This window comes from Nycticebus coucang, chromosome 18, assembly GCF_027406575.1.
Source record: "Nycticebus coucang isolate mNycCou1 chromosome 18, mNycCou1.pri, whole genome shotgun sequence".
In the NCBI taxonomy this organism is placed as follows: Eukaryota; Metazoa; Chordata; class Mammalia; order Primates; family Lorisidae; genus Nycticebus; species Nycticebus coucang.
In genome coordinates this window covers 14437279-14725636 of record NC_069797.1, presented here as the reverse complement: position 1 = coordinate 14725636, position 288358 = coordinate 14437279, and the positions used below count along the sequence as shown (strand labels likewise).

The 288358-nt window shown below is 40.9% G+C and overlaps 1 protein-coding gene across 2 annotated transcripts; it reads left to right on the top strand.

Annotated features, from left to right (window-relative positions):
• Window positions 1-97660: 97660 nt before the first annotated feature.
• On the top strand, window positions 97661-253228 carry LOC128570769 (protoheme IX farnesyltransferase, mitochondrial). 2 transcript variants are annotated; one of them, XM_053570217.1, is made up of 7 exons: window positions 97661-97801; window positions 102347-102480; window positions 104832-105153; window positions 130262-130386; window positions 196561-196631; window positions 236813-237045; window positions 250473-253228. In XM_053570217.1, exons 1-7 carry the CDS (start codon window positions 97759-97761, stop codon window positions 250868-250870), a joined length of 1326 nt encoding a protein of 441 aa, XP_053426192.1. In that variant the 5' UTR covers window positions 97661-97758; the 3' UTR covers window positions 250871-253228. The 2 variants fall into 2 exon arrangements, with proteins under 2 accessions (XP_053426192.1, XP_053426193.1); XM_053570218.1 differs by lacking the exon at window positions 236813-237045 and having other exon boundaries at window positions 97687-97801.
• The last annotated feature ends 35130 nt before the right edge of the window (window positions 253229-288358 follow it).

Below are 288358 nucleotides of genomic sequence, written 5' to 3'. Positions count from 1 at the left end.
GGAGATCAAGCTATTGGCACTGACTTTGTCAAGATGAGAATCTATTTGGTATCAAGGTTAACCAGATAACTCAGAGCTGAAGCCCAGACAGGACCCAAGACAGTAACAAAGCAAAGGATATTGTCAACCAACTAGATGTCAGAGAAAGATAGCATTTTATATGATCAGTCATTAATTTTGAAATGAACTTAGCAATTACAACTTCTTCAAGGAGTTGGTTCAAAATTAGAGGATTTATTCTGCCTGTCATGGAGGGATTTCTTTTCATCTGAAATTTTAGAGAAGTACAAGAGAAGAAACGAGTGAGAACTGGTGGTGAGGTTGAGGAGGATCTCTAGTCTTGATCTTTATAAAGTAAGAGACTTGCTATCATCTAACGGTGTCGGGATTGCAAGATGTAAATAAAAAAGGAAATCTGAAAGAACTGCTATGGAGAAAGAGCTTGGGGAATGAGTTAATGATAAGCAAAGGTACCACCCAGGGGTGGTGAGGGCCAAGCAAGGGGAGAGGGTGCAGCAGGGCCAGGCACACCAGGATATGGGACACTTCCCATTCTTTCTCCACCACATGGGAAAATAAGACAAGCAAATCCAGCAGTGGAAGTGGTTCAGGGCTGATAGTGGACAGGGCAGGGAAAAGGGAAATTTGTGCCAGAAGACAAGAGACTGAAGTAGCCAACTGGAGTTTAGGAAAAGAACCAAGAGGTTTTCTATGCTTCTGAGGCTCTGAGTGATGTCAGGGACTCATCAGCTGAAAGCTTGTGGTTAAAGAGCTGATAAAAGGTGAGAGGAGGGGGGCGGCAGCACCTGTGGGTCAAAGGAGTAGGGCACCAGCCCCATATGCCAGAGGTGGTGGGTTCAAACCCAGCCCTGGCCAAAAACTGCAAAAAGAAGGCAAAAGGAGGTAAATGGGTGAGAGGCAACCTCACGCCTAGTCATGGAGAGCTGACAATTTGCCAGCGTACTCCTTGGTCTTAGGAAACTGCCCATCTTCTCGAGGCATGTCCAGAGAGGACGAAGATGAAAAAACAACTAACTAATGTAACTGGAGAAAACAAAGAAATTGAGACTCCCACCAATGTGTTGTGTAAGAGCCAGGGAAAGTGGAACTAAGTAGCAGGGAGAAGAATTTTGGAAGAGAAACCTTCTATCCTGAGGAAATAGCCTGAACCCCCTACCTTAGAGTGGGGGGCACAGAACACCAAGCAGACTGGGGGTAGCTTACTGGGGGGTTGTATCGGGAGGTGGGAGAAGGGGAGAAATGGGAAGATTCATTGGTTCCACCTTCACCCAGTGCTTTTTTTAACAATTAATTATTTTATTTTATTGAGACAGGGTCTCACTCTGTCACCCGTGCGGGAGTAGAATGCATCATCATAGCTCACAGCAACCTCCAACTCCTGGGCTCAAATGATGCTCCTGCCTCAGCCTCCCAAGTAGCTGGGACTACTACAGCCCACCACCACACCTAGCTAATTTTTCTATTTTTAGTAGAGACAGGGTCTTGCTCTTGCTCAGGCTAGTCTCAAATTCCTGAGCTCAAGGGTGTGAGCCACCCTGCTCAGCCCGCTGCCTTTGTGAAAGTTGAATTTGAATGCCTTTGAGGTAGGACCTCCCTTTCTCTAATTTTCTATTGACCCCACTAGTCTCTATAATATCAAAGGGATTAGTCTTTATCACTGGTTTGACCATGGAAGTCATCTGAGTGTGTCCCCTCTAAAACAGACTCTGGTTCTGAGGTTAGAGAAATCTCCTGCTTCATTTAGGGTGAGCAGTGGCCACATGGGGAGTGTGGCTATGTCGGGGGCTACATTTTCTGAAGACTGAGTGTATCATCTCCGAGGAGTAAGGAAGTGCTGCAGGCAGGAAAACACTAAGGAGCTGTATTTCAGTGACGGAAGGGGGGCCAGAAAAGGGGGATTAGCAGAGGATAAAAATGCAGGGAATGACAGGGGATACCTTGCAATGGTACAATTAGCAAACGTGGGTAAATAGTTGGGCATAGAAGTAGAGGGAGGAGGAACAAAGTAGAGATCACCTGGAGGTTTCACCTGGCAGCTGGGTGAATGGTGTTGTCATGAACCAAAATGGAACTGAGGAGGTTTAGGCAGGATCATCAGTAAGAAAACCACACACATGTCTTTGAGTCGACCAGCAGTTCTGGTGTTGTTCATCCTGCATAACCCTGATTCCATCTTCCTGTTCTCTGTTTGTCTTTCTTAGTCATTCTGAGGATATCATTGTGCTCATCCTCTGGAAGTAAAACCTCAGAATCCTGGGAGCACTTTCTTTTTGTTCCCCTTGTTCAACACATGAACTATCAAATTTTCTTTAATTTCCTTTTTTCCCAAATTTTGCATTATGCGTTCCTTTAATCCTCATTCACTCTACTCCCTAGTGATTCTAGACCTTCAATATGGCATCCCCAATTCCCCATAGTAGCCTCCCAGCAAGTTTTCCTTTCTTTCAGTCTCCCCCTGATATGTCGCAAGATTAGACTTCCCAAACTCACATATGCATCCCATTGTCACTCCCTTGTAATAAATTTTCCAGGACAATCCATCAATTGCACATCATTCAAGGAAATTTTCTAAACTCAAGTCTAGGTGTGCTTCCAAATTTTCAATTTTATCTCCCACCACCCTTTCCTCATGAATCAGATTAATTTCTTAAATTTGTTTTGGCCAGATTGTAACTTTGCTCAGAGGTCTCTGCTCTGTGGAAAGTCCATTTTAAACCAACCTTTCAGACCCAGCCAAATCTCTGCCTTGTTGAAAAGGCTGCTTTTTTGATAAAACCGTCTAATCCATCTTGAGTCTTAGCTCATTGGCACTGTGACTTCAATGGGCATTTATAGGTCGTCCTCAGCACTCCTTTCCTTGTTGCCTTTGTCTGCTGTTAATTCATATAAGTCTTATCTCCCTGAGTCATTAGCTCCCTCGGGTGATGTGTTGTATTCTTTTGTAACTCTCACAGAACCCAGTGAGATAATGACATCAATGTTGGGCACTCACAGTTATGGAACGAATTAGTGACTTTCTTTTTTGAGACAGAGTCTCACTCTGTCACCCTGGTTAGAGTGCTGTGGCATCATCACAGCTCACAGCACCCTCAGCAACCTCTAACTCTGGAGCTCAATCTATCCTCCTGCCTCAGCCTCCCAAGTAGCTAGGACTATAGGCATGACATTATGTTTAAAACACTCTTGGCAGTGGCTGCCTTGCCTTATAAAGAGAAGTTCAAAGGTATATTTCTCTGCATTCTTTGCTGATAGAAAATGTAGATTAAGCAAAACAGATAGAGGGCAGGTTGAATGATGACTTATTAATATGGATGCTATGTTGCCCAAGTGGAATGCCTCATGACTCCAGACAGGACAATTATACTGTGACAGCACACGCTGCCCGAACCTCAGTGGCTCATGTCCACGAAGGCTATTTTCTCTCTTACTCTGTAGGCCAATGTTGATGAAGGGTAGAGGGCAGAGAGTTTTACTTACCCAAATCCCTCAGAGACTGTGGCTGGTGGAGGCACTGTCATATTACATCCCTCCATGACTGCCATGGCAGGAACAAGAGAAAGACAACTGGCTCTTAAAAATTCCACCTGGAAGTGACACTTCCACTCAATTTTCATGACCAGAGAAAATCCTCTGGCCACAGCAATCTTGAAAGAGTGCAGAAAAGTTATCACTTGACCATTATGTCCAAGCCCAGATTACTCCTGACTACCCCAAGGACTAGTGTTAGCTAAGAAAAGTGTATTGATCCATGTCCTTTAGTGGCAGTCAACCAAACTCATATCTGGCTAACTGAAACACAAAAGGAATTTATTGGGAGGGTATAAAGTAGTTCACAGAATTTAGGGATATCAACCTAAAGAGAACAGGACCGAGGCCAGCTCTAGGCATACATATAAAGAAGCAAACTGACAGGTTCTTCAGAGTGTCAGCATGAATCAACTGTGACCACATTCTGTCTTTGGGTGACTTGTTTAACTGTCACATTCTTAGGTGAGGGCATCCAATTGGCCCTGCTTGGGCCAGGCTCTAATCTTGACTGGGGATGGATGGGTACCCAGAACAACAGCCCCATTGAGGCTGTCTGCGATGGAAATTACTCCCGTTTTCCTTGGTAGAAACCAATGCTCAAGGGAGAAGCCTGGATGTGTAGCACTTTGAAAGACAAAGGAGTGGAGCAATTGAGGGACAAATAAGTCATCCCTAGAAACTCTTCCCAGACTTCCAAAGCTGGAAGCAGCAGCTTCAGAACAGATGGCTGAATTCACCAGCAACAGGAATACACAGGGGTGCTCTAGACTAAGCCAGAAAAAGGCTTCCCCCACCACCAACAAAACCCCCAAAACATTTTATTTAGAAAAGAATCTAAGTGAAAGTAAATGAATCAGAGATGCTCTATGTAGAACCAAACTTAGAGACCCTAAGTATTTCCCCTTAGCTCCCCTTTTCTGCCTAAAGTTACATCAGTTAGTTTCTGCTACATAACACAGTACCTCCAAAATATTGACTTATGACAATAACCATCAATAATTGTTTACGATTCTGGGAGTGGGCAATTTGGACTGGGCCCCACAAGCCAGTTTTCCTGCAGATCTCAAGGGCTGGGGGGTCATCTCTGCATCTTCAGAGTCAGTGCCTCTTTGACTTACAGAGTTTGACCAGCTAAGATGACAGTGACACCGGAACCCACATCTCTAATTCTACAGATGAGCCTGGAATTCTCGCGGTGGGAATGCAGAGATTTCTAGAGCTGTGGTTCTCAATCTTCCTAATGCCACAGTGTATTTTCATTGTTAAAAAGGGGTCATGACCCACAGGTTGGAACTGTTGTCTAGAGCATCAGGACCAAGTCCCAGGGCACAAATGCTTTCCCAAGCCTTTGCCTGTCTCACCATTGCTAATGTCCCACTGGCCAGTCAAATGACATTCCAGTGAAGATTCAAACAGTAAAGAAACATCTCCACCCCTTAATGGGGGAAGCTATACTGGCACCATGCAAGGATCTGAGATGGCAATTGGTGGAATCTGTTGCCACTTCTCAATCTTTACAGAAGATGAACTTGGCAAGACTCCATAGATCAGAATTTAGAAACAAATGGGTTGAACTAACCTCACGTATCCATCCTCAGGCTGGATGGATGGTGTCCAGCCCACCTAAATAACATGTGGGAAGGCAGCTGTCTCTAAATCTCTTATTTTCTTCAGGATTCTAGGTGAATAGGTTAGCAAAAATGACTCTGCTGCCCAACTAAATAGACATTTATCTTACCTCCCCAGGCTTGGCCGTCTGCTGTAACACTGTCTGTTCCTTTAAAAGGCGGCAATAACAGATAGAGACCACAGTGCCATCCACAGAAAGACAGGCTGCTTTTCAGAGCAGTGAATTCTGCTGATGGCTGAAGCAGTTCAAAGTGGGATAATTTAAAGCTCTTATTTAACTTGAAGAATTCATTTGTCTTTTGATCCCCCTTCCACTCTGAGAAATGCTGGCTTCCCTATCACATTCAAACACACACCCCCTTCAGAAGACAGGAAACTCATCCCCTGCCAGGGAATGGATTTTCCCCATATTGCTCTATCTGAGTGATAAAAGGGTTTAATGTCCCAAGTTCATTTTTCAGTAGCCAACTCAGATATAACCGACACAGCCAAGCGCCTAAGCTCTTTCTACAGTTATTAAACTGTTATCCCAAATTCCTTTGGAGCCTCGACCTAGCAGCGATGATTCTGAGGGCAGTTCCTATTAAATCTGCATTTTGCATGGAGAGATAAAGCGGGCCGGGTGACCCTGTTTACGAGGATGACAGAAGAGGCCCTGCAGGCGCTGATGCTGTCAGCAGTTTTACTCATAACATCTGTGCAAGGTGGTCCCTCGCGGCTCATGGACCAGGCACAGTTGCCAACTTTGCAAACTTTTCTACAAGCACCCACCTCCAGGGTGGGAGCTCAGAGCCTCTGGGCAGCTCTGTGGGCCAGTTTGGTTGCAGGCATGATGTGAGCATAATGCAAAAAACACAGCCAACCTTCAAAGGACAGAAGATGTTTCCAGAAGCAGGGGTACGGCATGAAAAATCAATCAGCAAGAAAACAAACTTTTGCAGTGTGCCATAAAAAAGAAGTCTCAAAATTATGTGGACATCTCCCAAGGAGGATATAAGATAATGTATTGACACACCAGGGCAATGCGTTAGAATTATTTACCTTTAGTTTTGTTTCTAAAAAGAAAAGACAAATTGGAGCTTTTCAAATTTCCAATATGCAGATTTACACAAGCACCCTTGCTCTCTCCTATGTCAGATGGCCCATGTCTCATGAGCCACACAGGTCCACAACTTCAAGAGGGAGGGGCAGACTGAAGGGGTAGCCTCCCTCAGCCATTTACTATAAGCAGACTATGATAGAGCAACTATGACAGAGCATACCTTACTTGGCACCAGGAAAATTAATGCAGGCACCACACAATCTATTTCAACCTAAATCAACCTTCACTAAATATACTGTGGTTTAAAAGGATTCTTGTGAAGATACCAAGGATTGAAGACCATACCCTTGCTATAGATACAAAACAACCATAGCCAATCTGTCTATTCTCTCATTGCTATTTATTTCTCTGTTGGCCACATCATGAAAGGAAAAGAGAAAGAAGAAAAAGAACGGGGCTAATTAAATATGACAAAAAGCCCAAAGCCTCAGATTTGAAATCTGATTGTACATCCACTATTATCTGTGACCAGCCTCATGCAAAGTATCTTGAAATACAAGCTAACAACAATTTGAAACCTTCTGGATTAGAAAGACACTAAAATATTGCTTATTTCTTATTTACCTCAACCTTTTGTCATTTCTGAATTTTGTATAATACAAAGAAAGATGCAGATATTGGAGGCACCCAGGGAAACATATTTAACTGCTGATTAGGTACAGCATCAAAATCAATCTAACCTCTCATTTAAGAAGAGAAAGATGACAACCAACGCCTGTGTACCCCACAACAACCTGCCTACAAACGTAGCACCTCTCAAACTCCATGCCCTGTGTATTTACCACTCATCACATAGCCCTCAACAAAGAAAATACAGTTGGTTAAGAAATGTCACTGGGATTAATTTCATTGGTTAGCTAATGTTTAAATATATTTGTTTAAATTCATTCTTATCATCACAGATATCTTAAAGACTACTGATAAACTCTTTAAGGACAAGTGTAAGTTTTGGGTCCTATTTTCCTGATGGTGATGCTAACAGCATCTCTACCTCAACCAATCTCCCTCCTTGTAAAAGCTTATAGAGGTTAACTCATTTCTTCCCCATGACAACCCAACGAGGCATGGTGGTAGACAGACCTTCAAGGTGGTCCCATGATCCTACCTCTCAGTATCTGTTCATCTGTATAATTTCACACACTCACCTAAGTGGGAGCAGAACCTGTGACTTGCTCCTATCCGGTAGAATACAGTAAAGATGATGTGATCACACAGGTATGATGGTGTGGTCACGTCACACAAGACTGCAGTGCTTGACTAGGCAGAGTTTCTCTCTCCCTAATGGGTTTTGAGAAAACAAGCAACCATGGTGGGGACTCAACGTGGCAAGAAACTGAAAGTGACCTTCAGCCAATAGCCAGCAAGAAAATGAGGCCCCCATACCTACGACCTAGAGATAATCCATTCTGCTAACAATTGGAATGAGCTTGGAATTGGAAACTTCCCCAGTTGAGCCTCAGATGAGACCTCATCCCTGATAAACGCCTTGACTTCAGCCTTGCAGAGGACCCTGCTAAGCTGTGACCAGACTCCTGACCCCCGCAAACTTTTTTGTTTTAAGCCTCTATGCAATAAGTGATACATATTATTACTCAGCAATTGGTAACTGTCACAGGCATATATGTTTTTACCCCTACATTACAGGTACCTAGGTCACTAAGAAAGTTTGAGACAGACTGTGTGAGGCTCCATTATTTCACTCCCAAGAAACACTGTTGACACCATCCTTTCTTATTCACCTGTGCAAGTTTCAACTTGCTCAGCTTATCAGTATGGCTGGGAGGGCTTCATTTGTTTCCTTCTGCCTGGATTTTATGGTTGTTTTTCTTTATTTTTGTGTATCTCAAAACTTTCATAATGACCCATGAAGAAGGCCAAATAAATTGTCTAGTTCACACAGCTAGTAAGAGGCAGGGCTGGGATTGAAATCCAGGTGGTCTAGTTCTGGAAGCTTTGCCTTAACCACTGCACTCCCCTGCCCATGAAAATGCGCCCCCAGCTCACCAGTAACTACTCTTGTCTCACCCTCCTCCTCAGGGTGGGTTTCCTATCCTGAGGTTACAGCCTGCAGGAGAGCACCAAACCCAGTTTCGTGTGATCCCTGCTGAGGCTGCTGCTAGCACATAGGAAAGCGTGAGGACCCGTCAGTCACAGGCCTTCCCTCCACTTCCCTGGCATCTGGGAAGCAGCTAAGCTTCATAGCCAACCAAAGACTCCGTCTGTCTGTGACTCTGAATAAGCTCTGCCAGGAACTCAAGTTTCCCCACATTTAAGGAGAAAAAATAAGTCTGGGGGTGTCACTGAAAGAATCTTGGCACAAAAATCAGGAGATTGGGCTCCAACCTTGGCTCTGCCAACCAGGAGGCCGTGGGAACCCAAGGAAGTCACTCCACTCTTCCAGGCCTTGCCTTCGGGGCTCTGAAGGGAGGGCTTTGCACTGGGTGGGTTTTTTTTTTTTTTTTTCCCAAGGCTTTGAAAATTTGCATAATTCTAAGGGACTGTCATGGTTTGAATTTATTTATTTAATGCCTTCCTCTTCCCTCAACTCCAGAATTAAAAGAGCGTTCATTTCAGCTGCCTAATTTTGAAACCCAGGTGACACATTTCTAATGTGAGAGTGAGCTAGGAAAAAAAGAAGAAGAAGAAATCTCATGGGGTCAGAGCCACAAGGAAGGATGGAATTAATAGCTGAAAGGAAGAAATTCTCACCCAAAGCTTTTGAAAGCCCGCGCCTCCAGCCTGGGTGGCCATTTTCTGCCCATCGTCTACACTCTGCTGCCAGGGTTTCCCTCGTAGGTTGAGTCCCAGCCTGCATGACAGTCTCATTTTTCACTGAATGCTTGCAGTGAATGCTCAACTGTAATCTCTTTTTGCATGCTTCAGTTCCAAATTCATAACGGGAGGAGCTGCCCCTGTTGTTTGCAGGGGAGTGCTGTCAGCCGCTCTGCCCAGCACAGCCGAGCAGTCCTGCAACCCAGTGGCTTTTTCCCGGCTTCACACTTTGTCAAAATGTATCATGGGCGACACAAAGAAATGGCCACTGGAAACTCCCCGTTTTCCAATCCTTTTACTGTCTAATTGTTCTTCCTCTTCAAGGCTTGGCCATCCTCAAAAAAGGCCAGGGTCCCTGCCTGGGTTGTTTTCATTTTAAAGCAGTAAGCATCACAAAAGAGAGGCCCTTCCCACAGCTCTGGCTGGGAGTATCTGTGTTATTGAGCCCTGGGCTGTCTCTGAGAGGCTGACCCCTGCCTGCAGGAATTAAAACTTGATCCAGTGAAGAGACTCTAAGACAAGTAAGCAGATCTCTCCCTGGAGAATCCTCTGTGGGCTCCCATCCTGCTCAGAATGACATCGACTCCTTGCAGTGGCCCACTTCACCCAGCAGATCCTGAAGGGTCAGTGCCCTCTGGCTACGCTGGTTTTCATGTTCTTCAGCAAGCATCCCAAAGGGCCACTGCATGTGCTGTGAATGTTCGCTCCCCAGATCTCTCCATGGCCACCTCAGGTTTGGGAGATGGTGTCCAGTGTTACTGTCCTTGATAGAACAAAGGCTGCTGGTGCCCTATTCACGTCCACTCACCACTGGCCATGTACATGTCCCACGCCACGTGGCAACCTCTGTGACTCACTTGAGATTTTCTCTGACCACTGGAGCAGGTCAAGTTGAATGCACCAGTGAACTGATGACCCCAGAAGTGGCCTCAGTCAGCCCGCAGCATGTGGGATGACTCTACGGCACGCAGGATTGAGTTGCAGCTGTCTGTGGGGTAGCTTGTTTGGCAGCTGGTTCCCTTCCTGTCTCTGTCTCCCTCCCCCACTTCCCTGCTGCTATTCCCCCACAATGTCCCAAACAAACTATTTGCACTCAGATCCTTGTCTCAGAGCCTGCTCTGGGCATCCATCTCAGTTAATCCTTGCCCCTAATCATCCTCTCTCTGCTGCCATTTGCTAATCTCTTCGTGGCTCTTAATAATCTGTAAAGACTTTTTACCTGTTTATTTATTTGCTTACACTTTTTTGTTGACTGTCTCCTCTATGTGGAGAGTGTAGGCTCCATGAGACAAGAGAGCTCTTCATCTGCCCCCTGCATCCAAACTGTGCCTAACACAAAGAAATGTTTGCTGAGGATGAATAAACTCTTCATTTACAGGCTACCATGATTTTAAGCCACTCTTTTGTCTTTCAAGGGAATTTCCAACTTAAAGTCCAAAATACCCTACAAAGCTTCCCCATACCTCTGACACCCCCCACCTCCCCAAAGGAATCTCAAGCCCTTGAAGAGGAGGAAGTAAGGAAGGCAGTCCCCAGTGCCTGGGACGTCCCACTGCCATCACGGAGGCACCATGTCCACCAGTCCTGCTCACCCAATCCTGCAGGCAAGACCTGAACCAAAAGTGCATTTAGACAATATGCTGAGAGCTGGATAGACCCTTGAATTCTTGGGTAAATATTGGATTTACCCAATATTCTTGGGTAAATATTTCCAATGTAAATATTGGAACTCTAGACTCATACCCCAAATTTAGCTTGTTTGTTTCTGCCAGGGAAAAAAGCACGTTTGTCCCAAGCAGCCATTCTCTGCTGTCGCTAACTGGGTCTAGGGTCTCTTTCCTCAGTCAAGGAATGAATGTGGGTGTTGATTAGGTGACTATCAAACAGCCTGCATTTGAAGGAATTAGTTTCCCAATTAGTCTTCTTTTCCGAATGCAGGGATCACACCTTATGTGTCTGTGTGTATGTTGTGTGCCTGGACACATGTGTGCATTGCCCATGGGTGTGGAGAAGGGTCTGCAGTGTTGGGTGCCACCCAGGCGCACACTCCCCTATGTCTGGTCCATCTGTCCAACCTGCCTGGACTCAGGGCACTAAACACTATGTCTTTTTGTTCTTCATTACGTCCATGGTATTTACTATAGACAAGAGGTGCTCAATAAATGCAGAAAGGGGAAAATGCATACAGGTTTGCATGAGTTTTACTTCTCCCAGAGAAGTAGCCACTAAAGCTTTTTGGAAGATTCCGGAAGCTCATTAGGATGGAGCAGAGTCCTCAGAGTCTTCTAAGAATAAAGACAAGGTGATAATGACTAAGAATAAGCAACAGTGTCAAAGGGAAGGGCACAAATGGCATTTCAAGAGAAACACGTGGCTGCTTCTGGGTGATTGCTACACTGCAACCATGGCTTAGTGATAAAAGGACCAGCTAATTTCAAGAAAATGTCAAAGCCAGCTAGAGCTGTGTCCTCTGCCAAAGACATCTCAGCCACTTCATGCTCAGGAAGGGCACATCCAAGCTCCTCTCATGAGCCAGGGCCCGAGAGGAGCCAGAACTAGCCGATGGCTTGGAAAAAGCACTCAACCAAAGAGTCTGGATGCTGCAGATCCTGCCCCAAGAACGCAAGGAGATGATGTATGTGAAGGCGTTTTGTAAACCGTAAATCTCTTTACCCACACTGTGTGCTTTTATGATGATGATAAATATTGCTGCTAAGTATGTTCAGTGGATAATTAGTCTCAGACGATGCCCCATTGGAAAAAAGGAAAAAGAACCTAAAAAACAAACAAACAAACAAACAAACAAAAAAAAAACTGTGTGGTCAGAAAGCCAGAGTGAATCCTTTCAAAACCTAAATCAGATTCTACTATGCCCCTGCTCGAAACTCCTCAGGGGCAGCCATCTCCTGCAGAATCAAGATAAACGTGGCAATCTGGCCACCAGCTTAGCTTGCGCCCTGCCACCTTTGCACTCCAGCCTTCCTGCATATCTGGACCATGCAATCTACAGTTCCCTCTTACAATAGCATTTGTGTGAAATCCACACAGGTTGCAAAAAAAAAAAAAAAAAAATTCTCCACATTATCCATCATCAAGGAAATGCAGATCAAAACCACAATGAGGTATCACCTCAGACCCATCAGGATGGTTAATATTGAGGAATATTAACCACTGGTGAGGATGTGAACAACCAGGAACCCAGCACACTGGTGGGGGGGTGCAGAGTGGTGCAGCCCCTGTGGAAAACAGTATGGCCGTCCCTGAAAAAATTAAAAATAGAATTGCCATGTAATCCAGAAATTCCACTTCTGGGTATATATCCCAAAGAACTGGAAGCAGGCACTTGAACAGACATTTACAAATCCGTGTTTATAGTGGCACTGTTTATAATAACAGAAGGTGGGAGCAACCCTGTGGGTCCATGGATGGGTGAATGGACAAACTACTGGGGCATTTCCACACATGGAATATTTCCAAACTTTAAAAAAAAGGAAATTCTGACACATACCACAACATAGGGGAGCCTTGAGGACATCACACCACGTGGAGTGAAATAAGCCCCTCAGAAAGAACAAATGCTGCATGGTCCCAGTTCTCTGAAATGCCTAGAATCGTCAACTCAGAGATGGGAGGTGGAATGGTGGCCTTCCACCTTCCAGGGGCTAGAAGGAAGGGGAACGGGAGTTAGTGTTTACTGGGTACAGAGTTTCAGTTTTGCAAGATGAAGGGCGTGCTGGAGATGGATGGTAGTGACAGTTATACAACAATATGAATGCATTTAATAATACTGAACTGGACCCTTAAAGTGGCTAAAATGACAAACTTTATGTTATGTATATTTTGCCAGAATTAAAAAAAAAAAAAAAAGAAAAGAAAAAAAGAATAGAGTGGATTCAAGGCCCCAGGCCGGCTTCTGGATTCTAGCAACATCAGAGCACAGGGTTCTTGATAGGTCTGGGCCCCCTGGTTACAGCTGTTGGTAACCAACAGCTGCTGCAGCAGTCCAGTCCAGTCCAGTCAGGCACTGGTTACCAGGATCCTCCCACCAGGCTGTCCGGTGTATGACTCAGTGAACTCCACTGACAGATTGTTTGCTGGTGTTTAGACAAATCTAATACCACCAGGAAAAATGAGTGGTCCAGCAGCAAGCACCAGGTCATGAACCACTAAAGATACAGCTTCTTGGATCTGTGGCCAAAAACACCACCCTCCGGAAGACAAGGAAGGTGCTACTGAAGAAGGCCATGTCAAGAGCTTGGACCGGTCTTAGAGGCATTAGCGGTGGAGAGAAGTCAAACCCTGGAGTCAAGCCCTCACTCAGTGACCTCATTCCTGTGATGCTCTGGAACACAGAAAACTAATGTGTGGCAAAAAAAAAAAAAAAAAAAAAAAAGGGAGAGCAATGGTTGCTAGAAATCAGGGGATGAGCCCGGCAGGTGTGGTTAGCAGGAGGGTCCATGAGAAAGGTTCAGATGTCATAGGAATGTTTCATATACTGATAAGGGTTTGGGGTACATGATCGTGTTTTAAAACTCTTCAAACTGTACACTAGATAGATTCACTTTGCTGTATGTGAATTTGGCCTCTAAAATAGAAACATAAACAAATACTGAGCTCTAGTTAAAGCTTTACATGCATGAAGTATTGTTGGCGGGGGGGGGGGGAATGTACTGACATCCACAACTTACTTTGAAATGAATCTAAAAATAAAGTGAATCAATGCATATGGAGAGAGATCTGTGAAGAGACAAAAAGAGGAAAACATTGGCAAGTGTAGAATCAACAACTCTTTCGACTTTTCTGTATGTTTAAAAACATTCCTATAAAAGGTTAGGAAAGAATAAAATTGTGCTACAAAGAAAATTAAATGACTACACCCTGATGTGTCCTACAAATTAATGTGTTTTATAATTGCAGTTTCTGCCTAACACTTTTGTTTAAAGGGAAAAGTTGTTGTTCTTGAAGCCATGCTAGCAGTTGTGGTCCATGCTAGCAGTTGTGGTGGTGTGAGACTGCCCTCATGCTGCTACGCCTTTGGCGTCATTGGTCTTCAGATACCAAAAGTAGGTAGCACCTTCTCCCGTTCTTAGAACAATTTCTTTCTTTTTTTTATTAAATCATAGCTGTGTACACTGGTTTTATAGACCACTTGACATATTTTCATCACACTGGTTAACATAGCCTTCCTGGCATTTTCTTAGTTATTGTGTTAAGACATTTATACTCCACATTTAGTAAGTTTCACATGTACCCTTGTAAGATGCACCGCAGGTGTAATCCCACCAATCACCCTCCCTCAGCCCATCCTCCCCCCCTTCCCTCACCCCCTTCCCCATATTCATAGGTTATAACTGGGTTATAGCCTTCATATGAAAGCTACAAATTAGTTTCATAGTAGGGCTGAGTACTTTGGATACTTTTTCTTCCATTCTTGAGATACTTTACTAAGAAAAATATGTTTCAGCTCCATCCATGTAAACATGAAAGAGGTAACATCTCCATCTTTCTTTAAGGCTGCATAATATTTCATGGTGTACATATACCACAATTTATTAATCCATTCGTGGATCAATGGGCACTTGGGCTTTTTCCATGACTTAGCAATTATGAATTGGGCTGCAATAAATATTCTGGTACAAATATCATTGTTATAATGTGATTTTTGGTCTTCTGGGTATATACCTAGTAGAGGAATTATAGGATTGAATGGCAGGTCTGTTTTTAGATCTCTAAGTGTTCTCCAAACATCTTTCCAAAAGGAATGTATTAATTTGCATTCCCACCAGCAGTGTAGAAGTGTTCCCTTTTCTCCACATTCACACCAACATCTCTGGTCTTGGGATTTTGTGATATGGTCTAATCATACTGGAGTTAGATAATATCTCAAAGTAGTTTTGATTTGCATTTCTCTGATGATTAAGGATGGTGAGCATTCTTTCATGTCTGCAGGCCATGCACCTGTCATCTTCAGAGAAGTTTCTCTTTAAGTCCCTTGCCCAGCCTGTAATGGGATCACTTGTTCTTTTCTTACTTATACGTTTGAGTCCTCTGTGGATTCTGGTTATTATACCTTTGTCCGAGACATAACCTGCAAATATCTTCTCCCATTCTGAGAGCTGTCTGATAGCTTTACTTACTGTGTTCTTGGCTGTGCAGAAGCTTTTTAGTTTGATCAGGTCTTAATAGTGTATTTTTTGAAGCTGCTTCAATTGCCCGGGGGGCGGGGGGGTCCTCCTTATAAAATATTCGACCAGACGGATTTCTGCAAGAGTTTTCCCTGCACTCTCTTCTAGTATTTTTATAGTTTCATGTCTTAAGTTTAAATCTTTGATCCAGTGAGAGTCTATCTTAGTTAATGGTGAAAGGTGTGGGTCCAGTTTCAGTCTTCTACAGGTTGCCAGCCAGTTCACCCAGCACCATTTGTTAAATAGGGAATCTTTTCCCCACTGAATGTTTTTATTTGGGTTGTCAAAGATCAAATAACGGTAAGTACCTGGGTTCATCTCTTGGTTCTCTATTCTGTTCCATACATCTACCTCTCTGATATGTGCCAGTACCATGCTGTTTTGATCACTATCGATGTATAGTATAGTCAGAGATCCAAGAGCGTGATTCCTCCTGCTTTGTTTTTATTTCTGAGTAATGTCTTGACTATTCAAGGTTTTTTATGATTCCATATAAAACTATTATTTTTTCAAGAACTTTAAAGTATGACAATGGATCTTTAATAGGGATTGCGTTAAAATTGTATATTGCTTTGGATAGTATGGACATTTTAACAATGTTGATTCTTCCCAGCCATGAGCATGGTATGTTTTTTCATTTGTTAACATTTTCAGCTATTTCTTTTCTTAGAGTTTCATAGTTCTCTTTATACAGATCTTTCACATCCTTTGTTAGATAAACTCCCAAATATTTCATCTTCTTTGGCACTACTGTGAATGGAATAGAATCCCTAACTGTTTTTTCACTTTGACTATTGTTGGTATATATAAAGGCTAATGATTTATGAATGTTGATTTAATAACTTGAGATGCTGCTGTATTCCTTGATCACTTCCAAGAGTTTTGTACTAGAATCCCTGGTGTTTTCCAGATACACAATTATATCATCTGCGAAGAGCAAAAGTTTGATCTCTTCTGACCCTATATGGATACCCTTGATCGCCTTTTCTTCCCTAATTGTGATGGCTAAAACTTCCATTACAATGTTAAAGAGCGGTGGAGACAATGGGAAACCTTCTCTGGTTCCTGATCTGAGTGGAAATGATTTCAATTTAACTCCATTCAATATGATATTGGCTGTGGGTTTGCTGTAGATGGCCTATATCAGTTTAAGAAATGTTCCTTCTATACCAATGTTCCTTCTATACCATTTTTTGATCATGAAGGATGCTGGATATTATCAGAAGCTTTTTCTGCATCAATTGAGAGAATCCTATGGTCTTTGTTTTTTAATTTGTTTATGTGCTGAATTATATTTATAGATTTACGTATATTGAACCAGCCTTGCCACCCTGAGAAAAAACCGACTTGGTCATGATGTATAATTTGTTTGATGTGTTGCTGGATTCTGATTATTAGGATCTTGTTGAATATTTTTGCATCTGTATTCATTAATGATATTGGTCTATAATTTTCTTTTCTTGTTGGGTCTTTTCCTGGTTTGGGGATCAGGGTGATGTTTGCTTCATAGAACATGTTGGGTAGTCCTCCTTCTTTTTCTATATTTTGGAACAGGTTGAGTAATATAGGTACTAGTTCCTCTTTAAAGGGTTGGTAGTATTCTGATGTGAAGCCATCTGGTCCTGGACTTTTCTTTTTAGGGAGATTTTGTATGGTTGATTCTATTTCAGAACTTGATATAGGCCTGTTCAACATTTCCACTTGATTCTGGCTAAGTCTTAGAAGCTTGATGTGCTTCCAAGTATTGGTCAATTTCCTTCAGATTTTCATATTACTGAGAATAAAGTGTCTTGTAGTATTCATCAAGGATTTTTTGAATCTCTGAGGAGTCTGTTGTTATTTCATCTTTGTCATTTCCGATTGATGAAATTAGAAATTTTACTTTTTTTTTCCTGGTTAGGTTAGCCAAAGGTTTATGTATTCTATTGACCTTTTCAAAAAACCAGCTTTTTGATTTATTGATCTGTTGTATAATTTTTTTTCAATTTCATTTAATTAACTCTGCTCTAATTTTGGTTATTTCTTTTCTTCTACTGGGTTTGGGGTTGGAATGTTCTTCCTTTTCCAGTTGCTTGAGATGTCCCATTAAGTTGTTAACTTCCTCTCTTTCCATTCTCTTAAGGAAGGCTTCCAGTACTATAAATTTCCCTCTTAGGACTGCCTTTGCAGTTCTGATAATTCATGTCTTCATTGTCATTTTGTTCCAAAAATTTGGCAATTTCCTTCTTAATCTCATCTCTGACCCAGCTATCATTCAGCATAAGGTTATTTAACTTCCATATTTTTGTATGAGTGTGCAGATTCCTGTTGTTACTGAGTTCAACTTTTATTCCATGGTGGTCCAAGAAGATATAAGGAATAATTTCTATTTCTTTAAATTTCCTGAAGTTAGACTTGTGACCTAAGATGTGATCGATTTCGGAGTATGTTCCATGGGCTGATGAGAAGTATGTGTATTCAGTTTTCTTGGGATCAAATGTTCTGTAGATGTCTACTAAATCCAAATGTTGGATGGTTAGGTTTAAATCTAAAATGTCTTTGCTCAGATTCTTACTGGAGGATCTATCCAACACTGGCAAAGGAGTGTTGAAATCTCTGACTATTATGGAGCTGGAGGAAATCAAGTTGCTCATGTCTGTTAGAGTTTCTTTTAAAAATTGAGGTTCATTCTGGTTGGGTGCATAGATATTAATAATTGAAATCTCATCATATTGAATATTACCCTTAACAAATATTAAGTGACCATTCTTATCCTTCCTTACTTTTGTTGGTTTAAAGACTATTGTGTCTGCAGATAGATTTGCAACACCTGCTTTTTTCTGATTACTGTTTGTCTGAAATATGGATGACCATCCTTTCAGCCTTAGCCTATATTTATCTTTTAAGGTAAGATGTGACTCTTGTATGCAGCAAATATCTGGACTGAGTTTTTGTATCCAGTCAGCTAACCTGTGCCTCTTTAGAGGACAGTTTAAGCCATTTACATTAATGGAGAATATTGATAAGTCTGGTAAAATTTTGGGGTATCAAGTTTTTCGAAAGTCCAGTGGACATTTTTAATCCTTTTGCCATTGTGGAAGTTGGAGTTTGATCAAAAGTTTCTGAGTAAGTTTACTTTTGTGGTAGAGGATTGGGCTGGTCATTATGGAGGATAGGTCTGAAAATATCCTGAAGAGCTGGTTTGGTTATGGCAAATTTCTTCAACATGTGAATGTCATTAAAGTATTTAATTTCTCCATCATAAATGAAACTCAGTTTAGCTGGATACAGGATTTAGGGTTGAAAGTTACTTTGTTTTAGGAGATTAAAAGTCGATGACCACCCTCTTCTGGCTTGAAAAGTTTCAGCAGAGAGATCTCTAGTCATTCTAATATTCTTCCCTTTGTAAGTTATGGTTTTCTTACGTCTGGCTGCTTTTAGAATTTTCTCCTTCATATTAACTTTAGTGAAGTTAATTTTGATGTGCCCGGGGCATGTCTTATTCTGGTTGAGTCGTGTTGTGGTTCTGCAAGTGTCTGCTATCTGAATTTCAGAATCTCTTGGCATGCCTGAAAATTCTCTTTCATAATTTCATGGAGAAGAGCCTCTGTGCCTTGTGAAGCCACTTCATTGCTTTCAGGGATTCCAATGGGACAGATATTAGCCTTCTTCATATTATCCCAGAGCTCTCTGAGAGAATGATCCGTTGTTGCTCTCCATTTCTCTTCATCTTTGCTTGTTTGGGAATGTTCAAAAGCTTTGTCTTCAATGTCAGAAATCCTTTCTTCTGCTTGCTCCACTCTGTTACCAAGGGATTTTACTGTATTTTTCATATCTTTGAGGACTGTAAATTCTTGCTTCAATGTGTCAAAACCTTTGGTGGTTTTGTCTTTAAATTCGTTGAATTCTTGAAACAACTTTTGAATTTCTTCTTGAATTTATAATTCCAACTTTTGAATTGCTCCTCAAATTTCTAATTCCAAATTTTCCTCCATTCTATTAATCTTGTTTGCAATCCAAATTCTGGATTTGATTTCTGACATCTTGGCCATCTGGTTATAAATGGGGTCTTCAGTTACATCTGCCATATTTTTCCTTGGGGGGGGGGTTGATCTACTCTGGTTATTCATGTTGATCTACTATGGTTATTCTGCCCCATGATTATTTTACACCATTTGACTTTTTCTTCTGGAGCTCTGCCAAGGACCCGTACTGTGCTACAGCCTGAGAAACTGGGGACCTGTTTGGTGTGGTGCGGCTAAATGGCTCTGTCTAGTTTTCAGCTGGTCTCTGTCCGACCCTATTGAAACAGTTACTCTGGGTTGAAGTCTCAGTTGTGGAGAAATACCAGCAGTTAAGTCACCCAGCCCCCCACAGGCAACAATTGGAAAAGGAAAATCAAACCTTCCTACAACCACATACCCAGGGCACCATTTAGATAGTCCTCAGGCAATTGTCTCAGTTCAAAGGGTTCAAATCAATTGTCTCAGTCAGCACCTATCTCAGGTGGAAGAGTTTAAAAGGTCTCTGGCAAGTAGATTGCAGGGGTCTGCTGACTACTCAAATATGACTTGCTCCAGTGCTCCGTGTGGTCAGGAGGACCCACCCAGCAAATACATTAGTCTGGGAAGGTTGATGCCTCCTTCCCCAACTTACACCTCTGTCACACCCAGTCACTGATAACCCCACAGGGCTGTGACTCAGTTGCCTCCAATAGGCAGATACTCCAGGGGGTTGCACCTGCCTGAATCACAAGAAAATCTATGTCTCTTCAGCCAGGCCACTACTCTGTGCCACTATCTGGCAGGGGGAGGTGGGTCTTGATGGAGGCTGGGGGTGTTCACTCAGTTCCAGCCCCGCCCCTGATTGATGTTACTGACAAAACAGAACAACTTTGTGCAATTTGTTTCTGTCCCCACTGAATTCCCCTGCAGAAGAGAAGCTGTTTTGAGTTCACAGAACCTGTGCCTCAGGCCCTGTCTTTGCTCCTGCAGGTTTGTATTCTCAGCACAGTTAGCTGTCAGTTCTAGCCTCCTGCCCTCCTTTGTCTAGGCTGATGATTCCCTGAGGGCCAGTTGCATCTTAGGCTCAGTAAAGCAGTCCTCTGGGTCAGCCCCACCCTGGGAGTCTGCCGGCACTGTGCATGCGTTTTCTAGTCCCCGCTCTACCCAGGCCAGCACCACCTCAGGTAAACCCTTTATTCATGGGGCCTGCGTTTCCATGCCAGATCTGTTCCATAGGTGGTTGCCACCTGAGAAGATGCCCAGCCTCCTCTGTTTGCCCAGAGAGACAGGGGGAGTGACTCCAGAATATCCAGGGGTTAGCCCTATTGTTGCCAAAAACGGCTGTTGCTCTGCACCTCGGGGCACCACCACTCTGACATGGTTCCCTCTCAGCCGACCGTCCTCTCCCCACTCTCGTTCCACAGAATCAGCACTGGCCAGCAGCAGCCCAGGCCCTGTTCACACCCCTTGAGAAATCACCCAATAATCTGAACTTCTGGGGGACAGGCCTCCAGACCTCAGAGTGAGAGTGGAGGGGAGTGCTGGGAGCTCCGAATTGCAGGTAGAGAATATATACAGTTTTACACAGTTTTATGCCTGGCAGAGAAAACCATGGCACCCTAGTGGGGGAAGTACATCCAGTTTTTAGAGGGTCTCTCTCATGGAGTATAATGGGAGGACTTTTGAACTCTGCTCATTTGTTTATGGGGTACTCCGGGCCATTCTCATGGGGGACAGGACTCCCGTCCACTTGGTGATGGATTTTGTACCTTGTGTTTGTATCCTTGGGGTTGCAGCTCACCTCAGGAGGGTTGATATGCATTCTTCAACCTTCTCTCTTGGTGCAGCTCTAATCCGCCAGGTTATTTGCTAAATTTCTGTCCTTTAACTCTCCTCTGGATGGGAGCCTCTGTGGAATGCTGGCTTCAGTTAGCCATCTTGTCTCTGCTCCTCTTAGAACAATTTCAAATGGTCCTCCACATTACAGAGTGGCTCCTAGACCATGGACGTGCCCATGGTCACCTTGGAGTCAGCACCAAATCTAACTCATCTGCATTTAAAATGTTTTCCCACAATAGTATATTGCCTAAAATTGTGTTCGGGTATTAAAAATGATAGACTAGCACTTAGATACTGGGTTTTGCCATCCAAGTACAATTCCCTTTAAAAGAAACAGTCATTACAGGGACCTCCCATTTTCCCAGGCCTGAACTGGTGCTCTCTTCAGGTCAACAAACAGCTTCTGGATATTTCCAGGAAACTCGTCCATCTTAACTTCAGTAAGAGAAAGGCTGTAGCAACCATCTGACATTTGTACCTCTGGTCCACGTGTTAATTCTACTCACTGTTGTCAATGAAGAAGTGGCATTCTGGTATCAAAAAAATAAAACTTAAAAACTATCTCAGTGCTTAAATTCCACAAGGAAACCCAAGCAGAGAACCCAGCATTAAGGGATGGCCTCGACTTATACCGTTGTCTCATACCCTCCACTGGGGCAACTGCCTGAGGGAGGTGGGGTCAAGTGTCTCCCCCACTTGGCTCAGACAAACTGCTGCCATGTTGTTTTCTTATAAGAATGTGCAAATGGAAAATGAGCGGAAAGCAAGCCGGAACAGATGTCTAATATCATTAAAGCTGGTTCCAAAAGAATCCGGAGCTCAGTTTGGTATATTAATGCTCTATTTATCTTTAAGCACAGATGGATATTTTTATTGGTATTACTTTGTTTATCTGGTTTCAAAAAAGGTTAGTCCAGGGGGCAGATGCCTCTGTTATGAGAGCACATTCCTCTGAGGAAGTCAGCAGAGGGGAGCAGCCTTCTCAGGAGAACTTTAATTAGGAAGAGCCAGAGTTATAAACGTTGGCAGCACTCGCCTGATCTAATGAGGCCAGTTGCAACAACAAACAGAAAGGATATTGCCAAGCCTGAGATTTCCCACCTCTCGTCCTCACCAGCCAAAGACACACCACCACCTCACTCCCCAGTGTAAAATAGGCTGTGACAACAACCAAATTCTCATAAAAGAGATACTTCACAAATAGCCGGTTATCACCTACCCTAAGCAAGAGCAATAAGTCTGTTTCTAACATCCTAGTTATGAACATGTGGAGCTTCCAGAAGCTTCTGGGTAAAGCAATTTCCATGTGACTTATGGATTTTTATGGCTTTTATTATATGATGGACTCAGATCTTGGGGAGGATACCCAGCCTCTGTCCACAATTGTTGCCTCTAATTTTGCTTTTCCCTGGAGTTGATCTCTAATTATGTCTCCCTTTTTGGAAAAGTTAAATAGGATTATGGATCCACATGCCCAGGAAATTTCTTCCTGGATTGAATTAGGAGATTTTATTTGCTGGATGGTTCCTCCAAGAATAATTGCTAGTGTGAATTCAATGTGTGTGTTTTCTTCATCAGTAGCACAACTCTTTGCAACTCATCCTTTTGTTAATTCTTCTTCCTGTAATCCCCTCTATACATAACGTGTTTGTGTATAGGAAAAGATAAAAGGTTTTGAAATCCAAAAATATGTGTTGAAAATCAGTTCTGCCACAATGCCAGGTACTACAAACACACACTTATCTGCTCTGTGTCCAAATTTTCCTACATTTATTTATTTATTTTCACTTTGTTACCCTAGGCAGAGTGCTGTGACATCATAGCTGACAGCAACTTCAAACTCTTGGGCTCAAACAATCCTCTTGCCTCAGCCTCCTGAGCAGTTGGGGCTATAGGCGCCCCACCATGACACCTGGCTAGTTTTTCTATTTTTAGTAGAGATGAGTTCTTGCTCTTAATCAGTCTGGTCTCCAACTCCCGAGCTCAGGTAATCCACCCGCCTTACCCTCCCAGAGTGCTAGGATTACAGATGTGAGCTACCGGGACCAGTCACAAATTTTCCCACCTTTAAAATGAGAATTGGTGTTTCTACCCCACGCACCTTACAAAGTTGTTTCTGTGTTTTCTCCAAAACCTCCCGTTGCCTCTGGGACATCACGCACCTCCTTCCTAACTGCTCACCTTGGGCTCTTCTTAGCCTCCTCCTTCCCTCATTCCCAGTGTCTGTCTACTCTCTTTCTCTCTAAGCCATCATCTTCTCCCTGCCCTGAATTTCTTCTGTTTCTCTTTTGGCACCCAAACCTTTTCTTGTTACAGAAAGCTGCCCACTGACCTGCCCGCCCCTATCTCTCCTCCTGTTCATCTGACACACATGGGCCCAGGTGAGCCCACCTGATTCAAAAAAATACTTCTCTGCTCAATGGTCCGTAGTGGCCCCAATTAGTCTGTGTCTGTCTCAGTTTGACATATTTTGCTACATACAAAAAAATCACAGATGCCTCAGCCTTCTGGTCAAGGATCCCCTGTACATGGGTCTCACCCTCTCTTCCATCACTGTTTCCATAACCATCCCCTTTCGAACAACGCACACTTTAGCTAATCTGACCCTGCCTTGCATTGCTAGTAATATCATCCCTCTGCTCCCACTGCCCCTGCTTCCCAGGGTACCTCCTGATTCACTCCTCCACCTGGCTCAGCTCAAATGCATCCTCCAGGAAGCCATTCCTGCCTCAGCATTGCAGGCAGCAGCTCCCTTCCTCTCCCCATTAACCCTACCTCTCTCATTGTGCCTATTTTTACTTCCCCTACCATTTATTTATTTAGTCATTTACTGAAGTCCCTGGAGGCAAGCCGTGCAGCACATTTGTTTTGCAGCCTTAGAGCTCCCAGCACAGAGCTGACGCTCAGTAAGTGCCCCTTTGTCATCAAAATGTGTCACGTGGGGTCTGAGTGAGTGCCCGCCACTGTGAGACAGGCACAACTGGGCATGTGTGGCCTTCCCAATACCAATTTGCATAAAAAAATTGAGGAGCCTTCTGGAAAATTACCCATCCTGAGGGAGAGAAGGTAAAGTCTCAGTCACAGTGGCAGAGGTTTGGACTTTTGAGTAAAATGTTTGCCTTTCAGCTTTGTCTGCCAGCCCAGAGCTGTTTACTGACAAGTCTAGAAGGCACTGGAACACAAGCAGCACAATATTTTAAAATCCCTATGAAAATGCTGGGACAGGAGAGCATGCGTTCTCCTGACTGTGCAGTACATGGAAAGCTCTTGGCCCTCAGAGGTCTCCAGAGGACGCGGGGCTGTCACTTAGGTGTCTTGAGGATGCAGCTCATGAAAACCCTGATGGGAGAGAAGAAATGAAGAAAAATAATGCAGGTGCAACATGAGACCTCACAATTTACTAGTGAGCCCATATGCCATTCCTCTGGAGACCCCTCCCCAGAAGTAATTTGGTGCACAGCAGGGGGTCCCAGAGCCCAGAGCCCTGCAGTGGCAGCCAGGGGCATGCAAAGGAAGCACAGATAACCTAGTGCAAGAAGGAGGAGATAAGAGAATGAAGAATTTTTCAAAGCACACGCGGCTCCCCAGTTTCTCTTGGTTGCATGAACACAATCTCACAACCTTTAGTCTTGTCACTCCAGGATTAACCTGTCTCCCAGGACCTCCAGCGCCTCTTACACCACATTTTCTATCTGTTCTTCATCTTTTTCTCTTTATGCGTTACATCCATTTGCATCCTCTCCTTTCAGGCGCTGTCAATGTGTCTATTGAGCCGTGGGGACCCACGTCACCAGCCACAAGGACCTTTTGTTTGTCATTGCAAATACTGGCTATCAGATATGGGCAAAGGGGGGGGGGACATGATGTACGTCCTGGAGTTTAGGAACTACTTGAAACCGTGATAAGGGTGAGAGGGGGAACTGGAGGGACACACCATCCCGCTGACCTGCCCCTCGCTGCTCAGCCTGATGATTATTAATTACATTTGCGCATTGATACAATTTGCTAGTTATCCGAGCAGGCGAATTGCGCTTAGTCATCTTGGCATTTTTAAATGTAAATGAAAAATCACCCAGTGTTCTGAGCCAGAAGCGAGAAAGATAAATAACGCTAGGAAGCTGGTCTTGGCCCGTCTGTCATAAAATTTCATTAGTTTTGACAGGCTGTACAACATAAGCTATGAGTGGCTGCTAACTATATTTCCTCGTCTGTCCGCCCCCGTAAATCCCCGGTGCTGGGAGCTGCATCGGCCACAGGAGGTGGCACCACTGGTGGTGTGGGGATGAAGGGACAGCCGGGCGTAAGTGTCCGGGTGGCCCGGGAGCGTTCCACCGCCGTCAGGAATCGGAGCGCGGTTTGCAAAAGCCACGTCCCCCACACCCATCAGGGGTCCCCCACACCCAGAGCCTCCCGGTCCAAGTGGGACAGCTCCTCTCACGTTCTCTTCAAGGACTCATTCATTAAGCAAAGGTTCCTTGGTACTTCCATGCACCGTGCGTCCTAAAAATGAAAGAATCCATGCAACTGATAAGTGAAAGGCAAGAGCCAGGCAGAAAACCCAGCAGGGTCAGGGGGGAGACCCGCGGCTGGACCACAGAGCCCTGTAGATGTCAGAGTCTTGGAGATGGAGGATGGCTTGGGAGTCCAGAGTGTCTTGTGGTGACTGACACGTGTAAAGATAAAGGTGCTTCTGCTGCCTCTTCCCTTCTCCGCCCTTCCTGAATAATTCAGCCTTACCTAATGAGTGGGTGAGGACAAGGTCACATCTGTGTAGGAAAAGTGGGGGCGAGGCATAGTGGCCCAAAAGTGTTGGATTCAAGCAGGAGCAGAAGATGTCCCTGAAAAATGGTGGCCTGGCCTGGGTTGTCTGAGCCTGTGGTCAGGTGTTGGGGGCTTGGCAGGATGAGGAGGGCCTCCATGCATGCCTGTGGCTGGCAGGCTGTGGGGACCCCAGGTCTGAGCAGGGAAGGAGACTGTCTCCATAGAGAGACAGCCAGGCCCCGGTACCAGGCCCTGCAGGGTGGGGAGAGTACCCACTCGGGGTGGTGTGGTGTGAGTTGGAGCAGAGCTATAGGAAGGCAAGAAAAGACCCTCCCAAAGTACGCTCTGGCCTGGAGTGTCAGAGCCCAAGCAAGTGTCCACACATGGGCGGGCTGGTGCACACTGCCCAGACCCGAGCAGGAAGGAAGAGAGGGCCTGTGCAGAAGAGCCGCCCACCAGCCGAGAGCTCCCAGCCCCCAAGCAGCCTGAGGAGGATGTCCTCACAGGGGATGGGTCACGTAAACAAGGACAGACCAAATAAGGAAAAAAGAAATGGGACCCAGATTCTCAATGTCAGAGAAGAGAGATACCATACAGAGAAAGGAAGATTAAAATAAACCCTGTGCGGTAGAATGGCAGTTGGAGGAACCAGAGTGAACAAGTAGTTTTCAGTCCTAGAGATGCAGAAATAAATCCAGATACAAATACACATTCCCTTGCCATGTCCATTGAGAGAGGCTAGGAGCACGGACATTTCTCTTTCTCATGGGGGGAAGAAGGGGGCGCTGAGCTGCTAATGTAACAATCTAGAGTCACCTGTGGCATCATTATCACCACAGACGGAGAGGCTGCCTGAGAATGAAGCTGAACTAGCAGAAGAGATCCCATCACAACAAGAACATTCGACCCCTGGATTCATCCACGCCTGAAACCCATTTTGTAAGTGAACACATTGTGTTTTCTTCCTTTCTTTTCTTTTTTTGCTTAAGCCAAGGTGAATTGAGTTTTGTCATTTGCAATGAGAAGAATTTTGGCTGTTAATACCTTCAACAAATTCGTGATGATTCCTTTTAATTGATAACCACCTCTGACACTCGAGGATGATCCCAAGGCATCCTAGTGTTTCTCAAGGATTCCATTCCATCTCTCCTTTAACAAATATTTACTGTGTGTCTACAGCATACCAGGCACTGTTCTAAATAATATCAGTGAAAAAAGGCTGACAAAAAAAATCCCTGACCTGTGTAATTTACATCTTAGGGGAGCAAGATAGACAATAAATACAAATAATAACCACATAAATAGAAGGGTATAAATACTGGAGTCAGGGAAGGAATAAAAAGTAAAAGTACATGAAGTAAATGGGTGACAAGCATTCTGGTGGGGACTTGCAATTTCAAATAGGATCATCAGGGTGGGACACAGTGGGAAGGTTACATCTGAGCAAAGCCATGAGGCATATCCCGTAGTACATGATCATAAAGAGCGTTAATAAGCGTTGGAAACTAAGAAGGGGAAAAGGTGGGAGAGGAATAAAAATTGAGTATTCCGTACACTATTCTGGTGATAGGTATACTGAAAGCTCCTACTGCCACATCCTACCACCCTGCCACATAACAATAAAACACTTGTACCTCCTAAATTTTTGAAATAAAAAATTCAGAGCAAAATTCTATAAATAAATGGAAAATTTGGAATGTCGAAGAAAACTCCCTAGCTAAAGAGCAAAATAAAACAACCCAAAATCCCTCGAACAATTGAATTTTCCACGGAAGCAGGTAACGAATTGTCTATCCTTGAGAAAGATGTACCAGGGACTTGAACCAGATTTTATTTCCTATTCTCCTGGGAAAAGATTAATAAAAATGACTTTATTCCTCATTTAAAAAACAAAGGAATTCAAATATACCAGGGGGAAGAGCATTCCAGATGGAAGGAAGAGCATGGGAAAAAGCCCCGAGCAGAGGCATGTCTGGTGTGGCCCAGGAATAGTGTGGGGGTAGGGCAGGGATGGATGGGCTCATATGGGGACACGTTGGGGTGGATCAGGTAAGGTTTTGAAGGCATTTTGAAACATGAGCTTTGACTCTGAGTAAAAGCAGGTGTCACATCATTTTGAGAAGAAAAGTACATGGTCTTAGGTGTTAAGATTATCACTCTGTTAGACTGAGAATTAATTAAGGGTGTTCCATTAATAAGGGTGAGAGCAGAGAGAACAGGAGGTAGGAGGAACCTGTGCTGGTGGCTCAGACCATGGGATTCTCGGGAGGAGACAAAAATAATTCTAGGGTATAGTACCTGAGCTGCTGCTCCAGTGACAAAACTACCCTCAGCTAAATGGGTAATGCCATAGGAGGGGAGATTGGGGGGTAGATCAGGAGATCATTTGTTCTGGACATGTTGAGTTTAAGATACCTATCAGACATATATATATATTTTTATTTTTTTATTAAATCATAACTGTATACATTGATATGATCATAGGGCATCATACATTCGCTTCATAGACCATTTGACACATTTTCATCACAATGGTTAACATAGCCTTCCTGGCATTATCTCAGTTACTGTGCCAAAACATTCACATTCTACATTTACCAAGTTTCACAAATACCCCTATAAGATGCATCACAGGTGTGATCCCACCGATCCCCCTCCCTCTACCCACCCCCCCCTTTCCCACTTCCCCCTATTGTTAGGTTGTAACTGGGTTATAGCTTTCATGTGAGAGCCCCAAATTAGTTTCATAATAAGGGTGAGTACATTTGGTACTTTTTCTTCCATTCTTGAGATACTTTACTAAGAAGAATATGTTCCAGCTTCATCCATGTAAACATGAAAGAGGTAAAGTCTCCATCTTTCTTTAAGGCTGAATAATATTCCATGGTGTACATATACCACAATTTATTAATCCATTAGTGGATCGATGGACACTTGGGCTTTTTCCATGACTTAGCAATTATGAATTGGGCTGCAATAAACATTCTGGTACAAATATCTTTGTTATGTTGTGATTTTTGGTCTTCTGGGTATATGCCCAGCAGAGAAATTACAGGATTGAATGGCAGATCTATTTTTAGATCTCTGAGTGTTCTCCATATCTCTTTCCAAAAGGAATGTATTAATTTGCATTCCCACCAGCAGTGCAGAAGTGTTCCCTGTTTCTCCACATCCACACCAACATCTCTGGTCTTGGGATTTTGTGATATAGGCTAGTCTCACTAGAGTTAGATGATATCTCAAAGTAGATTTGATTTGCATTTCTCTGATGATTAAAGATGATGAGCATTTTTTCATATGTCTGAAGGTCACACGCCTGTCTTCTTCAGAGAAATTTCTCTTCAAATCCCTTGCCCAGCCTGCGATGGGATCCCTTGTTTTTCTCTTGCTGATGCGTTTGAGTTCTCTGTGGATTCTGGTTATTAAACCTTTGTCAGAGATATACCCTGCAAATATCTTCTCCCATTCTGAGGGCTGTTTGTTTGCTTTACTTACAGTGTTCTTAGCTGTGCAGAAGCTTTTTAGTTTGATCAAGTCCCAGTAGTGTATTTTTTGAAGCTGCTTCAATTGCCCGGGGGGTTCTCCTCATGAAATACTCACCCAGACCAATTTCTTCAAGGGTTTTCCCTGCATTCTCCTCTAGTATTTTTATAGTTTCATGTCTTAAGTTTAAATCTTTAATCCAATGAGAGTCTATCTTAGTTAATGGTGAAAGGTGTGGGTCCAATTTCAGTCTTCTTCAGGTTGCCAGCCAGTTCACACAGCACCATTTGTTAAATAGGGAATCTTTTCCCCACTGAATGTTTTTAATTGGCTTGTCAAAGATCAAATAGCGTTAAGTAGCTGGATTCATCTCTTGGTTCTCTATTCTGTTCCAGATATCTACTTCTCTGTTTTTGTGCCAGTACCATGCTGTTTTGATCACTATCGATTTGTAGTAAAGTCTGAGGTCTGGTTGTGTGATTCCTCCTGTTTTGTTTTTATTTCTGAGTAATGTCTTGGCTATTCGAGGTTTTTTCTGATTCCATATAAAACGAAGTATTGTTTTTTCAAGATCTTTAAAATATGACAGTGGAGCTTTAATAGGGAGTGCGTTGAAATCATATATTGCTTTGGGTAGTATGGACATTTTGATAATGTTGATTCTTCCCAGCCATGAGCGTGGTATGTTTTTCCATTTGTTAACATTTTCAGCTATTTCTTTTCTTAGAGTTTCATAGTTCTCCTTATAGAGATCTTTCACGTCTTTTGTTAGGTAAATTCCCAAATATTTCATCTTCTTTGGCACTACTGTGAATGGGATAGAGTCCTTGACTGCTTTTTCAACTTGACTGTTGTTGGTGTATATAAAGGCTACCGATTTATGGATGCTGATTTTGTAACCTGAGACACTGCTGTATTCCTTGATCACTTCTAGGAGTTTTGTAGGAGAGTCCCTAGTGTTTTCCAGATACACAATCATATCATCTGCGAAGAGCGAAAGTTTGATCTCTTCTGACCCTATATGAATACCCTTGATCCCCTTTTCTTCCCTAATTGCAGTAGCTAAAACTTCCATTACAATGTTGAAAAGCAATGGAGACAATGGGCAGCCTTGTCTGGTTCCTGATCTGAGTGGAAATGATTCCAATTTAACTCCATTCAATATGATATTGGCTGTGGGTTTGCTGTAGATGGCCTCTATCTGTTTAAGAAAAGTCCCTTCTAGACCAATTTTCTTGAGTGTTCTGATCATGAAGGGATGCTGGATATTATCAAAAGCTTTTTCTGCATCAATTGAGAGAATCATATGGTCTTTGTTTTTTCATTTGTGTATGTACTGAATTACATTTATAGATTTACGTATATTGAACCAGCCTTGAGACCCTGGGATAAAACCGACTTGGTCATGATGTATAATTTGTTTGAAGTGTTGCTGGATTCTGTTTGTTAGGATCTTGTTGAATATTTTTGCATCTATATTCATTAGTGATATTGGTCTATAATTTTCTTTTCTTGTTGGGTCTTTTCCTGGTTTGGGGATCAGGGTGATGTTTGCTTCATAGAACGTGTTGGGTAGTCTTCCTTCTTTTTCTACCTTTTGGAACAGGTTGAGTAATATAGGTACTAATTCCTCTTTAAAGGTTTGGTAGAATTCTGACGTAAAACCATCTGGTCCCGGGCTTTTCTTTTTAGGGAGGTTTTGTATTGTTGATGCTATTTCTGAACTTGATATGGTCTGTTCAACATTTCCACTTGATTCAGGCTAAGGCTTGGAAGGTGGCGTGCTTCCAAGTATCGGTCAATTTCCTTCAGATTTTCATATTTCTGAGAATAAATTTTCTTGTAATATTCATTAAGGATTTTTTGGATTTCTGATGAGTCTGTGGTTATTTCGTCTTTGTTGTTTCTGATTGATGATATTAGAGATTTTACTCTTTTTTTTCTGATTAGGTTGGCCAGAGGTTTATCTATTTTGTTGACCTTTTCAAAAAAACCAGCTTTTTGATTTATTGATCTGTTGTATTATTCTTTTGTTTTCAATTTCATTTAGTTCTGCTCTAATTTTGGTTATTTCTTTTCTTCTACTGGGTTTGGGGTTGGAATGTTCTTCCTTTTCCAGTTGCGTGAGATGTCCCATTAAGTTGTTAACTTCCTCTCTTTCCGTTCTCTTGAGGAAGGCTTGCAGTGCTATAAATTTCCCTCTTAGAACTGCCTTTGCGGTGTCCCAGAGGTTCTGATAGTTTGTGTCTTCATTGTCGTTTTGTTCCAAAAAATTGGTGATTTCTTTCTTAATCTCATCTCTGACCCAGCTATCATTCAGCCTAAGGTTATTTAACTTCCATGTTTTTGTATGAGTATGCAGAATTCCTGTTGTTACTCAACTCAATTTTATTCCATGATGGTCCGAGAAGATGCAAGGAATAATTTCTATTCCTTTAAATTTACTGAGGTTAGACTTGTGACCTAAAATATGGTCAATTTTGGAGTAAGTTCCGTGGGCTGATGAGAGGTATTGTATTCAGTTTTGTTGGGATGAAATGTTCTGTAGATGTCTGCTAAATCTAAATATTGGATGGTTAGGTTTAAATCTGAAATTTCTTTGCTCAGCTTCTTGCTGGAGGATTGATCCAACACTGCCAAAGGATTGTTGAAATCTCCGACAATTATGGAGCTGGAGGAAATCAAGTTACTCATGTCTGTTAGAGTTTCTCTTATAAATTGAGGTGCATTCTGGTTGGGTGCATAAATATTAATAATTGAGATCTCATCATATTGAGTATTACCCTTAACAAATATGAAGTGACCATTCTTGTCCTTCCTTACTTTTGATGTTTTAAAGCCTACTGTATCTGCAAATAAAATTGCAACAGCTGCTTTTCTCTGATTACCATTTGCCTGAAATATGGATGACCATCCTTTCACCCTGAGTCTGTATTTGTCTTTTAAGTTGAGATGTGACTCTTGTATGCAACAAATATCTGGCTTGAGTTTTTGTATCCAGTCAGCTAATCTATGCCTCTTTAGAGGACAGTTTAAGCCATTCACATTAATGGAGAGTATTGATAAGTCTGGTGGAATTTGGGGTATCGAGTTTTTCAAAGGTCCAGTGGACATTTTTAATCCTTTCGCCAGTGTGGATGTTGGAGTTTGATCCGAAGTTTCTGAGTGAGTTTACTTTTGTGGTATAGGATTGGGTTGTCATTGTGGAGGATAGGTCTGAGAATATCCTGAAGAGCTGGTTTACTTATGGCAAATGTTTTCAACATATGAATGTCATTGAAGTATTTAATTTCTCCATCATAAATGAAACTCAGTTTAGCTGGATACAAGATCCTGGGTTGAAAGTTATTTTGCTTTAGGAGATTAAAAGTTGATGACCACCCTCTTCTGGCTTGAAAAGTTTCAGCAGAGAGATCTGCAGTTATTCTAATATTCTTTCCTTTGTACGTAATAGTTTTCTTTCGCCAGGCTGCTTTGAGAATCTTCTCTTTCATGTTAACTTTAGTGAAGCTAATTATGATATGCCTGGGGGATGACTTCTTGGGGTTGAATCGTGCTGGGGTTCTGAAACTGTCTGCTATGTGAATTTCAGATTCTCTAGGCATGTCTGGAAATTTTTCTTTCATAATTTCATGCAGAAGGGCCTCTGTGCCCTTCAAGGCCACTTCATCATTCTCCGAAATCCCAATTATTCGTATATTGCTTTTCTTCGAATTATCTGAGCGTTCTCTGAGTGAGTGATCCATTTTTGCTCTCCATTTCTCTTCCTCTTTGAGAGATTGGGAGCGTTCGAAGACTTTATCTTCAATGTCAGAAATCCTCTCTTCTACTTGCTCCATTCTGTTGCTGAGGGATTCTACTGTATTTTTCATATCTTTGAGGGCTGTAAATTCTTGCTTCAGTGTGTCTAAGTCTTTGGTGGTTTTGTCTTTAAATTCGTTAAATTCTTGAGACAACTTTTGAATTTCTCCTCGAATTCCTAGTTCCATTTTATTAATCTTGTCTGCAATCTAAATTCTGAATTTGATTTCTGACATCTCAGCCATTTGTTTATGAATGGGGTCTTCAATCACATTGGGGGGGTTGATCTATTCTGGTTATTCATGTTACCAGAGTTTTTCCGCTGATTCCGCCCCATGGTTATTTTACTCCCTTTGATTTTTCCCCTGGGGCTTTATCGATTGCCCGTACAGTGTTTTGGCCTTAGAAACTGGAGCCCTGTCTTGTGTGGTGGGGCTAAGTGGTTCTGTCTTGTTTTCAGCTGGTTTCTGTTCGATCCTATTGTAACATTTACTCTGGCTTGAAGTCTCAGCTATGTGGAAAAACCAGCAATTAAGTCACCCCGCCCACCCACCTCTGGCACCAGTTGGAAAGGGAAAATCAAACCTTCCTACAACCGCATACCCAGGGCACCGCCTGAAAAGTCCTCAGTCTATTAGTTCAGTTCAAAAGGTGCAAATCGATTGTCTCAGTCGGCACCTGTCTCGGGTGGGAGAGTTCAAGAAGTCTCTGGGAACTGGTTCACAGGGGTCTGGTCATTCCTCTGATATGGCTTACTCCAGTGCTGCGTGGAGTCAGGAGGAGCCACCTAGCAAATAGATCAGTCTGGGAAGGGTGATGTCTCCTTCCCCACTTTGCCCCTCCGTTGGACCCAGTCACTGGTATCTCTGCAGATGGCTAACCCAGTTGCCTGTAGTGAACAGATACTCCAGGGGTTTGCACCTGCCTGAATTGCAAGGAAGTCTGCCAGGCCCCTGCAGTCTTCCGCTATCTAGCAGGAGGAGATGGGGCCTGACATCTTTGAGTGCTTGATGCAGGTGGTGGGAGGGAGGTGTTCACTCAGGCTTAGCCCTGTCCCTGATTGATGTTGCTAACAGAACAGAACAGAAAACTTTGTGGGGTTCTGTCTCTGTTTCTGCTAAAAATCGCCTACAGAAGAAGGGCTGTTCTGAGTTCAAATGTCTTTGCTGCTGGAGGTTTGTGTCTGATTACCTCTCTGTGTCGGCCCTGCCCTGGAAGCTTCCCAGGTGTGTAAGCAGCATCAGGCAAATCCTTTGCTCACTGGTGGCCTCCTCTGGTTGCCCAGGGAGACAGTGGGTGTGGCTTCAGAATATCCAGAAGTGAGCCGTTTTGCTGTTAAAAAAAAAATGGCTGTTGATGTGCCTCCAGGAACTGTCGTTCTGGTGTGGGCACCCAGCCGACCCTTTTCTCCTCTGTCTCGCGCCCCAGAGTCAGCACTGAGTGGCCACAGTTTATGCTCTGTCCACACCCCTCGAAAGATCTCCCAGGAATCTGGACTCCTGGGGGGCAGGCCCCTAGACCCCCGAGTGAGAGTGAGGGGAAGCTAGAGTTTCATTCAGTTTTATGCCTGGCCGTATTGTTGCCCGGAGAGGGTTGCTGCACCGCACCACAGGGAAGTGCCACCAAGGCGTGACTCTCCCTCAGCCGAGTGCCCTCTCCTCACTCGCGTGTCTCAGAGTCAGTGCTGGCCAGTGGTGGCTCGGGCACTGTGCACCCCCCTCAAGAAATCACCCAAGGATCACAACTCCTGAGGGACAGGCCCCCAGACCCCGAGTAAGAGTGGGGGGTAGTGCTGAGAGCTCAGTGGGGAAGCTAGAGCTTCATTCGGTTTTATGCCTGGCCGTATTGATGCACGGGGAGGGTTGCTGCACCACACCGCAGGGAAGTGCCACCGAGGCATGACTCCCCCTCAGCCCAGTGCCCTCTCCACACTCGTGTGCCTCAGAGTCAGCGCTGTCCAGTTGCAGCTCGGGGACTGTCCACTCCCCTTGAGAAATCACCCAAGAATCTGAACTCCTGGGGGACAGGCCTCCAGACCTCAGTGAGCGGGAGGGGAGTGTTGGGGATTCAGGGTTGTCGGCAAAGGATTTTTAAAGTTTTATACAGTTTTATGCCCAGCAGGAGAACGCCATGGCACCCTAGTCGGAGAGGTAGGTCCAGTTTTTAGAAGGTCTCTCCCGTGGAGTGTAGTGGGAGGGCCTTTAATTTCTGCCTGTTTGTTTAATTGTGGGGCTCTTGAGCCAGTTTCATGGGGGAGGGGGACTCCCGTCCGCTTGATGGTGGATTTTGTACCTTTTGTTTGCATCCTTGTCATCACAGCTTGCCTCAGCGGTGTTGATGTGCGTTCTTCAACCTTCTCTCTTGGTGCGGCTCAAATCCACCAGGATACTTTCTAAATTCCTGTCCCTTAACTCTCCTTCTGGACGGAAGCCTCTGTTGAAAGCTGGCTTCAGTCCGCCATCTTGTCTCTCCCCCCATCAGACATATATATAGGTAGACACATTGAGTAGCAGTTATATGTGAGAATTTGGAGTTCTGAAGATAAATCAAGAAGATTTTATTTAGCTTTTGTAATTTTTTACAAAATTAGCTGATATTTAACAACTCATTGGAGCATCTGTTTCTAAGTATAATATCACAAAGATCAAGCTGTTGTCGGCAGTTCCTAAAGCCTTAGTTTTTAATTCCGAACACTGTTGCCTCAGCCACACCTGCCTCCATGCCAGTGGTTCTCAGAGTATGATTTGGTCACTCCTGCAAGACCCTGAGACTTTATCAGGGGATCTGTAAGATCCAAAGTATTTTTATAATAATATGAAGGCATTATTTGCCTTTTAAAATTCACGTTCTCTCACAAATATATAATAAAGTTCTGTAGAAACTATATAACATGGGCTATCACCAGATTGAATAAAAGGGACATTTATGAAAATATTACTGTCTTCTACATGTATTAAACTGAAATTTGCAAAAGTATAAAAAAATACCACTCTTCTCACTAAAAATGTTTGCTCTAGTTAATATGTTTATTTGTAAAATAATGTGTGATAACATACAGTGAGGCTTATTACTGTTACTTTTACAAGAATGAATACTTTTTTATTTTTGAGACAAAGCCTCATTATGTTGCCCTTGGTAGAGTGCCACACAGTCACAGCTCACAGCAACCTCAAACTCTAGGGTCTGGGGCTTAAGCTATTCTTTTGCCTCAGCCTCCTAAGTAGCTGGGACTACAGGCACCCACCACAAAAGCCTGGCTATTTTTTGGTTGTAGTTGTCATTGTTGTTTGACAGGCCTGGGCTGGGTTCAAATCCTCCAGCTCCAGTGTATGTTGCTGGCACCCTAGCCGCTGAGCTATAGGCGCTGAGCCAAGAATGAATAGATTTTTAAAACATTTGTTTTAATGTCTAACACAATAGGTCTCCATTGATTTAACCTGCATAAAAGGTTGAACATCCCCCCTTTGGAGTCCTCAGTAATTTGTAAGAGTGTAAGTGAATCCTTATGCAAAGCATTTGAAAGTGAGGCTATCCCTGTTGATGGGGTGCCCTCACCCAGGCCAGTAGGTCCTCACTAAGCTGTCTCTGCCCCACACAGTAGATTTCCTCTTTGTGGACACACGTGACCATCTACATGCTAAACAAAGTTTAAAAATAGAACTGATCTCTTTTCTCTCTGAAGAGCTTCAACTTTTGGTGAAATGAAAAATTGGCCTTCACAAAAAACTCCCTCGTAAAAGGAAATTGAGAAAAATTAATCCAATTTCCTTCACAAATGGCTCCTTGGGTGATTTAGAGCAAATTGCTCCACTTCCCCTCAAACTCTCCCCTGTAAAAATTAATTATGGGATGAAAATAATTCTCTCACAAACACCAACATCCAAAATGCAAGGATTAGTTATATTAATATTTCTGTCAAAGAAAAGTCCCAAAATGAATGTAGCACGTTCATTTTTAAAGCTATATATAAAATAATAATGACAAGAGACAAATATAAATTCACATCATGAGCAAATATCCTGTCTCATTTGGTATCTCTTGTCTTTACCACCAGATTTAGGAATTTGAATTTGTGGCTTTTTTAATTATATCTGTGACTCTACAACTTTCTGACCCATTATGACTTTAGTCATCGTGGAATGACATGGAATAGGACCTACAGCCTAAGCAAATCATTCTTCCCCAAATGAGGTTTTTGCATTCTTTTCCAAGAAAGTGATGATGTGATTTAAAAAATCTCCCACACCCCCAAAATAGGAAGTGCAAACCACACATACATATATTAGTTTATTTCTCAAAATGTTATGTCTTAGTAAGAGACAGACACATAAACAAAGGTCAGAATCTAGTAGAACTCACTAAATTTCTATTTTGCTATAAAATATAATGACATGAATAAGGATTTTGCGTCCTAAAGCAGAAATCAACTAAATGATCAAATATAAGTTACAAGTCTAAGTGCAAGTTGGCTTAAAATTATAAAATCCAACCATACATTTCTTATTTCTTAAAAGAAATATAAATATACCATAGTAGCATGCAAAATAAGTAAAGAATGGGCAAAAATAAAGCAATGGTCCTGATACAAATATCAATCAAAGAATTCTAGACTAGACACCACTCGAAGTGGTATAAATTGTTATTCTTGGGGTGTACCATATGGCTGATCTACATGCATCAGCATTTAGCCTTAGAATTTGATACATTCACCCAGCAATTTCAGTTAGAAATTTTCTGTTTTCTTAATTTATACGTTGTAAAGCACATCCAGCACACATATACACACATCCATGCAATGCATGTGTACATGAGCGCACGCGCACACACACGGAGACTGGATGTAGAAGAAATCCAAATATAAAGTCAAAGGATTTAACAAATATAGTAATGCTAAATTTGAATTTGAAATGTCAATATAAACATAATACATGTGTGGGTTTACTGCTGCCATCCTCTGAAGAAACCTAGAAGCACCAGCACCTCAATAGCAAAGTGCATGGAACTCCCAAATAACTACAACTCCCTAAAAGAAACCAGGTCTCCTTAGAAAAATGATCAAGGCAGGGAGAAGACAATCTGAGCCTGAAAAATCTTGCTGAGTCCAAAAGCAAAAGATTGGGCTAATGGGGTTGTGCTAAAAGGCCCCAGGAACTATCTGACAAAGCTCCTCTGGCCATGCGTAATTAGGACAACTTGATACCAAAAAGAATAATCACTGAACTTGAAAAATAAAAATCCGTATGAAAATAGTTGAAAAGAACAGGAAAATTACTTTTAGATTATATGATAAAACTGTGAAGAAAAACAAAACAAAAGAAAAAACAACAAATATCACTATAGTTGTTTTCTGCAAAGAAAGGTAGAGAGGGGCAGCGCCTGTGGTTCAAGGAGTAGGGCGCCGGTCCCATATGCCAGAGGTGGCGGGTTCAAACCCAGCCCTGGCCACCAAAAAAAACAAGAAAGGTAGAGAGAACTAGTGGTTCATACAATTCACTTTACACATCTCTTGGAAGTTTCTGTACATATCTTATTTTTTAATAAACAAAAATGCTATGACTTAAATCTGCCACAAAATAGATAATCCATCTAAAAAAGGCTCAAATGATGAAAGATCAGAATTCCATAGTGATGAGATTACAGATGAGTTTATCTTCCATTCCTTTCATTTTTCTTTTTCCTGATATCTACAATAAGCATGCATTCCCTTAGTAATATGAAGAAAATAAAGCTATGTAACCTACTGTTAAGTTCCTCTGGAAGAGGCCCGTTCCCTGTCTAGAATGAGCACTGGTTACAAAAGTAACCAGTAACCAATGATCACCCCAGCACGGAGTAATTGGGAACACAAAGCCATCAACATAACACTTACTGCAGAACAAAGCACACAGATTACAAAAACTACATCTCAAGAGCAAGATGGGGCCCTCTCCATGAGTGGAGAAGAGACTCAGAAGTCTGAACACAAACTGTCTTTCACAGGCTAAACTAACTGGTGTGTTCCACCTTTCCCCTGGCAGAGTTGGCTATTGCCAACAGGTCCAGGTTATATAACAGAACCTCTGAAAACACCCCCGCATGTTCCCTGGAATCTTCCCAAAGAACAAACAACACGGCGGGAGGAGACAAGATGGCGGACTGAAGCCAGCTTTCAACAAAGGCTCCCGTCCAGAAGGAGAGTTAAGGGACAGGAATTTAGTAAGTATCCTGGTGGACTTGAGCCTCACCAAGGGAGAAGGCTGAAGAACGCACATCAACACTGCTGAGGCAAGTTGTGATCACAAGGACGCAAACAAAAGGTACAAAATCCACCACCAAGCGGACGGGAGTCCCCCTCCCCCATGAGACCAGCTCATGAGCCCCACAATTGAACAAGCGGGCAGAAATTAAAGGCCCTCCCACTACACTCCACGGGAGAGACCTTCTAAAAACTGGACCTACCTCCTCTACTGGGGTGCCATGGCATTCTCCTGCCGGACATAGGGCTGAATAAAACTTTGGGAATCCTTTGCCGGCAACCCTGAATCCCCGGCGCTCCCCTCCCGCCCACTGAGGTCTGGAGGCCTGTCCCCCAGGACTTCGGATCCTTGGGTGATTTCTCAAGGGGAGTGGACAGTCCCCGAGTTGCGACTGGTCAGCATTGACTCTGAGGCGCGCAAGTGAGGAGAGGGCACCGGGCTGAGGGGGAGTCACGCTGCGGCACTTCCCTGCGGTGCAGTGCACCAACCCTCCCAGGGCAACATTACGGGGCACAAGACTGAATAAGACTCTAGCTTCCCCGCTGAGAGCTGAGAACCCCTACTCTCACTCGGGGTCTGAGGGCCTATCCCCCAGGAGTTCGGCTCCTTGGGTGATTTCTCGAGGGGAGTGCACAGTGCCTGAGCTGCGTCAGGTCAGCGCTGACTCTGGGATACATGAGCGAGGAGAGGGCACTCTGCTGAGGGGAAATCAAGCCTTGGCGGCACTTCCCTGCGGTGCAGTGCAGGAGCCCTCCCCGGACCGTAGTATTGCTTAAAACTGAATGAAACTCTAGCTTCTCCCCCCCACTCCCAATCGGGGTCTGGGGGCCCATCCCCCAAGAGTTCTGATTCTTGGGGGATCTCTTAAGGGGTGTGGACCCAACACAAACTGCGGCCGCTCAGTGCTGACTCTGGGGCGTGGGACAGAGGAGAAAAGGGTCGCCTGAGTGCCCACACCAGAGCAGCAGTTCCCTGGAGGTAGATCAACAGCCGTTTTTTCTTTAACGGCAGAACGCTCACTTCTGGATATTCTGAGGCCACACCCCCTGTCTCCCTGGGCAACCAGAGGAGGCCACCGGTGACACGGCTCACAAACCCAGGAAGCTTCCAGGGCGGGGCCGACCCAGAGAGGTGTTCAGACGCAATTCTCCAGCAGCAAAGACGTTTGAACTCAAAACAGCCCGTCTTCTGTAGGCGACGACAGGAACAGAGACAGAACCTCACAAAGTTGTCTGTTCTGTTCTGTTCTGTTAGCAGCATCCATCAGGGACGGGGCTAAGCCTGAGTGAACACCTCCTTCCCATCACCTGCATCAAACACTCAAAGATGTCAGGCCCCATCTCCTCCTGCTAGATAGCGGCAGTCTGCGGGGGCCTGGCAGACTTCCTTGCGATTCAGGCAGGTGCAAACCCCTGGAGTGTCTGTTCACTGCAGGCAACTGGGTTAGCCATCTGCAGAGATACCAGTGACTGGGTCCGACGGAGGGGCAAAGTGGGGAAGGAGACGTCAACCTTCCTAGACTGCTCTGTTTGCTGGGTGGCTCCTCCTGACTCCACGCTGTACTGGGGTGAGCTGTGTCAGAGGAGTCACCAGGCCCCTGTGATCCAGTTCCCAGAGACCTCTTGAACCCTTCCACCTGAGACAAGTGCCGATTGAGACAGTTGATTCGGACTTTTTGAACTGGGCTAATAGACTGAGGACTTTTCAGGCGGTGCCCTGGGTGTGCGATTGTAGGAAGGTTTGATTCTCCTTTTCCAACTGGGGCCAGAGGTGGGCAGGCGGGGTGACTTAATTGCTGATTTTTCCACACAGCTGAGACTTCAAGCCAGAGTAGAAGTTGCAATAGGATCGAACAGAAACCAGCTGAAAACAAGACAGAACCACTTTGCTCCACCACACCAGACAGGGCCCCAGTTTCTCAGGCCACAACACTGTACGGGCCCTCGATAAAACCCCAGGGGAAAAACCAAACGGAGTAAACCATGGGGCGGAATCAGCGGAAAAACTCTGGTAACATGAATAACCAGATTAGATCAACCCCCCCAAGAAAAGATATGGCAGATGTGATTGAAGATCCCATTCATAAACAACTGGCTGAGATGTCAGAAGTCGAATTCAGAATTTGGTTTGCAGACAAGATTAATAAAATGGAATTAGGAATTCAAGGAGAAATTCAAAAATTGTCTCAAGAATTTAACGAATTTAAAGACAAAACCACCAAAGACTTAGACACACTGAAACAAGAACTTACAGCCCTCAAAGATATGAAAAATACAGTAGAATCCCTCAGTAACAGAATGGAGCAAGCAGAAGAAAGGATTTCTGACATTGAAGATAAAGTCTTCGAACGCTCCCAATCTCTCAAAGAGGAAGAGAAATGGAGAGCAAAAACGGATCACTCACTCAGAGAACTCTCAGATAATTCGAAAAAAAACAACATAAGGGTTATAGGAATTTCGGAGAACGATGAAGTGGCTGCCAAGGGCACAGAGGCCCTTCTACATGAAATTATGAAAGAAAATTTTCCAGACATGCCTAGAGAATCTGAAATTCAGATAGCAGACAGCTTCAGAACCCCAGCACGATTCAACCCCAATAAACCATCTCCCAGACATATCATAATTAGCTTCACTAAAGTTAACATGAAAGAGAAGATTCTCAAAGCAGCCCAGCGAAAGAAAACTATAACGTACAAAGGTAAGAATATTAGAATAACTGCAGATCTCTCTGCTGAAACTTTGCAAGCAAGAAGAGGCTGGTCATCAACTTTTAATCTCCTAAAGCAAAAATCTTTCAACCCAGGATCTTGTATCCAGCTAAACTGAGTTTCATCTATGATGGAGAAATTAAATACTTCAATGACATTCATATGTTGAAAAAATTTGCCATAAGTAAACCAGCTCTTCAGGATGTTCTCAGACCTATCCTCCACAATGACCAACCCAATCCTATACCACAAAAGTAAACTCACTCTGAAACTTCGGATCACACTCCAACTTCCACACTGGCGAAAGGATTAAAAATGTCCACTGGACCTTTGAAAAACTCGATACCCAAAATTCCACCAGACTTATCAATACTCTCCATCAATGTGAATGGCTTAAACTGTCCTCTAAAGAGGCATAGGTTAGCTGACTGGATACAAAAACTCAAGCCAGATATTTGTTGCATACAAGAGTCACATCTCAAATTAAAAGACAAATACAGACTCAGGGTGAAAGGATGGTCATCCATATTTCAGGCAAATGGTAATCAGAAAAAAGCAGGTGTTGCAATTTTATTTGCAGATACAGTAGGCTTTAAAACATCAAAAGTAAGGAAGGACAAGAATGGTCACTTCATATTTGTTAAGGGTAATACTCAATATGACGAGATCTCAATTATTAATATCTATGCACCCAACAGAATGCACCTCAATTTATAAGAGAAACTCTAACAGACATGAGTAACTTGATTTCCTCCAGCTCCATAATCGTTGGAGATTTCAACACACCCTTGGCAGTGTTGGATCGATCCTCCAGAAAGAAGCTGAGCAAAGAAATCTTAGATTTAAACCTAACCATACAATATTTAGATTTAGCAGACATCTACAAAACATTTCATCCCAACAAAACTGAATACACATACTTCTCATCAGCCCATGGAACTTACTCCAAAATTGATCACATTTTAGGTCACAAGTCTAACCTCAGTAAATTTAAAGGAATAGAAATTATTCCATGCATCTTCTCGGACCATCATGGAATAAAACTTGAATTGAGTAACAACAGGAATCTGCATACCCATACAAAAACATGGAAGTTAAATAACCTTAGGCTGAATGATAGCTGGGTCAGAGATGAGATTAAGAAAGAAATCACCAATTTTTTGGAACAAAACGACAATGAAGACACAAACTATCAGAACCTCTGGGACACTGCAAAGGCAGTTCTAAGAGGGAATTTATAGCACTGCAAGCCTTCCTCAAGAGAACGGAAAGAGAGGAAGTTAACAACTTAATGGGACATCTCACGCAACTGGAAAAGGAAGAACATTCCAACCCCAAACCCAGTAGAAGAAAAGAAATAACCAAAATTAGAGCAGAATTAAATGAAATTGAAAACAAAAGAATAATACAACAGATCAATAAATCAAAAAGCTGGTTTTTTGAAAAGGTCAATAAAATAGATAAACCTCTGGCCAACCTAATCAGGAAAAAAAGAGTAAAATCTCTAATATCATCAATCAGAAACAACAAAGACGAAATAACCACAGACTCATCAGAAATCCAAAAAATCCTTAATGAATATTACAAGAAACTTTATTCTCAGAAATATGAAAATCTGAAGGAAATAGACCGATACTTGGAAGCATTCCACCTTCCAAGACTTAACCAGAATCAAGTGGAAATGTTGAACAGACCCATATCAAGTTCAGAAATAGCATCAACTATACAAAACCTCCCTAAAAAGAAAAGCCCGGGACCAGATGGTTTCACGTCAGAATTCTACCAAACCTTTAAAGAGGAATTAGTACCTATATTACTCAACCTGTTCCAAAATGTAGAAAAAGAAGGAAGACTACCCAACACGTTCTATGAAGCAAACATCACCCTGATCCCCAAACCAGGAAAAGACCCAACAAGAAAAGAAAATTATACACCAATATCACTAATGAATATAGATGCAAAAATATTCAACAAGATCCTAACAAACAGAATCCAGCAACACATCAAACAAATTATACATCATGACCAAGTTGGTTTGATCCCAGGGTGTCAAGGCTGGTTCAATATACGTAAATCTATAAATGTAATTCAGCACATAAACAAATTAAAAAAGAAAGACCATATGATTCTCTCAATTGATGCAGAAAAATCTTTTGATAATATCCAGCATCCCTTCATGATCAGAACACTCAAGAAAATTGGTCTAGAAGGGACTTTTCTTAAACTGATAGAGGCTATCTACAGCAAACCCACAGCCAATATCATATTGAATGGAGTTAAATTGGAATCATTTCCACTCAGATCAGGAACCAGACAAGGCTGCCCATTGTCTCCATTGCTTTTCAACATTGTAATGGAAGTTTTAGCCACCGCAACTAGGGAAGAAAAGGCGATCAAGGGTATCCATATAGGGTCAGAAGAGATCAAACTTTCGCTCTTCGCAGATGATATGATTGTGTATCTGGAAAACACTAGGGACTCTACTACAAAACTCCTAGAAGTGATCAAGGAATACAGCAGCGTCTCAGGTTACAAAATCAACATTCATAAATCGGTAGCCTTTATATACACCAACAACAGTCAAATTGAAAAAGCAGTTAAGGACTCTATCTCATTCACAGTAGTGCCAAAGAAGATGAAATATTTGGGAATTTACCTGACAAAAGATGTGAAAGATCTCTATAAAGAGAACTATGAAACTCTAAGAAAAGAAATAGCTGAAAAGGTTAACAAATGGAAAAACATACCATGCTCATGGCTGGGAAGAATCAACATTATCAAAATGTCCATACTACCCAAAGCAATATATAATTTCAACGCACTCCCTATTAAAGCTCCACTGTCATATTTTAAAGATCTTGAAAAAACAATACTTCGTTTTTTATGGAATCAGAAAAAACCTCAAATAGCCAAGACATTACTCAGAAATAAAAACAAAACAGGAGGAATCACACAACCAGACCTCAGACTTTACTACAAATCGATAGTGATCAAAACAGCATGGTATTGGCACAAAAACAGAGAAGTAGATATCTGGAATAGAATAGAGAACCAAGAGATGAATCCAGCTACTTACCGCTATTTGATTTTTGACAAGCCAATTAAAAACATTCAGTGGGGAAAAGATTCCCTATTTAACAAATGGTGCTGGGTGAACTGGCTGGCAACCTGCAGAGGACTGAAATTGGACCCACACCTTTCACCATGAACTAAGATAGACTCTCATTGGATTAAAGATTTAAACTTAAGACATGAAACTATAAAAATACCTGAGGAGAATGCAGGGAAAACCCTTGAAGAAATTGGTCTGGGTGAGTATTTCATGAGGAGAACCCCCCGGGCAATTGAAGCAGCTTCAAAAATACACTACTGGGACTTGATCAAACTAAAAAGCTTCTGCACAGCTAAGAACACAGTAAGCAGAGCAAGAAGACAGCCCTCAGAATGGGAGAAGATATTTGCAGGGTATAACTCTGACAAAGGTTTAATAACCAGAATCCACAGAGAACTCAAACGCATCAGCAAGAAAAAAACAAGGGATCCCATCGCAGGCTGGGCAAGGGATTTGAAGAGAAACTTCTCTGAAGAAGACAGGCGTGTGACCTTCAGACATATGAAAAAATGCTCATCATCTTTAATCATCAGAGAAATGCAAATCAAAACTACTTTGAGATATCATCTAACTCCAATGAGACTAGCCTATATCACAAAATCTCAAGACCAGAGATGTTGGCGTGGATGCGGAGAAAAGGGAACACTTCTGCACTGCTGGTGGGAATGCAAATTAATACATTCCTTTTGGAAAGATATATGGAGAACACTCAGAGATCTAAAAATAGATCTGCCATTCAATCCTGTAATTCCTCTGCTGGGCATATACCCAGAAGACCAAAAATCACAACATAACAAAGATATTTGTACCAGAATGTTTATTGCAGCCCAATTCATAATAGCTAAGTCATGGAAAAAGCCCAAGTGCCCATCGATCCACGAATGGATTAATAAATTGTGGTATATGTATACCATGGAATACTATGCAGCCTTAAAGAAAGATGGAGACCTTACCTCTTTCATGTTTACATGGATGGAGCTGGAACATATTCTTAGTAAAGTATCCCAAGAATGGAAGAAAAAATACCCAATGTACACAGCCCTACTATGAAACTAATTTGGGACTCTCACATGAAAGCTATAACCCAGCTACAACTTAACAATAGGGGGAAGTGGGAAAGGGGGGGGTGGGTAGAGGGAGGGGAATCGGTGGGATCACACCTGTGGTACATATTACAGGGGTATTTCGAAACTTGGTAAATGTAGAATGTAAATGTTTTGGCACAGTAACTGAGATAACGCCGGATAGGCTATGTTAACCGCTGTGATAAAAATGTGTCAAATGGTTTATGAAGTGAGTGTATGATGCCCCATAATCATATCATTGTATACAGTTATGATTTAATAAAAAAAAAATAAAATAAAAAAATAAAAAAAAGAGAACAAACAACACATGGAGGTGAAAATTTGTGAGTTTAATGGTGTGATCCTGAACCCAATGGGCCCAGGTCAGTTTAAGGTCACTAGGGGCTCCTCACTATCTATTCCAACCTGGGAACAGTCCCCAGCCAGTACCTTGGTTCCTACTGTCTGCCTCTAACCATGTCCCTTAGTCTTCTGTCCTGTCAGGGAGAAAAGCTGGGGCCCCAGGTTGCACATCTCCCCCCAATGCAGAAAGAGGGAAGCTGGAGGCCATGGCTGCGCATCTCCCTCTTTAGGCATAGTGGTCCTGGAGGGTGGGACAGGCCATGACTGGCTGTGGTGGCCACAGTCACCTACTGAAGCTATTGCACCCTGCTGACAGCTGCTGGGGCTCTGGCCTCCAGGGTCACAGCACAAGCCAGAGTTGGCAAAGGGAGGCACCTTTACAGGCTGCTCCTCCCTGGAGGTGTGAGCCTGGCAGTGCTCAAGTAACAGATACATGGCTGGCGGAGCCTGCCTAGAGTAGTACTAACTCCGTATCTATCACTCTTTAATGATTTAATTATGTACACTTTTTTTTTGACATCTGTCTTTCCACTTTTCTTCCTCCCCCATCCCAAGAGATATCACAGAGACAGAAATTTAGTGACAGGTAGCTAGGTTAAGCACAACTCTTTGATTGCCATACTTGAAGCATTTTATATAGGTTTGAGTTGCATCTCTAAAGCAATGTAAGAGAAGATGATATGAATGAGATTGGACTGCAAAAGAATGAGACATAATTTTCTTTTCAACTTCAAAATATATCTGAAACTCCTCTTAAGCTCTTCAGAGTTGATGGCACATTTCTTAAGTTGCTTCAATAGCATCAATCTCTCAGATTTGGGGGTGAATTTCATTTTGGGAACAACCAAAAATCATCCAGAGTTGAGTCTGATGAATAAGGTGGTTGATGAAGCAGGAAAACTTTTTTTTTTTTTTTTTTTGGTTAAAAATGAGGTGTGGTTGTAGAGTGATGAGATACAAAATATAAACTAGCTCAGAAGTAATTCCAAAGTGGCATTCTTTTAAGCATTTTGAAGCACTTTTGCTGGGGGGGGGGGGGCGGGGAATAAATGTTATACCCTGTATAAAGGTATACCTTGCCTGGATGAGAGAAATGGATATAAAATGATAAGACAAAGTGAGTACTATGAAAGAAGATTTACTTATCTTTATCATTTTTTGTCCATTTCTCTCATCCAGGGAAGGTATAACAGCCTCAGACCCCATGTACCCTCAGGCCCTGACTAATCTCCCCGGAAGAAAGCCTCTCACCTGGTATGACTGTTTGTACTCAGTTGCCCTAGGAAATGGTTTGAAAATCGCTGTCTTCTCAAGAAATTGAGTCCATTCCTCAGTGATGGTCAACTCCTACATGCTGTGTGCCCACTTAGGGGTCAGCTTCCTTATGTCCCTGGACAGGACTGTCAGCAATTATTCCAACATCTTCCATATTCTTGTTGAAACCATGTAAAAGCTTTGTCAGGAGTCTCTGGACTGGGTGAACCCCTCTCTAGAGTATCTTTTTGCTCCTAAAGTCATCTTCTCCCCCACAGTCTTCTCTCTGGGGAGCTGGAATCTGGGGGCTGGAAAAGCCAGCATCATTCATGGCAGAAAGTGACTCTTTCAACTTTTGATCCTGAGCGTTTTTTTCTATAATTGAGATCCTGGGGGCCAACATCTCAGGGTAACATTTCCAGCAGTATGTCTGGAGGCAGGAGACCCTGGTCCCACCGTCTTTTGGACTCTCTGTCAGTGGAAGAGACCAAGGCCCTGGAGTGTGGCTGAACAGAATAAGACCAAACTGGGTCCTGAGAATCCATCTCCTCCATTCCGCCACCACCACAACAAATGAATGGTAAATAGGTAAACCCAGGCCTAAAGATCCAGTTGTGCTGTAAGAAAATTCGGTAAGATTTCAGAAAACAAAATAACAAGGAAGGGTGAGGAATGTAAGACTGTAACAGCCACATTGACTGCACACTCTTTCAGTTGGGCTCAGTAGCAGGGTGGGTTGAACTTGGTGCCCATTTTAGCAAACAGTATTAATATCAAAGGCTCCCTTTTATTGGTCAAACTAAGTTTATAAACATAGCTGTTTGCTAATAAATGTGACCTTTAAATCACATAACTCTAAACACAGACTTACTCTGTGTATAGAGCATGGGGCAGGGTAGGGTGGAGAACAGTGAGGGAAAAGTTGGAAAGAACCAAACAGCCTCTCTTCAACCACTCGGATCTTAAACAGACCTCAAAGGGCCCATTTCTGCTCAGGACTTCACCCATCCTTTCACTTATTCAACAAACTTCTGCTTAATTTCTTGCGTGTCTGGTGTGTACCAGGTGCTAGAGTACTTCAGAGACACAGACATTAAGGGAGAAGTTATTGTCTTCAGTGACTTTGCACATGCAGCCACCAATAGCCACACACATACAAATAATACTGATTATGTGGCATTTGAAAAGAGTGGTGTCTGAGGTGCCTGGGCAAAGTCATATTTTGGGGGGTAAGAGAGCAATCTTCCCCCTGATGGAACAGACAGAAGGTTCTGACCTTTGAGTTGGTCATGGATAAAAAATGATTATTTTTCTGCAGCAATGGGGAGTGAATTAATACAGGGTGTCCTGAAAGTTATCCATAAAGTCACCATACATAGGGAAAACTGGAAATTATAGCTAATTTTACCTTTATTTATACCACATTGCAAAATTTTACAAAGAGGTGGGGAACATGTAGAGAAGATTTTATAAATTTTGTAATGAATATCGTGTAAATAAAGTTACATTAAACTACAGTTTCCCATTTTCCCTATATATGGTGACTTTGGGGGTGGCTTTTGGAAGACCCTGTATTTATTAAGCACTTAATGTATACAAGGTACTCTGCTATCTGAAGGGGGAAAAAAGAATGTAAAGCAAGTTTAAACACTGAAGGTTGTTAGATTGGAAAGGAAAATGTTTGTAAATCCAAGTAGCTCAGGTATCAAAACTGCATAAAGCGAGAAGTAGTAAAATAATATAGATTATGCTACAATCAAATACCATTTAGAAGAGGGTCAGACCATTCAAAAAATTTTCTGTGGTCTGTGACCTAAAATGTAGGGATTGGGTGAGAAGGAAAGAGTGAAAAAGTAATCAGAAGTAATTTTATAAGTATCTTGAGTGCTCAAATTAGAAATTCACAGTTCGGATTGAAGACATAGGAAGTCATTAAGTTTTTAAGAGCAAGCATAACTCCAAGTGGTATTTGGAAAATGGATACAGCAGCAACGTATACAAGGACGTAGACCCAAACGAGGGAAGACTGGATGAAGGGAAACCAAGTGCATTTTGGACATGGTCTTTAACATTTATAACTGCACAAGGCTTTACCGCTTCCAATTTCATTGCAGATTCTGCTACTGAATTCCTTGCCTTCTTTCTTTGTTCCCTTAACTCTGTTAGCCTCTGTTCATTTCAGTCTGTCTTTGTTTTACATCTCCTTTTTTATCTAAAATAAAGGTGTTCTCAGATCTTTACATTTATGGACTGACCTAGTAACAGTCCTCTGTGGAAGGGAACTGCTCTCTGGAGCCTGGACCAGTGCTCCAGCACCTCAACCAGAGCATGGTGCATTTTAGGTGCCTAAAGATTATCTGTTAAGTGAATCCCCATTTTACAGATTAAAAAAAAAAACATAATCATGTATAGGTTAAATAAATTGCACAATATCACATTATTATTAATTTTTAGAGCTGAGCTTTCAACTCAGACAGAAGAGGCTTGACTATAATTCTGCTTCAACTGTTTATCTGTTTCATATGTGTTCTTATCCTCCTCCTTCCAGGCCATGTCCCTCTCTCTATTTATTTATTGAATCTTTTCCCTTGGCTTAGTGTGGCTTTTACCTATCCTTATCAGTTTATGAGTCAAATAATCCATTTTTTTTAATGTTTCTAGAGTTGAGGGATGTGAAGTTGTCTTCCTTCTTGGGCTGGCAGCATTTTGTGCACTGAAAACATCTTGAGTGTGTTCCCGGCTTTGTGCTGGATAATTGAGCTCATAAATAGTCACTGGGTTTCTGGGTCGTTATACCAGGAGTTATGAGAAACAGAAAATCATTCGCTGCGATGCAAATAACAGATGGATTAGATCATAAAAAGGTGAATGAGAGGAAATTGGTTAGAATTTCAGCTCCAATGTGTCCAACACACATCAGAACACACACACACACACACACACCCCAATCTCTGTCTACAATTAGTCTTCTGCCATTGGTGGTATGCTAACCCATCTGTTTCCTTACCTTTATCCCTGGCTACGTGCTTAGCACTCCTGGGCCCTTAAATATACATTATTGCATATGTTTTTTAAGTTTCTAGGGCTTCTCAGCAATTGTATTGGTTCTAGTTGTTAGAATTTATTTTTCCTCAATAGATTGCATTTGAAGATATAAGCATGTTTCCTTTCTACCAACACTCTCTGGCATGGGCTGGGACACCTAGGAGATGCTGAATAAAGACTCCACACAGCTGCACAGGTCCCCTCTTGCACACACACCATAATGACCTGCTCCCTGTCAAACATTAGCTATCAAAATTGTTACGGACTTAGATTTGTTCTTCCCCTCTGTTGACTGTCTTGTAAAGCTTTCACCAAGAGGAACATAAATGCTTTAGGTTTAAAATTTAATTTCAAATTCTGCAGTAAGCAGCTTTCTATGTTTCTAACCTTTTGGAAGCAAAGGCCACATGTACTTTGGCTCTTTTCCAGGCTTTTGAAGAATGAATTAGACAAGCAGTCCTATGGCAAGCAGGAAAGATTATAATTTTACATATTAGTCAGAAATGTCACTATTGAGCATGCAGGTTATATCAGAAAAGGTAGTCACTGCAATAAACAGCAATCCTTTAACCCTAAGAAATTCTTAGACTTATCTGAAAAAGAAAATATAGGATGAGTCTCCCTTATCAAAATGCTCAGTACCAGAAGTATTGCAGATTTCAGATTTTTTTTTGGATTTTGGAATATTTGCATAAGATATCTTGGGCCCAATTCTAAATACAAAATTTGTTTATGTTTTATATACACCATACACATAGCATAAAGGTAATTTTATAGAATAATTTTAATAATTTTTTGCAGGGGCCAAGCACAGTGGCTCACACCTATAATCTTAGCAGTCAGAGAGGCTGAGGCAGGTGGATTGCCTTAGCTCAGAGGTTGGAGACCAGCCTGAGCCAGAGTGAGACCTTGTCTCTAAAAATAACCAGGTGTTGTGGCAGGCACCTGTAGTCCTAGCTACTCAGGAGGCTGAGGCAAGAGAATCACTAAGCCCAGGAGTTCAAGGTTGCTGTGAGCTGTGATGCCACAGCACCCTACTGAGGGTGGCAAAGTGAGACTCTGTAATTTTAATAATTTAATTATTATTTTATTTATTATTTACTTTATTATTCAATTTTTAATTATTTAATTTTAATAACAATTTTTTGTATGAAAAAAGTTAATAGACATTGAGCCATTAGAAAGCAAAGATGTCAGGTGTGAAATTTTCCACTTGTGGGATTATGTTGGTGTTCGGCAAGTTTGGATCTTGGATGAAGTAGGGATACTAAGCCTGTATGATAAAGCTAAGATAATTTGTTATTTGAGCCTATAAAGTATAGGTGACAAGTAGTTCAAACAATGAGAATTGTGTAAGATCTACAGAGTAATTGCTGTGGTCTGAAATGGTTCATAAAAGCTTCGCAGAATTAGGACTTCACCTTAAAAATTGTTAGACATCAAATTGGGAGGAGGCAGAGGTTTACCATCACTATTTCTCCATCCTGGGACTTTATGCTTTTGATAGCTGGCTCTGATGCAGTGTTACCTGCTCAGAGAAACTCTCTTTAACTGCTCACTCTAACACAGTCAACCTATCGTCTCCTAGTATAGTACCTAGTTTTAAGCGTCTCTCCAACAAACACTTATTATCTGGTATCTTCGTTGTTTTTTCTAATTTGTTTGCTATCTGTCTCCCTCTTCTAAAGTGTTCCATCGGAGCTGTGGTCTTGTCTGTAGTCCAAACAGCTCATTGAGGATGGAAACAGGTGTTCAGTGAGTACTAGATGGATTCACAGATGGGTAGATGGTACATGAATCGTGACGGCAGCATGAACAAAAATCTAGAAGAGCTAGAAGGCTCAGGGTATGTCTGACAAGGTGGCAGTTCCAAATAGAAGTGAGGACACTTTACAAAGGAGCAGTAGGGGATGAAATGAACAAGGGATATAAACAGGCAAGTCACAAAATTTAGAACCAAAATATTAAATAAGTACATGAAAACACACACATTCTCTTGAGTTATTAAGGAAATGCACTAATTAAGATAATTAGCATTAAGACTGACAAAAATGTTTAAGATCATAAAGCCCAGAACTGGCAGTATTTCTCGAGTTTAGCACTGCTGTCAGGAAAAAATATATCTCAAGTCCTGAATAATCTATTTATTGCTTGACTTAGCAATTCTACACTAAGAACTGATCTTATGAAGGAATTAGGCAAAATTGGGCTTCAGGAATGCAAGTCTTGGGATTGTATATAAAAGTGAAAAACTAGAAACTGCATAAATATGTCGCAGTAGGAAATTAGTTTAGGGATTATGTGATGTTTATTGAGTAGAATACTGTTTATTTATTTTTGAGACAGAGCCTCAAGCTGTCACCCTGGGTAGAGTGCCGTGGCATCACAACTCACAGCAACCTCCAACTCCTGGGCTCAAGTGATTCTCCTGCCTCTGCCTCCCAAGTAGCTGGGACTACAGGCACCTGCTACAATGCCCAGCTATTTTTTTGACTGCAGCCATCATTGTTGTTTGGTGGGCCTGGGCTGGATTCGAACCCACCAGCTCAGGTATATGTGGCTGGCGCCTTAGCTGCTTGAGCCACAAGCGCTGAGCCTGAGTAGAATACTGTTGATCAAAAAAAAAGAAAAAAAAAAAAAAAACAGTGAAAGAAAAAGAATATGCTTACTGTGCTTTGAAGTTCTCTTGAAAATAATTTAATTAATGATGTTTTAAAATCTTCGTAGCACATCTAAGATTCTCTCACAGCACATCAGTGTGCTGTGACACACCGGTTGAAAATCACTGATTTAGAGATCTATATATCAAAAGAAAAATAATAATAAGAGGGTTAAAATGAGTAGTAGGGATTAGAGATGAGGTATGCCAGTTTTCATTGTAAATACTATTAAAATCTTCAATAAGCATGTGTTCATATTTATTTGATAAAAAATTAAGACTGAAAAAAGTTGAGATTGGGATAAAAATTATTCTGATTTTCTTCTTAACTTGGAGTCAGTAACACACTGAGTTCTACTTTACGTGTTTGGGGAAAAAAAATAGCTTCCAAATGAGTAGCACTTTGTGAAACAAAGAGTGGGGAAGTTCTTTCTTAATTATTTACCTATCAGTTGCTGAATAAATGTTTTATGGCAGTGTTTACACAGACAATATGCCTTAAGAAGCCAAGTGCTTCCCTCTCCTGGGAATCCACCTCAGTCTTAGTGAGTCAGACCAGAACCAATACCACACATCTCTCACCGGGAGACTGAAGGGTCTCCAGCTGCCCTCAAACCCCAACCAGAAGCCACAGTTCCTATCAAGGCGTGATGCCTCTCAGCTCCTCCAGCAGTAGGACCAAGCAAAGGTGCCCATGGTAGTAAAAGAGAAAAATAAAGAGCAACAGAAAAAATATTTTATGAGGTCAACGAACATTTCTACTATATACCAGGCACTGAGCTGGGCCCTGTAGTTACAGATATCTGATCTGATCTGATTCCGAGACACTTAAATCATTTCGATACTTTATGGCAAGTGCTGTTATAAAAATATGTACCCGGCATGGCAGAAGCCCAAAGAAGACTAGAGAACTTAAAGATTAAGGATTAAGAGATGAAGAATAAGGTTAAGTGATCCAGGAGGGATTGGGATGTACAGCCTGAAGCAGACAGACTTGGACTCTGATCCCAGCTACCTCATTTGTGGAATCGATAGTAAGTTACCCAATGCCTCTATTCTTTCCTTCTCCCACCTGTTAAATGATGGTAACCGCAGCTCTGAAGGTTAAGAGCAGTGTAGCAAAGTGTTGAAAATTCTTCTTACTCTGCTAATATACCAGGAGGTGCCAAAAAATGTGTACACGTTTTAAGTGATGTTATTATGGTAGCAACGTGTAGTATGACGTTTTCTCAAAAGACACCAGAGTCCTCGTGCAACAGGCAGGACAAAGAAAACCTGCAGAAGTTTGATGTAAGCGTTCCAAATTGTATATAAAATCAGCACATTGTACCCGCTAAATGCATTAATGTACACAGTTATGACAATAAATATATTCAATTAAATTTAAAAAAGAAAAACAAAAAAGGAAACAGTGGAAGCACAGCTGTCATTCAAAGAGCACAAGACCCTTTTGAAGTGGTATTTAAATCAGAGAACATTGTGGAAGTAACGATGACAGTGGAGGCGTGAGTGGGCGACAGAGCCTCCAGCACGACTAACCAGTTCTCACACTTGTGATAAGTGGGAGAGCCTGGTGCTGTGTGACGTGGGTAAGGGAAGACCGGGAGGCCTCGCTCAGCAGCAAGTCCTGCTTCTGCCACGCTGGGACAGTTCACACGCCCGCCAGAGAGTCTCCCACACCGTGTGCTCCTGAGACAGGAGTCAGCATTTTTAAAGCAGCAAACTGGCAAGGTGCCAGTCCAAGATTATTACATACACTGAGATGGGGGAGCTGCCTCCATGAGAATTTTCCAGAACAAAAGGTACAAGGAGGAGTCCTCCCACATTCTCCTGACTTAATCCCCTTACAGGATGCGGGGAACTGCAGAAAAGCAGCTAGGCTGGTGGTACTTTGGGAAGAACTGAAATGGCGTGCTCAGTGATATAAGTGGGCACTCCGGTCAACGTGGCTCAAGCAGTAGTTCCCCATAACCAGACGTGTCTGGATGCTGATGATAACCACTTTGAGCACCTCTTGTAGTTGCAGAAGTCCAATGTGACTTGTATTCATCTTTTGCTATTTGTATATATCGAGTATTATGATTGTAATACGGTTTTTTCCTTTCTTAACCTGTCTATATGTATTTTTGGCACCCTCTGTTTTTGAAGATTGTGGTCATATAGAAGAGGTTGGAGGCTTCTCCTTGTTCCAGAGGGAATAGACATTGGTGGGCTTCAGAGAAATGGGGCCCAGCCCTATGCCCCAAAGTCCTGGGGAGGTAAAGGTCCAAAATTACTTGTGGAATCTTTGATCAGAGAAGACACAAACCTTATTGTTTGGAGGGAGACTAGAGATGTGAGAAAATGCAGTGAAGATACTGGGGTGAGGCATGTCCAGGAAGAAGAGATGTAGGCATTCCCACAGGGTGTCTATTTTTTCATGTACCAACATACATACAAGTAGTAAATGACTTTTTTGCCTCCCAAGAATGGCATTAAAGCAAGCAGTAGAGAGAGTATTAGGCTCACAGAGGTCATGGAAATAGAAATGCAGAAAATATTTTTGGTTACTCAAGTTCACCGATGACCAAGAAGGATGTTGAGTGATGGGCCTCTGTGATGAGCAGCGGTGCCAGGGACAAGTCCCTGCCTTTGATGTATTTTTTTCAGTTCATCAGGACTTACAGGAGCCTTTGGGAAAAGGATTTTTATTAAAGTTAAAACACCCATTAAAAGGGATAAAGTTTTATTTTATTCCATAACTAGAAATTGAATAAAACAGTAATGTTTTGGAAGCGTCTCTTTAGTCTAAAAAGACTTTCTAAAAAGGGTTTGCTCACCCTTTCTGTAGAAAAGAAAAAAATGTAAAGACGAGTTAGGAGTAAGTTCAGGGGGGAAAATTGGAAAGAAAAGGATATTAGAGAAGAATTTAGCATGCTCAGAGAAAATTGATGAAGTTTTAAAAACCTACAGAAAAAGAAGTGGGATGCCATTTTTACGTAAGTCATTAAATATCAACCTATATTAAATCCTGGTTATTTTTTAATAAAGAAGGCTTAGCAAACTCATGATTATGAAATATACTTGGAATGGACACAAAATTAAAGTGGAAAAAACAACCCAGAGTTCTGTGATCAAATATTTTCTTACATGGTGAGAACCGAGCGAACTTTAACAGCAAGCCCATTCTCAGCCATGCTTCCCACTGCTAACAGAATACTTTCCGACCTCATGAAAAAAGAGGAGCCACACCTGCCACAACCATTCTTTGGAACAGCCAACTTGTGGTAGCTTTGCTATTCTGGAATGACTTACAGAAAGACCTTGAATCAGAAAAAGGAAAAGCAATATAAAAGAAATAAAATCACAAATTACATCAGCTAAAGGAGGAAGGACCTCTGGTTCTGCAAGATGGCAGACTATGCTACCACACATGGTCTCCTACACTATTAACATGTAGAATTACAGGACAAGATGTTGCAGGTCTTTAAAGATCTATGGCTGTGATCAAGAAAAGAAAATTTATGGCTATGCTTACGTCAGAAGCTGGAAGAGAGCTGAGGGCCAACAGGTAGTCATGTAAAAGGATGCTCAGCTATTAGGAGTTATTCAACCCAGTGATCTAGGAATTCAAACCTTGGGTTGCTAGCTCACTTATGAAAACCAGGACTAGTAAACTGACCGCTTGTCCACAGAGACAATGAATAGCTGTCTTATTCATGTCTCTAGCTGGGAATATAGAAGGCTAAATCAATAAAGAATTCTCCCATGAGAACTTGACCTTCCAGGCCTGTATGTTTGGAGTTTGTTTTATATTACACTTATCCTCCAGCTGACAAAGTAATGTAAAATTGGTCTTGGGCTGATGACAGCTCTGGAGTATTCAATGGAGCAAATAAAAGCACACATGAGGGATTCTTTAACAAGTCGGCCGCCCAGATTCATGAAGAAAAATGAAGTCCCTCTTATAATCCAAAATTATAAAATGCACTGGGAAATTATTCATTGTGAATGAAAGTTAATAGAAATAGCAAACATAAAACCTATACCTCAGAAATATAAAATAATTGAAAAGAGAATACAGCATGCATGTTTAAGATGACTAAAGGTATTAAAAGGTACAGAAATGATAAAGGAGGCAGGGAATTAATCAGAGCACAGAATAAAAGGTGTTAGAGACAGTAAATTTAAAAGAGAAGTTAAAAGCCATAGAATGTAGACTGAGAAAATCCAATATGCATCTAATAAAAATTCCAGAAAAAGAGAATACATATAATGGGAATATTCAAAACGGTAATAGTTGAGAATTATCTAGATTTGATAAAAAATGAATCTTTTGATTAAAGAAGCCAAGTACATCTAAGCATGATAAATAGAAATAAATTCACACTCAGATAGTTGCGGTGAAATTATATTAAACTTAAGGAAACCAAGATATCTAGGAAAAAATAATCTATTTATAAAAAAATAACCTCAAATGGCAATGGAATTTTTAATATTAATATTAGAGGCTGGAAAAGCCATAGTACTGAGAGACAATAACTAGCAACTTAGAAAACTATTATCAATTAAACTATAAATGAAGAGGTGAATAAAGTTATTTTTATAAAGAAGCTATTAAGCTATGACAGTACCAGGAGAGAGAGCAAAAAACCCACATGCTCACAATTGGGCAAACAATATGTTAGTCAAGCTACAGTTTTTTGGAGAGGTGGGGTCTCACTTTTGCTTAGGCTGGGCTCAAACTCCTGACCTCAAGCAATCCTTCTGTCTCAGCCTCTCTGAGTGCTAGGATTACAGGACTGAGGTACTGGGCCTGGCCTCTCTTTATTCTGTAACTCTAGCACTCTGAGAGGCTGAAATAAGAGGATAGCTGGAGGTCAGGAGTTTGAAACCAGCCTGATCAAGAGCAAGTCCCTGTGTCTACAAAAGAGAAAGAGAGAAAGAAAGAGAGGGAAGAAAGGGAAAGGAAAGGAAAGGAAAGGAAAAAAAAAATTAGCCAGGGATTATGGCACATGCTTATAGTCTCATAAGGCTGAGGTAGGAAAATCACATGAGCCCTGGAGTTTGAGGTTGCTGTGAGCTATGATGATGCCACTGGACTCTAACCCAGGTGACAGAGCAAGACCCTGTCTTAAATAAATAAATAAACAAATAGGATATTACATATTAATTGAAGGAAAAATTTATTGGAAAGATGTAATAATCATTTATGTACTTAATAATTTAGCCTCAAAATATAAAAACTAAGAATTGATAGAAACCAAAAAGAAATTTACAAATCAACATAGTAAAAATTTTAATATTCTTTTCTCAGAAGTGAGCAATCAGTAACTAATATATTAAGCAGACAAAAAAAAATAGTAATGCCATAGACAATTTGGACAAGACAATTAACAAGCGTCATACATATGCTTGGACATACATATATAGAGCTCTGAGAATTGATGAGCACACACGTTTTCAAGCACACATGGAATTTTAAAAAACAAACTGACTCTATAATATGCTGCCAACCACATCCTCACAAATGGGGAAGAACTGATATACTAGAGACCACATCCCAATAAAATTAAAAATCAACACTAAAATTTTTTTTAAATGTATTTGGGAAAAAAGAAAAAACTTCTGAGCAACCAGTAAGTAAAGCAGAAACAAAGAAACTTAAGAAATAAATCATAACATAAAATACTAGATCTGAGAAATAACCAGTGAGTGATGTGTTGGTACATGTTTTTCTACAGGCTCCTCATGTTTGGAGGATAAGGGGGAGTGTGGGAGGAATCTGATTATAGCGTTCGCCAATATCCATAATACAAATATACCACTATAGCTATTTTAAGCTGCCAACATGAAGTGTGGTGTTGGGAAGAAGTACACACAATTGACTCCCATAAGCTAATATGTGGTATGGCTGGTTGCAGCACTCCACCATGGACAATTGAAATATACTTTGAAATTCTTCCATAAAACAAAGAAGAAAAGTTAAAAATGACCACACTTGGTATCCAAATCAAAGCCTTAAAAAGGCAGGTGGATTGCTTGAGCTCAGGCGTTTGAGACCAGCCTGAGAAAGATCAAGATCTCATCTCTATTAAAAATAGAAAAATTCGCTGTGCATTGTGGTGGGCACCTGTAGTCCCAGCTACTCAGGTGGTTGAGGCAGGAGGATCACTTACGCCCAAGAGTTTGAGGTTGCTGTGAGCTATGTCACTACAGCACTCTAGTCTGGACAACACAATGATACACTGTCTTGAAAAATAAAATAACAACAGAGTAAATTCAAAAGAATTAGAAAGGAAGAAAAATAAGGTAACAGCAAGAATTAATAACATTAAAAATAAAGTCTCGGTCAAGATTAACAAAAGAAAAAACTGTTCTTATAAAAGACAAATTATATAATTACCTGGCTAATTTGATCAGGAAATAAAAATAAACACTACTCTGAATACAAAGAGCAGAATAGAGATGTAGTAGAAGACAAAAGATAAATTTTACAAGCGACTTAATGCCAATAAATTAAAAAACTTGGATTAAAAAGGCAATTTTCTGGAAAAATATAACAACTGACTCAGGAAGAAATATAAAATATATTGCACATATTACTCTCAAAGAAACAATCAATGTACCTCCCCCCTGCTCCTGTCCTTTCTATATACACTTACAAACTCAATCTCCAAGCCTGGTTGGTTTTACAGGTAAGTTCTGCCTTCAAGAAATAGGTCATTTTAATATTGTAAAATTGCTTTAGAAACATAGGAAAAGGAAGAAATCTATTCAGCTCATTTTATGAGGCCCTTAAGTCCTGAAACAAAATGAGAAAGACAAACTGCAGGCCAATCTCATACATGAGCAAAGACAGAAACTAGATGCTAAATAATATACTTTTAAAAACTAGAATATAATTTCTCAAATCATTGCTAATTAAGATTTATCCAAGAATGCAGAAATGCCTCAGAAGCTCTATTAATATAAGTCATTACCTTACCCCATTAAAGGAGACAGGTTTTATGCTACAGATGCAGAGAATGTATTTAATGCAGTATAACAACTCTACATTTCCAAAATAAATACATCCTTTTAAACAAACTAGGAGTAAACAGGAACTCCCTTAAAACAGTATATCTTCCAAAAACTTACTGCAAATTTAAAATTAATGTTAAAAACATAAGGATCCCCTTAATGTACTTTCAGTGTTTACTGTGGATTCTACTCGGCATAATAAAAAATGAAAGGTAAAAATATTGAAATGTTTATAGCAGTCTTATTCATAATAGGTAAAAACCTCAAAACAACCCAAATCGCTATCAACAGGAGAATGAGTGAACACATTGTGTAAGATCTGCACAATGGAATCCTCTTCAGTCTTAAGGAAAGAATGAATTACTAACACAGGCAACAACATGAATGAATCTTAAAAGAGCATCGAAAAAGCAGCCAGTCCCAACACAATTTAATTTATACTTTATGATTCCATTTGTATGAAGTTCATGAACAGAAAAAAATAATTGGTGGTAATAGAAAGAAGACTGTTGGTTACTTGAGGTTGGAAAATGAAAATTGAGTGTGAGGAAACATGAGGTGATGGAAGTGTGTGTAACTTGATTGCGGGTGTTAATTAAACAAGCGGGTGTAGTTATCAATGCTAATTGAACTGTGTAATTAATATCTGTGACTTTTATTGTGTGGTAATTATATATCAATTTCAAAAAAGCACAATGGATAGAAAAAAGGGAAGAATTGAGAAAAAGGGGTAAATGTAATTCATAGATGATAGACCTATTTTCATAGAATGTCCAAGAGAATCTATAAATCAATATTAGTACTAATAAGAAAGTTCAATGGGGTTTGCTAGAATCAATACACACAAATAAGCAGTTATTTTTTAAATATAATTTTAAGGACATTATTAATCACAGCTGCAAAAACTTAAATATACTCATAAATAAATCTAGCAAATGATGTATAAGATTTTCACGGAGAAGGCAACAAAACTTTTTTGAAAGGAGAGAGAGAGAAGAGATTTATTTATTTCATAGATGGGAAAGTGTGATAGGTTTTGGTAACTTCTCTGAATATTTTTTGGGAGAAATTACCTATAAATTCAATGGAAGTTCAATAAAAATCCCAGTAGAGTTTTTAAAAGAAGTGGCAAGCTGATTCTTCTGAAAATGTTTATAAAAGAAGAAAAATTCAAGAATAAGCTACACACTTGCCAAGATGAAGGAGGAGGTGGAGGCGGAGAAGAAAAGATGGGGAGATTATTCTTTTGAATGACGATACTATATTATCATATAAAACTGTACTAAGTAATGTGATATTGCCACAGGGAATAGAGAGCTTAGAAATAAAACCACTTAGATATGTAAATTTGGAATATGATAGAGATGATACCACAAATCACTGTCCAGAGAATAAGAGGATTCAATAAAGGATGCTGAGACATCACCACCTAGAGATACATCAGTCCAACTACTTATATTGGGAGAGGGTAAAACTGGGTACCTGCTTCATGGCATACCCCCCCACACCAAATCACCTAAATGTGAAAAGCAAGATTTAAGGAGAAAATATAGAAGACCTTGATGACATCTGAGTACTGCCATTTTATTTATGATGCTAAAAGCATAAACCATACTGAGAAAAGAAAATCCTGAGAATGTAACTACATTAAACTAAGAACTTCTGTGTCTCAAGATGACAATTCCAAGCAGTTAATAGACACGGTATCACGACGGTGTTTACAACCTATATGAGTGACTTTGTTAATATGATCAGAAAAGAACAGATTTCCTTGAAAATGAGGCAAGATAAAAATGTAAGAAAAAAAGGAAAGACAAATAGATAAACTTGTGAACAGATACTTTTATTTTTCTAGCAAATCAAAGAAAAATCCAAATTAGAAAATGGAATATCATCTCATACCTGTCAGATTGGCAAAAATCAGTGAGTCTGGTATTATGAAGAATGAATGGGGCTACAGGGGAATGAGAAATTGTATATGGTGCTGGCAGGACTGAAAATTGATATAATTACTTTTAAGAACAATTTTGGAATAACTAAAAAATAATAATAAGTTGATGGTGTGCATAACTTACCAACCAGAAATTTGGCTTCTGGATATTTGCTGCAGATTAACATGTACACAAGGAGATACATTCAAGACTATTAATCCCAGCATTGTTCTTAATGTTGAAAAAAACTGGGGGTGAAACACACATGTGATAAAATTATATACTTAAAAAAAAGATTGCTAACTCCTATGTGGATGCATACATATTTAGAAAAAGCATAATAGGACTCAGGGATGTCCATAAGGGCTCCAGGGCCAGATCGCCTGGGTTGGAATCTCGGCACCTCTGCTTATCAGCTGTGTGGTCTTGGACAAGCTACTTAACCAATTCCTCAGCCCCTCATCTATAAAATGGGGGATAATAATTGCATCTATGTCATATGTCTGCTATGGGCATTAAAGGAGTTAATGTATGTAAAGTGCTTAGAATAATGCCTGGCATATAGTAAATTTGCAGTTTTATTACCGTCATTATCATCATCATCATTGCTGTCATCATCATCATCAAGACAATGCTTTCCTCTGGGAAGTAAGGGAGCTGCATCCAGAGAAATCTGTAGCTTTATTTGTAAGTAAATACACCTACGTGTTAACATGTATTCAACTGGAGCTTAGTATAAGTATCCGGCTGAGTGGGATTTAGGATATGGTTTGTTTGCCATATAAATTTCCGGACCTGGCTGTGTATTTTAAATAGTTAATATATCCAAAGTGTTTCCAGTAAAAAAGATGCATGGTGCATGCAATATTACGAAAAAATGTTTAAACTGCCTTAACCATAAACTTTGTGAGAACAAAGTATCATAAGGACAGGCATTTGGACAAGTGCTTGGCAGGTGTCTTGCAAAAAGCAAGTTACAGCAGCAAGTTTCAAGTTAGCATGGGAAGAAAGAATATCCAGGGAAGTTAAAAGTAATTCTTTCCAGGAATATCTGTGATCCAAAGTAGCAAGAAAATATGCAGATCCAGTTTTCAGACAGGGGTTAAACGCAGAGGTCCTGAAAGCACTGAAGAAATACTGTTAGCTGATATGAGTATCAAAAAACTATATTGCCTGAGAAAATGATTATAGTATCCTATAGCATATTGTTTTTAAATGAATATGTATTGTTCTTTAATTACGTATACATACATGTTTTCCATTTGTCTCTTTGCCTGAGACAGACCTCACCTATTGCAAAGAGAAACAAAATGAAAACCTTTATATTCTTTATGTGTATTTGCCACAATAAAGGCTTTTGTGGCTGCTGTATTCTTAGAAAAAGGATTATTCATCACAATGTTTCCAGCCCTAAGTAGCAACAGCCATCTACACAGGGCTGACGAAATTGAGGTTTATGTTGGCATACCTGGAGAGGAGTGTGGAAGCAAGCAGCACCAGGGCTGGCTCCGTTGCTCCAACACCCTCACCAGACCCAGGACCTTTCTGCCATTTGGATCTGCTATTATGTGTCTTGTGATGTCTCACTCAAGGTCACGGGCTAACTATGGCAACTCAAAGCATCACATCCTTATTTTTTTTTTTTTTTGAGACCGAGTCTCACTGTGTCACCCTCTGTAGAGTGCTATAGCATCACAGCTCACAGCAACCTCAAACTCTTGGGCTTAAGCAATTCTCTTGCCTCAGCCTCCCAAGTACCTGGGACTACAGGTGCCCGCCACAATGCCCGGCTACTTTTTTGTTGCAGTTGTCATTGTTGTTGATTAGGCCCGGGCTGGGCTTGAACCTGCATGCCTCAATGTATATGGCTGGTGCCCTAACCACTGAGATATGGTTGTCAAGCAGAGCATCACGTCCTTAACACAACCAAGTGCAAGGGCAGACAGCAAGTGAGGTAGCAGAACACTTGCTCCCTGCCTGTTTTATCAGGCAGGTAACCTCTCCCTGCAGCCTCTCAAGCGGATTTCCCCTCCATTCCATGAAGAGAGCTGGGTCCGTGGACATCCCTAAAGCATCACTGACAAATGGAAGTGGAATTACCAGGACTGTAGAGCTCACCAGTAATCCATCTCCTAGGACTGACACCGTCCTCGTTGAGCATATTGCCCCTACATTGAACAAAGCCTGGGTTATGTTAGCAAAGAAGAAGCGACACAAAGAGAAACGTGCACCTGCTTTACCAAAGAGAAAAGGCAAAGGCGAACAGCAGGGAAAATACAAACCTGTGTAGCTGGACTCAGTTCTCTCCAGGGAAACACTTGGCTTGTGGCAGACACTGCTGGATGTATCTAGTAGCAGTGATTCCCCACCTCTTTCTTGCTGAGAGTATCAGGTTCTTTTATATATTGGGGAGCTAAGTGTTTTCCACAAGTTGGGCCCTTCTATCACCCCTTATGGTAAATCTAGTGCTCTTGCCAGTCACTACTTTGGGAACGAGAATGTGACATGAAGGGAAGTTGGCCGTGGAGCCTCTGGAAAGAGGAATGAGAGAGGAAGCCCCTTCCTTTCATCTGGGAATGCTGTGATGTGAAGACGTCTTTACTGTAACTGCTGCTGCCACATCGGGCTTTAGCTACCCCAGTGAAAATGTGCCCTGGACAACGTGGTTGAGCTCCTAAATTAATCAACTGTTTCAGCACCCTGCTCCCAAACTTCTTGTAATGTAAAATGATCATTTTTCTCCTTTGCTTGCACCACTTTTGTTGTATATTTTTGTTACTTGCAGTCCAATCATCCCAATACCATACTCACACTAAAAATAATAATAAAAAGCCAATAACTTACTGAGAAATTTTTAAAAATCTAGATAGAATAAAGAGCTAATAAGAGTGCATCTCGCTGCTTAAAACTGGTCTGAATCCAGATGTTTAGAATAATCAAATCCAACAGTGCTTAAGGAAACCTTTCGTTAAGCATTTCCTATGTATAAGACACTTTTCTGAGCTCTGTAAAGAAGACAGAGGTAGAACGTGGGACCAAAAAAGTACAAGAAGTATGATCTTTTAAAACAAGGAGTTTATAATACAATGAGGGAGAAAATTAAGTTGACAGTACAAATTCCAAATCCTACGTCATGAGTTTTAAAGAAGGATGGCACCCATTATCAACCAAATAATAAACTGTACCATCATGCCATAGTGTGAAATGTTATAATCCTCACTGCACAGACATCACTGGGTCCTAAAGAATACCAGACGGATCTTTAATTTCATAAGATCAATCCTTCTTTTGAAATAGCTACTGACATCTGAATAGATTTACTTTACCCCTGAGCAAAATGAAAATTTACAGAGAAAGACACAGTGTCCAATTTTTTCCTTAAAGCATCTTACCCCTCATGAATGATCATCACACCATGGAAATTAGTAGAGTCTAAGTAACAAGTCTACGCTGTATTCGCACTTCAGTGTGGTGACTTCCAATTTGGTGGTTTATCTTTATAAGTCCGACACAGAGATGGTGGGCAGCAGGTTGACCTGCTCACACTTGACATATATATGTTGGTGTTTGTGGAGAAAGTGCCAAGGGCAGGAGGATTCTGAGTGGGGTCAGTGTGCGTTGTCCTTCACAGGGACCCAGAGGGGATGAGGAAGGCTAAGCTTCGGCAGGAAGGCAGAAACCCAGCTGAAAAAGGCTCCAATTCTGAATGTGTCTACCAGAGCATACTTTATTAAAACCCCACTGTAGACCACAGAGCAAATGCATCTATAAAGCAGAAGCTCCCACTAGGTAAGTCAGGTTTGCTTTGTGTTTTGTTGTAGTTATTATTTTTTTAATAAAAGCACCAGTGGTTTAGTAACTCTGGCTTTCCTTTTACTTTCAAATATTTAATTAACAAACAAAAAATGTATCTGTTAAAGATGTACAAAGTGATTTGATACACACATACATGTATACTGATTACCACAGTCAAATTAATTAGCAAATCCATTATCATCCATATTTATCATTATCATTGTGCTTGAAGGAGCGGGAGAGAAAGAGACACTTAGAGTCTGCTCTCTTGCCAAATTTAAAATAAACAGAGTATTATTAACCATAGTCATACCAGGCTGTACTTTAGATCCTCAGAACTTACTTGTAACTGAAAGTTTGTACCATTTAAGCAGCATCTCCCCATCCCCCGCTTCCTATCACCTGGCAACTGCTGCCCCATGCTCTGCTTCTGTGAGGTCGACTTTTTTAGATTTTACATATAAGTGAGATGTCTTAGCACTTGTCTTTTGCTGTCCGGCTTTTTTCACTCAGCACAATGTCCTCCAGGCCCATCTATGTTGTCACAAATGACAGCACTTCCTTCTTTGTCATGGCTGACTATTAGTCCTTTAGTCCATTTTCTTTATCTCTTCATTCATTAATAGACACTTAGGTGGTTTCCAACTCTTGGCTATTCTGAACAATACTGCAATGAACATGGGGGTATAGGCAGCTCCTCAAGCCACTGATTTCATTCCTTTTGGATACACCATCCAACTATGTGATTGCTGAGTCATAAGATGGGTCTGTGTTTAATTTTTTTGAGAAAACCTCATACTGTTTTTCACAGTACCTGAGCCACTTCATGCTCCCACCATTAATAGTACACAAAGGTTTCCTTTTATCCACACTCTTACTAATGCTTGTTATCTCTTGTCTTTTTGCTGACAGCCGTAGGCGTCTGTCCCCTGGTGGCTGTAGCAGAGTTAGCGTGCAGCTAAACGCAGAAGGACCAAGTAGCCGCCTTCTGCATGAACTCTCTCACGGCTGCTGTGTGTTCCACCTTTCTATTCAGAAACCAACAAGTACAACTTGGCCTGTAAATAGAAACTTCATTACTAGAGGATTGTCTTTTTGGCTAAAACCCGATGGGAAGACTTATAGTGGATTAGAAAGAAGATGAGAAAGGCAAGTGGAAAATAAAAGGAGGACAAAGGGCATGTTTCAACTTCTGAGACATCATCAGATCGACCCTGCACACACATGCACACGCTTTTTATGGAGTCCCGCTGTGTTGGAGAAGAGTATGACTACAGTGATTTTGTTTACTTATGTTTAGAGACAAGGTCTCCCTCTGTCCCACAGGCTGAGAGTGCAGTGGTGTGGTCACAGCTCCCTGTGACCTTGACCCCCCTTGGGATCAAGGGATCCTCCTGCCTCAGTCTCCGGAGAAGCTGGGATTACAGGCATGTGCCACTAGGTTCAGCTCATTATTATTATCACTATTATTATTATTATTTTAGAGACGAAGTCTTGCTATGTTTACAGTGTTTTTTTAATGAGCACATTTTAATGTCACAGTCATGAAAGAAAAGGCAAAAAGAAGTTGTCACATACCGGAGTTGACTGAGGAGGTGTGGTACTCTAGACTGAATCCTAGAGTAGAAAAAGGACCTCAGTGGAAAGGCTGAGGAGATGCAGATCAAGTCTGCAGCTCTGTCCTCAGAATTGTGTCGTGCTGTGTTAATGTCATAGCTTGATCAAAGGATCATGATTGCGTGAGATGCGACCAGCAGGGCTCAGAGCACACAGACGCACATTACAGTACGTGTTTATTTGTTTCTGGACTTCAAACTTTACGACATAAGGCTACATTTATTTTATTTTTTTTAATGATTATTAAGTATTTATTACATGTCAGGAATGTTTTATTTTTTTATTGTTAAATCATAGCTGTGTACGTTAGTGCAATCAAGGGGTACAATGTGCTGGTTTCATATACAATCTGAAATATTCTCATCAAACTGTTCAACATAGCCTTCATGGCATTTTCTTAGTTATTGTATGTAGACATTTGTATTCTGCATTTAGTAGGTTTCGCCTGTCCCTATTCCAAGATGCACCGTAGGTATGGCCCCACCCATTACCTTCTCTCCACCCTAACCTCCTCCCTCTCTTCCCCTCCCTTGGCCCTTTCCCCATAGTCTTGTGCTATAGTTGGGTTATAGCCTTCATGTGAAAGCTAAAATTTAGCTTCATAGTAGGGCTGAGTACATTGGATACTTTTTCTTCCATTCCTGAGATACTTTGCTAAGAAGAATATGTTCTAGCTCCATCCATGTAAAACATGAAAGAGGTAAAGTCTCCATCTTTCTTTAAGGCTGCATAATATTCCATGGTATACATGTACCACAATTTGCTAGTCCATTTGTGGGTTGATGGGCACTTGGGCTTCTTCCATGACTTAGCGATTATGAATTGGGCTGCAATCTGGTACAGATGTCTTTGTTATATTGTAATTTTTGGTCTTCTGGGTATAAACTTAGTAAAGGAATTATAGGATCGAATGGCAGGTCTATTTTTAGGTCTCTAAGTATTCTCCAAACATCCTTCCAGAAGGAACATATTAGTGTGCATTCCCGCCAGCAGTGTAGAAGTGTGCCCTTTTCTCCACATCCACGCCAACATCTCTGGTTTTGGGATTTTGTTATGTGGGCTACTCATACTGGGGTTAGGTGATATCTCAAAGTAGTTTTGATTTGCATTTCTCTGATGATTAAGGATGATGAGCTTTTTTTCATGTGTTTGTAGACCGTGTGTCTGTCTTCTTTAGAGAAGTTTCTCTTCAGGTCCCTTGCCCACCCTGAGATGGGATCACATATTCTTTTCTTGCTAATATGTTTGAGTTCTCTGTGGATTCTGGTTATAAGACCTTTATTGGAGGTATAACCTGCAAATATTTTCTCCCATTCTGAGGGCTGTCTGCTTGCTTTACTTTGTTCATGTCTGTGCAGAAGCTTTTTAGTTTGATCAGGTCCCAGTAATGTATTTTTGATACTGCTTCAATTGCCTGGGGAGTCCTCCTCATAAAATATTCACCCAGGCTGATTCCTTCAAGAGTTTTCCCTGCACTTTCTTCAAGTATTTTTATAGTTTCATGTCTTAAGTTTAAATCGTTTATCCAGTGAGAGTCTATCTTAGTTAATGCTGAGAGGTGTGGGTCCAGTTTCAGTCTTCTATAGGTTGCCAGCCAGTGCACCCAGCACCATTTATTAAATAGGGAATCTTTTCCCCACTGAATGTTTTTAATTGGCTTGTCAAAGATCAAATAACGGTAAGTAGCTGGATTCATCTCTTGGTTCTCTATTCTGTTCCAGACATCTACTTCTCTGTTTTTGTGCCAATACCATGCTGTTTTGATCACTATCGATTTATAGTACAGTCTCAGGTCTGGTAGTGTGATTCCTCCTGCTGTGTTTTTATTGCTGAGTAATGTTTTGGCTATTAAAGCAAACTACATTCAAGAAATTGTTGCCTGTGTGACCAAAAATGCAGTTTGTTTTTCACCGGGGAAGTCATGATGGTTGCAGAATGGTTATCAGTATAGAACCTTCTTTGAAGAAATTCAGGAACTTGCTTGACTTTATTTCAAGGAAAATGTGATGACCACTCTGTGGTGAACTACATGGTGAGATCTATAAATATGAAGAAGTTGAAGCATGCCCGGGCAGTGCTGTCAGTCAGTCCCCCTTGCTAGCTGTCGTTCTTTCACCGCTGTGTCCTGAGAGAAAACCAGAGTTTGGAGAAGTTAAGAGGCAGATGGAGGAGGAGTCTAGGAAGTCAGAGCTGTGGGCCTGGGGTTCCCAGTCCTGTGTATTTGAGAATGCTGCCTTCTGGGTGGCGCCTGTGGATCAGTGGGTCAGGCACCGGCCCCATATACCGAGGGTGAAGGGTTCAAACCCGGCCCCGGCCAAACTGCAAAAAAAAAAATTGCCAGGAGTTGTGGCAGGTGCCTGTAGTCCCAGGTACTTGGGAGGCTGAGGCAAGAGAATCGCCTAAACCTGCAGTTGGAGGTTGCTGTGAGCTGTGTGATGCCATGGCACTCTACCGAGGGTGACAAAGTAAGACTCTTGTTGCAAAAAAAAAAAAAAAAATGCTGCCTTCCAACCTGTACTTTGTAGGCTGAACATCTATGTAAGCGTTCATTTGGCTAAAAAAAAAAAAAAAAACTTTTACTGCATGAATTTGTCATCCAGCTTCAGTAATTATCCACTCTTGTTTCATTTAAACATAGTTACTCCCCTAACCAATCACTCCTACGGGATTATTTTCTAGTAAATCCCAGACATTACACCATTTCTCTGTAGATATTTCTGTAAGTATCTCTAAGTGGTATTATTTTTGCAAAAAACAAACATTACAATAGCCTTATCATACCTACAAAAGGAAAAACAGTGCCTCATCAAATATTCAGGCAGTGTTTAAAATTCCCTGATTGCTCGTACATTATTTTCTAGAGTTCTCCTAAATAAGACCCATGGCTGGTGTTTGCATTTTATGCCTTTTAATTGTCGTTTAACCTAATGATCTCCTCTCTTTGTGTTGGGCTGTTTCTCTACAGTTTTCCACTTTCCCGGCTTGGTCGATTATGTCCTCGTGTTGTCATCGAACACATTTAGCACTTTTTGTCTGTAGGGTTTTCTTCTGCTGACCATCCCTTCAGCATCTTCTCTCGTAGCCTCTGTTCTCATTTTATTCCTTGTTCACTTTGGATCTGTACTCTCACCTGCCTGGTGAATAGACAGCCCACAGGCCCTCACAACAGCTGCCAAAGCAGAGGGCACTGTTCCCCTCCTCCTACGGTCCCTCCCTGTGCTCCTTCTCCTCAGTGAATGGAACTTCAGTCTGCACAGAGGTCCACACCAGGCCTGGGGGCACCAGCTTTGGCTCCTCCCTTCCTTACAACCCCCACATGTGATCCATTCCAGCCTCTGTCATTCTACCCGAGCCACCTGTTTCCGAGCCTGGCACTGGTTGATGCCACTAGTGTCTCTCACCTGGATTGCTTTTGCAACCTCCTAACCAGATGTCCTGTCACAATGCTCACCTTGCTTTAAATTATTATTTTATGCTGCATTTAGAATGGTCTCTTGAAAACAAATCTCATCACATTGCTCTCCTATTCAGACCTCCCAGATGACTCTCTGTTGCATTGAGGATAAAATCTAAACTACTAGACATGGAAAGCCCTTTAGGACCTGGACCACACTTACTTTTCTAGACTCATTTCTCCCCGACTCCGACCCCCAGGGCTAACCCTGCACCCTGTCAGCAGGGACTCCTCCCAGATTTCCCTGTGCCTCTGCCTGCTGCCCTTTTTCCTCACCTGCTTCACCCCAACTTACACTTGGATCTTCTCTGCCAGCATCCTTCAGTGCCCTTCACTGTCACCCCCAGCATTGTGTTAACTGCTCCTCCATGACGCTCCCCTAGCTCCCAGAGGCAGCCCTGTCATGGCACAGCTGTGTCCTGTGCTACACGGGAGTCTCCCTCAGAGCAGGAACAAGTGCCTGGCACATAATAAGCATTTAATCAATTTAATCAAGCACTTGGCTGAATCAATAAAGGAACGTGAGGCTGAATTTTATGTGTCAACTTGACTGGGTTAAGGGACACCCAGAAAGCTGGTGAAACATCATTCTCGGCTATATCTGTCAGGGTGTTTCTGGAAGAAATTAGCATTTACACAAGTGGACTTAGTGAAGAGGACCTGCCTGCACCAGAGCGGGGAGACACCACACCATCCAATCCTCCGAGGGGATAAAAAGAACAAAATGGCACAGAAAGGGCCAGGCAAGTCTGTTCTCGCTTCTGCAGTGGGGACATGGGCTTCTCCTGCCCTCATGGGCCCCGGAGCTCTGGTACGTCCACCAGCTCCTTCACCTCCCCCTTCTCAGGCCTTTTGCCTCAGTCTGAGAGTCACACCAGTGCCTTCCCCGGTTCTCAGGTCTTCAGACTGAGACTAAATCACACCGTCAGGTTCCCTGCTTCTCCAGCTTCCAACAACACACTGGGTGACTTCTTGGTTTTCCTAATGTGAAGCAAAATCCACAACACAGCCTTCCAGTCTCTCTCTTTCTCTGGCTCTCTTTGTATGTATGTATATATATAGAGTGCCAAAAAATGTGTAGGCATTTTAAGAAAGGAAAAAACTGTATTAAAATTGTAATATTCAAGTCATGTTTGTTGCCTGCAATTACAAATGGTCCTCAAATGTGACATGTATTCATCTTTTGTTATCAGTATATATTAAGTATTATAATTTTATCTGGTGATGATCCACTATTCATTTTATCTTGCTTGACAGGCTTTCTTCAGTGTAGCAAAGGAAAGTTATGTTCAAAGCTTTTCCTAGATAAGTGTTGAAGTTATAACACAAAATTATACGATAAAGCTGTTGGTTAACATACTTCTAATATGTGACAAATCCTTTGCAAATACAGGATATTTTTTCAGACATTCCATAAATAATTTCAGATACAATATTATCTCTGTATAAAGGGAAACCTGTTGTGAGGGTTTTTTTTTTTTAAACTAATAGTGTACCTTCTAAAAAATTTACTTCTTAAAAAAGTTCATATTCAGCTGAGCACGGTGTCTCATGCCTGTAATCCTAGCACTCTGGGAGGTCAAGCCAGGTGGATTGCCTGAGCTCCAGATTTGAGACCAGGCTGAGCAAGAGTGAGACCCATCTCTAAAAATAGCTGGGTGTTGTGGGAGGCGCCTGCAGTCCCAGCTATTTGGGAGGCTAAGACAAGAGAATCACTTGAGCCTAGGAGTTTGAGGTTTCTGTGAGCTGTGGTGCCATGGCACTCTACCAAGGGTGACATAGTGAGACTTTCCCCCCCCAAAAAAATTTTTTTTAAGGTTAATATTCTCTTTTAACAGATGTGTTTGGATTCTGTTTTGACTTGTCAATAACATAACTGAAATTCTGGTTGCCTTTGTTGACTGTCCCAAAGTAAGAGTCCTTCTACCCCCCAAGTTGTGGCCTCTTAATAGAACTCAGTGTAATAAAAAGGAGACATTAGTCTGAAGTGCAGAGCTTAGAAAACAATATAGACAACACTGTTATTATAGATTAAAGTGAGATGAAATGGATGATGTAGGTTATGTGAGTTTCTCAAACCCAATTTCAAGGTATAAACATGGAATATTTATACAGGTCATTAAGTTCCATCAAAATAATAATAATAATAATAATAATCATAAAAACACTTCACTAGCTCCTTCCCAACTGATCCCCCTTTTTTTTTTTTTTTTTTGTAGAGACAGAGTCTCACTTTATGGCCCTCGGTAGAGTGCCATGGCCTCACCCAGCTCACAGCAACCTCCAACTCCTGGGCCTAAGTGATTCTCTTGCCTCAGCCTCCCGAGTAGCTGGGACTACAGGCACCCGCCACAACGCCCGGCTATTTTTTTGGTTGCAGTTTGGCTGGGGCCGGGTTTGAACCCGCCACCCTGGGTATATGGGGCCAGCGCCTTACCGACTGAGCCACAGGCGCCGCCCTCATCCCCCTTTCTTTACCTAAATGCACATAAGGATGCTACCTAGAGAAGTAGGAGAAGCAAATCTGCAAATTCTCCCTCAAGTCCCAGTTTCACATGGTCTCTCTGTAAAGAATTCCATCTGGGGATGTTGGAGGCCCTCTGGGTGCCACTTGAAAACCACCATCTAGACAAGTTTCTTCCAGATTCTTAGCTTGAGCAATAATAGCTCAATAATAATAGCAAGAATAGCCATAAACATCCTAGCAAAGTCTGGCGTCAGTGGGGAAAGCCGGCATAGCTGTAGAAAGTAAGGCAAACTCTCACATATGCTCCTGGAAGTCTGAACTGGGCATGATTTTTGCAGGATCCCTGTAGCCCCAGAACAGACGTTGTTCGTGTGAAAACGTGTCTGTTCACTTCTAAATGTTGTGGATGGGTAACGTGACAAGGAGGTAGTGATGATTAATAAGTGGTATGTGTTTTGAAGGCTTTATTTTCTTAATCTTTTAAAATACAATCTTAAAATATCTGTACACTCCTTTGAACCTAATCCAGTGCCAAAATGGGTTTATAAAAATCATACATGTTGTTGAGTATGTTATAGGGATAAATGTTTGGCAGAATCTGCCTGTTCCCCCTGCAAATGTGATATAATCACAGTCAGATACTAATTCCTCTCTCACTAGACTTCTTAATAGTAATTCCTGAGAAGAGCAAGATCGTTAATTGTGTTTATGGTAAAACTTATGAAAAATAAATGAAATGTGATAACAATTTTATGAGCCACTCCTAAGAGTGGTGAGAATGACCCACATTTCCAGGTGTATCTCATTTCTTGAAGCTGTTTCCATGAGCACACTTCTATGTGAATTGCTTAATCTGAGTCCCTAATTTTAACCTCTTGACTGTTAAGTGTGCTGATTTTTTTCTTGTTTGCTTCTCCTGGTACAGAGGACTCTGTGTTTGTCTCACATTGAAAGTTGAGATGGATTCTCCTGAGATTGTTTCCCTTCCCTTTCAAACTTTTAGTCCCAGATGAAGGGAAAAGAGGAAAGTTTATACTTGTATCTTTTTCCTTTGCCAGATCGGAATTCCAACTGCCCTTTAGGACTATGACATGAGCGTGATTCCCTCTTCCCCCCCAATGTGAGCATGTTAAGGCAGCAGCCAGGTGACTCTGGGCTGTTAGCCTCAGAGAAATGAGGCATTAGCACAAAAGGAAAGAAAATGGAATCTCTGGGTATTGAGCTTCAAATGCCTATATTCCCAAAACGTAGATTCTGTAGAAAATGTTCTTTCCTGTGATAAAAGAAGGAATGAGATTTTAGATGAGGGATGTCAATTATTGTTCGTGTTTGTAAGGGAAAGAATGAATTGTAACAACGTTCTTCACCCAGGAACTGTGCCACTTACCCCTACACTGTACCCCTTAGTTGGGAACTTACTAAACCCTGCCCCTCTTCTTGAATTTAATTGTGATTTACTCCCATGTGGGACTGTAGTTACTGATCTACTAGCTTCAACGTAGTATTGAGTTCATGGGATGCTTGCTTTTCCATTCTTGTGATACTTTACTTAGGAGAATGTTCTACAGATCCATCCGGGAGGTCTTTTCCTTTGCTTTTGCTCACCAACCAGTCAGCCTGCAGGGGCCACATCCACCCCAGGGTGCATAGTTTTCCAGCTGGACCATTCCAATACTGGTGCACTTTTCTAAATCGCACTAAGGTATTATACGCAAAAATATATTCACAGAGGCCTAAGGAAGATTCCCAGGAAAGAGGCCCTGTTTCCTGATCCTAAATTAGGTCAGGGGAAGTGAGGAGAGGAGGTGGATGTGTATGACTTGGTCTGCATTCACCATAATGATTGTGGGGAAGGCTTGAGGACCCCAGAGTAGGAACTGTTATGGGGCACTTCTAGGCAGAGGGGGCAGGGCAGGGATCAGGAATAAGAAACTTTGCACCCAGATGGGCCCTCCTGTAGGGCAGAGAAGTAACGTGGCTGAGAACTTTACAGTCAAAGAGAAATTGCAAAGAGAAAATGGTACTATTCCCACCCCCCACTCCACCCTCATGACAAATTTACACCCTCGGATTAGATAAGCTTGTGGAGACATAGGGGGTGGAACCACGGAAAGGGCGGTGGGCCTGGAGTTGACTGAGTTAGTACTCTCCAACATGGCAGGCTTGGAGGAGAGGACAAGCTGTCAGTGGGGAGAAAAGGAGGCTTTTCTTGCTTTCTTGCATCTCAATCCTGAGAATCATACCTAGTAACACTTTCTTCTTCTGCCTTGGTTGTTCCAAGATTTATTTTTGAGACACATTTCTTTTTTTTTTTTTTTTTTTGTAGAGACAGAGTCTCACTTTATGGCCCTCGGTAGAGTGTCATGGCATCACACAGCTCACAGCAACCTCCAACTCCTGACACATTTCTAATACTATTTAATGTCATACTTTCAACCAGCAGTCACCTCATTTGGTTTTTTTTTTTTTTAGAGATAGAGTCTCACTTTGTCACCTTGGGTAGAATGCTGACATTACAGCTCACAGCAACCTCCAGCTCTTGGGCTTAGGCGATTCTCTTGCCTCAGTCTCCCGAGTACCTGGGACTACAGGCGCCTCCCACAACACCCAACTATTTTGTTGTTGTTGTTGCAGTTTGGCCGAGGCCAGATTTGAACGTGCCACCCTCGGTATACAGGGCCAGTGCCCTACCCACTGAGCTACAGGTGCCACCATACTTCATTTGTTTTTAACTTGGCATATGATGTCATTCATTACAAAGGTTTGTTTTATTTATTTATTTATTTTTGCTTGTTTGTTTTTTGGCAGTTTCTCTTTTCTAATGACATAGTTCTTAAAATCCACCTTTATGGAATTTTTAAGCAAATTCCAACTTTCGTCATACTAAACAACGGAGATATCCTGGAGTCTTATTCTCTGAATACATAAAGCTTTCTAATAGGACTTATATTTTATAATTTCTTAGGAGAATGATAATCAATATTAAGTAATGATTATTCTGTGAATGTTTAAAAATGCCCTGCATATCTAAGCTCAGAGTGTTTTTACCAATTTTAAAGGATAAATTTGTTTGGGTCCAAATGAAAAGGTATGTTGAAATTGTATTAAAAAATGTTTAAAGCAAAATAGGACATCTGGACCCATTTTAAAAGCAGCAGCCCAGTAAGTAAATCTGGGCTATCTTAGCTATGAAGCAATGGTTGGAGGAGATGAATGAAAAAAAAAAAAGAAAAGAAACACCACTTTTTTAAAACGGTAATTTTCCTGCTGGCCTCCTTTCCAGACTCTTTTCAGCTCTTTGACACTTACACTGAATTTGCCTGAATTATTATTTAAAGAGGATGGTCATAAAGACACGCTGGGACATGTTATAACATTTATTTTCTAACTAAAATATACTTCTTCCTAATATGGATTTTTTCCTTTATATTTTCTGTACTTAGAAGCCTCTGTCTACATTTATTGTATTTATATTTTTAAACAGCATCTTTCTTGTTTACAAATAAAAAATAAGGAAAGTACATATTAATATTACTTAATTGCCTCTTTCACACAAATGTATATCTCATGTGCACACAGATTCAGACATATATACCCTGAAGTCTAAAGTACATAGTCAAACCACTGTCATTAGCTGTGGTCAGGAGTATCAATTCAAAACTTCAAGTCGGAAACATTATGTTTTTATTTTTACTTTCCTAGTCCTTCCATCACCCACCATTCACCAGATTCTTGTAATTCCCTCACCTTTTCCAGACAGCCACACCCTTTACCTTGAAATCGCAGTGTAAAATGACCTCTTCTAGAAAACTTACCCCAGATAACTAGCATATCATCCCCTTCACAAATTCTCACTGTAATTTATTCCTAGCCCTCCACATTACTGCTCAACTGCACACTTGTATTGCAACCATGTTTCACCTGCTTTCCACCATAGTCAATTACAGAGTAGAGATGCAGACGGGACTTCAGAACTTTGTTTTAGAGTCTAGGCTGCATACCTTTCCCCTGGCTGGTAGAGACAGACACTTACCATCCCAACACCCATTTCTTCTATTTCTTGGTAACAAACAGAATGCTGGGAAGTAACCGACTCAAATAACTCTACTTTCTAGCTTCTGTTGAGAATGAGGAAGGAGGGATACAAATACAAGTTGTTGGAAGGGGCTGCTGGAAAAGCCCCTGTGTGGCCTTTGCCCTCATGTCCTTCTTGTGGCCTGGCACTTGAAATGACTTGGAATATGATGGCCATATCTGGGACCTGGAAAAGGATGAAAGCTCCGAAGTGAGGATGGCTGAGCAGAGGGGCTGAGTCTCTCATGATTGGATGGGACCTGCATTGCAAAGCTGGGTTGTCTGCCTCTGTGCATCGGTTATGAGTCCATCAGAGAAGCAGATCACGTGTGTGTGTGTTTGTGTGTGTGCACGTGTTGTGTGCACGTGCGTGTGTGTGTTCTGTCATAGGGCTGGACCTCAGCGATTGCAGGAGCTGGTTAAGCAGCATCTGTAAGGCTGTCATCTTTGCATTTGATGCTGGAGGCTGCAAGCTGTTGCATTAAGGTGGAGGAGAAGAGCAGGCTGGAACCCACAAGCACCATCTGGAGTCCATGAGGATGGAATGAAATCTGTGTCAGGTTCTGTCGACTCTGACCTAGGTGGTATGAGCACCCTGTAAAAACCGGGGACCTTCACCACACAATTAGACACATACCAGACTAGGGAGTCAGAGAAGCTGAAGAATGATCCACAAACAGGTGCTGCCTCCAGCAATGAGGTGGAACTATGAAGGGCTGCCACACTCTACCCTCCCAATCTCTCCAAGATCCCTCTGTGCTCCATGCTACCTGGAAACAGCAGGAAAGGGAATTCTGGGATCTGTAGTTTCACACAGCCCACCACAAAACCTTTACAAAGCCTTCTGCATCCTGGATTTCTTTAAACTTTCTCTTGATTTAAACTGCTTCTTTTGAAACTCTATTATTAGCAACCAAATGCAATTTCCTAATGGATACTGGGCCATATAAATAAATGTTGATTAACAGCTGAAGGGGATAATGAATATGTCCTACGGATCCAGATAACTTCAACACAAGAGCTGTTTCTTGTCTTGTTAGCAGGTAAGACAGGATTTTTAAAAACCTTTGTTTCTTGACAACTTTCATGAAAAGCATACTTTCAGAAAGAAATGTTGAAAGGTCAAATAATTATTGACAGAAAATTGCACTGTGAAAGAATAATATTCTTCATTCCAAAAAGAAGATTGGGAAGGGATACGATAATGTGGTTTTATAGACAAAATTCTGAAATGTTAGTTCCAGGATGAAAGAATAGTGTTGCAATGCCATCTCATTAAAAAAACAAAGTCGGTGCTCATGTCATAAACGTCTGCAACTTAAGTACTTAAGCACTCCACCTTCTTGTTTGCTAGTACAGCCTTGTCTGAATCACTTCCATAAGCAAGTGTCAATACTGCCCTGCCAGGTAGGTCCTGGGGGACAGAGTCAGGATTGCAAGCAGGATTACAAAGTGTGTGTGTGTGTGTGTGTGTGTGTGTGTGTGTGTGTGCAGTGAACAATAAAATGGGAAGGAAGCAGAATCGGGTAGGGAAATCTTTTGGACTGTGGTGCTGACCTGACACTCGTGAAGGAAGGAAGGAAAGAAAGCAGAAATCACCGGGGGACCCTCACCTTGTGATGCAGGTCTAAAGGAGCTTAGGCTAATTCAGCGGGAAGCCCAGGAGCAACAGTGGCCCTTCAGAGGAGCCATCCATTGAGTAGAAATGGCCAGGTTCCAGGGTCCCTGTCATGCTCAGTCATTGGATAGTACCTTTCTGCAAAGAACATGACCTCAGCTCAAGAGCTGAGTTGAATCTGAGTTGGAAGTGCTGCACCTGGAGGCTGTCAGCTAATTGCACTCCTGACAGGTGAATGAAAGGCAGATTCTCCCTTGGAGGAGACCCAAGAAGCACACTTGGGAGACTGCCCACAAGCACAGTTACTAAGAAGAATACTCATTCAACGGGATAGACAAACCCATTTCCCCAAGCCAAGTTGATAAGAAGAATCCTTATTTGGGCAGAGTGAGTTGTCCCAGGTCAGAAATTAATTAGGAAGAGCAATGAAGAAAAGAATCCTGGGAAGACAATATTGGCCAACAGACATAAAATTTCAATTAGATGAGGGAGAAAGTTCAAGCAATCTATTGTACAACATGGTGACTATAGTCAATGACAATGTTCTGTGCAGTTAATACTTGCCAAGAGACAAGGGAGTAGATTTTAAGTGTTCTCACTGCAAATGAACATGAAAGCTGATGCATATGCTAATTAGATTGATTTAGCCATTCCACAATATGCATATTTGAAAATATCATGTTGTACTCCATAAATATATACAGTTTTATCTGTCAGTTTAAGAAATAAGAAAAGGGCCTAGGTGAATATTTTAAAGGAAGGCACCCCAGACAATTGAAGCAACACCAAAAATACATTACTGGGATCTAATCAAATGAAAAAGCTTCTGCAAAACCAAAAACACAGTAAGTAAAGCAAGCAGACAGCCCTCAGAATTGGAGAGGATATTTGCAGGTTATGTCTCCAACAAAGGTTTAATAACCAGAATCCACAGAGAACTCAAACGTATTAGCAAGAAAAGAACAAGTGATTCCATCTCAGGCTGGGCAAGGGACTTGAAGAGAAACTTCTCTGAAGAAGACAGGTGCATGGCCTACAGACACATGAAAAAAATGCTCATCATCCTTAATCATCAGAAAAATGCAAATCAAAACCACTTTGAGATATCATCCAACTCCAGTAAGATTAGCCCACATCACAAAATCCCAAAACCAGAGATGTTGGCATGGATGTGCAGAAAAGGGAACACTTCTGCACTGCTGGTGGGAATGCAAACTAATATGTTCCTTTTGGAAAGATGTTTGGAGATCCCTTAGGGATGTAAAAATAGACCTGCCATTCAATCCTACAATTCCTGTACTAGGTATATATCCAGAAGACCAAAAATCACTTTATAACCAAGATATTTGCACCAGAATGTTTATTACAGCCCAATTTATAATTACTAAGTCATGGAAGAAGCCCAAGTGCCCATCAACCCATGAGTGGATTAATAAATTGTGGTATGTGTACACCACGGAATATTATGCAGCCTTAAAAAAGATAGAGACTTTACCTCTTTCATGTTTACATGGATGGAGCTGGAACATATTCTTCTTAGCAAAGTATCTCAAGAATGGAATAAAAAGTATCTAATGTATTCAGCCTTTCTATGAAACTAATTTATAGCTTTCATATGAAAGCTATAACCTTCCTATAGCCCAAGAATATGGGGAAAGGGAGGGGAGGGGAGAGAGGAGGATGGGTGGAGAGAGGAGGATGGGTGGAGGGAGGGCAATTGGTGGGATCACACCTACAGTGCCTTTTATAAGGGTACATGTTAAATTTACTAAGTGTAGAGTATAAATGTCTTAACACAATAACTAAGAAAATGCAATGAAGGCTATGTTAACCAGTGTGATGAAAATATTTCAAATGGTATATAAAACCAGCACATTGTACCCCATGATTGCCTTAGTGTACAAAACTATGATTTAATAAAAAAAAAGTTAAAAAAATAAAAAAGAAATAAGAAAAGGGAAATTAACTGACCTGTTTAAAACTATGTTATTCTTTTGTCTGTGAATTGGACAGCATCTCTGAGCTCACACAGACAGCAAACCAGATAGGAACATGTGTTGACATTTATCCACAGTGTTCCCTAACCCCAGGCTCAGTGACCTTTCCTGTTCAGCATGCACCATCCAAGCCCACCCTCACAGCGCCCCAGCCCACATCACTGCCCTCTGCAGGTCAAGCAGCCCCTGGGGCTTCCTGTTGTCCTCAGCATACTTGCTTCCTACCTGTTTTCTGTTTCCTCACTAGGTGGATGACAACTGAGTCCGAAAAACTCATTGACATTGACTGATAAAGGGCCAGGGATTACCTGATTTGCATCTATAGAATATAACCCAAATAAATGGCTGCCTATTTTTTTTTTTATTTCCTCCCCCAACCCACCCCACCCCCATTTTTTTTTTTTCAATTTGGACAGACCAATGTTGGTGAAATTCTGAACAGAAAGATACGTATTTACCCTTTCTATTGAAAAGGAAGCCCCTCACGTTCTAGATAAAGGCCAGTTGCAGATTTTACTCTCAGAGAAACTTATTCCTGATGAATGACGTCGGCAAATAGGTAACTCACATTTATCAGCCTATTGGAGAAGTTCAATGTTGTAGAGGACTCTGTCTTCCTACACTTGAGGGTTTCTTCTCAAGGCAGAAGAACAGTGTTAATAAAATAACAACAAAGAATGATACCGAGTAGTTGTGTGCCAAGGGTTTTGTTTAGTTTTAGAAATTATATAACTGTAGATCCATTTTACAGATGAGGCTCAGAAATGTTAAGTGGCCTGAGATCAATCAACTAGCACCCAGCAAATAGAAACAACTAAGCCTAATTCAGATCAAATCTGTTTGTTTCTCTTATCTTTTGCTTAATTTTTATCACCCCACAATTCACAACAGATATCAAAGTCTAAGACTTTCATCTTGAACTCCACATCTGCTGGCATTGGTAGTGTGTAACAGTTGATATGGGGGAGTGGTTGGGATTATACAAAAAATAAGATTGGTTGATAATTAAGCAATTATGCCTACCCATTACACCTTGAGTTGAGTTGATAATTAAGCAATTATGCCTACCCATTACACCTACTCAAAAGAGGAGGAGTTGTTATACTGATCTCTTTGCCTTTTATGTATTCAACATTTTCTGTAATAATCAAAGGCTGATAGAAATTTTCACATTCCAAAAAGGCTTTCCATAGTTACAAATAGCTCATTACTCAGCCAGGACATTACAAAGATCGCACCTCAACCTGACTACACACACACAGGGTTACCCGGTTTTAAAACATATAGCATAAACCATGTAGATGTTAATCAGTCACGAAGGTGCAAAACAGGAGTCTTGAGATTTTAGTGTTTCTAACATGAATCAGCATTAGCAAATGTTCCCTTACCATGTGTGAATTACAGCATTTAGTTCCAGTCCATCTTATGTTCCTTTTCATTTGCTCAAGACCAGCCAAACCAAACCAGGGATCACCAGTGGAGAGAACTGCAAATGTTTGCAAATGGTGAGCAAATTAGGAGAAAGTCCTCGATTTAGAGAGACATGAATTATTGTGTGCAGATATAAATAAACATTGTTCTCAACTCAGGTTCTGTCAACACCTCTATGTGCCAGGAAGATTCATCCCAAGATAAATGAGTTAGTGTTACTCATACTTTAGGAGCTCCAAAAACCACCCGAAGGGGCACACGCTGTACCGGACTCAGCTTGTTTGCAAAACTCCCACAAAACAGGCAGCCAACTCTAAAATCTGTGTGTGTTTTCAGTCGGCAAAACAGACATTCTGTTTTGTGAATCTGTACATCAGATTTGGGCAGTAGTTATTCCAGGAATCCCACATTCTCCCTACCCTATTTTTTAATCAAATAAGACATCCTTATTGTATAACATTTGTAATAATGCAATCAAAAAGGAGAGTTAAAATTACTTTAATTCTACCACTCGGAGGTAAATATATATATATGCTTCTAGAACTTTTAATGCATATGTAAATAGTCCGAAAATCAAAGTAGGATCATACTGTAGTAACTTGTTTTGTTCATTCAAATATAGCCTATACGTATGTTCATGCCTATAAATAACCCTCACAACAATATTTATGTGTTTGTACATATGGATTAAAACAATTTATTCTCTTGAGACATACAGTATTATTGAATGTTTATCAAGAATTATTATTGGACATTTAGGTTGCTTTTCAAATTTTTGCTATTAAAATTGTTTTTGGGTAAATATTTTTATAGAAAATTATTCCTACATAATCTATTATTATTTCCTTAGGATATATTTTTAGAAGTGGAATGTACAGATATGAGCTTTTTGAGGCTTTGTAATACAAATTATCCCCCAGAGCAGGTATACAAATTTACACTCCTTATCATTCTGCACAGTCTGACAAACTACTAATATTAGTTTTTTTTATCTTTGCCAATTTGATAGGTAAAAAAAGACCATATCATTTTATGAGAATTTGTACTTCTTACGCTGCCAGAGATATTGAAGTTTTACATTTGTTTATTAAAACAATCTATAACTAACTTCCCATTTGTGTCATATTGTATGTTTATTATTTATCTCTAAGACTCTTTACTTTTTTTTTTTGGCAGTTTCTGGCTGGGGCTGGCTTTGAACTCGCCACCTCCGGCATATGGTGCCGGTGCCCTACTCCTCTGAGCCACAGGCGCTGCCCAAGACTCTTTACATTTTAATAGTCATATCCTCTTGTCTGTCATATAGGGTGCAATTTCTTGCCTTATTTTTAATTGCATTTTATCTTGATTCATTGTTTGGGATACAAAATTTTTAGGGTAAAAAAAATGCATGCATCTTTATCTTCGTGGGTCCTCTGACTTAAATCACGTTCAGATTGTTCTTCTTAAACCTATATTTTCTTCTCATTTACAATTTTTAATCCATTGAAATAAGTATTGGAGTATGGTGTGAGGTATAGACATAACACTTTTCCTCTAAAGGGGTGATTCAGTGCACCTTTCATTGTTTCTCATGTAAGCACTCTGTTCCATACTGATTTAACTTGTCACCAGTATCATATGCTACATATTTATATATTCTTTGCTGTGTTCTTAGACATTTCATTATGTTCCAGTGGTCTTGTTATCTATATTTGGGCAACTACCACCAAGTAATTTTAGTTTTCGAAGCTTTATAGTACATTTAATATGCTAGTGGAGAGCCTTGACTGACTCCACTTGTCTATTCTTGCTCATTTATTTGTCCCAAAACCTTTACAATCATTTCATTAGGATCATGTTATAGCCATAAATTATGCTGGAGAGAATGATCATCCTTACGATACTGTCCTTCTTCGTATAGAAACGTGGTATGTCGTCCCTTTTATTCGAGCTTTTATGCTCCTGGCACAGGATACTCACTGTGTATTCCACGGTTTACTTACATTTCCCAGATGCCCCTACATTGCAGCTACAGTGGGACCACGTGATCAGTCCTGACCAATGGACTGCGAATATGAAGGGCATTTGTTACTTGTGGTCAGAAGGAATCAAGAGTATGTCTGAGTAGTGGTGTGTGTGTGTGTGTGTGTGTGGAGGTGTCCGTAGAGACCCTGTGTTAAGAATAGGGGAGCCACAGAATCGAAGCTGCTTGGATCTTTGGGTTCCTGCTTGAAGGAGGGAGGTTTTGAAGAGACACCCAACCCACATCAGGCTTTAAGTGAGGAAGATGTGAGCCTTTTCTCTGTGTTAAGACATTGAAATTTGGGGGTGTATTTGTTACCAAAGTATAGTCCCTGAGTAAATGTTACAAATTGTTTATTCAGTTCTAAATATTAATCTTTCCATTGTCATTACGATGGGGAATTTTTTCAATACTTTTAATTAATTATTGCTGATATACAGAAGAGGATGTTAAAATATGGGATGGCCCTAAAGTTTATGTGCAATTTACAGTAGTTGGCTATTAGGGATGCTCTGCACAGAAGTTAAATTATAGCTTTCACATGAAGGCTATAACCCAACTATAGCACAAGACTATGGGGAAAGGGCCAAGGAAGGGGGAGGGAAGGGGAGGTTTTGCTGGAGGGAGGGTAATGGGTGGGGCCACATCTATGGTGCATCTTAGAATGGGTACAGGCGAAACTTACTAAATGCAGAATACAAATGCCTATATACAGTAACTAAGAAAATGCCATGAATGCTACGTTGAACAGTTTGATGAGAATATTTCAGATTGTATATGAAACCTGCACATTGTACCCCTTGATTGCACTAATGTACACAGCTATGACTTAACAATAAAAATAAATAAATTTAATAAAAGACTATAATTATATACAAAATTTAATCATAATCACATTTTTAAATGATTAAAAAAATAGAAAATATACCAATTAAAGTGCTATCCCCGAGTTGTCTGTCCTCACATTCTTTTTGAAAGTTTTCTATAGAGATCTGGTTTGTTTTTTTAATCAAGAGGAAAAACCATACTTTAGAAAAGTTCTATTTCACTGAGCTTAGTTACACTTCAGAGAAATTATCTTAAAGATATATTCCAAAATATATTTTTAAAACAGTCACAATAATTAATTTTTTATCTTTACATCAATTAATTCTATTATTATTAGATTTTTAGAGATAGGGTCTTGCTCTGTTGTGGACTGGTGCACATCATAGCTCACTGCAACCTTGAACTAGTAGGCTCAAGTGATCCTCCGGCCTCAGCCTCCTAAAGTGCTAAGATTACAGGTGTGAGCTACTGTGCCTGGCCCACAATAATTATTAATGACATTATTTGCTAATGTGAGAAAAGAGAAACTTCCCGAATGTCTGAAATTAGGTGGACTAAGAAACTATGTTGACTAGGAAAATTATAATATGTTAATAGCTACATTATAAAATAGTAGAAAAATCATTAAAATTACAATTATGTGAACTTTAATTTGAAAAAATATATTAGTGTTAAGCAAAAAAATTAGTCTAAATATTGTATGTACGTGTATGGTATAAATACTCATAACAATAATGGCAAATGCTTCAAAATGCTAATTGTGGCTTAATCTTTGGATGAAACTATCAATCTACATTTCTTTTCTCGAACAGTCTATCACAAACATATTTAACATTTATAATTGGATAGCAATAAATGAATGTTATCACTTTGAAAAAAAAAGAAATTGTGAGAAATAAAGTACATTCTGATTCCTCAGATTGGTCCTCATTTAAAGTCCTGAATCATTTTTATTTTCCTATCTTACCTAGATTTGGGTAAAAAGAAGAAACTCCATGTTTATTACACTGGAAGCACTGAAATAAGTTCTTTCAAAGATGGAGTTCCTACTCAGATCTTTCTAGCTCAGATGGAAGGATACTATTTATCTATTTCTTTATTTTTATTTCAGATTAATCTGAGGGTACAAACAATTAGGACACAATATTTGCATTTGTTAGGTAGAGTCCCTGTGTTAGTTGTGTCTGGCACCCAGGAGGTGTACCACACACTGTTACATTGTGCCCATTAGGTGGAAACCCACCAATCCCTTCCTTCTTCCTTTTTCCCCCCTCTCCCCTCCCCCAACTTGAATTTAATTGACTTTTTCTCTTGTGTGGGCATGTATTAGTTCATCCACTAGCTTCATATTAGTATTGAAAACATTGGATACTTGCTTTTCCATTTTTGTGATACTTTACTAAGAAGAATATGTTTCATCTCCATCCAGGTTAATACAAAAGATGTCAAGTCTCCATCTTTTTTATGGCTGAATAGTGTTCCATGATATACATATACCACAGTTTATTAATCTATTCATGGGTTGATGGGCATATTTCCACATCTTGGCAATTGTAAATTGAGCTGCAATAAACACTCTAGTGCAAATTTCCTTATGATAGCATAGATTCTAGTTATTGACCCTTTGTCGAATTCATAACATGCAAATATCTTTTCCCACTCTGAAGGTTGTTTATTTGTTTTAATTATTGTGTCCTTAGCTATGCAGAAGCTTTTCAGCTTAATTAAGTCTGATTTATTTTTGTTATTGTTGCGATTGCCACTGAAGTCTTCTTCATAAAATCTTTTCCTAGGCCAATATCCTCATGAGTTTTTCCCATACTTTCTTTTAGGATTTTTATCACTTCATATCTTAAATTGAAACCTTTTATACATCTTGAGTCAGTTTTTGTAAGTGGTGAAAGATGAGGGTTCAATTTCAGTCTTCAGATGGAAGAATAAAATTTAAATATTAAAGTGGCATGGGCTTTGTAGTAGGCAGAATAATGGTTCCTCAAAGATGTCCACATCCTAATCCCAAGAACAAGTGAACGTGTTAGTTTAAATGGCAAAGCAGAATTAAGGTTGCATATGGAATTAAGATAACTAAACACCTGACTTTTAAAATAGGGACAGTAGCCGGGCACGGTGGCTCACGCCTGTAATCCCAGCACTGTGGAAGGCTGAGGAGGGAGAATCGCTTGAGCTCAGGAGTTCGAGACTCGCCTGAGCGACAGTGAGACCCCGACTCGTGAAAAAAATGGAAAAACCCAGCCGGGCGCCACGGCGAGCGCCTGTAATCCCAGCGGCTTCCGGAGGCTGAGGCAGCGGGGTGCCCGCAGCCCGAGTCTGAGGTTGTGGTGAGCTACCACGCCCACTGCACTCTGCTCAGGGGCATAGGGTGGGACCCTGTCTCAACAACAACAACAAAATAAAATAAAATAAATAAAATAGGGACAGTAACCTGGACTATCCATGTAGGCCCAATATGATCAGGATTCTTAAAAGTGAAAGCGGGATTCAGAAGAAGAGTCAGTGTCAGAGTGACAGAGCATGAGAAACATTTGATCAGCCATTACTGGCTTTGAAGACGGAGGCCAAAAAAAAGTGTTTGGCAGCCTTTAAAACTGGAAAAGAGAAGGGAAATAATTCTCCGCTACAGCTTCCAGAACGAACGCAGCCCTGCCAAACACCTTCATTTTAGCTCAGGGAGACCCATTTAGGACTTCTGATCTTCAGCACTGTAAGATAATAAATGTGTTGTGTTAACCACGAACTTTGTGGTGCTTGTTATAGCAACAGTAGGAAACTAATGTGAGCTTTGAATCAGGTCTGGATTCAAAACTCAAATCTATTGATCACTAATTGTTTGAAATGAAATGCCTTTTAAGAAACGATTCTAAATCTTCATTTCATTGAGTGTAAAATGATATAACAATTGTATATATAATTTATATATAACAACCTATTTCATGATTGGTAATGTTGGTAATAACATCAATAATATACTAACTGCATTTACTAAGCATTCTGCTCTGGTTTCAAAGCTAAGTAATCTATACATTGGGTAAATATTCTTAGCTCTCAATTTTTCCATTAACTCAGCAATCCTCAAAAAGCAATCAACCACCCCCTCCCAAAAGAAAACCCTTATGTAGGTATATATAGGCTATTATAGTCTCCACTTAAAGATGAGTTTATTCAGCACAGAAAGTGTTAAATATTTTGCCAATAGTTACAAGAGGTAGTAAATGGAGGAGCAAGGATTTAAATCTGAGAAGAGTTCAGAGACCATGCTGTTAAGTGGAGGCTACCATGTTTTGATTTACCATAGTATTACTTTATACCAGATATTGGTCCAGTTGCCTAGAAGGTGAGGGAGGAAGCAAGTATGGGCAGGAATTTCAGCCTTTGTAGCTGTTGTTGCTTAACTCAGTTAGCTAGGGCTCTACAGCACTGGTTCAGGGCTGTTATCATTTAACTTCCACACACTTCCTTAGTTTTAAGCCAGCTTTGAAATTGCCCTGCTTTACTCTGCCCAGGACTCATTCCAAGTGTAGACTGCCACTGAATGCTTCAAGCAGCCTCTGGGTTGAGTCCTGATGCACCCGCCCTCAGAGTCTGGCTGTGCTGGCTCCCAGCTACTCTTGCTCTAAGTTTTGAATTTTGCTTAGTGGCCCTTCCTCTTTTCTCCATAGTTTCCACCTTGTACATGTCTCAGTCTGATCTCATCTGCCCTCTCATTTGCAGAAATTCTTAGAAATTTTAGCCAAATGAACACGATCTGTTTCAAATGTGGATATAAACTTTTTTTAGAGAGAGAATTTAGGAAAAAGAATTAATTAAATGTTTAAGCTCAAATCATCGTTTTAAACTAGTGATCTTTTCATGGGCACTTACATGAGAATTTTGGAAAACCCTAAGTGGAAGCTCAGATGTCAGTTGAGGGAACAAGTTGTGTTCTCTGGACCCTCCGCCATCCTCTGTATGTGAAAGGGAGTAGTACTGCAAAGATTTATTTTCCCACTGAAACTTGCCTTAGAAAATGGAAATGATTACAGTCAGTTTCAAGTAGTATTTTTCTCTCAGTTGCATAAATCATGGTGTGCTAGCCAGAGCTCATTTTCATTCGATGGTCTTCTCTGTGTTTCTGTCCATTCTTGATTTTCAAACATCCATTCATAGATAAGATCTTATCTATGGAAAAAGTTCTTCACTACTCTAGGGCAAAATGATATTAAATAAAGATTTTTTTCCATAAAGCTAAATTACATGATTTAAATGGTATCAGCCTATCTTTTTAATATTTTTGGCATTAAAATGATGTTTTTTATGAAATGATTGTAACATTAGATGATAGTTTGATTTGTTTTAAACCCCCTCTCAATGTTAAAAGTTGGCAATCCTGTGTTGGTTTCAAAATTATTTTCAAAATTTTTTCTGGTCTATATAATCCAAAACCTTATGAACCACTGGAATGTATCTTCAAATAGTTTTTCAACAAGTGGACTATTTTCTGCATTTCTGAGACTACCCGCTTGTCCCAGTGAAAGACAAATTGCTGGTTATAATGTTCTTAGCTCATAACTTCCCCCAACCCCCAAAACCCAGTGGAGACATTTTGGCATCTCACTGTTGCAGAGGAAATGTCTGAAACCAACCCAAATTTTCATTCTCCTCTAAATAAATTTTTACTGAGTTGAAAGATTTTTTGGTCACTTTCTCCCTTGCCCAAGACATGGTACACATCCCTTCCAAATGCATGACATTGAGATAGAATATGTAGTAGCTGATGGCCAAGAGGCAGATTCTAGCATCTCCTAAATTCAAATCTAGTTTCTACACTTGCCTAGCCACTGCTCAGTTATGGGGGGATGGCGTTTCCCCAAAAGGTATGTTTAAGTTCTAACTCCCCAGTATCTGTGAATGCAATCTTAGTTGGAAATAGGTCTTTGCAGAGGTAATCAAGTTGAAGTGAGGTTATTGGGGTAAAGCCCGACGCAGAATGATTGGTGCCCTTCCAAGAGGAGGGAAATTTGGACACAGACACCCAGAGAGGGTGTGAAGAAAGACACCCAGAGAGCGCTGTGTGATGAAAGAGATCCAGAGGGACAACAGTCACATGAAGGCTGAGGTAGAGCTGCAAGTTTTGCGCCACAAGCCAAGGAATGCCTGGGTGCTGTCAGAAGCTGAGCGTTAGGAAGGAGCCTCCCCGAAGGCTTCTGAAAGAGCATGACTCTGGCGACTCTCCTGGCCTTCATCACTGTGAAATGACACACATCGGCTGTGTTTAGGTGCCCAGTTAGTAGTACCTTGTTACAGCAGTCCTGGAGAACAGCGGCAACAGACGGCTCACTTTAGCTTCAATGATTTTGTCCATAAAATGCAGAAGATAATGTGTTTACAGTTATAAGATTGTTGAAAGCCTTAAGTGTGATTGGACAAGACATGTAACTTCTGGCACATTCTACCTAATCAATAGAATAGGCTGTTTTCCTTGTCATCCTCAGTACCACCCCACCACCATCTTTCTCAGATAGCCGTCTCTCTGGAGTACATTTTCTTTTTCTATACTCTTGGAATTTTTATGCAAGGCTTGTATCATTTTTATAAAACAATAAAGTCATTTTTCTTAACTGTGGGTTCCCAGGTCCACCATCAAAAATCTTGGGTAGACTTCTGGAATGGGGATTATTTGAAGGTGTCCAGATATGAGCTCTCATTAAGTAATCAACGTGCAGTGTAATTTAAGTGTAGGCTTGGTATTAAAATCGCTTTTCTATGAATATGGAAATTAAGGTCAAAGTAAATTGAACCCAAGTCAGAAAACATAAAATCAAGTAATATTTTTGAGGCTGAACTTCAATAACTTCACCGGTTTGATGAAATGTGAAACTCTAGACTAGTATGAAAAAATTGCAGATAATGAGGCATTGTAATACCTCAACAATACCTCCATAATACATAAAATATGGGAGACAGTCCAATAGAGTATTAAGAACACATGCTTTGGAATCAGAAAGGTTTAAATTCTAGCTGTGGTACTTTCTTTCTAGCTATGTGAACTTGGGGAAATTATTTAACCTTTTAAAGTCTTTGGCTTTTTATCTGGAAAGGGGAAAGGCTTGTACTAGGGTTCTTGTGAGGAGTCAATGAGATGTCATGATAAGGCATTATTATTATTATAAATAAATGGTATATTTTTACAATATGCTTTGACATTTATTTCAAGAAAAGAAATCAACATCTTCATCTTCTGGTATCAATTGCCTGAAAGGCACAAAGGCAAAGAGAAAGACAGTCCACAGATGAGAACTAACTGATTTTAGAAAAGATGCAATGACCATGCTCTCCTAGTGGCTTATTAATGATCATTTGCTAAGAATAACTTACCTGGGATTCTTCTTATTAATTTGCCTTAGGCAATTCTCCTTGTGCCTTGAAATTCTCTATTTTAATAACACTGACAGGTCATTTACCAGAATACATAAGAACCATTTGTACCGAGTTCTCACGGCAAATAGAAAACTCGTCTTAAAGGATGCTCCGATGGGTTATGATTTCTCAGTAAGTAACGCCAGAAAGACTTTGTTTGCTGCTATACTGGGAACATTTCACTAGACTCCAAGATGCCAAGGAGGGAACAGGGAAAGAAATGTTTTCCTGATGTGGGAAAGTAGGCACTCTGACATCATCAGATGGGCTGAGCACATGGCAGATACCAAGAGATTAGATAGATGGTGAACAAACCTGCACAAAACAGCTTCTTTTATTTTTGTGAGATTTAAGCCTTTGTGGCTTTACATTGCATTAGAAACAGACACCATATTAAAATTTGTCTCACTGTTGTTGGACATGATATCCTTTTGGGATAGCTGACCTGATCCCAGCTGTCTCTCCATGTCGTGTCCTCAGGAAGCTTCCTTGCCACAAGTTGCTCACTCCCTGTCCCACTCATTGAATATGTTATCCAGGTGCAATGAATAGAAGGCCAAACAGTAGCTTAAGCATCACAGCACACTGGTTAGCAGTAAGTCTGCAGATCCATATTCCCAACTTGGAGCAGCGCTTTAGCAATTTCCTAAAGAACCTGGGGTCTGTTTTTTGCACTCTGCCTCCCTCAATGTGTTAATCTGTCCGTGTGCATGACGGCTGCCGCAGTTGCAGGAATTACATTCTCTGCCTCAATCCCTGAGAGTAAGAGAAGAGGAAAGGCAGGGGGTTGGGGGTGAGCCCTCCCTTCGCGTGCCTAGCTCTTACCACAAAACTGTTCCCCCAAACCTCATGAGCTGGTTTCTCCTGGTATCTCTCTAGAAAGAACTGGGAACATAAGCATCCCCTGCTGGAAGAAACCCGGTGAGAAATGAGGATCAGGCAAACAGGAGTGAGTACTTGGATTGACTTAAGGCAATCATGACTCATCTCCGGGGACTGGGCACAAAACCAGTCTGTTTATAAAATGGCAGAAGGCCACAGCAGTGAATAGAATTTGCAGTAGTGGTCAGGCACAGTGGCTCATGCCTGCAGTCCCAGCTACTCAGGAGGCTGAGGCAGGAAGATCACTTAAGCCCAAGGAGTTTAAGACCAGCCTGGGCAATGTTGCAAGATCCTGTCTTCATAAATAAAAATATTTGCTATGATGCCTTCCCTTGCTATGCCTCTTCGTTTTCTGCATCTTGAACGGCACATTTCCAATATGCGGTCTTTAGTGACTGGCTTCTTTTACTCTACATTTTCATGGTTCCCCATGTTGTAACACTTATCAGTACTTCATTTTCATTTTATGGCCAAATTGTATTCTACTGTATGGATATACATTTATCAGTTGATAGACAGTTGAGTTGTATCCACTTTCTAGCTATTCCAAATAAAGCTGCTATGAATACCTGTAAACAAGTTTTTTTAAGAGATAAGGTTTTGCTCTGTTGCCTAAGCTGGAAGACAGTGGTGCAATCATAGCTCACTAGAGTCTTGAACTCTTGGCCTCAAGTGATCCTGCCACCTTTGCCTCCCAAAGCGCTACAATTGCAGGCATTAGCCACTGTGCCTGGACTGCAGACACATTTTTGCATGCATATATATGTTTTCATTGCTTTCGGGTTTATTCCTGGGAGAGGAATTACTGGGTTTTATGGCAGCTCTGTGTGTAACTTATTGCAGAAACAGTAAACTCTTTTTTAAAGTGGCTACATCATTTTACATTTTCACCAACAAGATCTGAGGGTTACAATTTTTTCCTTGCAAACACCTGTTCTTATCTGCCTTTCTGATTACAGTCATCTGAATGGACATGAAGTGGTACCTCGCTGTGGTTTTGATTTGCATTTCCCTGATGACTCATAATGTTAACGGTTTTTTCCATGTGCATATTGGCATTTATGTATCTTGTTGAAGAAAGTCTATTTAGATCCTTGCTCCTCTCTAAGTTTTGAAATCTATTTTCTTTTTAAATATGTAGCTCTGTGTTGACAGGTCATGTCCAGCATACTAGGTTATACTTTTTAGCTCTTAGAGAAAGCTAGGTCTTTTTATTTATTGTGAGAAATTCAGTAAGGTTTTGAAAAGTCAGCATTTACTCAGAAGTCATGTAACATGTGTAACTTGCAGATTTCATTCAGTACATGTAGAAAGACTGAGATTTTATCTGAAAGCAAAGAGCAGCCAAACTACAGGACAAGTCCTGTGATGGGACCTAGTTTTTAGCTGAGTGTCCAAACATTAAGGGAAATAAGATAAGTCATTACTTAGGCTATTAAGTTTTTAATATTAATTTTAAGCAACAAAGTATGAAACTTTACTATTGATTACTCAGAAGGTTTAAAAATGCATATGTAATTGGTAACTGTAATTAATGACCATATTAACACAAACGGCACAATTCAATTTTCTGTAATTATAAAATAAAAATAAGGCATTTTAGTTAAAAATGCCTTTAATTCTTTAATAACTCTTTCCATAAACAATACGAAGAACAAAAATAAAAAGTGAAAAACACAGCACACAAAATAATATTTTGCCTGAAATGTAAAATACAAAGTCAAATAAATACTGTATATAATTGTGGAATCCTACATCGTTTCATTAGTGAAAATCTATAAGTACAGTGAAGAAAAAAAAGACAATATAGTGGGATGAAAAGAAGCGCTGACTCCACATAGAGCTAATTACTTAACCCCTCTGGACCTCAGTTTACAAATCTCTGAATAAAAAGGTCAAGCTGTATGGATGTCTGAAGCCTATCTCTAAGAGGTCTACTAATCTACAATGACTAAAAGGCAAAGCTTATCTACGGAATTTTCTAAAAAAAAAAATGTGTCTAGAAAAGGTAAGTCTAGGTAAGCAAGATAGTCCCAAACCACAAAGTCTAGTTTACCTTAGATTAAGTAAAGGTGATCAATAAGGACATATTCTAATTGCCAAAATTGTTTTTCAAATGTTTTGGTTTGTTTTGGGTAGGTGTGTGACTCTAGCATTTCCCAAGTTTTCACAGTATTTCACAAAATCAGCTGTGTTTACATGCTTGGGAAAACAATGGGTTGAAGAGTTGTGGTACTCTTTCAGTTACTTATTCAAAACCTATTCCCTACTTCTTCCTTAGCTTAATGTTGATTTGATTTGAGGCAGCAATATGCCAGCTTCCACAGAGCTGAACTGTGACTGGCTGGAGGTAATCACTGCAACCCTGTTTTCTGCTTTCCCAGCCTCCCTTGCAGCTACCAGTGGCTAAATCAATGTATATGGCCACGGAATCCTATTCTTTCCAGAAATATCTCCAGGGATTACTTTTCCAAAGAGTACGGTGACCTAGGTTAACTTTATTACAAATAATAGATAGATGACTAGTAAAACCAGTAATAATTTTTCAGGCATTTCTCCCATAAACCATTTATACTGGTTTCTTTGGATAAATGAAAACTTATGCATGCATTTATGTACTTGGTCATACCTTGCCCCTATTCTTGAAAAGAATTTAAAATGAATGAAAAATCTGTTGGCCAAAAAGGTGCCTGTCAATTAAACCCTTTGTCTACCGTAGGCGTAGAGAACATGAAAATTCATGAAATATGGCATTCACGTTAATTAACTTTTTACACTAGTTGTGTCGTCAAGTAAAATCTGCAAGCCAGTACCCTCAGTTCTGTGTACCAGAATCAACAGTGGTGCTTTAAAAAGAAAATTACAGTCCTTCTCCATCTACTATACACCCACTTCAGACTCAATTAAGTCTGGAGGTAGCTCAGGCATCTGTTAAGTTTTTAAAGCCCTACAGTTTATTCAGATAGGCAGTCAAAGCTGAAATACTATGCTATACAAATCAGAGAAGCTTTATCTCTTCAAGATTCTTAGGTGAACAAGGCCTCAAGGCATGGTGGGAATAACCATATACCAGCTATCAAGAGCTCTAGTCGTGGTTCTGGCACTCAGTAGCTAAGTGACTTTGAGCAGATTTCTTAAACGCTTTTGAACCTTACAATGTCAGGCATAAAGAGGATAACTTTTGCTATGAATGTAAATATCAAGTGTTTATCAAATTGCATGGAAAGTGTTAAAAGGTTTGAAAAATTTCAACACAGTATTTAGTGCTGTCTTCCTCTACATCCTTTTCTTATAAGCTGGAAAAATCTTACTGTTCCTTCCACTGAGTACCACATTTAAATCTCTGAAGTCTTTCCTAATCCAAATGCACTGAAACACTACTTCCTCAAGGTTTCTGCAGCCACTTTCTACAGTACCTTTAAAACATTGTGTCTAGCAGTGGTTCTCAACCTTCCTAATCCCGCGACCCTTTAATACAGTTCCTCATGTTGTAGTGACTTCCAACCATAAAATTACTTTCGTTGCTACTTAATAACTGTAATTTTGCTACTGTTATTAATCGTAATGTAAATATCTGATATCCAGGAGACCCCCCCAAAGGGGGTCGTGACCCACAGGTTGAGAACCACTGGTGGAAGCTCCTACAGAATCAGGGAGGTTAAATCAGTAAGTATCTCCTGTGCCAACCAATGTTAGCTAAAGTGAACCAAAATGGCTATCGTTCCATCATCGACAGAAATTGCTCTTATAGAATCCTATTACCCACTTTTCTGTACTTTTTCAAAAGATTAATCTTTCCTTCAGTGTACTTTTTACTTGTGAAACTTGGGCATGAAAAAGAGCCAAGTGCGGGGAAGTTTCTGAGATTGCCCTGGTAACCACAACACTAATGATGACACAGGTAATAAATTCGCTAGCACCCATACCTTAGAGGCGCCTGGTTACCCATTTGAGAGACATTATTTAATCCAACCACTTTATAAAATACACGTATATACTATTATTATCCCCGTTGCACAGCTAGATAACTTAGGTTCAGAAGACTTATGTAAGTTGCTTAAAGAAGGTCACTAGGCCAGGACTTAGAATACGTATCTCACTCCAGAGCCCAAATCTTAACCTCTACACGGACCTTCATTTTGATATTGTGAGGATTCAGCTCCCTTGGTGTGGATCAGGAATAAATAGCCTGGAGCTCAATCCGGGCTCCCATCTGAAAGAGAACACGCTAATGCTGTAACTGACCACACGGGAAGGCGCTACAACAACCAGTTCTCCTCCGCGCTGCGGCCACCAGGATGTGTCCTAACGGCAACTTTAAATCGCCCGCGAGCACCCGGCCAAGCCCACCCCACGGCTCAGGGTCACCGGGGGATCGGATCCGGTCAGAAGATGCCTGTTAACTTCTAGGAGCTGTAAGCACGGGCCCATCCTCGCCCGGCCTTTTCTTCAGGAAGGTGCAGTCGCTCCAGGCTTCCCGCGTTTCCCATCCAAAGCCAAGGCTCAAAACCGTCAGCACCGCGCTCTCCCGCCACTGCCGCTGCCACTGCCACCAGCCTCCAGGTTTTCCTCCCGCCGGAAATGACGCGCCGGAAGCGTCTCTCCTCCCATAGGGGGCGGGAAAGGAAGATGGCGGCGCCCAGCAGCCGGTAAGGAGAGAGGGCACGGGGGTTCCTAGTTTCGGCCAGACTTGTGCGCTATGGCCGCATCCCCGCACGCTCTCTCCCCACGCCTCCTGACAGGTACTGTACCCGTCTGGGGCACGACATTGGAGGGAAATTTAACTTTTTTGCCACATGCGAGGCTGTAGTTACGGTTAGCTGCAACCTTGGGAGCCCTTGGCGAGGTCGCTGGGCACCGGTGTCGGGGGAGGGGACCTTTGGAGAAGCCTGGAGTGAAAGGTGCGTGAAGCTAGGGTCCAGTCTTGCACCGTGGCGTCGGTGGTCCACGCCGCTTCTTCCATGCAACTGCCCGGAAGGAGCCGTGTCTGTGTTGCTTCTTTGGGTTTTCAGGTAGTGGAAGCTGGAGGAGAAGGCAGAGTACAACCTTAGGAGTAGAACCTCGCGCGTCTTGGCTTATTAGAGCCACTGGTTTGTGATAACAAGAAGTACTTTGTTCCCACTCAGAAGCTTTGATGATAACGATGACCACAATGATAATGACAGCTGCAGAGAGAGGGCTATAGTCCCTCTCAGACTTTTGGGTTTGTACCGCCAGCATGGTCCCTTATATAATCCTCCCACTTGAAGGAGCCCAGATAAATGTAAATTGAAGCTGGAATGCTCCTCTTTGGCCTTTGATAAGGTCTCAGCCCAAATGTCTTTACAGAAAGGCCCATCTTGACCATCCTATGAAACGTATAGTCCCCTATCTGTCTCTCTTCACATCATTTCATTTATTTCTTTCATCATAGCACAATCTGTGACTTTTTAAATTTATGTATCAGTTTGTTATCTGTTTCTTTTAATTGGAATATAAAATTGGTGAAGGCAGGAACAGGGTCTGTCTCTGGTTCGCCTCTATATCCCCAGTGCCCAGAACAATATTTAGTGCACATTGTTGGCTTTCAGTAGTTATTTGTGAATGGATGAAATCTGTCCTGATGGAGATGTTAAAAAAGATGATGGGAATTGTTTTGTCCCAAGCATTTTTGGATTATAATTAATGGCTGTGCGGAGAATGTGTTGTTGTTGGTCCATATTAGGGACTAGGTAGAAGCCAGGGATTGACTTTTGATCATATCCCAGTGTTGGGACTCAGAAAACAATACCTCAAAATGAAGCCCTCAGAAGCAACCTCAAAAACAAAAGTTTTTCCCTGACTTTCTCCTGCCCTCTTGTGTGTCAGACCCATTCTTCCCCAAAGCTTGTCATGGAAACTAAAATCCCTCTTCCCTAGTGGGTTATAAAAACCAGAACCCCTTTTCTCCAAAGCCAGCCATAAAACCTAAAAATATCACTGTAATTTTCCTTCAACCTTTCTCTAAAAATTAGCCAGAAAGATGTTATTTGACGATGGTTTTGACTGTAGGTTATAAGACTTACATTCTTGCCCCATACCCGGAAAAAAGGAATGTAAGTTCAGAAAGGCAAAGAGGAATCAACACAGGTCTTGATGGGTTTCCCCACTCAATCTATCAGCATTTTTGTCCAATCGTATTTCTATGGGATTGTCCGTACTTTGTTGAACCTAAGCATAAAAATGGAGACTTTCCCCTGTAGCTTTGGGTCTTCATTCTGAAGGCTCTGTGTATAGATATTAAATAAATTTGTATGCATTTTCTCAATCAGCCTTTTGGTAGGTGATTTTTTAGTGAAACTCCAGAGGGCAAAAGCCCCTGACCTGTATACCAGAAACTCTTTCAGGCCTCACCACCCACAAGCTCTCTACACTGTCTGGCAATGTTGATCACTGTGACTTCATGAAATTCCTTTCTTCCTTCTTTCTCATAATGTTATTTTATGGATCTCTTCTGGTCTGGGTGATCTCAGAGCAAGGCATTTGACTGTTCTGGAATTAAATTTGCTCATCTATAAAATGAGGTAATTGAACTAGATGATCTCAAAGGTCCCTTCTGGTTCAAAAAGTGGAGAGTAGTAGAGAGGGAGAATAGATGAAACAAGATTGGCCAGAATTTGGTAATTGTTGAAGCTAGTGGGTAAGGAAGGGGGGCTCATTGTACTCTTTTGTTTTTATGACTATAATTTTCCATAATGAAAAGGTTTTTTTTTCTTTTAAGACCTATGATTCTTTTTGATTCATTTCTTTGTTATTTTCTCTCATCTCTGACTCTGCATGTTCTTTGATCCTGACCCTAGACACTCATTCTCAGAGGACTCATCCTTTCTGAGTGCTTGAATTGTCTCCTGTGTATTGATGTATCTGTAATGTGCAGTCCTCAGATTAGCTGTTTTTCCTTCTTTCCATTCCATATTTTCAGCAATAGGACAATCGTTCTTGACTGCTCTGAATTCCCCAGTTTTGGTAGATGGGCTGCATACGGGCCACATGGTTTGTTGCTGGATCAGTCTTCCTTTGGAAGGAATTAATAGCTTTCTTCCTGATGCTGTGAACATAATTGTCAAAAATCTGCTACTAAGAGGTCTCTATAACTTCCTATGATCCAACTGGGAAGATTCTTCAAGAAAGCTCCATAGGGAAGCAGCATGGTGGGATTGGGTGGGGGTGGGGGTGGGGGTGGCACTGGACCAGTATTAGGGATCTAGGAATATCATGCCTAATTTTACTTCTAAAAGTTCAATGTATTTTATGACTGTTAAAAGAATTTCAGGATGTTTTAGTTATCTGTCTCCTTACCTAATTTTAAAAGCTCTATGATCATAAGTCTGTGTTGATGGTGAACGTGGATATGAACATGTTTCCAGATTTTTAAGGTATCTTTGCAAGCCCTGTATATTGTCAAACTTACATTTATCTATGTAGGATGAAATGTCTTTCAGTTTCTAGGCACCGATTCATGGAAATGTGATGTTTTAATTAAATGAAGTGTTTTCATTACATACAAACACAGTTTTCTAGCTGTTTTTTCTTAATAATACCATTCCATAAAATCTTGTTTGATGCACTTAATCTTGAGAGATATTTTCCAAGGTGGTTTTAGGGCAGACATATTTTCATGTTTATGGAAAATATCATTGTCATAATTACCTAAGGCTTAAGTTTGCGATTTCACTGAAGAAGTGCTTTATTTCCAGTCTTAAGATAACTGCCATATATTTCAATGGACAGTGATAGTCTCTCAGTCCAGGAGAGCTGTGTGCGCCATCTGGTCATCACACATAATTTCATTAGTATATGGAAAACACTCTGCTAGCTGTAGTAGCCAAGGCCGTGAGTAAAGGAGAAGCCCCTCCACCCAACCAGGGAACTTAAAAATACATTGGTGGGAAAAATGGAAACAGTTTGGATTAAAAAGTGCCATAAAACATGATATAAAATATTTTAAAAGTGAAGTATTTGAAAGAGACTTTGAAAATCTGACAGGCAGTGAGTGGAGTATAAGCAAGGAAAGCACGTAAAGAGAGAGGAGCACAGTTAGTGGAGGCGGTGCTGCTTTGCTGGATTGTGTTTGCATATTTGGATGAGTGATATGTATCCTGGGCTGCAGGAAGAAAACTGTTAGCATGATGGCATGTGGATTGGAGAAGGAAAGTTACGGAGGGCAGGATGACTGGGTTGAATTCTACTGTTATTACTATGCCCAAATGTAAGGTGGTAAAGGTCTGTATTAGGAAAAATGGAAAGAGGTAGACAGATTTGTCCTCAATTTCAGAGTTGCTGGTTATTAGGTGATAAAGGGAAAGTTCAAGATGTTCCCGAAGTCTTAAGTAATGGTTTTATTTGTGACAGGGAACAGAACAGAGATAGGTTGAGAATAAAGTGTTCTTAAAGTCATTTTTCAATTCATCCACGTGGAGATACCAAGAGTGCAGATGAAAATAGACATAATGCTCTTGGAATGAATCAGAGGTTAGAAGTTGCATTTGCTCAGGGGCAATAATTAGAGTTTGAAGAGCGGGGACACAGTTGCTGCACAGTGGCACACATGCAGCAAGAGGACACCATAGCAAATGGAGATGTAGGTTGTGGAGAACCAGGGACCTCACTGTCCTGGAAGCCACAAGTAGAATTTCTTGTGTTGTACAGATTGTTGAAGGCTTGAGTAGTGTGAGGCCTAAGGCAGAGCACTGGATTTGTTGGTATTTGAGAAAGGATTAGTAGAATGATTAACAGCTAACTTTGGATACAATGAAAATAGTTTGATAGATTCACACCTTATTGATAAATACATCCACTTTTTTTGTTGTCTTACTTTACATGGCCGAAGTAATAACATAGTAACCTGAAATATAACATTATATATATATATGAGTGTGTGTGTGTGTGTGTGTGTGTGTAAATTTATTGGAAAAATTCTGCTTTCGTTTTATACTTTTTTAGAAGTGACTGGACTGGTTGTTTTGTATTTTTTCTTAAAAAGATTTGTGATGCAGTCATTTCAGCATTTAAGATAATAAAGCATAATGGTCCTAAAATGAAGATTTTTCCCTAGCCCTTCTAAAGGACTACACTGAGTTAAACAATGAATAGGGTTGATAAATTGCATTTATTCACAAATCTGGATTAGATAATCCCAAAGCTGTGACCCATCTCATAATGTAGCACTCAGCTTGGTAGTTGGCTTTGCTTCTGGGTAGGTATAGTCATCGTTTGGTGAGAAGCATTAATCATTTTGAACATTCCTTCTTCTTCTTGCTCCATTATAGGCTGGGTAGGAGGATGTGTCTGGTATCTTGAAAGAAGAACTATCCAGGAATCACCTCACAAGTTCATGCATCTTTTCAGGAATGCCAATAAGCAGTGGATTACATTTCAGCACTTTAATTTCCTCAAACGCATGGTATGTTTACGCGACTATTCATATTCTTGTTACTTTATGCCTTCACTTTTCTCTGTATGAGGGAATTTTAGAAATTCCTGTTATAAGAAAAGTTTTAAGAAGTACTGTTTGAAAAAGACTTTTACTTAGTGTCCTCTTAAGTTTATCTAAAACTTTAATCTCTTGTTTTGATTATTCTTAACTGAAACCAGAATAATTCTGACATTTGAGGCTAAAAGTATGATCCTGAACTTATTGATTAAGTTTGAAGAAAGATTGAAAACTTCTGGCATATTTCTAGTAGGCTAAAACCAGGAAAGCTTAACTGTTAACCATACTGTTACACTACTTTTGAAATTCTTTGAAGTTTTGTGAATACATTAGTAATACAGAAATAATTGTTTTAACAATATCACCCTCTTATTTTCATAAATCCGCAGTACATTTAAAAGTCTTCTTAACACTTTTGCGTAACTTAAATAAATCAAGAGTCTTTGCAATTTGCTAGGCATTTTACAATAGGCATTTAACAACAGGTATCTCGGTCCTCTGTAGGCCTTTAGATTGACTCTTTGATATTGTGGGCTGCCTGGTAACTCCTTCTTACCAGCGAGAGCATTTGCCATTTTCTCAAGTATAAAATAGTCATAGAATGGCAAAATCATAATTCTAGCATGAAAGAACAGCAAACTCATGATCTGAAGTCCTATTTGACATTCTCTCATCTTATTTAAACTTAAATTGCCCACTTAAACTTAAAACATAAAGTTAATATAAAACTGTAGTAAAACATGGTATGTTGATAAGAGATTTAAATGTTTAAGCCATAGAAGTGTTTAGGCTTTTTAAATTAGGCATCAAGAATAATGGATATTTATTTATTTTGAGACAGAGTCTCACTTTGTCACCCTGGATAGAGTATGGTGGCATCACAGCTCACAGCAACCTCAAACTCTTGGGCTCAAGTGATCCTTTTGCCTCAGCCTCCCAAGTAGCTGAAACTGTAGGTGTCTGCCACAACTCCTGGCTATTTTTAGAGACGGGGTCTCGCTCTGGCTCAGGGTGGTCTTGAACCTGTAAGTTCAGGCAATCCACCCACCTCAGCCTCCCAGAGTGCTGGGATTACAGGTGTGAGCCACCAGGCCTGGCCTGAGAATAATGGATATTTAGAAAAGAAATTCAAATATGTACAGTACCTTTTTTTATGTAAACAGAACACTTAATTCACACATGATTTTTTAATTCTTGCCTAACGCTAGTGTTGTAATTTTGAGTCTTGAGCTTAGGTGGCTGTATATCCCGGGCTGCCTAGAACTGGTTATTGACCTTTGGTATGATGCTTGACTTCTGATTGCAAGAGGGACTTTACCTAACAATTGCAATCAGTGTAACCTGGCTTACTGTACCCTTAATGAATCCCCAACAATAAAAAAAAAAAAAAAAGACTTCTTTTCTTTTTTTAAAGACAGGCTCTCATTTGTTGCCTGGGCTACTGGGCTAGAATAAAGTGGCATCATCAGAGCTCACTGCAGCCTCAACTTCTTGGCTCAAATAGTCTTCCTGCCTCATCTTCAGAATAGCTGGAACTATAGGCATACACTCCCACACCTGGCTAACTTTTAAGATTTTTTTTTTTTTTTTTTTTGTAAAAATAGGGTCTTGCTATTATCCAGGCTGGTCTCAAACTCATGGCCTGAGGTAATCTTCCCTCTTGGCCTCCCGAAGTGTTAGGATTATAGACGAGAGCCTCTGTGCCCAGCTTGCCTTGTTTTTAACACCTTTTAAGAAGATAGAGATATATATTATACTGTATAAAACTAAAAAGTACCACAGAGGTGTTAGTGATAGTTAGCAATTTTTTCTATAAAGTAGTAAAGACTGACTCCAAATCCGCAATCATTCTTCATACCACACAGCTGCAACATCAGTAAGTCCTTGATTATCTCCTACTACTGAGTCTCTCTCTGTACTGTTTGCTAAGAACATGGAAAGGAAACAGGTTGACTTGGGCTCTTGATTATAGAAAACTTTTTCATTGAATTTGGAATGTTAAGCCTCCAGAGGAAATTCTGGAGTAGAATAATAAAAAATAAATTAATTTTTCTTTTAAGGAATTTATATTCCTTGCTTTTATAAACCACAGAATTTGAAAATCATTGCTGAGGCATTAATTTTATTCTTTGTATTTCTTAGTACAGTGATTGTCATGTAACAAAAAGTATAAATACATGCTGAATTAATTAACGTTAAAGTTGTAGGAAAAGCCTTCAAGTATCAGACAAGTAGAACTGATGCAAAATATTACTAAATAGCCATTTAAGAGTAGTTTGGGCCCTGTCTTTTCAGTAACATGTTTATTTTTGTTTGTTTAGTATGTCACACAACTGAACAGAAGCCTCAAGCAGCAAGTTAAACCAAAGCCAGAACCATTGGCCTCTCCTTTCCTTGAGAAGACATCTCCAGGTCAAGCTAAGCCTGACATGCACGAGATGAGATCTCTTTCATCCCCCAGTGTACCTTTGTCCGGAAAGCCACATGAAAAGGAACTGATGGAACTAGAGTCAGCCTCAATCATTGAAGGCTCAGCAAATGTGGGAAAAGAGACAAAAGATGAAAAGCAGTGGAAAGAGATGAAGCTGTGTATGGATGATCTTCCAGGAATTCTGGCTCGACTGTCCAAAATCAAGCTCACAGGTACTTCATTCTTCTGATAGAGTTAGAGACGTACTTGAAACTTTATTTTTAATTAAACAAAAAGCTAATTTGATTTACCACTCTGAAAGAAATAATTTGAAACTGCAATTCATCTCTTAGGATTTTTCCTCTTCAATTTAATTGGGATTTGAAATAAAATTTTCTGAATCCTATTTATACAGAATTGTAAGCAATATTGCATTGTAAGTATTACACTAAAAATAGTTCTTTCATTTGCAATTAAAGTAGAATGTTTTTCCTGCTTATTTCTTTGTCTTCAGTTTTGTTTTTTTTTTCTCTACTGTACTTTAAGCATTCAACAAGATAATGAGTTCTATTGACTTCTGTTCTAAATTGGGAAGAACTGGACTGCTGGGCTTGGTGTGCATCCATGGTGACCACCGAGACTCCCAGCTCACTAATGTGTTTTGCTTCTTGTGTAGTCTCTGGGGTTCCAGGTGTGTGGGGACCTGGAACACCTGGAAAACCACCTCCTTTCAGTGCTTTTCTGAAAAGAGATTTGGAACCAGAGTTTTCTTTTTTCCTAATTCTAGCAGTTTATACCAAATTTTATTGCCATAATTCTGTTATTTGGTTGTCACAGCCACCTTATAAGTCAGGCGAAGCATTATTATTATTATCCCATCTTACAGCTAAACTTTGACATAGCTCAGTCTGAGTTAACCCTGTTTAGAGGATATGTTATGAATCATTCTGCAAACTGAAGATTTGATCTCTTTTTCTTCTTGAATGAGAATAAAGAGACAGAACATAATGAATGAATGATAAGGTTAAACCAGGTAGTCTTGGAGGACAGAATGTGGTAAATAATGTTATTGAGTCAAATGAACGGTTGAGCCTGAAATGCTAGATAGAAGGAGGTACCCAGATAACTTTGCTCAGTGGCCAGCCTCACTTAAAGAAAATCCTTTTGTGGGTAATGATGTGTAGCATAGGGGGTTTGGTAAGAAGGCTGAAGAATCTTATATGAGACACTATGTAGCTTAAAACAGTGAGACTGATTCTGCCTGGTGTCCTTGCCTTCGTGCTGTATGTGGGCTGAGCAAGGACTGATCATGTTTCTAAAGGCGTTCTCTTGTCATTTACTTAAGTGGTCTGAGTGTCATGCTGTTGACGTGTCAAGAATGACCATAGATGGGTTACGATCATAACAATGTCATCCCCAAATTGAGGCCTCTCCGTCTGTAGGCATCAGACGTGGCCTCTGTCAACAGGAGGACCTTCTTTCTTTTGTGCACTGTCATCGCACACGTATTCTCTGCAGATTAGTTCTTTCTCCTCTCTGTCCCATTTCTGTCAGTAACACCAGCATCCTTTGCTTCTGTTTAACACCTAACGTTTGTTACCAAGGGAATATTTTGTGATGTATGAAATTTATGTTCTCATCCCCGTTTATGAAGGTGCCACCCTAATTCAGGTCCAGAAAACAGAGACTCTTGTTTTCTGCAGAGACCCTTGTTTTCTAGTTTTCAAAACTTAGAGACCCTAGTTTTCCTAGTTTTTCTAACTATTCTCTCTACCTTTGTTCTCACCCCAGACACCCCACACTGGAGTACGGGACTGCCAGACTAATTTTCCCCTAACATTGCTTTAATTTTTCTATCTACATAAGAGTCTGCAGTTTCTCCCTGTTGCCGCCTGCTGCAGCTCTGCCTGATGTCAAGGGAACACTGTCATCTGTATGGTCTGGAATAATTAAACTCTTTCCTTTCCCTGTTCTCTACCCTGCCATTTAGATTAGTCCTTCCACCCCACTATACTTGTCCCCCTGCCTCTATGGGAGACTGGTCTGCCTCCATGTAAGTGTCCAGACAGATTCTTTCAAGGTCTCTCCATTAACCCTGTGCTTGGTCCCCAGTCTCCCTTCTCAAAACTCAGAATCTGTGTCTTTGAAGCCACTCGCACTTGAGTTAATGTCCTTTCTCTAACATTTGCTAGTCAGTGGGACTCTGACCTTGTTGAGACCATTTTCACATCTGAAATGTCTAAATAATATATTATTTAAGAATTACATCCAACACCATGCCTAACACACAGGGGCCATTGAAAGCATCCCAATAATTACATTAAACACTTGATTGTCTATTTAATATATGTTGTATTTGCCATAAGGTTGTTTCTGCCTGTGCAGGGAGGTTGAGGTGAATGAGTATTTACTAGTCAGGGAAGACAAGGAGCAGAATTATAAGCAGAGGGAGAAGTCTTTGCAAAAGCAGAGAAGTCTGATAAATCCTGAGGCATGTTTAGAAAATGGCAGTGTGACTGAGCAACACTTGAGTGTCATGTAGGAAAGGCAGTGACTGAGGCTGAAGAGTTAGGCAGGGGTCATGTTGCCATATCATCCGTATACCACCACACTAGAAAGGCCTGGAATGTTCTTTGGAGGAATATGATCACTTTATTTTTCATCTTACTCATTTCTTTTAAGAGTTTTTAAATCACTATTAAACTGGTATAGGCATATTATAAAAAAAATTCCAAATAATACAGAAGCATACATTTTTAAATTGAGAGAGTACCCTTTCCTTCCATGCTAGACAAAATTCCTATATGAAATGTCACCTTCTCTATATAGACACATATGCAAATGTAGCTGTGATTACACACACACACACACACACACACACACACACACACACACAGCGTTCTACAATTCGCCATTTTCTCCTGACAGTGTGTCTCTCACTGACAATTTTACCTCCCTGTACGCTGTTCCATTGTATGAATCTGCCACTGTTAACTCTCCAATACAGGTAAACGTTAAGTGTTTTTAGTTTTTTTTGCTATTAAAATCAATTTTGTCATTAACCTTCATGTACATAAATCTTTGTGTACTTATGTGAGTGTTTGCAAGATAAGTGTTAGGTCTGTAGTAACTAGCTTTAAACATTTGTGTTTCTGATAGATACCCAGTTTGTTCCTCAGATAGTGTGTCATTTACACTTTCTCCAGTTGCATTTGGGAATCTGATTCCCTCTGTTTAGTCTCCTGCGTGAGACTAAATTTTGCTAATTTGGTAAGTGGAAAAGATCTTATGTGAATAAACTTTATTGTTCCAGTTTTGGTAGGATTTAGCATCTTTTTCTCTATTTCGATCATTTGTATTTTGCCTTTTATTACTTGCCTGGGTCACTTCCTATTGCCTTTATGTATAGTCCCTCATACTTAATGAAAATCAGCATTTCATCCATTATATTTATTACAAATATTTTTTCACACTTTCTTTTTACCTTGTTGTATTTTGTTGTTTAGTTTTACTTTGTCTCACTGAGATTTTTGACTTTTATGTGTTCATATTTACTTTTTTTTTTTCATGCTTAGAAAGGTTTCACCACCCTCTGGTTATAAAAAACATTCACTCATGTTTTCTTCTGATACTTTTATATTTTTGTATATTCTGTAAGGTTTTGAGACCATCTGGAATATATTTCAGTAGAAGGAATAGGATTGATTAGGAAAACTGCTGTGGTATTACTACTGAGCTAGGATCACCTGTTTTTGTAAATAAAATTTTATGGGACCCAGCCGTGCAGCACACTTTCTGTGCAGATACCATACTGCAGTGACGGCTGAGTAATTGTGACAGAAACCTTATGGCCTAAGAAGCCTGTCATATTTACTATTTGACCCTTTACGGTTTGCCAGCCTGCTTTCAGAGAGCACAGACTGAGATAGGAAAGAATGCTGACTGGCAAATAATGTCGGTAGCTATTTGAGAAATGACTTGAGTGTGAATTGAGGTTGTGGTAGGGAAAGGGAAAAACGGAGAGAGAGCATGGGAAATGTAAAGGAGACAGCATGAACAGAACCTCCCATCGATGTAGCGGGGTGCTGTGGAAGCATGAAATAAAAGTTGAGGACATGGCATGACAAAGAATTTGAATACCTCAGGTGAACAAGTATTCTTCACCTCTCCATACCCTGTTCTTCCCCTGCTCGGCTCACTGAGAGAGAGCTTAGTGTGCTGAACTGTGGAGTCAGACTCTCTCCATTCAAGCCCCGGCTCTTGCTAGCTGAGTGACCTTGAGCAAGTTCTGTAGTTGCTCTATACCTCAATTTACCCATTTGTAAATGAGGAGTGATAATAATACCTACTTCATAAGGTTGTTCCGAGTATTAAATGAGTTAACATTTGCAAAGGACAGAAGTGCCTCGTTCATGTTAAGAACTATACGGATTTCTTTTTTATTTTTTTTTGCAGTTTTTGGCTGGGCTTGAACCCATCACCTCCGGCATATGGGGCCGACACTCTACTCCTTTGAGCTACAGGCACCGCCCGAGGTTTCTTTTTTTTGAGACAAGGTCTTGCCTGTCATCTGGGTGAGAGTACAGTGGCATAATCATAGCTTGCTGCAACCTCACACTCCTGGGCTCAAGTGATCCTCCTGCTTCAGCCTCCCAAGTAGCTGAGACTACAGGTGTATGCAATCAAAGCTGGCCAATTTTTCTATTTTTTGTAGAGACGGGGTCTTGCTCTTGCTTAGGCAGGTATTGGATTCCTAGGCTCATGCAATCTTTCCTTGTCGGCCTTCCAAAGTGCTAGGATTACAGGTGTGAGCCTTCGCACCCAGCCTACACAAGTTTCTTAAAAAATGAATTTGATACCTGGTTGTATATATTCTGTGCCCTAGGCATTTGGGTTTGCTGCCTCTGCCTAGAAAAAATTCCAGGAATCTGGCATGGAAAACTGGATAAATGATGGTGTTGAGACTTAGAAATGTGAATATGGAAGGAAGAAACAGGTTCAAGGAAAAGGTGATGAGTTTGATTTTGGACAGATGAAATTCGAGTTATCCCTGGTATATCTGGGTGGAGAGGTCCACTGGGTGGGTGGCTGTGAAGGACAAGAGCTCAGAACACTCATCAGGAGGGCCAGGAGTGTTCAGCATGGAATTGGCACAGGAAAGCCGTGGTAGTAAGGGTTACCGAGGTCAGTGTGTAGTGACTAGAACAGAGGGCCCAGGACAGGACTTTGAGGTATATCCCCTTTTAAGGATTGGGTTAGGTATGTAATGCAAACTGCAGGGAAAGAAATGGTCAGAGGAAAAAAAAAAGACTGTGTTCCAGAAACCAAAAGAGTAGAATTAATTAGTTCATAAAGGAAGTGATCAGCTCTGTTAAATGCTAGATAGAAATCTACTAAAAAGCCTGGCTAGCAAGAATTATTTTATTTGGCATTTAGAAAGTCATTGTTGACTGGTTGCTAAATCAGGAAATAATTATCTGTTTCCTCTTCATAGAGTCTTACGTGAGCTGCTTTAAAAATTCACTTAATTTCTCAAAGTTTATTCTCATAATGCTTCTATCCTTAGGAACAGAGGAGGGTATGATTACTGGTTTAAACATTAACTTCTGTTTTGGTCTTTTTTTTTTTTTGGCTTCTTACTTCATGCTCCCTATTGTTGTATTGTTTTCCTTTTATGTAGCTTATATGGTGGTTTATCTGAATTGGCATTCCAGATATAGGATTTGATATTTAAATCGTGGTGACTAAATTAACCATTCAGTAGTGCATGCCATGTTATGTGGTGCACGCCAGCTTGCTGGTTGCCAAATGTCAGTGGTGAGAAGCACTTGTGGTGTGCTTGTTAAAGTGTAGTTTCTGGCCACTGTTCCCAGTGATTCAGCTTCCCTAGGGCTGAGACAGGACCCAGAGATCTGCATGCTTGACAAGTACACCAGATGACTCTGATGCAGGTGGTCCTAGGCCACACTTGGAGATGTGTAGTAGGTGTTACAGAGGCAATGAGTACTGGTCCCAGACTGAGTGGGCTGGCGGGACGTGAAGAGAACTCACCTGGTGAGAGCCAGGGCAGCCAGCTGCCACCCCTGGCAGCAGGAAAAGCAGCTGGGCAGAGTCTGGACCACACAAGAGAGGTATGCGGAGGCAGGGTACACCAAGGAACAAGCGAGCAACAGCCTCACCTACACACATGGACGGAAAAGTCCCAGGGCAGTAAATTTCCCCTCATATCATATTATATATTCCATGCCCCAGGTTTCTGGATGAACTAATTGGATTAAAGTCATTTCCTTCTGCTTATTCCATTTAAAGAAGCTGCACCCTTTTGGTGACCTCTACCCTTTAATGTGACCTTTTACCTCTCTATTTAGTTTATTACTTGAGTTCACACATGTCTTGGAGTCAGCAGGATTATTTCTTTAAGAAAATACCTGGTATCTATCAATTGATTTCTTTTGGACTCTTAACATCTTGGGCAATTCATTTATAGCTAATGATAGCTGAGGCAGAAATATCTGAGAGTCAGTGGGTCATTTTTATAGAATTAGTCTTTCTTTCTTTGCCTCTTTTTGTTTATAGCTGTAATATACCAAGGATAATTAACTGTAGAATATTTGAAGGGCCATAGAGTGATCATACTGATGTTTCATTTGTAGAATAGTAGGGTAGCAGTGCCGATGCCTTGATGTTTATGCCAGGATATGGGCTAAATGTTTGCTGGAACTAATAACATTTAAAGATTTTTTTTTTTTTAATGAAGGGAAGTAAGTCTCAGTTTATAAAAAAGGAATAGTATGTCTCTCTTGAGTTTCTCTTGCCAACTGAGCTATTTACAATATGTTTTTGGAGTTTCTTGCATGGACCACACTGGAGTGAAGAAATTTTATTTGGATTAGGATCATAAGAGCTTTGATGACTCAACTGAGGTTGTACTTAATATAGGTCAATAAAAGCAGAACTTTTTTCCTGAATAATATCTGTACTGAAAAACTACAACACATTTTTTGAGAACAGAACACTAAAATAGATTGTTGATTAAAACCAATACATTATGCTGTTGATAAAACCGATATTAAGTATGATCTATCAATGAATATATAGATTTTTTACTCCTAGAGCCCAGGATGCTGCTTTTTATTAGAAGGAAAGAGTAGCAGTGGAAGATACAAATTCCTTTTAGATTGCTTGTATGGTTTTTAGAAGTCAACTTGTAATCTTCAGTTGTTAAATATTTATATCAAGGGGTTTTTCATGTTCTCAGAAAAATGATAATTGAGCAGAATTGTAGTGATTTCTTGAATTTTACTTTATATTTTGAATTACCTGAATGATACACTTGTTAACTATTATAGTAGTATTTTTAATTATATTATTTTAATTAATATTAAAGTAATTGTTAAAATAATCAAGTATTATTTTTAGAAAAAATAGAAAATAGGGATAAGCAAAAAAGAGAGAATATTGAAATTTCCCTATAATTTTACCATCTTAAAACCAATTTAAAGACTTTGGTGTATTATCTTTTTCTTTTTTCTATAGATTTCATTCATATATATTTTTGCTTTTTAAATAAATACAAGATCATAATATATGTGCCATCTATAATTTTTTTTTTTTTTTTTTGTAGAGACAGAGTCTCACTTTATGGCCCTCGGTAGAGTGCCGTGGTCTCACACAGCTCACAGCAGCCTCCAACTCCTGGGCCTAAGTGATTCTCCTGCCTCAGCCTCCCGAGTAGCTGGGACTACAGGCGCCTGCCACAACGCCCGGCTATTTTTTGGTTGCAGTTTGGCCAGGACCGGGTTTGAATCCGCCACCCTTGGTATATGGGGCCGGCGCCTTACCGACTGAGCCACAGGGGCCGCCCGCCTTCTATAATTTTTAAAATTAAATATTCTGTTTATATCTTTTTGTTTCAGTGTATTTCCCTGTTTTTGGTGACTTTTTAGAAGTAGTGTTTACTTAAAACAAAACACACAGTGATGTACAAGTTCCCTTCCAGCCGTGCAGTAACCAGGTTTTTTTGCAGACAGTTTTGCAGACTTCAGCTGTGTGCCATCTGTGTTGTAATGTTAGGCAGTCCCATCTGCCTCAGGAGCGAGTCAGGCTGCGTTGGAGTTTCTGGTCTACGGTTCCTGGCTTTGCGACCGTAGGCACGTTTTTGAAGTCTCTAAGCCTCAGTTTCTTCATCTATGAAGTGAGTGTAATCCTACCCAAAAGGATTCTTGCCAGGGGTCTTCAAACTGCGGCCCGCAGGCCACATGAGGCGGTGTGATTATATTTGTTCCCATTTTGTTTTTTTATTTCAAAATAAGATATGTGCAGTGTGCATAGGAATTTGTTCATAGTTTTTTTTTTTTTTTAAACTATAGTCTGGCCCTCCAACTGTCTGAGGGACAGTGAACTGGCCCCCTGTTTAAAAAGTTTGAGTAAATGATTTACTAATTTACTGCTATACATAGTAAATGTTTGAGAAAGCTTAGTTGTTATTATATTAGTGAATAGTTTCTGTTGTGGTTATTTTATTTTATTTATTTATTTATTGCAGTTTTGGCTGGGGCCGGGCTTGAACCTGCCACCCCCGGTATATGGGGTCGGCACCCTACTCCTTGAGCCACAGGCACCACCCTGTTATGCTTATTTTATAAAAATGGGGTCAAATCCCTTGTGCTCCCCACTCCACTGTCTTCCCTTTTTAAAAACATTATGCTCACCCTTGTGAATGTGTGGTTTTGATTTGCATTTTCCTAATGGCAACAGTATTGAGCATTATTTCATGGTGTTGTTCATATATCTTCCTTGAAGAAGTTTCTGTTTCAGTCCTTTGCCCATTTTTAAAATTGGCAAACTAAAAATTGTTTTCCCTTTTTGTTGTTGAATTGTGAGAGTTCCTTATGTATTCTGGATACTGGACCCTTATATATATGCCCTGCAGGTCTCTCTCTCACCTGTGGGTTGTTTTCACTTTCTTAATAGTGTTCTCTGATGCCCAAAAGTCTAATTTTGATGAAGTCCGATTTTTAGTTTTATAGTTTTAGCTTTTACATTTCTGTCGGATATCCAATTTCATTTAATTTTTGTATGTGGTATGAGGTAGGGGTCCAACTTCATTGTTTTGTATGTGGATATCCATTTTTCTGAACACTGTTGCTGAAAAATACTTCACCCCATTGAAACATACTGTATCCTTGATGATATCAATTATGTGGTTTACTGGCAGACTTTAAATTCTATGCCATCCACCCAAGGTGTGTCCTTATGCCATTGCTACACTGTTTCTGTTGCTGTAACTTTGTGTTAAGTTGAAATTGGGACATGTGAGTCCTCCAGCTTTGTTGTTCTTTTTCAAGATTGTTCTGAGTGTTTGGAGTCCCTTGTAATTCCATATGAATTTCTATTCCTGCCAAAAACAAACAAAAAAACCAGCCACTGGGATTGTGGTGGGGATTGTACTGACTCTGTAGAATGTTTTGGGGAGTGTTGCCATTTTAACATATTATGCTTTCTGATACATGAACACACACACACACACTCACACACACACACACGGGGTCAAATTACACATTCAGCATTCAGTTATTTGCTTTATTCCCCAAATAGCATATCACAGATATACTTCCTTATTAGTACAATTGAATTATCTTTTTAAAAAAGGTCAATAGTATGCCATAGTGTGAAGACATAAAATTTAGTGGACTGTTGCCTTATTAATGGATATTTCTCTTATTTTCTTTGCTATTAAAAATTATTGTCGGCATACTTTATTTCTGAAAGTTACCTCTATAGATGTATACTTTTAGTTTTAATAACTATATAGCATGCCATTGCATAGTTACACCGTACTTTATTTACTTCTATTTAGGTGATTTTCACTTTGTCATTATTTTAAATTATGCTATAAGTAGAATGTTTTTGAAGCTATATCTATAATATTGTGATGTTCTTAGAATAATATATATAAGTGGATTTGATGGGTCACAGGGTATGCATACTTTTAAAGCTTTTGATTTTCATTGACCGATTTCTCTCAAGAAAGGTTTTGCCAGTTTATGCTGGCCAACTCACCATACTTCACAATGAATACTAGATAATAATGTATTTTTCTAAATTGCTCTACGAGTTTTATATGTGAAAATGGCATTTAAGTTTTTAATTTTGTATTTAAAACCACTGATGAAGTTCTGTGGTTCTATATTTCTCTTGTGCTGATTGGTGATTTGTATTTCTTTTGTTAATGGCTCGTTTGCCTTCTAGACCTCTCTTCTGTATTTGCCTTTATTTATTGTTTGTAAGTGTTCTTGTATGTATCTATTGTTAATGTCTTATGCATTATATGTTGTTGGCTTCTTGTTTTCATCTATCATTTTTTAAATTGCAAATTGATATGAGCGTACAAATGTTTAGGTTCAGTTGTTTTCACTTCTAAGGTAAAGTTCAAGTTGTAGTTGAGCCATTCATGGGGGTGGAGGGCGGTGCATGGTGCACATCAGGTGAGAACCCACCAGTTACCTTCCCTCACTTATAATTTTTTTGATGTGCAGAAATTAATTTTACATAAACAAATTTATTTAACGTTTTCTTTGTGTGTTTCTGGTCTTTGTGTCATTCTTAGGCTTTTTCACATTAAGATTTTGTAAATACATGTACATTGTTAATCTTATGTTTTGTGATTTTTTTTTTTTTTGTAGAGACAGAGTGTCACTTTATGCCCCTCAGGTTGAGTGCTGTGGCATCACAGCTCACAGCAACCTCCAACTCCTGGGCTTAAGCGATTCTCTTGCCTCAGCCTCCCGAGTAGCTGGGACTACAGGCACCCGCCACAACGCCCAGCTATTTTTTGGTTGCAGTTCAGCCGGGGCCGGGTTTGAACCCGCCACCCTCGGTATATGGGGCCGGCGCCTTACCAACTGAGCCACAGGCGCCGCCCATGTTTTGTGATTTTATTTTAAAATTTACTGTTTGTAGGAAATGTATTTTAGTCAGCAGTAGAAGTTGGAGCTATACCCAGTTATTAAAAAGTCACCAGTGTTTGAATGTTCTGAGAATTTGTGAAGCTGTATTCCTGGAATAACTGTCCCCCCCTTTCTGTTAATATTTTATTTGGAATTTTGATATATTTGAGGATGAATTGAGATTTTTACCATATTACATCATTTTCATTTATCCAGATCTTTCTTTATGTCTCTTAAGTTTTGTAGTTTTCTTTAAATTGATCAATGTATTTACTGAAAAATGAATTTGGAGGCTTTTTTTTTTTTGAGACAGAGCCTCAAGCTGGCCCCCTGGGTAGAGTGCTGTGATATCACAGCTCACAGCAACTCCAACTCCTGGGCTCAAGAGATTCTCCTGCCTCAGCCTCCCAAGTAGCTGGGACTACAGGCGCCCGCCACAATGCCTGGCTATTTTTTTTTTTTTTTTGGTTGTAGTTGTCGTTTGGCGGCCGGGCTGGATTCCAACCCGCCAGCTCAGGTTATGTGGCTGGTGACTTAGCCGCTTGAGCACAAGCCCCAAGCCGCATTTGGGGGTATTTTAAAATACATTTTCAGTTGATATTTCTTGAGTTTTTGAGTAATACAATCAAATAATCTCCTTTTTGTATTTATGTGAGTGCGTTCTCTGGTATTCGCTTCTTTTCCCCTTCTGTTTACCTTCCTCATTGTAACTTTCCACTTCCTTCTGCAGGATCTTCTGAGAGGTGTCTCGCTCGGCACCTCCTTGACTTCGTGCTGGGCGCTCTGTGTTACGTCTCACGACTTTTAACCTTCTCCTGGCAGTTCTGTATTCTGCTTTCCTTGACCTACTTTATCTGTTTTGCGAGGTTTGTTTTTGTGCTGATAATCCTCGAGCAGCTACGGTGACAGACTCTGCAGTCCCTGGACAGTGCGGAGCGCGCGGCTGGCGCTGTCCCTGCCCGGGCCGCGCCTTCCTCTGCGGGAGGAGCTCACAGTCTAGCGGTTCTGGGATGCATCTTTCTCAGAAATATCCTCGACCTCTTTTTATTCCATGCTACTTTCCCCCCTTTTATATTGTAGGATCTTTGTTCTGAGTCTCACGTGGACCCATTTTACATTTTTTTATCCACTCCTGCACGAGGACAGCGTCTTTCCAGTATTCTGGGCGGCAGTCTTGCCCCGAGTGAACAGACGCTCCGGGGATCTGGCGTCTGCTCTGCTGACCCCGCGTCCTGGGCACCCGCGGCCGGGCTGGCCCCAGCAGGTGCTCACTGTGTACCGACTGTATGGACGCACGTGGGACCTTCCTTCCTCACCCGGCAGTCTGGCTGGTGCGCTGGGTCTTCCCCCACGTGTCAGGGAGAGAGTGGAGCCCGCAGTCTGCCCTACTGCTGTGCAGTCCCGGCCGGACCAGATGAGGAGGGAGCAGCCAGCAAGGGAGTTTTTTCTCCAAAAGGTTTTTTTTTTTAAACCACATTTCTGAAACCACAGAGGGAGTTCTCTACTTCCCAAATCAGGCTTGCAGTGTTGTCTGCCTGTGTTCTCGGCACATGGCAAGTCCGTGGCCAGCCTCTTCTCTGAGTTGGGAGGACACTGGAGTGTGGTGGTTGTGGGTGCCTGGCACAGTGGACGGAGGCGCTCATAAAATGTCCCGCCTGGTCTCAGTGAGCCGTGTGTTGAGGCTGCTTCCACCGTGCTGTGACCACTCTGGCCCTTGCCCCTTCCAGCTGGGCTGCACCCTCCCCACCGGAGTGGAAGGGACTCTGACCGAGCCGCCCTCTCTCCCACGTGCTGCCCTGGCCGCTGTCCATGCCCCCTCCCCACAGCATTTATTATTTGCTATCTAAATAATAAAACAATGAGTCAGCTCTCAGTAACTGTCTTCAATTTGGTATCATCTGTACTATATTTAAAAAATACTGCTTGAGGTTTTCAGTATCTTCTTTTCCCAATTTATTGCTGATGCAGGTTTTTGTCCAATTTTCATGTTTGTGCCATCATTTCAGTTGCTTTTCATGGGGATGGGCTGTGTAGATGCTTTAGCCAATGTTCTATTTAGACAAAAATATATATTTAGCTAGGCTACTCTTTTCTGATTTCATTGCTAGTTGTCTTAAATTCAATTTGATTTGAATTGAACTGCTTTTAAGTAGAAGATGCTGTAGTAAATTCTGGAAGAAAGGTGAAGATACATTTCATAAGGACGATAATTGCTTAAAAAATATTGACAACTTTAAAGAAAAGAGAAAAAACTATGAGTTGAGAATTGCTATAGCTGCATGTAAGTGAAAACTTGAAAAACAGTGACTTAAACAATTAAAAGGTTTATTTTCTTATATATCAAGGATTCTGAAGTTAGGAGTCTGGAGCTAGAGCTTGAGGATCTGGCCCGCACACCTGGTATTTCCCTTTTCTCAGTCATTGTTAGCCTGTGGCTTTTGTCCTCAGGACCACAAAGTGACTCATAGATCCTCTTCATCATGATACATTCCTAGCAGAAAGAAAGAGGAGAAAATGTGGAAAGGCAGAGATCTTTTTATAAGACTTTGCCTCTTTATTTGGGAAGGCAAGCTCTTGATAAGAACTTGTGTATCCCATTGGCCAGGATGGTGCGAGATGGCCACCTCTAGCTGCAGGAGGAAGTTGTAAAAGAATGGCACAGTTTTTAACGTCTGTCATTTTAAAACTCAAAATATGGGAAATCAATCCTAGACAGCTCTGACAGTAGCCAGCTTCTCTTGTCTTCATAGCCCCCACAGACTGCCTGGTTACGCCCTACAGCTCTTCTTGGGAGAGACCAATGAAGCTGCCTGCCTGCTTGCCTGCTCCCTACCCCTAGGAAAAGGAAACATTCCCCTGTAATCTGCTGTGACTACTTACCACATATGTGTGCTTCATATGTAGTATATTTGAAGACTGATTTGCCAATTCATCATTTACTTTTCTAGTAGTGGTTGTGGATGTGTACTGATCTGTCAGCAGTTTTTCCCTGTTATCCTGATAATCAGATACACATTTTGAGAGTCCTGGTTTGTGTTGGGTTTGGGTCACTATTGCACTACCCAACAGAGGATAGCCAGTTGGCCCAAGTAGACATTGTCATGAAAAAGTTGAGGTAGATGGTGGAACTTCGGGTAAATAATGAAACAAGCCAGGTGGCAAGGTCCTGGGTGGACACTTAAGAGCGCCTGACACTTCCCTGTCTCTCCCTTCTCTGTTGTACTTCAGAGTCATTTAGGACTTGGCCATCTTCATGCACAATTCCACCATCAACCTGCAGAACTGTGCTATCTCTATCAGTTCTCAAACTATATGCCTTCTGAGATACTTGGGGTGGGGGGAGGGTTGTTATTATATAATGCAAATGTCCGGACATCACATCACATCCATAAATTTCTTTCACTCTACTTCTGGGTTGGAGCCTAGTAATGTGACCCTGATACAAGTGACCCCCAGAACAGCCTTTGAGAACCCACTCAACATCTTCTCTCCTAACACTTCTTTCCTCTCAACAACCTACCTTGCTTTCCATTATTTCCAAAAATATAGGTTTAGTCCCCATCTAGTAGGAACTCTGTAACTTCCTGCTAACCCAGTTTAACTGAATTCCTACCTGTCCCTGTCTTTTCTCCCTCTGCCCATCCTCTGCACTCCATCTGTGGATGGCACCTTTAACCCGACACCTGGGTCCTCTTAGATCTGCAAGTCCCTGTGGATCTCCCTCTACTGTGTGGAGAGGATGCTGTCCCAGTCGGTTCAGGAGAACCTACGATTCCATCTCAGCCTGCAGTCAGATTTACCCTGTTGCTTATGAATCACTGTGGAGTGTTACAAAGGGCTTCATTTCCCAGTTCAGAACAAAGCATGGCAGCATCTCATTTGTTAAGAGGAAGGAAGGAAATACAAATAGAAGTGAATTTTAAAATAGTGTTACAAAACTGTCTCCTTTACTCAATGTGTTTTGGAAAACATTCCTAAACTGTGTTTACTATAAAGTTTTAACTTTATTAATGGCTTTTAAAAAATATATGAAATATTGTAAGAAAGGGGAATAATGAATTTGGAGGTTAAGAATGAAAAGCAGAATACTGTCCTGCCAGTGAGTTCTGAAAAAGACACAGAGATGCATTTTTGTCTGTGTTCACTCCTTAAGATACCTCATCTATAGTGAGAAGTGACTTTACCTGGAGCACTTCTCAGCCTGTGGCTTCTGTGTTTGCTGTTCCCTCTACCTCAGACTTGAATGCCACCTCATCAGCTTCCCGATTTACCGGGCTGATTTCTTTTCATCCTTGATTCTTTAACTTGGATGTTATTCTGGGGAACCCTGGTAGATTAGGAGACCCTCCTGTGTTCTTCATAGTGTCACCTGCTGAATCACTGTCACATTGTACTGTAATTAATCCTGTTGACTATTAACTCTTCATCAGGTTGAATCCCCCACGGGGGGCATTTGTTGCATTTTCACTGTCTAGTTCAGTGCCTTGCACAAGATATTGTAGCTGAATGGGGAAAAAAAGTGTAACAACTTTGTTGTTACAATGTGCAGAATTTTTCACAGGTTAGCCTTTTAATACAAATAATTGATCATTTTACTGTGCTGTCGGTTAATGCTTAGTGATGACTGAAGAGCTAAAGTGGTGAGCTTCTGTACAGACTTGTTGTGCTTTTCAGTGTCTCTTTCATCTGCTGTCCTTGTGTCCTAAAGTTTTTAGTCTGCTATTTTATTTTGTACTCAGTGTATCTGTGGAGAATTGGAGATGGCCCCACTGTGTTCCTTCTCTTAAAGTTTATCACATTCATGAAAACTGTACCCCTTTGAAGCTCAGAAGAATCCTCAAAGAAATTGCTTTGGCCTGTTCTGAATGATTTAGTTTCCAGCAAAGAAATAAGTGGTGAATATAAATGTTATCAATGAACTTATATTGGAGTTGGCAAATGACTATTGATTTTCAGTTTCACTTAAAGGGACAGTAACACCAATAAGGGAGTTGTTGTAGTTGTCGATCTTCTAAAACGTATTCCTAGCCAGAAGAAGGTTCCTAGAATAATGACATAACCAACATTATTGCATATCTATTTAATGACTAAGAGTAAATGGAAATTCTCAGTGGAAAAGAAAATAATGATACATTCATATATATGTGCATTAAGTTACCAGGTGCAAAGAACACGTGAGGAGGTCCATTTCACTCACCTGGTACTTGAGTTGTGCAAACTAATCAGATGCAGCTAAATATTTAATATTGTCAAAATCAGAATGATACTAGAAATGAAAACTTTATCTTCATTCTGTATTATTTTAAATGTATAGCTTGTAAAATATCTGGTTTATGGACAATCACACACTTTCGATATGAAACCGAGATAAAGCTTTGCTAAACTGCTCGACCACCAATTCCTTTTTGCCAAATTCATTTTTGTGCTTAAAAGTTTCAGTTTTATGCATCAGTTTTAGTTCATAGCCATCAGTTTTAATTAGTTAAAAATGTTGTAAAGTGTTGATTATTGAACTATATAGTGAGAAGAAATATTTCTTTATTGGAAAGAAAATACTAAAAATAGGATGATAAAGTAGAAATGCTCTTTGGCTCAAGGAAAAACTGAAATTGAAAAAATAATCTTAGGATCTCAGTGTTCATAATTATCTTAATATAAACAATTTTTATTTATATATTTATCAACCCTGATAGACACTTCATTTTCTTTTTTCTGAATGTGACTTGTAAATGCAATCCAGATGCTTTCTGGTGAATTGCCTTGGTGATCATACTTAAAGGCTTCATTTTGGTAACAGTGTTGCTAGGTAAATCTGATGATGTGAAATTTAATTAGGTCCTAGGACTTTCAACCAACATTGGTGATTAAATATATGACAAAAAGAAAGAGGAAAACAGGAAGCCCCAATAAGTTCTTAGCTTTACAGCTGTGTTATTAAGCACATCTTTTAGACGTCTTATCTTTTAACCAAAAGTAGTTATAGTTTATAATCAGTTACCCCTGATTGATATCCTTTAATGAGACGGAGGAAAAAAATACCATGTCTCTCATCAATTGACTTTTCTTGTGAACTTGAATTCTTAAGCATAGGAATTACTACCTTCTTTGATATGTGTGTTGGTAAGATGACTGTATTAGAGGGTTTATAGAAAGCTGTCAAGCTGTGAATGAAGCCTAAAAATCTTAAATTAGAAATGCAAGCATTTGAAGCTTAAGTTGTTAATAGAAATGAAGATAGAGATGGAAATAAGTGCAACTATTTAGTAAAAAATACATTCACATTTGAAAATTAGAAAAGCATTAACTCCCACCTCTGAATTAGGTTATATAATTTTGAACTGTGAAACATAGTAACAAAGACTTATTCTATTGTTTGGATACACACTACAGAACCACATACAAGTTCATTCACTTATGTATTTGGTCAGTGCATTAAAGAACTTTAAAGAAGGGTACGTCTCAGGTTTGTGGGATTTGGTTTACAGTATCGCACAGTATCTGCACTCAAGCCTAATGGGATATCATTAGACTACAAGGGTAATTCAAAATCTATAGAGAATCTTAAAATTTCATTTAGCCAGTGGTTTTGATCTTTCTGTCAAATTCTGTCTCAGAATTGGAGTTTTGTTTTTCTCTTAGTTCTTTTGGGGCCAGGGCTAAAACATAGGCATTAAGAGACAGAGATGATAAGAAAGCTGGATGTAGGTGACCTGCTTTTGAATATAATCCTTACAGTTATTTTTAATTAATGAATTCACAAAGGAAATGAAGTACATTTATTATGCTTACGCTCAGAGACCAATAGTTCCCAAAGTATAGTGAGCCTTAAAAAACAAAAAAGATTCTTGATAAATCTGCTTCTCCAAGAAAACCTGTTGCATATTGGAAAAAGCAGGGCCTTTCAAGTGGTTCATTGCTGCTCCTGAAAGTATGCCATGAGGTTAGAACTAGGGACAGCTGAATTTGTACTATAAGTCCTGCAAAAACTTCTGTCCTTGGGTGACAAATACAGCGCCTCTGTTGCAGATGTAGCTGTGTGTGCTCAGGGCTGCTGCTACCCATGCCCTCCTCTGGGACTCCTTTGCAGTTTTCCTTAAAGCCTTCAGAGTATCTCAGCAAACGAGTGGCGATACCATGGATGGAGCTTGCATCAGCCCGTCAGCAGCCAGAGCCCAGCTCCTGGAAATGCTCCCTTGTCCTGTCACCACGCTCTCCTGGTCGCCCTCTCTCCTCACTGGAACACTCAGCTTGGAGGAGCAGAGACTGTGGGACAGTGGCACTGGCATGATTGAAGCGTTGTGCTGAGAAAGACAAATTTAATTCAGTATTTGCTCCAGAAGACAGAAATGGTACCTTAGGTAGGAATTTCAAGGAAGTTGATTTTAGCTTGAGTGGAGAGTGAATTGTCAAACTGCCAGAGCGCTTCTGTAGCTGAAAAGATTGTCCAGAGAGAAGAGACGGAAAGTGCTGAAATGTTGGTGAAGGTGCTCTTCACCTTAGGAGAGGGATTTCACTAGTTCATCCTAAATCCTCTTTGATTTTTTTTGGATTTGATTATTCTTTGAATTACTGACTTACATTTAGCTCCTTTGCTTTAACTGTTTGTGTTTATTCAATAATGTGTTATTTTGACTGCCCTGTGTCCCTGCAGTCAAAATACTTAGCACACTCTGTTCACACTGCCGCTGCCCTGCTCACGCCCTGGTCATTCTCCACCTCGCACCCTGCAGTGACCTCCAAGTGATTCCCTGAGTAAATGTTTCTCCACTCCAGGCAGTCCTCTGCATTGCTGACAATAGACTTGTCTTTCTTAAATGCTACTCTTGTTCCACTACATATTAGTTGTCTATTACACAAAATAAATGATCGCAGCTTAGCAGCACAACGTTCCTGTCCCACCATTTCCACAGGTTGGAAGTCCAGGCATGAGGTGGCTCCACCCTCTGCTCAGGATCTCACAGGTGTAAGTTGCTGCTGTCCTTCTCCTCGGGGCTCGGGTTCTCTCCCAGGCTCACTGGTTGTTGGCAGCTCTAGGACCGAGGTTCCTGTTTTCCTTTCGGGGTGCTGCCTTGCACTTGCAGTGCAGTGCCCCTTGTAGCTCCTAGAAGGTGTTGGGTTGCCTCGTTGCCCTCATAAGTGATTTTCATCAGGGATGTTTGCCGTCTTCCAAGCCAGTCAAGGGTGTCTGAGGCCATTTTCTGTTGCTTATAACAGAATACCTGAAACTGGGTAATTTATAAAGAAAGAAATGTATTTCTTTATGAACATCAGGAAGTCCAGGGTAGAGGGGCCACATCTGGTGGGGACTCTGTAGAGTTCTGAGTTGTCCTATAGCGTCACCTGATGTGCTAGCTCAGTTCTCTCTTCCTTTCCCTGTGAAGCCACCAGTCCCCATCCCATGATAACCCGTTAATCCCTCAGCCCATCAGTTCATGAATTCATCAATAGATTAGGCTACTCATGAGGGCCCTGAGGACTCCATCACCTCTTCAAAGCCCCATCTTTTAGCACTGCCACTTTGGGGGTTAAGTTTCAACATGACTTTCAGAAAGGACTAACGTCTCAACCAAAGCCAAGAGCATGTCTAATTGTGATTGTTTGCAAATAAAATTTTTTAAATAATTAGAGGAAACGTAGTAGGAACTTCTGCCTGAGTAGGGGAGACAGATAAGAGACTGGTGAATCCAGTTAATGAGAGAGCCCTGGTCAGTCTTAGGTGATGGATTCAGCTGCGGTTGTGCTAAGATTGGGCCTCGTCAGGACTGCCTTTAGTGAAGGCTCTGTTTCCACGGGGAAGCTTGGAGTTCTCTGGCTGGCCACTGACCCAGGGGCAGGGATGTGGGAATGTTACTCTCCCTCTCCGGGCCTACAGTGCAGGGCCTCAAGGCCTGTATTGGCTGGGTCATGCTTTGTGGGCAGCATTGATTTTATGTTTATTTGTGAAGGGACAGAACATGAGATTACCAAATAAAATATAATTTCAAATGTTATTAATGAAATAATATATTACATTCATTTTTAATGAGATCCTAGTGTTGCAAAATGATTCCAAGTAATGAATCCTAGGAAATCAATGAAAAGTTTAATTACAGTTGTGGCAGTGTTGTGTGAGAATATTGCTTTGGTCAATTTTACTTGTACAATTTATCAATCCTCTCTGCCTTTCTCTTTTAAATTAATTGCTTTGATGAAGTAAGTATGAATACAATCTTTGTTAGCTTTTGGTCTTTCTTAGAAACACTTTAGAAAAGTCATATTCCTCCCTTACAGTGATAATAATACTCATTATTACAGTGTAATAATTTATTACAGTGATAATAAATACCCATTTACCGTTTGTACATTTTGAAATTAAGCAGAATTTCCATTTTGTAAATTTTGTCATTGTTACATCTTGCTAAAACATTATCCTTTTCCTTTCGTCAATTTTTTGCAAACCACTTTTTGGCTCTTTTGTCAATTTATCAGTAAACCCGTTAGTGAAAAATTTGATGTGTTTTTTGTGTTGTTTCTTGCCCAGTCAAGCTATGGAACGAGTAAAAAGGATGACAGGGCACTTCCTCCTGTGACTAACAGTTTTGCTTTCATGTGACTGCATCCCTTTTTAATTTTAAACAAACTGAATTTTATTTTTGGAGTGTTTTAATTTTTGATAGTTCGATGATTATAGTGCTTTCTTGCCCATGGTGATGGTGACTGACTTTAAAAATTTGTTCATTGAGCAGATACAAAATGTTGATCTAGATCTTTAGAGGTATCTGAAGTACAGTATTCCTGCTATACCCATGGGAGATTACTTCCAGTATCTCCCTCAGGTGCCAAAATCCACAGTCCCTTATGTAAAATGTCATAGTATTTGCATATAAACCACACACATCGTCCTTTAAATCACCTCTAGATTACTTATAATAATATCTGGTGCAATGTAAATGTTAAGTAAATAGTTATTATTCAGCATTCTTTAGGGAATAATAGTCAGACAGATGCTTTTTGTTTGTTTTCAAATGTTTTCTATCTGAAGTTGTTGAATCCATGGATGTGGAACTCATGGATGCAGAGGGGCAAATGCAGTTCTTTATTTTGGTGACTCTAGACTTTGCTAATTATCCATCTAGAAAGTGATTGTACATTTTCTTTTAGCTACTGCAATTGTTTATGGGTAGTCTACTTTTGGTGTAAGGTTCAAGGCTTTGACATACAGTCAAGAATTATTTTGACCTATTTGCTCTGTGGATTGAAACAGTTTACCTCGTTTCATTCTAAGAGAGAAAACCCTGCTGTCTCTTTCCCTCAGTCTCCTATCCATACCATCAACCTGTCTTTCTTCCCCTTGGTAGAATTTTCCTAGTACGATTGAGAAGCTGCCTGGGTGTTAAGGATTTTTCTTCCAATCCCGGCTCGTCAGTGGCACATTATGCAATATGTGAAAGGTTGCTGTTGAGTTGTGCAAAACCATGTGATTCTCATTCTTCAGTGCTGGCCTGTCCATGAGGGTTTGCAGCTTTCGGTATGATATCTGGGAAGCATGAGAAAGCTTCCTCCAAGGAGGGTGCATGAGAAAGCTTCCTCCAAGCTTCCTCTCTTGAAGGGAGTTTTGTTGTTTGCTCTAAAAATGCTGCCCTTCTCCACACCATGGAATATGTGCAGGTGAAGCTGAATGGACTGTCTCGTGAGTGGCTGTTCTTTCCCTGTTGGCACGGGGGTAAATGGACCTCTGTAACTGTTGTTTTCAAAGCCTGGCATCTCGGTGGCATTTTCTTCTGGGTATAAGTCATTATAGAAATAGCTAATGCTTTCTTCCAGAACGTTTCCTCTGAAGTGAGTGTTCTTTGCTGTCCCCGTTGCACCCGTGTGCCATGTGTATACTGCATTATGACTTGTGTCTGGACTTGGGCAGGCTGCACCCGCAGATGCGGGGGGAGACCTGGGAGGACGGCACACTCGTGCCTTTTGGCCTAAAGGCAGTGTCTGCCTCAAGCATCCTGCTTTCTCCTGGGCATGTGTCTTTGTGACTTCTGACCAGCCTCCTGTTTGCTTTCAACTGCTAACCTCCGCTTGTCTTCTTATAACCTTTGTCCAAGCCTGTGTCTTCATTCCTGAAGCTCGCTCTTCACCCCACTTTCATCTGTGTGACGTGTCTTCTCTTTTCTGGAGGTAAATCTTCCCCTGAGAAAGTCACAAGCATGCCACACTTAGCAACCACTGTGTCAAAGGAAATAGCAACACATGTGCTCTTGAGTCCTGTTTAGCTGGTACTCTCCGCACGTGTACTTAAATTACCTTGCAGACTGCCATTGAACCCAACCAAAGAAATACAGCAATAACAAGAAAAGGCTGTCCTGTCTGCACATGGCAGGGGCTTGCTTGTCCACATGGTGGAACGCTGAAGGATGCCAGTGAGTGGTGATAGTGCCAGATGGGAGGACTCGCCAGCCCTGTGTGATCTGTGGGAGGATTGCTGGCTTTCTCTGGCGTGTCCTGCGGTGTCAGTGGGTGCCTCCCTGTGGCCTCACATGGTCTTTGGGCTTCCATGCCACCTCATGCTCGTGATATGTGTCTCCACAGCTCCTGCGTCTTTCATTCTTTCTTGTCCTCCATCTGTGAAGACCCAACGTTTTTTTTCATGTACTTCTTCCTGCTGCATGCTTCCCAGTGATAAGCGCACCTCTCCCTGAGGCCAGAGTCTCCAGGCAGGTCACTCCAGAGCTTCGCATCTTCCGACTCTGTCTCCTGAATGCAGTCTGATATTTCATCTGCTCTCACTATATTTCCCCTAGATGTCCCATGTTCCTCACAGTCAGCACATCTTCCCTCTCCCCGATTTCCTGATTTCTGTTTTAGTGCCGCTCATCCCCATGCCCCTCATTCTCTTCTCTTGTTTTTTGTTCTGTCTTCCTACCTCTCCTAGTCCCAGGTCCTCACAACTGTCTAATCAAGATATCCATTGTAACTCTTCAGTTCTGACTTCTGCTGTCCTTACTGACAGCGGATTGATGGCATATCCTCCTAACATGTTCCTCAGCAAAGCTCTGCTGCTCTAAGTCATGGTGCGTCTTGCTGCCAGGCTGAGCTCCAGTTATAGATCTTTCTCACCTTGCTCTCGGTGACTCTACTGCTGGCCAAGTGACATGCAGGCCTCTTGGGTTGATACACTGCAATCTGGCAGCTACCGACCTTCCTCCTCTGTTTTTGGCAAATACTTCTCTATGTCTGGCTGGTGGTATCCCTGGAAATGCAGTATTGTACCTCAACAGAGCTCCTACCTTCAAGGAGCAGAGTGAGCAGGGTGTGCTTAATGCCAGGAAGGAGATAAAAGGATGGCATGCACCAGGAGGAGCTGGGGAGGCCTGGTGTAGGTAAGACGGTGAGCAAAGTTTTCTCTAGGAGGTAACATTTCAGATGGGCTGTGAAGGATGAGATGGAGCCAGTCTTGGAAAGAGGCAGAGGAAACTGAATTATCAGGACCCCCAGGCAAGAAAGAACTTAGCTTGCCTAGAGCAGCCAGTGAACTGAGGAGAGGTGTGAGATGCAGTGTGGCAGGGGGAAGAGTTCGCATTTAATGCCAGTTGTGGTTACAAAGAATTTTCAAATCAATGAAGTGATGTGATCTGTTTACATTTTATTTTTTTTTGTAGAGACAGAGTCTCACTGTACCGCCCTCAGGTAGAGTGCCGTGGCGTCACACGGCTCACAGCAACCTCTTAACTCTTGGGCTTACGCGATTCTCTTGCCTCAGCCTCCCAAGCAGCTGGGACTACAGGCGCCCGCCACAACACCCGGCTATTTTTTTGGTTGCAGTTTGGCCGGGGCTGGGTCTGAACCCGCCACCCTCGGCATATGGGGCTGGCGCCCCACTCACTGAGCCACAGGCGCTGCCCCTGTTTACATGTTTAAAACACTGCTGTGGAGAGAGAAGCAAGGTGTCAGCAAGGAGGCCAGGTAGGGAGGAAACTCTCACGGTAGTTGCTAGGATGAGATGAGGGTTTCTCACCCTTGGACTGTTGACTTTTGAAGGGCAGTCCTTTGTTGTGGGTGGCTGTCCTCTGCATCATGGCAATCACAGAGCAGCCCCTGCCTCTGCCCGTTAGAAGATAAGCTGCACATCCCTCCCGCACCTGGAGTGACCACAGATGTCTCCAGACATTACCCGATATCCCTCGGGGCCCCCTCCCACACCTGGAGTGACCACAGATATCTCCGATGTCCCTCGGAGCCCCCTCCTGCACCTGGAGTGACCACAGATGTCTCTAGATACTACCCGATGTCTCCTGGGGCCAAAAACGCTTCTAGTTGAGAACCACTAGACTAGATGATGGCCGTGTGCTGGGTTTGAGGCAAGCTGTGGACGTAGGACAGACAGTACTTTGCAACAAATGGGATGTAGAGAGTGAGAGAGTTAGAGGTAACTTCCTATGTTGTTGGTTTGGGAATCTGGTAGATGACGTCACATGGTCTTCCTTGCCCATGTGCCTGTCCTTGGACTTACCCATCTACTTATGGTGCTGCTCGCCCCTCCATTCCCTTGGCTTCTCTGTGCCCCTCCTAAAGAGTAACTTATGGCAAAATAAAAAAAAAAAAAAAAAAAGGGCGGTGCCTGTGGCTCAGTCGGTAAGGCGCCGGCCCCATATACCGAGGGTGGCGGGTTCAAACCCGGCCCCGGCCAAACTGCAACCAAAAAATAGCCGGGCGTTGTGGCGGGCGCCTGTAGTCCCAGCTACTCGGGAGGCTGAGGCAAGAGAATCGCTTAAGCCCAGGAGCTGGAGGTTGCTGTGAGCTGTGTGAGGCCACGGCACTCTACCGAGGGCCATAAAGTGAGACTCTGTCTCTACAAAAAAAAAAAAAAGAGTAACTTATGGCTACCCAGGCTATCTGATTAGCACTTCCCCCCACTCCTCCTCTGGCTCCAGGACCATCATTTATTATAGGCAAGCCCCTCCCCTAGGTTTGTCCAGAGTTTGTCTCAGAATAGGGACCATTATTATTTGCTACTTTGTGTTGCAGTTGTAAACATATGTCTATCATCTCCCTGTCAAGTTATCTAAGAGCAGGAACAAGACCTTATATGTCTTTATTCCTGATAATGCATGCTGATAATGAATTTGGAATTCAGTACATGCTTGATGAATGGTTGAATCTGAAAGACCTACCTTATTTTTACTCTTCAGTATAATGAAGTTAAAAGAAAATGAGTAATTTTCAATAATGAGCACATGTAATTCTAATAATCAGAAAAATGTAGATTTTTTTCAAACAAAGGATGATTAACCTGTAGTTTGTGTTGTTAATGTAATTGATTGGTTTATATGGCTCATTCTTTGTTTGGCCTTTGTAGTTGGGAATCTTGTTGGTAACTGTACATGTACCAAACGTCCACTCTGTCTCTGTATTGCAGCTCTAGTTGTGAGCACCACCTCGGCTGGATTTGCATTGGCCCCGGGACCTTTCGACTGGCCCTGTTTTCTGCTTACTTCTGTTGGGACGGGCCTCGCATCCTGTGCTGCCAACTCCATCAATCAGGTCAGTTTCTCATCTTTCAGCTCGAGTATGGCATTGTCACGTTGTCAGCTCGAGGGAGATATTAAAAGCCTTCTAAAATCATGTATTAGTACACTGACAGAGAAGCACTGTGGACTTGTAACACTATGTATCCCGTAGAAGTCTGTGATGTCCATAACCAGCTTGCCTCTTTATTTTGAGGTGAATGGTTTTCAGATATGTTGAGGTGTTGGAGCAGTAGAGTCTGTGCTTCAAGTGACCAGGATTCCTTGGCTCAAAAAGCATTTTAGAGCTGACATGACTTTCTACTCTTGGTGGTGTCTTTGTTTATCCATTTCAAGACCATTGGCCTGAGCTTATCATTGTCATGCACTATTCCTTCTTGGTTTGATTTTTTTGCATTTTAGACCACCACTATACAGAGCAGCATATGTCATAAACAGGCATATCTAGCTTTTTAAAAAATCAGTAATTTTAATAGTCAGTTAGCTTGGTACATGCTATCAGATTATATTTAAAAAATTAGCTTATTATTTTTAATGCATTTTTTTTACTTATTTCAAACATTAAAATAATTCCCTAAAATACTTTTTATCCCCCATCTGGTCATTGTGGTCTGCCCTGACATTGTGGCTTTTTCATAAGATACTGTCCTGGCTAATACTGTAGGAAAATCACTTTCATCACTAGAACACCCAAGAGGAGTCGGCACAGTTTTAGAACAGGAATTCAAGTTACAAGCAGGAAAACATCTTGGCTGAGTAGATGCATAAGCTGCTAGCCTGAAAAATATAATAATTTTATAATGCTTAAAATCATTATGGTTCTACAATATATTATGAGCTATTTGGAGAAGGATCAATCTATTTCAAATAAGTTTTTTGTCATTATTATTTTTATATCAAAATAATCTTGTAGTGATTGTCCTACCCCTTTACCAGGTGTCAACCCCATCTGTAAAGTGTCTTTTCCACGTTGTCCCTTCTTTTTGCTACCTCCTCATATTTCTCGGCAAAGAGAATAATCCTGATTTCACCATGAATGTGACTTTAATAAAATTTGAATAAAAAGCAATATAAGCAAAATAGACTTATTCAGCTATTTTGGGGTCTACTTTCAATTTTTAAAAATTATTCCTTCTATTTAGTTGTAGATCTAGGTCAGGAGATAAAGCCAGGAACATATATATTCTAGTTTTCAGTCTTCTTTCTTTAAATTGAAGAGCTGCATTTATCATTACGATACTAATAGATGTGTCCTGTTTAAATTATATTCAAAGAAAATGTTTAAAATAAAAGTGTAGAGATTCAGGGGAAAAAAACAACCTAAAAAGTGTCAAATGGTTCAGAAATCCTAATATTAGAAAAGATAGAAGTTACCTTGAGTTGGCTCTTCTCCCACCCGTACCAAAGACAAAAATGGAAGCTCAGAGATTTGTCATGAGAAAACCTCTTTCGGTTGGTTTCCAGCCTTGCTCTGAGTCCCACTCACAGGACACTGGGGCGTGTCCTTCAGAGCAGTCCGTTACGTTCACGTGTTCCCACGGCCCTGGCTTCGGGGTCCCCTCCAGCGTCCCTGAGAGATGGCGGCTCCTCCCCAGTGCGTGTCCTGCAAACGAGTCCCCTCATCCTCCTGTAACCCCGCCCCACCCCCATTGCTTTCCTACACTGTCTTCAGCTCTAAGTTTATTTGGAAGCATCAGGACACTTAAAAAAATCTCAGTGATTTCCAGCATAGTAGAATTGTAGTGTTGTTATTATGGTATCAGTCAGCCAGTTAACATTCTCCCAATAATAAGCTGGAAATATTTAGTTCCAGTGTTAGACAGTCTCATAGATTTCACATAAAGGAAGAGGAGGCCATTTTTTATTAGTGCTTTCAAGTCGCATAAGCAGAACAAAGAGCACTAGGCAACAGAGTTTAACTGAGCTTTCGAGTAGCAAATAGGTACAAAAGTGGACCTTAGCAAAAAGGAAGAGTTTACTGCTTTTTTTTTAAGTACACTCGTGTTCAAATTAAAAAATATATACATGTGGTGGTCTATAGAAAAGGGCTTCAGCTTGTAACAGAGTTCTATGGTAGAGAGAATATCCTTCTGTCCATGTTTACAACAGGATTCAACTAACCTTTTATTTATATTTTTAATTTTTTTGTAATACTTTCTTTGAGCTGTTATTCATTTAGTTCTGAGTGTTCCTTCTTTGTACTCTACTTCTGTGATCTCTGTGAAAGTAGAAAAAAATAAAGCTTTGGAAAGCAATTCTTAACATTTGTTTTAAGAAGAGAAAATGAGATTCAGCTTCTGATTTATGAAGTAGTGACTGGTGCATAAAGAGATATGTACAAGAATCCACTAACCTTAAAATGTAAAAATAAATTACGTACATGTTTTGTAATATATACACATGCTTCATTCGAAACCATGGTGCAGCTTTAAAGTGGGTATGCCTTCAGAGGATGAAAGCAATCCGTAAACTGTTTTTAATTTAGCAACTGAAAGATAAAATGTTATGGATGGCTTTGACGGGCCGAGTCTTGAGAATCGAGTGACAGACCCCGAATAGCTGACTTCCAGTAGAATAAATTAAGACACTGAAAAAGATAAGAATTATCAGAAAATTTAACAATTATTTTGAGTATTTGACACAACAAACGGTATAGTAAAACGCTATAATTGGTATTATTTTACTTATGTTACATATACATGATTTTTAAAGAGATTATGTCAAAAAATACATATGCCAATAAGTAAATTCTACAGGAAAAAATCTGATGGTGACATGATATTCCATTTCATAGATGTGCCTCAGCTTTCTCAACCAGTTCTCTGTTGTTGCATCTTTTTGCTTCTGTGAGTAACACTGCACACGTCTCTGATTATTTTTAAAGACAAATTACTGGAAATGGATTTGCTGGGAGGAAGGTGGCCAGCCAAAGCACATATGAAACTGTTTTAACTTTAGAATGTGTAATCTTAACAAAATAATTAATTTCTTACATTCATACAGTGCTGTAGAGTTTACAGAGCATGTTTACATAAATTATTCTTTAAACCTTACTACCCTGTAAAGTAGATGGCATTCCTTGCGTTTCTATTTGTAAAACATTTTGTTTTGTCATTGAATTGTTCTTTTAAAAAGCAACATTTAAAAAATGTGTTATGCAAATCATGTTTCCATTGCCGATCAGTGAGAAAACACAGATAAGCATAAATAGCAATAACAATTTTTATTTTACATTTCCCTTAGGCCAGGCATTGTTCTGTGTCTTAGAGTCACAGCAGGGAACAAATGAATCTCTGCTCATATCCCACCACTGAGTAGATCCATTGTTAACATTTTGGTTTATATTATGATAGACTTTCTCTCTCTCTCTCTCAAACACATACATCTTCACACACATATATATTAATTTCTCACAGAAATGACATAACTTCAGGTTACAAAAGTTACATACTTCTGTACATTTACTTCAGATACATTTTTCCATGTAATTGTATGTCATGAGCTTCCTTCTATGTCAATATTTGGCAGCCTAATTTTAAGAGTTGTAGATGGATATACTTTGATTTGTTTAACGAATTTCTCCCTATTTGACATTTTAGGGATATCTAGTTTTTTGCCCATGTAAACACTGCTGAGCTGAAATCCTTGGGGCTAACCCTTTGGGTACGTCCTCATTTCTTTTGAAAGATTCCTAAAAGTACATGGTTGTGTCAGAAGATAGGTAGTTTTCAAAATAAAAAGTTGAAAAGGAAAAAGATACGTATTTCAAGTACAACTTAAGTGTCTTTCTGGACGGTCTCTGTTTGTTTTTGTTTGAAATCAACCTGCCCTCCACTTGGCAGTGTGTGCTCCTCACCTGCCCTGTGGATTAGAAAATCTTGGGTGGATTTATAGGCACATCAGCAGTGTTGTCATTCTGGTTGTTCTGCTTGTTTATAAGGCAGAGTTAGTTTATTGTCATGCTTTTTCACCGTTTGCACTGTCTTCTGTCAGTTGTTTGCTGGTGAGTTTTGCGGCTTTGCTGTGGGTGCTTGTCTTTGTCCCAGGTTCTTCTGGAGTGGGTTCTTAACTCTGTTTTGAAGGTGCAAACGTTTCCTGCGGTTTGCTGTCTTTTAATTAAGTTTTTTATAGTGTGTTTGTTTCAGATGTTTATGCAGTCAGATATTTTCATTTTTAATACTGATTTAATACGGAAATTTCAATAGTTCCTCACTTTAGCACTCATGACCATGTAGATTGGATAGTTTGTTGGGGGGCCATCCTTTGCATTTTGGGACCTGCTCAGCATTCCCCCACACTTGTGACAACTGAAAATGTCTTCAGAACATTGCCAAACATTACCTTGTGACCAAAATCAGCCCCCTCCATTAGAAAACCTCTGCTTTATAATGAGTTCTACCTGTGATTTCATTTGGAGGTCTTTACCCAAGATCCTAGCTGTAGTTTCTACCTCAGGCAAATCCCTGGCTCACATTTCTTTTTGGGTACCTGTTAATAGCGAGGGTGACCATATGCCACCCCTTGTGCCTGTGTTCTTACATAATTATTAAAAATTCCCCTTTTACCTTCAAGTGTTCCAGAATTAACAAGAAATATTATATGATTTTGCTATTTGTAGCCCACCTATGCCTTCAATCTTTCACTGTAAAAATATTTTTGTAACAAAAAATCTTAGGTTGTGTTCTCCTGCGTTTTCTGTTCATAAAGGTGCCTATGGGACAAGTAGAGCTTCCCTGACCACAGCTCAAGTCACCAGCTTGCTTCAGCTTCTCCCACATTGTGGCTTCATCTGTGCTCACCTGTCATGTTACACACACACACACACACACACACACGACCTTAAAGAATATTTTGCATCCATTACTACTCTGCTATCAGTAAATTGTTCTAGAATCTTGATGACTTCTTTGTGCTGGATCTCTTTACTTTTTTACAGTATTTCTGGCAGGTTGTCTTCTGAGTGCTGTGGTTGTGACTGACTCCCAAGGCAGTTGGTTTCATAGGTGGGCAGCCCTGATGAGCAGAGCACTCCTCCTCATACCGAACCAAAGTCTGCCTCCCTGTAACTCCAGCCTCTTGGCCGTAGTTAGCTCTCTGGAAAACTCAGCATTCTTTTTCCATCTGACAGATCTTTCAACTTTTCTTAATAAGCACTTGGTATTCATTTGTATCTCTTCCCTAGAGAACGCTTAACTCCTGGAAACCAATAATTATGACTTATATACCTTGTACCACCCATCACCTCTGCCCACAGCATGTAGAATAGGCGAGTAGAGTGAAATTCTGAAGGAGTGTGTGTGGGGGAAAAGGGAGAGAGCAGTAACAACAGTGATACTGTTAATGATACCAGTAATTGTAGCTAACACTTATTTAGCATTTGCTATATGCCAAGTAGTGTTCTAAGCATTTTACATACATTAGATCATTTGTTTGAGTCTAGGTTTATGGGATTTCAAAAAATAACTCTTTTGAAAGATCAAATAAATGAACGAATTCATAACTTACACTTAGTTCTGAGGAGAACCATTGATGTTCTCAGAGACTTTCTTTTGGAGAAAATTACAAGAAAGGCACAAAATACAAGCAGAGTTTCAGCTCTGAGAGGTAGGTTATAATTACAAAGGTAAATCTGATAAGGGTATGTTATCTTTGGGATCTCGTGTATCTGTGAATGTTGAAGAATTTTTATGAAAGGAAATTAAAGATCAAGAGGTATGACTAAAATAGGGTCAAGAAGAAACATGTTTTGTGTTTGATACTGACAACATGTGAGAGTCTTCCATGGCAAAAGTAAGGTAAAGAGGAAGGGCTTTGGATAAAGAGCTCTGAATTATAGGGTAAGTAGGGGCAAAAGAAAATTCACGTCCTTTAAACTCTGAAAAGAGAAACAGGTAAAGATTTTTCTGTTTTCCCAGCGAGTGTGAGATTAATATCTAATGCATCTTTCTTCATTCTCTCTCGGATGTTTCTTTTGTTTTGACTATGCAGTTTGCCTAAAGCAATAGGAATTGACTTTCATCTTCCATGTTGAACAAAAGTAGTTATTAGATTTGGTGTCGTATTCTAGGAGAATAAGACTTATGTTAGTGAATACCAGTGATATGATTTATTGAACATCATACACATAAGAAAAATCAATATGAGAAATGTATTTTTCTTCTGAATGTTGTGCTTTGTTTGACTTTGATGTTATAGCTGGTGGGCAACTTGTATTCATTCAGTGGCCTCTGAAGTTCATAACTCATGGCTTACTCAGATGATTCAAATTAGCTACTGCACTAGATCAGGTTTGCATAGAGAATTCTTGAATACCATGTGGGAAAAAAAGTCTCTAAATATGGTTTTTATATATAAGGAAAATGATAAGCATTACTGAAAAACGTCAAAAAGAAAATACATTTTAAGTGCAGAGTCTCTTTTCCTGAATTTATATAACCTCACATAATTTTGAAATTACATGATTCCCCTCTTCAGAGTGATCCATCTAAGTGGAGTGTGTTTAGCATGGGCATTCATAACCAAAATAATTCCAGCTGAAGTTTTGCCAACAAATGCAGAGATGATGATAATTTGAACATATATTTGTAAATAGTTTGTGTCATTTATATGCCACACTAACTGGTCATTATTTCATTTGCTTCTTGAAACAACTCTGAGGTGGCATTTTTCCAGTGTTGTTGTAGAAGAATAAAATGAAGCTTAATGATGTCATTTCACTGATCACACATCTGAAAATGGTCAAATTGGGAACAGAACCTGTGGAACCAGTTCACTGTTATTTGAACTGAAATATCCTAGTCTATTCACTACCTTGAACTTGGGCTATCATGAGACTTCCTGTCGCCAGGTCAGCTGCTGACATCCTTGTGACTGTGCAGCAGAGGTCAAGTTGTGGTAGTGGGCATGGCCATTTGTCTGTCTCTAGTGGGAATCGGGAGGCAGGAAAGCACTGATGCCTTAGCTGACCTATGTTCCATTCGTGTGAGCTATTCCTGTGGGTCTGCTCGGGGCCCAGAGCCTTCACACTTTAAGGATCTGATGATCTCCCACTTATCCCCATTTAATAGAGGGTCTTAATAGAGAATGAGAAGAGAAAATATGTTTATTTTCCTCAGTGTAATTTGGGTTATACTTGCAAACTAATACATGTGTGTGTGTTTATATGTGTATTAATATATTTATTTCAAGTATATACATAGTTATATGTGAATTCTTCACATTTGAATATGTGGTGGTGACTTCTATTCAGCAACGTCATTGTTTTTTTACTATTTGGTAAATACTGTGGAGTTATGTGTATAATTCTGATAAATCAAACAAATAATGGTGGAAAAGGTTGATTTAAAAAGCAGAAATTTAATTGAGACATAATGGAAATGGTACCAATGTGGACTTGGGGAGGTGGGACCTTGGCATATGTCTCTGGGTAGCATGTTGAAACTAAACTGATTTGGACATCTGGGCAGCTGGGAGACTTGCTTCCTTCATTGGTGCCATCACCTCTGCCTTGCAGGGGCCAGCTGAGCTTCTTTCCAAATTTTCTTACTTTTTTTTTTTTTAATTTCCAGTCTTCAGTTATGTTTTGCCTTCTCTGACAGTTTATTCTTCTGAATCCCATTAGCCCAGCAGTTCTCAACCTGTGGGTTGCGACCTCTTTGTAACAATGAAAATACATCCTGCATATCAGATATTTACATTATGATTCATAACAGTAGCAAAATTACAGTTATGAGTAGCAACGAAAATAATTTCATGGTTGCGGGTCACCACAAAATGAGGAACTGTATCAAAGGGTCGTGGCGTTAGGAGGCATTAGCCTGTTGGTTCTTTGCTCTGATCCAGAGAGTCCCCTCTCTGTTTTCTGGGCTAGACTGAGGACTGATGGCACAGATGTGACCACTGGCCGTGTGGCTCATCGCTCGGGGACTGTGTTGTCCCCTTATCTCATGTTTCTTGCCTTAGTGACAAACTGCTTTTAAGCTTTGATATGTGAACATTTTTGAGGCCTTCATATATGTTTATACTTCAAAACTGGAATCATTGGATAATTCTGATTTCCAAACCGAGTACCCAGACGCTGAGAGGAATAGGAAATGGGGTGACAGGCGGTGGAGGGATGGGCGGTGGGGCAGATGTTATTTGTAATACCTGTGTTTTTGTAACCCTGAACAACTTCTGAGAATTTTTTGTCTGTACTATTTTTAATTAGTAATGGTGCTCCAGGCTGCTTTGGGTGAGCTATTAGACCTTTAAAACCTGTGTGTAAGTGATTAAGGAAATCCTGAAATTCACATTTTTATGACCATCCACTCTCGGATTTTCTAAGAAGTTTTAGAAAATATTGTTTGGCAAGAAGGGGAAATTACTTACCTGTGTGATTAATCTTAAGGAAAATTTCACTCTGGCATTTCCTTCAGATCCTATGCCAGATTTCTCCCAGAAGCAATGATCACAGGGGGAACAAAGAAATTCTAAAGGATTTGCATGGTGGAACGTGGAGATAGGATGAAGCAAAAGAGAAATTTTGGTAGTTAATAAGATTTATTTATACTTATACTCTAGAGTATCCTTATACCTTAACATTTAGTGTGTAACCTTAAAATGTTAAGATAATGTACCCTTGTAGCTTTTATTTACCTGCTAGCTTTTAAGAATGGAAACTTCCTTGGGACAGTGCCTATGGCTCAAAGGGGTAGGGCGCTGGCCCCATGTGCCAGAGGTGGTGGATTCAAACCCAGCCCTGGCCAAAAACTGCAAAAAAAAAAAAAAGAATGAAAACTTCCACTGAAATAAAAGCCTCATATAATATTCTAATATTTCATTAATGTATCTGAATAAAATTATGATTGCTCTGGTATTTCTTTTATCAAAAGTATGGCTGATAATCGAGAAAATGCCATTGTGTATATTGCTGTCATTCAGTGAACTAAATTAGGAGTAAACAGTGCTGTGCCTAATTTCCTTAAACAGCAAGATGAAGACACACAGGTAAATATCCTTCCCTAGTGTTACTGATGCCACCTACTGAATACATCTTCTGACCTTAAGAACCTGAACATATCTTAAAGAACACATTCTCAGTTCTTACAAAAATGTTCAAGGATTCATAAGTGAGGGTATCAGTAAAGGACAGAATTTACTGACCATGGACTCCCCCCATGATTTGAGTGAATGACTGGCTGAATGGCTGAACAGGTTGAGTAGGCATGCAGTTAACCTTGAACCCAGAGTTGTGGCTATTCCTTTAATTCATATTTCTAATGTTTTCTCATAAGAGAAACTGTAACTTTTTCAACAGAAAGAAGATATTTAGCTATCCCAAGTTTCCTCTGACTTAAGTAAAATCAAGTTACATTAGAAATGTAGTTACATAGGAAATCCTAAAATTTCAGAAGTACCTGGTGAACATTCAGGCTTTAAAACTTCATTTTAATGCTTTTGAAAAGCAGGTAAATGTGACTGAACTAGTTCTTACTTGAGTAGAATTTTGTTTATTCCACTTAGTTCAAGTTAGGATTATTAAGGTGGGAGAAGGCTATTGAAATCTGCTGGTGTTCACCTGCCTACTGGAAGATCATTCTGATTTGCCTCGGACCAGAAAGCAGAATATCACGAGGTAGTGCAAAACGTGACATTCTTTGCTCCTCTAGTCTTGAAAGCTAGATCGTTTCCAAAAGGATCCTTATGCATCTATTAATTACTTTCGCTAGAGACAAAAAGATAGGTCCCAATTGTGCGGTAGGTCATAGCCTGGTGGAGAAGAACAGATGTATAAATAAGTGTTAAATAATGACATCAGTTGCCTCTATGGTAGAATGCTGACAGCGAAGTGGGTGCACAAAATGAGGTGGGGGAGCGGTCGTTGCTGCCCGTGGAGGTCAGAAAAGCTCAGAGAAGGGACCAGAGCACTAGAAGTTTAGACAGGTGTTTACCAGGTAGGTGCAGGTGAGAGGTGAACTGCCCGGGCGGAAGGAGCATCTTTGGTGAAGCCTAGAGGGGTGAAGTTTTATACACAGGGAAACCTTCAGGGGTCTGTGCACCTTGCAGCACATGGAAGTGCAGGGGGGAGGGTGCCATAGAGAAGGAGCATGGCCAGGTCATGGCAGGACTCACGTCACAGGAGGGAGGGTGCCATAGAGAAGTAGCATGGCCAGGTCATGGCAGGCCTCATGTCTTTGGCTAAAGCAGCAGACATACCGTGTAGGTGCTGGGCGGCCATTGGTAGGCTTTCTGTCTCTCTTTCCTAAGAGAAGAAAATCCTACGTACAAACTGTGCAGGGCCTGTTTCTTTTCAAGCTGCATCTTCTGCTGTCCGTGTCTGAACGGCAGGCTGTGTTGCGCGTCAGTAGATGTGTCCAAAGCACCTGTTCATGGTAGGCACAGTACTGGGTGTGGGAGGTACAGGGCGCATTTCTCTTATAGTTTGTTGTGGAATAGTGAGAGAAGTACAGTGAAATCAGGTAAGGCAACAGTGTCGACATCCTCAGAGGAGGGTTCCCGACTCCCTGATCTGGTCGGCTTTCCCTCTTATGTCATGCCACGCAGTCTTCCTTAGTGACGCCTCTTATAACTTGTAGATGTACAGCTGGTGATTATTTGGCTATTTCTTCTTCACTCATTGTAAGCTTGGCGAGGGCAGGGACCTTATATGTGTATCCGTAGGAGAGCCAGAGGTCAGGAACCAGACTATATAAGTGCAGATTCTCTGTCTGCCCCTTACTGGCTCCGTGGCTCTGGGCAGCTGGCTGAACCTCATCTTCCTCATCTGTACGCAGATGACATTGCTGAGGGAATTAAATGATTATTTAGTGCTGAAGGGGATCAGGATATACCATCTGAAAATACGCTACTTCGACATAAGAATTATTTTGAACTGAAGACGTTTAAGTTCCTGCAATTCCTTGCTTGCCTAAAAGCAGAGCCTTCCCAAAAGAGCTCAACTGTATAAATCTTCTTCCTGGGAGCAGCTTGGATCTTCTCTTCTCTGGGAGGAGAAGTCAGCACTGCACCCAGACAGACATTGGCACAGGCTCCCATCTGTTCTCCTAAGGGTCCTCTCATCTTTCTGAAAATTCTTTTGCTCACCCATCACTGGCCTTCCCTTTCCCTTTTCTCCTGTCAAGATGGTTTATAAGCTCTTCAATCTTACCACTCCTTTTAATATTCACTTCTTTCTGTGTATCCCATGCATATAAAATAGATTTGTATTAATCTATTCTATTCATGTGCCTGCTATCCATTTAATCCTCAGGACCTTAATCATTCGACTTAAGAATTTCGAGGAAAAGATTTTCCTCCCCTACCATGGTGAGACCAGAGCCTGTTACTTAGTAAAAAATGCCATTAATGTTAAGTATTCTTATTAATGAAAATGTATTGGAAGAGAACAGGAGGTGGGGAGACTTGCTTTCTGTAGCAGATGAAGTAGTTGAGGACATGGGAGAGCCAAGGAGGGATGTCATCCGGATAGGAGTTGAGTCGAAAGGTCTTAATCATTAATTACATGTCCTGGTGAAGAAAAGGAAGGAGTATGAAACAACTCCTGGGTTTCTGATGCTTCAGTGGATGGATAGAGTGCCATCTCATAAAAAGGAGCAAACCTTGGGGCGGCGCCTGTGGCTCAAGGAGTAGGGCGCCGGTCCCATATGCCAGAGGTGGCGGGTTCAAACCTAGCCCCGGCCAAAAACCAAAAAAAAAAAAAAAAGGAGCAAACCTTGGTGAAGAATAATGATTCCAGTCTGGATTTTTGTGGATTTTCAGATTTGCTTGTTCTTGATGCATCCAGCAGGAAATGATATAACACAAATCCCCAAAACTGGTACCAGGTAGATGGGGCTTGTGTGCGGTGGGAGGGAATGCGGGAGGGTTAAGGGGATGGCACCAACTTGAGAGCAGAGGGCAGGAGAGAGGTTGGAATCCAAGGCCTACGAGTGGTGTTTTCTGTGATGGGAAAATAAAGATATTGAGCAGATAGACTTTGAGATAAGCAGAGCAGCGTGTGGATGGATTAACTCGGAGTAAAGCCTGGAGTCCCCACCTGTGGAGTGTTCTGTGGCCTCTGCACCTGTGGTTCTTCCTCTGGCCCCTGGCTCACTCCTGTACTGCCAACTGGCTCCCTCGCCATTCCCTAGCCGTCCAGAACTCTCTCTCCCGATGCCCTCTGCCTTCTCACAGATCTACAGATGGCTTCAATCAAACCTCTGCCTGAATATCACCTCCTCAGAAAAGTGAGAAATCACCTTCCCACTCTCCTCTGGTGTACGTCTTTTTGTTTGTTGTCTGTTTGCCCTGCTAGAACGTCAGTTCCAGGTGTGAGACACTTGGTGTTATGCACTGCCCTTCTCCCAGTGCCTAGAACATTGTCTGGTACCTAGTAGGAGCTCAACAAATACATGAATGCTGCTTATCCATCAGAAACCACACAGATAAACGTAAAATTACAACTGTGGTGAGTGGTGAGGCACCCCGGGGAGAGGGAGAACCTAACCTGGCTCTGAGGAAGAGTCAAGATGTAGCATGAAGAACAGACTGGAAGCTTCTGCTTGGCCCTCGTTTCTCACTCTGGTCTTTCTATTTATTGCTTCCTGGACTGAAGAAAGAATTCCCTGGATTTCCATCTGTCTGTGGTCCTCCCTCTTAAGCTCCTTAGCTCCTGGGACTACAGTTGTGTTTGTATAAAACAGTCTTCCTAGAGAGTAATTATAGACAGGCCACAGAAATGAGATCTTTTTTAAAAATAGCTGTTCCGGGTCACAAGGAACTCATCTTAGTTACTCATGGTGACTATTTTCCATTTTCAGAGGCAAATGAGCTCACATGTTTCACATCCATGTTATCCTCGCTGTGTAGGGCTGCTGGTGGCCCTGATAATGGAGGGTGAGGGCCCTGGCGAAGGGCAGCAGCTGCTACCCCTGGCCTTGGTAAACACAGGCCCAATGTTGCTAGAACCTCCAATTCTTTATACAACTTAGAAATGTAGAATTTCATGTAAAATTTCTTGATTTTAAGTTTGGCTCAATTTTTGGAAACAAGGTGCATACCTCACACAAAACCTGTCAGTGAGTTGAATTTGCCTTGAGTTCCCCAATCTTGGTTTTTGAAATGGGAAATATACTTTTTATATTATCATTTACTGGGGTGGGGGAAAAGAAAAGAAAGATCTTTTCTTGAAAGCAGAATTCTTCAAAACTTACCAGTGGAGGTAAGTGTCCTTCATTAGTGTTAAGAATATCTCAGAAGCTTAGATAAAATCAAGGAATGGGTACTGAATTTTAGCTGACAGATTCAGCTGCTAGCCTTCTTGGGCAGTGGTATCTTCTTTAGCTATAAAATGGCATAGAAGAGCTCATTATTTTTAAATTTAAAACAGGGAGGGGTATGTTACTACTTTAGCATTCAAAAGGTGAAGTCATGGAGGGTCAACTCAAAATTGCTTCAAGAAACACCTGGAAATTCCAAATGTGTTTACAATTATTTCTCTACTGATGGCATTACATTTCAGAAAGTGCCATTAATTGTGATAGAGTAACACACAGCTCTTTGTGAAATTTAAGTCCATTGAATATCAGCACCTTCAAAGACAATAAAAATTCCAGGCTGCATTTATCTGTTCCCACGGGAGAAGTTACTACAATGTATATTGTATCTTTCCATGTGAAACTCTTTGGCTTAATCGTCTCTCATTTATACACAGTTGTCTGAGGTCAGTTTTCCATTTTCCAGTTGTCAAACAGCTGTCAAATTAAAACACCAGACCCTAAAGTTAATTTACATTTCGTGCTATTACATGGTAGTGTATTTCCTCACTTAACTGTGGAAAGAGCTATCTACGTTTCTTCCTCATTCTTTCCCTCAGTTACCCCATTTTTCCCTGCAGTTGTTCATACATACAGTAAGTATGGTATTTCAAGTATTTTTATTATTTTCCAAGCATAGTTTTACAGAATTTACATGAACTTAAAAAAACAAACAAACAAAAAAAATTCACCTGAATTAGACATGCACTCAATTAATATTCAGCTGGGGTTTTACAAGAAGAGAAAGTAAAATCACTTTAAACTTGTCGTCCTTATTGTCACTGTCATGCCTATTTTCATCATTTCTATCAAATTGAAATCTCAGTAGTAATTGAACATGGAATTCTTAATTGTGTTCTAAATGTCAGTATAGATTAGTATAATAGTAAAAAATTCAGCATTCATTTTTAATAATTCATTGATCAAAGAAATATTTCTGATTATGCCATTGAAGTTTCACTGCAAAGTATCGCAGGTTGTCATGGGTGACATTGACACTGTAATCCTCTGTAAAAGAAGTCCAGCCCTTAGGTGTTTGATGAAATCTTTAAAGCAGTGGTTCTCGACCCGTGGGTCAAGAACCACAGGAACTATATTAGAGGGTTGTGGCATTAGGAAGATTGAGAACCACTGCTTTAGAATTATGTAATTTGGTGAAGAACTACAGTCTTATCTATACATAATTCATAATTACTAGAAAACACTTCAAATGAGTATTCTTAAGTTATGATAATTAGGGATTGCTATGTGGTGGCGCAAAAATGTCCTCATATTAGTTTATTTAACCTTTTATGCTAAGGTCATTTCAATCAATACCTGTTGCTTGCTTTCCATAAACTGGTAAATTAGGGCTTGATTTAACCTTTTCTAGATTTTGACACATTCTCCTCTGAGATCTCATAACTCCTTATGTATTTCTCCATTATACCATTTATTAAATTACACTTTAATTATGTTTTTACGTATCTCTGTTTTCCACTAGCCAATGAGCCCCTTTCTGGCTCCAGGGCATATTTTATTTAACTTAATCCTTGGCACCTGACAAATAGGCACTCAGTGAAGAGCTATGGAATAAATGACTAAGAAAATGAATTAGTAAATGGGAACATACATTCAGCAATTAAAAGACTCTAAACATACAGTGTTACTTTGTTCCCTTGTTATTCTAAATTCATCAAAGCTATCATTTAAAAATGAAATTACATTTTATGATGTATAGAACAAGATAATCCTGTTGTTTGCACAAATTTTCTTAGAAATTTATTAGTCTTTGAAAGGATTAACATTGAAATTGTAATAAAACAAATTGAATTAAAATTTTGGATAATACTAAGAAAACAGATAAAATCAGGCTGAAGTTAATGGCAACATGAAAGTTTATAATAGCACAGCAGAGTTTTTCGTACAATACTAAATGCATTTGTATCTAATTTTATCTTCTTGTCATTTGAAGTTTAAGTTACTCTTGATTAATTGGCACAATAATCCTCTGTTTCATTTTGTGAGGTTTCAGGTACCTTTATCCTTTCACTTTGTGAGGTTTCAGGTACCAGTAGTCAACCTTGATCTAGAAATATTAAATGAAAATTCCAGAAACAATTTACAAATTTTAAGTTGCATGCTGTCCTGAGTTGCGTGATGAAATGTCTCTCTGCCCTGCTCAATCCCACCTGGACATAAGCCACCCCACTGTGCGGAGAATTCAGCTGCAGATGGTATCTGTCAGTCACTTAGAATGCATCTGGATTATCAGATTGACTGTTCAAGTATTGCAGTACTTGTGTTCAAGTAATCCTTGCTTTAGTCCCCAAAGCCCAAGAATTAGTGATGCTGTCTATTGGGGTATGCCAAAGAGAAGCTTTAAACTGTTTCCAATAAGTGAAAAAGTGAAGTATTATATCATAAGTATGTATGTATAGGAAAAAGCTTACTATCAGTACATGTAGGTGTTGGGCACCCTCTGGGGATTGTGGGATGTATCCCACGAAGGTAAGGGGGAACTGTAGTACCAATTAATGTATTCCAGAGTGATTTGGTGGTAACGTAATGAGTTATGTGTTCTCTCTCTCTGTCTCTCTCTCTGTCTCTCTCTCTCTCTCTCTTTTTTTTTTTTTTTTATTGTTTGGGATTCCTTGGTACAAAGAATTGGGTTATACTGATTGCATTTGTTAAAGTTCCTCTTATAATTGACTCCCACCCCCAAGAGGTATGCCGTACACCCAGTTCCTTCAGTCTCCTACCCCCCTTATATTATATTAGCTCATCTACTGCCTTTTATTAGAGTTGAGTACATTGGATTCTTGCTTCTCCATTCTTGTGATGGTTTACTAAGAAGAATGTGTTCCCCCTCCATCCAGATTAATACAAAAGATGTAAAGTCTCCATCTTTTTGATGACTGAATAGTATTCCATGGTATACTTATACCACAGCTTGTTAATCCATTCCTGGGTTGGTGGGGAATTTAAATTGTTTCCACAATTTGGCCGTTGTAAATTGAGCTGTGATGAACAGTCTAGTGCAAATCTCCTTATGGTAAAAGGATTTTTTTTCTTCTGGGTAGATGTCTGGTAATGGGTTTGCAGGATCAAATGGGAGGCCCAATTTGACTTCTTTGAGGATTATCCATTCTTCCTTCCAAAAAGGTTGTATTAGTTTGCAGTCCTACCAGCATTGTAAAAGTGTTTCCTTTTCCCCATATCCACACCAGCATCTGCAGCTTTGAGACTTTGTGATGTGGGCCATTCCCACTGGGGTTAGGTGATATCTCAGGGAGGTTTGATCTGCATTTCTATGATGATTAGGGATGATAAACATTTTTTCTTTCTTTTTTTTTTTTTTTTGCAGTTTTTGGCCAGGGCCGGGTTTGAACCCACCACTTCCGGCATATGGGACCGGTGCCCAACTCCTTTGAGCCACAGGCGCCACCAATAAACATTTTTTCATGTTTGTTATCCATTCATCTTTCTTCTTTAGAGGTTCTATTCATAACTTTTGCCCAGTGATATATGGGATTGTTGGGTCTTTTTTTGTGATTAATTTGAGTTCTCTGTAGGTACTAGTTATCAAGCTTTTGTCCAATTCAGATTCATAATATGCAAATATCTTTTCCCATTCTGAAGGTTGTCTGTTTGCTTTGGTTGTTGTTTCCTTAGCTGTTCAGAAGCATTTCAGATTAATTAATTATTTATTTTTGTCGTTGTTGCAATTTTCACAGACGTCTTCATAAAATTTTTTCCCTGGTTGATATCTTCATGTGTTTTCCCCACACTTTCTTTGAGGATTTTTATTGTTTCATGCCTTGGATTTAAATCTTTTGTCCAGGCCCATAGCACAGTGCTTACAGTGCCAGCCACATACACCAAGGCTGGTGGATTCGAATTTGGCCCAGACTAGCTAAACGACAATGACAACTGCAACCAAAAATAGCCAGGCATTGTGGCGGACGCCTGTAATCTCAGCTACTTGGGAGGCTAAGGCAAGAGAATTGCTTACACCCAAGAGTTTGAGGTTGCTGTGAGCTGTAACGCCACGGCACTCTACTGCGGGTGCTATAGTGAGACTCTATCTGAAAATAAATAAATAAATACATACATATATACATAAATAAAATCTTTTGTCCATCTTGAGTCAATTTTTGTAAGTGGTGAGAGGTGCGGGTCCAATTTCAGTCATTTACATGTGGTTATGCTGTTCTCTGGCACCATTTATTGAATAAGGTTCTTTTCACCAGTGTATGTTCTTGTTTGGTTTATCAAGTATCAGGTGGCTGTCAGATGTTAGTTATGTTTCATGGCTTTCTATTCTGTTCCAAATATCAATGTCTCTATTTTTGTGTCATACCATCTGTTTTGATCACTGTGGCCTTGTAGTATAGCCAAAAGTCTGGTAGTGTGATAACCCCTGGCTTTGTTTTTATTACTAAGAATTGCCTTGGTTATGTGGGGTTTCTTCTGGTTCCATACAAAATAAAGAATTATCTTTTCCAAATCTTGAAAGTATGATGATGGTATTTAAATGGGGGATTGCATTGAATCTGTAGATTGGATAGAATAGACATTTTTACAGTGTTGAGTCTTCTCACCCATGAGTGTGGTATGTTCTTCCATTTGTTAATATCTTCTGCTATTTCTTTTCTTAGGGTTTCATAGTTTTCTTTGCAGAGATCCTTCACCTCTTTGTTAGGTATATTCCTAAGTATTTCATTTTTTTTGGAACTACTGTGAAGGGAATGGTATCGTTGATTAGCTTCTCACCTTGGTTGTTATTGGCATATGCAAAGGCTACTTATTTGTGGACAATGACTTTATATCCTGAGAAATTATTGTATTTTTTGAGCAATTCCAGGAGCCTTGGGGTTGAGTCTTTGGGGTTCTCTAAGTATAAGATCATATTGTTGGCCAAGAGCAAGAGTTTGACTTCCCTGTGCCCATTTAGATGCCCTCTATTTCCTTCTCTTGCCTGACTGTATTGGCTAGAACTTCCAGCACTATGTTGAATAGTAGTGCTGATAGAGGATAACCTTATCTGGTTCAAGTTCTAAGTGGAAAAGCTTTCAATTTTACTCCATTCAGTATAACATTAGCTGTGGGTTTGTTGTAGATGGTTTCGATCAGTTTAGGAAATGTGCCACCTATGCCTGTATTCTTAAGTGTTCTAATTAGAAAAGCATGCTGAATTTAATCAAATGCTTTTTCTGCATCTATTGAGAGGATTATATGGTCTTTGATTTTGCTTCTGTTCATATGGTGGATTATGTTTATGGACTTGCACATATTAAACTAGCCTTGCTTCAGCCAGCCTGTGCCTCTTCAGTGATGAATTCAACCCATTGACATTTATTGAGAGAAATGATAAGTGTGGTAGAGCTCTATTCATCTTATTTTGTGAAAGTCCATTGTGAATTTTATCCTTTGCACCACTGTGGAAGCTAAGTTTTGACCTTTAGCTTCTGGGTGTTTACTTAGCTGGTGGTTCATTGTGAAGGTCAGTGTGAGAATAGGTGTATTTCTTGTAGAGCTGGTCTTGTTGTGACAGATGTCCTCAGTGTTTGTATATCCACAATAGATTTGATTTCTCCATCAATTTTGAAACTTAGTTTAGCAGGATACAGAATTCTAGGTTAACAATAAGAATGTTGAAGGTGGATGACCATGCTGTCCTGGCTTGGAAGGTTTCAATTGAAAAGTCTGCTGTCATCCTAATGGCTCTGCCTCTGTAGGTCAGTTGGTGTTTACTCCTGGCTGCTTGAAGAATTTTTTCTTTCATTTTGACTTTGGACGGGTTCATTCCAATGTGTCTTGCTTGGAGAGGCTCTGTTTCATCTCAGAAGACACAGGGTTCCATATCCATCTGAAAGGAGCATGTCAAGATCTTTAGGGATTTTGTGATATAGGCTAGTCTTACTGGAGTTAGATGGTATCTCAAAGTAGTTTTGATTTGCATTTCTCTGATGATTAAAGATGATGAGCATATTTCATATGTCTGTAGGCCTCACGCCTGTCTTCTTCAGAGAAGTTTCTCTTCAAGTCCCTTGCCCAGCTTGCGATGGGATCACTTGTTCTTTTCTTGCTTATACGTTTGAGTTCTCTGTGGATTCTGGTTAATAAACCTTTGTCGGAGACATAACCTGCAAATATCTTCTCCCATTCTGAGGGCTGTTTGCTTGCTTTACTTACTGTGTTCTTGGCTGTGCAGAAACTTTTTAGTTTGATCAAGTCCCAGTAGTGTATTTTTGAAGCTGCTTCAATTGCCCGGGGGGTCCTCCTCATAAAATACTCGCCCAGACCGATTTCTTCAAGGGTTTTCCCTGTACTTTCTTCTAGTATTTTTATAGTTTCATGTCTTAAGTTTAAATCTTTGATCCAGTGAGAGTCGATCTTAGTTAATGGTGAAAGGTGTGGGTCCAGTTTCAGTCTTCTGCAGGTTGCCAGCCAGTTCACCCAGCACCATTTGTTAAATAGGGAATCCTTTCCCCCGCTGAATGTTTTTAATTGTCCAGTAAGATTAGCCTATATCACAAAATCCCAAGACCAAAGATGTTGGCGTGGATGTGGAGAAAAGGGAACACTTCTACACTGCTGGTGGGAATGCAAATTAATACATTCCTTTTGGAAAGATGTTTGGAGAACACTTAGAGATCTAAAAATAGATCTGCCATTCAATCCTATAATTTCTCTACTAGGCAAAAAACCCAGAAGACCAAAAATCACATCATAACAAAGATATTTGTACCAGAATGTTTATTGCAGCCCTATTCATAATTGCTAAGTCGTGGAAAAAGCCCAAGTGCCCATCGATCCACAAATGGATTAATAAATTGTGGTATATGTACACCATGGAATATTATGCAGCCTTAAAGAAAGATGGAGACTTTACCTCTTTCATGTTTACATGGATGGAGCTGGGACATATTCTTCTTAGTAAAGTATCTCAAGAGTGGAAGAAAAAGTATCCAATGTACTCAGCCCTACTATGAAACTAATTTACAGCTTTCACATGAAAACTATAACCCAGTTACAACCTAAGAATAGGGGGAAGGGGAAAAGGGAGGGGAGGGAGTGGGGAGGTGAGCGGAGGGAGGGTGATTGGTGGGATTACACCTGCGGTGCATCTTACAAGGGTATATGTGAAACTTATTAAATGTGGAAAGTAAATGTCTTAGCACAATAACTAAGAAAATGCCAGGAAGGCTATGTTAACCAGTGTGATGAAAATGTGTCAAACGGTCTATGAAACCAGTGTATGGTGCCCCATGATCACATTAATGTACACAGCTATGATTTAATAAAATAAAAAAAGATCTTTAGGGAAAGTTGGGAGGTTTTCATTTATGATAGTCTCCAGTAGGGCTTCCATTCCTTTGGGATAATCTTCCCCATAAGGGTTCCTTATTATTCATATGTTTGAATGTTTCATGGAGTGTCATAGTTTGCTAAGTGACCATTCTGCTTTCTCTCTCTTCTTTTCTCCCTCTTTGACTACCTGGGTTAACTCGTAAACTTTATCCTCTAGCCCTGAGGTTCTTTCTTCTCCATGGTCTAACCTATTTTTGATACTTCTCCATATTTCTCATCAAACTTTTGCTTTTGTCTTTCCATTTTATTGTCCATTCCTTTTACTATCTTTATCATCCATATTTTAAATTCCCTTTCAGTCAAATCCATTAATCCTTTATAGGTGGAGTCTTCTGCAGGAGCTGCCTTGTGGGGAGTTGCTCTTTTTTGGTTTTTCACGTTGCCCCAATTTTTCTATTGGTTCCTCATGTGTTCTTTCTTCTTGTTCACCTCCTTGTCCTCCTTTTTCTTTCTCGCTTTCTCCTTTGCTTCAAATTACTTTGTCCCAGAGCATGACCAAAAATACAGGAGTCTTTGCTCTATTGAGTCAGATTTCCACTGCTCCTGATCACATGCTGTACCCAGCTCACCACCTCCTTGCTGTGCTCCCTGAGCTTTGACTCTGGGTGAGGTCCATGCCCCAGGTATGGCTGGGTTCTCTTTTTCCCCAGTTGTACTGGGAGAACTCAGCTGAGCGATCCTTGTGGTCTGCCATGTTGCTCTGCCCCTTGAGTTATGTGTTCTCTTTGCTTACCACAAATGGCTTCTAGTGAAAATATATTCCAATGTTATGTTTCCTTATCAGGACCTTTATTACCAGGGTAAAAAATAAGAGATGTAGAAACTTAAACTCTGTATGGCCTACTGCCTACTCGAAGCTCCAGTTATATTTCTGGAAGACACCAGAAATGGAACATGTCTAAAACTGAACTACTCATCTTTCTCCTCAACTTGCTGTGACTTCCCATTTCAATTACTGTCAACTGAAGCCACTGGTTGCTCTGCCCAAATACTTTTGAGTCATTAATTACCTGGGGTTTTCTCTCAAACCCCACATTCTTGCCATCAGGTAATTGTGCTGGTCAAGTATACACACCCACACACACATTATTTGTTGGAGTCATGAGGAACGACTAGAGGCTGGTTGGGTTCTCCAGCCAGTTCTCACACTCTGGCATAGATTATTACAATCATCTCCTTGCTGGTGTTGCTACTTCCACCTTGCCCTTCTATAATATCCTCAAGACAACATCCAGGGTTACCTTCCAAAAATATAAGTGGAGGAGGGAGAGAGCCAAATGGCGGCTGAGTAACAGCTTGTTTGCAACTGGGCACAGTGAGATTGGGGAGAGAAGACTCCAGGCATCTCTGGCTTGTGAGCTTTGCCCCAAAATATAAGTGAAATCCTCTCCTGCCTGTAGTCAGAACCTTGCAGGCCTCTTGGGCACATCAAGCCAGCTTGCCCCCACACCTGTTTCTTCATACCCTTCCCAACACATTCTTGCCATCTTTATAGGCGGTCCTTGGGTTACCAGTGAGATAGGCTTTGTAGGTTTATTCTTAAACTGAATTTGCATCTATGTAGTACCAAGTCCCTGTTACCTGCCATAGCCCCCACTCACATTCATAAGTGTGAGTTGTACGTCATTCGGATGCTTGTAACTTGCCTGCTTACCCTAATACCTCCATTTGTAAGTACAAGTTGTACATAAGCTGGATGTTTGTCATTCAGAGATTCCCTAAATCTTAAGCTTTGAAAAAAAGAAGAAAGGCTTTATGTTCCTAGCTTTAATTACAAATATTAGCCTTTTGCATTTTCCTTTTTGCTGTCATGATTGTTCGATCATGTCTTCTGTCCATTTAAGCATGAAGATATTTCCTTTTTAAGTAATGTAAGTGCCTTTTGTAAAGAAATGAACCTTTTGTTGAAAATATTTTTCTGAGCCTGTACTTTACTCATTATTTATTTTTGTGTTGTTTTGGGATATATGGGAGTCTGCATTTTTATGTAGCAAATCTGTTGTTTTGTAGTGGCTTCTTCCTTGGGAAAAAGCATTAGAAAAGCTTTATGCCTTTTTCTCTTTGGATTTTTAAAATTTTATTATTTTTCAAAAACGAAAAAAGATGTACGGTGGAAAGAGAGTGAGCGCCCGTGCTCTGTTGGTGGAATGCAAGCTAGCACAACCCCCGTGAAAAGCAGCATGAAGATTTTCAGGAACCCAAAGGAGGTCCATTTTGATCCAGCAATCCCACCACTGGGCGTCCACCAGAAGAAAGAAATTACTGCATCAAAAGATGCTTGCACTCAAATGTCTCTCAGCATCACAAAGGCCCATCAGTCAGTAAGTGAGCAAAGAAAACACGATATATACAGTAGATCCTCCATAGTTGACCACCTCTCTTTATTGACCATCTCCTTAAGTTGACTTAATTTTCTTGGACTGAACATGTACCACATGTACGTGTCGGCATGGGAGTCCTGGTTCCTTATGGTGACCACCTCCACATGTTGACCAGTTTTTTATAGGCCCCTTGGGTGGTCCACTTAGAGAGGTTCTGCTAGAATGAGAATTCTAATGAACCGTAAAAATATGATAAAACAATGTCCTTTGCAGCAGCTGGGATGAAACCCATAAATAGAAGACCAACTCCTAAGTGCAAACTAATCTGTGGCTATGCAAGGTCAGAGAGATTGGACATTGGAGACTCAAAAGTGGAGAAGATGGAAGGGAAATGAGGGACAAATAATTTCCTTTTGAATACAATCTACCCTATTCAGGGGATGGACATATTAAAAGCCCAGACTTAACCTAGTGATAAATTATAATTTATCCATGTAACAGATATCTACTTATACCCCTAAATCTTTTGAAATAAAAACTTGGGAAAAAAAATGGAGGCATCACACTTCCTGATTTCTCTGCACATTGCAAAGGTACTTAACCTAATAATCAAAGCAGTTTGGTACTGGCATAAAGGCAGAAAACTAGACTCAGGAAACAGAATGTAGCACAGATAATAGAGGTGATGACTAAACTTCATTTGACTCTAAATTGTTATCTTGCTATCCCTGGGTTATTTTTAAATGCTACTCTTATAAATGGCTAAGTTCTTTTGTATTTGGGTTTATTTCTGCTTTACTAGCCTGTTTTTAGATCCACACCCTGTTAAGTAGTGCTTATCTCTCTTACGTACTTTGATACCTGAGCACACAATGCACTGTTTTTTTAAAAGGGACAATTTTGGTTCTTTTTAACAGTTTATTTTTTTATATGAAACTGAGAATTGTTTTTGAAGTTCTTTCAAAAAATGAGATTTTAACTAGAGCTGCATTGTATTTGTGGATGTATTTGGGTAGACACCTCTGTAGTATTTAGTCTTCTTAACCAAAGGTGTATCTTGGAGTCTAAGGCCATTTGCTAACACTTGAAGGCAGGAGGGTTTACAGAGCTAGATAACATTACATGTACAAATCAATCTGAAGATGAATCCCAATTCAGAAATACTAAAATATGAGAGAGAAAAGGACAAATAAAGAAACTCCTCTTGGGCAGAGACTGTGGCTCAAAGGAGTAGGACACCAGCCCCATATACTGGAGGTGGTGGGTTCAAACCTGGCCCCGGCCAAAAACTGCAAAAAAAAAAAAAAAGAAACTCCTCCTTTTATATTTACTTATTTATTTTTTTTTATTTCTTGGTAAAATATAGTTTAAAAAATTAGATTTATACTTTACTTTCTTTGCATGTTCCTTCCTAGCTTTTCTTAGCTGCTAGATTTTTAGTTTTTTTCAAATAGTTCCATTTCTCAGCATTGTTCTTTTTATTTCTACTTGTACTCAGGCAGCTGTTTTTTCTTTTCTTTTTTTTTAATTTTTTAATTTTTATTTTTTTATTAAATCATAGCTGTGTACATCAATGCGATCATGGGGCACCATACACTGGTTTTATGGACCGTTTGACACATTTTCATGACACTGGTTAACATAGCCCTCCTGGCATTTTCTTAGTTTTTGTATTAAGACATTTACATTCCACATTTACTAAGTTTCACATATACCCTTGTAAGATGCACCGCAGGTGTAATCCCACCAATCCCCCTCCCTCCACCCACATCCCCCCTCCCTCCCCTCCCTTTCCCCCTTCCTCCTATTCTTGGGTTATAACTGGTTTATAGCTTTCATGTGAAAGCCATAAATTAGTTTCATAGTAGGGCTGAGTACATTGGATACTTTTTCTTCCATTCTTGAGATAGGCAGCTGTTTTTTCATGTAACTATGTTGTCTTGCATTAGTTCTTCTATAGTATTGAGAGTAAAAAGCAAACAATTCTGAAATTTACTTTTTTTTTTCCCCCAAACAAACATTCATTTGCCTCCCAGTATTATTTTCCATTTTTTAGTTGGGGGGTTTTTACAATTTCACGGTTGTTATTTTCTCTCTGTTCATTACCATTGAACTAAGAAAAGGACCTTTAATCATAGTATTGGCTCATATGCAGGGTGCATGTTATTTACTGGAATCTGCAGTGTCCACAGGCTTGATGTTACAGACCTCCTGTACACTTTTGTGATTTTCAGTAATTAACATACAGGAGAACCTCTGTAAGTTGACCACCCTTGTGACAAACGTCAGTATACAGAGGTGGTTGCCATAAAGAACTGGTCCTCCTGTACTGATACCTACATGTGGTGCATGTCCAGTCTATGATGATTAGGCCACCTTAAGGAGGTGGTCAGTGTAGGACGGTGGTCAGCTATGGAAGTTCTACTGTTTATGTATCTCCTGTCTGACTCTGTTGTTTATGTGGAGGGTTCATTTGCTCTGAGATGACGTTTTCTGATCCTACTTCCTATATTTTGTGAAAATTTGTAATTTATTCATATATTCAACTTGTGTTCAACTGAATGTCTGGTATTTATAGCAGACATTAGGCTTTGCTCTAGGCAGAAAGCTGACATGGTCCTTTCTGTTACTGGACTTAATGCCTATTGGGGAGTGAGAAGGCAGGCAATAATTAATCACTAATTTTATTTAAAAACTATAAAATTGCGTTAGTGAGTGCTACAAATGAGAGGTACCTGCTACTGTTTGAATTTGTTAAAGGAATATAAGTGATATGGGAGCTGAAATCCTAAAGACGAGTGGGGGTAGTTGACTGGGTATATAGGAGAGGGATGAGGATTCTAGACAGAGTGAATAATGTTTCCAAAAGCTCTATGTCAGGAGGAAACGTGGTGTAGAAAAACTGAGAGCCCTGTGAGTGGACAGAGACAGAGGGGGAATGTTAAGTGAGAAGAGGCTGGAGAAGATATTGGAGCTCAGACCATGGGTGGTCTTATAGGCTATATTAACAGTTTATTTTATTTTATTATAAAGCATTAGGAAACCATTGTTGTGCTTTAGCAGAGAGAAATACTTACTCAGATTCATTATTTGAGCCAGAATGAGTTCAGAGAGAATGGTCAAGAGGCTTTTGTCATATTCTAGAGTCTAGGCAAAAGGTGATGATGGCCTGTACCTGGGGATGCTTGGTTTGTGTGTGGGAGAGAGGAGTTAGCAAATGGGAGACGTATCATGAGTTCAGTGTTGGACATGTTAACTGCAAGGTGCCTTCAGCCAAGAGGAAGGTCAAGTGGACAGATGAATGTGGGGTTCTGGAGGTTAACATTGAGAAATGTGTTGCAGATAGAAAGTTAAGAGTCCTCTGCATAGAGATAATTATAGCTATAGACACTCCAGTGAAATTAAATGTCCTCGGACCAGCCTGGAAGAACTATAGCATTTAGTGTCAGGAAGAGAAGGATGACCTTGCAGAGGACATGAAGAAGAAAATCAGGATGTCACATAAATTGAAGGGTATTTTTTTAAGGAGGAGGGAGTGGCAGATAGTAACTGGAAAAGTCCATTGGAAAGAATGATGAAGAAACCATTGGTGACCTTATGAGGCGCTGTTTGGTGGTCCATTGAGTGAGGAAGCCACAGACCCATAGTGAGGAAGAATCCTGAAGGGAAGATGTCATTAACATGGAATAAAAATAAGCGGCACTTCAGGAACTGTGCGGCCAGCACAGCAGCCCTGGAAGCCAGCTGGAGGAGGGCAGGGCATCACACAGAGGCCGGGGGTGAGAGCACCGCTGGAGCAGCGTCCCAGCTCTGTCCAGGCTTCGTCTCTCTAACCGCTGATCCTTAAAGCTGAGTTCCCTAGAATACGGGAATTATGATGTTGAGAATCTGTGTCTTTGTGACATTTGGTCTTCACTGTCCATGTTTCCTTTCTCAGTTGTCAGTCTTCTGACTCCTTTCTTTCTTGACATTTTCATCTCTTTGTCCTTTGCTTCCGTCACCTTTGTGAGTGTGGCAGCCTCACGCTGCCTGTGACAAACTGGCTTAACTTTCTAGAGGTGGGTTTTGTTCTTTAATATTTCTAGTGCTGATTTCTGTTCTGCAATTGTGTTATTAATGTGTTCATATCTTTTAGCTCTCTATTTACATCTTGTATGCCTCAGCCAGCTGTATTTCCTCTGACCTTCTCTGTCAGCCTTTATGATCTGAATGTTGTGAGTAAAAGTAAAGTTGATTTTTAAAATTATGTACGTATTCCCAGGCACTTTCTAAAAACCAACGTAAGGAAAAGAGATTAATAAGCTGAAGAATGGAAGCCAAAAGCAAGGTAAATGCTTAGTGGTGCATCTAACATCCTGCGCTGTTGCTGTCATTGCGACAACCTGGCCACTTAGGCTTGAAGCAACCCAGTAATCAAAGTGAAGATGGAAAATCATGATTTCTAATAGTTGCAATATCCTGATAGGCTGGACATCATTGTGGCTAAGAAGATAGGTTTGAGTTCTGTCCGTCGCTGCCTGTAGTGTGCTGTGGGACAGATTACTTAGCAATTCTGTTTTGATTTCTTCGTCTGTAAAATGGAGATGTTAATAGTATCGTCCTATATCATTGGAGATGGGTAAATAAGACATTTCTACTCTTACAACCTATTAGGAAATGTAAGATAGATATATAAACAGATAGATGCAGTTCAGGGTAGAAAATAGGAAATATAAAGTGACATAGGATATTATACAGGTAGAAGAAAGATTTTCTCTGGCTTGTGTGGTAGAAAGAGTTGATGAATCCATCTAGAGGAGGTGGTTCATTTTAGCTTGAGTATGTAGGTTGTACAGGATTTAAAGATGGGTAGAGGAACACTCTAGTTAGAATAAATAAATAACCTGAGCCCAGAGAAGCTGGAAAACACCACATGTGCACATGTGTGGTACGGAGGGGCCTGGACTGTCAGGTTGCAGAAGGAAGTTGCTAGCCATAGAGGTCCTCATGTGGAGTGTCGTAATTGCCCAGCCTACAGAGCCCAGAGTTGGTACTGTAGGAAAGTGAGAGTCCTTGAAGTGGGAAAGCCTGGAGGCATGTTGACCATGTAGGGTGTTACTACCATAACCCCAGCAACTAGAGGAAGCGTGAAATCAGAAATGATGGAGATAATACAGAAAAGGAAGTGAATTTGAGAAAAAAAATTGTTGGCCTGGGTGTCAGATACCACTTTGAGGTTAGGGTCCTTTTCTTTGTAAAAACACATAAGGTTGCAAAATCTTCAGCGTGCTATAGCAATCCCTTCCAGCCAGTTAAATGAATTGGTATTTAGTGTCTGTGATTTTACTAAATCTTTGCTTGCCTATTATAGTTTATCATCATTTGCTTCGTTAAATTTCTTCAAAAATAGGGAAAATCAAGAGACATTTCATACAATTGTATATAAGATTCTGGAGAGAAAAAATTTTTTATACTTTTAATTGGTATTAAAAGATTGCCAGTGCTTTTTCATAACATTGAGAAAGTGTTTTTTGTTTGTTTTGTAAAAGATGCTGAATTTTCTGTTTGAATTTTTGGTTCTTGCTTATTCTCTAGCTAGTTAATTCCCTACCTTTAGAAATTCCCTAAGAATTTAAGAATCTTAAAATTTGGTTAGGTTACAAGTGAAACAGATTTAGTTGGCTAAAGATCATTTCTTGTAAATTTTTTTTATTTGAAACCGGTATGGTTGTTATGGGACCACAAACTTTTTTAGTTGTTGATCCATAGACAGTGGGTCATGCCAGTGAATAAACTGACCTGCTGCTCTTCCTTTTAGTTGTATTTCTTTCTACAAATATTTCTGTCAGCAATCTTTCAATTTTGAAGGGGGCGCTGGGGTGAGATGGTAAGGGGTCTGCTTCTTGTGTCTTTGTGGGTATCTTTGAACTATTATGAAAATTGATTTCCAAGTAGAAATTCATCATTATCAGATTTGTAGATGTATGGCTAAAATATGCCATATATTTTAGAGGCTTCTACTTTCTCTCAATCCATATGTGATTTCCATCTTCCCTAACCTGATACTAGGTGGATTCTATTGGGAATAGTATCTATCTCTACAGCACCTGTACTAATGCTAGAGGCCTTAGGCAAGGAGCCACCATATTTCTGCATCTGCCACTGGTCCTGTGTTCCCCACCCCTCATTTCTTGTATCTCCTATTTGATGGTCAAGTGGGTTATACTTTGACCTTACCATTTTGCCCTGCGTGCAGCATGCAAACTCACCTGACCTGTGCCTTGCTGACTCACAGCCCTTTTCTCTCTCTAGTTTGGTTACTCTCCAAATAGCCATAATCATGATGATGATGATGATGATGATGATGGTAATAATATCACCTCAAGTCACCAGGCACTTTATACACATCATCTCATTTTATCTTCATAGCGATCTTGTAAGCAGAGTGTTGTTATCACTGTCTGACCCATGAGGAAACAGGTGCTCTGAGAAGTCAAGTGAATTGCCTGAGTCATTCTGGGTTTACCTGACTCCTGAGCCCCTACTCCCTTTAGGTTTTGCAAGGAAGGTTTTGGGATCCAGGAGCAATTGGCAGAGGGCGAGGGCAAGTTTGGAATGTCCCTGGGGCATGTGCACTTGCCTCTTTACGCCTCTTTGTGGGTAGTATGTACAAATTCAGGGTGGGGAGGAAGGAGAACTGGTGTGAAACATGCAGTGGAAATTTAGCCTATGATGTCATAAGGTCACCCTTTGGGCTAGCAAGTCTATTCTTCTCAGACTCCAGTTGGCCATATTAATTCAACTAGTTTCCACCAGTTTTGATGTTTTGGAAATGGAGGGGTTTCAACCAAGTCTTTATCTGTCATTCTGTAAGACAAGCTCTAGAATTCTTTTTAACCTGTGGAGCATGGTTTCAATAGTTGGGATTCTCTAAGGAAGAAAGATGCCCTTGGCCTGCTGAAAGAAGTCCTTTGGAACTTCTTTCATTCAGTTGGTGAATGGTGGTAGGGCCTCTGAGACCTGGCTTGTTCATGGCTGCAAAATACATTGTCCAGTCTTTCAGGCATCACAGATGCCAAGTTACTCTCCAACTCATTGGCCAAAACACTTTTGCTTCAATAAATCACATTAATTTAATATCGTTTATAATGCATCTGCCAGAAATCAAGTAAATCTTATCCATACCCAAATAAAGTAGATAATGTTTCTTAGTGCTTGCCTTAAAGGAGTTGCAGCTACACATAGTCTGCCTGGTTCAAAAATGGTTTAAGAGCAGAAACTAAGCCAAGCTAGCCCTGGGGGGAAAAAAATACAAATAAACAAACAAAAAAAACACCCAGCACCTGAGAGGATGTGTCAGCTGGATGTGGAGAGAGGGCTAGGAGTGACAGTGATTGCAGCACGCCTTGTATTTTTAGAGCACTTTAAAGGTCACAGAGCTGTTTCACTATACAGCCTCTTTGATCTTCCGACAATTCCTTGTGTACATGGATCAGCAGGAGGTCACCCTTAGAGGTCAGATTAGGAAACTGAGGCTCAGAGGTCTAACGCTTTTCTTCAGTACCAAAGATTAAACTCAGAATTCCGATTTCTTCTGTCATTAAACCTACTGGCTTTTCTACTAACTCATGCAGTAAACTTTTGAGTTGGGAAGTGATCGCTTTAGAATTTTTTTAAATTGCATATTCACAGTGTGTCGTAGTGAATCTAGATTCCAAAATGATAAACCTTTTCTCAGCAGCGTTAATATTCAATAATTTTCTTAAGACCATTTGAAGAAAATGGACTCATGATAAATGATCTTATTGATGCATGAGCTGTGAAAATGAACACTTTCTTAAAGAATTTAGGATTTTGTTTTTCCCAGTATGGATAAAGTAGCCCAGAGCATGATTGAAACACATGAAACTAATTTGTCTGATTAGAAAGAAAAATTTATACAAATCATAAAATTAGGATGGCAGTTTATCATGAAAGGCATTAAATAGAGAATGTAAATGTTATTTCTGTGGTTTATTTAGTATTACATTTTAATGTAAATAGTGTATCCCAAGGAAACTGTGAAATTGATTAATAAATTCACTCTCCTCCAGTGTTAGGCAATGTGAGACAGAGTCAGCCAGGGCCACAGAGAAGCGTTCCCCTGCTCACGGGGCATGGAAGGGCTACCACTGTGGGAACAACAGGTGCATGCAATTTATGTTCAAGCGTAGTTTAAGTATCTTTAATCAGTTGTTTTAAGTCAAACCATATGATGTTCAGACGTAGACATTTTTCGTCTCAGTATCAAGCACTTTTCTCTTTTCTTAGTGCTCCGTTTTAGTAGCACCCAGCTGTGAAACTAGCCTTGTCTTTTGTTACTTAAAAGCAGACAAAATGTTTACAACAGTTACAGTTGATTGCTTGGTGGTTAGTTTCACATTTCTCACTCCTTGTCAAGGTGATGGTGGGTCTCTAAAGAATAAATCAGGTTGCCTGACTCTTGTTTTCTACTCAGTTGAGCTATAAATAGATTAGTTGTTGCATCAAATATCACAAGGTGACCACTCTGTAAGACTTTTTTTAATGGAAAGAAAGTATTGCTTCATCCCTTTAACTTGGCACAAAATTTGTGAATTGTAAATAAGTACTTAAGAGAGGTTCATATGTAGAGTCTATTATACTTTAGTGCCATTTTATCAAAGATGGAGAGGATAGTTTTAATGACATGGACCCATATCCTAAGCATATTCCACAATAAGTTTTGTCTTAGTGTTTTCCTGATTTCCATTAACATAAAATCAAGAGGTTAAAACCAAATTCTCTTGGGCAACTTAGAGTAGATGGTTTTTCTTACTCCATTCAGAATATTAGTTTGGGAGTGCTGGACGCCCTTTGTTGGTATATACATTTGCTCTCACAGTTCGTGTTGAGCATGTAATTTGTTAATGGGCCTCTTGGTAATTAAGATAGTATATTCATTTCATAACACCCGGTTGTTAGGTGATTGCCTGTGGGAATTACGTAAAGAAGAAAAAAAGTACTTGCCATGTTTTTGGCCTGGCTGGTCTGGTGTGGATTACTGCCATGGAGAGCCCCTGTGTTTTGGGGTGCAGCTCAGCTGCCTCTGCTCCCCTCCTTGGTTTATCTATCCGTCCCAGTGTGGAGTCTTCCCATGCTCAGAAGGGCTTCCGAGAGCTGGGTGTTGTGAGGCCATGTGAATTTGGCAAATGTTGGATCTTGTTTGTTTGATCCTGGGTCTCAGTCGGTTTCTAACTTACACTTTTGTTTCCTGTCACGTCGAAGTATTTCAATTTTATTCTTTTTCCTATTGCTTTACCTGTTTTCACTTTGGATTGAAATCCAAGAGAAAATGGCCCCCAAAAGCAGGTGACAAATTGATTTATGAGACACTGGTTGGGTTTCCCCCTGAAATGTGAACAATGAAATGTGAACTTCATCTTTAAATGTATTTACACAGGTTGTCATTGATGAATGCACTTTGGTAAAATAACTACAGGAATGTTTTTACCCTGCCACCTCTAGTTGAAACGTTTCGTGGAAGCTATAGTTTTCAACATGCACTGAAAACAGAAGGGTCCACTCTTCCAGAGATAGGAAGTGACAGACTGCCTGTCTTGCACAACATTATCAGCTTATTAATAAAAATGTAATAAAGCCCCGTAACTATAATGGGATTGTGGTGTTATTTGTAATGTTTACAGTGTTAAATTCATTCTTTGCTGAATTAGCTGTGTGTTACAAGGATTGCAAGAAAGCAGAAAAAATTTTGGCTATTAGAAAAATAAATTTTTACTTTAATACTGAAAACCACATTATAAAATTTAAAACATATTCAGAGGCGTATGTTCAGAGCCAGTGAAATGCAGCTCTTTGGGGAGGCAGATAAATTTGAGAGAGGATTGCAAAGGGGAATGCCTGTGAGTTTAAAAACTAAACCAGGACTCCTACAAGTATTAGCAGTTGAGGCATGTGTGTATTCATAGTTACAGTATATTCTTTTTCTGAGAAGGCAGCTAATGTTCTGGATAGTAGAAGGCATCCCGTTCACTTTCTGTTTTTAAAATACATGTCAGTGTTTAAGTAGGGTAGACAGCAGCACTAATCATATTAAGCACAGTGTCTGAACTTGCAGTGAATGCATAATTAATGTATTGTTTTAGAGGACCTAATATATTAGTCAAGGGCAAGAGCTTCGTGCATAGCTTGTTCTGTGAGTAAGGAGAACTATTCCACGGTGCTGTTTGTACCACCAAGGCTAACTCTGCTCACTAAATCTATTTTGTTATACCTCTAGTACGAGCCAAAGCCATCAGACAACCTCCATTAAAGTGTTTGCCACAGAGAACTCTCTCTGGGATAGTAAATGCTAATTCAGTGTCAATTAGAAAAATGCCTCTAACAAAACACTGCGATTAATAAGGGGTGCTTGTGTTGATTCATTGCTGGGATTTTTTTTTTTTCTAATTCCTTGTAAGGCTGCATCTTTCATTACTTTCTATTTATTATTTTAAATATGTTTAGCTTGAAGGCACTTTACCGTTTCATCTTTATTTTAAAATGTACCCAAATGTTTACTTCTCCATCAATATCCATTTAAACTCAAGCCATTTGGGTCTCACTGATTTAAATTCCTTTAGTCAATCCATTGAATAAAAGGTTCAGTATAAACTCTTGAATTACCACATTCAAACACACTTTTAAAAGTTTTTGATTTCTATAATCCTCTCACTTTTAAAGATGTATAATGTATATTTTAAAAATCCAGTTTTAACAAACATCCTGTTACTACAGCTAATTAACAACTGAAACTAAAACTCTTTGCCTTTCTGTAGCGTTCAGACTTTATGTAGTAAATGTGTTCATGTTTTAGTGTGGTCTTCTATACTTTCACGCGTATCACTTTTTTAAGCTGCCTAACTGAACTGTATGTATTTACTAGTGATAGTGATTACAGTTTGTCTTTATTATTTTGATGAAAATTATTTTTTGTTGTAAGTTCATTGATACTTGAGTGTTGGTGGGTGTGGGAGGGTGTCAGCTCGGTGGGGGCACGTCGTGGAGTATGGTGTGGTGGGGAGAAGCTGGTAATGTTCCTTTGACAACTTGGTGTTTTATTTAATTCTCTTAAGCTCTCGCGATATTAGTGTCTATATTTTTCTTGTTTTAGATAATGTTTTATAGTATTTAAAAATTGTGGAAAAATATTTACTTTAAATATTAATGTGAGAATTATTGAAATATGTTAAATCATATTGATTTGGTCTCTGCCTTATTTTTACTTTAGAAAAAATAGACTGTTAGTGACTCTAATTCATGTTTCCTTGAAGAATTGGATCGTGAATTTGATGCAAAAGACCGAATGTCCTAGGCATCATATTTAAGCTTTGAACTGTAATCTTGAAAGAAAATAGTTTAATTTGACCAAAACTTTGTTATAAATTTTGAATTAGCTTTTAGCTTCTTAAAAGAGTTAATTTAAAGGCAGGTAATAGAGAAAATTGTAAATTTAAGCTATTTACTGTCTTCACGAAACCAACCTCTGTATAGTAGGTGAATGTTTTTTTTTTATTTAATGTTTGACTAGATTATTTTTTGAAGAATACTTTTCCTGTGTTTTCTTCTTGCTACCACTAAGTAGAGTGAGTAGCACGGAGACATTTTGCAAGAGTTGACTACAGCTCCACCATCAGCGTATGTTGGCTGTTTCTTATTTTTACCTCAGTTTTCTCATGTATTTATCGAGTGGGTACAGGGAAGGAGAGGTAAAGTATAGTCTGATGTAAAAATCTTCTTAACGATTATAAATAAGCAATAGTTTTACATTTTCTGTACCCATAGGAATTTTTAAGATGTACAAACATTCAGGTGTAGTTAATTTGGTCTACTTATTATATTCATGTAAATCAAAGCTAAGGAATGATATTGCACTAGTGATTTCTGTTAAATGAAAGTATATGTGTATGTGAATATGCTGTATTTAGAATGTATGCATTTGCCTTGTGTTTAAATTAAGATGTTAATATTGTTACTTTGTCATTCTGTATTTAAAAACAAGTGTAATATTCTTGGTGCATTTAGATGTCCTTCTATTAATTATGTGCTACTGAGAAGCTGTTATTTTGCCCTCAAGTACCAAAACAGTCTGGTAACATGGCCACATCAAAGTTAGCACTACCTTTAGAAGAGTTTTTATTTTTTTCAAAAGTCGCATTTTTAATAGTAATTTGAATCTTTAAGCATGTGTGTATATGTGTGTGTGTGTGTGTGTGTGGTTTTTAAATTACAGCATAGAACCTTGAAGGCCTAGCCAGTACCTCAAATTTGTTGCAGATGCTGTATATAAATCTGATTTATCTTTTTTTCTTTGGCAGTGTAGACATTTTGCTTTATTTTACTCTTTCTGATGCCTCAAATAGTTTAATAAGCAAATTTCACTGAACTAAATTCTATGAAAAACAAACTACCATATGCACACACGAAAGGATTGTAGAATTATTTCATTTTTATCTACATTTTAATGGTGTAATTTTGAACATTGCATTTTCAACTGCAGTATTTTTTTTTATTTTCCGGTTTGTCTTAGCATTGTACATCATTAGAAAGAAACAATGCTTCTTTGACAAGAAGTTCTCTCTGCAGCCATCAATAAAAAATACTAAATATCAGACATATTTTATTGTTATGACTTGATTATATTATCTGTATTCTTTTTATTCTGTTTTATATTTCTGGACAGAAAATAACTATTCTCAAATATTCAGTTGGTCATAATCTATTAAAATTTAGTGCTGAGGATGCTAATTTTCTAGAATTCTCCTAATAGAGTGTATGTATAGTAGGGTTTCTATAATTATTTTGCATGTGTGAGTCCTCATAAAAATGATTTCACCTAAAATATTTAGATAATTAAATAAAAAGGGTGTTGGAGGAGGGGAGCAGGGTGCTTCAATGGGAAGAAGTTAAATATATTATGGGTGGATTTACAGTTATACAGCTGAACTGTGTTATAGTGGGACCATAGGACTTAAACAAAAGGTTCAACTTTAAGTAGAGCATATCTCAAGGTACATTTCTAAAATCAGTATTTGTACAATTACGTTTTTAAACACCTGTTTTGCATTAGTTAAAAAAAATCTTCCTCTTTAGATTTCAGATATGGCTAGGTACATTATGATTAAATTTTAGTTCACAGAAGTGCAGTTTCTCCTCTTTGATGCAATAGCCCTCTCTATTTCAAAATATCTGTGTATAAATATATCAGTGAATACATAATGGAACCTTTCTGCAGTTGACAAGCCCCTTACCACTAAGACCTATTTCTTCAAGCTCTCAGTTTCTCCTACCTGAATTCCATTGTTTGATTTCCAGTTATACACACACTATCTGAACCAGTTAAAACTCCCCGTGGCATTTGTGTCTTTTGTAATCTTACCAGGATCATATTCTTAGTGCTTGTTAGTCGAGCGATTTTTATTTAGGCATCTATGGGTAAGTCAGCTGTCTCAGCCTTCTATATTTTTGTTTGCTTTTACTCTGGTTCCTTAAGGTCCCTTGAGAAAAGTCCCCATAATCATTCTCTTCACTGCGCCGCGTGCGCTGTAAGCCAGGGAAGTGAGTGGGGCTGCAGGCGGTTTGTGCTCAACAGAAGCAGATCTTTCTATCTTGAAAGGCCAACTTCAGCAGAGCTCTGCTAGCAAAAGGGTGGTCGGACTCTGGGTAAAATAAGGTGTGTGTGGTTGTTGCTTTTGTTTCTACTTATTGAGGAATCAGATTATAAGCCTATTTCTCCTTTTCCAGCCTATGTGTCAGTCTATCTAGGAAACACTACAGTCACGTGTTAAGAAATCCACATAAATAAGCTTGTGACGCTCCTGAATCCCAGGTGTATATACCAGTGAGCCCCATACGTCTTCTTTCTTCTGTCTTCTGAAGGAATATAGTGAAGGGGCTGAAGCCAGGAGTGTCAAAAAAATCAAAGATGTAAAATCCTTTGGACATAAACGGGGAGTTTTCCGTCCCTAATTCAATGACACTAGAGAAATAAGTATCTTATGAGTAATCTTATTTTGGTTCCCTCAGAATAATTCTTCCTAGGAAAACATCACTCTCATATTTGTTAGGTAATTCTGCTTCTTTACGATGAAATCTGAGTGACATCTGTCAATGATTGGAGGATTTGAAGCCCATCATTGACTCAGAAGTACAGCTTCATAGACAATCAGAAATACCCAGGAACTTGACATGGAGTTGTTTTTAACAGATAGAAACTCATGTAATAATGTGCTGGTTAAGATCACCTTTTAGGACAGAGCAGGCCTGAAATCAAATTCAACTCTGCTTACTAGGCATGCTGCGTGGACATTACTTCATCTCGTTTAGCCTCAGCTTTTTAATATATAAACTGAGGGATTTTCTTCTAAGAATTAAATTAGACCTGTTCATTTTTACACGTTCTCCTTTGACAGCACTGTCGTCGCCATCTTTCCTGGCTGCCGTCTTTGCCCTGTGCGCCTTTGCAATCGTCCTCCTCACTGCCACCCTCACTCATCTTCGCTGTTTCCTCTCCCTCCTTTGTTTTCTTTTCTTTCCTAAAGTTTGTATTCTCTACCTTTTCCTCCTTTTTGCTTCTTCTCTACTGAACAGCCCCATCATCTCTTACAAAGACTTTTTAAGATTCTTCCAGAAGCTGTGTCTTTTCAAACCCCGTTTGAAAACCCACGAGTTAGTCTGTGTGGAGGAGACCCTCACACCGTTGCCAGTCTGTGGTTGTGCCTTCCTTAAACATTAGCTCCTGGGATTAGACACCCAGCTCACCACCGTATCCCGAGCAGCACTTCATAGTTGCTTAATAAAATTCTTCTATGATAGGTGAAATGAATGCTTGAATTTGTATTGTGAAGTGTAGTTTGGATATATTCAAGTCATTTAAATGAATGGCCAACTGGTAATCTGTGTACAGGGCAGTTTATTGAAGAGGAAGTCAAAGGGCATTTCTAAGTGGTTATTATAAATTAGAAGAATAACCAGAAAGCTCATTAAATGAAACCAAAAAGTGATGGTTTAAATACATTGTGACACGCCCACTGAGACTGTGCTATGTCGCCATTGCAGATGATAAAAGGGATATAGATTTATATGATGTACATATATATACAAACACACAACACATGTATATAGGTGTCTCCTTTTTTATACAAATTATGCTCATTATACAAGTTTATTAAGTGAAAGAGCATGCTAGAAAGTGGTATATATGAAGCTCTTGATCTAGAATGTTAACTTTTTATATGAATATAAGCACTGTGGCTTATCTTTTATTTTTTTCTTCATTTTTCTGTATTTCTGTATTTCATTATCAGAAAACAAAGAGCAAAACTGTTTTTTAAAACCTAAGAAAAAGGTTTTAGAGACTAAATAATATGTAAGCAGATTGACTTACCTATGGTAAAAGGAGTTCCGAATAACCTCACCGAGCTTAAAATTATCATCAGTGCCTTAATTATAGTTTCTAATTAAGCAAAAAATCCAGTGATGTATTTCTGGAATTTTCCCAGTGTTTTAAAATTTTGACCGTTCCCTTTGCAATCAGATACACTGTCTCCCAGCTTCATCTAATCAGTAAAAGCAGAAGAGTCTGCGTTCTCAGCACACGTTCTCCTTTTTGGTGTTTCTGATAACTGGTACCTATGCTTTCACGTTTCCATTTTCCATTTTCTTTGTAATTCAAGGGCAGACTCAATAAAATATTTAAATTCACTAATACTTGTCATTAAGATGAAAATTGCAATGCTCCTAAACTTAGATGTATTGAGGTAGAAGTACTACTTTGTAATAGTTCAGATGTTTTGTCAACTGATGTACAAAAGCTGGAAATTTTATCACAGAAGACCATTTAAGGGTATTTAAAATGCATAACGCACAAGAAGGAACTTATACAAGTTGAAGACTATGAAGTTAGAAGAGTGAGTTCACAGGACTGTTCTAGCAACTTCTCAGTATCATAACATAGTCCCCTTTAAACACAGACCCAAAAGTCCATGTGCAAGGCTGATAGCAATGGGTTCTTGATAGATAGCTACTACTCTGAGGCATCCCTGGATTCCTTGGATTTTCAGAGCAGTGATGACCAACAAGGGTCCCTTCTGGTTGGTCCCAGGCTCATGCTGCAGTGGTGTTCATTAGAATTTTGAGTTGTCCCTATCCATCAGTTAGATGCAGTCTTTTTAGCAAATTTGATCTGAGTTTTATGCAACTAAATCTCATATAGAAAATCTAAAAGCAACAAAGCAAGATATAATACACAGAAACAAAAAGTGGCACAAACCTATTCATATCATTTACCTCGTTCTTTTTAAAAAATACACCTAAGAAAAATCTTTCAAGTGATATGTGAAAGCATTATATAAGCTGTGAAATGCTATTTAAATTGTACTTCTTAAGTCTGTGAAGCTGAAAGATTTAAAATATTCTAGGAGAATAAGTTTATTGCAACTAAAAACCGGTTGAATGATGGTTGCGGAAGGTGTGGGATAGGAATAGCAGTCTTTCCCTGAGCACTCGGTATGTGCCAGACACAGATGCTTTCCTACCTGCCTCTTTAATCCTTACAACAAATTTAGGAGGCAGATGTTATTATCCTTGTATAGACCAGTGAAATGAACGAAATGCAGAAAGCCCCTGCCTTCACTTGTGTTTTCTTTCTGTTCCTAGGCAGAATTCTTATATGTAAAAGAGCCTCTGCTTCTTTGACTTTTCTCCTTTCTTGGGAAACAAGGCAGATGTTTGCATCACCCCCTTGTCTGCCACAACCCTTTGCAGAAATCAAAGGAGTAGGAAAATGCAGGTTCCAATTCCCACCTAATATTTGCACCGAGGAAGATTAAGTCCCCTAAGATTTGTTGTGGCCCTGGCTTTGCATGGTGAAATCATTTTAGATCACTGAATGGGACTAGATCTTCACATCTCCCCAACATAGACTGGGTGAAGCAAATAAAATGGGTCAAAAAATAGGCAAAACATTCCATTTTAAATAGTCTAATGGCAATAATTTAGAAAGCAGGATTAGAAAATATTATAAGTTAGAAAGTTTTTTCCCCCTTAAAATAAATTATTTTTCCAGCCTGTATTGTTGCTATGGGATAACAGAAAATACATACGTGTCATGAGACTGAAAAAGTCACTGTAGTAATTGTAGAAAATTCTGAAACCTCAATAAAAAGATTTTTGACAAAGTTCTTTTTACTCAGAAGATTTTATGACAAAAATATTGTGGGATTAAATTATAAAGTGATGAAAAGCCAGGTTGTTTCTGGGAAGATTTCCTACTAACTAGAAGTTTTCTTAAGTAATATATACATATTCATCATTTGTATCTATGTGAAAAATACTTAAATTCGCTTTTATAGGGGTTTTATTTTCTTAAATATTCCTATGTTCTACGTTAGAGTTTAATCATGAACCAAATGCCACATCATTCTTCATCCAAACATCATGAAATCATTGTAGATGAGGTGAGGAGATAAAGTAATTGAATTAGAAATGGGTGGTTTAAGTTTACACCATTTTATTATATCAGGAATTTTTGATATTTGAGATGTTGCTTTCCACAGCTGTGTGATCACGTGTGCCTAAGACATCTCTCTCTCTCTCTCTCTCACACACACACACACACACACACACACACACACGCGCGCGCACGTGATACCAGGTTCTGTAAGTTTGTTACATTCTGAAGAAGGGTAAGTATGGAAGTAAAACTACTGATATATCAATTTATGCAGTATGGAGGTAAGATCCTTGTATTGCTAAATCTGCCTCTGCTTTCTGTCACTGGGTTTCTAAGCATTTTTTAGTGAATGGTGCTGGTAGTACATCAGCTTAAACATTTGTATTTTTTAAGTTTTCTATCCATAATGTATTTACGTTATCTTAAAAAAAAAATTTTTATGTATTTTTTTCAGGCTTGCAAATATGTTTCCCCATTCCAGAATATTTTTTTATGTACTGTTAAATTTTCCGTAGTATGTGTTCATAGTTTAACATCTAACCTATTAAATTAAGGGGATAAAGGAATCTATTGGTAGCATTAAGAAATGTGTATATCAAAGAATAATTTTGGTAATTTTTTTGCTGTGTTTATTTCAATGCCAAGTCATAGTTGAAGAATATTTTTATTTAAAGAAAAATAAAGTATTAAGGAAAAATTATGCATTGTAACTGTAGAAATTAAATGTTAAAAGAACTATGTAATGAGATCATGAGCCATTCTTATTTTACTTTAGTTCATTTTAGATTTACTTAATTCCTGAGGGAAATTTTAGGAATTTCTATCAATTCAGAAATGTTGAAATTTTTAACTTAAAAAGTTATAATGTGGTAACACATAACTTATTTGTAGAGATGATGTGGAGCTTTATGCAATGTTTTTTACAAAGGAACTGGTTAAATCTTGGGTTAATGTTGATTTGATAAAATACTTCTAAAATTTTCCCCAAATTAATTAAAAATAAGCCAAAATTATTAAAATAAGCCAATGATTTTTTTTTATTAGAAATGACATAGTAAAGCCTACCTTTGTATTTTAGTAATTAGACTTTATGTTCATTTAGTTAGATTGGGCTATAGTTTATTTTTATACTTTCTATGAAAACACAAAATCAAAATGTAGTAACTGTATTTTACTAAATAATTGAAAGTATTTTAGAAGTATATATAACTGAACAAAGAAATTATTAATAAAATGGTTTCATGAGTCATATATTAAAGAAATCTTTGAGACAATCGCTGGTTGTCTATTAATCTGCATTATCTTAGCTACCGTTAAATTATACTAATTTAGACTAACTGGATTTGTGAACATTAAGATTATAGAATATTTCTGAAGAAATCCAATATTGTTATTTTTAAAAACTAAATTAGAATAACTTTTTCAAGATTTCTTATTGTTAAGAGTAATCTTTGAATGTGAATTAATTGTGTCTTTTCACATAACCCATAGCAGCTAGTAGTATAATTAGTGGAATTAGCAAACATGATTTGTGATCATATTTAATGTATGATATAAGGAACTTGATAAAATATACTTGAAGATCTTGAAGATACATGAAACAGTTGATTATCAACTATTATTAATAATACATTAATTATAATTAATGATACATAACACCAAATAATGTTAAAATTATGAAATGCATAGTTTACTTAGAGTAAACCCATGGGCTAAAGGAGGGTCACATCCATCCTTATTTCAGCACGGATGGTGGAACTAAATTCATAATAGTTTTGTAGTAATTGAGATTAAAGAAACATTTTTTCTTTAAAAATAGCCTTTAATTGGGCGGCGCCTGTGGCTCAGTCTGTAAGGCGCCGGCCCCATATACCGAGAGTGGCGGGTTCATACCCGGCCCCGGCTGAACTGCAAACCAAAAAATAGCTGGGCGTTGTGGCGGGCGCCTGTAGTCCCAGCTGCTTGGGAGGCTGAGGCAAGAGAATCGCTTCAGCCCAGGAGTTAGAGATTGCTGTGAGGTGTGTGATGATACCATGGCACTCTACTGAGGGTGATAAAGTGAGACTCGGTCTCTACAAAAAAAAAAAAAATAGCCTTTAATTCAGATTTTTCATTAGTTCAAGTATAATCTTAATTAGTGAGGTTTTAGTCTACATTGACTGGCTTTATGGGTCATAAGTGATACTGCATGTTACCATATAGAAATCCTTTTATTTTGTAAAATATGTTTAATATCATAGATGATGAATGTCTTTACATTTTACAGAGATTCTTTGAGTCAGTATTTTTGGACTCTTTGGGTTTTTTTTTGCTTTGGTGTTTAACAATTCCTTTTTATACTGAAATATTAATAATAATAATTTTCAGTTATTATAATTAAAAGGTTTCAGGATGTAGACTCCATAATATCTTCAAAGTCAACAAATGTTACTGCCTAAAGAAAAAAGGAATGATTTTTCACAATCCATTATATATAGATCATTAAGGTATATAGTTTTAAAAGTTTTATCTAGTCTCTTACTCATGACCTTTAGGAATATTATTTATGATATGCTTTACGTGCTTGTTAAAGTATTCTTAGAGAGTCTGAAAAGAGAAAAAATACAAAATTATCTTCTCTTTGGCCTTTTATTTTGTCAAGAAATGTAGCAAACAATTTATGTATTAGAAAACGTTTGTTTTCTGGAAAAAGTTAACTGGATCTTAGAAGTATTTTAGTGGTTGTTCATGTTGGGAGATGAATAGCATTTGCTTTTGTCAGATAGTGTTTCTGACACAAAGTAACTCTGTGAGACACCTGATTTTGCTTTGTATGTGCGACACAGATGTTTTCACCTCCAAAAAGGGATAGCAAGCACATAAAAGGAGCTTAAACCTGTTCTGAAAGAATATATGTAGTGTAGTGCACTACTGGTAAGGGGCTTAAAATTAACTAGGTTAATAAGCTAAAAAACAGCAATGCTGTTTAACTTCACTACCAGAAAGTGTGCCATCCAAAGTAGTATTTCTTTGTCATGGATAAATTGAATGCCCTTGGGAGTTTTTTAAATTAAACTCTTTAGAAATCGTCATAGATTCACATGTACGTAGCAGTTGTAAGAACTAATATAGAGAGATGGCATGTACCATTTACCCGGTTTCCCCCAGTGGTAACTAACATCTTGTAGAACTTTAGCGCAGTTTTGCAATCGGGATATTGACTGTGTGTTTTAAAAATGTTTTGAGTCTAAATGAATAATAGCACTACTTTTTTCTTTTATTCTAAATAAAGGACAACAGTATATAACTATGCGTATAAAATTATCTTTAAACTTAACCTAATAAATATGTAATAAGATTTCTGTTCTTGTGTGAGTGCAAAGATTCATACTGTAAAGCTGTTTGTTTTTAAATAGGTAAAATCATATAAATTTTATATGGAGTGCAGTTTAGTTTATTGGTTCTGTTAATAGATTTTAGTTTTATCTTTTTATTTATCGGAATAATGGACAGATGTTAAGTTGAAATCTTTGAATAATGTTGGTAATTAACCAATGTTTAAATGTTAAAATTTCATTGGAACTAATGTAGCTATTTTGTTGGGAACGGAAATATGCTTAGTATTAGTTTAGCAAACACAGTACTGATTCTAGATATTAGATTAGTAGTTCTCCAATTTTTCTGTATGTAAGGAATCTTATAGAGAGCTGATTGAAAATGCAAACCCCTGTCTCCACTCCTAGATGTTCTGCTTTAAAAGATGAGGCCCTGAGATCTGCATTTGTAATTAAGCACTCCAAAGGATTCTGAGGAGATGGTGCCTGAACTGTGCTTTGAGAAACACTCCTTAGATGTTAAGGCTTCCTAGTGGTGTATTACAAAAGCAATAGAATGTAGGTATGATTCTCTGAATATATATAAAGATATTTTTGTTCTCCAGATTTTTGTTCAAATAGGGAATTACTGGTTTTGATAGTCAGACGGCCGATGTTTTGGAATTTTTAGATTTGAACATTGCGATTTAGTAACACCTGTGCTCTTCAGTTGAAATCTTTTTCAGACCCATGACCAGGAACTCAGGAGAAACAACCACATTTAGCCCTAAAGAATTTGTAGTAGAGATTGAGCGTACATCTGTCGATGAGTATATTTAATCAAATAGCTTGTTTGGGTTTATTTTCCTATCAAACCTTTTTAATTTCCATTGTAAGTAATAGCAAAAGAAATTGAATATATTAAGTCAGGATTAAAGATAAAAATAGAGAAAAGAGAACATTGGCATAGAACAAAACAAGAAAATGTAAAGATGATTTTTTTTTTTTTTAAAAAGCTCAGGAGTTGGAGCAATCAAATGTGAAGCACCCTGGGTCATTCATTGGGAAGAGGTGAAATGTTGTTTAGTAAATTATTTTTAAAACTTGGAAATAGGAAAAATTTTAGAAATATTTCCATCAAAACTCATTTTAATTTTATAAATAGTTGGTTGTTCAGAGAAAATTACTTCATTAATCTAGAAAATTCATTTATATGCAAAATCATATTTCCCAGAGATAACAGAAAAATGAGGTGTGACTTATTCATTTGAGTTTTGAGTAACAGGCATTCTTCTAAGGAAAAAGATACTTTTTTAAAGATGTTTCCTTGCTATTAGCAAAAAAGTAGAGACTTGCTTTCCTTTATTTCTAGTTTGCTTAATCCTTTCTATTTAGCTTCTTCTGAAACGTACACCATACTGATGTTTCAAGAAATTTCTTGCCACAAAGTACAATTGAGACTTTGGCTGTTTGGATTCTGTGCTCATTTTCTTGACATGTACATGTCAAAACTTGTAATAAATCTCTGACCTCAAAATACATTTTGATGCTAGAGGATTTTTTAAAAAATCATCTCGTTTATAAGCTTAGCAGAAGTATTCCAGTTTGGCACTCAGTGTTAGAAACTGGTTACAGTAGAGTGAAAGGTGGCGGAGAAAGATGTGTATGACTTTAGTCTATTCATAAAGATTATTGGCATGTGCTGATTGCTTCCTTTAAAAACTCAGCACTTTATTGATCTAAAATTTTTTAAAGTAAAGTTGCAGGATTTAGTTTAAATCTGATACTGAAGTCTTTTTGGTTGTTTATACTTTTCATTTACAATTGTTTGAATTTCAGTTTACTTAGGTTGTCTGAAGTGTATGTGTGTGTGTGTGTGTGTGTTTAATGAATGAGAGGCTAAGGCTGTATGAGGTGGTGGACAATTAAATAGGTAAAGACATTTGTAGGGGTTTTTGTTTTTAATTATTTTACCCAGAGTTGATGAGGATGCTGGAGGGCATAGCTTGTCACTGCTGATGAGACTATAAATTGGGATTATTTTTCAGGAAGCAAATTTTAGAAGTATGATTTAAAATTCATAAAAATGTACATTCCCTTCAATACAGCAATTCCATCTCTAAAAACTTTTTGTACATAAATTATCAATGTATATACAAATATTTTTATGTATGTAAATGTATTAGACATAAATTCAACATACAAAAAACGGTCTCAGAGTAAATTGTTTTAACCATATACAATATCATAAAAATCACATTTTCTAATAATATTTAATGACATGAGAAGTTTGTGAGTTTTAAATGAAATAATATTAGAATATAGGAATATTTTGATAATATATATATGTCTGAGGGGTAGGACCCATCTCTTTTTAAAACACTGAGCAGGGGTGGAGAGAATAAAAATAATTCTCCCTGTGAGAGTTATTATATATTTAATGTTTTAATACACAAAATTTTAAAGATAATATTCTTGAAAGAATATGATTAGAGTTTCCTTCTCATGATCATAGCTTTAAGAACTGTCTAAAACAAACCTCTTCAAAATAATAAACAAGTAAATGGAAGAAAAATAAATAGTATTAATGTGGACCAGAAGTGCTACTAGGTGCGGTTTCAGAAGGACAGGAGGACTTGAGTCCTGACATTCAGTGTGGGGAATCCCTTCAGTTCAGAACTGGGAGATGATTGTTATTTCCAGTTGTCAAAGGTAATTTATATGGCTAGGTTAATCTGCATGTCCTTCAGTAAATTGCCTGAATTCCTAGCTTTTCTTTCCGTGTGGATTTAGATCAGTATTCAGATAGAGTTTTCTGATTCTAATGGAGCTCTTAATTCTCAAATGTTCTGGAATGGCAGAAGCAATTGAATTTCTTTAACATATTTCTACAACCTAGCAATCTTACTAAAGTAAACCATTTTATAATCCTCTGATTCCTTTTCTTTTAAATGTTTCATTAAGTGCTAGTCGTTAAAGGGACACATGTGAATAAAATTCCCGTATAGAGGGAATGGCATCACTCAGCCATAATATGTTGTTTTATAGCTCTTGATCAGTCTTTTTTAACACATACACACAGAAATTATACCATATATGACATGTCATAATCTGGCTTTTTTCTCTTAATACCAAATTATGATCTTCCTAGGTCATTAAATATTGTTTGCTTTTAAGGGGCTTTCAAAATATTGCGTATTGTGCACTTTTGTGGATAAAGGAAAATTAGCGTTGACCAAACCCATATTGTTCGACGTTGAAATGTCTACTACTTTATAAGTGGTTCTTCTATACGTAAGCATACTACAGGGAGTCCCAAAGGTCAGCATGTATCGGGAAGATGGGAAACTGCAGCTAAATATACCTTTATTTACAAAATATTCATTACAAAATTTATAAAATATTTACAAAACAAAACTTTGTTCTTTTTGAAAGGAATAAAATCATTTGAAATACTCTCTCCATAGTATCCTCCTAATGGTAACTGCTGTACTGCGGCAAGCATATTATTTTTAAAGTTCACATTTCTTACTTATGGAGGGTTGGCCCTCTCAGTCCTTGACTACTAGCTACATAAGTAAACAGAATTTTGCCAACCAAAAGTTCTCAGGTAACCTGTTCCCCAGTACTTGGTGGGCCAAATTTCTCACGATCAAGAGTTATAATCTGTCCTTTCTGAAAATTTATTATTGGCAGCTATTATTTTTATTTCTGTGGATCTTATTTTATTGCTTCTTATTATTTCCTGAGCTAGACCCTGAGCTGAGGTCCCAGGGTCTTCGTCTTATTCCGCCCAATTATGTCCTCTTCCCACCTATTGCCTCTTGCTGACATGTAGTGTGTGTTATGGTGATAGGATAGTGATGAAGCAGAGAACGTAAATCAGACTGCCTGGGATGCCGTCCAACCGGGTGACCTCATCCATTTACCTTACTAGTCTGGGCTTCAGTTTCCTCATCTTTAAAATGATGATAAAGATAGGGGCAGCACCTGTGGCTCAAAGGAGTAGGGCTCTAGCCCCATATGCCAAAGGTGGCAGGTTCAAACCCAGCCCTGGTCAGAAACTACAAAAATAAATAAACAAATAAAAATAATAATTAAAAAAGTAATGATAAAGATAATACCTACTGAACAGGGCTTTAGTGAGGGTTATATGCGAAAATGTGCAAAAGAATTTAGCCCATATTTGTTAATAGTAAACCCTGGGTAAGTAATAACTAATAATAGTAAATTTATTTCAAAAAATAGATTAATGCATTGCTGTAGCCTTATCAGTATAAAAAGGGCACTGGTATGCTATATTTTGCTTGTCAGTTACATTCATTCAGTTATAGATTTCCAATTGCTTTAATAAAATTTTGAATGGTTATTATAAAAGGCTAAAATTTTAATTAATTCTCAAAATATTTGCCAGTATCTGTCTAATATATGTTTGTTTATAGCCAGTTGACTCTTAGCAAACATATTTCTTTAATCAGTAAATTCATAACTAAGAAGCTATGCTATTTTTCAAGTAGAAAACTGATAAAAATGAAAGGTTGTATAATTTTATTGTTAAAATTTTCATAAGAAAGTTTCAGATCAATAGCTGGGCATTGTGGTGGGCGCCTGTAGTCCCAGCTACTTGGGAGACTGAGGCAAGAGAATCACTTAAGCCCAGGAGTTTAAGGTTGCTGTGAGCGACAGCACTCTATCGAAGGCAACAGCTTGAAACTTTGTCTCAAAAAAAAAAAAGAAAGAAAGTTTCAAATTAAATAATCAAGCTACACCTTTTCGGCACCAAACAACTAAGTGCAGTTCCTTGGCAACAAAATAAAACAAATAGGTATAAAAGTTGCATATTGATTATAAGATTTCACATTTAGGTATTTCACTCATATTCATTACAGATTCAAGTGAAAAAAAAATGCAGCTGTGCATATGTAAACCCTGGACTTAGACGGATCCCCCTGTTGCCTGCAGTACTCCTGTATCAGAAACTGTTGTAGCTTGTGCTGTACTAGATATCTGTAACTTCTTGAACAAGTTAGAGGGTGCTGTAACAGTAATAAACATAAAACAAAATTCTGAATAATGTAGGCATGCAGCACTGCAGCTATCCATAAACAAAGCCATGGAGAATGTTTGTTGAAGGGCTCTTAACCATGTGGAGAGCGTTTCTAGCAGAGGCATGTTCTGTAAGTCTGTCCGAGTCACGTCTTTACGAGAACCTTCCCCCTTCAAACCAACCTTCAAGGGAGTTTGTGATGAAAATTTTGCACTTTTAATATGTTTTGGAAAGCTTAAAATTTAATGTGGTCTGAAAATGTAATGTAACATTTGATTTTTAAAAAACATTTCCAAACTATGTGCAAATCTTTTTTAAAAACATGGAGCCACTTCTATTTGTATTTATTCTTTCTGGTTATGATTTGCCTCCTTTTTATTATAATTAAAAAAAGTTTTGGAAAGAGAACAAAAACTATGGACCCACCACTCTGGTTTTCCATGTTAATTAGAATCACCTTAGTTATCATTGTTTAATAAATGACCAATACTCCATTTCATTTAACCACATTCTGACTCTTCCTTAGAGTTCCTTCTTATTTTACCTGTTAACAGCGATACTTCAGTAGATACTTCATTTTTTCTATTTGACGTGTCATTTTCTTCTCTACTTCTGTATTATTTTGTGAATATGTAGTTTCAGCAGTGGAATTTATTAGAAATAAACTAAACTCTTTTATTAGAGGTCCTATTTTCTTTAATGGGAACATTTTCCATTTTCATTTGTAAATGATTAAAACAATATGTTCTTCCTTTTATACTCCTATTTATGTGTTTGTTTTTAATTGTGAGGATTTTATATTCATAGTAATAATCTTATTGACCTGTTGTTAGGCAAAATAAAATTTAGATTATTAATTTAGTATCATGTAATATATGTGACAGTAATCTTCAGCCAGTAATCTTGAGTGAGCCTGTTCGTTATTTAGTTGCAGTGTTGCTACTGACTTCTTGGTTGCAAAGCTTTCAGAACCCTAATTTGTATTTATACTTTAAAAAAAAAAAATCTTTTAACAGAATCAATGTCATCACATTATGATAAAAGATGATGAAAAGGATTCCTCAAATATATTTAGTTATTAGAGCTTTCATTTTGAAAAAAATTTATTAGTACCAACTAGGTTGTAGTTTATTGCTGTCACTCACGTGTTCTTTCAAAAATTCATACGTCAGGCTTGGCGCCTGTAGCTCAGCGGCTAAGGCGCCAGCCACATACATCGGAGCTGGCGAGTTCGAATCCAGCCCGGGCCTGCCAAACAACAATGACACCTACAACCAAAAAATAGCCGGGTGTGGTGGTGGGGTGCCTGTAGTCCCAGCTACTTGGGAGGCTGAGGCAAGAGAATCGCTTAAGCCCAAGAGTTTGAGGTTGCTGTGAGCTGTAACTGCATGGCACTCTACCCCGGGCAACAGCTTGAGACTGTCTCAAAAAAAACAAAAATTCATACATGAATATTGTTTAGGACTTTTTAGCCTAATTATAAGTTATAATGTTAATTTATCTATCTGTTTTAGGTCACATTTTTTAAATCTGAAACAGGTTCAAAATTATTATTAAAGGTCAGTGTACAAAGTCCCCCTCCATGTGACTTGCCTTGTTTGTGTGATGCCTGTAAAGACTACCTTTTATAAGAATGGGGAACAGGAGGGTTTTAGGCTAGTCTCATTGTGATTAAAAGTCATTGTAAACTAGGTAAGCAAAACTAAATGTAGTAATCGTTAATGTATTAAGGATTATGGTTCATTTGACACATTTAAAGTGAAATATCTGATTGGAAATGTATCTGCGGAAGTTTTGAAATGTTTTATGTATAGAATTTGACTTCAGGTGTTGCTCAGAATTTCTCCTGGGATTAGTGTTCTGTTATTTGTTATTTTACACACTCATTCACACTAATATTACACACTAATACGAAGACTTTCGTCTGCTATTTTCACTGCCTCCTCTCACCATAAGGGGTAAAATCATTTCTGTTAGAAAACCCACCTTCGCATTATTTTAACTCCTAGTATTCAAAACTCAAAAGAAGTCTAGTTAGTTAAAAGAAAAACTTTTCTGTTTGGAAGTATTTTATTAAGGCATTAACACTGCCTCAGACTTGTCATAAAATTGGATTTATACTTTACACAGATATTTGTGCAGACATGGAAAATCATATGTATTCCCTATAGTCTAAGAATTATGTCTGAGACAGAAAAATGTGACACAGACAGCAACACACGTACATAATCTATTGTAATTCTCTTAGTATTAGGATTTGATGACCAAATGCCATTTTCTAAGCTGCATAATTATACTAATAAAATCAGTATAATTGCTAGGCATTTAAAAATGTTTGCCTGCTTTCTGGGGTTAAATGGCATTTGGTAAAATAGTTAGAAATAAATTCCCTTTATGCTATTTTTAATTACTTATATTAAAACTCTTTTTCATTTAAAGTACCATTGAAATACTCAAAATGAATCTTTGGGTTTTGCTTTCTTTCTAGAAACTCCTAATAATTTTGAAGTATTAGCCACATGTCTTTGAAAAGTAAATATTTCTTCCCAGTGTGCTCTTAACAAGAGACTGAAAATATTTTGCATCAAAAGATTTTCTTCCATAGGTTGAGCGCTTTGTTATTTCTGGATCATCCTGTAAGGTGCTAGCTAGGTGCACACACTGCTTTCAGGACACAGCCACTAATGCTTGTGACACACTGCAGGCTTTTGTTTGGGTTCTCAGGAAAGAAGCTACTATGTACTTAATTTTTGAGGGTTCTGGGAAATTACCCAATATCCTGTCCACTGGGCACAACAGATGTCTTGCCCTGTTGTAAGAATTTTCAGCCCTTTTACATCTTTCAGCAAAGGAACTTTTAGGCCCCTCTCTCATGTGGATGGTCCAACTCTACACTTACAGATATATTCTGAACATGTTAGACATAGAATTAAGATGTTGCCAGTAATCAAGCTGAAAAAAAAGCAGTGAGAATATAGGAACCAGAACAGGGGTAAACAATTTCCAATTAACAGCTGCCATACGTTGCCTTTGCTTCCTTAAGACCTTTATGGAAATGTTGAAAATGCCCCAGTGTATTTCTTGCATTGTTTTTTATTCTTGTATACAAAAGTTAGTATTTTTATAATTTGTTTTAATTATTTTAATGGAATAGTCATTGTTTTTCAGCATTCCATTTTTTCCTGCTTAAATTCATAAAACACATTTTATAATATACTTGCTCGAATATATACTGTTAAACATGAATATTTTTAAAAAGTAATTTTGAAATAGTTTTAGGGAATTGGTAAGACCATAGTTGAGGATCGTGGAGAAAATAGGCAGTAGAGAAATTTTACTTGCGTTGAAATTCACTGTGCAGCCACTGCAGCCGCTCAGAGGTGGAAGGGGCGAGAGTACATAGTGGGAAGTTGGTATCTCCTTACAAACCAAATCACCTCCCTGTTCAGTTGTGTAGGAGCTGAAGTTCAAAAATAAACTGTAATCTCAGAAAAAAAATATAAATCTTTCAACTTGCTGTTGAACATTTACATACAGCATATGTAACTACTGTTTAAAGGTGTGTGTTATAGTTTCTGATAGGCAAAATGAATGAGGCACGGAATGAATGAGGCTTATATTTTTTCCACTCCCCCACCATCTGCTTTTTGTTTTCACCTTCCCTTTGTCTCTGTGTATGGAGTAATGCTTTTGCAGCAATTAACCCAACAGGTGCCGGGAGTGCTGAAGCAGGCTGGCTTTTTGCCCACATGTGTACTGGGAGATACTGTGTCACTCTGGCGTATCGCTGTGTCCTTCATAAAGAAGGGATAACCCAGTTGAAATACATCTGCGACTCCTGAGGGATTAAGTGTGTTTGCTTTATAGTTCAGAATTTTACAGTTTCTTTGTTTGGGAGGTCTCATGTTCCTTAATGGTTTCTCTGTCCTCTACCCCTCCGCATGACCAGATGTATTCTGCAGCAGTATTTGAACCTCTGTAGATTTGCCAATTTCATTGATCAGCATGTGGTATAACCTTTTCTTTCTTTCTTTTTTTTTTTTTTTTTTTTTTTCAGTTTTTGGCTGGGGCTGTGCTTGAACCCACCACGTCTGGCATATGGGCCCGGCGCTCTACTCCTTTGAGCCACAGGCGCAGCCCGTATAACCTTTTCTTTTTGAATATCTCGTCATTCTTTTGCTATGGTGTCCTAGATAAGAATGATTTTACTTAATTCTTGCCTTTTAAAAATGTTCATGTTCTTCTGTAATAGCATTTAAATTGTGTAGTGTTTGGGGGAACTGATTCTGAGCTCAAACTGTTGTCATGTTATTTTATCATTGTTAATGTCAGTAAGCATGCCCATTTTTGTGTTTTAGTTGTTCAGGGATCTGCAAGGATTTATTAACTAGGATAGTTTTGTATCTATATTAAATAATGAAGGAGCACTAGTTAAAGAAAAAATGTCTGATCTATTAAGCCCTACTTTGAAAGTGATTTAGTTTTTTCTTTTAATTTTGTAATCTAAATAATCTATTCATAGTACTGGCCTTTGGTGGGCTTCAGTGCATTTATTTGTTCTTCAAAATTGGTCTTCATAATTAAGTATTTTAAAAATAGTTTTTGCAAAGTTGGAATTATAGTCCTTGGCAGCTGTTAGAGCAGAAATTCCTTTGAGCTTATTTGGAGATTTTAAAAGGCTCCTCACCCCACCCTCGATACCCTCTTTTACAAACATGGTGGCTAAGATATGAGCCCCAGAGTGCGCAGTACATTAGGGGACGAAATGGTTTTCTTTTTTTCCAAATGCTATGGAATGTTGCGACATCATGGGGTTTGAGGAAGGAGTTAGGTTAGAGAAAAATTGAGTACTTTTTTTTTTTTTCGCAGTTTTTGGCCAGGGCTGGGTTTGAACCCACCACCTCAGGCATATGGGGCCAGTGCCCTACTCCTTTGAGCCACAGGTGCCATCCAAAATTGAGTACTTTTAAGTATAGATGGGAATAATCCAGCTAAAGGATACAGGCTATAAATATTGCTATACAGAAAAGGATAATTGATGGAACAAGTTTCCTGGAAGGTGGGAGGGCACTGGATTGCCAGTCCAGGTGAAGGGACTAACCCTAGGTTAGTAGGGTTAGGAGAGAAGAAGAGGTTGTATGTGTTGATTGGGGTGACCGTGGGAAAAGTAGGGACTGTCCTGTTTGAATGTTCAGTAAGATAGAAGGCTGGGCGGTAGACTAAAGGTAGAGAACCATCAGGTCCTGAGAGTGAACCAGAGTTGAAATCCTCCTTTGAGAGAGACGCAGATGGAGTTGGCAAGAAAGGGATAATTAGAGTGCCAGCGAGTGGTAAGAGCCCATTAAAGTTGGCGATTAGGCACTTAATGGTGAATCCTCTTGTTCCATAGGGTGGTATTTTCCAGTATAGTTCCCCTGCTCAGGCAACCCACACAGGGAAAAGTAAAATGTTACATATATGGCTAAAATGTTGGGAGGGCTGTCTGCACACAGGGAGGAGTATGTGGAGAGCTGACAGCGGGTCAGGCTTGAGGGACTGAAAGGTGGTCAGCACCTCTTAACTGGGGCGAGGAGAGTCAAACCAAGAGAGGGAGCTGGAGAAGTCACAAGAGGCACTTTGCAAGCTGTGTTTGAGTATTTAACTTTATTCCGTGAGTAGTGGGGCAGCCATGGAAGAGTTTTATATTGGAAAGTAGCATAATCAGATATGCATTTTACTTTTATGTGAAAAATTGATAGGGAAAGATCAATATTGGAGGTAGGGGAAGTAGTCAGGAGGCTGTTGTAATATAGGCAAGATAAAATAGCCTGAATTAAGAAGTGCCACTGAGAATGGAATAAAATTGGTATATTTGAGAAATATAGTATTAGTAGTTTGTCTTCATGTGATTCTTGCTGGAGGAAAAAGAAATGGTTTTAATTGACTAAGGTCCCTTTAATGTTGGTTTTATACTAAATCAGTTTAGTGATTCTTAATTAGCTAACCTAAAGAGGATCTGTCCAGATTTTATATCATTTCAGTAGAATTATTTTTAGAATTTTTTCCCCCTAAGGAGAAAATAGCCTTTATAGACAATTGAAAAATACAAAAAGGAAATGAATAACAAATCAGCCCACATCTCACTGTCCAGAGACACATATTGTAAATATTTTGATGTCTTTTCCTTGTACCTTTTTCAGAAAGCAGTGTTTACAAATTGAGATCTCTGTCAGGAGAGAGGGGTCACCTCCACAGCAGTGGTGCTTGAAGCTAGTCAAAAATAGTTTGACTTTCTGAGTGTTTTTACTTATAGGATGTGTCTCTAACAAGTGCTGGGTGACCTTTCGGATCTTTTTTTTTTCCTCCTTGAAAAATGAAGTTTTAAAATACAGCCTAATCAGAGACGACTTGAGTAACCTGTTTAGAGAAGAAAGTAGCCCCAGTCACCATGATGGGTAAAAAGCCACTTCTGATAAATGCCAGAGCACACACATCCATTATTTCAAATGCCTCGTAGTGTGGAAATCAATGGGAATGAGTATTACTTAATTTGTTTATCCTAGGTAAGGTAACCGAGCATCAGTGACAGTGGAAGAGTAATGTCTGACTGGGCGTCCTAACTGATTTGTGAGCTGAAAGTGATGGTGTGTGGAGTCACGCTGGGCAGCGTGCCTCTCCCTGTGCGCTATTGTTTGTGACTTCTCTTTTAACTTGCTCTGAGATTGATGGAGACATTATCTTGGACCTTGGAAGCTGTGAGCCATATTAGAATGACAAACACTTGTTGACAGCTTTGAGAAGATGGATGAAAAACAAACTCCATCAGGTTCACATGTGTTTGTTTTTCTTCTGAGTCTTTAGAAGAATGTTGCTGTCATTATTTAGTAGAGGGGAAGAAAAAGTTGCACCTTGTTATCCAATTCAGGAATTTCTGAGCCTGACTTATAAACATCTCCACAACAGGTCTGCCATTTGCATAGGAAATAATTAACCAAAGTTGGAATAGGAGTTGATCACTTAGGCAAGTTATATTTCTACCTACTTTTAGCATCTATGTTATTTTACCTCACAAAGTTCAGTAGCATCATAAATAGATATCATATGTTAGAAGGATTAATAAGTGTATTTTTGTATCAGAGCATGAACGACTTGGATTATTAATAATTATCTATAATTAAAAACATGGCATAATAGGAAAGTAGAAATCTTATAATAGGCGTCTAATAGATATTTATCCATTGGTATAATGCGTGCTCTATATGGTTATCATGTAACTGTGAGGAGAAAAGTGATCTTTTTACTACTCTATTGAATAGACCTGTTAAACTAATTCCCAAACTGATCACGAGACAAAACTTAACATAAATACTTACTGTGTTTCTATCCATTATTTCCCTTTAGATACTTTAACTAGGAATACCCTTTCTACGGTAGGTAAGTTATTTTGTAGGTGTGATACATCTGAAATGAAATGATTTGAGTTTGTTAGCCTCACAGTGTTATAAATAATTTCACTACATCTATCTAACATCTTCCTATTTTCTTCTAGTCATAGAAGTTTCTTTTCCTATAGAGAAAATAATGTATGTCATTGTGTCTCTCCACCAACACCCTCCCCAGACTCCAGGAGAGTCACCTCCCTCGTTGGCCGTGGTGAATTGTGGGTGTGGTGGTTCTGAACTTTTCTCCTGGAGCTATGAGGAAATAAACTTTCTGTTTGGGTTTACAGGAGTATGGAAGGCAGGGACTGCCAGTATCATTGTGCCTGCTTCATGGAAAAAACTTGCATGCAGGAATAACTAAGCAGATTTAAAAGGTGGAAAGAGCCAGAATTGTGGTGGCATCATTTGAAACTCTGAATTTAGTCATTCCTAAAAGCAGATACAACCCGTTGCAAAGCAGTAAACAAAGCCCCATTTTCCTTTGAGCTACTTTGAGTTGTATTTCTATCATATTTGCAACCTCAGAAGCCCAGGTACTCTAAATAGATCATAAAACTGCTGATGGGCAAGAAATGTGGGGAGGAGAACTGATTGGGGAGGAAGATGGTGAGGTAGTGAGCCTGAATAAATAAGGAAATGTTTAAAATGAAAAGAGTTCCAAAAGATTGGTAGATTTTTGAAGAAAAAGAAATGGAGAGAAAAAAACCTCTTTGGAAATTTAACCTAAACAGAAAGTAAATTGTTTACTGAAGGAAAAAGCAAGATACTCATTTCTGTGTAACACGCAGTTCTACTGTATGAACCTTTGGTAATCTCTATGTAGTAAGATTCAGAGGTCAGAGGAATGGACATGTGTAGGTGTAGGAGGTTTGACTTAAACCAGAAAGGGTGAAGGTGGGGACTGTGGGGGTGCCCTGACCTGTGGAATCCAATGTTGGGTCTTTCCTCCACTTCCCTATATCCCATTCCAGGGCCACAGGCAACAAAGAGAAAGGAGGGTGTATTTTCCTGGGCTTTGGTTTGTAAAATCCCAGAGAAAAGCTCAGTTGGCATAGTGTGGATCAGATACCTACTCAGTGAACCGAGCGCTGTGTCCAGGGGTGGGGTAAAATAGAGGGTTGGTGGCTATTTGAGACTGTGAACCCAGCCTTCTGCTGGGAGAAGGCAGGTTCAGCACAGCAGAGCATCAGTTTGACGTGGACAACTGCCCAGATTCTCTTCACTACAGCATATTACTTTTGACGTTCTTTGAAGTAATTAGGACATACAAAAAAGAGCAAAGCAGTATATTTCTAAGGATTGGCATTATATCATTTGTCTTTCATTTTCAACACGAGTTGCAAGAGTTTTACTTCACTGCTTTAGAAGTAGTTGGAGCCAATTGAAATGATAACATTATGAAAAAGATTATTCTAAAGCACAGGAAAAAATGAGTAAACTAACACCAGCTATCTGTAGATTCTAAAATAGTTGTCGAAGTGTTTATACATTTCTCATCTAAAATGTTTTGGAAATGTGCTTTAAATACCTAACCTAAAGCAGTAAACCTGAAAGGCATTATAGAAAATGCATGAAAAACAGAATCCAGTAGCATAGTGAACTCTGAGGCCTCGGTGCTAGGAAGAATTGTCAACCCTTACTGAAATTTAACTGTAAGTCTTGGTTAATGTCATTGCAGAAAAGATGTTGCCTGTCCTGATAAGGTTAAGCATACATGGGAGTCAGACACTGCTGCCAAGTCACGGCACCTTGGAGTTTACCCGCTATGTTCTACATCTTAGTTCCCATCTTCACATGGATGACATGCCAGAAACTCAGAGAAGATAGTATCGTTTTTATCCAGATGAAATGATACATTAGAATTCCTGGACTAAAGATGAATATATTGAAAAATTAAATACTTTTGAACAGTGGCTGTGTTAAAAGAAAGAGAACCTTGTATCAGTCAGGGTTTGATCAAAATATCGGAAGTGCTGTGAGTGATATAAGAGCCTGGTTGTAGGGAATAGGCGTTATGCAGCCCTGGGAATTAAGCAGGCTGGAAGACTCCTGCCCCTGCCTGTACCTGGTGCTGGGCCTGACACAAGCAGAGCCATCTGTCAGAAAAGGAGAGGAGAGCAAGACCAATCTGGGGTCTGTGTAGATGAACTGAAACTCCTGAGAACAAACCGGACCACATGGCTGACCCTTGGACATTGGTGACCCCAAAGAGCAGCACACAAACTTGACTCAAGATAATGAGAAGCAGGAAGAGCTGGCAGTTTGGCAGTAGCCCAAGGAGATGGAAAAGCTGCAGGCCTAGCGCTGCCCCAGGCTGACACTGGAGGCCAGCAGACACACGGTTGTGTGTGTTGCAATAGTACCTGACCCTACGCCAACTTTTTAAGCATAAATATGGCGGTTGCTGCATTTCCCCTTCCAGATCTCTTGCACACTTCACTTGTGACTATCCCTAACCTAGAACTATGCAGAGGAGGAATTATGGGCAGCTTCCTTCCAGGTTAGCTAAATTGATATTACAAGGAGCCAGCAAGTTCACTCTGTGAGCTTGGCTCTCAGCCATGCTCACCTTTGATGAAACTATCCCTCTTACAACCACACAACAACAACAAAATACACAAATCTACTTCCCAAAAGAGAATGCAAGTCACTTTAATCACTTTTGGGTCCTGTTCATTCTTTTCAAGCTCCTTGATAGTGTGTAAGTTAAATACCAAGATGTGAGACTAAATTCTACTAACGTATATTAAATGGTAAGAGATGATGGGGAAAAGGAATTAAAAAATCGGTTTATAAATACAAATGCAATTGTACCAAAATAAGAAGAAAAACACTTAACTATTAATTTTTGTTTCTACAATTGGTCAAAGGGTTGCAGCAAGTACTTATAACTACAGTAGACCCTTCATAGCTGACCATCTCCCTACACTGACCTTCAGTTGACCTGATTTTCAGAGACCAGACAGGCACCACGTGTGCGTATCAGCACAGTAGGCCCAGTTCCTTGTGTTAACCAGTTTATCCCTGTTGCCCTTGTCCTTGTTAAGCACCTTGAAAGATTGTAGTTCCTTGCCAGATAAAATGCCCCAAAACTAAGCTCTCGAAGCATCTGGAACTAGAAATTTTATACACTGCTGGTGAGATGTAAAATGGCATAACTACTTTGTAAAATAATAGTTTGGTGGTTTTTAAAGTATTTTCAACACATCTACTATATCATTTGTGATATGTCTTTCACTTTGAGAATGAAAAGCATATGTTCATACAGAGACTTGTATGCAGATGTTCATAACAGCTTTCTGTAAAAGTCAAAATCTATTTGAATATTCAGATATCTGTTAACCAAATATTGGTCCAAAAACCAAGTGTCCATCAGCAAGTGAATGGATACACAAATTGTGATGCTACCATATAATGAAAAATTACTCAATAGTAAAAAGGAATGAAGTTTTTTTTTTTTTGTAGAGACAGAGTCTCACTGTACCGCCCTCGGGTAGAGTGCCGTGGCGTCACACGGCTCACAGCAACCTCCATCTCTTGGGCTTACGTGATTCTCTTGCCTCAGCCTCCCGAGCAGCTGGGGCTACAGGCGCCCACCACAACGCCCGGCTATTTTTTGTTGTTGTTGCAGTTTGGCTGGGGCTGGGTTTGAACCCGCCACCCTCGGCATATGGGGCCCGCGCCTTGCTCACTGAGCCACAGGCGCCGCCCAGGAATGAAGTTTTGATATACTTAGCAAGAAGGTGAATATCAAAGTTCACCAAGTAGAAAAATATCCAAACAAAAAGAATACATACTATATGGTTCCATTTACATAAAATTCTAGAAAATGTGAATAGTCTGTAGACACCAGGCAGTTCAGTGTCTGCCCAAGGCAGTGAGTGGGTAGGGTGGGGAGAGGGCTACAGTGAGGTGCGGCTAAACCAGTAGATGTGTGAAGTGCCTTGATTATAGTGGAAGTTTCATGAGTATATACGTGTCACAACTTACCAAATTACGTGTTTCAACTATAGGCAGGTTATTACATGCAGTTATACCTTTTTATAAAGTTGTGTTAAGAAAAAAGCCAGCCCCTCAGCACTACACTTGGGGACCATTCTAAATAGTAAAATCACACCCCTCCCCCCCAAATACACAAAAGTGCAAAGTATTTTGAATTCATGTAAGGTGAAACTATACACCTCAAAGTTATTCAGACAAGTGCCATGAGGGCTGGAAAGAGAGAGGGATCACATTAAGTCAGAGGGTTAAGTTTCAGTGTGGGTAGTTGAATTTGAACTTAGTCTTAAAGGATGGGTTGGATATTTTAGGTGGAGATGCAGGTACATCAGCCTAATCAGTAGGCGTACAAGCAGGTGGGAAATGGGCAGAAGCTTTTTACACAATGAGCCACAGTGCATCATTTACACTTTCTAGACATTTTTATTTCAAAATAGTAAGGGGCACAGTGTTTTTGTTACATGGATACTTGTATAATGCTTAAATGGGGGCTTTTAGTGTGCATTTCACCAAAATAGTGCACACTGCACTGTACCTGATTGTTTTTATCCCTCCCTCCCCCTCCCCCTTCTTGGTTTCTAATCTCCTTACATCTCTTTGTGCCCATGTGTGGCCATGATTTAGCCCCCAATTATTGAGTACATGTGGTGTCTGTTTTCCATTCTTGAAATACTTTGCTTATCCAGGGTGGCCATAAAGTTCATGTGCAATTTTAAATAGTTGTGTATTTTAAATTGCACATGAACTTTATGGCCAAACCTGTGTAATGGTTTCCGTTTCCAACAAGTTGCTACAAAAGACATTATTTCATTCCTTTTTATGGCTGAGTAGTATTCCGCGATATACCACATCTTCTTTATCCACTCACTTATGGATTGATGGGCCCTTAGGTTTATTCTACACCTTTTCAATTGTGATTGTGCTGCAATCACACTAAACTTTGAGTGCAGGTATCTTTTTGGTAAAATGACTTCTTTTCCTTTGGGTAGATATCCTGTAATGGGATTACTGGATCCCATGGTAAGTCCATTGCTTTGAGGAATGTACTAATTTGTACTAATTTGCAGTCCCACTAGCAGTGTATAAGTGTCTCGTTAACTCTGCACCTACACCACCCTCTGTTATTATATTTTTACTTTTTAATAATGGCCATTCTGACAGAGGTAAGGTGATATCTCACTGTGGTTTTGATTTGCATTTCTCTGATAATTAGTTATGTTGAGCATTTTTTCATGTTTGTTTTGACCCTTTGCCTATCTTCTTTTGAGGAATTTCTGTTCATGTCAAAACAACCCCCTTAAAAGTGGGCAAAAGACATGAACAAAGTTTTATATTGTTTTTTTAAATCCTTGTAGCAACTTTGATAGTTAAAGAAATTATTCTCATTTGCAGCTGAGGGAACTAAGGCTCCCAGAACTACATATTGTCTCCAGCCTCAGAATTGGCAGAGCCATCAACTCCCACAAGTAGTTTACAGTGTCCATATGACAGTTATAAGTGTGACCAGGGGCTAGAGGGCAGCGCCTGTGGCTCAGTGAGTAGGGCGCCAGCCCCATATGCCGAGGGTGGTGAGTTCAAAAACAGCCCCGGCCAATCTGCAACAAAAAAATAGCCGGGCGTTGTGGCAGGCGCCTGTAGTCAGTCCCAGCTGCTTGGGAGGCTAAGGCAAGAGAATCGCGTAAGCCCAAGAGCTGGAGGTTGCTGTGAGCTGTGTGATGCCACTGCACTCTACCCGAGGGTGGTACAGTGAGACTCTGTCTCTACAAAAAAAAAGAAAGAAAATAAGTGAGAAGTTTAGAAATAGTGGTGGAGCTCGATTAAGGCTGGCCTTCTAACAATATAACTTTTAAAGAGTTTGGGCTTTCAGAGTCTATTGGAAAACAGTAAGCAATGAGGAGTCAAATATTTTTGAATCCCAGCACTTTGAGGGAATAAGGTGGGAGTATTGCTTGAGTCCAGGAGTTCAAGACCAACCTGGGCAATGAAGCAAGACAGCCTGTATCTACCAAAAATGAAAAAAGTCTGAGTTTCATGGTAGCATATACTTGAAGTCCTAGCTACTTCAAGGAGGCTAAGGTAAGATGATCACTTGAGCCCAAGAGTCGGAGGCTAAAATGAACTACCGTCATGCCACTACACTCCAGCCTGGGCAACAGTAAGCCCTATATCTATTTAGAAAAAAGAAAACAAAATTGAGCAAGTTGTTTGAAGTAGTTTGGTTGTGATTCCATAGACATGATAACAGTAGAGTAAACCAGGGTAGATTCGAGAGATACACAGTGTCCCAAATGTCTCCTTATGTAGGGAAATGGGAAGTTGTAGCTAAATGTGCCTTTGTGGACAAAATATTCATTATACAATTTCATAAAATGTTCACAAAATATTCTCATGTGTTAGCCACCTAAAACTTTGTAATAAAATTTTATACAGAAAGGTACATTTAGCTATAATTTCCCATTTTCCCTATGGATAGCAACTTAGGGGACACCTGTATTACAAAATTCATGTTATTAGGACTTGGTGATGAATTGCATAAAGTTGGCCAGCAAATGGAATCACAGCCAACTCTAAAGATTTTAACATGGGTTATAGAAAAGTTATATTTTTAACACAAAATAAAGAACTCTGGAGAGGTACCCAATTTTCAGGGAACTGTATTATTCAATTTGAGACACACTGAGTTCATGATTATGTTAATACTTCCAAATAGGAAAAAAAAAAAACTAATCAAGCGACATGACAAAATTGGAGCCCAGGAGAAAGTCAGGGATGTACACAGTGGTTTTGTTTAAAGATAGATGAGTAAAGGCTCTGCGCCTGTAACTCAGCAGCTAGGGCGCCAGCCACCTACACCAGAGCTGGTGGCTTCAAATCCAGCCCAGGCCTGCCAAACAATGACAGCTACAACCAAAAAAAAGCCACGTGTTGTGTCAGGTGCCTGTAGTTCCAGCTACTTGGGAGGCTGAGGCAAGAGAATTGCTTAAGCCCAAGAGTTTGAGGTTGTTGTGAGCTGTGACGCCAGGCACTCTACCTAGGGCAACAGCTTGAAACTCTGTCTCAAAAAAAAAAAAAAAATAGAAAATGAGTAAATATAGAGGGTTACTTTGGGCAAGGCTTGATGTGTTGGGGGCAAAGGAAGATGTTAGTCTCTCCTCATCTCACTGTCACAACCCTTGTTCAGGCCCCCATCATCTCTTACCTAGGGCCATAAGAGTCTTTCTGTCAAACCATCCTCCAAGTGGCAGTCACAGGGATCAATTCAAAGCACATCTCCCGCCTGGCAGAGGCATGGCTTGTCAGCATGGCACAGGGGCATCTTTGTGTACTGGTTCCTTGCCGACCTGCAGAGCGTCACCGCCAGCCATCCAGCATCACTGATAGTAAGAGCAGTTAAATGAAACACCATCACATCTTTACATGCCAAGCATTACACTCTGTATACTTTATCTTAATGCTTACATCACCCTTAGAAGTCTTGTGCTCTTGTTTTTGTTTTGCAGATGAGGACACAAGGCTCACACAACTTGCACAGCCAGTAGGGAGTAGGACAGCTGAAATTTAACCGTGATCTGTGTAGCTACAGAGCCTCGGCTCTTCACTGTTCTGTGCTGAATCCTAGTTACTCATGCACATGTGGGATTTCTGCCTCCTGTGCCCTCTTTGTGCTTCCTTTTGTGCCTGGGTGCTTTTCCTCCTAACTTCTCCCCTTGACCATGTAACCCTGCTGTATCTGTAAGCCTCAGTTTACAGGTATTGGAAGGAAATTTTTCCTGCCCTTCCCTTTCTTTCCAGTTGGATACAGAGCCCATTCTCAGGGCTTCTGTGGTCCCCTGCACCTCTCTGTCATTGAGCTGTACCCCTTCTTGTACCCCAGTCTTTCTAGTGGATCAGGGATTGGTAAACTTTTTTCTCTAAATATGTTAGACTTTGTGGGCAGTGATGTCTCTGTTGCAGCTACCCAGCTCTGCAGTTACCTGTCAGTACCCATAACAATACTTAGACAAGTAAGTATAGCTGAATTCCAATAAAAGTGTTTATGGACACTGAAATTTGACTTTCATATAATTTTCACATGCCACAAATATTCTTCTTTTAACTTATTTTTACAGACATTAAAAGGAAATGTAAAAAAATGTCAGTGAACTTGTGGGCCTTACAAAAACAGGTACCAGCTGGAGGTGGCCCAGGAACTGTAGTTTTTAGCCTCCACATACAGTGTGGTTTCTTGACAGCGGCTACTAAACCCAATGGACTTCCGTTTCCTCTTGTGTGGCGTAGAGAAGGGGCTAAGGAAATGGTATTGAGTGAAGAGTGGGCGCAAGCAGGAGTGTTGGGAGAACATGGAATTACTAGAGCACCTGTTAGGCTCTGGATCCATGTCGAGGGAGGACTGCATTTTCAAAAGGAGGGGAATATTCTAGGGATTTACCCTACAGGAACAATTGCATAAATGTGCAGATTCATGTTTAGGGATATTTGTAATGAAAACAACCAGTGTGTTCATGGGCATGAGATTGGTTTTGTGGAATATCTATCAAATGGAATACTCTGCATTCAACAAAAACAACAGCTGCCCCAGTTGCTTGTGACAGACGCCAATTCAGAAAATCCAGGAGCACTGCCATCTCCTGATCTGGGGTCTTCTCACGCAGCCCTGGCCTCAGGTAGAAGAAATGAGGCAGTGACGATGTCCTGACGTTGGCTTTCTTACTCTGAATATAGCCAAATTGTTGTCCTGTAGTAGCATTTAGGCAGCTCTGAAAACTCAGGCTGGGCGTGTAGCACTTTTTACAATGCATGTAAAGTGTATCATAGATTAGCTGTCAGGAGAAGAATGCTTATTTTATATAATGTATGTTCTCTTAATGTGAGGGGAATAACAGTGATTATCATCATTGGCTTGTGGTTTTATTTTAAAGGTCTGAGAATCACAGATAACTGTTGGCTAAATGAGCTATAACTGGACAGTCATTAAGAGCTGAGTGTGAAGGACAAGAGCTATTGGCTACTCAGTATGAGTGTTAGGGAATTATCACTCTGGATCGCTACCTAGAGCAGCGGTTCTGAACCTATGTGTCGCAACCCACAGGATCTGTATTAAAGGGCCGCAGCATTGGGAAGGTTGAGAACCACTGACCTAGTGTTGTGAGTGAAGTGGATACAGTCACCTGGAAGGAACAAGAGAAACAAAAAACAATCGTATTAGAAGATGTTATTGTGTTTAGGAACAGTATGACATTGTAATAAAGAGAATTAAAAGTAAAGACAGTCTTGTAGCATGGGGAAGGGGATGGGAAATGTGTTTTTGTCTGTATGGTTTTTGTTTTTTGTAGAAAATTAAGAGGAATACAGCTTTCCACATGTCTTAACCTATAAAGGCAAATTCTAAATTTCTCAAATGGTTCAGGGTAAAATTTTCATTCATTTTAACATTTACTTATTAGTAGATAATATTAGATAGAGGCATTAATAACAAATTCAAGATTCTCAACTTTTTGTCAAGGCTTAGAAATGAGTTTTGATAATCCTCTGGACCTTGTCTTTTAAGGTAACAACTAAAACTATACTTCATTGTTTGGGTGAGTGGTGGGGAACCTGCAGCCTGGGGGCCACATGTAGCCTTCTGGATCTGCCTTTTGAGTGAATTTAAATCTTACAGAATTTAGATTTGGTCAGGGGGCCACACTTGGGGATCTGGAGGGCCACAGATAGCCTTGAGGTTTCCTACTTCATAAGATTTTTCAAATATAGCCTTTAGAGCAGCGGTTCTCAACCTGTGGGTCACGACCCACAGAAACTGTGGTAAAGGGCCACGGCATTAGGAAGGTTGACTTCAAAAACTTATAGGGTGTTCATTCATACCAATATTAAAACAGAGTTTACTGTGGAAATATCTTAAAATGCTATAGCAAAAGAGAATTGTTTCATATTATATTTAATGTTTTCTGGTATTTTTCATTCTTTTTACAGTTTTTTGAGGTGCCATTTGACTCAAACATGAATAGGACAAAGAACAGACCTCTAGTTCGTGGACAGATCAGGTAAAATCATAAATATAATCCTCTTCCACATTGTAGAACATACATTTACTTGTTCGTCTTGAATCATTTCCCACTCTTTTGCCTTGAACTACAAAGTGAAAATAACATACCAACAAAGGGGCAAATTGGTGTGGTTACACAATACTTCCCACCTCTGACCACGCAGTGCTGAAGATGGATCTAAGATTTGCTCAGGTTTTTTTTATGGGAGTAACTTCTGTGATTTTGTAATTATATGCATATTTGAGACACAGATTTTGTTTCACTTGTGGTGGCTAAAGATGAAAACGTTCCATTAACACAAATGATTTTCAGACAAACCTAGAAGAGGGCTGTGTCTGCAGCCTCAGTGAACTGATGACGCTGTACTGCCTCCTTTACCGTCCTCGCCACCAAATTCAATTAAGTAGAACTAAAAGGCATATGAATATTTTAATATCACTAATGGTTAGTAATTAAACATTTTACTTCCTGGAGATCTCTAAACTGGCATTTTAAAATATTTTCTTGACTCTGACCTGCAAGGACTGTCTGAAAGCACCCAGCCATCATTACGCTGTTTTCAGTGCATGGATGGATACTTTATGGACAGCCCTTGTATTTTGTGTCTAGACTAAAAAGGGCCAAATGGTTATACTGATTGTTTTACATCAGTGAATCCTCTTCGTGTTTATAGGCAATGCCCTCATGAGACATAAATTTGGGGAGCAAACACTCATGGGTCAAATAATCACACAGGCTAAGCAAAACAATGAAAGAATGAAACGTAGGTACTATCAGTCTACATAAAAATGATTTTTAATATTAGCTGCTTTTAGCCATTCTATTCTTTTTTTTTCCAAGACAGAGTCTCACTTCATCACCCTCTGTAAAGTGCTCTGGTGTCACAGCTCACAGCAACCTCTAATACCTGGGCTTAGGCAATTCTTTTGCCCCAGCCTTCTGAGTACCTGGGCCTACAGGCACCCGCCACAACACCCGGCTATTTGTGTTGTTGCAGTTTGGCCAGGGCCGGGTTCGAACCCACCACCCTCAATATATGGGGCCGGTGCCCTACTCACTGAGCCACAGGCACCACCCCCAGCGATTTCATTCTTAATGAATTTAAAATACTGCTATGTTAACAAGAGCAATAGAACTAGATGAAAATATATAAGAACAAGAACCTCAGAACTGCTGATGTATTATTTTATTTTGTGAAATATATCCAAAGCTATGGGTTGTATTTTAGGCTTAGAAACTATCAGAAGTGCTTTTATTTGAGTAAAGTTGTTTTAGAGGGGAGAATGCAGACTCCATCCAGGGGTCCTCAAACTTTTTAAACATTCACTGCCCCTCAGACTGTTGGAGGGCCAGACTATAGTTTAAAGAAAAAAAACTATGAACAAATTCCTATGCACACTGCACATATATTATTTTGAAGTAAAAAAATGAAACAGGAACAAATACAATCACACCACCTCATGTTGGCCCACAGGCCGCAGTTTGAGGACCCCTGCAGGGTCTCAAAAGCTAAAAGTGTGATTGACTCGTATAAATCACAAGGAAGTTCTTCATGATTTGGAATTTCTGTCTAGTTATTTTTCTCAGTGAAATTGTATCCTCTTTTAGGACCAGGGGCAGTGTGGGAACAGGCCAGGTGTGTAACCGTAATCAGATAGAGGTCTATCCTTTTACTAGCAACCTGTCTCGCTTTGCCCAGCATGGTTAAAGCGAGGTCTCTCTGCATCCAGGAGGGAGCATCACAGCCTAGTGCTCGTGACTGGCTGTGCCCTCCTTTTAAAGGGGGTTTGGATCATAATCCTGAAAGACCCAGTCCCAACATCCTGAGTGTTGAGATCCCAAAGGTCAGATCCCTGAAGTCTACAATCCGGAAAATCATCATCACAGGGTAGCTGCATCATGTTTGGCAGAACCTTGTTATTGTCTTTATTTGGAAATTAAATATGGCATAGGGAGATGCATATGGGTAGCAAGTTGAAAAGGGTACACTTCTGGACTTAATTTTAGGTATCAACTCGACTGGATTGAGAAATTCCTAGAAACCTGGTAAAGCATTATTTTGGGTGTGTCTGTGAAAATGTTTCCAGAGGAGGTTAGTGTGTGAGCCTGCGTGAATTAGGTGGGGAAGATCTCCGCTCATTGTTGGTGGGAGCCTTCCACTTGGCTGGGGGCCCAAAGACAACAGATAAAGAGGGCAAGTTGGTCACTCTGAGCACAGGGACAGTCTTTTCTTCTGCTGCTGCAGACATAAAACTCCAGGTTTGCTAGCCCTTGTTTAGATCCCAGGATTTAAACCAGTAGCCTCCCTGGTCTGGAGGCTTTTGGTGAGCCACTCTGCCCTCCTCCCAGGGTCTACATGCAGCGGTGTCCAACTTTTTTTCTCCTCTGCTATGAATTGGAGGAATGAGAGTTGCCTTGAGCTACACATTAAATACATATTAAGTGCCTTGAGCTACACATTAAATACATAAACACTAAGGAAAGACATAAGCAAAAAAAAAAAAATTCCGTGCTAACTTCTTCACAATATCCAACACCACAGATAAGCAAAACAGTCCTCAAATAATCAACATGCCACTGCAGCCCACTCCACAGATTGGACACTCTCAGCACAGCACTCCCACCACAGCTGTGTTGTGGGACTTCTTGGCTACCATAATCGTGGGAGCCAGTTCCCCTCTCTGTAGAACCCTGACTGATGCAGATCTTGTATTGGGGCTGCTAAATTTCATTGCCTTTTCTATATTTCTTATAACACAGTGGAAGAGATCTGTGAATTGTTCTCTCACAAACAGGCTTTGATAAGTTAAGTGTACAAGGCTACTTAATGGTGAAAGAAAAGTTTAGAAGTTAATTATTATTGGTGCTTCAAAAGCAGAGAATTGCTTAATTATGACAGGCAAACAATAACCAGACTTTCAGATGGACAGCATATACTTAGAAAACTTATAAACTACAACCATTCTCCAAATACAAATGCAGCACGTGTTTTAAAGATCATAGACATAGAAGGGAAAATGAAGGCAAAAAATGTAAGAAATCTTCTCTGACAAACTGGTCAATTGTCTACTTCTGCCCTTTCACGTGTAATGTCATGCTTGCCTTCAAGACACATCAGAGAATAAAAGAACTCTACAAGCTCAGTGTCACTGAATTTTTTTCAGTGTTATAAAACACATCAGATAGTGAACTATTCTTTTTTTTTTTCCTGCGGTTTTTGGCCGGGGCTGGGTTTGAAATCACCACCTCTGGCATATGGAGCTGGTGCCCTACTCCTTTGAGCCACAGGCACCACCCTGAACTATTTTTAAGTATTTCACTGTGGAAGGAGACAGACTCATACTTCTTACTAAATCTAATGTAGAAGAACTAGCACAAGATTCAACTGAACTAATGGATGTCACTTTCAAAACTGTCGCCACTATCTTTTTATCTATGTACTGTTCATGCTTCTGTTGGATCCAGAAATTCTTTAACTTACCTGCTTGTTCATGTATTAATGACTGGGAAAACACAACATTAAAAAAAAAAAAATGCTTGTTGGAAATTCAGTGGGCTTTGCAGAAGGAAATGGATTTGAATGAATCCCCAACCATAATGACAAATTTGAAATTAGGTGCAATCAAGGTTCATAAAAGTGCATTTCAAGGGGTTACCAATAAAGTTTGTTTTGACCATTCAGCCCAATGCATTTTTAGAAAATTGAGATGCATGGATGGGCCATGCAAGAGGCCTGCTCTGGCATTCCTTCCAGCTGATGGCATTCCAGGGACGTTTACAGAATTTGAACCACATTTGACTGAAGAAGCCAGCGAAGTTATTGCCTACTTAGGAAATAATTATGTGCATGGTAGAGGACACTTAGGCAGAGGTCGTGTTTCTGCCAAATCCATGCTCTGTGTAAGAGTGTGTGGGGGATGGATTTCTGCACACCCAAAATAAGAGGGAACCACAGCACAGAAAGTGGAAGAACTTAACAAGGAATGCTCATGTCAGTGTACAGGCAGTGTACAAATATCTAATTGATGTATGACTCGCACTTAGGAACAGAGGCTATTACACATAATAGGTAAACATACCTGTTCCCACTTACTTATAAATTCAATTTAAGAACAAACCTACAGAACCTACCCCGTTTATAACCCAGGGACAAACAGCAGTGCCATATAGTAAATGAATTCGTCAACATATTCCCCGAGAAGAGCCATGTTCTAAAAGAAAAAAAAGCAGCTATCAATCACGTGAGACTTCATAGTGTCTCGCATGAGGTAGCTGCATCATGCTGACGCACAGGTCAGCATTGCGATGACGACTTTCTGTGTAACAGGGTGAGCTAGCAGCCCTCATAGCTACCTCCATGCAACTGCCGTAATCTATCCCTGTAATAGACTTTTTCATGCACTGCATTTTTTTCTCTTTTTTCTTTTCTAGGGTCTTTCCCGCTATTTTAAATTGTCAGTGTTATTTTTTACAATTTTCTATGCAGCGTATTTCATCTTTACAGTTTCTAACACTAGAAGTATAAATTATGTAGAGATTTTCAGAGAGTTCTAATTTTAGTTAGATTTTGCAAATTTGACTCCGTGAAAGTGCATTATCACAACATCGTCACATCCTTGGGAAATAAACAAATGTCCTTGTTGTGTATCTGCTTCTGGGAATGATGCGGTTTTTGAGATCGCAGCTCTTTAGGTGACTGTATATCTGGTGGTGACCCATTGCCGTTTTTAACTGATCTCACCAAAAGACTTCCGTTGTTTGTCATGGTGTTTCAGATTCCGCTGGAGGCGCACAGGCTCCGTGATGTGCGTTTGTGTGTTTTGCTTCTGCACTGTTTGCATGTGAATGTGCTTTGTCAGCTCCCTGCTGTTATTCCATGCTGCTGTCCTCAGCATGGTGGGTGTTTGTGCTTACAAAAATGTGTGTTATTATTGCCTGTTTTATGGTGTCAAGTGGCCGATGAAGTATTCTGTCATGTTTTTAATGAGTTTCTCTACTAAATTCCCTTTTAAAAATGTAAAAAAGTACAAATAAAAAGTACATAATTCTTACAAAGAATTTTTCTAGTTATATTTTCCAGAATTATGTTTTCGAGATTTTGATCTTTGGGGATTATGATTTTCAGAATTTCAGACTTCAGGGATTTTGATTTTTTTTTTCTGGGATTGCAACACTCAGGATTATGGCTTTCACAATTGTGTCTTCCGGGATTGTCATTGACTTCCTTTTAAAGGAAAGTGGTTGTAATACCACCATTCGTCTTGCATAAGCTTATAACTTCTTTTGTTGGCGAGAGGACCTAGGTAGAATCTCACTTAGAAGAAATCTGAATTGCTATTTTAGAGGGCAAATATCATCTACTACATAGACATTTTATAAGGGTGGCCACCATAGGATGTTTTGTAAGACATTATAGGGGTGGCTATAGGGCAGGAGTCCCCAAACTACGGCCCGCGGGCCACATGCAGTGGTGTGAATTGTATTTGTTTCTGTTTTGTTTTTTTACTTCAAAATAAGATATGTGCAGTGTGCATAGGAATTTGTTCATAGTTTTTTTTTAAAATCTATAGTCCGGCCCTCCAACGGTCTGAGGGACAGTGAACTGGCCCCCTGTTTAAAAAGTTTGAGGACGCCTGCCATAGGGTGTGGTGGAAGGTCTTACTGATGATCCGTTAACATTTATTTCTTAGCTTTGGTAGTTCTCATGTTTATAATGGCTATTGGCCATTTAAGTACAAAGCATAGCAAGTTTATTTTGAAATTTTTTTCTTAGTATTTCCTACTAAGTGATATGTCTTGTTGAGTCTTTACAGCTTCATGGGCTTAATTTACAATTTGGCCTATAAAGTGTGTCTCCCTGTCATTGCTGATAGACAGCAGAGTGGCAGGTCTAGGAAAGAAGACTCTTGAAAAAGCTGATGACAGCTATTTCAGCCTTACACATAGACTAGTTCCTTTCTATTCTAAAGATATACCAGAAACACTTAGGGAAAAAATATATTACATTAACTTTGTAAACTGATCACAGGTTTTTGTTTTAAATTTATATTTAACTGAGTAAAATTTACCTCTAATGAGTTAAAGTAATGTAGTCATACTTAAGGAAAGACACACATGCCTGGACTAGGTCTGTGACTTTTTTGAGGACTGGGGGAAACTCCCTGAGGGAGCCCTTTGCTCTGTGGCTCTGTCAGTGCAGCTGTGTGTGTGCCTGGATTCCATCCCCTGAGCTTTGGTTCTTTCTTCCAGAAAAACATGGCGCAGAGGGGTGCCCACTGACACCTTACAAGCTGACAATGCCTTTTTTGTTTGTGCTTGTTTACTGTTTATTCCTAAAAGGACTGGGAGGATCATAGCAAAATGGAGAAATGAAAGTCAGGGTTATAGAAAATAGAATATGGGATAAATGGTAAGATAATAAGAAAAGCTTATCAAATCCGTAGTTAATAAGGTAAAGCTATAAATTTTATTCTACATTTTCTGGTGAAATCACAGTTTTATGATAATGAAAAGCATTACATGCATTATTTATATTCTCACATTAGCACCATTAGGTGTATACTGTTAAATTCTTCCGAATATTCAAATGTGGAAACTGAGGCTCCAAGTGTTATAAATAAGTGGCAGAACCAAAATTTGTCTGAGTTCCTAATAGCTACTCATAACTGTCTCTAAAAGTCTCTTTGGCCATAAGAAAAAACCCTATCCTAGGGAGCCCAAACTTCTGCCTCTTAACTTATTAATACATATACTTAGGGATAATGTTAGAAGGTTGTCCTTAGCACCTTCTGTAGAGGAAAGCAAATGGGTTTCTAGGGCATCCGTTCAGGAAAGCCAGATACAAATACCAAAGGACAGTCTCCAGTGAGAACCATTTAGAGTGTATGGCTTTAGTGTACGTGGGGAGGAGGAAGCTCTCAGGCCAGACGTTGTAGCCCAAGAATACATCTATAGCTGTTCAGCTTGATCCAGGAACTAAACTAAGTCAGTGAAAGAAAGGAGAAAAGGTGTCAGTGTTATGTGAGCCTCGGGCAATAGTGAGGTGCAAAGAGATGATGTGGGGAGAGTGCTCTGCCACATGACGTAATTGTAAACTAGGCTGTGTGTCCAGTGGCTTCGTGCAGGACAGTTGGGTTTATACCTGTTTTCCTAGCAGAATTATTGCTCATTTATAAGAAACAACTCCTCGTCCATTTAAGTTTTAGAGAGAGATTGTAGCAGCAACCTCCAGGTTGGGTGGTAACTGTACCATCCTGTATAAAGGGAATAATAGATAGTGATGATTATGGTGTTTTCGAAATTTCCTTATTTTTAAAGCTATTCCATACAAATTCCCGTTGTTGATCTTGTCTAAAAGAGAAAAAAGCATGTAAATGGAAAGTATAGTATATCTGAATTATTTTGTGGATATCTAAATTAGTTTCTGAGTGTCTAGCCATTCTGTCTCTCTCCCTGTCCTCTGGCCTCTCTGTTGCCTAAGACAGAACAATATTGAAATAAGGCCAATTAATAACCCTATAAGGGCTTCTGGGTATTCAAGTGAAAGGAGTCCCACACCTCTCACTTTAAATCCAAAGCTAGAAGTAATTACACTTAGTGAGGAAGGCATGCTAAAAGATGAGATAAGCCAAAAGTGAGGCTGTTTTCCACCAGTTACACAAGTTGTGAATGCAAAGAAGTTCTTAAAGGAAATTAAAAGTGCTACTCCACTGAACACATGAATGATCAGAAAACAAAACAGCCTTTCTCCTGATGAGGAGAAAGTTGTAATGGTCTGGATAGAAGATCAAACCAACCACCACATTCCCTTAAACTAAGACCTAATCTAGAGAAAAGCCCTTATGTTCTTCAATTCTGTGAAGGCTGAGGGCAGTGAGAAAGATTCAGACGAATAGTATGAAGACAGCTGGGTTGGTTCATGAGGTTTAAGGAAAGACACAAAGCACCAGGTAAAGCAGCAAGTACTGATGTGGAAGTTGAAGCAAGTTTTCTAGAAGCTCTTGTTGTTGAAGGTATCTGCGCTGAACAACAGATTCTAAATATAGATAAAACAGCTTTTTATTAGAAAAAGATGCTGCTAAGACTTCCACAGCTAAAGAACACCAATGCTTGGCTTCAGAGCTGCAAAGGACAGGCCGACTGTCTTCCTCTGAGGACCAGCACAGCTGGTGACTTTCAGCTCATATACCATCCCAAAAGTCCTGAGGCCCTTAAGACTAATCTACTTTGCCTGTGCTCTATAAATGGAAAAGCAAAGCCTGGTGACAGCACATCTGTTTATAACATGATTTGCTGAATATTTTAAGGCTACTATTGAGACCTGATATTCAGAAAAAAGATCCAAAATATTATACTGTTCATTGACAATGCACCTGGCCACCTGCGAACACTGATGGAGATATAAAAGGAAATCAGTGTTGTTTCATGCTTGCTGACACATCATCCATTCTGCAGCTGTGGATCAGGGAGTAGATTGGATTTCCAAGTCTTATTTAAGTAAAACATTGTATAAGGCTGTAGCAGTCATAGATAGATATTCTTTTTGTGAATCTGAGCAAATCTGAAAACTTTCTCTAAAGAATTCACTGTTCTAAATACTATTACGAACATTTATACTGTATGGGAAGTCATCAAAATGTCAAGATTAACAGGAGTTTGGAAAAAAGTTGATCCCAGCCTTCATGGATGACTTCGAGGGGTGCAAGACGTTGTGGAGAAAGTAACTGCAGATACAGTGGACACGGCCAGAGAATTAGAACTAGAACAGAAAGTGTAACTGCAGATACCGTGGACACACTAAGATAATTATAATTAGAATAGAAAGTGTAACTGCAGATACCGTGGACACACTAAGATAATTATAATTAGAATAGAAAGTGTAACTGCAGATACTGTGGACACACTAAGAGAATTAGAATTAGCAGAGAAAGTATAACTGCAGATACAGTGGACACACTAAGAGAATTAGAATTAGCAGAGAAAGTATAACTGCAGATACCATGGACACACTAAGATAATTGGAATTAGAATAGAAAGTGTAACTGAAGATACCGTGGACACAGCCAGAGAATTAGAACTAGAAGAGAAAGTGTAACTGCAGATACCGTGGACACACTAAGATAATTGGAATTAGAATAGAAAGTGTAACTGCAGATACTGTGGACACACTAAGAGAATTAGAATTAGAATAGAAAGTGTAACTGCAGATACAGTGGACACAGTAAGAGAATCAGAATTAGAATAGAAAGTGTAACTGCAGATGCAGTGGACACACTAAGATAATTGGAATTAGAATAGAAAGTGTAACTGCAGATACTGTGGACACAGTAAGAGAATTAGAATTAGAATAGAAAGTGTAACTGCAGATACAGTGGACACAGTAAGAGAATCAGAATTAGAATAGAAAGTGTAACTGCAGATGCAGTGGACACACTAAGATAATTGGAATTAGAATAGAAAGTGTAACTGCAGATACTGTGGACACAGTAAGAGAATTAGAATTAGAATAGAAAGTGTAACTGCAGATACTGTGGACACAGTAAGAGAATCAGAATTAGAAGAGAAAGTGTAACTGCAGATACAGTGGACACACTAAGAGAATTAGAATTAGAAGAGAAAGTGTAACTGCAGATACAGTGGACACACTAAGAGAATTAGAATTAGAATAGAAAGTGTAACTGCAGATGCAGTGGACACACTAAGATAATTGGAATTAGAATAGAAAGTGTAACTGCAGATACTGTGGACACAGTAAGAGAATCAGAATTAGAATAGAAAGTGTAACTGCAGATACAGTGGACACACTAAGAGAATTAGAATTAGAAGAGAAAGTGTAACTGCAGATACAGTGGACACACTAAGAGAATCAGAATTAGAAGAGAAAGTGTAACTGCAGATACAGTGGACACAGTAAGAGAATCAGAATTAGAAGAGAAAATGTAACTGCAGATACAGTGGACACAGTAAGAGAATTAGAATTAGAAGAGAAAGTGTAACTGCAGATACAGTGGACACAGTAAGAGAATTAGAATTAGAAGAGAAAGTGTAACTGCAGATACAGTGGACACAGTAAGAGAATTAGAATTGGAGAGAAAGTGTAACTGCAGATACAGTGGACACAGTAAGAGAATTAGAATTGGAGAGAAAGTGTAACTGCAGATACAGTGGACACACTAAGAGAATTAGAATTAGCACAGAAAGGGAGAAGTAAGATGGCAGCGGGGTAACAGCTTCCTTGCATCTAGGCATGGTGAGTCTGGGGAGACAAGACTCCAGGCATCTCTGGCTGGTAGGATCTGCCAATAATCATCCCTTTGAGGACACAGGGAGTCAGCGAGAAACTTCTGGACCCCAAGAGAAAGACAAAAGCAGTGGAAAACTGGCTAGTGGTTGCATGTGTTCATTGGATCTAATCCCGCTGGCAGCTGTAAGTACAGCAGCAGTGAGATTGCAGACTGGAGGGGCCTTCCTGTGAGCTGTGTTGGTGTTTTGGGACTTGGCACTCAGTTGAACTGCCTTGGGACAGCTTGAACAGGAGTGCGGAGAATGCTGGGCGTTATCTAGGGACCCAGACTGAGCCGCTGAGCCAGAGGGAACTAATAGTATTTGGCTGTGGGCCGCAGGAAGCCATTGTGAGAGAACTGCCCCGGCAACTCCACCCTCAGGGTTGCAGAGCAAGGATCAGGCAGAGTTAGTAATCTACTGACTGAGCAGCCTAAAGGTGGGAACTGAGCTGCCTTACAGCCTTACAGCCTTAAGCCCCCAGGGGCACAGTGAGACCAGTTCTGGCACACTGGGTAAGTGGATAGCCACTTAAGCAGTGGTCCCAGCTACAAGCGCTTTCCTGGGAAAGCTTCTGCTTAGCCAACTTTAGCAGTTTAAAGTACCTTTTAAAAGGGCTGAGGAGAGATTTGAGAAATCAGCAGAGGCCTCCAGTCATAATCAGCATTGTGATTAACATCTCATACTCTGAAAGATCACCTGTTGCTGACACAAAATTCAGCAAGATATATATACTACTTTGTTTTTGTTGTTGTTTTTGATTCTGGTTGTTGTTCTTGTTGTTGTTCTTTTGTTTTTTAATTTCAACCTCTTCTCTATAAATTTTTCTTTTCTTTTTTTTCTATTCTTTCTGAATTTTTTCTACTTTAAATATAATTTCCAATTGTTGACTTTTTCAATAATTAGAACGTAATTTTTGCTAATGTTGCTACTCCTATTATTTGTTTTTTCCCCCCAGTTTTATCCCATAAAAGTTTCTGTTTGCTTCTTTGGTTTGATTTATAGCATTTTCTCTTTCCTCTCTACTTGGTGGAGGTGGAGTACTGTGTCTGAACAGGCTAGCAAAGAGCTGCTGACCTCAAGGGAACCACCCAACCCTGCACCCCCAGAGGTTGGGGGTTTTTTAAGGTTGGGTCAAAGTGCCCTACTTTACACCTATTTGCTCTGTCTCCCTCTTTCTGTGCCTCTCTTCTTTTTGTCAATATTCCCCTTTACCCAACCCCTCTCCTTTCTCTTTTTTTCTTTTTCTTCCTTCTTTCCTTCCTTCCCTTCCTTTCTCCCTTCCTTCGTTCGTTCCTTCCTTCCCTCCCTCCCTCCCTCCCTTTCTTTTTTTTCCTTCCTTCTTTTTCTCTTTTTCTTTTATCCCTTCTTCCTCTTCAACCTTCTCATTCTTCTGCTCCCATACCAAAAGAACTCATCAAAACCCTAGTCCACAGGCATGGCAACTTAAAGAGCAAGAGAAAGTGAAAAGAAAATTAGGGCAAGGAAACAGACAAAAGAAATCACTCATGAGGAAGAATCAGCAGAAAACTCCTGGCAACATGAAGAACCAGTCCAGAGCAACCCCTCCAAGGGACCATGAGGTAGCTACTGCAGAGGATTCCACCTATAAAGAAATGTTAGAAATGACAGAAAGGGAATTTAGAATACACATGATGAAAACAATGAAGGAAATGATGGAAACAATGAAGGAAACTGCTGATAAAGTAGAAAATAACCAAAAAAAATCCAAAAACAGAATCAAATAAGAGATGAATGATATAAAGAACATAGAAAGGATATAGCAGAGCTGAAGGAGCTGAAGCAGTCAATTATGGAACTTAAAGATGCAATAGAAAGTATCAGCAACAGGTTAGACATGCAGAAGAAAGGATTTCAGAGATTAAGGGCAAAGCTCTTGAGATAACTCAGATAGTTAAAGAGGCAGAAAAGAAGAGAGAGAAAGCAGAACATTCACTGACAGAATTAAGGGACTTTATGAAGCGTTCAAACATACGAGTGATACATATCCCAGAAGGGGAAGAAGAATGCCCCAGCGGAATGGAAGTCATACTAGAGAATATTATAAAAGAAAATTTCCCAAATATCACCAAAGATTCTGATATACGCCTTTCACAGAGATATCGGACCTCAGGTCACCGCAACTCTAACCGAGCTTCTCCAAGACACATTGTGATGAACCTGTCCAAAGTCAAGACAAAAGAAAACATTCCTCAAGCTGCCAGGAGTAAGCGCCAGTTGACCTACAGGGGCAAATCCGTCAGGGTGACTGCAGGCTTCTCTAATGAAACTATCTAAGCAAGAAGACAATGGTCATCTACCTTTAATCTACTTAAACAGAGCAATTTCCACCCAGAATTCTATATCCTGCTAGGCTAAGCTTTAAAATTGACAAAGAAATCAAATCATTTACTGATGTACAAACATTGAAGAAGTTTGCCACAAGATCAGCTCTACAGGAAATATTTCAAACTGTTCTACACACTGACCATCACAACGGATCAGCAGCAAAGTAAGAACTCAGCAATTAAAGGGCAGAATCTAACTTCCACACTGATGCAAAAGATAAAACTAAGCAATGGTCTCTCACAGAATAAGATGAATAGAATACTACCATCCTTATCAATTACCTCAATAAATGTTAATGGCTTTAATTCCCCACTGAAGAGGCATAGATTGGCTGACTGGATTAAAAAACACAAGCCATCCATTTGCTGTCTGCAGGAAACAAATCTAGCTTCAAAAGACAAATTAAAACTCTGATTTAAGGGTTGGAAGACAATTTTTCAGGCAAATGGCATTCAGCAGAAAAGAGGAGTTGCAACCTTATTTTCAGATGCATGTGGATTTAAAGCAACTAAAGTCAAAAAAGATAAAGATGGTCACTTTGTATTGGTCAAGGGAAAATACAACAAAAAGACGTTCCAATTCTAAATATTTATGCACCCAATTTTAATGCTCCCAGTTCTTGAAACATACCTTACCCAATCTAAGCAATATGATATCTGATAATACCATAATAGCAGGAGACTTTAACACTTCTCTTACAGAGCTGGACAGATCCTTGAAACAAAGATATAAGGGACTTAAATGAGACCCTAGAACAACTGTTTGATAGACACATATAGAACACTCCATCCCAAAGACAAAGAATATACATACTTCTCATTACCCTGTGGAACATTCTCCAAAATTAATCATGTCCTAGGCCACAAAAAAAACCCTCAACAGAATCAAAAGAATTGAAATTTTACCTTGTGTCTTCTCAGACTGCAAGGCACTAAAGGTAGAACTCAACTCTAACAAAAATGTTCAACTCCACACAATGGCATGGAAATTAAACAACCTTCTGTTGAATGTCATTTGGGTGTAGAATGAATAAAACAGGAAATCATTAACTTCCTTGAGCATAACAACAATGATGAGACAAGCTACCAAAACCTGTGGGATACTGCAAAAGCAGTTTTGAGAGGAAATTTATCGCTTTAGATGCCTACATTCAAAAAACAGAAAGAGAGCATATCAACAAACTCACGAGCCATCTTATGGAATTGGAAAAAGAAGAACAATCTAAGCTTAAACCCAGGAGAAGAAAAGAAAGATCCAAAATTAAGTCAGAGATCAATGAAATTGAAAACAAAAGAATCATTCAGAAAATTAATGAAACAGAGTTGATTTTTTGAAAAAATAAATAAAAAAGATAAACCTTTGGCCAGACTAACTAGAAATAGAAAAGTAAAATCTCTAGTAACCTCAATCAGAAATTATAAAGGGGAAATTACACCTGATGCCACAAAGATACAAGAGATCATTTCTGAATACTACCAGAAACTCTATGCCCAGAAATTTGTTAATGTGAAGGAAATGGATCAATATCTGGAATCATACCCTCTCCCTAGACTTAGCCAGGAAGAAATAGAGCTCCTGAACAGACCAATTTCAAGCACTGAGATTAAAGAAACAATAAAAAAGCTTCCAACCAAAAAATGCCCTCGTCCAGATGGCTTCACACCAGAATTCTGTAAAACCTTCAAGAAAGAGCTTATTCCCGTATTGCAGAAATTATTCCAAGAAATGGAGGAGGAAGGAATCTTCCCCAACACGTTCTACAAAGCCAACATTACCCTGATACCAAAACCAGGAAAAGACTCAACTGAAAAGGAGAATTTCAGATCAATTTCAGTAATGAATATAAATGCAAAAATTCTTAACCAAATCCTAGCCAATAGATTATAGCTTATCATCAGAAAGGTCATACATCATGATCAAGTAGGTTTCATCCCTTGCAACCAGGGATGCAAGGCTGGATTAACATACACAAGTCCATTAAATGTTATTCACCATATTAACAGAAGCAAAAATAAAGACCATATGATCCTCTCAATAGATGCAGAAAAAGCATTCCATAAAATCCAGCATCCTTTTCTAATTAGAACACTGAAGAGTATAGGCATAGGTGGCACATTTCTGAAACTGATTGAAGCTATCTATGACAAACACACAGCTAATATTTTACTGAATGGAGCAAAACTGAATGCTTTTCCTCTCAGAACTGGAACCAGGACAACGTTATCGTCTGTCACCATTACTATTCAACACAGTGCTGGAGGTTCTAGCCAATACAATTAGGCAAGACAAGGAAATAAAGGGAATCCAAATGAGAGCAGAGGAGGTCAAACTTTCCCTCTTTGCTGACGACATGATCTTATACTTAGAGAACCCCAAAGACTCAACCACAACACTCCTGGAAGTCATCCAAAAATACAGTAATGTCTCAGGATATAAAATCAATGTCCACACATCAGTAGCCATTGTATATGCCAATAACAGTCAAGATGAGGCTAATTAAGGACACAACTGCCTTCACCATAGTTTCAAAGAAAATGAAATACCTAGAAATATACCTAACAAAGGAGGTAAAGGACCTCTATAAAGAAAATTGTGAAATCCTCAGAAAGGAAATAGCAGAGGATATTAACAAATGGAAGAACACACCATGCTCATGGCTGGGAAGAATCAACATTGTTAAAATGTCTATACTTCCCCAAGTAATCTACCTATTCAATGTCATTCCTATTAAAATACCAACATTGTACTTTCAAGATTTAGAAAAAATGATTCTGCATTTTGTATGGAACCAGAAAAAAACCCATATAGCTAAGGCAGCTCGTAGTAATAAAAATAAAGCAGAGGGTATCACCATACCAAATTTTAGGCTGTACTACAAAGCCATAGTGGTCAAGACAGCAATGTACTGGAACAAAAATAGAGACATAGACATTTGCAATCGAATAGAAAACCAGGAAATGAAACTAACGTCTTACAACCACCTAATCTTCGATAAACCAAACAAGAACATATCTTGGGGGAAATACTCTCTATTCAATAAATGGTGTTGGGAGAACTGGATATCCACATGTAAAAGACTGAAACTGTACCTACACCTTTATCTACTCACAAAAATTGATTGAAGATGGATAAAGGACTTAAATTCGAGGCATGAAACAATAAAAATCCTCAAAGAAAACATAGGAAAAACACTGGAAGATATTGGCCTGGGGAAAGACTTCATGAAGAAGACTGCCATGGCAATTGCAACAACAAAAATAAACAAATGGGACTTCATTAAACTGAAAAGCTTCTGTACAGCTAAGGAGACAACCAAAGCAAATAGACAACCTACACAATGGGAAAGGATATTTGCCTAATTTGAATCAGACAAAACTTGATAACTGGGATCTATAGAGAACTCAAGTTAATCCATATGAAAAAAGCCAACCATCCCATATATCAATGGGCAAGAGACATGAATAGAACCTTCTCTAAAGAAGGCAGATGAATGGCTAACAAACATATGAAAAAATGTTTATCATCCCTATCTATTAGGGAAATGCAAATCAAAATCACCCTGAGATACCATCTAACCCCAGTGAGAATGGCCCACATCACAAAATCTCAAAACTGCAGATGCTGGCGTGGATGTGGAGAGAAAGGAACACTTTTACACTGCTGGTGGGACTGCAAACTAGTACAACCTTTTTGGAAGGAAGTATGGAGAACCCTCAAAGCACTCAAGCTAGACCTCCCATTTGATCCTGCAATCCCATTACTGGGCATCTACCCAGAAGGAAAAAAATCCTTTTATCAAAAAGACACTTGCACTAGACTGTTCATTGCAGCTCAATTTACAATCACCAAAATGTGGAAACAGCCTAAATGCCCCCCAACCCAGGAATGGATTAACAAGCTGTGGTATATGTACACCATGGAATACTATTTAGCCATTTGAAAAATGGAGACTTTACATCCTTTGTATTAACCTAGATGGAAGTGAAACACATTATTCTTAGTAAAGCATCACAACAATGGAGAAGCATGAATCCTATGTACTCTATTTTGATATGAGGACAATTAATGGTAGTTAAGGACACGGTGGGTGTGGGGGAAGTGGAGAGCAGAGAGAGAAAGAAGGAGGGAGGGGTGGGGAAAGGAAGAGCAGAGAGGGGGAAGGAAGGAGGGAGGGGAGTGGGACCTTGGTGTGTGCCACACCTTTTGGGGGCAAGAAATGATTGCAAGAGAGGCTTTGCCTAACCAATGCAATCAGTGTAACTTGGTTTCTTTACCGTCAGTGAATCTCTAACAATAAAAAAAAAAAAAAAGAAAGAAAAGGAAAAGAATTAGCAGAGAAAGTGTAACTGCAGATACAATGGACACACTAAGAGAATCAGAATTAGAGGGAAAGTGTAACTTTAGATATCATGGACACACTAAGATAATTAGAATTAGTAGAGAAAATAACTTCAGATACCGTGGACACAGTAACAGAGTGGTTCTCAACCTCTGGGTTCCCACCCATAAGAACTGTATTAAAGGGCCGTGGCATTGAGAACCACTGCACTAGGAGAACTAGAATTGGAATAGAAAGTAACTGGAGATACAGTGGACACACTAAGAGAACTAGTATTAGAATTGGGTCCTGAAGATGCAGCTGACTTGTTGTAATCTTGTGATAAAACTTGATAGATGAGGAGTTGTTTCTTATGAATGAGCAAAGAAAGTAATTTCCTGAAATTATCTGTCCTCCTGGTGAAGATGCTGTGAACATTGCCAAATTGACAACAAAAGGTTTAGAATATTCCATACACTTTGTTGATAAAGCAACACCGAGGTTTGAAAGGATTGACTCCAATTTTGAAAGTAGTTTTTCTGTGGGTAAAATGCTATCAAACAACATCGTGTGCTATAGAAAAATATTTAATGAATGAAAGAGACAATGAAGGGCAGACTTCATTGTTGTCTCCGTTTAAGAACCTGCTGCACCCACCCCAGCCTTCAGCACCCACTGCCCAGATGAATCAGCACCAATCAACACTGGGGCAGGACCTCTAGCAGTGAAGGCTCAGGTGTTCATCAGCATTTTTTAGCAATAAAGTTGGTTTTTATATGTAAACCATGGAATACTATGCAGCCATAATGTGAAGGAGACTTAGCATTTTTTATGTTTACCTTGATGGAGGTGGAATATATTTTTCTTAGTACAATATCTCAAGAATGGAGAAAAAAGTATCCAATATACTCAATACTACTATGAAATCAATGTATAATCATCCAGACATTGTTATGAATGGTAAAACATAACTATAGTCCAGAAAGAAGAAGGGGAGAGGAGGAAAAGAAGGAAAGAAGGAGGAGGAGCAGAGCGGGGAGGAGAGGAGGGGAATTTGAGGGACCTCACGTAATGTGCATAATGCAGGGGTACGTTTCAAAACTATTAAGGAAAGAGTATAATTGTCTTACCACAACAGATAAGTTAAGTAAGGTGATGAATGTTAATCAGTTTGATGTAAGCATTTCACATTGTATATAAAATCAGTACACTGTACCCCATAAATGCATCAACGTACATGGTTATGATTTAATAAAGAAAAAACAATCTAAAAAATAAAGCATATACATTTTTTAAGACATATGCTGTTGCACACTTAAGAGACTACATAGTGTAGTAAACATAATGTTTATATGCACTGGGAAACATAAAATTCACATGGCTTGCTTTATTGCAGTGTCTGGAACCAAACCCACAGCATCTCTGAACTTTGCCTGTACATGGTAATACACGTACAGACCCCCTTTAAATAGTTTTTGAAAAATAGCACTCAGTGTCTGAAATTTTCTTATAACTTATAAAAGATAAGTAAAATCAATTAACTTGTTTTGGTATATATAGCAAAAATGTCATGGCTATAGATGATTGTTATGGGGGGGAGGCTTAGAGCTCTTTTTAATTTGTTCTCTGGCAAAGAGCACACCTTGAAGTTTGTATGTCACATAGCAGAAATTTACACTAATGAGAGAGTGCTGTGATCTGGTTGTGATGGGTTTGTTCTCACCAAAACTCAAGTTGGAATTGGATGTGTCGTGTTTGGTGGGATGCACCAAGGGCCATGCACTTGAACTTAGCCTGCAGAACTATGAGTTAAATAAACTTATTTTCTTATAAATTACCCAGTTTCAGGTATTCTTTTATAGCAACCCAAAATGAATTAATTCAGTGAGCAAAACCCACTTTCTAAGTTGAACCTGCAAGCTCAAAATCATGTAATGAAGTAATGAAGGCAAACATCAGAGAAGTTTACCTCGTTATTAGAAAGTCAGGTTTAGCGTGATCCAGTTTTGACTTGGTGACTGAAAAGTTAGTTAGCAATTTTAAAACGTTTTACATAATAGAAAACATTTCAGCCTTCAGATATTTTTCGTGTGGTGCTGATGGTCTATGGAAAAATATTGCCTAACTGACCCTAAACCTAGAAGTTATTTAATTAATCTTTCCACACTACTACTTGTCTGGTAAAATGGGATTGTAATTCCTAACCTGTTGATCTTATAACATTGTTGTGGGGGCAATAATGAGATCCACAAAATCATGTAAATAAAAGTTCGTTGTTAGATTAGAGGTTTAGAACTATAAAGCAACGTAGAGTTTCTCACAGAACTTCCACTGTTTTCAAAATTTGCTTAAAAATATAAATATTTCCCTGCAATCCCATTACTGGGCATCTACCCAGAAGGAAAAAAAATCCTTGTATCATAAGGACACTTGTACTAGACTGTTTATTGCAGCTCAATTTACAATCACCAAAATGTGGAAACAGCCTAAATGCCCACCAACCCAGGAATGGATTAACAAGCTGTGGTATATGTATACCATGGAATACTATTCAGCCATTAAAAAAAAACGGAGACTTTACATCCTTCGTATTAACCTGGATGGAAGTGGAAGACATTATTCTTAGTAAAGCATCACAAGAATGGAGAAGCATGAATCCTATGTACTCAATTTTGATATGAGGACAATTAATGACAATTAAGGTTATGGGGGGGAAGCAGAAAGAGGGACGGAAGGAGGGGGGTGGGGCCTTAGTGTGTGTCACACTTTATGGGGGCAAGACATGATTGCAACAGGGACTTTACCTAACAATTGCAATCAATGTAACCTGGCTTATTGTACCCTCAATGAATCCCCAACAATAAAAAAAAAAAATATATATATATATATATATAAATATTTCACAAACAAGAGTGTGGCGTGAGCCACAGGGAAGCCAAAGAAAACAGGAAGTTCCCGTATGTGCCCGTGGAGGAATGCTTAGTCTCAGAGATGAGAGGCTCAAAGGAAAGGACAGAGTGAAACCAGAACAGAAAGATCCCAGCACACGAAAGGAGAGACAGGTCTTGCAATAAGTGTGTAATACACAGCTGGGCCACTTTACCACACCTTGGCTGACACCAACTTTGCAACTTTTATTAAAGCCAAACCGGGCTTAGTACTGTCCGTATGCCAGCCACATTCCTTGTATGACTGACTGCATGGTGTATATAGCCTTACACAGATTGTGTAATGGCTGAAACAGAGAAGTCGGGGCAGAAGTATTAAGTTGCCTGGAGGATTGCCAAGGGTCCAAGTTCTGAACGATTCCCATGCACACACAGGGAGCCTGTGCAGATGACTCCTTAGTACAGAGAGTGACTCAACACAAGTGTCACACTGTGGCCACAGCTGATCGAGACCTTAAACGAAGAATCAAAGAATCCAGAAAATCCCTGGAATTCCTATTATGTACATTTCTAATCACAGATACAATATTGAACGATGCCAGATAAGTCTCGAGCCCCTCAGTTCTAATTCTTATAAGACAGTATTCCTGTGTCTTTCTTCAACCCTTTCTGTGTTATGAGTTTGTTAAACATGCAGGAGCATGAATTCTTACTATGTCCTCTCATTTGCTCTGTTATGAGCTGAGTAAGGTTCAATACATTCACTTTTAGATGCTGCTTTGAATGATAGTTTGTCTCATTTAAAAATTGTAAATGATGGCCAGAGGATGCAAAATCTCAGACAGTAAGAATGCTTTATTCTTTTTTTTAGTTCTATTGTACAGTGTGGTTAATTAGTTAATATTAGATATTATATAATCTTGAAATTACTAAGAGTAGATTTCAGACGTTCTTATCAGAAAAACATTAAGTATTTGAGGTGATGGATGTTAACTAGGTTGATTTAATTTTTCACATTGTACTCATGGATTATAACATCACTTTGTGCCCATAAATGAATATAATTATAAATTGTCAGTTTACAATAAAAATGAAACCATTGCATCTTTTTATAAAAAAACAAAGTAAAATATAAATATTTCAATACTTACCAATCATAAAAAAAGAAATTTAGGTTTCTTTCAAAGGATGAGGAGAGAGCAGCGGGAACACCAGGTGCCCGAGCCTGAGTGCAATAGCTGTGTGGTCACGTCGGTGAGCAGAGGCTGCTCCGTGGGAAGCAGCGGCAGATTGCTGACTCTTCCCTTCATACTGTCATTTTCAGGACACTTTATTTATTTATTTATTTATTTATTTATGTATTATTAAATCATAGCTGTGTACATTAATGCAATCATGGGGCACCATACACTGGTTTTATAGACCATTCGACATATTTTCATCACACTAGAGAATGTTGTCTATAGAGAAGTGACTGCTTGCTAGGGTTGCAGAGAGGTCAGTGACATGACCTTCTTTCCCTTTGAATCACACTGAGGAGGTGGCAGCACACATGCGTGAAAAGGACACCAGGTGCAATTAGAGGTACAGTTCACTCAGCAAATGGTTTGTTTTGTTTTTTGGTTTCTTTTTTTTTATTATTAAATCATAGCTGTGTACATTAATATGATCATGGGGCACCATACACTTGGTTCATAGACCATTTGACACATTTTCATCACACTAGTTAACATAGCCTTCCTGGCATTTTCTTAGTTATTTTGCTGAGACCTTTATATTCCAGATTTACTAAGATTCACATGCACTATCAGTCAGGCACTATGCTGGACCCAGGAGGTTGCAGGGGTGACCAAGACACACTTCTGTCTCTTGCGGGGTACCTGCTGTGATAGATAAGCATCTTATCTGTAGCATGCTAATACTGCGATAGGGATAGGCCCCTCCTGATTTGGGAGACAAAGAAGATTATCTCATCCACACTGAGGAAATCAAGGATGGCTTACCACAGGAGAGGAAGGCTTGAAGCCAAGAACCAAAGGACAAGTAAGAAATAACCACTCTGCTTGTTCCTTTCTGCTCTTCCCTCTGTCTGCTCCATATTGGTGATCCTTAACCTCCTTCTCATCTCACTTTTCCCTGCATACACACTCCACACTGCCTCTTCCTCCAGCACAGATCACGCTTCTTAGCCAAGGTCCTTTGAAAATCTCTAACTTAAGACTTTTCCAAAGTCAGGCCTCTGTAAGCCAAAGTGACTTTTACCACTTTGTCTCCAGTGCATAAAGATGTAACACATACTTTCTGACTGCCTCATATGTGCTAGCAACAATTTTGATGGTATGGTACAGCAGTGAAAAAAAAGGCCAACATTCCAGTCGTGATGGAGTATGCATGCTGTTATATCCAAAAGATAGTTGATGCATAAGGATGGATAGATGAGTGGCTGGGTGGATGGAGGAATGAACAAATAGAAAAATAGAAATATAGAAGCAAAGAGCAAGGCAGGAATACGTGGCATATGTGATTAAGGCCATGAGAAGGCCGTTCTGACAAGACTGGAGAGAGAGTACGTGTTCTGACTAGAGAGGTGGGTTGTAAACCTTGACCTGCAAATAGACTTTGGATAGGTGGAGAGTGAAGCAAAGACCATGCCAGCCAAGATGAACATGGTGAGCAGAGATGCAAAGATGGGAACGAGATCATGCATTTAAGCACAAAAACAGGTGATGTGGCCAGTCATGAAGGATTTGTCCAGGAGAACAGTGAGGAAATTGAAGCTGGGAAGAAGGTTAAGGAAAATGTGCAGACCAGACCACATTGTCAGGGCTGTTCTATAGAAAGTGAACTGCGGTCCATGTTGTTCTGGAACTCCTAACTATTAATAGTATAACAAGACAAGAAAGAAATATTAATAAAACTCACATATGTTGGAAATAAAGAAATAAAACTCTGCTCATAGAAAATATGACTGTTTTTATGGAAAATTCAAACAAATCTAGAATACGAAATGGCAACTAGAAATAATAGGTGAATTTAGCAAGGGTACGACAAGGCAGCACAGCTTGCCTGCCTTTCATTCAGCAGCCTTTTGTCTGTGTTGTTTTAGATGATGGAGAAAGTAACATGGAATATATTTAATAAGCAAAGAGTAGTGAAATAATTAATAGTCTTTTAAATAGTTATACCAGAAACATTTTACATTTTAAGCAACATATAAATTTTCTCTAATTTTTTCTTTGAGAACCAAAGGGAAAAACTCTTACAGCTAAAATGCCATTTAATAAAAATAAAGTCTATGAAATGAAAATATTTGTTTCATTTTCCCAAGGAGAATACAGAGGACAGTACTTAAGTGTGAATTATCTGTCAGCTGCCTATATGGTGTGTAGAAAGTGCCAGTTCCTTCCAGCAGCCGTCAGCTCTGCAGACAGAACCATTCTCCTGTTGTGGTGGCGTCTGGAGCTGGAGCAAGGCCCACTGTGCTTCTCTGGGAGTGTGCTAAGTACCCACTTGGGCTGCTGAGTTCAACTGAGGAACAGACACAGGAGAAAAAAATAGAAAAGAAAATGCCAGTTCCATATGCCCAGGGTATCACTTATGGTTTAAAAAAATGATTGTCTTATCATGTTTTGGAAAACACTGCTCTTCCTGTTTTCCTTCCTAAGTAGAAAGAAAAGGCATTTCTATACTGAAATGACATTTTTAAATTCATCATAAAATTTCTAAAGGTGCAAGTTATTAACTGTTTTGATTATCTACTCCAGAGAACACTGTGGCCTCACAGTAATTGCAGGTGGTTAACAGAAACATCCTTTGCAGCGTCTATTTACCAAATGTAATTCCTGTGGAAACACTTGACCCCATGGCTTTCTGCTTTTTACTCCAGCCCTGGGGTCTTTATAATAGAATTATTTATCAGAGTCTTTAATGGCTTGGGGGCCACTTGATGAATTTGAGTATACTTACACTGCGCAGCACATCTCTTAGGAAGACTCCCAGATGCATACGGGTAAATCAGGAGTCCTGGTGCCTTTGGCTAAAGAGCTCTCGCATCTGCATATGAGGAATTGTGGGGAGAAGTGCCCCAGTGGGTCATAATGGGGCTGTCCTAACCCTGCTATCTGTTCCTTACCAGAGTTTGCCCTGTTGTCTGGGAGCCAGCCCTCTACATCCCCCTCCTCAGGCTGAGCATCAGCGCAGCCATGTCACTGCCTAAGGCATCTTTGGCTCTGGGCATCTGGATGTGCATGTTGGACTTGTTGGGAAGTAGTTTGTTTCTGATGCTTCTGAGCCTCATGCTTCTCTGCCGTTTTTATATCCTCTCTACTCACTCTCTTCCTACTACCCCTTACACATCACACAGGTCTCCAGAATCCTACTTAAAATAGCTGATCCTTATTAGATAAAATGGACTTAGTAGTTTCAGAGTGGCCGAGGGGAAGGGACAGGAGAAGAGGAATGGCTAAAAGTGAATTTCCCACTGTTAACCCTAAGGCAGCCTAAGATACATCTCAGTTCTTCTTAGCAGGATAGGACCAAGCATTTTGCCCCAGCCTAACGTGGCTGGCAGAATCTAATAGCCATTTCCAGGCATTGTTGGGAGCATTTGAGATCCCTTTTCTACCTGAGTTCTTCCCACTTTGAGACCTGCACACCTGCTCAGACCTCTCCCCCAAGAGCTATCCCACTGCCTCTTCAGACCTCTCCCCAAGCGCCGTCCTACCACCTCTCCAACCCTGTGGCCCCGTTGGGTCCTTCTCTTCTGACTTAATATTTGGACAGATGTCTTAGACATTTATTAAATCAGCTGCTCCATCCAGCTGCTCTTCTGTTTCTCCTCTTTTTATTTCCAGGCTTCCGGAAGGCCTCCTCACTGCTTCTCCAGTTACGGGTCTGCCTCCAGCCTCACTGCTCATCTCTGCTGCTCTCCAGGCCTCTTGAGAGTAGAGTTTTCTCTCTCTGTGTTGGTGGTTCTGACCCCTCTTGCACTTAAATTGACTCATCATCAAAACTCACCCCGGTCTCTTCCAACTGAAGTCACTGTCCTAACTCCAAAGCTTTGTGAGAGAAAATTAGATTGCCCAGGCTTGGGCCCTGACTGGTCAGCCTGCTTTCAGGGCCCTGGGAAAAGGGTGTGAGGACAATTCAGCATCAGAGATTGGGTTGGGGAGGCCCAAGTACCTAGGCTACTCTTTTCTGGGAGCTTCCTCATAGCTCTGCCTTGCTCTTGGCCCAATGTCCCTAGCCCTGCCTCCATGTTGTAACTTTCTAGCTGTATTCAACCTCCCCACTCCCAGCCCACATTCTTTATGTCTAATTCTTTATATGTGTTACAGTCAAAGCCTAAGGAAGAGGTTCACAAATTCAGTGTTCACTGAGTCCTGTGTTGCCTCCAAGGTGCAGAGGTGTGTCTCCTCTCGCCGCCATTCCCAGCTCCACTGTACTTGGCAGCTCTTCTGTGGGAGTGTTTCAGGGTTCTGCCTTCTGTTTCATATTCTCCTTACAGTTTTCAGAGAGAACAGAGACATGCAGATACCTTTAATCTGCCTTCTTTATCAACCTTGAGGTCCTTCAGAGTTAAATTTCAAAGGCATCTTACATGTGTATTTTTTTTAAGTAGTATCTTTTTTCCTGGTCTTTTCTGATTAAAATTAATCTTTCTTAAGAATGTCAGGGTGTAATGTTTCATCTAAGTATTTTAGAATTAAATAATTCCCTTTTCTTCATGAAGCATTTATCAATCACCTGTAATATATTAGCATTGTCAGTTTTGTTTGTATATTCTCAAATATGTCCCAAAGTTTTATATTCTGGGTGAAAAAGTTAACCAGATACACAAAATGCTTAGCAGACAAGACAGGGCTGTCAGTAAATATGTTTTGAATGAAATAAGTAAATCGGTACAAACAAGTTGTTCTCCAGGAGGTCAGGTAAAGAAGGCAGAGGTATGAGTAGAGTGGACAGTAAAAGCTTCCTGCAGGAGGACCCAGACTGGGCCTTCCTCCTGCTGTTTTAAAAGGCATCTGGATTTTGATTATATCCCCTCTGAGTTATCCATTTTCCAGCTTGATGATGCTGACAGGGAAATAATACATGTCAGCATTAGTTTTTCCAACTTAATGGATCAGATGAGAGTGATCTATACCTTGTAAGCTGTAGGTGTGGGCTGTAAGCAGGAGAGATTGCACGATAAGAGCAGAGCAAAAGGTCATTTAGAAAGGATAAATTAAAACACTTGGAATCAGAGTCAGCCAATACCTAGTTTTGCAGTGAACGATGAAGATTGAGTTTTAGAAATGAAATGAATGGCTTGTTTAGTTGGCATTATTAACTTAAAGAACAGGGTTTAGCTTAAGTATTATAGGGATTTACAGGAGACATTTTTCAAATTTACTGAAGGTTTTACCAGTAAGCACTTAAGCAAATGTAAACATTTTGTGGGCTGCAGGGGAGCTGTGAATATTATTCATCACCCAAGCCCCCTAGTCTAGGAGATAGGTACCCAGCCAGGGAAAAGGTCTGCAGAGTTTCTAAGGATTGTTATGATTAGTCTCTTGGTGTGTATATATTGCTAATGTAATAAGAACATAAACATTTTATAAGTATAGAAAATTTTTTAAGTGTTAACCAGTGATTTGAAGTGGCAGCAAGAAAAAATTTGGCCTTAACAATAGTAGTGCTAATGTAGAGAACTTTGTTCTTTCTATAAAACAATTCACTTTTACGAGCCATGGTATGCAGCATTAAGGAAAAGCTTTGTACATATGATCATGCGACTAAATAAGAGGAACCCCGGGATTTTCTTGACAGTCACACTGCTTTCTCTCATTTTCATGGGAAAAAGAAAGTATTTGTGACTGTTCTGAAGTGTTGTGAGCTGTAATAGCAATCCTAGCAGTGTGGGGTTCATCAGTTACATGTCCCTTTTTATAACCAGAAAAATATCCAGATATTTTAAAAACTATAAAGTGTTAACTCTCATAGTAACTTAGTCCATTACTGGTAGCTACTATGGAATAGGAGTAAACATCTCTTAGGTCTTTGTTTAGGGTCATTTAATCTAATGTCCCTTCATTTTAGTTCCTCTCTTTTCAAATAAGATGACGTGAAAAGATTAGACACAATGAAATGCTGTTCTTATTTTTTGGGGTTATGTGAGTGGTAGTCTCAGCATAGTATTCTCTGTTTTGCATGATTCTTATAGGTTCATTTGGGCACCATTCTTGTGTGTGGAGGCTATAGTGTGACTAGCACAGGGTCACTGCAGTGAAAAACATGGCGTCACAGGACGGGCAGGTGAGGCCAACTCAGGGCAGCGCGAGCACTGAGAAGCGCTGGGGGCCCAAGGACCAGCCTGGAGACCAGCCAGGGGAGGCTGGAGGGCAGATGGTCCTGGAAGTTTCTTCTTGATGTCTAAGCTGAAAGTCTTAGAGGATGAGTGAGAATTGGCCCCACAAAAGATAGAAGTGTTTAGGGAGGAGGGTTTGGCTCTAGGGCAAAGGAGCTACATGCATGAAGTTAGGTGGACACTTTCTTCTCAGGAGAGATCTTTTACCTGACCAGGATGGCAGAACAGCAGGCAACAGATTCTGCTGAGAGCCAAATTCTGAAGAGACTCTTTTTCGTTGGCCTGCTGTGCCAGCCTGGTTCCTGAAGGTGTCTGTGTGTGCATACTCTGCCCTGGACTAAAGTCTCTGGTCCCACGGGGGCGGTGAGAAGATGGCGGCAGAGCTGAGCACCTCAGTCTCCCAGCAGCCGTACACACATGCAATTCCCAGGTAGTCTCCAAGGCTGCAAAGACTGATAGTTTTATTTCCCAGCTTCATTTTGTATAAATTGTTTTATTAAAGCTTTCAAAGACTCTTTAAAATTTATTGACCCTATTTTGTGTAGGTGAACAACTCTGGTTTTTTTTAATAGAGTCCTATAAATTAAAATAAGGAAAAGGGTCAGAAAATTAAACCATCTGGCTTGACGAGGACAAGAGGGTGAAAGTACGTGTCTTTCATGGGACAGAGACTTGTTACAGGTGGAGAAATGGAAGGGTTCAGTACGTGGTCCCTCCCCTCCAGGATTTGAGAAACACATTAAGAGATTGGACAGCTATGCTGGAAATTTTGATTTTCATAGACGAGATGGTAGAAATCACCTCTTTGAAAATTCCAGGGTCTTTGTATAAATATCTTATCCTTAATTTAAGTGGAATTGATGTAGCATAATTTAAGGGTTACTATTTATTCCTTTCTGAATTTGAAGACTGAATCTCAGAGGTCGACAATGGGGTAGGGTTCATTTTGTTGACTTTTTGTTTAGCTTGAGGTTTTTCTGTTTAACAACCAATCTTTTCCTATTTTCCTTCTAAATTAATAAGATTCTTTCAGGCAGTTTTCAAAAGCTCATTCATCTCAGATGTGTTCTGTTCTCTTCCGTGCAAGAAAGTGTTGTTGTTGTTTTTTTTCTTTTGAGACAGAATCTCACTTTAACACCCTCAGTAGAGTGCTGTGGCATCACGGCTCACAGCAACCTCCAATTCCAACTCCTGGGCTTAGATGATTCTCTTGCCTCAGCCTCCTGAGTAGCTGGGACTACAGGCGCCCACCACAAAACCCAGCTATTTTTTTGTTGCAGTTTGGCCGGGGCTGGGTTCAAACCGCCACCCTTGGTATATGGGGCCAGCGCCCTACCCACTGAGCCACAGGCACCGCCCAGGAAAGTGTTTCTTAATAAGTTTCTATGTTCTATATATAATTATGCCAAAAATATTTTGTTATTCTGATTTCTTATATTTCTCTTAAACATGTTTTAAAATTTAATTTTCTTTTAAAATAAGTTTTGTGTCCTTGTTTTCTTCACAGTTTTCTTAAGCTCTGTATTTGCATCATCATCTGACACCATATGGTGTCTATAACAAGACATGTTAAGAAACAGAAAACTCCTAAGTAAGATTCTGGGGAGACATTTTCAAAACAGTTATCTGTAGAGACTTTTCCCCAAAATTCATTTCAAAGCTCCAGTGTGAGATTTATGCAGGAAATTAAAGTTAAATTGGTTTGGTTTGATTAAGGTTTTAGATTCTGTTTTTTAAGAAAGGAAATTTTATTTTGTAATTTAAAAATCATTTATTATAGAAGAATGACCAAGAAGTATGAAATTAATTTTTGTGTAAACCAATTACCTGCAGAACTGCTCACAATATAGCTTTCTTGATTTACTATAACATTTTATAGACCTCCCTGACACATTATTTAACCGAAAGACCACATTCCTCCAGGAAGTTATTTAAAAGTCAGGTAATTTTAATTATATTTATTAAGTGCAATAAGTAGACATCAAATTAAAGCATGTATTTCTCTCATTTGTTCCTAATTTCTATTAAAAAAAAAAAAAGTCTTCCTTTGTTAGAGCTATGTGGGACTGGTATTGAGTAAACAAGGCAATGTTATATTTTGAAGAAGAAAACAATAATTCATTGAAACATGTTGAAAATCCTCCCACCCCCTTAGTCTATTAGTTCCTTTTCTGTAGTAGCCTTGGGCAGGAAAGACAGAAGTGGAAAGATCCCAAGCAATGATGTTTTGTAGAAAGATATCTCAATTTAAAATGCAATTTAGTTTTGTATGTGAGTTTTGAAATAAATCATTATTCAACCTTCAGCATGAACCATGAACCTATTTATTTGTATGAGCAAGTGAATGAACATGAAAGAATTTTTTTAGTTCAGGGAAATCACTGTGTTTTTTCCTGCCCACCCTCAAATAGTGCTATTTTCCTTATTTATACATTTATTCTGTTATTGAAAATAAGAAAATTTTTGCAGTTTTATCACACCCTATTCATCTGCATTTCTGGTCTTTTCTCTATAAGCTCACTTCAGTGAGAAACACTCATGGAGATGTTAATTCTTCTGTTCTTAGGAAAGGCCTCTACTACAGCTACTGTGGTCCATGGTCGAGGTGAAGAAGCACCAACACTTAAAAAATGTTTTGTACGACATCAATCTAGTTTTTCCTGGTACTAGTTTGTTTTCTTTTTTTAATTTGGTATAATAAAATTGAAATCTAAATATAAAGTTATAATTGAAAATAAAAAGTAGTTTTATATTCATGAATATGATTATCTATCCATTAGTCTTAATAAGTTTGCAAAAACAAATCTGGAAACAACTTATTGCAGATTTATAAGCCCATCAGCCTCTGCCTCTACTTTCATTGAAATTGGTCCTTCCTATTTAAATGATTTTCCCTCATTTCATATTTTCTTTTTCTTGTGGCTGATTTTATAATTGGAGACCTTGTAGTGCTTGTGTTCATTTATTCATGTGTGTCTTGCTTTCTGAACTCACCTCTTTTCTTCCCTGCTGCATAGTCACATTCAGCACAGTGGCTGACTATATAGGCACTGAGGAATTTTAATGAACTTATGAGTGAACAAGTGAACACTATATACTCATTTAAGGAGCATTTTGCCAAGTGTTTTGTTATTTACACTATTGTATTTAATTCTTAAGATAATTCCGTGAAGTACTTCACATTTTACAGATGAAGAAAGTAAAGCATACAGATTAAATAATTTGTTCAAGATCATACAGCGAGATGGGGTAGAATCCCCCACTTTCCCTATGGTCTTGTTAATGAGCCTTTTTGCCTGGAGAGTTTGACTTGAGTTTGGGTTTTCCCACCATCAGAGCTCTGGTACATCCATGTACTTTACAATGAAGAAAACCAAGGACCAGAGGGTTTAAACTAGTTGCCCACTTTTACGCAGCTATAACATCAGAGTCAAAACCGGAACTCAGACCACCTGATTCCTATTCAGCAGGTTTAGTTAAAGTACCATCAGGAAGCCAGAATATTATACTAGTAAAGAATATTAAAGCATTTTTTAAAACATTTCAGTTGTGAAAATAACCTAACAAATACAATACTGGAGAAAGTACAGTGAACCCGACATACCCATGACCCAGAATTGACAGCTACTGAGACTTTTCCACACTGGCTTCATCTTGGCCTTTGAATATGTTTAATGGTCAGAGGCTTATAGCTATGGGACAACATCAAATCAAGGTGGGTAGTACAGACAGGCCCGGGGTCTCAGGGTGCAGGGAAGTCCTGATAGTTGACAAACAGAGCTGGTTCACAGCCCTGTGTTCTTTCCCTGGAACTTGTCAAGAGACATATATCAAGAGACAGCTGAGAGTGGGTGACCCACACAGGCCAGCCTCAGTGCCCACTGGTGTGGAGCGGCTGAGAGTGAGTGACCCACTCAGGCCAGCCTCAGTCCCTGCTGGTGTGGAGCGGCTGAGAGTGGGTGACCCACGCAGGCCAGCCTCAGTCCCCACTGGTGTGGAGCGGCTGAGAGTGGGTGACCCGCACAGGTCAGCCTCGGTTTGTCTGCAAACTGGTGTGGAGCGGCTGAGAGTGGGTAACCCACGCAGGTCAGCCTCGGTCCACACTGGTGTGGAGCGACTGAGAGTGGGTGCCCCACGCAGGCCAGCCAACCCATGCAGGACCGTCTTATCCTGAGCTAGTGTGGAATGGCTGAGAGTTGGTGACCCACGCAGGCCAGCATTGGTCTGCACTGGTGTGGAGCGCCTTGTGCAGGCTCAGCGTCTGTGGTTTGCCTGGCCAGGTCCAGCATCGCATTGGTCATGGTGCAGCAGTCATTCTCAAACGTCAGTGAGCCTCCAGAACACTGGGCTCCTAGCGCATTCCCATGGGATGCACTGATACTGCTGTTCCATAAGCCACACTTAGAACCGTGGTACCAGGGGTCTACCTGGGAACTCCAGTGGGACCCCCTCAGATGACAGAGCCCAGAGAGGCCCTAGAAGGCCAGCTTTGCCTTTATCCTACTCATCATGCCTCTGGAAACCAGGTGTCAGAGTCACACTTGGAATGGAAGCGGACCCCAAAGAAGTTTAAATGACAAGAGAAAAAAAAATGCTAACAAAAGGAAAAATTTAAACACTAAGTTTTAAGTAAGGGATAAAAGGAGAAATAATTCTGTGTCCACGTGACGATGCATATGTGTCTCTAGGTTCTGGAGAGTTGGTAAAACCCATCTAGGACTGAGAAGAGCACATGGTTTTTTTTATTTGAGGGGGATAAGGGCTGAATGGAATGCTTAGGAGAAAAGAGTATAGGAATCCAAGCAAGATGGCGGCCGAGTAACAGTTTCCTTGCACCTGGGCACAGTGAGTCTGAGGAGACAAGACTCCAGGCATCTCTGGCTGGTGGGATCTGCCTATAATCATCCCTTTGAGGACACAGGGAGTCAGTGAGAGACTTCTGGACCCCAAGAGGACGACAAAAGCAGGGGAAAACTGGCAAGTGGTTGCGTGTGTTTGTTCGGTCTAATCCCGTGGCAGCTGTAAATACAGCAGCAGTGAGACTGCAAACTGGAAAGGCCTTACCTGTGAACTGTTTGGTGTTTTTGGACTTGGTACTCAATGAACTGCCTCAAGAGAGCTTGGGCAGAAGTGTGGAGAACTTTGGGCATTGTCTAGGGTCCCAGACTGAGCCCCTGAGCGGGAGGGAGCTAATAGTGTTCTGCTGTGGGCTGCAGGGAGCCATTGTGAGAGAACTGCCCCAGCAAGCTCTGCCCTCAGGGTCACAGAGCAAGATTAGGGGGAGCAAGTAATCTAGTGACTGAGCAGCCTGAAGGCAGGGACTGAGCCTTAGCCCTCAGGGGCAAAGTGAGACTGATTTTGGCACACTGGATAAGTGGATAGCCACTTGAGTAGTGATCCCAGCAACAAGTGCTTTCCTGGGAAAGCTAGTGCTTCACCAAGTTTAGAAGTTTAAAGTGCCTTTTAAGAGGGCTAAGGAGAGATTTAGGCTCTCCACTCTGCAGGTTTGAAAAATCAGCAGAGGCCTCCAGTCGTATCAGCATTGTGATTAACATCTCATACCCCAGAAGATCACCTGTTGCCCAGACAAAATTCAGCAAGATATATATATACTGCTTTGTTTTTGTTGTTGTTTTTTGGTTCTTCTTGTTCTTGTTGTTGTTCTTTTGTTTTTTAATTTCAACCTTTTTCCTATAAATTTTTCTTTTCTTTTTTTCTATTCTTTCTGCATTTTTCTAGTTTAAATACAATTTCCCATTGTTGCCTTTTTCAATAATTAGAACTTCATTTTTGCTAGTGTTTCTGCCCCTATTATTTGGTTTTTCCCCTAATTTTATCACTTAAAGGTTTCTGTTTGCTTGTTTTGGTTTGATTTATACCATTTTTGTCTTTCCTCTCTCCGTGGTGGAGGTGGGATACTGTGTCCGAACAGGCTAGCAAAGAGCTGCTGACCTCAAGGGAACCACCCAACCTGGCACCCTCAGAGGTTGGGGTTTTTTTAAGGTTGGGTCAAAGTACCCTACTGTATACCTAGATTGCTCTGTCTCCCTCTTTCTTTGCCTCTCTTCTTTTTGTCAATATTCCCCTTTACGCACCCCCTTTCCTTTCTCTTTCTTCTTCTCTTTCTTTCTTTTGTTTTTTGTTTTCTTTTATCCCTTCTTGCCCTTCAACCTTCTCATTCTTCTGGTCCTGCACCAAAAGAACTCATGGAAACCCTAGTCCACAGGCACGGCAACTTAAAGAGCAAGAGAAAGTGAAAAGAAAATTAGGGCAAGGAAACAGACAAAAGAAATCACTCATGAGGAAGAATCAGCAGAAAACTCCAGGCAACATGAAGAACCAGTCCAGAACAACCCCACCAAGGGACCATGAGGTAGCTACTGCAGAGGATTCCACCTATAAAGAAATGTTAGAAATGACAAAAAGGGAATTTAGAATACACGTGATGAAAACAATGAAGGAAATGATGGAAACAATGAAGGAAACTGCTGATAAAGTGGAAAATAACCAAAAGGAAATCCAAAAACAGAATCAAATGAGAGATGAACAATATGAAGAATATAGAAAGGATATAGCAGAGCTGAAGGAACTGAAGCAGTCAATTAGGGAACTTAAAGATGCAATAGAAAGTATCAGCAACAGGTTAGACCATGCAGAAGAGAAGAATTTTGGAGGTAGAGGACAAAGTTGAGATAACTCAGATAGTTAAAGAGGCAGAAAAGAAGAGAGAGAAAGTAGAATGTTCACTGTCAGAATTATGGGACTTTATGAAGCGTTCCAACATACGAGTTATAGGAATCCCAGAAGGGGAAGAAGAATGCCCCAGGGGAATGGAAGTCATACTAGAGAATATTATAAATGAAAATTTCCAAATATCACCAAAGATTCTGATACACTCCTTTCAGAGGGATATCGGACCCCAGGTCTCCTCAACTCTAACCGAGCTTCTCCAAGACACATTGTGATGAACCTGTCCAAAGTCAAGACCAAAGAAAAGATTCTTCAAGCTGCCAGGAGTAAGCGCCAGTTGACCTACAGGGGCAAATCCATCAGAGTGACCACAGACTTCTCTAATGAAACTTTCCAAGCAAGAAGACAATGGTCATCTACCTTTAATCTACTTAAACAGAACAATTTCCAGCCCAGAAATCTATATCCTGCTAAGCTAAGCTTTAAAATTGATGGAGAAATCAAATCATTTACTGATATACAAACATTGAAGAAATTCGCCACAAGACCAGCTCTACAGGAAATACTTCAACCTGTTCTGCACACTGAGCATCACAATGGATCAGCAGCAAAGTAAGACTTCAGCAATTAAAGGACAGAACCTAACTTCCACACTTATGCAAAAGGAGAAAGAGTACATGGGATAATTGACATAAAGTAACAAGAAATCTGTCCTTGACAGAATTACCTTTCAGGTCTTTGAGATTTTAGCTCTGGCCACGTTTTATGAGCACTGAGACTGAAAGTCAGAGGTGTGTTTAACTGAGATGAGAACTGAACACTCTGCTTTAACCTATCTCAAAATGGATCTCTTTATTAAAACAGTTCACTTCAACAAGTTTAATATCACTATGCTATTTAGAGACTTTGTGGTAAGTCCAGATGCCACTTTCTGTATTCTCTCTTCATTCCAGAGCCCTTCACCCATGGTTGTACAGATTCCAACCAAACCCTGTTTGTTATCCTTTTGTCTATTTAACTTTTTCTTCTGACTTACTTCAAACAAGACTTAAAGTAACTTGCAAAGATATGGAAAATGTGACAAAAAGTGGGTAAAAGAAGACCAGCGAGAGACCAAGGAAAGCCAAGAATAACAGAGCTAGCAGTGCAGACCAGATATCTGTCGTGTCAGGAGACCAAACAGCCATCAGTGAGTCTGGATTGCTCCATCAAGACATTGTAGGAAATCTGGAAGACAGATTAAAGGTACAAGCTGGCCGAAGGCTGCTGCTTTTAGCTGAGCACGTGATGAAGGTCGTGTGGCGGTGTACTCTCCATTCTTCTTCCCTGAAAATGCCTAATGTGAACTTCTCTTGGAGGTAAATAAATACAAGCTGGTCTATCATTGCTGACCTTCCCATGACAGGCAGAGTGAGCCTTCCAAAAAGCAGGGCTGATCATTTTTTCCCCAAGCTTAAAAAACTGAGAAAACTTCACCGAGTCTGCATTTGCCGCGAGTTCTCTCTGCAGCTCTCCCACCTTCTCTGCAATCTCCACCTCCTAGCCCTCATTCTGCACCCAGATACTGGAACCTAACCTTGCCTCACTTCTCACCTTTGGCCTTCTCACATGCTCTTCCTGCTGCCAGAAACATTGTTCTCTGCTTCTTTTGCCCATCTGCCATCCTTCAGGTCTCTTTAAACATCACTTCCTCTAGAAATACACCCCATCGAGCCTGCAACACACGCACCCCAATGCTCATACCCTATCACACACACCCCAACACCCGCACCCCATAACACACACCCCAACACAGGCACTCCAATACACTCACCCCATCACATATACCCCAACACATGTACCCCAATACGAGGACCCCAACACATACAGCCCAACACATGCACCCCAATACACGCACACCATCACATATAGCCCAATACATGCACCTCATCACATATAACCCTAACACATGCATCCCAATACACACACACCATCACATGTACCCCAACACACATACTCATCACACATACCCCTACACATGCACCCCCATCACACACTCCCAGCTGCCCTGTGTCCTCTGCTGTGCCACAGGGCTGTCACTGCAGTGTAAGTGCCCACAGCACCAGGATCACCATGTTCCATCTCAGGTCTGTCCCATTGGCCTCATCTCAGGGCACACAGAGACCGTTAGACTGTCTGGACTCATCTCAGGGCACACGGAGACCGTTAGACTGTCTGGACGGTGGTGCAGACCTGAGGGAGCACATCCACACACCGAGGCTGCTCCCAGCCCACGGCAAGCAGAATCAGAGCTCCCAGTGTGTCCCCACACACCAGCTGGGAAAGTCTGCGTTAAATGAGTGAGCCAGCAAATAAGTCTTCTTCCAATTTGTTTTATTTGTATTTAATCTCATTTGTAAAATGGGGATAAGGCTATCTCAAACTTCCTTTACTTTGTTAATTTCAAAGGTTTGTTAAAATGCCAGGAAGGCTATGTTAACCAGTGTGATGAAAATGTGTCAAACAGTCTATAAAACCAGTGTATGGTGCCCCATGATTGCATTAATGTACACAGCTATGATTTATTTAAAAAAAAATTAAAAAAAAAGAAACAATAACACTATTTTTCATCTATCCTGTTGGCAAATTTTGGTTTTGTTTTTAATGCCATGCCCATTGTTGAGGCGAGTTTTGGAAATAGGCCCTATCCTTACACAGCTGATGGGTGTGAAAACTACTGTAAGACTCTGGAGCTCCACATGTTAGAATCCCTCATAATGTGCATGACATCTGGCTCAGCAGTTTCACATCTGGAAATGCGTCCTCAAAATTCTCATCGGAGCTGTGAACAAATGTCTGTCCCTAAGATATTCATCTCAACATGATTTCTAATAAAAAAGAGAAATACTAAGTGTCAAGGAAGGCATGTTATTAAATTAATTATGGAATATACACACAATAGTCCACTACTTAATTAGTAATGATTATTATGTAAATACTTAGCCAGTGCGGTAGCTCATGCTTGTAATTCTGGCACCTTGGGAAGCGAGGCGGGAGGATCTCTCCAGGCCAGGAGTTCGAGACCAGCCTGTGCAACATAGCAAGACCCTGTCTCTACAAAATAATGTAAAACCTAGCCGCATGGTGGCGCATTCCTGTAGTCCCAACTATTCAAGATGCTGAGGGGGTAGGATCATTTGACAGGAGTTTGGCGTTACAGTCAGCATGATTGTGCCTCCCTGTGCACTGTAGCCTGGGTGACAGAACGGGGTTCCATCTCTTGAGAAAAGAAAAAGAAATAAAGAAATACTTAATGGCATAGGAAAACTATCAAGATGTATTGCAATAAAGCAGATATAACAAAACCACAATTTAATATGTTATTGAGTTATTTTTTAAAGTAGCTATAGAATTGAGAAAAGGCTAGAAAAGATATCAAATGGTATATTTCTCCGAGTAATCTAGAATTTGTTCTGTATGATTTTCTATAGTTGGAAATTTTCTGAATTGAATGTATATTACTTTTATAATAAATGTCTCAGGAAAACTGAAACATCACAGGAAAATAAACTTCCGACAGTTCACGGTTAGAGCACCTTTGCATCACATAAGGAAGCTGTGAAGTCCTGGGCCCCCAGCCCCCAGCCCCCAGCTCCCACCCCCTGGCTCTAGGCCCCTTGCTCCTGTGCCAGGAGGGGATGGCTTCCTCTGGCACTGAGAATGGTCATGGCATCTGGCTAAATATCTTCCTTTTGTTTACGTAGCTTGTCAGCCTACCCAGTTTTCATCCGTGCCCTTGAGCATGTTAATTTAAACACCAAAATTGAGCCTCATGATTGCCTGTGATTTCAACGAGGGTCAGAAAGTAGACTTCCACACACATCACCTCTCTCAATAAATTAAATTCATGTGTGCTTTTCTACAAGGGCTTTTCATAACATTAATACCTTTGAAATCCACCTGGGTTTGGTGAACCTTGGAGAAAGAATGAACACCCTTTTTTGTTTTTGTTCACACAAGTACCAATTCAGAAAAATAAAAATGTTTATCAGCCACATTTTTCTCCCACTCAAAGCTAGCTTTTTAGAGGCTCATAGGTTAAAAAAAAAAATCTCTTCTTACAAGCTATAAACTACCTTATTGAAAGAAGAACAGGTAGAATATTTGTAGTGTTAAATAGTCATCTAAATTTTTCTTCTTGACATATATGAGGAGCATCCATGCAGAGGCATCTTTTAATCTTTCATTTAGAAAGTTGTATCATTTGCCACATTGGGAAGCTCAGGGATCCTGGGGACTCTTGATGTGCATGGCCACCTTGGAGAAATCTGTTCCAGTAGGTAGTGAGAAGCAAATGGGAAACTGAGTAACGGAAGAAATAGAGACTAGGAAGGGATCCAGGTCTCTCCATCAGGATGTCTGGCTCTGGAGAGTGTTGAGACAAGAGGAATATCTCCTTGGGGGAGACAGGAATGAAGTGATTTATTTGAGGATGCAGACCAGTAGACGGAAGAGGGGCAGATCAGGGAGACAAAAGAAGGGCCAAAGTGGAGAGTTTATCTTTGAAAATGAAGAAGATGGCGTCTTCTAAAATGAGAGAAAAGTAAGGAAGTAAATCTGAGGGCATTTGTCACTGCAGTGTAAGAGAGGCCAGATGCTAAGGGATACTGGGAGCTAGTGTGAAGCTGGAGCCTTGAGAAAGAGACAGGGAACTTAAAACTGTCACTGGAAGGAGTCTTCTAGGCAAGTGCCAGCACTGTCCCCACGAAATAGGGCCAGTTAGGGTGATTATAGGGCTTTCCCCAGCAGAAGCAGAGACGGCAGGTCATTGTCAGGGAGGAAATGATGGAAGGACAAGGCAGAGTGGCAGGTGGAGGGGCCAGAGTGAGTGTCCTGGCAGTAACTGACCAGGAGCAGACAGGGGGAAATGCACCTCAGGGTGGGGCAGGCACTGAGAAACCTCTCAGCCACAGGCTGTGGTTCTTCTGTCACGGGCAACCCGATGGCCATACGTCCCTTCTGTGTTCCCTTTTTTCATCAAACACCCATTCCATTGGGTCACATCTTCAGGAAGAGTGGTCACAGGCTGGAGGAAAGGGTTGGTGCTGATGACCGTAGCAGTGTGGTAGCCAGAGTCCTCCATCCAGTTCCATCGGCTTTCCTATCCATCACCCCATCACTTGGCACTGTATTTTCAGCTGCTGGGCTCTCCTGCTCCCCCTCTCTCCCCTTCCATCAGAATTCTAACTTGTCATAATCAACCAAGAGGCAATCTTGGAGACCGGGGACTTCTCTCCTGCTGTATGAACACTGCAGCCCTGGGAATAGAGGGCATATCTCACATGTGTGCAAACTGGGTATAGGTACCTCCTGCAGGGAGTTGGCCTTGCTAAAACCAGAGCACCCTAGAAGCTGCCCACCAGGAGCTCTCACTTCCCAAGAAGCACGTAGAATCTGTAACTGAGTGGGGTCCTTGAACATTGCACAAATACACTTTCCTCGGAGGTAGACTTACGGCTTCTGCAGGGAGAAAGCAGACTTAGCCTCCTTAGATTTCTTTAAAAAGAATAAATAAACATGAATGTAAGCAGGAACTAGTAGGTCTAATTTATCTAGGCTCTCAAAGTCTTTCACAAAATTCCATACAAAGTCTACTTTAAAAAGTGGGCTCTTTGAGCAATAGGTTTATAATCATCCTTCTCACTGTAGAGCAGTGATTTTGAAGCAGTGTGCCATGAAATTTTTTAAAGATCATTATTTTCAAAAGAAGCGGGCAACCATGGGTACTCATTGTCGCCAAGTAGATAATGTTTTAAAATGAAGTATAAATAAACAGTAAGAATGCTTTCATAATTAAAACACTGTTTTTTGCCTGAATCTTATGGCATTGTGTACTATATTCCAAATCATTTATTCTAGACTGTTCCCTTACTTATCATTAACTGTGAAATGGGACACTATGCAAATTAGGCATCAGCTCCATCCTCACTTCAGCGAAGACTACTGATAATCTCTCTGTAGACGTGAGTAAAGTCAAGTCCAGAGGTCTTGAGCCAAGAAGGCACAGAACCAAAATTCAAATCCATCGCACTCTTAACTACAACATTCTTTACTGCCAGCCAGCAAAACACAGTAGCAGCTAGACCTCTCAAAAGCACAACATTTCTTTATTTTAGGGAATATGTCCAACCTGTACCACTGCCTCCCAGGTTTCCTCACGCAACAGCATATAGATAATTTGCACTCTTTTGGCCTTGATTGATTCTAGCCAGCACAATTAAGTTGAACCAAAAATGATTTTTTGGTATTCTCTGCTCTTTTCCAGCCCACTGCTAGCTGTGTCCTTTGCCACTTGTTGTGCTGTTCCAGGAGTCGCCCTTCTGACCTGGGGGGTCAATCCACTCACAGGAGCATTGGGGCTCTTCAACATTTTCCTTTACACCTGTTGTTATACACCACTGAAGAGGATCAGCATTGCCAACACATGGGTCGGGGCCGTGGTAGGGGCCATCCCACCGGTCATGGGTTGGACAGCGGCCACTGGCAGCCTGGATGCTGGTGAGTGTCCCGTGGTGTGGAGTCTCTTGTGAGCACCCCCTAGTCAGGGAGGAGTTTTCTTCCCAGAGCTGTAGTACTAGGTTAGGTCTACTTTATTCCATACTAATTCTTTCAGCCAAGGTGTTGATGTGGCATTCTGAAATACTGTGCCTGCAGAGCTAAAAGCAGACTATGTCATCATGGCTGGCAGGTGATAAGGCGCACACTCTCCCTTAAAGGGAATGTCTGAAAGAAAACAAAGGAACAGTGCAGCCTTAGTGTGGGACTGTCAGCAAATTTAAAGGAAAGTACCTGGGCCGGGTGTGGTGGCTCACACCTGTAATCCTAGCACTCTGGGAAGCTGAAGTGGGTAGATTACTTGAGCTCTGGATTTTGAGACCAGCCTGAGAGAGAGCAAGACCCCGTCTCTACTAAAATTAGAAAAAATAGCCTGATGTTGTAGTGGGTGCCTGTAGTTCCAGCTGCTCAGGAGGCTGAGGTGGGAGGACACTTGAGCCCAGGAGTAAGTACTTGAAAACCAAGATGAAAGTCACAAATCAAGTTAGCATAGACCAATTCATCAGGATGCCTTAGTCCAAATTGAAGGTGTCTGGATGTGGCCATGAGTCTCCTGTCAAGTGGGTGCCCCTCCTTGGTTGGCCTCCTCAGTTACCTCAGTCACCTGCTCAAACGGAGTTATTTCCCCCCTATGAAAGAACAGATCATTTTCATTAGTTTCCAATTTTATTTTTCTATGATTTGCTTAAGTCGTTCATGTTGTCTACAATAAAACCATTGAAAGATTTCTACATTTTTTGGTGGTATGTCACAACTAAATTTGTGGGGTGAAAATAGCTCATTTTTACCATCTGTAAGGGAAGTTTCACAGTCTAATTAGTCAAGTAATTAGTGTTTTTGACCAACACTTAGGAAGGAAGTGGTAAGGTTTCCTGCAATATATGTAAGTACATATTTTTCACATGAGAGATCAAAGGCAGTTGACCATAAACCGTTACCCTGTAAGCCACATTTCTGGAAATTTTCATAAAAGCTCTTGTAGTCCAATTCGGCAGGCTTACAAATGTGATTACACCTTTACCATGATTGTCCCTTAGAAACGGTTTTAATATCCTGTAAATGTCAGATTTTAATGAATCTACAAATACAATATTCTGAAACTTCTGTACTCGTTTGCTCTGAGATAAGAGGTCTGTCATGCAGGGGGCAGTGTCAGCATTGTGCTTACAAGAGCCCAGCCGGGAGCCTGTGTGCCCTTCCCTGCCAGAAGTGACCTCTTTCAGCCCCCACTGTGAGGCTAGACTCACCTTTTGGAGTCATGGCAAGGCTAAAATGAGTTGTTGTATGTAAAGTGCTAGACCGAGGCAAGGACTCGTATGCACAGTGCTGCTGCTATCGTGCAGGAGTCCTCCTTCCTGCCGTGGGGGACTAAGCCGGGTCAGGAAGGGTCAGATTTTGTTTGGTTTGCAAACTCCTGAGCAATGCAGCCTCATTGCCTGGCTGCTGTTCTGAAGACCGTGAGGGACCTCGAGGCTTGGCGGGAAGGAGTGTTAGGGCCTGTCGGGAAGGAGGAGAAGGTGAACAGCCTGGGCTTGGTGTCCCTGGGCCCGTTAATGTCTGAGTTTTCACCCAGATACACAATTTACATTTACAGAGCATAGCCCCGACCTGCCTGCTCCCTGTCACAGTCCTTTTCCCTAGTTCTGCATCAAGCCCTAAGCCTGACTTGACCCAGGCTCCCTCTGTCCCACCAATTGTTCCCTACCCCAGCTGTCCTCTCTGTTCCTTTCCCCCTCCAAACCTCTGTAGTGATGGCCTATCACTTCTGGGCTTTGGGGGTAAGAACAAGTGTAGTGATGGCCCATACGTTCAGGGCAGAGACCATGAAAAAAAGCGAAGAGCCCCCTGGGCCCTGTGTGCACTACTGTGCTCCCCAGGACAGAGCTCTGCCTGGCTGCTGCCTGTCTGATGGAGACACCAGTTGCCCCGCCAGGAATGCCTAAACCCAATTCAACTTCCTCAAAGCTAACAGAGAAAGAAGGCACCAAAACTACCTCTTCTCTCTGGGGAGTCCTAGACAGAGCCGAAGACAGGGCAGGTATTACAGCCTCTACGATGGGTGTCCCAGGAGGCTTGTGAGGGCAGGCCAGTCCAGGGCCGGGGAAGAACTTGGTCACCACTGCTGTGGCAGGGTCTTGCCCTAGTCACACTTGCAGGCAATTTTTTTGTGAAACAGCTGAGCCTCAATGTATGGAGCTAGAGTTGCACCCCCAGAGGCCGAGAGAGAAAGAGCTTTGTAACTGTGGTCACTTAGGGGCCACATGTTGACAGGAGCCCATCTTGTTTAGGGGCAGTCTAGATTTGTCTAAACTGCAAATAGTCATATTTAAAATAAATTTTTTAAAAAAATTGAACTTTCTATAATCCAGATTTAACCATTTGTATACAAACTCATTAATGACAGGCAGCTCTGGGGAGGCTGTCCTAAGTTTAGGTAGCAAATACATACTTGTCTTGGAAAATAAGACCCCTTATCTACCTGAACAGAGCCTGGTGTAAAACAGAGCCTTCTGAAAGATTTCTATCACCAGAGGGAAGGTCCCTTGGCAATTTTTGAGGATGACTTCTATTACAATATATCCTTTTTCTTTAAATCTTAAAAGATACATTACAAGACTCACTAAAATATGATTTACTGCCCCCAGTATCTTAATTTATCACAGATCGAATCAACTTAAATCCTATGTCTGCAGCCTTACCAAGATTAAACAGAAAGAAAACTACTACTTTACATAATGCTTTACATGGCTTCAAAAAAGCTTCAAAACATTAATTTGATAGAGTAAACTTTAGATGAACAGTAAACATTTGAATGAATTGAATGAATCAGCAAATTAGGTACTTTCCATTTTATAGATGGCAGAGTCTAACAACATATTTTAAAGATTTTTATTGCTGGGGTTTTACGCATTGAGTTAATAATGGTCTTATGTAGTTTAGTTATCTTCAAGAACTGCACTGTCCAGGATGGTAGCCCATAGGCACATTTACCTGTTTAAACTAAGTAAACTTAAACACTCTGTTCCTCATTTCCACTAGCCCCATTTCAAATGCCTGAAGCCACGTGTGGCCAGTAGCTACCATATTAACATCACAGAAAGAATGTTTTCATTATTCCAGAAAATACACTTAGGTAATACTGCCCTAGGAGGAAAGGTCAATATCCTTGTGAATCTCTGTCCCTGTTCGTTACAGAAGTATGTACTGTGATTAATGGAGCACTGTGTGAGCTGGGCCTGTGTCTCGCCACAGCCCACACCAGTGGTTCTCAGCTTCAGTGCACATCACGCCGTGGCTTGCCAAAGCACAGATTCCTGGGCTCTGCACACAGCATGTCTGATTCAGCAGTCCTGAGGCCAGGGGTCTGAGAATGTTTATTTCTAGCAAGTTCCTAGGTGGTGCTGATGCCTCTGGTCTGGGAAACCACCAATCTGCAAAGATAGGACCAGAAAGAACTTAGCCCCTAGAATACCCTGGAAATACCTAGAGATTTGAGCAGAGAGGCTGGGCAGATAGTATTATTTGAGATGCTTTATACTCATGATATTATTTGTGTTATCACCGAGGTGAATCTCTTGTCTGGGTTCTTATCTCAGGGGAAATATATGGTTGGAAAGAGCCCTTCTGAGAAAGAATGGCCAAAAAAGGTACTTTTTTCTTCTGTGGTATCTTCACAGCATTTAATCTTTTGGAGAGGCCTATGAATCAAGAAGTCTTGGGAATACTATGTTGAAGTATATACTGTGAATAAGGATGAGAAAGAGGAGAAGGGTGATACAGGCAGCAAAAGGCAGGCGCCCACCCACTCGACTGAGCATCCTGGACTGGGATGCTGGGGTTGCCACCTTTTAAACTGGTCCCCAGAACCACTTCATTGGGCAGGTGTCTGTTGAGGACCTATTGTGTGCTGGGCACTAGGAGATACAAGCATAACAAAAGCTGATGCCTGTTCTCCTAGGAGTCATGTCTCAGCATCTCTGGGGAGAGGCAGACAGGCAGTCAGATAGTAGAGTGGCTCAGGCCTGTGATCCCAGCACTCTGAGGTTGAGGTGGGTGAGTTGCTTGAGCTCAGCAGTTCGAGATCAGCTTGAGCAAGAGTAAGACCCCCGTCTCTACTAAAAATAAAAAAATTAGCAGAGTGTGGTAGTGGGCATCTGTAGGCCCAGGTACTCGGGAGGCTGAGGCAGGAGGATCACTTAAGCCCAAGAGTTTGAGGTTGCTGTGAGACTGTGTCTCAAATAAATAAATAATAGAGCGGTCTGAGAGCTTTAGTGGGGATTCCACAGAGAGTAGACCTCCTTAAATTCATCCACAAAGACTTTGGAGAGGAAGGACTTCTGAGTGAACTCATGATGCACTAAGATAAGCCACCCACTGAGGAGAACGTACTTGATCCAAGGACCATGAAGACCCATAGAGCCTGAAGCAGGAAGGCAGCGAGGTCGCAGGAAAGCTGGGGTCACACCATCAGGGTTATTTAACTGACAGTGAGCTGCAGCTTCTCTGCCAGAGGGGAGGATCGGCAAGTTGCTGAAATCTGCCTTTATTATTCTAACAACCCCTGTGCCTCCACTTGTCCTCCACTTGTCCTCTCTCCATTAGGGCTCTTTCTATCCTAGACCTGCCTCCCACCCCCTTGCCCTCCCTAGTCAAGATTTTGTCTTTTCAGTATTTAGTGAAGCCTCAGTCTCATCATCCTTGGAAAGAGCAACTTCTGAATACCACTCTGCAAGTGCGGAAAGGGATGGAGGACAAGAATGTGAGGGAGGCATGTCCCACTGATCACGGGCTCTTCCTTTGCTCCACCCAGGGAGACGTGTAGCCACTCAGTCGCCCTCACTGTATCCCCTTGTAAAAGTCTGTCCCAGGGCTCAGTAGATGGTAGTCAAGATGGAGAGGAAGCAGCTTGGTCACTGTATGAAACCCTACAGCCTCATGAATTAAAGGCCCAACTAACCATCTAGTTGGGAAGGGCACCAGCTGTAGAAAACACTGTGCATTCGAGGCGGCCTGTTGGTCAGAGTGGCCTGTGGAGCAGGAAATGTAGCATGGTCAGAGCACCTCTTCCCCTTCTTGGCATCTGATCTTTTTGTGGCTTTTGTGGTGGCCGTAGGGCAGGGCCAGGTTAATAACCTCCCGAGGGCCTTGAGCTCTCAGGAGATTTTGCTACCTTCCCTCCTCCTACAAAGACATAAAAACAGAAAATAAGTAGAATATCTCGTGGGCTTCTGATTTTTTTCCCCCGAAACTAGTTTGATTTTCTTTTTCTAAATCTGATAGTGGAAAGGACTCGTTTTCGATGTCCCGGGGAGTGGTGGGGATCCCGAGCAACCAGTCTAGCTTGGGCTGAGTGAGGTGGGTGGGCAGAGGAGGGTGAAGAAAATTAAGCAGATTGGCAGAAGGAAATTGTAAAAGCTAAACAAATGTTAATTGTTCTTGATATTTGCCATTTTATAGCTGCACAGTGAACTGTAAACTGTGCCCACAGCACTCAGCTAATGCTTGCTGCAGAGAGCTGTATGGCAACGCACAGGGCCAGCCCAGAGAGCGCTCTTGGTGGCCGCCACACCAAGAAAGCGAGGGCTCTGGCTGCTTCTGTGCACAGGAAATGACTTTGTTTTACAAAGTCCTTCTGTCTGTAAAGGTAATCATTATAATGGGATTTTACCTGTGTCCACTTTCCTCTGTGGCCTTTTCCTCCCACCTGCCTAATTACCTTGCCTTGTTTTTATAATTATTATTATTAAGCTTAACTGCTTCTAGCAGGAAACATTAAAAATGCTTCCCAACTAAAACTCAGGAAGGCAGAATGAGAGGGCTGCTTTCTGGTCCCTGGTCTGGCCAGCTTGTCTTAGGGACTGAAGCCTTGGTTTGACTCTGCATACAGGAGGAGGGCAGTGACAAAAGTGACCTGCAGGAGCCCTGTGGGGCGGAGGGGACTGCAGATAAGTGCCCAGCCACATTCCAGCTCCGAGCAGGCCTGGAGCCACTCCTATTAGACCTCTCAACAGTGTTTATCTCCAGAGGCTATTAGTGTATCTCAGAGGCTTTGGGTTAAACCCCCTCCCCCTGCTTCTGCCAAGGCCACCTCTCTCTCCATCACCCCCATTTCTTAGAAAGGCTCAGATTCTTTTTTTGTCATTTTCCTAAATTTGAATAAATCCTGTGTCTGGGGAGTTTATGGCGTGGGCCTCTATAATGACCATTTTGTAGAGCTGATTTGTCAGTTGCCTTCAGTTTGTAATTCAAATGTGTGGCAAACATTAATTATGTCAGCCAACATTTAGTTACAAATGAGGACTTAGAAACGGGCTCTTATCAGGAAGTGACATTTGGCAGATGGATGGTTTTAGTAACAAAAAGAAAATGAGTGTTTTTATCCTCAGCTGGTAAACTACAAAATGTTGAATACTGTTTCACTCTATTTACCTCCTTTATTCCCAGATGAGAAAGTAGAGTCAAAAGGAGGGAATGTATCACTCATTCATTCCACAAATATTTATGGAAGGCTTACTAAGTACCCCATACTGTTTAACCCAAGCACCTTTAAAGATTTTCTTGAAATCAAACTCGAAAATGAGGACCTGTGACCATTTTGTTAGGAGATTTTGCCATAAGTAGACTTAAAGCTCCAGATTTTAAGATAAATTATATTTTTAAATGACAAAATAGACAAGGAACATTTTCATGGAAATATTAGCAAACAATTTTAGAGGACTACATTCTCTTCAAAGGCCAAAAAACAAAAGCATGTACTACAAATATGTTGCTAGACCCAGCTTGGTGGTGTAATTGGAGGCAGACTTTGGTACTAAGTGTGCTCAGGCCACGGCCATGTGCCATGTTGCCTGGAGTTGATCACAGGCTGTGCAGGGGCCTGGCTGTGCCCTCCTGAATGAGAGGATGGGTGTGCCGTGGGAGGGCAGCCATGGTGTTCACAGAGCTGGGCACCTGATGCTCATTCCATCAGTACTATTTGATGAATATTCTAATATTTGGGTGATAAAGATGGAAGTGCCGTCCAGAGTAAGCTAAGGAAGAAGGAAGGGAGCATTTGAATTTCTGAGACAATCCACATGTGCCTGAAAATTCCTTCCAGGAAAGTGGCAAGAAGGGAAAGGAGCAATTTTTTCAGAGTCAGAGCTTTGTATGTCTTTTTCTCCCAAGTATTTCCCTTTAAATGAAACTTCCACACACAATAAGGTGGAGGAGGGGTGGGGGTCCACATGGCCTCCTACCCACTACCCCCCCTCACTGCCTTCTCCATCATTCCTCAGCGACCAGAGAAGAATTCTTAAAGGGCAAGCAGTTACTGCCCACTCTGTTTCCTATTTCCAGTGGACTTTTAATCTTCCCTTCTGCCACCCATGCAGTTGATAAACTGGCCCACATCCTCTTCCCTTTATCTGTAGCACCATAGAAGTCTATTGCGCTGTTGAGGCTGATCTGTTTCACAAGCTCCTTTGTGTTAACCCTCAAAAGAAAGGCTTTGAATTCTGTGACCATGAAGCTCTGGGCTTGGCACTGCTTCCCCCACAAGCCCCCCTGTCCACACAACCATATCACCCTGAAAGCACAAACATTACCAGTCACAGAACAGACAAGCCACCGGGGGCCACACTGACTGGGGAGCCTATTGTACTGCAGAGGGAAGTCCTCCCAGCCTCCCACAAGGCTTGTTGGAGCTAGGTTTCTTTAGCTTTTGCAAGGCCACGCATGGATGGCGAATGACAGGAAAGAGTTTGGGTGGGGGTGGGGAGGTGCCCACCAGGTGGTCTGAGGAGGCCAGCTGAAACCACTGAACCCCATTCCACAGGGCACTCGCTCTGACAGGCAGAGCTCTAGCTTGAGGATTTTTATCTGTGTTCTGTTGGAACACCAGTCAGCTGTTCTATTTGTCAGCAAAATGATGTTTATGCTGTGGACGGGAGCATTTCTGGATTCTGCCCATCTGTATGCTTCAGGAATGTTCGATAGATGTCTTCTGAAGGAAGGCATTGCCCAGCCTTGTTCTCCTAATACAGCCCTCCAGTCAGAGTAGGTGATTTGAATAAGGGTTCTCCCTGCTGTCCACTCACACAGCAGATATGCAGCTCTCCTTTCTGTGCATGGAGGGAAATTGGTAATGGCCTGGACACCCAGTTCTTCTTTGCCATCATGATCCCAGAGGGCTGCTGTACTGTGGAGAACAGATGTGCCACCCATTTCATAGATTGCCTCTATTTTATGTTGTCATAGATCAGCAAATATTTGATTAACAGAAGGAGAGGTTTATTCTGGATATGATTAAACCTAACATGTGCAAAGATTCTTTGGGGTTAAGAAAATGGGAAGATACCCTTAGAAGCAGAAAGCTCGGAGACCATCCTCAGATCTCCGTGTACACGTCCCTTCTTCCAGGAAGCTTTCCCTGAGCTCTTCGGGGCTGAATAAGATGTTCCTCCTGGGTATTGCACACAAGCCCTGCACCTGGGGTGACATTCACCGTGGGCTGCGATCCCTTTGTGTTGTCTTTCTCCCTTTCCAAATGCCAGCAGAGGACCTTGAGGACAGAGACGGTGCCTGTGTGTGGTGGCACTCAGTCAGGGTTTGTTGTCACAGAAGGTAGGCCCAATGGGACTAGACTAGGGGCGGTGAGGCTGGGGCAATGAAGGGAACGATTACCTTGAACGAAGGGGAAGCCTTTAGGCGGGTAAGCTGGGGGGGCTTCATGTTTACCCCAGGAGGAAGGTGAGTGCCACCACAGCCCCAGGACTAATTCGAGGCTTCCTGTTCTAGCTCACCTTATCTTGATGAAGAGAGTAATTTGTTTGCATCTTGTATAGGAGGAGAAGCAGTTGAAGCATATGGAGTGGAACTGTGTGTGGGTGGTGGTTTTCTGATTACAATCCATTAAGGCCAGGCAGTGATTTCTAAAGCTCTTTCAGTTGTGACATGAGCCAAACCCACACCCAATTTCCTCTCACAGAAAGCAGCATGCTACTCTCATGAAAATGATTTTTCATTATGTTATTGTAAGCAAAAGTATAACTAAAAAAGTGTATTGAGCAAAACAAAAGATACTCCTGTTGGTGTACAAAAGGGGGGGGCTTTTGAGGAAAACAAGAAAGATTCCACATTTGGGCCTGATGCTTTTGCCTTTTTTTTTTTGCAGTTTTTGGCTGGAGCTGGATTTGAACCTGCCACCTCTGGCATATGGGGCTGGTGCCCTACTCCTTTGAGCCACAGGCGCTGTCCACTTTTGCCATTTTAATTTAAATGTCGTTTTCCACTGGAGGTTGGTCTCTCTCAGCTATCTCTAGAGCAAAGCACCCAGGGAGCTCTGACTGTCTTACCCTCTCCCCTGTTCGTAAGTTAGCGCTGACGTTGACTTTCCTGACAAGACACTTCTGGGTCTTACTGGCCTCCCCAACCATTTGTGGCTGGCTGTCATTATAACCGCAAACCCTTTAGATCTGTGGCAGCTTGTGGGTTGGGGCTGAGCTTCCTACAGATTGGGCTCAAAGCCTCAGAGTGGCCCTGTGCCCTAAGACACTGACAACGCTGCCACTTACCAGTCACTTCAAAATCCTGAGATCACTTCAGTTTTCCCCCTAAATACAAAGGAGACGTCTACTTCTGTCACCCCATTAACTCCCTCACTCATACCGGGGTGTTCCAACCTCCCCTCTGTCCTTTCTAATTCTCCTGGAGTACTCACTGTCAAGAAAAATACTGTCTGTCATTGAAACAGACCTCTTTTTTTTTTTTTTAAGTACTGGAATATGCAGTTTCTTCTTTCAACAAGTCTCCTCTGCTCGGTGTTACTGGCATTTGGATGCCCATCCGTTGGTGTGGGAATGTTGTTAATTTGAGTCTGCGTGCTGGTGTGCACTTTGCCAGTGGTGCTGATACTGTCTGGCTAGTCATTCATCATTCTCATCTGTAAGGTGACAGTCTTGATACCTGCAGGCAGGGTTGTTGTGAGGACGGGACAGCACATGTACAATTCCTCTTGCCTGGCCTGGCCAATGACAGCCATGAGGCATTTCAGCGGAGATGTCTAAAAGGCACCTCAAACTTAAAATGGCCAAAAATGAAACTCCTCACATCTGCACCATGGACACACCTGTGTCCACTCTCATGTTCCCCACCTGAGTAAAAGGCATCAGCATCTGCCCACCTCCTCTGTCCCTCACCCTCACCCTGCCCCCGGCCTGCTCTCCCCTGTGCTGGAGGAAGACCCCAGTCCTTATCCTGGTTCCTAGGTGCCTCACCAGCCCACCCTGCAACTCCTTCCCTCGCTCCGCTACCCCAGAAACCTACTGGGGCTATTCCCAGGGTCTGATGGAGTTCTGCTTGCAGTTAGTAGGGTCACAGCTTAAATGTCACCTACAGAAAAGTCCTTACCTGAGCTCTCAGTCTCAGGCGACCCCCTTTGCACTGGTCTGTTTTGAGTTTCTACATGTGTCTTGCAGACTTGTTCAGGACTTGTCTTGATTACTGCAGACTTTCCTGCACCCAGAATTGTGCCTGGCATGTGAGACACCACCTGTCACCTGTTTACCAAGTGAACAGATTCAACAAATTATAGCCATTACTGTTATTAGCATTAACATTTAAGGGTGTTTACATGAACCAAGATAGGTAGATACAAATACATGTTATTTATAGATAAGACTAAAGATGAATCTTGATAACAACTCAACTGAAATAGGGGCCCCTAAAATCAGGTCCCATACCGAAGACCCAGAAGGAGGAGACAGACCTATGGGAGCCAGTGAGCCAGTGAAATTGGTCGTCTTCTTCCTTCAGTCTTCTACAGCCACACAAGTTCCACTTGAGGCGCGGCAACTGCCCTGCCCGAGAAGTGTCGTTCAGACGCTGCAAACAAAAGCTCCTTTCTTTCTTTTAGAGGACTTGCCAGCCTGCCCCCTGCTTCTCCGCTGTTGCGGAATACAGAGATTAGGAGAGGAGCTCACTCCTCACTCTCACTGGCATGAGCATACATAGGGCCCCTGGAGCCTAAGAGCCCGGTCTTGTTTCCCAAAGTGTTCTGCATAATATAACCACTTTCTCTCCTGGTGAGTGTGCCTTAGCAATAGCCCGTACTCACTCTTTGTCTGAACATTCCCACAGACTGGGGGCTTAAAAGATCCCCTGAAATAGGACTGTGGCTACAAATTTTCCACCTCTTCTCCCCGCCGCCGTGCTGATGGCCCTTTGCAGAGTAGATGACGCAGTGGCATTGTAAACTCCCAGTTCTCTACCAGGGACCCCAGGACAGAAGCTGTTAGGTGTCAGAGCATCCAAGATGGGTGCAGAGGAGGGGAAGGCGAGAGGAGGCAGTCCTGAGAGTTTGACAGATTGCCTCACTAGTTCACAAGCTGTGCTGGCAAACAGTGAGTGACCTTGGGGACCACTTGAGAATCAGTTCTTTTCATACACGGCCCCCGTCAATGGGTTTGAGTACCCTTCACTGCCTCTTTATATTTTCCAGTCTCGTGGGTTCACATTCAAGTAGGAAACACAGACACGTAGGTAATGGCTGCCTGAATGCTGGGGCTACTCAGCGACGGAGCCAGGGCCCTGTCCGCAACTCTCCCCTGCATATCTCAAAGGCGTCTTACACTGAACACACCGAGGGTCACACTCCCCTCCCCTCCCATCTTCCTGCTGTCTCAGTGAACAGGTCCTGGACCTGTAAACTGGGAGCTGCTCTCGATCCCTCACCCTTCCTTCTTCCTTGCCCTGAACTCACGTCCTCTCCCTTTCCCCACCTAAATCTCGCTCCATCCCACTGGTGCCACCCTGATGCTGACCGCTGTCATCTTGCTTCTCACCTCCTGACTGATCCATACCTGCTATGGTCTTCACTCAGTGCTGCTGCCCATCCCTTGGCCCCCACACCCGTATGTGCACACACACACACGCACACACGCACACGCACTCACTCTGTCTCACATGTTAAGGTTCTTTGGCTTCCTGTTGCTCTTAGAATAGCAAAGTCAGGCCGAGTGTGGCCCCTGCCCTCTTGTCCAGCCTGTCCCTTGGTGTTCCTGTTCTCAGCCATGCTACCTTTTGAATTTTATCGTCATACAGAGAAGTCGACGCTCCCTGAGACCAGGTCACCTCCTCCTGTTGTGTCCTCACTGTAAAACCTACTTTTCCTTCATCACGTGAATGGTGGTTTTCAAGTCACTAGTGCAGGTCTGAGTAATGATCCCTGCCTCCTTGACTAGATGGTAAACTCAGTGCTAGCAGAGATATGTGCGGAGTTTTTCTCAGTGCCGTGTCCCCCACGCCTGGCATGATGCTTGCCACTGAGTACGTGCTTGGTCCCCAGGTCTTTGCAAGAGTAGTCAGTGGCCTGCACAGGAACTATATAGCCCAGTCACAGCCCCCACTCTGCTGCCTGACCCCAGCGAGGTGCCTCCGTGAGTGCCATAGAAGTAGCCTGGCTGGAAAAGCAGGCTCATTTTGAATTCCTCTCCACCTCCTTTTGGAGGAGGACTTGACGTCATCTGACTTTTTTTTTAATGATTATAAAACCCACCTCAAAGTCTTATCATCAGCATTAAACGGGGCAAACTGTATGAGAGTATCCGTCACCCAATAGGAGCTCAGTAAATAGCAGCCCACCCCACGCGTATGGGTGGTGGGAAAATTGTTCTGGAGAAAGGGGCTGAATGGTGCCAAGGGAATTGTGTCCTTGTTGAAAAATTACAAAGTCATTGACAAGTTATCCTAGCCTGGGATCATGTTCCTTTATGCCAAAGCATTCATGTCCTTGGCTCACTCTGCTTAACACCCACTGCTTGAGCCATCGTGCCATGCTTGGGGGCTGAGAGAGGAGTGTGCCAGGCACTCACCCAGGCGCTAGCCGTGAGCTATGGGGACTGGGGAGCCGGTGAATCCTGCAGGTGTGCCCAGCTCCGTGTCAGTGCTGAGCTGTGAGCTGCTGCTGTCCCTGGGAAGGGACCAGGGGCTCACAGAAGAGGCCCTTGGACTTGGAGGGGTCCTCCAATTGCAGCACTGTCTTCACCTGGCTGAAGGATCTGAGGCTCAAGGCCCAGCTGACAGAAATGGGGTTAAAAGCTCTAGCACAGCGGCTCCACCCAGGGGCGGTACCTAATTCCATCCAGAATTCCCTCAGTGTTCCCTCCGCCTTGTAGGCCCTGAAGCTGGGAGGCCTGAGGTTGAGGGTGGGCAGAGCTGCAGATGCCTGGAGATGCCCAGGCAGGCGGGGGTGCTCGGAATAAGTCCAGGCGATAAACCGCGCAGGCGGAGGCGGGCAGGCTGGGATGAGAAGGAGCCAGTCCTTTGGAAATTTGTTGACAACCTGTTTCCCCCTCTTCCTCTGCCCCTCACCCCCACCCCCACCCACGCAGGAGCCTTTCTTCTGGGAGGAATCCTCTACTCCTGGCAGTTTCCACATTTCAACGCCCTGAGCTGGGGCCTGCGCGAGGACTACTCCCGGGGCGGCTACTGCATGATGTCGGTGACCCACCCGGCGCTGTGCCGGCGCGTGGCGCTGCGCCACTGCCTGGCCTTGATCGCGCTGTCCGCCGCCGCGCCGGCGCTGGACGTCACCACGTGGACCTTCCCTGTGGTCTCACTCCCCATCAACCTGTACATCTCCTACCTCGGCTTCCGCTTCTACGCCGACGCAGACCGCAGCAGCTCAAGGAAACTGTTCTTCTGCAGCCTGTGGCACCTGCCGCTGCTGCTGCTGCTCATGCTGACCTGCAAGCGCGGGCGGGGGCCAGCCGGCGCGGCCGCCAGCTGAGGGCACGGGGCGCGGCCGCACAGGCCTTCTGGGAAGAGCTCGAGAAGAGGAAGCGCTGGTTTTAGTACAAGATGGTAAAATAATTTGGTGCTCAGCCATCACTGGAACAATTATTTTAAATGATATACAATATGCCCTCCAAATACAAAATGGGTTGGCCCAATTAATGACTATAAAGAAAGACCTTCCCTTTGAAGGTCTTTATACACCGCCTCCTCTGAAGCCGTCCCACCCCCTTTTTCTCGTCCTCTCTGGATGTACCTGTGCACTGTCCTGGCTCCTTCCCCTCCACCTCCAATTTCCACCTGCCAGCCAGAGTGGCAGCAGGTGGCCCCTAAGGAGAGCACTTGATAATGTGCCGTCTGTAGCCTGTGTGCACAAGTCCCTGCTGGGCCTGGTCCCAGAAAATGCACACTCTGGCCCCAGCACCCCCTTCCCTGTGAATGAGCCCAGGTCCCCACTCCCCCAGTCTGGGCTTCCTCTGCTCCACACATACTCTCCAGCCAGGTTATAAACTATTAATATCAAGGGTAGACTGCCACTAGGGAGGGGGATTTCAAACGGTTGCCTGGAAGGGGGGTGGTCTCAGACTGGACTGCCAGCCCCTACCATCCCCAGCATCAGCACTTCATACCAGGGTACCCAAGGCATCTTTATAATCCACTATAAACTGCAGGTACTTTGTGAGGCATTTCTTTCTGGAAGAGTAGCTCTAGGCTTAATACCAGAAATCCCTCCGGCTACAAGTCCATCACTGAACCTCTTTGGTCGCCACTGGGTCATCCACTCCTCCCAGCTGCACTGCTTTCTCCAGCCTGTATGAGAAGGGAAGTCAGGCAAAAGGGTGTGCGGGGCTAGCCATCCACCTTGCTCACTTTCTAGTACCTCCAGTGAAACACGCATTTCCCTCCTGAGATCTCCTGAATTAAATTAGCCTCCATGTGTCCAGTGGCTTTGAGAGGCAGAAGCATGGTTCTGAGAGTTCTGTGAGTTGCCCTGTAATCAGGTGTGGCGGCCGATACCAGACACAGTCACCTGTAGCTCTTTAGTGCTTCATCCTGCCTCGGGGTTGTGTAGAGCCCCGGTGGCTGAAGGTCCAGAGCTAGACAGAATGTCGTGATCGCTCCATCTCCCAGGGCACTGCTGCACAGGGCTTAAGAAGCCCTGGCAATATGCCTGTTCTCAGAAATTTCTAAAGAGCTTGCAGATAGCCTCTCATCTCTGTTACTACTTACCCGCAGTCTTCTCTCTTGGCTGTCTCCTGTAGGGAACATGGCATAGGAAAGTCTAGAGAAAGCATCTACAACTTGTTATAGCCTTCACATTTGCAAAACGCATTGATTCCTTTTTTCTTCTCTAATAAAACAGTACATAAGGAGTGTGTATCATGATATCGTTGTATTTAATCATCCTGTGCTGACCTGCACAGTCCCTGGTAACACTTGACCCTTCAAGAGCCAGCCTTCAAGAGGGTTATGGGGCATTGTAAATTGACAAATTATAGTTGTATATATTTATGAGGTACAAAGTGATGTTGTGATATACAAATTCAATGTGGAATAATTAAATGAAGCCAATGAACATATTCATCACCTCCACTTTTTGTGATGAGAACATTTGAAATTAGTTATTTTGAGATGATTAATATACCATTATTTAATCTCAGAGACAAAAACATATTTTTCCTGTCCGTTTGAGGCTTTGTATCCTGTGACTGTCATCTCTCAGTCCCCTCAGCGCCTAACCTCTGTAACCACCACTCCACTCTCTGCTTCTTTGGGTCTGATAGTTTTCAAGTCCGCGTGGAAGGGAGAACATGCCCTCTTTGGCTTTCTTTGCTTTACTAAGTTGAAACTTTTCACCTTTTTCCGTAAAGGAAGCCCTTCTCTTTGGCCTGTCTGAATCTCTACTCTTGTGCTCTGGGCCCATCAGGTAAAGTAAAGGTGGCTTGAGCACAGCCCTGCACTGACAGTCGATCTGATTCCCAGGATGGCTAGTAAGTGACTTTTGGGCAGGGAGACGCTCAGCATGGATTCGGACCAAAGGATGATTCACATCCTGGGTCAGATGGAGTGTGACAGCACGAGATTTCATCAGGATACTCAGAACAGGGCACAAATGTATGAATTGTTTATTGTTGAAATTTTCTATTTAAAATTTTTGGACCTGTGTTGACTGTGGGTAACTGAAACCTCAAAATAGCAAAACCTCAGAGAGGGAAGATCTGCTGTCCTAATCTTCGTGCCTATAGAAGTTAAGTAAGAACATACCAGCTTCTTGTATGTTAGAAACCCAAATATAATTGACCTCATGCTAGACAGATTACACTTTCCAGCATCTTTTGGCCACAGTTTCCTAACCAGCTATAAGATGTGAGGACATGCTGTGGCAGATGTCCACACAGTGACTGTCAGTGCTGGACCACACCATGTGCATCATGGGACATCTGAGAAGCACAGACAGCACATTAACAGCCCTGTGCTTGCACTCTGAACAGCCCAGCCTGTGCCGTCACTCACCCTGGGATCAATCACAGAGGCCACCAGATTGAGCCCTCTGAAAACATATCCCAAGTCTGACCACTGCATCCTCCAGCACCACCAGCTTGGTTGAACCCTCTGTCTTTCCCAAGATGTGAGCCTACAAGCCTCCTAATTCATCTTCCTTGTACTCTTGCCTCCACCCTACAGGCCTCCCTTCATGCTGGGAATGAAGTGCAAAGAACTCACTGTGCCCCACATGATCTGGTCCTGCTCCACCTACTGTCCCGCCCATGGGCCACCTCATGTTCTCTCAGATCCTGGAGGCAGAACCCCTTCAGGGCATTCCCACCTCCTGTTCCCTCTGTCTGGGGTCCCCTCCTCATGTCACAGAGATGACCTCTCCTTAGAGATGCCTTCCTTGGTCACCTCATCAAACAGCACACACACACACACACACACACACCCCGAGTGCCTACTGCTGTTTTTCTTCTTAATATCACTACTTGATGCTCTGTGTCCATTCATGTATTTTCTCACCTTATTCTCTGTCGTCCCTCTAGAGTATAACTCCACGAAGCAGGGACTACATTTTTGCATCTAGATTTTATCTCCAGTACCTAAGAGCAATCTGGGGACAGAGTAGGTGCTCAGTAATGGTTTTTGAATGAATAGCCAGTGTGATGAAAATGTGTCAAAAGGTGTATAAAACTAGTGTATGGTGCCCCCGACACATTAATGTACACAGCTATGATTTAATAAAAAAATATATAAATATAAAAAATAAAATAAAAAGCCACCCCTTCTTGGTTATATGAAACCCCTGTGTTCAGAGGGAAAGGGATTGTTAGGCCAGGATAAAAAGTGAACTGGTTTGGAAAGGTATTTATGACATGTGGGTACATGAGAAAAGATGGCTTTTTAGTAGTCCTCATCTGGCTGGCACCATCCCTGTTCCCACTCCTGATGGCAGGACTGTCTTGGAACTGCACCAGGCAGGGTGCATGCCAGGCCATTAACTTCTACTTGTTTCTGAAATTTGCCTTTGCTAGCATCAAACTACACCACACACCGCCCACTGCACTTCCTGCTGTATTCATCTCCTGTGGCACCTGTCAGTATGTGACATATGCCTGTGTGTTCACCACCACCACTAGGGAAGGGAAAGGGCCTTCAGCCAGACCAGGGATGGAGCCCAGGAGCCAGGACCCAGAGTCCAGTAAAGAGGTGTGAGAACCAGGGTCCCAGACACAGAGATGGCAAGAAGCCTCCAGTGAGGCTGAGCAAAGATCACCCCAAATCCAGGCAGCAGGGCCTGGGAATAAGGCAGAAGTTGGGTCCCCAGGCACCTAGAACCATAAGTGACCGCATGACATATGCTCCATCCATGGTGGGAGGCACAAATGGGTAGCCGTCAGGCAGCAGCAGGAGGTGGCAGAGGATGTAGGAGAGAACCAAGCAAGTGGAGACCCTCAGGTACAGACAAGGTCAAGAGTACAGGGCCCCCATTTGATGGGTGAGGAAGACCTGCCAGGGTCTTGGCCAAAGCCTGTCTTTTCTTTGGCCAGGGACACACCAGCCCCGTGTGAGCGAATCTAGGACAGAGACACCTTTCTGTTTTGTGAAGAAAACTACCAAAATTGAGCCGAGGCTAGTGACTATCACTTCTTCCTAGTTTCACTCATCCATCACTCTTTATTATCCAAAGTGATACATTTCATCACTTCCTGTACCTTCAGACTCAGCTTAGTAGCAGAGAGTTCTTAAGTCTAAGTTGCATTCTTGGCCAACATTTTTCTTGGGTGTTCTCTCTTTTTACCCCTCTCTCTGCCTTTTTTTAATTTTTTTTTTCTTTTGAAACAGTCTCTCTCGACATGGGTACAGTGACATGGTGTCATAGCTCACAGCAACCTTAAACAACTCCCAGGTTCAAGGGATCCTCTTGCCTCAGCCTTCCAAGCAGCTGCGACTACAAGTGCCTGCTGCCACACTTGGCTAATTTTTCTATTTTTAGTAGAGACATAGTCTTACTCTTGCTCAAGTTGGTGTCAAACTCCTGAGCTCAAGCGATCCACCTGCCTGGGCCTCCCGGAGTGCTGGGATTAAGGTGTGAACCACCTCGCCAGGCCCCTTCTCTCTTTTAAAATACATGAGCAGAGAACTGTGTCTATCTCCACTTTCACTCCTAACCACCTTCCACTGAAGTCTTGGTTTTAACTCATTTCCTCCAGACTGAGCTCAGTCCTCACCTGCAGCATGTGGCAGATAGCCAGCGCCATCCTTGCAGGGTCAGCTTTCACAAAGGGAGCCCCTCCTGCTTCACAAATTGGGGAGCTGCCTGAGAAGTAGAAACCAAGCAAATGGGGACCTCTAAGTACAGAGAAAGTCAAGAGTACAGGGCCCCTATGCAGTGGGCAAGGAGGACCTGCCAGGGTCTTGACCGAAGCGTGTCTTTCCTCAGATAGGGGCAACCGGGAGGCGCTCCATGAGCTGCTGGTGGATGAGGGAGCTGGGGACTGCAAGAACCAGGAGGGTGGGGACAACACAGGACACAATGGTGGAGGCAAAGCCAAGTGCTTGGTTGAGTAACCCCACCCAATCCAGTCACCCATGGAAAGTGAGGAGGCAGAGGTGTCACTGGGTCCCCGCCCCTCCCAGCTTCCACAGGCAGACACAAAGAGGACCTGCAAACCCAAACTGAGTGCCTCGAGAGGAGGGCCCGGCTCCTCACTGGCGATTACTCTGTTCTCCACTGGGCATGTGACGGATCTAGGGTGCTCCGTGTGGGCCTTGTGTTGAGGACAAAGATGAACCAAGACAGCCCTGGTCCCAGGATTTCACTCCCTGGAGAGTTTGTGGAGCGAGGGAAGAAGAGCAGGGGATTGGAAGTAGAAGGGACCCCCCCCATCCCCACCCCAGTTTCTTGCTCAGAACCTTGGACAGCGTCTTCCCTGTATCCAGGCCCTGCCTCTGGTATCAGGGTGATCTTTGCCGAGGTTCACTGGGGCTTCTGGCCGTCTCTGTCTCTGTGATCCTCAGCACTCTCACTCCTCTCCATGGGACTGTGCATCCTTGCTCCTGGGCCCCACCACTATCACAAGGCTGGTCTGGCTGCAGGTCCTCTGGCTCCACTAAGGGGACCAGACTGAGAACTCAGACCTGCCTGCAGTTTTTTTCTTTATGGGGTGCTCTAGTGTCTACGACCACCTCAGTGTGTTTCTTCATTGAAAGGAAAGAATTCGACAAATGCTGATGGTCATCAGGCCAAACGTGGTGGGAGGGCGGTGGAGGGGAAAAGCCATTCCAGGCAGAGAAAGCAGGTGAGCGGAGATGCAGGGGAAGGGGCCTTGAGTGTCTGGGAAGCACACCCAGTTCCAGCTTCATTGTGCCTGACTAAGTCATCTGCACTGCATGTCCCAAGGACAATAGGGAGCCACTAAAGAGTCACTCTCAATAGAGAGCCACTGAAGTAGCAAGGTTCACTTTGTGCTTTAGAAAGAAAATTGAGGCCATAGAGCAGAGGATAGATTGGAAGAACTGGGGAGACCAAGGGAGCAATGATGGAGCTGAATCTGGGCCAACAAAGGAGCAGGGAGCAGAGGGAGCACCACAGGCCTGCCTGGGGTGACTGGCAGAAAGAAGATCATGGTTTATACCCAGGGTGCCAGCTTGGAAATCAAAGGGTGCTGTTCACTGCACGGGGAGTCCCTCATGCGTTCCACACATGCCTTTCTCTTCCTTTGCCGGTGCTCATGGAGCCCTCAGTGGCTGGACCTCAGGGGATGGGCCAGAGTGCACGCTCACAGAGTCCTTTTTCTCCCAACATTGCAGACTACTGGCCACCTGAGCCTCAGCCTAGAATGTCCCCACTGCCTGGGACTTGAGGAAAAGCTTCCCCAGCCAGTCTCAGCTGCAGTCTCCTGGTCTGAAGAGGAGGCATGTTGCCTTTGGGCTAAGAGCATGGCCTCAAGGCCTCCCTCAGTCAGGTTCCTCTGCCTGGAAGTTTCCTGAAGCAGGAACTTCTCCCTATCCTCCTCCCATTCTTCTCCCCAACAGCCTATTCAGTCAGAGGATCTGAATTTATTTTACAAATAGGCAGAGTGGGATTATTTACATTAAAACTGACCCAAGTTGTGGCTGTCATCCAGACACCTCACACTGCCATTTTGCATCGTTCACCTCCAAAATAGATAATCTGTGCAAAACCAGACTAGAAAAGCAGTCTTCCCTGTTAGAGCCATTTTCTGGTTGTACACAGCTGATTGAGGCAGTTCACCCTCCTGAGCTAACCATAACCTGCCTTCCTGTAACAATTTGCAAGTGATGGAAATCCCAACTGAAAATGGCCTAATGAAGAGAAGGAATGTGTTGGTTCATGGTCTGGAAAGGTTGAGAAGCAGGTTGGCTTCATGCTCGACCTGACCCAGGGGGCACCACCCTTGGCAAACTCTCTCCCCTTATGATGCCAAGACTCCTTAAACATCATTCATTCCTTTGTTTAAGTACATTTACCCACCTTGGGGCAGGTACTACTCCAGGCACGAGGAATGTAACAGTGAACAAAATGAACATCCTTGCCCTCGTGCCTAAAATATCTCCAGAAGAAAATAAGAAAAGCTAACAGTGGTTGCCTCCGTGGTGGGGAACTGGCTGTCTGGGAGAAGCATCTCATTCAAACTTAGTGAGAAAGAGGAAGACTTAGGACTGAGACACAGGTCCTCACTGGCCTGACTTAGGATTAGTGCCTGGTGTCCCTGGCTCAGGTCAATCAGAGCCCGTGTGGGAGAGGCAGTCACTGCTTCCCACCACCAAAGACTTGGGAAGTTTGGTGGGAGGAAGGTGGATTTGGGTCCTAAGAGAGATTGAGGGGCAGGAGCTCTGGGGAAGTGGGCCCCCAAGGACTTGAGGGGCAGTGGCAGCCCAGCCAGGGCTGGCTGCTCTGCAGACTGTCAGGCTCTCCCACCCACAGCCAAGATGGTGAGCTGAAGGTGATGCCTCTGCAGGGCTGCCCTGGCCAGCCCTGGCCAGTTTACATCCGCAGTCCCACCTCATTATAGACACCACATTTCCGTACAGGCCCATGTTCGAGGCAGCTCATTATGAGGCCATTAACACGATGACAACCCAGGCCATTTCACCACCTGCTCTTTAAGCCAAATGCCCCCTGGGATTTCCTAAGCCAGCGTCATGTTCAGGGAAGACAGAGCCATGGTCAAGGCAAAGCCACATCCCATCAAGAGCACTTGCATCGGCACCTTTAAACTTCAGCTTTCTTCTCGAAATAAAATGCTGCTCGGAGGCCACTTTCTTAGGAATGGTTTAGGGAAATGTCTGGCTTGAAGAGCCAGACTGTTTGTCACACTTGCCCCCACGCCCTGCCTTGCTGTGAGGCAAGTGGAGGGCGAGGACACTAAATTCTCCCTGGCCCCCCGCCGGCAGAGACCAGCTCCTGCCTGGTGCTTCCAGGAGAGGGGAAAACATCTGCTGCAAGCCAGGGTTCCTGCTGCCCAGGAAGGGAAGTAGTCCTCTTGCTGGGAATTGTCCCTGCTCCCTCATCTAGAAAGGGACACTTGGCACTCTCCACAAGGTATTTTCATGCTAATGTGTTCAGTCAAAAAGAGGAGCACAAACAGATGTGGGCCATTTGGCAGAAATGTAGTTCATTTGTTAGCGAGTGCAAAAGGCTCCTTGGCAGGATATTAAATATTACCTTGGCTATTCACAAACACTTCATATTTCAAGAATGGAAGGGAGGCAAGGGCTGCATCCGATAAATCAGCCTTTGTCAAAGAGGCAGAAAGAGGCAAACATTTGATAAATCTATGTCATTGTTCTCAGAGATCAAAGGCCCTAACATATGTATTTGTGCAAGTGGCATTCCAGCAGACAGCTATAACAAACCGAGTCGAAGACAGCTGGAGAAAGGAAGAATTAGCCAGTTCTGATCTGTAATTAGCTGTGTCTCAGGAGAGGGAGGCGGGAGTGGTGGCTGAGTTCTGGAGCTGGCTGGACACACCGGAGGGCGGGTGGCCACCAGTGCCCTAGCAGGAAGGAGCTCCTTCCAGACCCGGGGTAGTGATGATGGTACCATCTGGTCTCTGAACCTTCTCCAAGACAAAGGCCACTTTGAGACAAACATGATTAGCGGCAACCCCACAGCCCCCAACGTCAAAAGGCAAAACACATTGGCTGTTGAGCACAGCAGGTGGCCAGGGTGGTCAGCCCACAGTGTGGAGGGTCCCAGGCTAGCCCAGGACGCTTCCTCTCTCTTCCCGTTGTCTCCCTCTCTGGTGACCTATCCCTTTCCTTCCTCCCACCTTCCCTCTGCCTTCTGCCAGCCTGTACTCTAGATGGGTAAGTGGTTCTTACAGGGTGGAAACCACCCGTGTCCGCAGGGAAGGCCTGGATAGCCCCATCCCACAGGTCCCGCCATGGTGCTAACATGCCCACCAGTGCAGGCAGCACATCAGTGTGGACACGTCCTCTGCATCCACAGGCCTCTGGGTGCAGCAGTCCCTACAGCTTCAATAGGATGGTTCAGATTTGCTGAGCATGGAGATTTAGAGGGTGCCAGGAGCTGGGAAGCTGGGAAAGACTCACCTCTAATCCCAGCAGCCCCTGCACAGCGGATGGAGCAGGAAGGGGGTGCCTTTTGTTTCCTTGTTTCCCAAAATGCAAATGCTCCCTTCTTACCTGGCTGGGATCCAGCAAACCTGCCCCTGCCTGTGTTCACACCCCGGCCTGCATCCGGATCCTCTTGCTCCTTTTGCTTCATCATGCTTTCCTGGCACAAATCTCAACCCTGGAGAGAGAAGCCTTTGTCTGCACCTGCATTTGACCTGCTAGAGGTGCCAGAGAAACACACAGACCAGACCAGCATCCACACATGGTGAAGGACTTAGGTCTAGCCTTGCTGCTCAGGAGGCATCCTGGGTCCCCTCAGCTCTCTCCCAGGCGCATGTCCCATACCTCCTCTTCACTCCTCCAGCCCCAGGCTTCCTCCCTATCTGTCTCTCTGCTGCCACCCCAGCTGTCCCTGCTCCTATCCCTGTGTGTTTAGTCTCCCCCCCCTCTCAGATGCTCCAGAAATTCTCCTTCGCTCTCCCCTGCAATGCCAACTTCTTATTTTCTATTGTTTCTTGCCCACGAACATATGAAAATGTTGTTTCTTCTATCTTAAGAGAAAAGCAAGACAAAACAAAAACCCTCTCATTCCACTTCCTCTGCTGGCTGCCACCCTATTTCTTTGCTGCAGAATCTGAAGGTACTTGCTGTTTCAGTAACCTTCTGTATTTCTCTGCTCCAGCCACCATTAAAAAAGACCATAGATTGGGTGGGTTAGATGACAAGTGTATTTTCTCACATTTGGGAGGCTGGAGGTCCAACAGTAAACTTAAGGTTGACTCAGTTTCCAGTGAGGGCCTCTTTATGGCTTCCAGAAGACAGCCTCCTTGCTAAGTCATCACATGACCTTCCCTAGATGCAGGGCAAGCTCTCCCTGTCTCTGCTTGTAAGGGCACTAATTCTATCAGTCCAGAGCCTCACCCTTATTATCCCATTTAACTTTAATTACCTCCTTATTCCAAATATAGCCTCACTGAGGGTTGGGGCTTTAACAGATAAATCTAGGGATGGGAGGACACAAATTCTTGGTCCCTAACACCCTTCTCCCATGTTCTCCCACCACTGCCATAATTGTGCTGTCAGTGTCATCTTTGACCTCTTTGTTGCTGAATCCAAGGGTCTAGTTTCCACCATCATCTCACGTGACCTCTCTGTCGTGTCTGATACAGCTGAGCATCTGTCTTCCTTGGTTCCCTTTCTACCCATGGCATCCAGGGCACCACACTCCGTGGTCCTCTTCCCAGTCCACTGGCTGCTCCTGGACAGCCTCCTTTGCTGGCACTTCTTCTTCTCCCTCAATCTCTTAGTGTCAGAGCCTCCCTCCCTTCTCCTTCCTCTTCCTACTTGTCTACTCAGCGACCCCCCCAGTCTGAAAACTGTGAACCCCCGATTTGTGCTAAGGGACTCCCAAGTGCCTCTGTCCAGTTTAGTCTTGTCCAGCCAAGTCCAGAACAGACAAGTCAACAAGTGTCTGTTCACTCGCCTCATGTCAACCCCTGAAAGACTTTGCAGACTAAATAGCCGGGCGTTGTGGCGGGCGCCTGTAGTCCCAGCTGCTCGGGAGGCTGAGGCAAGAGAATCGCGTAAGCCCAAGAGTTAGAGGTTGCTGTGAGCCGTGTGACGCCACGGCACTCTACCCGAGGGCGGTACAGTGAGACTCTGTCTCTACAAAAAAAAAAAAAAAAGACTTTGCAGACTCACTTTGCCCTGGCTAGGCTTCTGATTCTCTCAACTCCCAGCTTTCCATGTCTTGGTTGATGGCCACTCTGTTCTTCCATGTGCTTAGCTCAGATCTTCACACCTTCTCCTCTTTCTCTCCTTCCTCAGGTCCCATTTTCAGAACATTCTGCTGGACATACCTTTGGAACAAATCCAGACTCCAGCCCTCCTCACATTTCGTCTTCTGCACTACTGCCATCATCTCTTGCCTGGGTTGTGCCAAGCTCTCTCTTTGCTTCTAACCTAACCCCTTTGTGGTTTATTGTGAACATCGTGGCCACAGAGATCATTTAAAACATGAGCTGCATCCTGCCCCTCCTCTGCTCTGCACCCTGCAGTGGTCTGGGTGAACCCAGCTGAGCCCCACCCCACCCCCGCCGTGATCAACACCCATTGCCTATTTGGCACCATCTGCCAGTGCTCCCCTTGGCATCTCCACATGAGCCACGCTGGCCTTCTTCCCATCCTTCACAGAAGCCAAGTGCTCTTTGACCTGAGAGTCTGCTAGACCTGTCCTTCTACCTAGAAGTAGCTTCTCCAGTGAACTACATGACCCACCTCCTTCCCTCCTTCAAGCCTCACATCAAAGGCCATGTTTTTAACTCTATTGCCTGACCCTGCTTCTGTGCCCGTCACCACCTCCCCATACTTGTCCTCCTTCCTCCCACAGCACTTAGTACCTCCTCACACATGAGCACCACACTGTTCTTATTTATCATGTTCCTGGTAGTTTTTCCCACTTCCCCTCCTTTTCTTGGCATATTAGGCCAAATATCTATGTCTGTTTCTTTCATGTTTCTAATCCAAGTTCCTAAAACAGTGCCAGGCCCATTGCAGATCCTCAGTGATTAGTCACTGAATAAATAATGCTGAGAGAGTGGAGAATCTTCTGACCAGAAAATGTTTTCAAAGTATACTGGTCTTCTTTACTACCTAGTAAATTGCCACAGATTTACAGCCTAAAATAATACACAGTTTTTTTTCATCTCACAATTCTCATGTGTCAGGAGTCCAGGCCTGGCATAGCCTCTGCTCACAATCTCACAAGGCTGCAATCAGGTGTTGGCTTGGGCTATGGTCTCATCAGAGGCCCCACTACTGAAATGTCCCTTTCCCAGCTCCTACGTGTGGTTGGCAGAATTCATCTCCATTGGCTGTAGGACTCTTGGTCCTGTTTTCTTGAGGCTCTGAGCTCCTAGAGGCCATCTATAGCTCCTTGCCTCAAGTAATCTTCTCCATGGACCATCTCACACATGGTGGCATACTTGTTCAAAGATAGCAGGGGAGAATTTCTCAATGATGTAATCATGGAAGTGACATCCTATCATCTTTGCCCTATTCTCTTGTTGAGAAACAAGTCACAAGTCCTACCCACCTTTTTCCCGGCTATTTTTTGTTGTTGTTGTTGCAGTTTGGCCGGGGCTGGGTTTGAACCCGCCACCCTCGGCATATGGGGCCGGCGCCCTACTCACTGAGCCACAGGCGCCGCCCTCCTACCCACCTTTTTCAAGGGTAGTTTATACAGGTGTGAACATTGGGGTCGTTCTAGACACCACATTGCCACTCCCTTGCCCCCTCTACCATGGCTTTCCCCCCTCTATATTGTCTTCTTTGCTACAGAAATGATTTCTGGAAGGTGTTTTAGTTAAGAGGGGCTAGGTCATGCTTCAGTAACAAGAAACAAGCATACAAAACTATGGGTTTAATTTTTTAATGTGCTTTTTTAAGTTTGTTGCCCAAACCAGATTTCCATCACAGGTGAGCTGAGGGTTCTGCTACATGTTCTGGGCTCGCGCACCCAGGCTGATAGAACAGCCATCATCTTAAATGTTGCTGGTTTCTGTAGCAAAGGAAAAGAAAGGCCCTGAAAGGCCCTGGCAAATAAATGCTGTAGCTTACAGATGTTACACATAACTTCCACTCAGAATGTCCCACCAGGGGCCAGCATGTACAATCTACTGTTTCTAAGGGCACAAGAACTGAGAGATAATAGCATCCATAATTCCCATAGGAAGCTTCTTCTCTGAGATGAGGCAAACAGTACAAAGAGGCCAGGTGCAGTGACTCATGGCTGCAATCCTAGCTCTTTTGGGAAGCCAAGACAGGAGGATTGCTTGAGGATAGGAGTTTGAGACCAGGCTGAGCGAAACCCAGACCTCATCTCTACAAAAAGTAGAAAAATTAGCCAGGTGTGCTGGTTCGTTCCTGTAGTCTCAGCTACTCAGGAATGTGAGGCAGGCAATAGGTTTGCTTGAACAAGAGGATTGTTTGAGGATGCTGTGAGCTGTGATGACACCACTGTACCTAGTCTGGGCAACAGAGCAAGATGCTGTCTCAAAAATAAAAATTTAAAATAAACGAAGTTCAAGGAAGAAAAGTCACCTGGAGGAGATTTAATGTCAAACAGGTAAGAGTTACAGAGCTCTAGATGAAGTCTATAAGGCTCTGACTTCAAGATAAAATACTCTAAATTAGGAAGAATATATTAAGTGACTAATAATAATAATAAATCAATGAAGGATGGCTAATGGCTCCTAAATGTGCTTGCTTCTTCTTTAGGGCTATTGTTTGTTTTTCATTTGTGTTTTCACTTTTTAAAAAATGTATCACAAATGTCAAAACTTTTAGCTTCCAAAAGCTTTGCCCTCCCTGGTTTCATTAATGATCTCTCGTTACTCATGAGGAGGTAGTTTGTACCTGGAATAGAATATCACAAATCATGATCACTAAAATGTGGAATCGTCTCTGTCAAAGCTAGTCAGAGGTACTAAGGGTCCTTCCACTTACGGTAGGGGCATTTGAAGTCTTTGTCACACTAGTGTGGTGGTCACCCTTGGATCATGTAACCCTTGTTATCATAGAACTTAGCCCATTGAATTATTGAGGCTTTGAGATTTGGGCTTCTTTTCTAAAAACTTGCTGACAATCAGACACATTTTCATAGAAAACTTAAAGCTGTTTTTAGCTCTGATATTCTTAAGTATTCTACTTGGTTATGCCCATCCTTGAGGAAATCTTGCAAACATCACCATCAAGAGAAATGCCCATTTACCACTACCCTTGGGGATTGCCCTGAGTTCATCATTTATAACCAAATATTGCTGCAATCCCACTGAAGCTCTAACTTGTAAATTGTCTTGGACAAGATGCAATATTAACAACAGCCACAACTCTTAGATATAACCCTAACACTGCAACTGACATACCACAGAAGGTAACTTTGGTTTGCCAAGGATCAACACCCACCTCCTACTAAATGAGTACAGTGGTCATTAGATGTTTAGACTCCTAACCCAATCGTTGTAAACCCATTTCATTCTTAGGGAACTGGTCTGGGGACTGGCATGAGACTCAATCCTGGCCAGTAAGACATATGTTAGGGAGTATGTTAGGTATCTTTGGGGAAAGGTCTCATTTATAAAAAAATAGGTCCTTCTATCTGCTCTGGGTATGAGGTACCTGGCTGGGATACCTGTAACTGTTGCAGGGGAGAATAGGCTAGGTGACCTGCAGCAAAACAAATCCTGACCTCTGAATTTATTATTTGCAATACGCATTGCCCTATTGTTGAAAACACATTTGAGTAGGGCTTTCAGCTGTCTGCACCCAGAGCATCCTAATTGACAACATAATGAGGGATTGCAAGGTTTTTACCTATCTCCCCATGGAGCACATTTCCACAGGGGTACCAATGGAGGCCTCAAAGAATATACTCCATAAGCTCTAAGCCTGATGCTGCTTTTACCAGACAATATGGACCAAAGGACAGGAAGTGCAGATGGGCAGACAGCCCCCTCCAAGCTCCGCGTGATGGAATATGCTTAGCCATTTGGCTGGTCTTCACTGAGGAGATCACAGGCCAGTGCTTGCCATCTGTCGTATTCACTATTGCCCATAATGTTGATTTATAAAAAGCCCACTAGGATTTTCCCACCTAATTGCTTTGGATCTGAAATGGTCACTTAAATGATTACAATTCTTAATATACACATGGATGGGGCTGGAAGGTTAGCTCAAGAGTTAAGGAAAGCAGGGATGGATCCGGGCCCCCTTCCCCATTTTAAAGTGCCAACAAGTATTCACAAATTGCAAAGATATGAATATTCTAGGCATATTCGGATGGAAATATTTTTCTCTTTTCTGATGACATCACAGATTCTGGTAGCATTTTGTTCATAGAAGAGAGTTTTTCAGCCTTAGCACTATTGATGTTTTGGGCCAAATAATTCTTTGCTGTTGGTGGGGAGGGGGCTGTCCTGTGGGTCATAGAGTTTTAGCAGCATCCCTGACCTCTACTTACTAGATGCCAGTAACACACTCAGTTGTGACAAACAAAAATGTTTCCACACTTCGTAAAGTGTCATCTGGGGACAAAATCTCTCCCAGTGAGAACTACTATCTTAGAATTACATTCAAATATCTACAGGTTTTTTAGAAAGTTATGTATTAAGCACTTTGTTATTTTCACCACCACCACACATGTCTGTTCTGTTAGGGACTCTCCAACTTCCCTCTGCTACTCTCAGGCTGGGAGGTCTTGATGCTGATACTAAACAGGTTGCACTGGTGGAATGTTACATGGGCTTGATCAGTGTTAGCATGGCAGCCTCCTGGCCACAACCATCTGTTCAAGACTGATCTGGAGAATCATGTTTAGGACTTTATACTTGCATTTGTGAGAATATAAGTGTGGCTGTCATCTTGCCACCCCATGAACAGAGGCTCTCTGGGAAAGCACAGCAAAAAGACTCATCGCTGATGACATTATCTGAGCCCTGGACTCCAGCCACACTATATATAGAAAACGATAGGTTTCTCTTCTGGACTTTTCATTTATCTGCATCAGTAGACTTATTTTGTGCATAAACCATTTTGCGTTGTTTCCTCTCATTGGCAAAACAAATCCTTCCTTTCTGCAACATTCAATTAGGGTTTTTAACTTTACTGATACATAATGTTAATAGATATACATAGTTTGGGGGTACATGTGACAATTTAATACATTCACATACTGTATAAAAATCAAATCAGTGTACTTAGGATATCCATCACCTTAAATATTTCTCTTTTATTTATCCTGGAAACATTTTAATTATTCTTTTTTAGCTTTTTTGAATGTAAAATAGATTATAGTAAAGTATAGTCATGCTACTGATCTAAGGCTAAGTCTTATTTCTCCTATCAATCTGTATATTTGTTGATCTGCTTGTAATCTACTTCATAATGTCTATAATCTTTTCTGCAGGAGGGTTATGAATTATCTGAAACATTGCACATTTTATCTTTGCTGGTTTCCTACCCCTGGGCAATTCTCAAGGATGTTAGGGGCTGAAGGATCAGGCTGAGGCAGGTGGAGGAGTTCATATTAGAGGACACAGGACCCCTTCCCTCTGGGCCTGGAGAGTAGGGTAAACAGGTGTTGTGACAGATGATTTTACATCTCAACTTGACTGAGCCATGGGGTGCCCAGATATTTGGTTAAACATTCTGAATGTATCTGTGAGAATGTTCCTGAATTAGATTGACATCTGAATTGAAAGTAAAGCAGATTTCCCTTCCTGATGTGGATGGGCCTCATTCAATCCACTGAAGGCCTGAGTAAAACAAAAGGTTAAAGTAGAAGGAGTGCTTGTGTTGGGTGTCAGTCTCTGCTTTGGACTTGGACTGAGACTTTACACCACCAGCTCTCCTGTGTCTTCATCTTGCTGAATGCCGATGCTGGGATGTCTCAGCCTCTAATTCCACACAAGCTAATTCCTTGTAATAAATCTCAGTCTTTCTCTTTCTCTCTCTCTCTCTGTTCTGTTTCTTTGAGGACCTCAGATGAACACAGGTAGGTTTGGGCAGAACAAGTGTGTGAGGAGGAAATCTATGCCTTATCCAGACTCAAGCTTTCACTTGGCTCCCTGTGCACACTTGTCCTATGTGGATGAGGCCACCTGTTAATTAACCTAAATCACAGTGCTTTAGGAAGCCTCAGGGAGATGAAAAGGGCATGTTGATGCAAGGCTAGAAGGAATTGTAATGAAGACTTTATGTAATCACCAAGAGTTGGTAACTTGAGTTTGCTTTTGGGGGCACCTTTTATATCTTTATTTCATACCCTACCTGTGACCAGAACTGCCTAGATAGAAGTTTCCTAAGCTGAAAAATAAAACAAGCTTATTTATATGCAAATATCCTTCCTCCCAAGCACTGTCTGTATTTGCCGGCCATGGACAGCTGGCGTTAGGAAGATTGACGCTTACTCATGAAATCTGGCATGCTTTCCTATGTCTGTTGTAAAAAGATGAACGTATCTTGAGATTGAGAAGAGGTACTCCTTGCCACCCAGAAAATGACCATAAGTCAATTTTGTAAACAATTTCAGAGCGCCTGTGGCTTCCCTGAAGCTTCTCCATTGATTTCCTGAAGGGAGAAATCAGGTGTCTCTAATATGGTGAGGTGCTTTCTTAACAGATTTTTGCCCTACTTTTTCTGTGTGTCTCTGTTCCCCTGACACATTTCATCCCAGCCCGGATGCTCAAGAAGATTCAGAGAGCACCTAGATTCATTTAGTCTGAATACTGATGGGAAAACCAGGCATTTGGGAGTCAGATAGACCCAGATTCAAATTCTGGTCTGCAGCTCAGCTCTGTGGCTCTGGGCGTGCGGTGCCACTTCTGTAAGCTCCAGCTGTGTCCTCATCAGTACTACGGTGCAACAAACTAGGGAAAAATACAACAGAAAGTGAGCTATCTTCCCCTCTACTGCACACACACAGGGGCCCAAATGTGTGGATATTTTTCTCACACCAAGCAATTCTCTGCAGACCACGCCAACTGGGCATCCTACAATTCAACTCAATTCTGAAATTACCTGGAGTTAGTACCAAGCCCTGTGGTCAAGGGTCAGTCCCTCATGACTGTCCCCACTTCAGACACACAATAGAAAGTCCAGGTTGCCACCTACACTATGACCAGCGAGCTCTCAATGAGAGAGGCTCCCACAGACCCCCTGCTCAAGTTAGATCACTTTCTAAAGCAGCTCACAGAACTCAGGAAAAGAGTTGACTTACTAGATTGTTGGTTCATTAGAAAAGAATACAAGTTGGGAACAGCAAGATGAAAGAGATGATTGGAGCAAGGCGTGACGAGGGTCGCAGTGCTTCCACACCCTCTCTGGGCATGCCACCCTCCCAGACACCTCCACGTGTCTTTGCCAGCCTGGGTTTTTATGGAAGCTTCATCACATAGGCATGGTGGATCAAATCATGAGCCACTGGTGATTGAGTCAATCCCTGTTCCCCTTTTCCCTCCCTGGAGGTAGAGTGAGGGGCTCAAAGTTCCAGCCCTCTAATCACTGTAATCGGCTCCCCTGGCAACCAGCACTGAAAGGGACTTTCCAGAAGTCCCATCATTAACAGCAGCTCCCCTGCAGTGAAGGGGCTTGATATGAATAAAAAAAAGATGCTCCTTTCACAGTGGTGGTGGCTCACTCCTGCAATCTTAGCACTTTGGGAGGCTGAGGTGAGTGGATCACTTGAGCTCAGGAGTTTGAGATCAGCTTGAGCAAGAGTGAGACCCCCATCTCTACTAAAAATGGAAAAATTAGCTGGGCCTTGTGGTGGACACCTGTAGTCCTAGCTACTAGAAGGGAGAATCACCTGAGCCCAAGAATTTGAGGTTGCTGTGAGCTAAGCTGATGCCACTGTACTCTACCCAGGGTAAAAGAGTGAGGAAAAAAAAGATGCTCCTTTCACTTTTAGGGCTCTTATCACTTTTCCCCTAGAAACAGGGATGAAGGTCAAATACATGTTTCTTATCATATATCACCGTATTAGACTTCTGCAGTGTGCTGTCTCCCTGAACTTTTTGTTTGACTCATGATTCTGCTGAATTGCCCAATTGTCTTGGCCTCCTATAGACACAGCCAGAGGCTATGCAATAGAACAGGATTTTTAAAACATCATCATGCATTAAAGTGTAGGGTGTGGGCATGTGTATGTTTGTATGTCAGAGTGTCTGGCAGGGTTTTTTTGTTTGCATTTCTCACTCATTCTGGGCATCTGGCCCTTCCCAGTTCTGTTTAGGTACTAAGTTCATGATCGCCCACACTTCTTCACTTCCTACAATGGTGTTTACCTTCAGAGCACACGCATCTTCTACTCAGGCTGTTCCTTCTCAAAATCTCTATGGTGGTACTCAGTACATCACGTTTCTGTCCTTGCTTTTCAAGGGTATCTACATTTTATGGGCATCACACAGTGTCTGCTACTGCACATGTTTATGGAATTGAATCCTCAGTCTAGCCCGTGACCATTTCCTCCAGGCACACCTCGAAACTCTCTTTGTTCTTCCTCCTTTGCAGGAGCCATGGTTTGGGGTGCCTAATCTGCCCTTCTCCCACGTATGTATTCACTTCTTGGGGCTGTTGTAATAAATTACCACAGACTAAGGGGCTTACAACAACAGAAATTCCTTCTCTTGTGGTTCTGAGAGCCAGAACTCCAAACTCAGTATCACTGGGCCAAAATCAAGGTGTCCATACAGGCGCAGTCCCTCTGAGGCTCTGGGAGAGGATCCTTCTAGATCCTTCCAGCTACTTGTAGCCCCCAGCATTCCTTGGCTTGTGACCATATCCCTTCTATCTCTTCTTCTTTGGTCACACTGCCTTCTTCCCAGTGTGTGTTTGTGTGTGTAATTCTCCCTTTACCTTGCTCATACAAAAGGCATATGCCTCATTTAGAACCCACCTGGATAATCCAGGATAATCTATCTATCATGAACTCCCTAACTTAATCACATCATTTGTCACAGTTTCTGGGAGTTAGGACCTGATATCCTCAGTGGACATTTTTCAGCCTACCACACCATAGACAGTCCAGCAAGGAGCATCCCAGGTGGATACATTTGTTTTGCTTGAGACCATCGTATCTACTTGATCAGATCTTGGGCTGGACTCCAGGAGAACCACTTCATGGGCTGGATAGAACCGATCACACAGTATGTTATGTATATTAGGTCGTTATGTATATTAGGTCAGTTTCATATTCATATGGCTAAGAAAGAGAGTTTTTTTTTTTTTTTGAGACAGTCTCACTTTGTCACCCCTGGTAGAGTGCCATTGTGTTGCAGCTCACAGCAACTCAAACTCTTGGTCTTAAGTGATCCTCTTGCATAGCCTCCCAAATAGTTGGGACTACAGGTCACAGTTATTTTTTAGAGATGGGGTCTCACTCTTGCTCAGGCTGGTCTCAAACTTATGAGCTCAGTCAATTCACCTCCTCAGTCTCTCAAGTGCTGGGATTACAGGTGTGAGACACTGTGCCCTGCCCTTTTTATTTTTTTTAAGAGATGGGGTCTTACTCTGTCACCCAGACTGGAGTACAGTGGGGTCATCACAGTTTACTGCAACCTCAGACTCCTGGGATCAAGCAATCCTCTTACCTCATCCTCCTGAGTAGATTGGACTACAGGCACCTGTGACCACACCTGGCTAATTATTTTAGTTTTTGTAGAGACAGAGTCTTACTGTGTTGCCCAGGCTGGTTGCAAGTTCCTGGCTTTTAGCCAGGGGTCCTCAAACTACAGCCCGCGGGCCACATGAGGCGGTGTGATTGTATTTGTTCCCATTTTGTTTTTTTACTTCAAAATAAGATATGTGCAGTGTGCATAGGAATTTGTTCATAGTTTTTTTTAAAAACTGTACTCCGGCCCTCCAACGGTCTGAGGGACAGTGAATTGGCCCCCTGTTTAAAAAGTTTGAGGACCCCTGCTTTAAGTGATCCTCCCACTTCAGTTTTTCAGGGTACTGGGATTATAGGTATGAACTGCCACATCCAGACGGAGAATTCCTTAGCTGTTGGTTCTCCCCTGTAACACGGTTATATAAGGTCAGGGGCAGACGGAAAGCCATGTGCATGTGGGATCAAGATGAAGGTAAGGGGAGGCATAGGAGCCTGCAGGGCTTGTGTGCAGGGCTGGTGTGTAAGGCTGGTGTGCAGGGGCTGGTGTGCAGGGGCTGGTGTGCTGGGGCTAGTGTGCCGGGGCTGGTGTGCAGGAGTGTGGAGGAGATGATAGAGAGGCTCACACCAGGGACGCCCTGAAGACCCCTTAGAGGGAAAAGATTTCTCCTTGGTTCTAGGTTTTCTGGTTGTAAGTCCCTTTATGACTCCTGAATATCCATAAAATTAGCTCTTTGAAGTAGTTTAAGTCAACTGGTACCCTTTGCCCCCCCAAACCACACACCCCACTCCCCTTGCTCACGGCCTCAGTGGAGCCCTATTCCATGGACAGTAGATTCTCTTTCACCTTCAACCTCCCACTTCTTCTAGCATCTTCCCCTAGCTGGGATGACCCCAGGAGCATTTACCTTGCATAGGGACACTTAGCCTGGCTCCCAGTGCTCTTCACAGCACTTGAAGGAAGCAGAGAGGGACACCCTCCTCACATGCAGGTCCGTCACTCTTGCCAGTTTCCCGTGAATATCACCTGAAATTCAAGCCATTCAAAGGTTCATTTCTTGCCAAATAATCACTGCTATCACTCCCTTCCTACTAGAGCTCATTTCCACCGCTTAGATCATTTCAACCCTGTGTTTATCCCTTTTTTTCCCCTCTCTGCATCCCCTGCCGTAATCCTCATTGACAACAGCATCCATTTTTAATGACCTGCTACTCCCTTTGATCTCACCTCTCTGCCTCTTTGGTTTCCAGCTCGACTTCCCACCTGCCACCCACAAGCAGGGCTGCGTCTTTGGATCTGGTTGTCTCCCACTCCTGGGTGTGTGTGTGTGGGGGGGGTAAATCAGATGTGAAAGTTGCTCACCTGAAGTTTCCTCCTCTGCCCTGTCCTTTCACTCTCTGGATGTGGGAGGCCCCAGCTGTGCCTTGCCACCATGTGCATTAGTTTACCGCTGCTGCTGTAAGAAATCATCATGAACGGGTAGCTTAGAATAATAGCATGTTTCTTGTGCAGTTCTGGAAGCCAAAGGCTTGAAGTAAGGTGTATGCACTCACGCTCCTCCTGGGGGCCTAGAAGAGAATCTATTCCTATTGTCCTCTGCTGGGGATTCCAGGCACTCTTCCATTTATGGTGACATCACTCTAACCTCTGCCTCTCTGTTTTCACGTGACCTTCTCCTGTCCCCTTCTCTCAGAAGGCTGTTTGTCATTAGCTTTGGTGTCCATCCTAATCCAGGATGACCTCATCTCCAGATCCTTTCCTTACTGACATCACAGAACCCTTTTCTGAATAAGGTTATAGTCACAGATTTTGGGTGCCCAAGTCTTTTGACGGGCCACCATTTGAACTACTGCACCTCCCTCTATTTTGAATTTGGAAGACACGCTGCCCTGTTGGGTATGGGATTTGGCTTCCTGAATAGCCATCTAGGGTAAGATGCTGCTATCTGGAAAGTGTGAGGAGGTAACTGGACTGGTGAATGCTGACAATAAGAAACAGGAGGAGGAGGAGACTGGGTAGTGACACCCCCCAGCCCCTCTGGGGACCTCCTTCAACACTGTGGAGAAGGTGCCTGTGCAGAGTGGACACCAGGTCACCTGCCTCGCGTCCTCCCGCCCTTCATGACGTGAATGCCCACAAGGGGACAATCCCATATCTTCCCTTCTCTGTGGTCCGATCCTCTCATCCACACTCTGTGGTCTTATGTTTCTCAAGTAAATCATTGAATCTTACTTCTTGTCTCGAGTTTCATTTTCTAGAGAAATCAAGCCACAACTTATGCCTGGAGCTTCTGCTAATGGGGGAGGGCCTAGGTCATGTCCCCAGACTAAGTTGCTGGTCTTGTGGAGCACTTGACTCACTATGGAGAGCCTGGGCAGCGGTTGGGGGAGGTGGGGTGGCTGCCTAGTGCCCTCCGGGGGCCCTGGGGCTGTGGCCCTGCCCAGCAGGGGCTTGCTGAGCCATGGAGAGAATAACTGGGACGACTGGAATTGCTGTGGGGAGCTGTGTGGCTGCAGCACATCCCATGAAGGGACAGGCAGAGTCAGGGGCAGCCAAATGACAGGGAAAGGAGACAGGTGCAGAGACAGAGAGCAGCTGGTGTTGGATGACAGGACAGACCTGATGAGAGCCTTGGTGCTCACTCCTGGAGGGTGGGTGAAGTAGGGCGACAGTTCCTATAAGGGCTGATTGGGTAGCTGTGGGTGGGTCCTGAGAGGGGCTAGGGTGGCTGCAGAGAGAGCTTCTTGAGTCCTCTCTGCCATGTCACCTGAGGGGGTGACCCATCCTGGCCCCGGAAGCCTACGAGAAGCCTTAATAAACACCACCCCCGGAAGCCTTAATAAACACCACCTGATCAGCCCTTAGCTTTTTGGAGACCCCACTGAATGTGCTCTTGGCATCACCAGACATTGAATCACTGCACCATTGTTCCCTTCTACAAAGGGGCCACTATCTTTTTATCCAGTTGACCACTTTACATCTCCAACATGATCATCTAAGTCTTTCATGCCCTCTCAATCTTTTTCATAGTCATGCCTCTGTCACAGATTCATAGGTAATCTTCTTCCCTTGGCTTCTTTTTATTGCAGTAAAAAATATACATAGCATAAGATTTACCATTTTCACTATTTGTAAGTGTACAGCTCATTAGCCGTAATTAAATTCACAATGTTGTACCATCACCACTGTCTATTTACAAAGTGTTTTCATCATTTCAAAAGGAAAACCAATATTCATTAAATAGTAACTCTCCATTCCTCCTTGCCCAACCCCTTAGTAACCTCCATGTGACGTTCTGTCTCTGTGAAGGTCCTCAGATAAAGAGAATCCTGTGATATTTGTCTTTTTGGCAATTAGCATGAAGCTTTCAGGGTTCATCGATGTTTTAGCAAATTCATTCCTTTTTATGGCTGAATAGATCAGGTAAATATACTATAAAAGGCTGACATATTCAGCCATGAAATATCCCATTTATACATACTACACTTGGCTGCTCTGTTCATCTGTGGATAGACACTTGTTTCCACCCTCTGGCTGTGGTGAATAATGCTGCCATAAATATGGGTGTACAAGTAACTGTTGGAGTACCCAGTTTCAGTCCTTTTGGGTCTGTAACTAGGAGTAGAATCATGTGTTAATCTTGTGTTTAACTTTATGAGGGACTGCCAAAATGTTTTTGCCAGCAGCTGTACCATTTTGCATTTCCACCAGCAACACATGAAGGTTCCAATTTTTCTGCATCTTTCCTAACACCAAAGCAATTTCATTTATCATACTATTAAAAGGAATAAAACACTTAGGAACAAACTTTAACAAGAAGGCAAAAGACTCATATAATGAAAACTGCTAAAGAATGCTAAAAGTAATTAAGGGAGACATACATAAATGGAAAGACACCTGTGTTCATGGATTAGAAGAGTTCGTCTTGTCAAGATGGCTATACTACTCAAGGTATTCTATAGATTTTTTTTTTTTTAATTATAGCCATTATAACATGTGTGAAGTGGTATCTCATTGTGGTTTTGACTTGAATTTCCCCGATGGCTAATGATGTTAAGCGTCTTTTCACGTGTATATCTTCTTCTTCTTCTTCTTTTTTAGAGATAGCGTCTCACTTTGTTGCCCTTTGTAGAGTATTGTGGCATCACAGCTCACAGCAATCTCCAACTCCTAGGCTTAGGTGATTCTCTTGCCTCAGCCTCCCAAGTAGCTGGGACTACAGGCACCTGCCACAATGCCCAGCTATTTTTTTGTTGCAGTTTGGCCGAGGCTGAGTTCGAACCCTCCACACTCAGTACCTGGGGCTGGCGCCCTACCTACTGAGCCGCAGGCACTGCCCATTCCTTTAGAGGAATGTTTATTCAAGTCCTTTGTCCATTATTAAATTAAACTGTACGCACTTTTGTTCTTGGACTCTAGCAGTTATTTATTTATATATTCTGGATATTAATCCCTTGTTAGATACATGATTTGCAAATATTTTTCCCATTCTGTGGATTGTCTTTTGAATTTCTTGATAGTAATCATTGATGCACAGAATTTTTAAATTTTGAAGTCCAATTTATCTATTTTTTCCTGATGTTTGTGCTTTTGATGTCATAGTCAAGAAATCACTGCCCAATTGTCTCATGAAGATTCTTCCCTAAGTTTTCTTCTAAGAGTTTTTTAGTTTCAGCTCATAAATTTAGGTCTTCATCACTTTTGAGTTAATTTTTGTGTATATGGCATAAAGTTAAGTGTTCAACATCATTCTTTTGCTTCTGGTTATCTAGTTTTCTCAGAAATGTTTATTGAAAAGACTCTTTTGGTTGCCTGGTGTTACACCTATGTTGACCATGTTCCTGGTGATTTATTTTTAGGTTTTCTGTTCTATTCTACTGGTCCACATATCTGCCTTTGTGTCAACACCACATTGTTTTCATTGCTGTAGCTTTATGGGAAGTTTTGAAATCTCACTACTAAAGATTTGTGAGCCTCTAAGTTTTTCTTTTTTTTTCAAGATTGTTTTGGCTATTCAGGGTCCCTTGAGATTCCATTATAAATAGTAGAATGGGCTTCACTATTTCAGTAATATGCCATTGTAATTGTGATAGGGATTGAACTGAATCTATAGAATGCCTGGGGTAGTACTGTCATCTTGACCAGATGAATTCTTCCAATCCATGAATGCAAATGTCTTTCCATTTATGAATGTCTCCATTAATTACTATTAGCATTGTTTAATATCTGTGAAGGTCCTCAGATAAGGAGAATCGTGTGATATTTGTCTTTTTGGCAATCAGCATGATGTTTTTGCTGTACAGGTTTTTTTATCTTCTTGCTAAACTTTGTTCCTGTTTTATTCCTTTTAATATTATTAAGAATGGAATGGGTTTAATTTTCTTTTGTATTGTTCATTGTCAGTGTATAGAGATGAAACTGCTTTCTGAGTGTTAATTTTGTATCCTGCAATGTCACTGAATATGTTTAATAGCTGTAACAGGTTTGTGTGTGCGTGTGTGTATTCTTTGAGATTTTTCTACATATAAGATAATGTCATCTGCAGAAAGATATAATTTTACCTCTTGTTATTCCTCCCCTCACCCCCCCAACTTGGATACTTTTTCTTTTTTGTATCTAGTCCCTCTTGCTGGAGCCATATTAACTAGAAGTGCTGAAAACAGACATTCGTGTCTTCTCTGAGCATAGGGGAAAAGCTTTCATTCTTTCACCATCATATATGATGGTAACTTTGGGTTGTTTGTATGCCCTTCATCATGATGAGAAAGTTTCTGTTCCTAGTTTATTGAATATTTTTATATGGAATGGGTGTTGAAGTTTTTTCATTTTCTGCATCAGTTGAAATGATTTTGCATGTTTTTTTCTTCATTATATTAATGTGGACCATTACATTGATTGATTTTTATATATTGAAGCATCCTTGCATTTTAGAAGAAATCCTACTTGGCCAAGTTGTATGATCTTTTTAATATGCTGCTGAATTCATTTTCCTAGTATTTTATTGAGGATTTTTGCATGAATATTAAACATGGATAATTTCATTGATTCTCATAAGTTTTGGTATGTGTTTTGGTTTTATTTTTTTAGACAGAGTATCACTTTGTCACCCTTGGAAGAGTGTCATGGTGTCGAGCTCACAGCAACCTTGAACTCTTGGGCTCCAGTGATCCTCTTTTTTTTTTTTTTTATTGTTGGGGATTCAGTGAGGGTACAATAAGCCAGTTACACTGATTGCAATTGTTAGGTAAAGTCCCTCTTGCAATCATGTCTTGCCCCCATAAAGTGTGAAACACACCAAAGCCCCACCCCCCTGCCTCCGTCCCCCTTTCTGTTTCCCCCCCCATAACGTTAATTGTCATTAATTGTCCTCATATCAAAATTGAGTACATAGAATTCATGCTTCTCCATTCTTGTGATGCTTTACTAAGAATAATGTCTTCCATGTCCATCCGGGTTAATACGAAGGATGTAAAGTCTCCATTTTTTTTAATGGCTGAATAGTATTCCATGGTATACATATACCACAGCTTGTTAATCCATTCCTGGGTTGGTGGGCATTTAGGCTATTTCCACATTTTGGCGATTGTAAATTGAGCTTCAATAAACAGTCTAGTACAAGTGTCCTTATGATAAAAGGATTTCTTTCCTTCTGGGTAGATGCCCAGTAATGGGATTGCAGGATCAAATGGGAGGTCTAGCTTGAGTGCTTTGAGGTTTCTCCATACTTCCTCCCAGAAAGGTTGTACTAGTTTGCAGTCCCACCAGCAGTGTAAAAGTGTTCCCTTCTCTCCACATCCACGCCAGCATCTGCAGTTTTGAGATTTTGTGATGTGGGCCATTCTCACTGGGGTTAGATGATATCTCAGGGTTGTTTTGATTTGCATTTCTCTAATATATAGAGATGATGAACATTTTTTCATGTGTTTGTTAGTCATTCGTCTGTCATCTTTAGAGAAAGTTCTATTCATGTCTCTTGCCCATTGATATATGGGATTGTTGACTTTTTTCATGTGGATTAATTTGAGTTCTCTATAGATCCTAGTTATCAAGCTTTTGTCTGATTGAAAATATGCAAATATCCTTTCCCATTGTGTAGGTTGTCTCATTGCTTTGGTTATTGTCTCCTTAGCTGTACAGAAGCTTTTCAGTTTAATGAAGTCCCATTTGTTTATTTTTGTTGTTGTTGCAATTGCCATGGCAGTCTTCTTCATGAAGTCTTCCCCCAGGCCAATATCTTCCAGTGTTTTTCCTATGCTTTCTTTGAGGATTTTTATTGTTTCATGCCTTAAATTTAAGTCCTTTATCCATCTTGAATCAATTTTTGTGAGTGGGGAAAGGTATGGGTCCAGTTTCAGTCTTTTACATGTAGACATCCAGTTCTCCCAACACCATTTATTGAATAGGGAGTCTTTCCCCCAAGGTATGTTCTTGTTTGGTTTATCGAAGATTAGGTAGTAGTAAGAAGTTAGTTTCATTTCTTGGTTTTCAATTCAATTCCGAGTATCTATGTCTCTGTTTTTGTGCCAGTACCATGCTGTCTTGACCACTATGGCTTTGTAGTACAGACTAAAATCTGGTATGCTGATGCCCCCAGCTTTATTTTATTACTAAGAACTGCCTTAGCTATATGGGTTTTTTTCCGGTTCCATACAAAACGCAGAATCATTTTCTCCAAATCTTGAAAGTACAATGTTGGTATATTGATAGGAATGGCATTGAATAGGTAGATTGCTTTGGGAAGTATAGACATTTTAACAATGTTGATTCTTCCCATCCATGAGCATGGTATGTTCTTCCATTTGTTAATATCCTCTGCTATTTCCTTTCTGAGGATTTCATAGTTTTCTTTATAGAGGTCTTTCACCTCCTTCGTTAGGTATATTCCTAGGTATTTCATTTTCTTTGAGACTATGGTGAAGGGAGTTGTGTCCTTAATTAGCTTCTCATCTTGACTGTTATTGGTGTACACAAAGGCTACTGACTTGTGGACATTGATTTTATATCCTGAAACATTACTGTATTTTTTGATGACTTCTAGGAGTCTTGTGGTTGAGTCTTTGGGGTTCTCTAAGTATAAGATCATGTCGTCAGTAAAGAGGGAAAATTTGACCTCCTCTGCTCCCATTTGGATTCCCTTTATTTCCTTGTCTTGCCAAATTGTATTGGCTAGAACTTCCAGCACCATGTTGAATAGTAAAGGTGACAGAGGACAACCTTGTCTGGTTCCAGTTCTAAGAGGAAAAGCTTTCAGTTTCAGTCCATTCTGTAAAATATTAGCTGTGGGTTTGTCATAGATAGCTTCAATCAGTTTTAGAAATGTGCCACCTATACCTATACTCTTCAGTGTCTAACTAGAAAAGGATGCTGGATTTTATCAAATGCTTTTTCTGCATCTATTGAGAGGATCATGTGATCTTTATTTTTGCCTCTATTAATATGGTGGATAACGTTTATGGACTTGCGTATGTTAAACCAGCCTTGCATCCCTGGGATGAAGCCTACTTGATCACGATGAATGACTTTTTTGATGATAAGCTGTAATCTATTGGCTAGGATTTTCTTGAGAATTTTTGCATCTGTATTCATGAGTGAGATTGGTCTGAAATTCTCCTTTTTGTTTGAGTCTTTTCCTGGTTTTGGTATCAGGGTGATGTTTGCGTCATAGAATGTGTTTGGGTGTTTGGAGGATTCCTTCTTCCTCAATTTTTTGGAATAATTTCTGCAGTACAGGAATAAGCTCTTCCTTGAATGTTTGATAGAATTCTGGAGTGAAGCCATCTGGACCAGGGCATTTGTTGTTTGGAAGATTTTTTATTGTTTCTTTGATCTCAGTGCTTGAAATTGGCCTATTCATGAGCTCTATTTCTTCCTGGGTAAGTCTAGGGAGAGGGTGTGATTCCAAATATTGATCCATTTCCTTCACATTGTCAAATTTCTGGGCATAGAGTTTCTGGTAGTATTCAGAGATGATCTCTTGTATCTCTGTGGGATCAGTCGTTATTTCCCCTTTATCATTTCTGATTGAGGTTACTAGAGATTTTACTTTTCTATTTCTCATTAGTCTGGCCAATGGTTTATCTATTTTATTTATTTTTTCAAAAAACCAACTTCTTGTTTCATTAATTTTCTGAATGATTCTTTTGTTTTCAATTTCATTGATCTCTGATTTGATTTTGGATATTTTTCTTCTACTGAGTCTAGGCTTAGATTGTTCTTCTTTTTCCAATTCCATAAGACCTCTTGTGAGATTGTTGACGTGCTCTCTTTCTGTTTTTCGAATGTAGGCATCTAAATCGATGAATTTTCCTCTCAAAACTGCTTTTGCAGTATCCCACAGGTTTTGGTAGCTTGTGTCTTCATTGTTGTTATGCTCAAGGAAGTTAATGATTTCCTGTTTTATTTCTTCCTGCACCCATCTTTTACTCAACAGAAGATTGTTTAATTTCCAAGGCTTTGTGTGGGGTCAAGTGTTTTTGTTAGAGTTGAGTTCCACTTTTAGTGCCTCATGGTCTGAGAAGATACAAGGTAAAATTTCAATTCTTTTGATTCCGTTGATATTTGTTTTGTGTCCCAGGATATGATCAATTTTGGAGAATGTTCCATGGGGTGATGAGAAGAATGTATATTCTTTATCTTTGGGATAGATGTTCTATATGCATCTATCAAGCACAGTTGTTCTTGGGTCTCATTTAAATCTCTTATATCTTTGTTTAATTTCTGTTTAGAGGATCTGTCCATCTCTGTAAGAGGAGTGTTAAAGTCCTCTGTTACTATGGTATTATCAGATATCATATTGCTCAGACTGAGTAAGGTCTGATTCAAGAATCTGGGAGCATTTAAATTGGGTGCATAAATATTTAGAATTGAAACATCTTCTTGTTGTATTTTTCCATTGACCAATATAAAGTGACCATCTTTGTCTTTTTTGACTTTAGTTGCTTTAAATCCACATGAATCTGAAAATAAGATTGCAACTCCTCTTTTCTGCTGAATGCCATTTGCCTGAAAAATTGTCTTCTAGCCCTTGACTTGGAGCTTTAATTTGTCTTTTGAAACCAGGTGTGTTTCTTGCAGACAGCAAATGGATGGCTTGTGTTTTTTAATCCAGTCAGCCAATCTATGTCTCTTCAGTGGGGAATTCAAGCCATTAACATTTATTGAGATAATTGATAAGTGTGGTAGTATTCTATTCGTCTTATTTTGTGAGAGTCCATTGCTTAGTTTTATCTTTTGCATCAGTGTGGAGGTTAGGTTCTGTCCTTTAATTTCTGAGTTCTTACTTTGCTGCTGATCCATTCTGGTGGTCAGTGTGCAGAACAGGTTGAAGTATTTCCTGAAGAGCTGGTCTTGTTGTGGTGAATTTTCTCAGTGTTTGTATATCCATAAATGATTTGATTTCTCCGTCAATTTTTAAGCTTAGCTTAGCAGGGTGCAGAATTCTGGGCTGGAAATTGTTCTGTTTAAGTAGATTAAAGGTAGATGACCATTGTCTTCTTGCTTGGAAAGTTTGATTACAGAAGTCTGCAGTCACTCTGATGGATTTGCCCCTGTAGGTCAACTGGCGCTTACTCCTGGCAGCTTGCAGAATCTTTTCTTTTGTCTTGACTTTGGACAGGTTCATCACAATGTGTCTTGGAGAAGCTCGGTTAGAGTTGAGGCAACCAGGGGTCCGATATCGCTCTGAAAGCAGTGTGTCAGAATCTTTGGTGATATTTGGGAAATTTTCATTTATAATATTCTCTAGTATGGCTTCCAAATCCTCTGGGGCATTCTTCTTCCCCTTCTGAGATTCCTTTAACTCGTATTTTGGAACGCTTCATAAAGTCCCATAATTCTGACAGTGAACGTTCTGCTTTCTCTCTCTTCTTTTCTGCCTCTTTTACTATCTGAGTTATCTCAAGAACTTTGTCTTCTACCTCTGAAATTCTGTCTTCTGCATGGTCTAACCTGTTGCTGATACTTTCCATTGCATCTTTAAGTTCCCTAATTGACTATTTAAGTTCCTTCAGCTCTGCTATATCCTTTTTATATTCTTCATATCGTTCATCTCTGATTTGATTCTGTTTTTGGATTTCCTTTTGGTTATTTTTCACTTTATTAGCAGTTTCCTTCATTGTTTCCATCATTTCTTTCATTGTTTTCAACATGTGCATTCTAAATTCCCTTTCTGTCATTCCTAACCTTTCTTTATAGGTGGAATCCTCTGCAGTAGCTACCTCATGGTCCCTTGGCGGGGTTGTTCTGGACTGGTTCTTCATGTTGCCTGGGGTTTTCTGCTGATTCTTCCTCATGAGTGATTTCTTTTACCTGTTTCCTTGCCCTAATTTTCCTTTCACTTCCTCTTGCTCTTTAAGTTCTCGTGCCTGTGGACTAAGGGTTCGATGAGTCCTTTTGGTACAGGATCAGAAGGGTGAGAAGGATGAAGAGCAAGAAAGGGATGAAAGAAAGGAGGACCAAGTGAAAAGAAAAAAAAATAGAGAGAGGAGAGGGGATGGGTAAAAGGAATATTGACAAAAAGAAAAGAGTCACAGAAAGAGGGAGACAGAGCAATATAGGTGTACAGTAGGTTACTTTGACACAACCTTGAAAAAACCACCTTCTGGGGGTGCCCAGTTGGTTGGTTCCCTTGAGGTCAGCAGCTCTTTGCTAACCTGATCAGACACAGTACCCGACCTCCACCAAGTAGAGAGGAAAGACAAAAATTCTATAAATCAAACCAAAAGAAGCAAACAGAAAACTTTATGGGATAATATTGGGTGAAAAACCAAATAATAGCACTAGAAACACTAGCAAAAATGAAGTTCTAGTTATTAAAAAAGGCAGCAATGGGAAATTATAATTAAACTAGAAAAATTGAGAAAGAAAAAAGATCTGTACGGAAAAGGTTGAAATTAAAAAACAAAACAGCATCAACAACGTCAAAATAAACAAAAAAAACAACCAAACCAAAAAAAAAAAAAATACACAACCAAAAACAAAGCAGTATGTTTATGTTGTTGAATATTTTCTGGGCAATACGAGGTCTTCTGGGGTCTGAGATGTTAATCACAGTTCTGATACGACTGGAGGCTGCTGATTTCTCAAACCCCAGCAGTTAGACACCATAAATCTCTCTTCAGCCCACTTAAAAGGCACTTTGAACTTATAAACTTGCTGAGCAGAAGCTTTCCCAGGAAAGTGCTTGTCGCTGGAATCACTGCTGAAGTGGCTATCCACTTACCCAGTGTGCCAAAACCAGTCTCACTCTGCCCCTGAGGGTTAGGGCTGCAAGGTGGCTCAGACCCCACCCTTAGGCTACTCAGTCGCTGGGTTACCAGCTCCCACCCGATTCTAGCTCTGCGACCCTGAGGGCGGAGCTTGCCAGGGCAGATCGCTCACAATGGCTCCCTGTGGCTCACGGCCAAACACTATTAGCTCCTTCTGGCTCAGCGGCTCAGACTGGGGCCATAGACAACAGCCAAAATTCTCTACATTCCTGCTCAGGCTCTCCCCAAGGCAGTTCAACTGAGTGCCAAGTCCAAAGACACCAAAACAGTTCACAGGTAAGGCCTTTCCGGTTTGCAGTCTCGCTGCTACTGAACTTACAGTTGCAGGCGGGTTTAGACCGATTGAATACACGTGACCACTTGCCAGTTTTCCACTGTTTTAGTCCTCCTCTTGGGGTCCAGAAGTCTCTCGCTGACTCTCTGTATCCTCACAGGGGTGATGATAGGCAGATTCCACCAGCCAGAGATGCCTGGAGTCCTATCTCCCCGGACTCACGGTGCCCAGATGCAAGGAAGCTGTTACTCGTCTGCCATCTTCACAGCTACCCTCAAGTGATCCTCTTGCCTCAGCCTCTGAAGTAGCTGGGGCTACAGGTACCTGCCACGACACCCAGCTATTTTTAGAGATGAAGGCTCATTCTTGGTCCGGCTGGTCTCTAACTCCTGAGCCCAGGCCATCCACCAGCCTCAGCCTCCCAGCGTGCTAGGATTACAGGAGGGAGCCACCACACCCTGCTTTGGTTTTTCATTTTCTTTTTTCTCAGGATATTTTTCTTAGTTTCCCTTCTGTTTTCTTTATTTGTTGTTACGAATGTGTTTAATATGATAAGAATTATTTAATTTCCACATACTTGTGAATTTTCTTATTTTTCTAGTCATTGATTTCTAATTTTATTTTATTGTAATCAGAAAAGATACTTGGAATAATTTTAATCTTTTAAAAGTTATTGACTTGTTTGGGGATCCAGCTTCTAATACATCCTGGATAATGTCCATGTCAACTTGAGAAATATATTTATTCTGCTGCTGGAAGAACATATTCTGTATTTCTGTTATTGATATCTATATCTATCTCCTTACTGATCTTCCATTTGGTTGTTCTATCCACTACTGAAAGTGGGTATTCACATCTCCAGCTATCATTGTGTAACTATTTCTCCCTAAGATTATGTCAATATTTTCTTCATTAATTTTGGAAGTCTGCAGGTTAGCACATTTATAGGTGTTATATTTTATTGATAATTGACCTTTTATCAAGAAATAATGTCCTTCTTTGTCTATTATAATATAAGTTTTAGTCTTAAAGTTGACCTTTATAATTGTATGGCAACTATAGGTCTCTTTGTTATTGTTTGTATGGACTATGTTATTCTACCCTTTTACTTTCGTCTTGTGTCTTTAGATTTCTCATATGCAGCATATATTTAGACGATTTTTTCCTCATTGTGTGAATTTCTGCCTTTCATTTGGAGAGTTCAATTCATTTGCACTTAATACAATTACTGATAAGGAAGGATGTCTGCCATTTTGTTCTTTGTTTTCTGTCTTCCAAGTTTTCTTGTTTCACATTTCCTCTACAACTACCTTTTCTTGTGTTTAGTTGACATTTTTTAGTAAAATGTGTTTATTCCATTCACATTTTCCTTTCTGTGTAGTCTACAGAAATTTTCTTTGTAGTTGCCATACACTTACATTTAACATCCTAAAATCACACCAATCTTATTTGAATTGATAGCAGTTTAACTTCAATTTCACATAAAAACCTTGCTTTCATACAATTCCTTTGCTCTTAAAAAATTCCACCTCTTTATTTTATTGATGTTGCGTATTCCATCTTTCTTTTTTTCTGAGAGAGAGTCTCACTCTGTCCCCTGAGTAGAGTGCCATGGAGTCATCATAGTTCACAGCAACCTCAAACTCTTTGGCTATAGCGATCCTCCTGCCTCAACCTCCTGAGTAGCTACCCACTACAATGCCTGGCTAGTTTTTCTGTTTTTCTAGAGATGGGGTCTTGTGCTTGCCCAGGGTGGTCTTTAACTCCTGAGCTTGAGCTTGCCTGGGCCTCCCAGAGTGCTAGGATTATAGGAGTCTACCACTGTGCCTTGCTGCATAGGAATCTTTATACACAGTGTGTCTAATAACCTTTTTTAAATTATCTCCTGCACTCCAGGCATCTCTGGCTGGTGGGATCTACCCGTAAACATCCCTTTGAGGACACAGGGAGTCAGTGAGAGACTTTTGGACCCGAGGAGGAGGACAAAAGCAGTGGAGAACTGGCAAGTGGTTGTGTGTGTTAGTTCGGTCTAATCCCGCCGGCAGCTGTTAAGTACAGCAGCAGTGAGAATGCAACCTGGAAAGACCTTACCTGTGAGCTGCTTTGGTTTTATTGGACTTGGCACTCAGTTCAACTGCCATGGGAGAACTTGGGCAAGAGTGCCGAGAACTTTAAGCATTGTCTAGGCCCCCATACTGAGCTGCTGAGGTAGACAGAGCTAATAGTATTCAGCTGTGGGCCGCCTGGAGCCATTGTGAGAGTGCCCCAGCAAGCTCCGCTCTCCGGTTCGCAGAGCAAGGATCAGGTGGGAGCTAGTATTCTAGTGACTGAGAAGCCTAAAGGTGGGGACTGAGATGCCTTGCAGCCTTAGTCCTCAGGGGCATAAGTGAGACCAGTTTTGGCACACTAGTGAAGTGGATAGCCACTTCAGGAGTGATCCCAGTGAGAAGCACTTTCCTAGGAAAGCTTCTGCTTAGCTAAGTTTAGCAGTTTGAAGTGACTTTTACATGGGCTGAGGAGAGATTTAGGCTCTCCATTCTGCGGGATTTGAGAAAGCAGCAGTGGCCTCCATTCTCCATGTTCTATAGGCATATCAGCATTGTGATTAACATCTCATACCCCAGAAGATCACCTGTTACCCAGACAATATTCAGCAAGAGATATATACTGCTTTTTTTTATTATGTTGTTGTTGCTTTGTTTTGTTTCTTCATTTCGACATTTTCCTTATAGATTTTTCTTTTCATTTTTTTCTTTTCTTTCTTCATTTTTCCATTTTAAATATAATTTCCCATTGTTGCCTTTTTCAATAATTAGAAATTCATTTTTGCTAGTATTGCTACCCCTATTATTTGTTTTCTTTTTCTCCCAATTTTATCCCATAAAGTTTTCTGTTTGCTTGTTTTGGTTTGATTTATAGCATGTTCGTCTGTCCTCTCTACTTGGTGAAGGTGGGGTACTGTGTCCTAACAGGCTAGCAAAGAGCTGCTGACCTCAAGGGAACCACCCAACCCGGCATCATCAGAGGTTGGGGGTTTTTTAAGGTTGGGTCAAAGTGCCCTACTGTACACCTAGATTGCTCTGTCTCCCTCTTTCTGTGCTCCTCTTCTTTCTGTCAATATTCCCTTTTACCCACCCCCTCTCCTTTCTCTTTTTTCTTTTCTTTCTTCATTTCTTTCTTTTTTTTTTATGCCTTCTTGCTCTTCAACCTTCTCATCCTTCTTGTCCTGTACCAAAAGGACTCATTGAGACACTGGGCCAGAGGCGTGGCAACTTAAAGAGCAAGAGAAAGTGAGAGGAAAATTAGGGCAAGGAAACAGATAAAAGAAATCACTCATGAGAAAGAACCAGCAAAAAAATCCAGGCAACATGAAAAACCAGTCCAGAGAAACCCCCCAAGGGACTGTGAGGTAGACTGCAGAGGATTACACCTATAAAGAAATGTTAGCAATGACAGAAAGGGAATTTCAGATGATGAAAACAATGAAGGAAATGATGGAAACAATGAAGAAAACTGCTCATAAAGTGGAAAATAACCCCAAAAAAGAATCAAATAAGAGATGAATGATATGACGAATATAGAAAGGATATAGCAGGGTGGAGCCTGTGGCTCAAGGAGTAGGGCGCCGGTCCCATATGCCAGAGGTGGCGGGTTCAAACCCAGCCCTGGCCAAAACACACACACACACACACAAAAAAAAAAAAAAAAAAAAAAAAAGAAAGGATATAGCAGAGCTGAAGAAACTGAAGCAGTCAATTAGGGAACTTAAAGATGCAATAGAAAGTATCAGCAACAGGTTAGACCATGCAGAAGAAAGAATTTCAGAGGTAGAAGATAAAGCTCTTGAGATAACTCAGATAGTTAAAGAGGCAGAAAAGAAGAGAGAGAAAGCAGAAGGTTCAATGACAGAATTATGAGACTTTATGAAGCATTCAAACATACGAGTTATAGGTATCCCAGAAGGGAAGAAGAATACCACAGGGGAATAGAAGCCATAGTAGAGAATATTATAAATGAAACTTCTCCAAATATCACCGAAGATTCTGACACATTCCTTTCAGAGGGATATCGGACTCCAGGTTGCCTCAACTCTAACCAAGCTTCTCCAAGACACATTGTGATGAACCTGTCCAAAGTCAAGACAAAAGAAAAGATTCTTCAACCTGCCAGGAGTAAGTGCCAGTTGACCTACAGGGGCAAATCCATCAGGGTGACTGGAGGCTTCTCTAATGAAACTTTCCAAGCAAGAAGACAATGGTCATCTACCTTTAATCTACTTAAACAGAACAATTTCCAGCCCAGAATTCTATACCCTGCTAAGTTAAGCTTTAAAATTGATGGAGAAATCAAATCATTTACTGATATACAAACATTGAGGAACATTGCCACAACAAGACCAGCTCTACAGGAAATACTTCAACCTGTTCTACACTCTGACCATCACCATGGATCAGTAGCAAAATAAGAACTCAGCAATTAAAGGACAGAATTTAACTTTCACACTGATGGAAAAGATAAAACTAAGCAATGGACTCCCACAAAATAAGATGAATAGAACACTATCACACTTATCAATTATCTCAATAAATGTTAATGGCTTGAATTCCCCACTGAAGAGGCATAGATTGGCTGACTGGATTAAAATACACAAGCCATCCATTTCTGTCTGTGGGAAACAT

Coding starts and splice junctions, on each gene's coding strand:
- LOC128570769 (XM_053570217.1), top strand. CDS start 97,759: ATGGCCGCATCCCCGCACGCTCTCTCCCCACGCCTCCTGACAG. Junction 105,154..130,261: donor GTCCAAAATCAAGCTCACAG/GTACTTCATTCT, acceptor TCTGTATTGCAG/CTCTAGTTGTGAGCACCACC. Junction 196,632..236,812: donor CTAGTTCGTGGACAGATCAG/GTAAAATCATAA, acceptor GCTCTTTTCCAG/CCCACTGCTAGCTGTGTCCT.